The sequence below is a fragment of the Oncorhynchus keta genome, chromosome 28 (genome assembly GCF_023373465.1).
Source record: "Oncorhynchus keta strain PuntledgeMale-10-30-2019 chromosome 28, Oket_V2, whole genome shotgun sequence".
Lineage (NCBI taxonomy): Eukaryota > Metazoa > Chordata > Actinopteri > Salmoniformes > Salmonidae > Oncorhynchus > Oncorhynchus keta.
The window spans coordinates 21,795,710-22,048,620 of NC_068448.1; the positions used below are offsets into that span (position 1 = coordinate 21,795,710).

The window sequence follows — 252,911 nt, forward strand, 5'->3', positions numbered from 1 at the left end:
TCAGACCACCCCCAGCCTGAACCAGACCACCAGGGATCAGACCACCACCAGCCTGAACAAGACCACCAGGGGTCAGACCATCACCAGCTTGAACTAGACCACCAGGGTTCAGACCAACACCAGCTTGAACTAGACCATCAGAGGTCAGACCACCACCAGCCTGAACCAGACAATCAGGGGTCAGACCACCACCAGCCTGAACTAGACCACCAGGGGACAGACCATCACCAGCCTGAACTAGACCACCAGGGGCCAAACCACCAACAGTCTGAACCAGACCACCACTGGCCAGACCACCTCGAGCCGGATCATCACCAGCCTGAATCAGACCAGGAGGGGCCATACCACCAGGAGCCAGACAACCACGAGCCGGACCATCACCAGCCTGAACCAGACCACCAGGGGCCAGACCACCATGAGCCAGACCATCACCAGCCTGAACCATATCTGAGCCAAACAATCACCAGCAGCCTGAACCAGATCATCCTGATCACCCAGACCTCACTGATCATCCTTTTCACTCAGAGTTGGAGCCTGTCACTGATGAAACAGCTCTCCCTGCTGGCAGCCAAGAAATGGATGGTGAGACTGGGAGTGTTATTCCAATGCATATTCTGTACTGCAACACAACATAAATATTACATTCAATATTAATAAGATTCTAACATTGTGTCCTCTACTGCTGGATTTAAAGTTAATATCTATATGTATATAGAGTGCTTAACTGTCCTGAAATTCCATTGATTTTGCAACATTCTTCAAAGCCTTAACATCCTTATAATGAACATTTATTCTTGTGTCTGTAACATTCTTTTCCCCTCTGTAGGCCAGCCTCGGGACACAGTGGATAGTGAGTCTACTGAGCGTCTGGACCGGATGGAGGAGGACATGCGGAGGCTGTCCCAGGGTCTGGAGACGCTTAGGAGGACGATGAACGGACTCGAGGATGGCCTGCGCGCCTCACTATGGGAGGACGCCAACAGGATGCTCTCCGCCCTGCTGTCTGCAGCACCAAGCCCTGTCCCCGCCCCCGCTCTGTCCTCTTCCCCCCACTCCACTGTAGGCTTTGCAGACATCCCTGGAGGAGACCCCGATGCAGAGGGGCTGGATGTGGGCCAGGCTTTCCCAGGGTTGAGCGAGCTGACAGGGAGGGTTGAGGGGCTCCGGACTGAGCTACAGGCCAAGGCTGCTGAGCTGGAGGAGCTGAGAGGCAGTGTGATCAGGCATGACGGAACCCTCAAGAAGATGTCAGGTGGTGCAGATAGCTTGACAAGGGCCGAAGCGAGAGACACCCAGAAGGCAATGGAGGATCTGGTGGATGCCAAGCTTGGCGGGGCCCGGACGGAGATCCTGGGGGAGTTTGAGAAGTGTATCGAGAGTGCAGAGAGCCGCTGTGGGGAGAGGGCCAGGGAGGTGAGTCGACAGTGCCACAGGGAGCAGCAGGAGAGACAGGATCTAATGGAGCTGGCCCTGGAGGTCAGCGCCACTGGGCTTAGGAAGGAGCTTGGATACCTGCAGACTCAGATCCAGGGACATGACCTGAGAGAGGGCTGCTGTGGTAGAGTCACTGGCCTAGGTGAGAGGGTGCATCTGCTGGAACAGTTGGTGGCAGGCCTCAACCAGTCCCAGGGGCACCTGGGAGTGGAGCTGGGTGGGCACAAGGCCCATGTAGAGGCAATGCTGGAGGGGAGACTGGAGGACGTGGAGGCCAAGCTCAACCTGACTGAATGTGGAAAGGTCAGGGGTGGGAGCACGAGCAGCAGTGGTAGTGGTAGTGGTGGGGTCCAGGGCAGTAGCTCAGAGGGAGAGGTCAGGGCAGGCAGCCTGGAGGCCCGTCTGGAGGGGAAGCTGAAGGCTCTGGAGGTTCGTCTGCTGACAGCGTTGGGGGATCTGGAGAATGCTACAGCCCCTGCCTTGCTGGAGGGCCATGTCGTGCCCACACTGGAGACAGAGGTGGAGTCCCTCAGGAGGAGGCTAGAGGTGGACGTGGACAGAGTGCAGAAACAGCTGAGCGGACTGGAACTACTCTGCACATCCTCCTCTCAGCCCATTCTCCAAGGAGAAGAAGCCACATCAAACACTCACAGGGTGGAGGAGGATAAGACAGGAGGAGGAGAGGAGAATGGTCTCCTGGACATGGAGAATAACCGTCTGAACAGCCTTAATGTCACCCTGCAGAGCCTCCTGACCAGACTGTCCCAGAGGGAAGACCACCAGGAGGGAGAGGAGGGGAGCTCAGTCCAGGGTGAAATCATGCTTCTCAAGTTCAATGCCCGTTCTATGAACCTCACCCTGAAGGGCCTGAAGGACTCTGTAGGGTTGGTGGTCCAGGATGTGGGGCGCGCCAACACCTCTTGGCAGGAGCGGGAAGAGCGCCTGGCCCAACAGGTGAAGGGTGTGGTCCAGCTTTTAGGGCGCCAGGCCTCCATGTTGGGGGTGGGTGAGAAGAGGCTGACCCGGATGAAGGGAGAGCTCCAGGAACTGAGGAGGCGGCTGGCCGGGGAGGTGCAGGGCTGCCGCTCCACTGCGCTTGGAGTCCAAAAGGAGGTGGTGGAGGTGGGGGGCCGCGTGGCCAGTGTGGAGGGCCAGTGTAAGGGCTTCAGTCACCTGGCCAATGATCTGGAGAGGATCAGGGCGGAGTTGGAGAGGCAGTCAGATGGATACCTGTCCCAGGTCAACGGTACCCTCACTAATCACGCTCACCAGCTGTCTGAGCTGAGACAGGAACTCAGGAACTGCACGTGGAATGTAGAGCCCACCCAGCAGAGCCTGTACCTCCTAGAGCCAGAACAGTTAAGAGAAGACCAGTAACCTGTCATGAAATCTATTACTGTAAGAGGGAGGCCAGAGTTCTGTACTGAGTGATAATGGACAATTATCTTGAGCCCCAAATGGCTGGTGGGTGAGCTGGAGACGATAGAAACAAACAGGCAATGTTTCAACTCACTGGCGTGCCACAGATGATATAATAATAATAATAATAATAATAATATATGCCATTTAGCAGACGCATTTATCCAAAGCGACTTACAGTCATGTGTGCATACATTCTACGTATGGGTGGTCCCGGGGATCGAACCCACTACCCTGGCGTTACAAGCGCCATGCTCTACCAACTGAGCTACAGAAGGACCACAGATGATTTTTTATAGAATGTTGTTTAGCAAAATGTTTTATATTGACACTTTTATATAGATTTTTTTTTTACTGTTGTTTAGTAGGCATATGAGTTTACAAGTATCCAAGATACTACGTTTTTATTTTGTATGATTATTGTCTTTTGTATTTTACATTTTGTATAAAACATTACAAGTTCTTTATGATCTGCATTCCTCTTGCTGTTAAAGTGTTGTCTGTATAATAAAGAGGCGTTATGTCACTGTTGCTAGTCTGAAATGTATATAAGAATAAGTAATAATTTGACAAAAGTAAATACAAAGATGTCAGTGAGTGAACACAACAGCAAAAGCATGACATATTAGGCCACATCTAAAGCCACCAGAGGGCAACAGAGAGGCATTCGATTCCTCTGTCACCACACATTGAGAATAATCTGTGAGCAGAATCAAGTATGGACAAATCAGTCTGTCTGGTTTATTACACATATTGGCAAAGCCCGTTGACACTGAACGGTGTCAAAAAAAAGCATCATTAGGGTGAGGACTAGACATACACTAGAGACTGTTGACTATCTGCCAGACATCCTGTCTCCCACTAATTCACTCATTCTGTTCTCCAAGCACATCTCTGATCGGTCCATTATGATGGCTCATAGGTGACCTTCCTACTTACGCCCACCTATCAGTCCCTGTTCCCAATTGGACATCCCAACAAATGCCTGATTTGTGTGAAATGAACTGCTGTTGTGTTAAAGGGTTTTGGACACAGAGGTGGAGAATGGTGGTGCATTGTAATTGATCGATGCCTGAGAGAGAGAGGGAGAGGGAGAGAGCGAGAGAGAGAGAGAGAGAGAGAGAGAGCGAGAGAGAGAGAGAGGGAGAGAGCGAGAGAGAGAGAGAGAGAGAGAGAGAGAGAGAGAGAGAGAGAGAGAGAGAGAGGAGAGAGAAAAAAAGACAGAGATAGGAAATGTAGGAGGCTAGACTGGGTGCTGAAGGATAGAGTGATCTGCATGCACGCAACAGCACTATGGTTAGTTGTACCCAGAGGGGACCTGCCGCACGTTATCACCTTCAGACCATTCTCTTAGGCACCCACTCCTCTCTCTCCCCCGCATAACTGTCCTTTTCTCTCTCACTACTTAATTCCTCCATTTTCTCTCTTGCCCCTTGTCCCTCTCTGTCTCTCTGTCTGTCCCTCCCTCTCCCACTTTCTCCCCTTTCTCTCTCTCTCTCTTTCTCTCTCTCTCCGTCTACCCCCTATGCACTGATCAGGTCTGTTTCAACCCGGATAGTTGGACTGTAAATTATCACTAATCTGTTGGATTAGGCCCTCAGACTGAGAGTCCTTCCTACAGTTCACTGTCTCAATTTTAGGTTCTTAACACCCTGTGCTGTGGCAAACACGTGGTTCATCAATGAACAGGAGGCGATGCTGGCATAAAGACAGAGGACATAGAGGAGTCACATCTGACTGTGGAGCAATGATTTCAAGGACCTGAACTGCTTCACCTGGTAGCCTCTGAGTGCAGACAGCTAATGAGTAAATAAATCATTGGCTACAAAAAAATAGTGGTAAACTGTGAAGGGTCATAAATGTCAGATCAGATCAGGAACAAAGCCTTAAATCTCTAATGTTTCTAATTTTAAATGAACTTTGTTGGTTGTTTCACAAACCCTAACACCTTATCTGATAGCATACATGGACCTATGCTGCATTCATGACTAATCAAAGTTCAAATTCATGCGAGATATTTGCCTAGAGTTTCCTTTTGAAAGAGGCTATACGGACCTGCATGACGCCCAGATTGAGTGAGAGTCAAGACTAATGGATTCAGTTTAGTCATTTGTCCTGATGAGCCCTTCCCAGCTAGCCAGTTTATATTGGCCATGCTGGAAACAACAGCAGTATGGCGCTAGTTACAACATATAAATGTGATGTTTCTTCAGATGGGAAAAAACTTGTAGTATTGGTCACCATCTGGAATCTGAATGACCAGTGTAACGGTGTTGTATCGAGATGCCTCTCCCCTTCCTATTGGTTGGGAAACTCAGATATCATATTTCTATAATGACTTTCCAAGTCGGAAATTGTCTAGCTTCCTAGTTCCCACATGTCATGAATGCAGCACAACTAGTCCCCACATTGACACCACACAGATATTCAAAATCGCAAGGTTGTTATTGTATTCATTCACAGTAAGCCTGTGGGAATGTCAGGGAGCCAGTTTGTAGATGTGGAAGCTATTCATGATGAGTATTAAAGTTTGCCATATTAAATTCCCTCCCTAGCTTGATATAACAGATATGTAATTTACCAACACCCACTTCCTCCTTTTCATCAGCAGCACACAAAAACAAATTCATCCCATAATCCTATTTCTCGTAATCAAATCACAATCGCATTTCTCCTCGGGGCAAACAACACAGCATTCGATATCTCATTAAAGAGGCTTAGCAACAAGAAATTCCCTTTCCATCAAAAATTCATTCTGGCATAACGTTATTATGTCTTGTGAACATGATTGTCAGAAGATGAAGAGAAGGAAGCCGCATGACAGAAAATCAACTTCTTTAGAGATAAAGGCTGTCTGAGCGAGGCGCCATCTCTAAACACACATCTCCTCTTGGCTGTGGCAAGGTTGTGATGTGATGCCACTAACAGTGCTCTTATGACAACATTAGCTTACTGCTTCCTCATCCTTCCTCACACATCATGTAGCATTTTGTGAAAAGTAAAGTATGGGGTTGAATGCGTCCATCAAATCAAATCAAATTGTTGAATCAAATCAAATTGTATTTGTCACATGCGCCGAATACAATGGTGAAATGCTTACTTAATCAACAACGCAGTTTAAAGAAAAAATAATTAAGAAAATATTTACTTAATAAACTAAAGTAAAAAATAAAATAAAAAGTAACACAAAATAACTATAATGAGGCTATATACAGTACAGAGTACAGGTCAATCAATGTAATTTGTACACAAAGGTCCATATGAATAAGGCCATGATTCTGAGCCTATAAACTCTGATGAGACAGAGACTATTTGGCTGTTTGGCTATTGGGCTTTGGCCCACAAACATTCCGATAAATGGTGGGAAGATGATTCAAGAAAAACATGGATTAGAGAAGGGGAAATTACTGAACCAACAATAGCTACAGAACAGAACTGCTCCCCTCCTTGAGTATATGAAGGACATGATGGGGGAGAAACACATCTCTGGGCTGAGCTCTTTATCTGGGCTCATCACAGTATACTATCGCTCTCTCTCTCTACCACTTCAACTTTTTCCCCTCTGTCTCTCTCTTGCTGTGATCTTGACAGTCAGCTTTTATGCTCTTTCCTCCCTTAGATTACATAGAAGAGCTGGCTTGTACTCCGCTAGAACATCGGTGCACAGGTTGCAATCCTGCTGTTGTTCATTTAACTTAACACTTGATTTACCAATAAATGTCACTACTGGTCAGAGAGTGCAGTGCGTTCATTAGCCTTCCCGGGTCTAAATGACCGGGTCTAAATGACCGGGTCTAAATCATTAAATAACTGTGAAAGAAAAAAGACAACAAAAAGGAGCAGAAGCCTCATTTCGAGATCATTGGGACTCACTGCTGTTCTGTGCTGTTTGGCCTCTGTAATCAAGCCTGGGACCAGCACGGAACCCAAAATAAACACACACATGACAAAGGGGAACCAGAATCTGCCCCCTATGAGTCAAACATCCAGGGTGAAGAGGACAGGGCAGTTTTCAGTCAGTGCTCAGCTCGACCTGACATCCTCCTCACCTCACAGAAATGAAGAAAAAAAGAAAGAAAAAAGAAAGAAAAAACATTTTGATTAAGAACCTGGACATTTACATGCTTCCTCAGAAACATTCTGCTACCAGAGACACGCAGACAAACATCCTAGGTGTTTCAGGTGCCCTTTTGTTGTTTTACCATAATCCTGCCATTATCTTGTCTTGTTGTGTAACCAAAACTAATCATACATCCTTTAGCTTCAGGCAATTAACAATTATTTTACTGTAAATATAGAAGATCAAAGAAAGGCAAAAGAAGAATCACATCAATTGGTTCAACACTGACAGAGAGAGTTAGATTTCAATGTCTATTCCGCATTCATTTCATTGAACTTACATGGACCCAACGTTGATTCAGCCAGTGTGTGCCCAGTGAGTATTAATAACAAAGGTATGTTGAAACATGGTGAGAATAAGATGGATGGAGTGTAATAAACAGACAGCTTTGTGAGGATTGAGTGTTTTCAGACCTGCTGTTATAATAACTCTATTTCCCTCATAAAAGGAGATATGTATGAATTTATGCCATAATGACACATTAAGCCTTGAATTTGTCATCTTATAAACCTTAATTTCATCCAGTCTTTCTGCTAATAACTGATACATGATCAATCAACTGGGGTAAAGCTGAAAAGCACACACCATGCTGGAATCATTTAATGGTTCTGACACACATGAATCTAATGTCAGAGCAACCTTACATTTCTAATATTAAAACTTGACTTTCATCAGGACATACGGAATGGAAGCATAAAATCTTCCAAGGGATGTCTAGCCCAGAGCCCTGTAGCTGTACAGGGTCTATAGTGAAAGTCTACACGCCCTGGGCACATTTTGCTGCCTTAAAATTAAATGTGGAGATATGTTAAATTATATATTTTTTTCTCCTATCGTTCTACACAACCTACTCCACATTTCCAAAGTGAAAGACAAATTATAGACACATTACCTTTGTACCTTTGACAGCCATTACAGCTGTGAATAATTTTGAATAAGATTCTACCAACTTTGCTCTTAGCGCAACATATATCCATTGCTTTTGTCAAAATTTCTCAAGCTCAGTAAATTTGGTTTTGGATCATTGATGGACAGCAATATTCAAACCTTGTCTCTGCATATTTAAGTCAGGATGAAGACTGGATCATTTAGGAATACTCAACACCTCTTGGAAAGCCATTCTGGTGTGTCTGGCATTTAACATTGTGTAATTGTCCTGCTGAGAAATACAATTCTATCCCAGGGTTAGCTATTCAGAAGACTGAGGCAAGGTTTCCTCTAACTTTTTACCTGGGTTTTGCTCCATTCTTAATTAGTTTGATCGTGACAAACTCCACAGTCCCTGACAAGCATACCCATATCATTATGCTGCCACAAAATCGACATGCTTGCCAGCTCACCAGATCAGCATGAGTCACTGACAGCCCCTATAAAAAAAACTTGGATCAGTGATCAAGTTGATTGAAGAGTGGTGGCAGCCAGAGTGGGTGTTCTGAGTGTGTGAGGACTGCAATCCCCTTCTGGGAGCGTTGAGTTGATATGGCAGCACCTCTGTTCTTTATGGCTCTTTGATGGTTCCCTGGCAACCCCTAAGCCACAGAGCAGCTCACAGAGAAGAGAGCGCACAGATCTAAGCTGTTTCCATGGCTGTCAGTCCCAGTCCTGGAGCTCTATGCAACCAGCCTTATGGGCGTGAGTGATAAACTGTGATGGCAGAGTGTTCCAGGTGGTGTTTAAATGTTCATCATTGTTACAGTGGGGCTCAACATTAGAGGAGCAGAGAGGAGAACACCTTTTGGCCCAGGGGGAAGTCTGTTTTCCAGATGGCTGGTGTAATCATTCTGGGGTCATCCAGGACTTCACTCAACCCATCCCATGTAAATGGTAGCCAGGTACCGTACCAGTCAAAAGTTTGGACACCTAATCATTCAAGGATTTTTCTTTATTTTACTATTTCCTACATTGTAGAATGATAGTGAAGACATCAAAACTATGAAATAACACATATGGAATCGTGTAGTAACCAAAAAAGTGTTAAACAAATCAAAATATGTTTTATATTTGAGATTCTTCAAAGTAGCCACCCTTTGCCTTGATGACAGATTTGAACACTCTTGGCATTCTCTCAACCAGCTTCCTGAGGTAGTCACCTGGAATGCATTTCAATTAACAGGTGTGACTTGTTAAAAGTTCATTTGTGGACGTAACAGCTTTCCTCTTCCTCTTCTGAGGAGGAGTAACAAGGATCGGACCAATACGCAGCGTGGTAAGTGTCCATGATACTTTAATAATAACTGAACACGACTCAATACAAAAATAACAAAGTGAATTGAAACGAAAACCGAAACAGTCCTGAATGGTGACACAAATAACAAAACAGGAAACAATCACCCACCCCACACAGGTGGGAAAAGGCTACCTAAGTATGATTCTCAATCAGAGACAACTAACAACACCTGCCTCTGATTGAGAACCATACCAGGCCAAACACAAAACACAACATAGAAAAACGAACATAGACAACCCACCCCAGCTCACGCCCTGACCAACCTAAAACAAAGACATAACAAAAGAACTAAGGTCAGAACATGACAGTGGAATTTCTTTCCTTCTTAATGCATTTGAGCCAATCATGCGTTTGAGCCATATTATGGCAAGAACAGCTCAAATAAGAAAAAATAAATGACAGTCCATCATTACTTTAAGAAATGAAGGTCAGTCAATCTGGAAAATTTCAAGAACTTGAAAGTTTCTTCAAGTGCAGTTACAAAAACCATCAAGCGCTATGATGAAACTGGGTCTCGCCACAGGAAAGGAAGACCAAGAGTTACCTTTACCGCAGAGGATAAGGTAAATCGAGTTAACTGCACCTCAGAAATTGCAGCCCACATAAATGCTTCACAGAGTTCAAGTAACAGACACATCTCAACATCAACTGTTCAGAAGAGACTGCTTGAATCAGGCCTTCATGGTCGAATTGCTGCAAAGAAACCACTACTAAAGGACACCAATAAGAAGAGACATGCTTGGGCCAAGACATGTGAGCAATAGACATTATACTGGTGGAAATCTGTCCTTTGGTCTGATGAGTCCAAATTTGAGATTTTTGGTTCCAACTGCTGTGTCCTTGTAAGACGCAGAGTAGGGGAACGGATGATCTCTGCATGTGTGGTTCCCACCGTGAAGCATGATGGAGGGGGTGCTTTGCTGGTGACACTGTCAGTGATTTATTTATAATTCAAGGCACACTTGACCGGCATGGCTACCACAGCATTCTGCAGCAATACACACTCCCATCTGGTTTGCGCTTCGAGGGACAATTATCTGTTTTTCAACAGGACAACAATGATCCAAACCAGCTCCAGGCTGTGTAAGGGCTATTTGACCAAGAAGGAGAGTGATGGATTGCTGCATCAGATGACCTGGCCTCCACAATCACCACACCTCCCAATTGAGGTGGTTTGGGATGAGTTGGACCACAAAGTGAAGGAAAAGTGCTCAATATATTGATGTTGTGTCCTTCTTTCTTACTTCAAGCCCTGACTGAACTGCTACCTGGGGTTGAGGTAAGCTGAAAAATACAGTTGAAGTTGGAAGTTTACATACAACTTAGCCAAATACATTTAAACTCAGTTTTTCACAATTACTGACATTTAATCCTAGTAAAAATTCCCAGTCATAGGTCAGTTAGGATCACCACATTATTTTAAGAATGTGACATGTCAGAATAATAGTAGAGATAATTATTTACTTCTTATTTTATTTATTTCGTCACATTCCCAGTGTGTCAGAAGTTTACATACACTCAATTAGTATTTGGTAGCATTGCCTTTAAATTGTCTAACTTGGGTCAAACTTTTCAGGTAGCCTACCACAAGCTTCCCAGGAGAAGTGAATTTTGGCCCATTCCTCATGACAGAGCTGGTGTAACTGAGTCAGGTTTGTAAGGCCTCCTTGCTCACACACGCTTTTTCAGTTCTGCCCACAAATCTTCTATAGGATTGAGGTAAGGGCTTTGTGATGGCCCCTCCAATATCTTGACTTTGTTGTCCTTAAGTCATTTGCCCCAACTTTGGAAGTATGCTTGGGGTCATTGTTCATTTGGAAGACCCGTTTGCGACCAAGTTTGAACATCCTGACTGATGTCTTGAGATGGTGCTTCAATATATCCATACATGATGCCATCTATTTGAAGTGCACCAGTCCCTCCTGCAGCAATGCACCCACACTACACGATGCTGCCACCCCCGTTCTTCACAGTTGGGATGGTGTTCTTCGGCTAGCAAGCCTCCCCTTTCTCCTCCAAACATAACAATGGACATTATGGCCAAACAGTTCTATCTTTGTTTCATCAGACCAGAGGACATTTCTCCAAAAAGTACAATCTTTGTCCCCATGTGCAGTTGCAAACCGTAATTGGGCTTTTTTAATGGCGCTTTTGGAGCAGTGGCTTCTTCCTTGCTGAGCGGCCTATCAAGTTATGTCGATATAGGACTCGTTTTACTGTGGATATAGATACTTTTGTACCTGTTTCCTCCAGCATCTTCACAAGGTCCTTTGCTGTTGTTCTGGGATTGATTTGAACTTTTTGCACCAAAGTACGTTCATCTCTAGGAGACTGAGCGCATCTCCTTGCTGAGCGGTATGACTGCTGCGTGGTCCCATGGTGTTTATACTTGCGTACTATTGTTTGTACAGATGAACGTGATACCTTCAGGTGTATGGAAATTGCCCCCAATTTTTCTGAGGTCTTGGCTGATTTCTTTTGATTTTCCCATGATGTCAAGCAAAGAGGCACCGAGTTTGAAGGTAGGCATCCACAGGTACACCTCCAATTGACTCAAATGATGTCAATTAGCCTATCAGAAGCTTCTAAAGCCATGACATAATTTTCTGGAATTTTCCAAGCTGTTTACAGGCACAGTCAACTTAGTGTATGTAAACTTCTGACCCACTGGAATTGTGATACAGTGAATTATAAGTGAAATTGTCACGCCTTGGTCATTGTATCTTGTGTTTTTGTTATATGTTTGGGTAGGCCAGGGTGTGACATGGGTTTATGTTGTATTTCGTATTGGGGTTTGTATTAATTGGGAGTGTGTATTATTAGGGGTGTGTCTAGTTAGGCTTGGCTGCCTGAGGCGATTCCTAATTGGAGTCAGCTGATTCTCGTTGTCTCGGATTGGGAACCGTATTTAGGCAGCCTGAGTGCGCGTTGTATTTCGTGGGTGATTGTACCTGTCTTAGTGTTAGTCACCAGATAGGCTGTAATTAGTTTCACTCGTTTGTTGTTTTCTTCTTCAGTTATTTCATGTACCGCATTTTCTTCATTAAAAGTCATGAGTAACCTACACGCTGCATTTTGGTCTGACTCTCTTCAAAAAACAGATGAAGCTCATTACAGAAATAATCTGTCTGTAAACAATTGTTGGAAAAATTCCTTCTGTCATGCACAAAGTTAATATCCTAACCTCTATATAGCAGCTATATTCTCAGGTTATGGGCTGTCTGTTCTCTGGCATAAAGTAAGACACAGGCACACAGTAAACAGGTTAGAGCTTTGTATGCCAATGAGTCAGTCTCATGCATCACCCAGCAAACTGAGACTTGAATAAGAGACAAGCAGCGATGCTGATGGGGACAGGCACCCATGTCCATCTCCATTCCACATCCTGCGACTGTCTCATTAGTGAACGAATAACATTATAATGGAAAGGATTTTCATGGCAGTTTGCTGTACGGTGATGCTATTGATTGATGTCAAGTAGAAGTTGCTACTGTTATGTATCTGTTCAGTGACAAGTTGGTTCTCCTGTGTTCAGATGTTTGCCAGTTTTGAATGGTCAAGTGGCAATATGTTAGTAATTAATTTATGCAGATTTTAATGACAACCATGCATTTACAATGGGCATTTACTGTTTGCTAAATATAAGTATCTGTCTGATGGTGTCATTTTGAGGTGTTTAAAAAACAGGAAATGTTGATGCAAGTGAGCGAGATACAGTAGGGTTGTAAACAGACAGGAAAATATGCCATCACACAGAGAGGGGAGTAGTAAACAGATAGATGTAGAGGGACAGAGAGAGGGGGGTAGAATGATAGGGGTAAAGAGAGAGAAAGAGAGCGGGAAAGAGAGAGAGAGAAAGAGAGGGGGGAAGAGAGAGAGGAGAGAGAGAGGGAAAGAGAAAGAGGGGGAAAGAGAGAGTGAAAGAGAGGGGAAAGAGAGAGAGGAGAGAGAGAGGGGGAGCGGGAAGAATAGGGGGGAGGGGGAAGAAGAGAGAAAGGGGGACGGAGAGAGTAAGAAAAAGAGAGTGAGGGAGCCAGAGCAAGAACGAGAGGGAGAAAGGGGAAGTGAGAGCGAGCGAATGAGAGTTGTTTGGAGAAGGGGGAGAAAGAGAAAGGGGTAAGGGGACGGTGGTACTTTGTTTCATTCGTGACACTCAGAGCCTCCCAGTCAGTGTTATTCTGATTTCTCTCTCTCTGGTTCTCTGGTTGGATTGGCATCTCCCTGGGCTTTTCTTCCTGGCTACACTACGAGGACCCACTGCATCTCCAAGGAAATGTGTGCAGGCAGATGCACTGTCTGTCTGTGTATGTATGTGTGAATGAGTGAGTGTGTGCCTGTCTCTGTTAATGCATTCCTGGCTGGATGTTTGCGTTGTGAGTGTTTATGTGTCAGAAGACGAAGAGGCAGCAGGGCTACCATTGGGGTTCTGCAGTGTGAGTGACCTAGCTAGGGTCCAGTGTCTCCCGTGTAGCCGGGTAGGAGCTCTGTCCTGCTCTTCTCTCCGCCTGGCCTCCATGAGTTTATCTGAGGACACACATCTCCTCCCTGGAAGGTAGGTTCCATAGAAAGGCACGGTGTGGGGCTGCATGGTGTGGGGCTTTAGGCAGGGTGTGGGGCTGGTTGCATGGCGGATCCTGTCGGTCTACTGTCAGTTCAGTGTTGGGGATTAGAGGATTACAATGCTGGTTCAGGGGATCACTGTTGCTGATGCAGCTCGCTCTCTCCATCTCTCCGTCTCTCCGTCTGTCTGTCTGTCTGTCTGTCTGTCTGTCTGTCTGTCTGTCTGTCTGTCTGTCTGTCTGTCTACCTTCTTGTGCTCTCTCAAAGATGTTATAGTTTAAGCAATAAAGCCCGAGGGGGTGTGGTATATGGTCAATATACCACAGCTCAGGGCTGTTCTTAGGCACGATGCGAGGCGGAGTGTCTAGATACAGCCCTTAGCCGTGGTATATTGGCCATATACCATAAACCCTGTGGTGCCTTATTGCTGTTAAAAACAGGTTACCAACGTAATTAGAACAGTAAACATGTAGCTTTGCATCATACCCGTCTTATATACCACGGCTTTCAGCCAATCAGCCTCCAGGGCTCGAATGACCCAGTTTATAATGGTTAGTTTGGTACTGATATAATTAAGTGTTTGTGACATATCACCTGATGTAATATTGTTGTCAGGGGAACGGCTGAAAAAGCAGGATTCAAAAGTGTGTCAGCAGTGCTGTATGTGTCCATATATGAGTTAATATAACTGGATGTTATCCAATAAGGTTGAAGCACTATCTGGAGTAGATTTAGATGTTCTGTGTTGTGGGTCTCTACTGATTAGATCAAGGCAACAATGGACTGTGTCTAGCTGGACTTTTGTAGATTGCATATTTCATAATTGAAAAACGTAATGGCAGATGTTAGTACTAGCTTTTAGATTTCATGGACAGTTGCATGCTCCAATCTTACATAATGTCTGCTCACAAACATGAATAAAACCATTACACGCTTATTGACTGTGAATGGGGATAACTAACTGTGGATGCTGCATAACACCTGCAGTCTCCCTGACTACAAAACAAAACATTACCTCTCCTCTCCGTAGAAAACAAATCCACTCCTCACCTCTTCGGGACCTCAATATGGGTGATATTGCCAAAGATAAGTGGGGCACTGGTTCAGTGAACCCCCAACATCTGACCTCTCCACTGTCCACTGGCAAAGGATTCAAGCAGAATAATAACCTGAAATTGCAAGTGAAGATCCACATGGGAGAAACCATATCATTGCAATCTTTGTGACAACCTTTCCAGCACTAGCACCCAGTCATGACTGAGAGGCTTGAGAGACTCAGTGGTATGAGAGGAGGCTGTTTTTGAGATGAGGAGGAGGAGAGCATTTGTTAGATGAGAGGAGGAAGAGGAGGCCGTTTTTTTATGGCTGATAAGATAAGGTAGGCCCTACTACATCTTAAAGCCCATTCAGATCATGTGTTTATAATAATCTAACGTAAAAGAGACATCACACCACATGCATACTAGGCAACCAGAGGGTTGACCCATATTTAGATTCATGACTATGACTAACACGACTACATACAATAACTGCATATATATTTTTCATATGCTGACAGACACCAATTTCCAGCTGAGTATAGGCTACATGCAGTCGCAGCTTTTGCTGGCCTATAGCCAACACTCTAGTCAACAATAACCCCATCAATCATATTCAAAACCAACCATCATAACTAGCTTTGACCTCCAAAATTCAATGATCCATTCTAATGCAAGTGAAAACAAAATGAAAGGCATCCAGACGGACTGTATCATATGATTACCGTCTGAGCTGTAGCTCTTTTATAACTACAGCCAAGATGGAGACACCGTTTGAAGGTCTTGGCAAGGTTTTTTTATGGATGCTCTGCAAGCATAATCGTGTCACCGCTCACATGCTCATTCATGCGGCGAATGCCTCACAACCAAAATTGCACTGTACACGGCCACCACCATGCTTCAACAGGCACTGATTCCCCAGTTATCTCCGCTGAGTCAAAACAATCACACTGTTTGAGCGACATTTCTCATTAAAGTGGAGTCTTACGTCAAACTGAATCAATTTACCTGAAGGGGAAAAGGGAACGTTTGGCAGACATCCAGCCAACAGTAAGATGAGAGCATCAGACAGACATAATCAGACCCCAGTGTCTGGAGTCTGGACCTTCGTCTCCAGAAATCAAACTCAAGTGTTTTAGAGACAACAGTCTCAGAGCAAAAGAGAAAGTCTGAGAGTCACTGAGAAATGCAGGCAGATGTGACCATTCAATCACAGGGTTCAGTGTCTCTGCAATTATCAGCATTACTGGCTGTGTTCAAACAGGTAGAGACGAGAGACACATATAGGGAGATACAGGAAGGCATAGATACATTATGAAAAACAACACAGTAGTGTGTCAATTGTAAATCATTGATTTTCAATGTGTGCAGGTCAATCTAAGTTTGGTTTGGATGTCTAAACTGGCTCTGTGGCAACGTCTAAAATGATAACCCATTTCCTATATAGTGCACTACTTTTGACTAGGGCCCAGTAGTGCACTAAATAGGAAGTAGGGTGCCAATTGGGATGCAACTGTGTCAGTCACTATCCAGGGCAGCCAGTTAACTACAGCTGACCATTAGCTGTTGCACAGTTCAGCTGGCCCACACAACATCAGATCAGCCACAGTTGACTAGCGCTGCAATTCAGCTGGTCTACCAGTGGTCATTCAGCTTTCTAATGTGGTGACAAGCATGCATGCATGGATGCACACGCACACATACACACAATCACACTTGTGCTGTACTCATGTAACAAAGGTTGGTTATGATTCCACTTCCCACTGCAGAAATATATATGTGATGTTTATGTATTCCTATTGGTTGACTGAAATTACATATCAATGAGGTGTTTTGCCATTGGTCATGCTTGCAGATAGGGGGAGATCGCAAACGTTAATTCTTCCCAGTCTGATATTGACACGTACGAGATCACTATGTACATTTTCTGATAGACGGTATATAGACATGTGCCTTCAGAAGTCTCCAGCGCCAGAGAAGATGGCTGACGTTTTATGTGCTCCAAACCGATTGTGATTTTATGATCATTTTTTTGCGTTGTTTCTTTTTTTAACTTATTTTGTACGTAATGTTGCTGCTACCATCTCCTATAACCGAAAATAACTTCTGTACATCAGAACAGCGATTATTCACCACGAACTGGCAGAAGTTTTTTTTCCTTTAACGAGTCCGAAGTGCCCGACGTGAACAACATACTGTTTTTCCCGGGAACAGGCCCAAATCTCTGTCATTTGCGTGAAGAGACGACGGAGAAAAGAGGAGGTCGTCGGGTTGCCTTCTGAGAATTCGTAGGTGATCGAATAAACCCCCCCTGCCTTCCATTCTACTAGCTAACGTGCAATCATTGGAAAATAAAATCGACAACCTACGAGGAAGATTAAACTACCAACGGGACATTAAAAACTGTAATATCTTATGCTTCACGGAGTCGTGGCTGAACAACGACATTATCAACATACAGCTGGCTGGTTATACGCTGTATCGGCAGGAGAGAACAGCGGCGTCTGGTAAGACAAGGGGTGGCTGATAATGCATATATGTAAACAACAGCTGGTGCATGATATCTAAGGAAGTCTCGAGGATTTGCTCGCCTGAGGTAGAGTATCTCATGATAAGCTGTAGACCACACTATGTACCTAGAGAGTTTTCATTTGTATGTCTACATACCACCACAGTCCAATGCTGGCACTCAGACAGCACTCAATGAGCTGTATTCCACCATAAGCAAACAGGAAAACACTCATCCAGAGGCGGACCTCCTAACAGCCAGGGACTTTAATGCAGGGAAACTTAAATGTTTTACCAAATTTTTATCAGCATAACCACCTTTACTCCACAAACAGAGACGTGTTCAAAGCTCTCCCTCGCCCTCCATTTGGCAAATCTGACCATAATTCAAGCCTTCTGATTCCTTCTTACAAGCAAATATTAAAGCAGGAAGCACCAGTGACTCGGTCAATAAAAAAGTGGTCAGATGAAGCAGATGCTAAGCTACAGGACAGTTTTGCTAGCACAGACTGGGTATGTTCTGGGAATCTTCCTATGGCATTGAGGAGTACACCACATCAGTCATTGGCTTCATCAATAAGTGAATCGATGACGTCGTCCCCACAGTGACTGTCGCTTTCAAGGAGCGGGACTCGAACCCGGAAGCTTATAAGAAATTCCGCGATGCCCTCCGACGAACCATCAAACAGGCAAAGTGTCAATACAGGACTAAGATCGAATCATACTACACCGGCTCCGACGCTCGTCGGATGTGACAGAGCTTGCAAACTGTTACTGACTACAAAGGGAAGAACAGCCAAGAGCTGCCCAGTGACACGAGCTTACCAGACGAGCTAAACTACTTCGAATCAAATCAAATCAAATGTATTTATATAGCCCTACGTACATCAGCTGATATCTCAAAGTGCTGTACAGAAACCCAGCCTAAAACCCCAAACAGCAACCAATGCAGGTGTAGAAGCACGGTGGCTAGGAAAAACTCCCTAGAAAGGCCAAAATCTAGGAAGAAACCGAGAGAGAAACCAGGCTATGTGGGGTTGCCAGTCCTCTTCTGGCTGTTATTATAACAGAACATGGCCAAGATGTTCAAATGTTCATAAATTACCAGCATGGTCAAATAATAATAATCACAGGCAGAACAGTTGAAACTGGAGCAGCAGCAGGGCCAGGTGGACTGGGGACAGCAAGGAGTCATCATGTCAGGTAGTCCTGAGGCATGGTCCTAGGGCTCAGGTCCTCTGAGAGAGAGAAAGAAATAGAGAAAGAGAGAATTAGAGAGAGCATACTTAAATTCAGACAGGACACCGGATAGGACAGGAGAAGTACTCCAGATATAACAAACTGACCCTAGCCCCCCGACACATAAACTACTGCAGCATAAATACTGGAGGCTGAGACAGGAGGGGTCAGGAGACACTGTGGCCCCATCCGATGACACCACCGGACAGGGCCAAACAGGAAGGATATAACCCACCCACTTTGCCAAAGCACAGCCCCCACACCACTAGAGGGATATCTTCAACCACCAACTTACCATCCTGAGACAAGGCCGAGTAAAGCCCACAAAGATCTCCTCCACGGCACAATCCAAGGGGGGGCGTCAACCCAGACAGGAAGACCACATCAGTGAGTCAACCCACTCAAGTGACGCACCCCTCCTTGAGACGGTATGAAAGAGCCCTAGTAAGCCAGTGACTCAGCCCCTGTATTTGGGTTAGAGGCAGAGAATCCCAGTGGAAAGAGGGGAACCGGCCAGGCAGAGACAGCAAGGGCGGTCTCTACTTCTATGCTCGCTTCGAGGCAAATAACAGTGAAACAGGCATGAGAGCATCAGCTGTTCCGGACGACTGTGTGATCACACTCTCTGCAGCCGATGTGAGTAATACCTTTAAACAGGTCAACATTCACAAGGCCGCAGGGCCAGACGGATTACTAGGATGTGTACCGCGAGCATGCGCTGACCATCTGGCAAGTGTCTTCACTGACATTTTCAACCTCTCCCTGTCCGAATCTGTAATATTAACATGTTTTAAGCAGACCACCATAGTCCCTGTGCCCAAGAACACTAAGGTAACCTGCCTAAATGATTACCAACCCGTAGCACTCACATCTGTAGCCATGAAGTGCTTTGAAAGGCTGGTCATGGCTCACATCAACACCATTATCCCAGAAACCTTAAACCCACTCCAATTTGCATACCGCCCTAACAGATCCACAGATGATGCAATCTCTATTGCACTCCACACTGCCCTTTCCCACCTGGACAAAAGGAAATCCTATGTGAGAATGCTATTCATTGACTACAGCTCAGCATTCAACCATCTTGTGCCCTCAAAGCTCATCAATAAGCTAAGGATCCTGGGACTAAACACCTCCCTCTGCAACTGGATCCGGGACTTCCTGACGGGCCGCCCCCAGGTAGTAAGGGTAGGCAACAACATATCCACCACGGTGATCCTCAACACAGGCGTCCCTCAGGGGTGCGTGCTCTGTTCCCTCCTGTACTCCCTGTTCACTCATGACTGCACAGCCAGGCACAACACCATCATTAAGTTTGCCGATGACACAACAGTGGTAGGCCTGATCACAGACAACGACGAGACAGCCTATAGGGAGGAGGTCAGAGACCTGGCTGTGTGGTGCCAGGACGTCAACCTCTCCCTCAACATGATCAAGACAAAGGAGATGATTGTGGACTACAGGAAAAGGAGGAAAAGGAGGACCAAGCACGCCCCTATTCTCATCAACGGTGCTGCAGTGGAGCAGGTTGAGAGCTTCAAGTTCCTTGGTGTCCACATTACCAACATACTAACATGGTCCAATCACACCAAGACAGTTGTGAAGAGGGCACAACAAAGCATATTCCCCCTCAGGAGACTGAAAAGATTATGGCATAGGTCCTCAGATCCTCAAAAGGTTCTACAGCTGCTCCATCGAGAGCCTCCTGACTGGTTGCATCCCTGCCTGGTATGGCAACTGCTTGGCCTCTGACCGCAAGGCACTACAGAGGGTGGTGCGTATGGCCCAGTACATCACTGGGCCCAAGCTTCCTGCCATCCAGGACCTCTATAGAAGGCGGTGTCAGAGGAATGCCCTAAAAAGACCCCACCCACCCTAGTCATAGACTGTCCTCTCTGCTACTGCACGGCAAGCGGTACCGGAGCGCAAAGTCTAGGTCCAAGAGGCTTCTAAACAGCTTCTACCCCCAAGTCATAAGACTCCCCCCACACCCCCTCTCTCTTTTACGCCGCTGCTACTCTCTGTTATTATCTATGCATAGCCATAACTCTACCTACATGTATATATTACCTCAATTACCTCGACTGGCCAGTGACCCCGCACATTGGCTCTGTACCTGTACCCCTGTATATAGTCTAGCTATTGTAATTTTACTGCTTCTCTTTAACAAAATGTTACTTTTATTTCTTGCTCTTATTCGTATTTTTTCAACTGCATTGTTGGTTAGGGGCTTGTAAGTAAGCATTTCACTGTAGTCTACACCTGTTGTATTTGGGGCATGTGCCTAATAAAATTTGATTTGATTTGAGAAAGCATTCAGACCCCTTGACTTATTCCACATTTTGTTGTGTTACAGCCTGAATTCTAAATGAATTAAATATTTTATTTAATCACCCATCTACACACAATACCCCATAATGACAAAGTGTTTTTCAAAATCTTTGCACATTTATTGGTAATTAAATATAGAAAGTAGCCAACCAACTTGACAGAGCTTGAATAATTTTTTAAAGAATAATGTGCAAATATTGTACAATTCAAGTGTGCAAGCTCTTAGAGACTTACCCAGAAAGACTCATAGCAGTAATCGCTGCCAAAGGTCTCTCTGTCTTTGAAAGAACACCCTCAGTCTCCGTTGTATGTAACATTTGAATGTTAAGTAGGCCAATGATGTGAACTCAATGATCTTGGTGCTTGGTGTGGTTTAAATAAAGAAAACCTGCTTGTGATGGTTAATAGTTATGGCACACATGGTTTAATTTACCCCTGGCTCAAGAACCCAAGTGAGTCACTAGATAAACACTAAACTGACTTGAGATGAAATTAAAGATATAGGTGGGTGTGACTTAACATGTTTCTTTAAATTCACATTTTCCACCCACAAATTCATGAAGGTGAAATATCACTGATACATTAAACATACACAGTTCCATGTGTTGTCATGACACGGTCAGCAAATTCAGACAACCAACCCATTTGCTACATGTACCTGAACATATCTCATAGGGTTGTTATGCAATCCTGTGGAACATAATGTCTATTGGAAATTGATATTCAGGTCAAGGGGAAATGTACGGAGTAATGAGTTGTGTAGTGTTCCTCCTACCAGACTCAATTTCTGAGAATCACTATGTTATTATAGCCTTCCTTATATGGCACCGATGTCGTAATACATTAGAAGCATTTCCTAGAGTTGTGGTGACGTAATTATGTCTTGCAGTGTAAGATATTCAAATACTGATTGGAGCATGGCAACATGTTCAAGGACGCTCCCTATATGATTGAAAGGTGACCTAAAGGTTTATTTTTAACACAGTTCCCTATTGACTTTGCTGTCTGTCAGACTGGGCACGTAGCACTTCATATTAGGGTGTACTTTATAAAGGGGTTATAAATAGATTATAAACGGATCAGTTCTTTATAGATGCTTAATAATCTGATAGGCAATAAACTTATCCTATCCTTTATTCAAGTTCAGTTACTATATATGCCCTAGAAAAGTAAGTACACTTGGTAACTTACATAACCTCAAACCCATAAGGAGGAATGCTTGGTAACCTACATAACCTCAAGCCCATAAGGAGGGATGTTTGGTAACCTACATAGCCTCAAGCCCATAAGGAGGGATGCTTGGTTAACCTACATGACATCAAACCCATAAGGGGGATGCTTGGTAACCTACATAACCTCAAGCCCATAAGGAGGGATGTTTGGTAACCTACATAACCTCAAACCCATAGGGAGCCACAGTGAAGAAGGTGAAAAGCTTCAAGTTCCTCAACGTACACATCACTGACAATCTGAAATGGTCCACCCACACAGACAGTGTGGTGAAGAAGACGCAATAGTGCCTCTGCAACCTCAGAAGGCTGAAGAAATGTGGCTTGGCCCCTAAGACCCTCACAAACTTTTATAGATGCATCATTGAGAGCATCCTGTCAGGCTGTATCACCGCCTGGTACAGCAACTGCATCACCCGCAACCGTAGGGCTCTCCAGAGGGTGGTGCAGTCAGCCCAACACATCAGCGGGGACACACTGCCTGCCCCCCCAGGACACGTATAGCACCCGATGTCACAGGAAGGCCAAAAAGATCATCAAGGACATCCCGAGTTTGACCTGTTCACCCTGCTATCATCCAGAAGGCAAGGTCTGTACAGATGCATCAAAGTTAGGACCAAGAGACAAAAAAACAGCTTCTATCTCAACGCAATAAGACTGTTAAATAGCCATCACTAGCTGGCATCCACCCAGTACACTGCCCTGAACTTAGTCACTGTCACTAGCCGGCGAGCACCCGGTTACTCAACCCTGCACCTCAGAGGCTGCTGCCCTACGTACATAGACATAAAATCACTGGTCACTTTAATAATGGAACACTGGTCACCTTAATAATGTTTACATACTGTTTTACTCATTTCATATGTACAGTTGAAATCGGAAGTTTACATACACTTAGGTTGGAGTCATTAAAACTTGTTTTTCAACTATCCACAAATTTCTTGTTAACAAACTGTAGTTTTGGCAAGTTGGTTAGGACATCTACTTTGTGCATGACACAAGTCATTTTTTCCAACAATTGTTTACAGATTATTTCACTTATAATTCACTGTATCACAATTCCAGTGGGTCAGAAGTTTACATACACTTAGTTGACTATGTCTTTAAACAGCTTGGAAAATTCCAGAAAATGACATCATGGCTTTAGAAGCTGATAGGCTAATTGACATCATTTGAGTCAATTGGAGGTCTATCTGTGGATGTATTTGAAGGCCTACCTTCAAACTCAGTGCCTCTTTGCGTGACATCATGGGAAAATCAAAAGAAATCAGCCAAGACCTCCACAAGTCTGATTCATCCTTGGGAGCAATTTCCACACACCTGAAGGTACCACGTTTATCTGTACAAACAATAGTATGAAAGTATAAACACCATGGGACCACACAGCTGTCATACCGCTCAGGATGGAGATGCATTTTTGTCTCCTAGAGATGAAGTGCAATAAGTCGCTCTGGATAAGAGCTTCTGCTAAATGACTTAAATGTTAAATGTAAATGTCCCAGAACAACACCAACGGACCTTGTAAAGATGCTGGAGGAAACAGGTACAAAAGTATCTACAGTGCCCTGCGAAAGTATTCGGCCCCCTTGAACTTTGCGACCTTTTGCCACATTTCAGGCTTCAAACATAAAGATATAAAACTGTATTTTTTGTGAAGAATCAACAACAAGTGGGGCACAATCATGAAGTGGAACGACATTTATTGGATATTTCAAACTTTTTTAACAAATCAAAAACTGAAAAATTGGGCGTGCAAAATTATTCAGCCCCCTTAAGTTAATACTTTGTAGCGCCACCTTTTGCTGCGATTACAGCTGTAAGTCGATTGGGGTATGTCTCTATCAGTTTTGCACATCGAGAGACTGAAATTTTTTCCCATTCCTCCTTGCAAAACAGCTCGAGCTCAGTGAGGTTGGATGGAGAGCATTTGTGAACAGCAGTTTTCAGTTCTTTCCACAGATTCTCGATTGGATTCAGGTCTGGACTTTGACTTGGCCATTCTAACACCTGGATATGTTTATTTTTTAACCATTCCATTGTAGATTTTGCTTTATGTTTTGTTTTATGTTATGTTATGTTTTTATGTTTCAAGTGGTCCGAATACTTTCGCAAGGCACTGTACATCCACAGTAAAACTAGTCCTATATCGTCATAACCTGAAAGGCCGCTCAGCAAGGAAGAAGCCACTGCTCCAAAACCGCCCAAAAAACTTCTCAAGACATCAGTTACAGCTTGGTCGCCAATGGGTCTTCCAAGTGGACAATGACCCCAAGAATACTTCCAAAGTTGTGGCAAAATGGCTTAATGACAACAAAGTCAAGGTATTGGAGTGGCCATTACAAAGCCCTGACCTCAATCCTATAGAAAGTTGTGTGCATGCAAGGCGTGTGCATGCAAGGAGGCCTACAAACCTGACTCAGTTACACCAGCTCTGTCAGGAGGAATGGGCCAAAATTAATCAAATTTATTGTAGAAGCTTGTGGAAGGCTACCGAAACGTTTGACCCAAGTTAAACAATTTAAAGGCAATGCTACCAAATACTAATTGAGAGTATGTAAACTTCTGACCCACTGGGAATGTGATGAAAGAAATAAAAGCTTAAATAAATCATTCCCTTGTAACGACGTTCGTCTGTAGAAGGAGAAGCAGACCAAAATGCAGCGTGGTGGTTACTCATGTTCTTTAATGGAAAATGAACGATACATGAAATAACTTAAATCTACAAAACAACAACCGGAACGTGAAAACCTATACAGCCTATCTTGTGACAACAAACACAGAGACAGGAACAATCACCCACGAAACACAAAGAATATGGCTGCCTAAATATAGTTCCCAAACAGAGACAACGATAATCACCTGCCTCTGATTAAGAACCACCTCAGGCAACCATAGACTTTCCTAGACAACCCTACTCAGCCACAATCCCAATACCTACTAAAACCCCAATACAAAAACACACCACAAAATAAACCCATGTCACACCCTGGCCTGACCAAATAAATAAAGAAAACACAAAATACTAAGACCAAGGCGTGACATCCCTCTACTATTATTCTGACATTTCACATTCTTAAAATAAAGTGGTGATTCTAACTGACTTAAGACAGGGAATTGTTACTAAGATTAAATGTCAGGAATTGGGAAAATCTGAGTATAATGTATTTGGCAAAGTTGTATGTAAACTTCCGACTTCAACTGTATATACTGTATTCTAGTCAATGCCATCCTATTCAACTATTAAGGTATATATACCATTCCATCCTACGTATTCTTCAGACATACTAAATATCCACATACGGTCCATAATACCTATATTGTATATACAGTGGGGAGAACAAGTATTTGATACACTGCCGATTTTGCAGGTTTTCCTACTTACAAAGCATGTAGAGGTCTGTAATTATTATCATCGGTACACTTCAACTGTGAGAGACGGACCTACCAACCAGTAAGAATTACGGCTCTCACAGACCTGTTAGTTTTTCTTTAAGAAGCCCTCCTGTTCTCCACTCATTACCTGTATTAACTGCAGCTGTTTGAACTCGTTACCTGTATAAAAGACACCTGTCCACACACTCAATCAAACAGACTCCAACATCTCCACAATGGCCAAGACCAGAGAGCTGTGTAAGGACATAAGGGATAAAATTGTAGACCTGCACAAGGCTGGGATGGGCTGCAGGACAATAGGCAAGCAGCCTGGTGAGAAGGCAACAACTGTTGGCGCAATTATTAGAAAATGAAAGAAGTTCAAGATGACGGTCAATCACCCTCGGTCTGGGGCTCCATGCAAGATCTCACTTCGTGGGGCATCAATGATCATGAGGAAGGTGAGGGATCAGCCCAGAACTACACGGCAGGAGCTGGTCAATGGCCTGAAGAGAGCTGGGACCGCAGTCTTAAAGAAAACCATTAGTAACACGCTACGCCGTCATGGATTAAAATCCTGCAACGCACGCAAGGTCCCCCTGCTCCAGCCAGCGCATGTCCAGGCCCGTCTGAAGTTTGCCAATGACCATCTGGATGATCCAGAGGAGGAATGGGAGAAGGTCATCTGGTCTGATGAGACAAAAATAGAGCTCTTTGGTCTAAACTCCACTCGCCGTGTTTGGAGGAAGAAGGGTGAGTTCAACCCCAAGAACACCATCCCAACCGTGAAGCATAGAGGTGGAAACATCATTCATTGGGGATGCTTTTCTGCAAAGGGGACAGGACGACTGCACCATATTGAGGGGAGGATGGATGGGGCCATGTATCGCGAGATCTTGGCCAACAACCTCCTTCCCTCAGTAAGAGCATTGAAGATGGGTCGTGGCTGGATCATCCAGCATGACAACGACCCGAAACACACAGCCAGGGCAACTAAGGAGTGGCTCCGTAAGAAGCATCTCAAGCTCCTGGAGTGGCCTAGCCAGTCTCCAGACCTGAACCCAATAGTAAATCTTTGGAGGGAGCTGAAATTCCGTATTGCCCAGCGACAGCCCCGAAACCTGAAGGATCTGGAGAAGGTCTGTCTGTATGGAGGAGTGGGCCAAAATCCCTGCTGCAGTGTGTGCAAACCTGGTCAAGAACTGCAGGAAACGTATTATCTCTGTAATTGCAAACAAAGGTTTCTGTACCAAATATTAAGTTATGCTTTTCTGATGTATCAAATACTTATGTCATGCAATAAAATGCGAATTAATTACTTAAAAATCATACAATGTGAATTTCTGGATTTTTTAAAAAGTGTAACTATGAAGTGTACCTCAAGTGTACCTTTTGAAGTGTTACAGAATTACAGACCTCTACATGCTTTGTAAGTAGGAAAACCTGCAAAATCGGCAGTGTATCAAATACTTGTTCTCCCCACTGTACATCCCATCACATACACAGTACCAGCCAAAAGTTTGGACACACCTACTCATTCACGGTTTTTCTTTATTTTTAACTATTTTCTACATTGTAGAATAATAGTTGAAGACATCAAAACTATGAAGTAACACATATGGAATTCTGTAGTAACCAAAAAAGTGTCAAACAAATCAAAATACATTTTAAACTTTAAATTCTTCAAAGTAGCCACGCTTTGCCTTGATGACAGCTTTGCACACTCTTTGCACACACTTGGGTTGAAGTCTGGTGATTGTGGAGGGCAGGTCATCTGACGGAGCACTCTATCACTCTCCTTCTTGGTCAAATAGCCCTTACACAGCCTGGTGGTGTGTTGGGTCATTGTCCTGTTGAAAAACAAATGATAGTCCCACTAAACGCAAACCAGATGGGAGTGTGTATCGCTGCAGAATGCTGTGGTAGCCATGCTGGTTAATTGTGCCTTGAATTCTAAATAAATCACTGACAGTATCACCAGCAAAGCACCTCCACACCATCACACCTCCTCCTCCATGCTTCACAATGGGAACCACACATGCAGAGATCATCCGTTCACCTACTCTGCGTCTCATAAAGACACAACGGTTGGAACCAAAAATCTCAAATTTGGACTCATCAGACCAAAGGACAGATTTCCACCAGTCTAATGCCCATTGCTCGTGTTTCTTGGCCCAAGCAAGTCTCTTCTTCTTATTGGTGTCCTTTAGTAGTGCTTTCTTTGCAACAATTCGACCATGAAGGCCTGACTCATGCAGTCTCCTCTGAACAGTTGATGTTGAGATGTGTGTCAGAACAGAAATTACAAGATTATGTTATAATGCTGTTATTGCATCAAATGGATGTTTTAAGCAACAGAATAGGGGGTTCTTAGAACACTTTCATCGGTGTGTGTTCTACTGAGGATGGGCCTCTGGGAGGCTTAAAACTGACAGAAGATTTACAATGTCTTTGGATGATAAGCCTAACAAGACCACATTCCATAGCATGAGTTAATGTTTCTGTTCTATAAGGTACCAGGGAGAGATGACTCCGGGGCCATACCCTGGTCTCTACATAATGAGAACAGTTTTACAGCAGATACTGTCTGCTGTGAACTATAAGTATCTTTCATACAAATCTTAACCTTGTGACCCATTCCATACATCTGTTGTTTGTCATGTAGACTGAAGAGGGTGTATCTTTGCTATATAAGGCATGGTATCTTTTGTCGTTGGGATCTCAACGAATCACTTACGGGTGGTTTGTTGACAAGCTCCATTACTGCAGTAATTAAATAATAACGTTTACTTGTTTGAATAATTCCAATAATTCCACAACATCATCAAATCAAATGTATTTATATAGCCCTTCTGACATCAGCTGATATCTCAAAGTGCTGTACAGAAACCCAGCCTAAAACCCCAAACAGCAAGCAATACAGGTGTAGAAGCATGGTGGCTAGGACAAACTCCCTAGAAAGGCCAAAACCTAGGAGGCACTGTGGCCCCATCCAATGATACCCCGGACAGGGCCAAACAAGCAGGATATAACCCCACCCACTTTGCCAAAGCACAGCCCCCACACCACTAGAGGGATATCTTTAACCATCAACTTACCATCCTGAGAGAAGGCAGAGTATAGCCCATAAAGATCACCGCCACGGCACAACCCAAGGGGGGGGGGCGCCAACCCAGACAGAAAGACCACGTCAGTGACTCAACCCACTGAAATGACGCAACCCTCCTAGGGAAGAGCACCAGTAAGCCAGTGACTCAGAGCCTGTAATATGGTTAGAGGCAGAGAATCCCCGTGGAGAGAGGGGAACCGGCCAGGCAGAGACAGCAAGGGCGGTTTGTTGCTCCAGAGCCTTTCCGTTCACCTTCACACTCCTGGGCCAGACTACACTCAATCATATGACCTACTGAAGAGATGAGTCTTCAATAAAGACTTTAAGGTTGAGACAGAGTCTGCATCTCTCACATGGATAGGCAGTCCATTCCATAAAAATTGAGCTCTATAGGAGAAAGCCCTGCCTCCAGCTGTTTGCTTAGAATTTCTAGGGACAATTAGGAGGCCTGCATCTTATGACCGTAGTGTACGTGTAGGTATGTACGGCAGGACCAAATTGGAACGATAGGTAGGAGCCAGCCCATGTAATGCTTTGTAGGTTAGCAGTAAATCCTTGAAATCAGCCCTTGCCTTAACAGGAAGCCAGTGTAGGGAGGCTAGCACTGGAGTAATATGATCAAATTTTTGGGTTCTAGTCAGGATTCTAGCAGTCGTATTTAGCACTAACTGAAGTTTATTTAGTGCTTTATCTGGGTAGCCGGAAAGTAGAGCTTTGCAGTAGTCTAACCTAGAAGTAACAAAAGCATGGATTAATTTTTCTGCATCATTTCTGCAATGTTACGTAGATGGGAAAAAAGCTGTCTTGAAACAGTCTTGATATGTTCGTCAAAAGAGAGATCAGGGTCCAGAGTAATTCCGAAGTTCCTTCACAGTTGTATTTGAGACGACTGTACAACCATCAAGATTAATTGTCAGATTCAACAGAAGATCTCTTTGTTTCTTGGGACCTAGAACAAGCATCTCTGTTTTGTCTGAGTTTAAAAGTAGAAAGTTTGCAGCCATCCACTTCCTTATGTCTGAAACACAAGCTTCAAGCGAGGGTCTGTCATCCGCATCGCATAGCAGATGACACAGCTGTGTGTCATCCGCATAGCAGTGAAAGTTAACATTATGTTTTCGAATGACATCCCCAAGAGGTGAAATATATATTAAACACAATAGTGGTCCTAAAACGGCACCTTGAGGAACACCGAAATTTACAGTTGATTTGTCAGAGGAAAAACCATTCACAGAGACAAACTGATATCTTTCCGTCAGATAAAATCTAAACCAGGCCAGAACTTGTCCGTGTAGACCAATTTGGGTTTCCAATCTCTCCAAAAGAATGTGGTGATCGATGGTATCAAAAGCAGCACTAAGGTCTAGGAGCACGAGGACAGATGCAGAGCCTCGGTCAGATGCCATTAAAAGGTAATTTACCACCTTCACAAGTGCAGTCTCAGTGCTATGATGGGGTCTAAAACCAGACGGAAGCATTTCGTATACATTGATTGTCTTCAGGAAGGCAGTGATTTGCTGCGCAACAGCCTTTTCAAAGATTTTTGAGAGGAATGGAAGATTCGATATAGGCCAATAGTTTTTTATATTTTCTGGGTCAATGTTTGGATTTTTCAAGAGAGGCTTTATTACTGCCACTTTTAGTGAGTTTGGTACACATCCGGTGGTAGAGAGCCATTTATTATGTTCAACATAGGAGGGCCAAGCACAGGAAGCAGCTCTTTCAGTAGTTTAGTTGGAATAGGGTCCAGTGTGCAGCTTGAAGGTTTAGAGGCCATGATTATTTTCATCATTGTGTCAAGAGATATAGTACTAAAACACTTGAGTGTCTCTCTTGATCCTAAGTCCTGGCAGAGTTGTGCAGACTCAGGACAACTGAGCTTTGAAGGAATACGCAGATTTAAAGAGGAGTCCGTAATTTGCTTTCTAATAATCATGATCTTTTCCTCAAAGAAGTTCATGAATTTATTACTGCTGAAGTGAAAGCCATCCTCACTTGGGGAATGCTGCTTTTTAGTTAGCTTTGCGACAGTATCAAAAAGAAATTTCGGATTGTTCTTATTTTCCTCAATTAAGTTGGAAAAATAGGATGATCGAGCTAAGGGCTCTTCGATACTGCACGGTACCGTCTTTCCAAGCTAGTCGGAAGACTTCCAGTTTGGTGTGGCGCCATTTCCAATTTTCTGGAAGCTTGCTTCAGAACTCAGGTATTTTCTGTATACCAGGGAGCTAGTTTCTTATGAGAAATGCTTTTAGTTTTTAGGGGTGCAACTGCATCTAGGGTATTGCACAAGGTTAAATTGAGTTCCTCAGTTAGGTGGTTAACTGATTTTTGTCCTCTGACATCCTTGGGTAGGCAGAGGGAGTCTGGAAGGGCATCAAGGAATCTTTGTGTTGTCTGTGAATTTATAGCACGACTTTTGATGCTCCTTGGTTGGGGTCTGAGCAGATTATTTGTTGCAATTACAAACGTAATAAAATGGTGGTCCAATAGTCCAGGATTATGAGGAAAAACATGAAGACCCACAACATTTATTCCGTGGGACAAAACTAGGTCCAGAGTATGACTGTGACAGTGAGTAGGTCCAGAGACATGTTGGACAAAACCCACTGAGTCGATGATGGCTCCGAAAGCCTTTTGAGTGGGTCTGTGGACTTTTCTATGTAAATATTAAAGTCACCAAAAATTAGAATATTATCTGCTATGACTACAAGGTCCGATAGGAATTCAGGGAACTCAGTGAGGAACGCTTTATATGGCCCAGGAAACCTGTAAACAGTAGCTATAAAAGTGATTGAGTAGGCTGCATAGATTTCATGACTAGAGGCTCAAAAGACGAAAACGTCTTTTTTGTAAATTGAAATTTGCTATCGTAAATGTTAGCAATATCTCTGCCTTTGCGGGATGCATGGGGGATATGGTCACTAGTGTAACCAGGAGGTGAGGCCTCATTTAACACAGTAAATTCATCAAACTTAAGCCATGTTTCAGTCAGGCAAATCACATAAAAATTATGATCAGTGATTAATCTAACATTAAGTAACCCTATTTTGAGATGTGAGGTATCACGATCTCTTTCAATAATGTCAGGAATGGAGGAGGTCTTTATTCTAGTGAGATTGCTAAGGCGAACACCGCCATGTTTAGTTTTACCCAACCTAGGTCGAGGCACAGACACTGTCTCAATGGGGATAGCTGAGCTGACTACACTGACTGTTCTAGTGACGGACTCCACTAAGCTGCAAGGCTGGCTGCACCCTATTTCGTTGTGGAGCTAGAGGAGTTAGAGCCCTGTCTATGTTGGTAGATAAGATGAGAGCACCCCTCCAGCTAGGATGGAGTCCGTCACTCCTCAACAGGCCAGGTCCTGTTTGTGGGTGAGTCCCAGAAAGAGGGCCAATTATCTACAAATTCCATCTTTTGGAAGGGGCAGAAAACAGTTTTCAACCAGCGATTGAGTTGTGAGACTCTGCTGTAGAGCTCCCCTAACTGGGAGGGGGCCAGAGACAATTACTCGATGCCAACACGTCTTTCTAGCTGATTTACACGCTGAAGCTATGTTGCACTTGGTGACCTCTGACTGTTTCATCCTAACATCGTTGTTGCCGACGTGGATAACAATATATCTATACTCTCTACACTGGCCAGTTTTAGCTTTAGCCAGCACCATCATCGCCAGTGTATGATCTAAAACGTCTACTACATGTCTAATACATCTAATTAAGTTTAATACTGTTACTTGAACTCTGTGAAGCATTTATTTAGGCTGCTATCTGAGGTGCAGTTAACTCAAATGACCTTATCCTCTGCAGCCTCTGGGTCTTCCTTTCCTGTGACAGTCCTCATGAGAGCAAGTTTCATCATAGCGCTTGATGGTTTTTGCGACTGCACCTGAAGAAACTTTCAAAGTTCTTGACATTTTCTGGATTGACCGACCATGTCTTTGGACCATGCCTTTGGTAGTTACAGTCTTGTCCCATAGCTGCACCTCCCGTACGGACTCGGGAGAGGCGAGGGTCGAGAGCCGTGCGTCCTCTGAAACACAACCCAGCCAAACCGCACTGCTTCTTGACACAATGCCTACTTAACCCGGAAACCAGCTGCATCAATGTGTCAGAGGAAACACTGTACACCTGGCGACCGTGTATTGTGCATTGCGCCCAGGAGTAGCTAGAGCGCGATGGGACATCCCTGCCAGCCAAACCCTCCCATAACTCGGACGACGCTGGGGCAATTGTGCAAAGCTCCATGGGTCTCCCGGTCGCGGCTGGCTGCGACAGAGCCTGGACTCGAACCAGGATCTCTAGTGGAACAGCTAGCACTGCGATGCAGTGCCTTAGACCACTGAACCACTCGGGAGGCCTTGACCTTCATGTCTTCAAGTAATGATGGACTCTTGTTTTCTCTTTGAGCTGTTCTTGCCATAATATGGACTTGGTCTTTTACCAAATAGGCTATCTTCTGTATACCAACCCTACCTTGTCACAACACAACTGATTGGCTCAAATGCGTTAAGAAGGAAAGAAATTCCACAAACGAACTTTTAACAACTTGTTAATTGAAATGCATTCCAGGTGACTGCCTCATGAAGCTGGTTGAGGGAATGCCAAGAGTCTGCAAAGCTGTCATGAATGCCAAGAGTGTGCAAAGCTGATAAGGGTGGCTACTTTGAAGAATCTCAAATATAACATATATTTTAATTTGTTTAACACTGTTTTGGTTACTACATGATTCCATATGTGTTATATCATAGTTTTGATGTCTTCACTATTATTCTACAATGTAGAAATAGCATATTTCGTGCAATTTTACACATTTTGGCATGTGTTGCAGAGAAAATGTTGCAGTTTTAAAGGTAATTCCAATGTGTATTCATGTGATATTTGAGTGACTCGAACATTACTACAAAATCGATGGGCTAAAAAACCTAACTAAAAAACTTTAGCTGAAATAGACTAGTTGATCTGGACATTTCTGAAAAGTTAATATCTCTCTAAGGTATACAATGACTGTCATGACACGAGGAAAACTGATGGTGCACTACTCAATTTAGAAATTGCATCTTGTGCATTCTACTATTACAACTATCAAGAGTAAGTTGAAAGCCAGAATCAGTTCCTTAAAAAAAACGACGCCCTCCCTGCCGACTCGTCAGGCCCCCACAGTTTGGGAACCACTGGTCTAGAGATATTGTAGCCTCTGCAGGACTGGGAGGCCCACTCAGAACACAGTGGTGCTCCAGGAGCTTTGTGGTCTGAATGGAACATGTTTGTCTCTGTATGGAACATGTGTCTCTGATTACTCTGATATACAGTATGGTAATACTGTAGCTAATCAGGCTGTATTAGCAGAGACACACGTTCCAGGCTGTATTTCCCTCTATTACAATGGCATAGTACAGTCGTGGCCAAAACTTTTGAGAATGACACAAATATTCGCTGCTTCAGTGTCTTTGGATATTTTTGTCAGATGTTACTATGGAATACTAAAGTAAAATTACAAGCATTTCATAAGTGTCAAAGGCGTTTATTGACAATTACATGAAGTTGATGCAAAGAGTCAATATTTGCAGTGCTGACCCTTCTTTTTCAAGACCTTTGCAATCCACCCTGGCAAGCTGTTAATTAACTTCTGGGCCACATCCTGACTGTTGGCAGCCCATTTTTGCATAATCAATGCTTGGAGTTTGTCAGAATTTGTGGGTTTTTGTTTGTCCATCCGCCTCTTGAGGATTGACCACAAGTTCTCAATGGGATTAAGGTCTGGGAAGTTTCCTGGCCATGGACCCAAAATATCGATGTTTTGTTCCCGAGCCATTTAGTTATCACTTTTGCCTTATGGCAAGGTGCTCCATCATGCTGGAAAAGGCATTGTTCGTCACCAAACTGTTCCTAGATGGTTGGAAGAAGTTGCTCTCGGAGGATGTGTTGGTACCATTCTTTATTAATGGCTGTGTTCTTAGGCAAAATGTGAGCCCACTCCCTTGGCTGAGAAGCAACCCCACACATGAATGGTCTCAGGACGCTTTACTGTTGTCATGACACAGGACTGATGGTAGCGCTCACCTTGTCTTCTCACGACAAGCTTTTTTCCGGATGCCCCAAACCATCAGAAAGGGGATTCATCAGAGAAAATGACTTTACCCCAGTCCTCAGCAGTCCAGTCCCTGTACATTTAGCAGAATATCAGTCTGTCCCTCATGTTTTTCCTGGAGAGAAGTGGCTTCTTTGCTGCCCTTCTTGACACCAAGCCATCCTCCAAAAGTCTTCGCCTCACTGTGCATGCAGATGCACTCACACCTCCCTGCTGCCATCCCTGTGCAAGCTCTGTACTGGTGGTGCCCCGATCCCGCAGCTTTAGGAGATGGTCCTGGCGCTTCCTGGACTTTCTTGGGTGCCCTGAAGCCTTCTTCACAACAATTGAACTGCTCTCCTTGAAGTTCTTGATGATCCGATAAATGGTTGCTTTAGATACAATCTTACTGGCAGCAATATCCTTACCTGTGAAGCCCTTTTTGTGCAAAGCAATGATGACGGCACTCATTTCCTTGCAGGTAATGTGGTTGACAGAGGAAGAACAATGATTCCAAGCACCACCCTCCTTTTGAAGCTTCCAGTCTGTTATTCGAACTCAATCAACATGATAGAGTGATCTCCAGCCTTGTCCTCATCAACACTCACACCTGTGTTAACGAGAAAATCACTGACATGATGTCAGCTGGTCCTTTTGTGGCAAGGCTGAAATGCATTGGAAATATTTGGGGGGGATTCAGTTCATTTGCATGGCAAAGAGGAACTTTGCAATTCATTTGAACACTCTTCATAACATTCTGGAGTATATGTAAATTGCCATCATACAAACTGAGGCAGCAGACTTTGTGAAAATTAATATTTGTGTCATTCTCACAACTTTTGGCCAAGACTGTACAGTCCCCTTAACACATCTACCCCAACATACTCCACATGGAAATCAACAGCTACTGGCTGAAGCGCACACATTCAAACTCTTAACAAAAGGCTTGGTTCAGTGCTCAACCTAGTTGTTGTTTCAATTCATTTCAAGGCCCAGTGCAGTCAAAATTGTTTTTTCCCCTGTGTTTTATATCACATTGTACAACAGCTGATGAAACTAACACTGTACAATTGTGAACAATTTTGATCAGTGTTATTTCCTGATAGTTGCTGGTTGAAAATACAATCTACAAAGGACCATCAAATCAGCAGGTTTGCATGGGCAAGAGTTTTGGCTTTCCTTGTTGACATCACCATGCATTACATTTTTTATAGACCAATAACAAAGAGCATTCCAAACCTCCAATAACAGCTAGTTTTCCCCTCCCCACTAAAACCACTCCCAAACAGTCCTAGCAAAATTCTTGCTTCAGAAATAGTGTTTAGATAAAAAGCTACTTTTACCCATTTTAACAGAAATCTTTCACAGTAAGGCAATTAATTGCTACCCAGAAATGATTTGATATTGATATTAAAAAGGCTGCATTGGGCCTTTAAACCTTTCCAATTCTGATATTTATCCAAAGCAGATACATTACATTTACATTTAAGTCATTTAGCAGACGCTCTTATCCAGAGCGACTTACAAATTGGTGCATTCACCTTATGACATCCAGTGGAACAGTCACTTTACAATAGTGCATCTAAATCTTAAAGGGGGGGGGGGGAGAGAAGGATTACTTATCCTATCCTAGGTATTCCTTAAAGAGGTGGGGTTTCAGGTGTCTCCGGAAGGTGGTGATTGACTCCGCTGTCCTGACGTCGTGAGGGAGTTTGTTCCACCATTGGGGGGCCAGAGCAGCGAACAGTTTTGACTGGGCTGAGCGGGAACTGTACTTCCTCAGTGGTGGGGAGGCGAGCAGGCCAGAGGTGGATGAACAAATAAATGTAGACCAGATGGAACAACAAAAATCGTGTAGCGAATCCTTTGTTGTTGCTCACCTTCATGATCTTTTTGTCCACTCTCTGATGATTTCCCTCATCACACATTCAGTGATTATTAAATTAGTTGATTCAAAGAGAACTTGTGGCTGTAATTAACGCTAGCAAACATTACATAATGACATAATTGTCAATTAACTGTGCTACTGTTCTCTGACTAACAGTTACACTCCCTTCTGTCCACCCTCCTCCACTCATTCTCTCTCTTTCTCCAGATGGGAAATGCTTCAGACACAGCCCTGTTTGTCTCCACAATCTCAAAGGAGCTTGACTTCCTCATGGGCACACTCTACAGCATATTCTGTGAGTTCAAATTCACTGACAAGAGGTCATATTTATTCACTGTTTATCCATTCACAACAAATTCTCACATTTTAGTCAATTCAATTCCAACCAGCTAGTCATCCAGTCACAACCCCATGCAGCTCAAATTAACAGAAAAGGCATATACAATCAATCCATTCAGAATACTGGATATGCTTTTATGCCTGGATGTATACCCTCCGATTTTCACATTCATAATTCTTCATCTATGTCTTCAGTTGTCCTTCTCTCTTTTTCATGTTATCATATTTCATTCTCTTTCTCTTCTAGGTGTTCTGTCTCTCCTGGGGAATGGCATCTTGATGCTTGTTGCGTATCGTAAGCGCTTGTCCTTGAAGCCGGCCGAGTTCTTCATCATTAACCTGTCCATCAGCGACCTTGGGATGACCCTGTCTTTATTCCCTCTGGCCATTCCCTCTGCATTCGCTCACAAGTTCGTAATATTCTTTCTCTCTTCTGGCTCATGGAACAAAAAACACTTGTTTCTCTCTCTCAGTGTTATTCTGAGTTATGATAATGAAGGAATATAACATTTTATAATGCCTAACTCTCATCTCTCTATCACTGTTATTCTGAGTTATGATAATGAAGGAATATAACATTTTATACTACCTAACTCTCATCTCTCTCTCACTGTTATTCTGAGTTATGATAATGAAGGAATATAACATTTTATACTGCCTAACTCTCATCTCTCTCTCACTGTTATTCTGAGTTATGATAATGAAGGAATATAACATTTTATACTACCTAACTCATCTCTCTCACTGTTATTCTGAGTTATGATAATGAAGGAATATAACATTTTATACTGCCTAACTCTCATCTCTCTCTCACTGTTATTCTGAGTTATGATAATGAAGGAATATAACATTTTATACTACCTAACTCATCTCTCTCACTGTTATTCTGAGTTATGATAATGAAGGAATATAACATTTTATACTACCTAACTCTCATCTCTCTCTCACTGTTATTCTGAGTTATGATAATGAAGGAATATAACATTTTATACTGCCTAACTCTCATCTCTCTCTCACTGTAATTCTGAGTTATGATAATGAAGGAATATAACATTTTATACTACCTAACTCATCTCTCTCTCACTGTTATTCTGAGTTATGATAATGAAGGAATATAACATTTTATACTGCCTAACTCTCATCTCTCTCTCACTGTAATTCTGAGTTATGATAATGAAGGAATATAACATTTTATACTACCTAACTCATCTCTCTCTCACTGTTATTCTGAGTTATGATAATGAAGGAATATAACATTTTATACTGCCTAACTCTCATCTCTCTCTTACTGTTATTCTGAGTTATGATAATGAAGGAATATAACATTTTATACTGCCTAACTCTCATCTCTCTCCACTGTGTAGGTGGTTGTTTGATGAGATCACCTGTCAGTTATATGCTATGTGTGGAGTTCTGTTTGGTCTGTGCAGCCTGACCAACCTCACAGCTCTCTCCTCCATCTGTTGCCTCAAAGTCAGCTTCCCTAACTATGGTAAGTTAGATGTCAATGGGATATGATCAAACCTTTCTTTTTTACCGTACATTAATCTCTGAGATGGTGAAATAGTCTGTTAAAACGGATGCTAACTAATTTGCCCTTTAGAGATGAATAAAGCACAATCTTATCTTATGTCAAAATGCACATTTCTCCGCCTTCCTTTTCCCCCTTTGTCCCATTTTCCATCCCCAGGTAACAAGTTCTCCTCGTCCCATGCCTGCGTCCTGGTGGTGGCTGTGTGGTGTTACGCCTCTGTGTTCGCCATCAGTCCCCTGACACAGTGGGGACACTACGGGCCCGAGCCTTATGGCACTGCCTGTTGCATTGACTGGCACACGCCCAACCACCAGCTGTCAGCCCTGTCCTACATCGTCTGCCTGTTCCTTTTCTGCTACGCTCTGCCCTGCACCATCATTTTCCTCTCCTACACCTACATCCTGCTGACGGTGCGCGGCTCTCGCCGGGCCGTCCAGCAGCATGTGTCATCCCAAACCAAAACCACCAATGCACACAGCCTCATTGTCAAGGTTAGAGGGTATCCCTGTGTCATCAGTCCAGTTCACAACAACAACATCAACAGTTCAGGGATTATGCAATTCTATGTGTGGATAGACGAGTATAGTTTGCAGGTTCTGTGGCAAAGTTATAATGCATTATACCGGCAGACTTTATGTAAAGTAATATTGAACATTCATTCAATGTTTATGCCTATTTATATATGCAGAAATGTTTTTAATTATGTGTGTTTCTGAACAGTTGTCGGTAGCAGTATGCATCGGTTTCCTTGGTGCATGGAGCCCTTACGCCATAGTGGCCATGTGGGCGGCATTTGGTGATGCCACCATCGTGCCTCCTGCTGCATTCGCCTTGGCGGCCATCTTTGCCAAATCGTCCACCATCTATAACCCTATGGTCTACCTGCTGTGCAAACCCAACTTCCGCAGGTGTCTTTGCCGAGACACGTCCACATTCCGCAATAGGATCTGCAGGGGCAGCCCCCGGCCTGAACAGAAAGACCCCTTTGGATCCATATCACAACCATCCCAGAGAAACAACAAGGAAATGAGCATCTCATACGGACAGCCAGAGAGCCCCGTGGCGTGTCTGCACTGTGCTGAGGATGGAGATCCTTGCCAAACAGGAACCCCGTCCCAGAGGAGTGCCTGCATACTGACCGGCTCCACCTACGGCGAGGTGACTGTCAGTCAACTCTCTGCCAATCTGCAGGCTGATTTCCTCTAGTATTGCATCAGAACTGCATCCTATCCTAATCGTTCAAAAACAGGGATGGCGAGATTGCCAGGTGGAAAGAGATGGCCAGGAAGGGAGAGACTGACAGTAAAATGGCAAAAAGTATTGGTTGAATCATATGTTGCAATCTGGCACACAAGCCAACATGACAGTATCTGTGTCAGTGAGAGATGATGGGCCCATCTTAACTCATCATTATTTTCTGACATCTGTATGTACCTCAGCAGCTGTTGCACTCATTCTTACCACAGCAAACAAGATAATATTGCTAGAGTCCAATGGCTTACAAGTTGGTCAACCCAAACAACCAATAATATTAAATTGTACAAGATGACAAAACACAAAAGTGTTAACTGAACTATTTAAATATATTTATAAAAGACAACATTTATTATTATTATTAAGTGCAGTGGATTTATCCAGGAAAATCATGTGGCAAGGAGACAGAACTAATGAAAATAGGTGCCCAATGATCCCACACATCATGCAATGTTCACATCTGTGTAGCGGGGGCGATATGAACATATTAAAGCTAATCATCATCAACTCATCTGGTTATACTGTGCCGGTGAAGAGAGAGAACTTGGCTGAATTTTTCCTGACATATTTCCAATACATTGCTGATAGAATTGGGCTGTAAAGTAGCCCTGGTTTCCCTTCAGACCATTGTGTTGCTGTGCTGTAGACCTTGATGTGTATTTGTAATAAGAGAGCATATCTATAGTATCATTATGACCTTATTGTAACTGTGAAACAAATGTTTGAGGAAGTTGCTGTAATTATCACATTTTATTACAAAATGTTGAAACAACCAGTCTGGTGCTTGGTTATAATTGTTTGAAATTTAACTCATGTTTCAAAATTGTAAATCAAAACTGGCATACCTTTTGTTCTAATGGGTCAGTAGGTTCAGACACTCTGGATGCCCTGGGTCAGGTAAAAGAACCTTGTGATTTGCAGTATATCAGAAGTCTGTAATGACATTAGGTAACCCATCATCTCTGCTTTTAAGGTCATATTAGTCTCTGTGTCATTCAGAACTACAAACCTGTTTCAACAACAGTGGACAATGGACAGTTGGACGCAACAAACTGTGACTGAATATTTCATTTTCATGTTAGCATGGTTCCAGGTTGATGACCTTTAAGGTTGATGACCTTTGGTGACCTTAATTGCCTTTGGCATTATCTGTTGAGCAGATCCAAAGAGCGGAACCAACATAATCTCTGAGTTCTTCTGTTTCAGATAATTCCAATATTATAAAGGCAGTTGTGATGCAACTCAAGTAATTCTGGCACAACATCAAGGATAGGTGGAAAAGTATTGCTATGGAACCTCAATTCACAACTTTCAAAATATGTTCCTTTTGATAGAATTTCCAACATATGCCTGCTAAATGCAGATAATATATATTTTTGGGGGGAAGGGGAAAGTCTGTGAATCCTAAAATTAAATAAACATAAAACAAATTATTCTGGCAAGTGGTTTGATTGTGTGTTGGCATACAGAGTTTTGTGTGGAGTATTTTATGAGCAGAGTCAATCTAGCTAATCAGTCAGAAATCTCCATTCTCTCAAAAAGGGGTTGCGGTGATTGTGTGCAGGACATGACATCTCGGCTGCAGCCACCTCATTTTTCCACTTGAGATGAATCAGAGTGAACAGGAATTTGCATTTTGTACGAAAAGTGGTAATTCTATATGAGTGCCCTGCATAGTTGTGTTTCTTAAGGCCTACAACAACAACCCCACTGACTTTATCAAAGCTGACAGACTAAATAATAATGAGTGGTTCACAGTGAAAGCAGTTACATAACAAACAGATGTAACTCTAACATGCAGTGAAGCTCAACATCTGATTAGGTCATTTTTTGTCATGCGTACATACTGGACAAGCGTCCCCACTGTTACAATTCTTACAATAGTACAGTAAAAAGTATTAAACGTAGTGGAAATTAAAAACATGCAAAACAGACAGTCGCTGTCTTTGTAAGATACCTTGCTACTCATTAAATACACGCTGATTAATCTGGCTATTTGCCATTTGTTTCAAAATGAACTGCAGTGAACCATTCAAGACGTTCATCCCTTTCACTCCCTTCCCTCATCACTGTTCACTCCCTCTCACAACTGCTCTTTCTTTTTCCTCCCACCTCCCTTTATCATCCCCCTCTCTACACTCTCCCTCTGATGAAACCCTCAAGTGATTATAGTGGGTCATGGGGTTTGGATCCTCTTGCTACACCAGCTGTTCCAGAGCTTCCGACTGCTCATGGCACACAGTCAGCGCACAATGCAAATTTATTTTGGCGTGTTTATTTCTCAGCCTGCTGTCCACGCCTCAGAAGATACTGGGGGGCATTTCTGCTCTGGTGTGTGGTGTGTGTGTGTGTACGCTGGAGTTGGTGTGTGTGTTTGTGTGCGTGTAAATGAATAATTCCATTTCGCCTTGTATTTATACAAATGTCAGTTATGTAATTAGTATGTCAGTAGTAAGGTTTGTCCTGCTCACTTGACGGGTGGCTTGGACTTCTTCAGATAATATTTTTTTAGGGGCTTATTTGAGTACCTCAGTCAGTCATTAATGCTATTTCATGTGCTTTTAAGTTACTGAAATAGTAGTAGAGGGAGATGTATTTCAATGAAGTCAAATTAAGAAACAATACAGTTTCTACGGCCCAGACGAGAGCACAAAACACTACTAAAGAGTTATCATTATAAGCGACAGGAAACAGAAAGTCTAGGATTTACCGAGGCAAGAGAGTAACAGTGCCCCCAGCTGGTTATAACAGGAAGCACACTGGAGTGAATACATTTAAATGAGCATCACATGCCAAAACAATTATGGTTCAATTTAGCTAGTTACTGTAGTTAATGAACTGCCACAAACTTTGGATGTCATAATAAAATAGTTTGTATTCGTTTTAGGGTTGAGCAACTTCCAACTTTTTATTTGGCGCTGACATGCTCTAGCGCTCACCCAATTTCGGGATGACGAAACATGATCTGTTCAAATTGAGAAGTTTTACTGTAGCTACTTCAGAGATAAATAAAAAAATGATGGTTACAATCAAAACTGTAGCATAAAAACGTTTAAACCTCACGCATGTCACCCGGTTAGACTAAAACCACACGATGTAACTAAATTGGTATCTATCACTTTGCTCGAGACAGGTTGCTCCACTCTTGTGCCATGTTGGTGCCAAATACGCGGTAATGTGAGTAAATATGGTTAATCTCGCGCCATTCCATTACTTATTTTGGACCGAAACGTGTGAGTATCAAATTATTCTATTTTATTTGGAAAAGGGTGGTAAATGATTTAGACATTTTACATTTTCTCCATCTAGTTAGTATTAGGGACACATGTAAACGAAGGTAGCTAGCCAGGTCAGAGTTTAGCTCCAGTTTGTTGTCAACGACGCGTTCGATAAAGAGGCTTGTTTTCATACCATGAGCTACAGGAACGTTAGCTAGCTAATGCTTGTTAAACAAATATTTTGCAAGTGAATTGTGCCGTATCCCATATAAAATGAACCACATGTATTGTATTATCAAAACAAACCCGCAGCAATATCAACAGTGAGGACAAGATAGACCACCAAGGCTTTGACCATGATGTTCTACACTCACTTCCAAGCGCGGGCCTCTGGCCAAAATCTGGCTTGCAGCGCATTGGGAGCGCAAAATCACCAAAACTCATGTGTTTGAATGCAATTTGGAGAGCACCATCAAACACATAATTTCCCCGCAGGTAACAGTACACTTTTTTTTATCTTCCTAAATATATAAACAGTGAGCAAATGTATTTGCCTCTGACTGAGTTAACTCACTCACCATGTTCTTTTTGTCTACAGTAACTTACTCTGTTATCCAATGAATAATACCTCGCCTTTCAGGTTTCGTTTTCGTGGCCATAGCTATATATATATGTCTCAAAGTATATGAAATTGTTTCTGATACAGCTCTCCACATTAGAGGTCGACCGATTATGCTTTTTCAACTCCGATATGGATTATTGGAGGGCCAAAAAAGCCAATACCGATTAAATCGGCCGATTTATATTTAAAAAATGTATTTGTAATAATGACAATTACAACAATACTGAATTAACACTTATTTTAACTTAATATAATACAATAAAATCAATTTAGCCTCAAGTAGATAATGAAACATGTTCAATTTGGTTTAAATAATGCAAAAACAAAGTTTTGGAGAAGAACGTAAAAGTCCAATATGTGCCATGTAAGAAAGCTTGCTCAGAACATGAGAACATATGAAAGCTGGTGGTTCCTTTTAACATGAGTCTTCAATATTTCCAGGTCAGAAGTTTTAGGTTGTAGTTATTATAGGACTATTTCCCTCTATACCATTTGTATTTCATTAACCTTTGACTATTGGATGGTCTTATAGGCACTTTAGTATTGCTAGTGTAACAATATAGCCTCTGTCCCTCTCCTCGCTCCTCCCTGGGCTCGAACCAGCAACACAACGACAACAGCCACCACATCGAAGCAGCATTACCCATGCAGAGCAAGGGAAACAACCACCCCAAGGCTCAGAGTGAGTGAAGTTTGAAACTCTATTAGCGCGCGCTAACTAGCCAGCCATTTCACTTCGGTCACACCAGCCTCATCTCGGGAGTTGATAGGTTTGAAGTCATAAACAGTGCAATGCTTGACGCACAACGAAGAGCTGCTGGCAAAACGCACTTATGCGCCTGCTTCTGCCTACCACCGCTCAGTCAGATACTTAGATACTTGTATGCTTGTATGCTCAGTCAGATTATATGCAACACAGGACACGCTGGATAATATCTAGTAATATCATCAACCATGTGATTATGATTGATTGTTTTTGATAAGATAAGTTGAATGCTAGCTAGCAACTTACCATGGCTTACTGCATTTGCGTAACAGGCAGTCTCCTTGTGGAGTGCAACGAGAGAGATGCAGGTCGTTGTTGCATTGGACTAGTTAACTGTAAAGTTGCAAGATTGGATTCCCCGAGCTGACAAGGTGAAAATCTGTCTTTCTGCCCCTGAACGAGGCAGTTAACCCACCGTTCCTCGGCCGTCATTGAAAATAAGAATATGTTCTTAACTGACTTGCCTAGTTAAATAAAGATTAAATAAAGGTGTAAAAAAAATCGGCGCTCAAAAATACAGATTTCCGATTGTTATGAAAACTTGAAATCGGCCCTAATTAATCGGCCATTCCGATTAATCGGTCGACCTCTACTCCACATACAATGGGGAGAACAAGTATTTGATACACTGCCAATTTTGCAGGTTTTCCTACCTACAAAGCATGTAGAGGTCTGTAATTTATATCATAGGTACACTTCAACTGTGAGAGACGGAATCTAAAACAAAAATCCACAAAATCGCATTGTATGATTTTTAAGTAATTAATTAGCATTTTATTGCATGACATAAGTATTTGATCACCTACCAACCAGTAAGAATTCTGGCTCTCACAGACCTGATAGTTTTTCTTTAAGAAGCCCTCCTGTTCTCCACTCATTACCTGTATTAACTGCACATGTTTGAACTCGTTACCTGTATAAAAGACACACACTCACACACTCAATCAAACAGACTCCAACCTCTCCACAATGGCCAAAACCAGAGAGCTGTGTAAGGACATCAGGGATAAAATTGTAGACCTGCTTAAGGCTGGGATGGGCTACAGGACAATAGGCAAGCAGCTTGGTGAGAAGGCAACAACTGTTGGCGCAATTATTCGAAAATGGAAGAAGTTCAAGATGATGGTCAATCACCCTCGGTCTGGGGCTCCATGCAAGATCTCACTTCGTGGGGCATCAATGATCATGAGGAAGGTGAGGGATCAGCCCAGAACTACACGGCAGGACCTGGTCAATTACCAGACTAGAGCTGGGACCACTGTCTCAAAGAAAACCATGAGTAACATACTACGCCGTCATGGATTAAAATCCTGCAGCGCACGCAAGGTCCCCCTGCTCAAGCCAGTGCATGTCCAGGCCCGTCTGAAGTTTGCCAATGACCATCTGGATGATCCAGAGGAAGAATGGGAGAAGGTCATGTGGTCTGATGAGACAAAAATAGAGCTTTTTGGTCTAAACTCCACTAGCAGTGTTTGGAGGAAGAAGAAGAATGAGTACAACCCCAAGAACACCATCCCAACCGTGAAGCATGGAGGTGGAAACATCATTCCTTGGGGATGCTTTTCTGCAAAGGGGACAGGACGACTGCACCGTATTGAGGGGAGGATGGATGGGCCCATGTATCGCGAGATCTTGGCCAACAACCTCCTTCCCTCAGTAAGAGCATTGAAGATGGTCCAGCATGACAACGACCCAAAACACACAGCCAGGGCAACTAAGGAGTGGCTCCGTAAGAAGCATCTCAAGGTCCTGGAGTGGCCTAGCCAGTCTCCAGACCTGAACCCAATGGAAAATCTTTGGAGGGAGCTGAAAGTCCGTATTGCCCAGCAACCGCCCTGAAACCTGAAGGATCTGGAGAAGGTCTGTATGGAGGAGGGCCAAAATCCCTGCTGCAGTGAGTGCAAACTTGGTCAAGAACTACAGGAAACGTATGATCTCTGTAATTGCAAACAAAGGTTTCTGTACGAAATATTAAGTTGTGCTTTTCTGATGTATCAAATACTTATGTAATGCAATAAAATGCACATTCATTACGTAAAAATCCTACAATGCGATTTTCTGGATTTTTGTTTTAGATTCCGTCTCTCACAGTTGAAGTGTACCTATGATAAAAAATTACAGACCTCTACATGCTTTGTAAGTAGGAAAACCTGCAAAATCGTCAGTGTATCATATACTTGTTCTCCCCACTGTACCTGTAGCCACACAATGAGCACATCATCTGTAAAATATGATATAGCCCGACTTAGGCTTGCCCCTCTTGTCTGTTTTTATGTCTCTGTGCTTGTGTGAAATCATCTCAAGACAAAGATCGGCTTGCGGACTTTTGGCCACCTACTCCTGGGAGTAGTGAGGATATACTTCAGAAAAGCCAAATATCTACTTGCTGACTGCAATGACGCTGTTGTCAAAATTAAAGTAGCCTTCAGACCAGGTTAGCCAAGCATCCTTTTTGTGTAGTCAATGTCAACATTTCAAGGTGCTGCAATCTAGAGCAAAATATACCATATTAGGGTCTGGTGCCTGGCCTTAAATGAGAACAAATAAAGTGTATATATTTATTTAACAAAAAAATAATTAAAACTTTTTTAAAAACCTGGTGCTGCAGCCAGTCCACAAGGTGGCACAGCAGCCCTCTTACATGCTTTGTGTAGATCCCTGCATTTTAAAGACAGGATATCCATGTTATTCTGATAATTGGAAACGTATATCAGTTGAAGTCTTGTATAAAATTATACATTTATTTCTGTCACCATTAGGAAAGACTGACATGCCTGTTGAAGGACTGGAGGCCACACTTAAAGCCATCACGTTGATGGAGGATTTCACTGACTTCGATTCCCAGCTACCAGACACAAAGTACTTTTGTTTTCCTTTCTCTCTCCTCATTTAACTCACTCACATTCAAAACCAAAATGTACACTCCCAATAAGCCCTACCCCATTAAGGCTAGTGTCAGTGTTTCAATTAGTGATGCACCGATATTACATTTATGCCCGATACCGATATCCAATATTTTCCTTGCCAAACAATCTGATGCCGATAACCGATATAAACATTTTTAGCAGCCTTTTAAGGATTCTAGTACAGTTAAATAGTTAACACACAGACATGGACGCAGCGGTCTAAGGCACTGCATCTCAGTGCAAGAGGCATCACTACGGTCCCTGGTTCGAATCCAGACTGCATCACATCCTGCCGTGATTGGGAGTCCCATAGGGCGGCGCACAATTGGCCCAGCTTCACCTGGGTTTTGCCGGGGTAGGCTGTCATTGTAAATAAGAATTTGTTCTTAACTGACTTGCCTAGTTAAATAAAAGGTTACACACACCACCACATTGACCAAAAAGTTATTTTGTTGGCATTTACATATGTCCCCATTACCAGTAAAACATAATCAAAACCTATTTCTTTCACTTACTTGCTGTGCTGTTTCGTTGTTATTTCGTTCAGTCGTTTCATTCTCAACCAGGATTTCTATGCAATGCCGTTTGGGTCTTTGCATGTCAAATAACACTTGTTGACCAATCAGGACCTGAATATGATTGCACATATCACATTTAACGCTTTCATAATTTTTTTACGTAGTTATTACACATTGATTACACTATCACTCGTATTTCATATGTTCCAACGATTCATCAATACGTATGCTATGATGCTGGTGAAGTCTCGCAAATCTACAGTGCTGGTCATAAAAAAAGCTAGCTCAAACAATGTTCTTCGCCAAAAACATAGCAAAACTACATACTCTGTTTCAGTAGCTATAGTTAGCTAGCTAACTATATAGCTAGGTGTCATCTAAAATAACCCTAATTTATAAGACCGTTCTTATTTGATTAATGGTGTTCTGACCCATCTATGTGAAGCTAGCCACAATAAGGATTATCCACAATAGTGGACTTTGCGGTAAGTCTTCAAAATAAAAGTATGGTATAATTCTACTATTTGTATTCATTTGCATCACTGTCAATGACATACTTTTATTTTGAAAGCAAACTGAAAAATTCCACTATTGTGCCTGATCCTTATTGTGGCTAGCTTCACAACACATAACCCAGTCAGCCTCACTAGCCAGATGAAGCTAGCTGGCTGCTTATAACGTTAGCTTTGGGCAACAAGGTTATGTAGCTGGCTAGCTGAACTCAGCAAAAAAAGAAATGTCCTCTGACTGTCAACTGTGTTTAATATTTTCAGCAAACTTAACATGTGTAAGTATTTGTATGAACATAAGATTCAACAACTGAGACATAAACTGAACAAGTTCCATAGACGTGACTACAGAAATTGAACAATGTGTTCCTGAACAAAGGTCAAAATCAAAAGTAACCGTCAGTATCTGATGTGGCCACCAGCTGCATTAATAAGTACTGCAGTGCATCTCCTCCTCATGGACTGCACCAGATTTGCCGGTTCTTGCTGTGAGATGTTACCCCACTCTTCCACCAAGGCACTTGCAAGTTCCCGGACATTTCTGGGGGGAAAGGCCCTAGCCCTCACCCTCCGATCCAACAGGTCCCAGACGTGCTCAATGGGATTGAGATCCGGGCTCTTCGCTGGCCATGGCAGAACACTGACATTCAAGTCTTGCAGGAAATCACTCACAGAACGAGCAGTATGGCGGGTGGCATTATCATGCTGGAGGGTCATGTCAGGATGAGCCTGCAGGAAGGGTACCACATGAGGGAGGAGGATGTCTTCCCTGTAAAGCACAGCGTTGAGATTGCCTGCAATGACAACAAGCTCAGTCCGATGATGCTGTGACACACCGCCCCAGACCATGACGGACCCTCCACCTCCAAATCGATCCGACTCCAGAGTACAGGCCTCAGTGTAACACTAATTTTTTCGACGATAGACGTGAATCCAACCAAAACCCTGGTGAGACAAAACCGCAACTCGTCAGTGAAGAGCACTTTTTGCCAGTCCTGTCTGGTCCATCGATGGTGGGTTTTTGCCCGTAGGCAACGTTGTTGCCGGTGATGTCTGGTGAGGACCTGCCTTACAACAGGCCTACAAGCCCTCAGTCCAGCATCTCTTAGCCTATTGCGGACAGTCTGAGCACTGATGGAGGGATTGTGCGTTCATGGTGTAACTCGGGCAGTTATTGTTGCCATACTGTACCTGTCCAACAGGTGTGTTGTTTGGATGTACCGATCCTGTGCAAATCAAATGTATTTATATATTCGTACATCAGCTGATATCTCAAAGTGCTGTACAGAAACCCGGCCTAAAACCCCAAACGGTAAGCAATGCAGGTGTAGAAGCACGGTGGCTAGGAAAAACTCTAGAAAGGCCAAAACCTAGGAAGAAACCTAGAGAGGAACCAGGCTATGTGGGGTGGCCAGTCCTCTTCTGGCTGTGCCGGGTGGAGATTATAACAGAACATGGCCAAGATGTTCAAATGTTCATAAATTACCAGCATGGACGAATAATAATAAGGCCGAACAGTGGAAACTGGAGCAGCAGCACGGTCAGGTGGACTGGGGACAGCAAGGAGTCATCATGTCAGGTAGTCCTGGGGCATGGTCCTAGGTCTCAGGTCCTCCGAGAGAGAGAAAGAAAGAGAGAAGGAGAGAATTAGAGAACGCACACTTAGATTCACACAGGACACCGAATAGGACAGGAGAAGTACTCCAGATATAACAAACTGACCCTAGCCCCCCGACACATAAACTACTGCAGCATAAATACTGGAGGCTGAGACAGGAGGGGTCAGGAGACACTGTGGCCCCATCCGAGGACACCCCCGGACAGGGCCAAACAGGAAGGATATAACCCCACCCACTTTGCTAAAGCACAGCCCCCACACCACTAGAGGGATATCTTCAACCACCAACTTACCGTTGCAGGTGTTGTTAAACGTGGTCTGCCACTGTTGGGACGATCAACTGTCCGTCCTGTCTCCCTGTAGCGCTGTCTTAGGCGTCTCACAGTCAGGACATTGCAATTTATTGCCCTGGCCACATCTGCAGTCCTCATGCCTCCTTGCAGCATGCCTAAGGCACATTCATGCAGATGAGCAGGGACCCCGGGCATCTTTCTTTTGGTGTTTTTCAGAGTCAGTAGAAAGGCCCTTTAGTGTCCTAAGTTTTAATAACTGTGACCTTAATTATCTACCTTCTGTAAGCTGTTAGTGTTATAATGACCGTGCCACAGGTGCATGTTCATTAATTGTTTATGTTTCATTGAACAAGCATGGGAAACCGTGTTTAAACCCTTTACAATGAAGATCTGTGAAGTTATTTGGATTTTTACGAATTATCTTTGAAAGACGGTCCAGGAAAAGGGACGTTTCTCTTTTTGTTGAGTTTATTTATTTGCATGAATTGAAGTTCAATTTCAATAGGCGAACAACAAGTGGCAACCTAGCTTAAACTTACTCACAAGGATTCCTAAATCATTGCTAAGAATAATGAAAACGACTGCAGTTTCTACTGGTAATTGTTTTCTGCCTGGTTGTATTGGTGCTAGCTAGGTACCAAACTAAAGCTAGCTACACCAGAAGTTACGGTCGAACAAATGATGCTTTATTACCAACGCGGTATTGTAAACACATCGTTCATGGCCGGTGTTTGCTTGTTTGCAGACTTTTTTGTACAGCTTTGACAGTGCTACTGTATTTTTTTTTACACTTAAAAGACCCAAATGGCATTCCATAATATGACAGTTTGTTGTGAAGCTAACAGCAGTGATGCAATTCCTGTGTAATTCAAGTACGGCAATGGGCAACATCTGAAAAATAGCGCACTTGGTGGTGTGTACCGGTGCTCAACCAGATGGCAGAAGCCAACATCACCCATGACAGAGAACGGTTGATTGTCAAGGTCAATGAATTCCATTATCTTGGCTTTAATGGACTTCGCCTTTGAGTTGTCTTGTTGAAAATGTTCTACTCTTTCATAATGACTGCTCGATCCACACAGCAGACATTGTGGGCTAGGTTAGGAATGCTTTGCTGCACGTGTAGCGCAAAATTTTACGTGGTGTCATTAGTCATGTACTTACTTTATATAGGTATGCATGTCAGCTTTGACATTGGTTTTGCACATCGGCTTTAAACTAGACATTTGCAGATATATGTTCACCGATATATCGAGCATCCCTATATTCAATAGATCATGGTGGTGTGGAAGCTTCACGTAGCAGTATTTATGATGTTTATATCGAAAAGTAATTTATTTTCTCTCCCCTCTCTGACTCTAGTGCCATAGTAAGTCGCTCTGGATAAGAGCGTCTGCTAAATGACTTAAATGTAAATGTAAATGTAATGTTGTGGACCATTTTTTACTGAATCAGTGCCGAACAGAGGACATCACCCTCAAAGAGGATTTTGGAAATAGCTTTCTCACATTTGATGACTTTGGTAAGGGTTAGGGTTGCTACTCTACAGTGCCTGCCTGTGTCTCTTTCAATGTTATTTTCCTTCTCACCATAGCCCACCTTTCTCTCCTTCACTCACATTTCTGTCAGTAACTTACTCTGACTAATATTTGTAGGTGATTGAGACCCAGTCTCACCAAGGGGGCATGTTAGATGTGAGTTACCTGAGCCTGGCCCAGCACGGAGATGCTTTTGGCGATGAGGACAAAGGCATTGACATCTTGGGTAATGTCCCGACCTGGATTTTTAGCAGCAGATTCACTTGAAGATAACATATCTGTTGCACATCTGAACACATCAAGAATGTTTCAAAGGCAAACCTATGCAATGTCTCAAACCCCTTTCCAAATCCTGAATAGACTTCATGGCCAGTTCCAGTGAGAATGCTTTTTTGATGGACCTTTTCCCAGCCGAACCACAAAATGTGATGCCAGAGATTGCCCCCATGAACATTAACCAAGAAGGTGATTTTTTTTGTGTTTATTTGGGTAGTCTTTTACATTTACATTTTACATTTAAGTCATTTAGCAGACGCTCTTATCCAGAGCGACTTACAAATTGGTGCATTCATCTTATGACATCCAGTGGAACAGCCACTTTACAATAGTGCATCTAAATATTTTAAGGGGGGGGGGGGTGAGAAGGATTACTTTATCCTATCCTAGGTATTCCTTAAAGAGGTGGGGTTTCAGGTGTCTCCGGAAGGTGGTGATTGACTCCGCAGTCCTGGCGTCGTGAGGGAGTGTGTTCCACCATTGGGGAGCCAGAGCAGCGAACAGTTTTGACTGGGCTGAGCGGGAACTGTACTTCCTCAGTGGTAGGGAGGCGAGCAGGCCAGAGGTGGATGAACGCAGTGCCCTTGTTTGGGTGTAGGGCCTGATCAGAGCCTGGAGGTACTGAGGTGCCGTTCCCCTCACAGCTCCGTAGGCAAGCACCATGGTCTTGTAGCGGATGCGAGCTTCAACTGGAAGCCAGTGGAGAGAGCGGAGGAGCGGGGTGACGTGAGAGAACTTGGGAAGGTTGAACACCAGACGGGCTGCGGCGTTCTGGATGAGTTGTAGGGGTTTAATGGCACAGGCAGGGAGCCCAGCCAACAGCGAGTTGCAGTAATCCAGACGGGAGATGACAAGTGCCTGGATTAGGACCTGCGCCGCTTCCTGTGTGAGGCAGGGTCGTACTCTGCGGATGTTGTAGAGCATGAACCTACAGGAACGGGCCACCGCCTTGATGTTAGTTGAGAACGACAGGGTGTTGTCCAGGATCACGCCAAGGTTCTTAGCGCTCTGGGAGGAGGACACAATGGAGTTGTCAACCGTGATGGCGAGATCATGGAACGGGCAGTCCTTCCCCGGGAGGAAGAGCAGCTCCGTCTTGCCGAGGTTCAGCTTGAGGTGGTGATCCGTCATCCACACTGATATGTCTGCCAGACATGCAGAGATGCGATTCGCCACCTGGTCATCAGAAGGGGGAAAGGAGAAGATTAATTGTGTGTCGTCTGCATAGCAATGATAGGAGAGACCATGTGAGGTTATGACAGAGCCAAGTGACTTGGTGTATAGCGAGAATAGGAGAGGGCCTAGAACAGAGCCCTGAGGGACACCAGTGGTGAGAGCGCGTGGTGAGGAGACAGATTCTCGCCATTTTAGGAAACTTTATACCCTGTCTAAATATTCAGTGTAATTGTAGATATGAAGGGGTCTACATCTGTATGAGACTACCAAAGACAGTAAGGTATGAAGATAAGCAGAAACTGCTTCTCCAATAGATATCCCCGGTAGCGCTTGTAGGCGATGTCATGGCGTCGTTGGCTAGCTAAGCTCTTGCGCAGAAACATGTCACCGGGTCTAACAATCGGCTTGTGCCGAACTGCACGAGCAGTTCCTTTGATGTAAAGTTGTTTTTGACAGAAATGAAAACGTGTCAGTTTGCTACTTTAACGAGGTTGTAGTAATAACTTTTTCAACTACTTAAGACATTGGCTCAAATCTAGGTTGTGACTTTTGATTTAGAGGAAAATTTACAACTAAGGAATCATTTTTCACTTCTCTCATTGACTTCTCAAACCCCAGCCTAGTCTGCTTGGTCTGTTTCACCAGCGTTCCCAGAGGTGTTCCCAGTAGTCTCGCAATGTTGCGCCTCCGGGTTTAGCATCTCTGTGGTTATACTTTGTGCAAGCATTGAAGCACCCTCTCTCACAGCAAGCGGCAACGCATACTGGAAAAGTATAATTTCATTATTCATGTGCTAATTCCACTTTGCTGTAAACTTTGCAGGGAGTAAATTGGATTTTTCCGTTCTTGAACCTTTTCCCAAAATTGGGTGCTTTATCATTATTACATTATACAGTGAAATATTAATCAATTGTATGCTGTCCGTGTCTACTTTATGTTTTCACAATAGTAGACTGAGACAGCATGCCCTTCATTCCACAACCCTGCATTGCAGGTCGTCCAGACTCTTCTACATCTGTACCCATGGAGGAGGATCACCCTGTCCTGAATGAGACAACTCCTGTCCTGAATGAGACAACACCTGTCCTGAATGAGACAACACCTGTCCTGAATGAGACGACTGTTGGTCAATGAGGAGGAGGGCTTTGCTCTGGAGCCTGTCGCTGTGACTCGTAAATATTTACCTGCCTAACAAGCAACATCTTGACACCACAAGGCCATTCTCCGAAGCACACTTACTGTCCCTCAAACACAACTATCTAACTGGACACAACCTATATCATATATCAAAGCCATAAGTAACACATTACCTTCTTACTTATTATCTGTGGTAGAAACTCCCAAGTGTGAAAAGCACAGGTAAGGTAAGCCATTGGAGTTAAAGTTTGTCCTTAGCGACCTTGGAGAGGAAGAAGGGGAAGAGGAGAAGGAGACTGGTGGTGGACCAGGCCAAGGAGATGTCCAACCAGGCCATCAGGGAGCAGCTCACTGACTACTCAGATCTCACCGCCCCACTGGACATAGCCCCACCCACCCACCAACTCATGCAATGGAAAGAGAGTGGAGGGGTGGACATTCACCTCTGTGCCCATGTCATTCATCCACACCTTCAACAGGTAAGCAGGGTGTGAAATCAACATATGTCCCATCATAGGTTGACATATTTACCTTTAATCAAGTCAAATTGTATTGGTTGCAAACACATATTTATCAGCTTGCGTTTATAGCTCCAACAGTGCAGTAATATCTAACAATACACACACATCTAAAAAGGAAAATAATGGAATTAAGAAATATATAAATATTAAGACGAGCAATGCCAGTGTCCGGAGTATAAATATATATACTGTATGTGATGGCATGTATATACAATATGAACAGTATATGAATAGAATATGTAGTATATTTGAAAAATAATATATGTACAACAATAGTTAAATAGGATAGGCCTTGATTAGAATACAGTATATACAGTTGAAGTCGGAAGTTTATGTACATTAACTCGTTTTTCAACCACTCTACAAATTTCTTGTTAACAAACTATAGTTTTGGCAAGTCGGTTAGGACATCTACTTTGTGCATGACACAAGTAATTTTTCCAACAATTGTTTACAGACAGATTATTTCACTTAATAATTCACTGTATCACAATTCCAGCGGTCAGAAGTTTACATACACTAAGCTGACTGCCTTTAAACATCTTATAAAATTCCAGAAAATGTCAGGGCTTTATAAGCTTCTTCTAGGCTAATTGATGTCATTTGAGTCAATTGGAGATGTACCTGTGGATGTAGTTCAAGGCCTACCTTCAAACTCAGTGCCTCTTTGCTTGACATCATGGGAAAATCAAAAGAAATCAGCCAAGACCTCAACAAGTCTGATTCATCCTTGGGAGCAATTTCCAAATGCCTGAGGTACCACGTTCATCTGTACAAACAACAACCAGCCGTCATACCGCTCAGGAAGGAGACGTGTTTGGTCTCCTAGAGATTATTGTACTTTGGTGCGAAAAGTGCAAATCAATCCCAGAACAACAGCAAAGGACCTTGTGAGGATGCTGGAGGAAACAGGTAGAAAAGTATCTATATCTACAGTAAAACGAGTCCTATATCGACTTAACCTGATAGTCCGCTCAGCAAGGAAGAAGCCACTGCTCTAAAACCGCCATAATAAAGCCAGACTACGGTTTGCAACTGCACATGGGGACAAAGATCATACTTTTTGGAGAAATGTCCTCTGGTCTGATGAAACAAAAATAGAACTGTTTGGCCATAATGACCACTGTTGTGTTGGGAGGAAAAAGGGGGAGGCTTGCAAGTTGAAGAACACCATGCACGGGGGTGGCAGCATCATGTTGTGGGGGTGCTTTGCTGTAAGAGGGACTGGTGCACTTCACAAAATAGATGGCATTATGAGGTAGGAAAATTCTGTGGATATATTGAAGGAACATCTCAAGACATCAGTCAGGAAGTTCAAGCTTGGTCGCAAATGGGTCTTCCAAATGGACAATGACCCCAAGCATACTTCCAAAGTTGAGGCAAAATGGCTTAAGGACAACAAAGTCAAGATATTGGAGTGGCCATCACAAAGCCCTGACCTCAATCCTATAGAATGTTTTTGGGCAGGACTGAAAAAGCATGTGCGCGCAAGGAGGCCTACAAACCTGACTCAGTTACACAATCTTGAGGAACCAATGTTCCATGACTATGTACATAGGGCAGCAGCCTCTAAGGTGAAGGGTAGAGTAACCCGGTGGTAGCCGGCTAGTGACAGCGACTAAAGTTCAGGGCAGGGTACTGGGTGAACGCCGGCAAGTGGTGACTATTTAACAGTCTGATGACCTTGAGGTAGAAGCTGTTTCGGTCAGTCTCGGTCCCAGCTTTGATGCACCTGTACTGACCTCACCTTCTGGATGGTTAGGGGTGAACAGGCTGTGGCTCGGGTGGCTGAGGTCCCTGTTGATCTTCTTAGCCTTCCTATCTCATCTGTTATACTAAAAAGTACACATTTAGCTTAAGAATGTTGTTCCACTTAAGTCAAGCCTTCAATATATAAATGTTGGATTCCATACTTAAGTGAGGAAATTGAGTTCACAGTGATGTATAGAAGCAGTGCATTTAGTTTCAACAACTCTATTCCAGCTCTATTCCAGTGATGTGTTTCGGGGGAAAACAGATCGAGTGGGCAATGAAGATGACCGTGAAGAGATGAGACAGGAGAGACATGAGGGTAGGAGGTCATATTCACACAGAGCAACACCATGTTATAGAAGTGATCGTCTGAGAATACAAGTCATTACATTTCATGAAATTGGGAGAATTGAATTTCATATTACCTTTGAACTGTTATGTTTCCTATTTGGGTTTATTAATTTTATGTGTGTATACAGTGGAAAGCGACGTGAGCGACCTGCCCAGTGAGTTCAGTGTCCTGCATGAGACTATGGATCCTGAGAGAATGGGACACAATGTGGAGCTCACTCCTCTGCACCACAATGGGACTGACAACCCACCTGAGGACGTCTGGGACACAGTACATGTAAAGAGTTCAACATGAACACTAGATAAAAAAAATTCACCATTAAAAAGTGTTTATATATTTATTCAACCAGGTTTCCCCATTGTCTAACTTTTTCTGACCACATTCCTTGTTCCCCCTTTCTCCTTTTCTCTCTTTTTCTTGTCTCAGGATGAGAGTAGATTTGAGGTTTCTCACCCTGAGCTTCCTTAGGAGGATTCCATGCATGTTCATCCTGCTGGAATGGACAGGGAAACTCCATCGAATGTGACATGGCACACACAGGTTCTTTCACATGCATTGAATACACACACATACTCGCATGCTTACACACAGAAAAGCACAAACAGGGCCTCCTGATTGGCGTAGCGTTATAAGGCGTTAATACAGACCCGGGTTTGATCCCTGGCTGTGTCACAGCCAGCCGTGACCGGGAGACCCATGAGGCGGCGCACAATTGGCCCAGCGGAGTCCGGGTCATGGGAGTGTTTGGCCGGCCGGGATTTCCTTGTCCCATCACGCTCTAGCGACTCCTCCTTTTGGTGGGCCGGGCGCCTACAAGCTGATTTCGGTCGCCAGCTGGACAGTGTTTCCTCTGACACATTGGTGTGGCTGTCCTCCAGGTTAAGTGAACAGTGTGTCAAGAAGCAGTGCGGCTTGGCAGGGTCGTGTTCCGGAGGACGCATGTCTCTCGACCTTTGCCTCTCTGGAGTCTGTAGGGGAGTTGCAGCGATGGGACAATACTGTAACTACCAATTGGATATCACAAAAAATGGGTAAAATAAATAGTGTGGTGTGATGTGATGTACTACAGTACACTCTGTAATGTGTTGTTATACCACACTACAGTCTATGGTGGACAGCCAGGATGACTTTGAGGATTAAAGGGCATGATTAGGTGACAGTTGGTGGAAATGAAATTGCTGCAATGTGCGATGATTGTGTGTTGTGTTATAACAAACTGGGATGGGATTTTCCCTGCTTTTCTGACATTTATCCTTTATATAATCAATCCGTAACTGACCTATCCCCTATAAAAAAAAATCAGATTTTTCTATGTTGTCCTGATGACATCCCTAAACAGATTCAGAGCAGCAGAAGCAACGCCATGTTCAGCCTGCAGATGCTGTGTGAGAGGAACAGTCGCTCCCAGGCCTCGGCTACCTTCTTTTGCCTCCTGGTGCTGAAGAAACAGCAGGCCCTGGACCTGCACCAGAGCGAGCCTTACGCTGACATTATAGCCACACCTGGACTCAGGTTCTAAGAGGTGAAGACACCTGCTAATTGTGCCTCATTCATAGACTCACTGCTATCTGTCAATAACTGCACAAAACTCCAGCGGTCTAGACACCCTCGTCATACGTCTCATAGCATGGACACTAATTAAGAACTGATTACACCAATAAATATTATTTGGATAATATTTATCAAACTGGGTTGTGATATCCAGCACTAATGAGATAGTTATGTCACCTCTATGAATCTCCCAGGACCCAGACCCAAGTCACTCCCTTTGTGAGAAAGCAGGGCCTGCTACAAGACATAATTTGCACAGGGTTAACATCTGATTTGTCTCATTGGGTCAGAGTAAATGTTTTGGAATGTTCTGTTGTTTTGTTCAGGAGCTTTAGGTTAACTTTACTTGTTTGAATAAGATGGTTTTGTTCATTATGCCGACAGACTAGGATTTGTTGGATTTACCAATTTCAGTAATTTAATAAGCGTAGTTTTAGTTCAGTGTTTTTAATTAAGGAATTGTTTTTATTCTTAACGATCTGTAAGTATAACAGTGAATTTTATTCAATGAAATGTATGAGCAGCCTTCTTCAATGTTTGTAAAGTATGTATTTCAAGTCTCAATTAAAAGAAGTAGAAGTTCACCATAGAAGGATGTTGAGTTAATACGTTGAAGAGTAATGAGGATACAATGGAAATTATTTTAATGAATCTATTTCATTACACATTTACATACAACACTGTTGCCCTGGCCTGATACATTTTTGGTTCCAAACACCCATGCCCCTTGTAAATAAACATGTTGGCAAGATACTACCATCAGACCATCCCCAGATGCCCTACCATCGGTAGGTGTTAGATAATTGCCGAATGGTGCGCCATGATTCATTGTGTCTTTGCGAGAATCCGATGCATTGTACGTAATTACCTAAACGTCTTCGTAGCAGGTTCTCAGACCTGTGTGAAGCTAGCCACAATCGTGGAATTTGAGGTTTACCTTCAAAATAAAAGGCTGATACCCATTTCATGGACTGAAGAGCCATAGGTAAGGCTGTACATTGCAATATGAATGTTCATTACTCACAATAGGCTGAATATTGAGGTGATTTCCCACATTTGAAGTTCCTTAGTATGACCTATGACGCTATTTGTGTAAACGTCAGAATTGTTATCCTTGGATATCACTGAGTATTTTTAATTACTGTCTTGTTGAATTTATATAATAACATTCCGACCTTGTTTAGCATTAGTGCAATTATTGCGTGATTGATTCCACTGTTATTTTTTAATCACAATGGGGAACTTTTATTTTGAAGGCGAACAGCAAATTTCGCTATTGTGGCTAGCTTCACACAGGTGGCTCCCGGCATAGACTCTCATCAGCAGCACAGTAACCATCTACTTGCCACTGGTGACGGTTCTCAAGCGTCCATACACAAGTCCGGAGGGGACATATTCTACTCCACGATGTAGGACTATTTATCGGCCTGCAAAAATGGTAAATGTTGGGAATCGTATCATCTTGTTAGTGTACTGCTATGTCAGAGATCACAGAGTCAGGTAATCGCTGCATCAGAGAGGAGGCTGGTGTATTGAATCCCAGTAGCCTATGTAGGGCACAGCCAGGGCTAAATTCGTTTGTCACCTATTTCTGCCTCGTCCCGAAGATTCCAAACGTTGGATGGAATGTTTGTGTTCACCGGAAAGTGATGTTGGCTGGTAGGATTTTGCTTTTAGATATGCACTGGCATATAATCTATGGTATAGTAGTTGTTTTCTATAATGTCAATGTCTCTCGTAGTGACGCACGGAGATCCAACTGATATTTTTAGTGCTAATGGCTTTCTGCATCTTGCCCATTCATCAACAGCGCACGCGTCTATAGGAAAATAAGAAATTGATTAAAATATTGCCAATTGTAGTGGTAATGTTCAGTTTGTTCATGAGCGAAAAGCCTGTACAGCGCTCCTTGCCCTTCTGCATTGTACAGATGACGTAAAGCACCATGCTCAACCTGATTCAGTAATTTCCCAGAAACCTAGGTAGGTTGCATTAAGGTGAATCAAATGATCAGCCAACATTAAACCTTATTCCCGTTAATTCACCCTCATCCTACATACCAGTTATGCCGTCTGCTGCTGCTCACAATTACATAAGAAGTACATTGCTTGACCCACCACCACCTGTTGTGCAGAGGCTCTACATTATCCACTGTAGGGTAGGCGTAGTTGTGATCCCTGGCTCTCCCATGCTTTCCTGTATTGATCAATTGTACTGTGTCCTCAAATGTCCCATTGGCACAGTGACAGTAGACAACCATATCACATGGCATATCACAGACATACCATGTCTTTGTATCTCTGAGCTGCTTTGTGCTCAGCAGGGATTCTCTCTTTTGATCATACTTTTTTGCTCTATTATTGTTTGAGCTAGGCTGCTCAGCTCAGTCAGCCACAGATGTGCTGATGCTGCAATTCTGTTTGCACAACACTTGTTTCTGTACCAACTGGTCTGGTTTTGTTTTGTTATGTTATTTGTTATTTTTGGCTCTTGGTTCATTGGATTTTGCCAGGTGGATATTATGATTTCTGTTTATTCCCGGCTGTCTGTGGTTACCAGGGATGGGTTGTGCAGCAGTGAGATGGGCGATGGACTCACAGAATGCCCTGTCTCTGTCCTGTGAAAGGCTTCTTTATCTGTTGAAGGGCTCCTGATGGCCAGACTGGTTTACTCATCAATGGGCTCCTAACATGCAGGGCAGTCAGGGCCACAACAAACAGTAGGCCTACAATCCCCCCCCTCCCCCAAAAAACCCAACTTTATTATCTTATAATTAATGTGTTTTTTTAATACACAGTTTGAGACCATGACATAGGATTATGTCCTTGCCCAGGGATTAAAAGTGGTATCTGGTGGGTAGAGGAAATGTCACCAAAATGGATTGCTTTTCTATGTTCGTTTTTAACGGATTATCTCCTGTCTATGTCATTCTGTTTTCTCTATCTTTGTACATTATGTATTGTACAGTCCAACTGTAAGCCATCTTCCTAGACTTCATCTTGGAGCCAGCAGCAGAGCTATAGTGGTGGTCCACACCCATGTCACTCCCTCCCAGTCGGAAGCCCTCTGCAGGTCAGCGCAGGTACTGCTGCTGCCTTCTCTCGCTATTATTTTTTTGCTGTGTGATGATCCCAAGTGATGATGTATGAAAATGTTAGGGTAATATAGTACCACATGTATAGTGAGTGAGTTTTTGGGATCAATCCATTGATTTTGTTTGTTTTCTTAACGTTTTTGACTGAAGATAAGAGTCTCATCAATGTGTAACATTAACGTAGCCTCTCTGTTACAGGCGGTCAGTGGCTACTAGCAGTGGGCGCCATTCCCATAGCAATGCCTCCAATACCAACACTTACCCCACCAACACTTATCCTGGCAGGGCTAGTGAGGGCAGTCCTACAGCCCGGACATACCCTGGCACACCCAGGTAAGACACAGCATCTGTACATCATATGCAAGACACAAGCAAACAGTTTTGTTTTAGGATTTTTTTTTTTTAAGGTTGAGCCCAAAATATCATGCAATAAAAATGATTCAGAAGAATACCAAGCAAATGTTTTCAGAAAAAGGTGTAGCATCTGCCTTGCAATAAAAGGGGGGGAAAGCATTTCATGTAGTTTTGAGATTCATCATTTATTTTAAAAACCGAAAGACCCCACTGATATCTTCTAGCCTCTTCCTCAGCCTCTGTTATGATGGCAGTTTTTATCTGATGATTGATCTCTGATGCATAACTGGTAATCACTAAACACTCTCCTTCACACCCCTATGCAAACCCAGGTGTCAGACGAAGCACACCACCTGCAGTGATAACCATGGGATCCGTCCCCCCACACCAGAGCAGTACCTCACACCCCTGCAGCAGAAGGAGGTGTGTATCAGACACCTGCGAGCCAGGCTAAGGGAGAATGTTGAGATACTGCAGCACAGGTGAGTCCGGAGGGATGCGTTGTGACAAGCAGAATGTTCCTGATCAATGTGATACTTCAGATCTAATGGCCAATAGAAGTGTCTCAATCACAACCCAGCTCTTGGGTTGCATTTAACCACACTATGACTCCAAAAATAGCAACATCAATAACGGTCTTCCATTTCACTACAGAAACTGGGATTGTATCTCAGACTTCTCATGCCTCTCAAGGCAAACCACACATTGATTACTTTTCCTTGGGAAGCCCTCATATTCTCAAACCCCTCCCCCCCTCTCCTTCTCTCTCTCTCAGGGACAGTGAGATAACTGAGATGAGGACCCAGCTGTGTCGGATGCAAGAGGACTGGATAGAGGAGGAGTGTCATCGTGTGGAGGCCCAGCTTGCTCTAAAGGAGGCGCGCAGGGAGATCCAGCACCTACATGAGGTTGTGGAGACAGTACGATCAAATCTCGGCACCCCAGAAAAATCCCCCCACAACCAAAAGCCATACCTTTCACCGCAGGGACCCAGACCAGTCAAGTCCCGCTCATGTGGTTGCTCCCCAGCCAGCACCCTGAACCGCAGCACCACCTACACCCGGCTGAGCAGTGAGGGCCTGCATCTGGACCGCAACGGAAACGTCCCAGGGCCTGACCTGCGTGCAGCGGCACGGGCAGAAGGGGGACGGACCCACCTGCTCCTGGAAGCAGCCCTTCTGTCAGAACAAAACCCAGTCGGCTCCACCCGTGGCCCCTTCTTCTCCACCATGCCACACTCCTCCACCTACGAGAGACTGTACAGCGGGGGGGCTGTCCTGCCCGTCTCCCACTCCTGCCATTCCCTAGGTAACAGCTGCAGGTGCAGCGGACACACCTGCCTCCCGCATCACCACCTCTTCCTGCACCTCCCTCAGGAGGAGCCCCCGGCTGCAATGGCAGCGGCTGCTGCTGCCCCCGTGACAGATGTGAAACCAGAGGTCCGATCCCAGGCCTGCAGCCCCACCATGACCTGGGTCTCAGAGGAAGGAGGGGGAGAAGAGCTAAGCATCATCTCTCTGGCAACAACCGACATCACCCCAGCCTACTCTGAACAACAACCGTTTCCTCCCTTCTTGTCTTCAGCCCCTCCTCCCCAGCTCTCCTACAACCTAGAACCGCTGCCTCCAGATGGCCCAGTGGAGATGACAGTAATGCCAACAGTGACCCAAACCTGCCAGCCCAAGCCTGTGTCATTGTATTCACTAGAGAGGCAAGGGAGCGTGACAGTGGTGGAGAAGGAGGAGGCTGTTGAAGTTGAAGGTGAAATTGTTGTGGAAGGGGAAGAGGGGGAGGAGGGGGCTCCCCAGCGGAACTTCTGGAGCCGATACTTCCTGGTGGACCTGTTGGCGGTGGCCATGCCGGTAGTGCCGACAGTGGCCTGGCTGTGCCATGGGGCCCCCCGGGAGGTCATGCCTGTCTACCACATTGGCTCTCTGCTACGGGGTTGCTGCGCTGTGGCCCTTCACTCTCTGCGACGCAGGGGATGTGGCCATGGCCATGAACCCACAAGCATGAATGGGTCGACCGATATCTGACAACTTTACTCTTTAGCCCCCTGACTCCCCTCACAGTAACCATGCAACCCCAACCTCTTACGAGCCACAGCCACGAAGGCAATTATACCGACTTTGATTTGGACTTAAACTCCTATTGCTTTTTATTCTCCACCCACCACGTCTGATTTGAGGATGAACTTGAGATTTACATTATCCGATTGTATTGCAGTTGACCTTTGTGAATTTTGTTTATTGGTTACAGCAGACAGGAATTAGGCTAATTGTATAGTTCAAGCCTGTTTCTGTTAGATTTGTAATCATGCCTTGCTATCAAAGAAAATCTAATGCAATAGTGATTTGATGGGGAATGCATGAGCCTGCTTAAATTTACTTGACACGGGTCTACAGTGTCTCCCGTAACTGTACATTGCATGTAACCCTGAGAAATGTTCAGCCTTTTGCCATTACCTCACTTTAAACAAACTTGCTACATTTGAACCTTGAATACTTTGATGTATGCTCCATGAATCTTCTAGTGTTGTCTTTGAAATTGGGGTGAATATGGTTCATCTTGTTAAACATCAGCAACATTTCATTTTAGTTTCTAGAGCTAAGTGAATAAGGGATCTGAGTAGGAGTTCTAGTTGAATGTCTTTGAATTATTATTTTTTCTCAAGAAAATAGAGGATAGAAAAATACACGTTTGCACAACTACTGAGAGATAGAGAATCTATTACATTTCAGGGATCCAAAGTTTTTCTGGTTTCATTACTTTTTATTTATAGTCCAAGGATAAGAAACATTCTGAATAAGACTAGCACTGTCACTATCCATGCAAATGCTGAATGCCAGTGCAAGTCATAAAAAATGCTAGCTAGGTATTTATTGTTAAGGCACATATACAATTTACTAAATTTTGCAATTTACAATATTAAGAATATGATCAATAGTTAGCCTAGATATTTGTTTCAAACATTGCACTTTTTTCCCCACCTTTGGGACTATACTGTACTACTTTAAGTTTGTAGTGGCTTTGCATGTCATCAAACATTAACCATGCCAGTCTTCTTTTGAGCCACATCGTGCCGCTAAAGCTACATTACTGACAATTATTCAAATTCAGTCGTCAATATCAATGAGAAAAAGCAATGATGGAATGTCTTTACTTGGGTTGATAAATTGCACAAAAAGCTATAGAATGCAAAGTGTAAATAGCTCTGGATGTATTTCCTCTTCCCTTTGAAAATAAACTGAAAGTTGCCTTTGAAATAGCTTGCTGAACAAGTTCCTTCCTTTAGCACTTCACTAATCCTCTGAAAACAATATCATGCAACTTCACAAATCTTATAGTACAATTATGGAATAATACTGTGAATGATATTTGGCCCAAAACAAAGGGTCTCTATTTTGCATTCCCTTGTGATTAATGGTGCTCAAATAAGCCCTCAGCACTCCTCAGAACACTAGAAATAATTGGTATAGTTGTCAGATACTGTTCAGCATTAAATCAATGATACAAGAAAAATTGGAGAAATCAGACCGAACAAGGTCAAGCCTACTGGGGGATAAAGGGTGATAATTTTATTGAAACATACCATAGAAAATTCACCCATTTTGTTGCTCGAGAGGACTACACCTGCCGGCATGCGAGTTCTGCACTACAATAATGACCGTCTTAATTACACATGTAATATTTGGCCTTACCAACAGTATGTGCCACGCTTGTCTGTCTACAGTGTTTAATTCAGAAAGTTAACATGTCTGGGAAAAAAATATTAACCAAATCATTAAATTAATTTAAAATGAAAATTCCACCCCAAAACTATTTAGATTTGTTAGTCCATTGTTGGTAGTCCCAAAATATTTTGAATGTTAGCAATCACACCAGCAGTATTTATGTATTTTGAAAGTTCTCTCAACTTGATTGCTGACTTTGAAAACATTTTGGGTGGTTCTCATTTCAGTAAACTTCTGCAATCCAATTACATTAATCCAATCCATTTGGGGAGTCATTTATTCATAGTTTTGTCCTCGATTATCATGTCCACAATAACACATTTTCTGAAAAGCAAGGCCACTCAAAGCCACAAGAATGAGATCAAATTGAATATTTGTATAATGATACTTTATCCAAAATTGTGTCAGTACCTACCCCTGATGGCAGGTATGACTTACAAATTTCACAACAAAAAATACCATAAAAACATACATAACAATAAAATGACATGACATCTGAAAGGTATGGCCTATGACTTGTTAGGGTGTTCTACTACAAGATATATCAAGAATAAGGTATTTTAAGCAAGTGACACATTTGAATATAAATGGAAAGGAGAGTGAAGTGGTGAAGCTGTAGATGTGAGTCTTTTACAGGAGTCAAGTGCATTTATCTTCCTTTTGCCTTTTCATCCATGTTCCCGAGATAGGAGTCAACCTGTAGAAGGGGACAGGGATGCAATTATGTGGTTAACAGAACAGACACGACCGAGGGGATTATGGGAGATGAGCACCAAAGCTTGTTAAACACACCAATGAGCACTTAAGCTCATACAACTATAATGTACTCCAACAATGTAGTAGTGCAATTTGAACATGCTATTTGTCTGCAGAATTGTCTCACCCTGAAAATCTGAGTGGAATTAAACATGTAGTAAGTGCACACAAACATCACTCCAGGCCCATCAGCTCCACGTCAAAGATGAGGGTAGAGTTGGGTGGGATGATACCAGGGTGTCCTTTGCTGCCATAGGCAAAGTCCGGCGTGCAGGTCAGAGTTGCCCTCTGGCCCACACTCATCTGTGGGGGAGGTGAAACAAAAAGAGGTCATAGTATTATTGTCGAGACACCGCTAATATAACCCTATAATGGCTTATGTCCTTGCAAATCACCCACAAGCCAATTTTTTGATTTTCTAAATTATTGAAACAAGTGGTGCAATCGTACAAGAGAATAATGGGGATATCTAATGCAAACACACCCAGGAGACCCTTACCTGGCCAACCCCCTCCTCCCAGCCACGGATCACCTCCTGCTTGCCAATCTTGAACTTGAAAGGCTTGCCTCTGTCCCGGGAAGAGTCAAACTTGGTTCCATCAGTCAGTGAGCCTGCGATAGGATTGAGCGAAGATAAACGTTACACTTGCTGAGTTAAATAAAATGAAATAAATACAGCCGTGTTCCTAAATTACACTCTGTCCCCTCCCAAATTGCTAGCTAGCATCCATGGATTAAAATATTTAATTTACAGTCCACTGGACAAACATTATCGGCTACTGGCTAACTAGCCAATTTATTTGCTAAAGATACATTCATCTTAATTAAATCCATTCTCACTGATTTGAGAAAACTGTCAATTAGCTAGCTCGCCAGTAGTAGTATGGCAACTAGCTACAAACGTTAGCTTAGCTAGGGTGTAACGTTACAACTACTTTAACCGTAGAAAATACTTTATTTAATTAGCTAAGCAAATCGTCGAACTAATTGTTAGTTATGAGAGATAATATCCGTTTGGCAGATTTACACACATTATATAAATAACATTTACTTTGTTGCCGAAGCAAGTGGATAACTGACAATAGCTAGCTAAGCTATCAAGCTAGTGGCTAGCTTGCTGACTCACCGACATAATGCACAACGCATGTCTGTCCTTTTTTGGGAAATGTCTGTCCTAAAAGATGGAAGAAATTGAAAGAATTAGCTATGTATTGTGTTAACGACTTAATATTTTGAATTTAGCAACATCCTCTTGACTAATTTAATCACATTCACAGTTTTTTTCCTTACCATCACCCGGGGTTATGGTCTCGATTTCTACTCCCATTTTACTCTCCGACGCACTACAATGCAAACGGAAACTGGAAGTCAAGCTCATTGAATTCAAGAGGGGAGGGGGGTGCAATATAAAATGGCTAATACCAGTTATATGATGAGAGTTTGTGTATGCCTACTTGGTCATATTTTAGTCGCATATACATTGATGTAGTGTCATTTTTCAAGGGAGATTATGATTATAACATAAAAATAACAACTGGTTGACAATCAAACATTTATAGAAAGATAATAATTAAAGTTGATGTCATTAACCACGTGTGCAATCTAGTTATGCGAGTCGTCATACCATTAAAAAAAAAGAATAAGACAACCGTGATGCAAACATGACGTTTGTTATAAGTGCCAACAGATAACTTATACGTTCGACATCCTTTTGTGTCGGTAAAATGTATTATGAAAGAAAAAGGCGGTGTAAACGCCTTTATGCGCAAACATTGATATAATAACCATAATTTTGAGGTAAACTTGGAGTCACGCGATGATATCATAGATAGAACAGATATCCCACCGGATGTATTAGTGTGAAGCATCCGGTTGGCGTTTCTACTCACTACCAAATATGGTGATGAGATGAAGCTCTGTAGCCGGCAGTAGGAGTAGATGGAGAAATATGGATTTCTGCCGACATTTTCTCAATAATTAAACATTTGATCTCAATACCGTTTTCTGTTCCCAAAACTATAATCTGTTATGAACAGAGTGTTTTGTTGTAGATTTTACACTTTGCCCAAGTAACAAAAAAAAAACGTTTTTTAGGGGTGCAAAGGCGAATTGAGTTATTGCACATGCACGTCATGGAGTAGGTGTTACACAACGGAAATATGCAAACATCTTGCTAGCTAGTGCTTGGCTCTGCACCCCTCCTTGCTTGTCCTGCCAATTATGACTCATTTGTTCCCATTAGAAACGGATAGGCTGTGGTCTATCGTGGGGTATTGTGGGGTATTAATATCTTGACTCATCCTGCCGCCAGGTGGAAGGATATGTCATTGAGTGACTAGCATCGTCTCTCAAGTGAAATAGAACAGAAGATGTGTGCTCCGAAGATCAATACAGGTTACTTCTGACTTCGGTAGATCCAGTCTTCTGTTCTATTTCACTTGAGAGACTATGCTAGTCACTCAATTAAATATCCTTCCTCCTGGTGGCAGGATGAGTCAAGGTATTAATATCAGAGTAATTCCGTGCCACGGGTGTGATGTGCCCCATCCCCTATAAATACCTGGGCGCATAGCATCACTTCCTATTTTCTTCCCTTGGCTACACAGGTGAGCGAGAATTGGATATAGAAGACGAGTTTTCCGTTGAATGTGTAGAGTATGCTACATTTTGGGCGAAGTGTGCTCCTCCCAGCAGTTCTCTGCAATGTTCTGTCTTCTAAGCTTTTTCTTACAGGTCGACACCATGCTACGAATTAGAGTGAACTGGTTGGTCCAACTTGTTCACAGCGCAAATCTTGTCTGTGTCTTGTCTGTCCGCTGGTTTGCCTCCCGGCTAATTGCGTTACCTGTTGGTTATTCGTTTCAGCTGGATGCTAGCCTCTTCTCTCAGGATATTGAGTCTAGGTACTGCACCTACCCAGGCTCGGGAAGCCTGTATGTTTTCTAGCTCTAGCTAGATCTCCGGGTCACACCTTAATGTCCAGGCTTTGCATCCTAGCTAGCATACTCTCTTACTGGCTCAAGCTGCAGCTGTTGCCGGAGTGAGATTTAGAGCATCTGTTCATAGGACCTATTCTCACACAGTCTGTTACTGTCTCAGTGTAATTGGCTCCTCACATCCATACCTTTTGGGGATTGTGAGTGGAATTTCCCAAAATATATTCTGATATCCATAGAAGATAATATGACTTAATTCACATATTGCCCTGAGAAGAGAACTACTTTATACTTACACCTGGTATAGTATTAAAGGAGTGTAATTCAGATTATCTGTTCTATAAGACATATCTGTATTTCTGACTTTTGTCTAGACAGGGAGAAGATTATACATGCCACACTACTGTGATAAATGCACTGCTGGCTTGGCTTCGGTTGATGCCCATTCCACCTGTATGATGTGCCTAGGCTTAGATCATGCCGTTCAGGTTGTGGATTCCCCCTTCAGCTGCATGTATTGTGCTACTCTTGGCCCACGGCTATATGAAGCACGATTAGCTACGATGAAGGAGACAAATGCTAGAGGCTCCGGGAGCGGACTCAAGCGTTAACAACCCTCCTCGGCAGCGGGACCGCCCACCTTCGCAGCTCCACTCTCTCAGCCTGGCAGGCTCTGTTGAAGACTTAAGACAGGATTCTGATGCTATCTCCATCTTTGCTGGTAATGACATAGACAAAGAGAGACCTCTGAGGCTGGTTCTGGGTCAGCGAACCATGGCTCAGAGAGGGCTAAGAGTGAAGCGCCCTCTTCATCAGCTGATCTGCAGGAGCTCATCTCTAGGATTCTGAAAGCTCTGGATATTAACCCAGACCCTAACAGAAGCCCAGGCAGAGTGTACATTCCTCATTGCCCCAAGTACTCCAATGAGTGTGCATCAAACTTGGGCTAAGGCTAACTCAAGCCAGTGCAAGCCTTGGACATTCATGGCTTTGCCCGAGGAATTGGTACTGGACCAGTACCCAGTCATGGACCCCATTGTTGCGATCATGATCCTCCCAGACAAGGAGATCATTGGTAAGTCTCCCCGCTGTCCTCATCGGGCTGCTGATGACAACTTAAAGGACAACTTCTGGCCATGGTGGCTCGCCTCATGAATACAACCACTCTGCTGCAGGCATACCTGCATGGTCTGACAGCTCGCCTGTCCACCGACGGTGACCCTGAGCTGACAGCTGAAATGACTCCGGTGTCCACACTCCTCTCCCTCTTAAATGTTGAGATGTCACGTGCTAATGGCAAAGCCCGGTATACGGTCATCTCGTCATGCAGACCGCTTTGGCTCTCACAGACAGATGTCAGCCTCCATGAAGAGGGGCACCAAGTGTTACTTTTCGGCCTTTCCCTGGTACCAAGAGCATTCACAAAATGCATGGATGTCGCTATAGCACCCCTAACATCAAAGGGGATGATGGTACTAAATGACCTAGACCAGTGGTTCCCAAACTGTTTATAGTCCCGTACCCCTTCAAACATTCAACCTCCAGCTGCGTACCCCCCCACGCCCCTAGCACCAGGGTCAGCGCACTCTCAAATGTTGTTTTTTGCCATCATTGTAAGCCTGCCACAAACACGCACTATGCGATACATTTATTAAACATAAGAATGAGTGTGAGTTTTTGTCACAACCCGGCTTGTGGGAAGTAAAGTCCATTAATAACATTATAATAATAATCTATAATTTTGCTCTTTATTTAGCCATCTTACATATAACACTTTATTTGTCAATGGAAAATTGTGAATAACTCACCACAGGTTAATGAGAAGGGTGTGCTTGAAAGGATGCACTTAACTCTGCAATGTTGGGTTGTATTGGAGAAAGTCTCAGTCTTAAATCATTTTCCACACACAGTCTGTGCCTGTATTTAGTTTTCATGCTAGTGAGGGGCGAGAATCCACTCTCACATAGGTACATGGTTGCAAAGGGCATCCGTGTCTTAACAGCATCACTTGCCAAGGCAGGATACTTTGAGTGCAGCCCAATCCAGAAATCTGGCAGTGGCTTCTGATTAAATTACATTTTCACAGAACTGCTTGTTGCAATTTCGATGAGGCTCTCTTGTTCAGATATCGGTAAGTGGACAGGAGGCAGGGCATGAAAGGGATAATGAATCCAGTTGTTTGTGTCATACATTTCAGGAAAGTACCTGCGTAATTGCGCACCCAACTCACTCAGGTGCTTCGTGATTTGACATTGTCCGTAAGCTTGAGTTAATTTGCAGACATAAACCATACAATGATGGAAAGAGTGTTTCCCTTGTTAATGCAGACAGAGAAGAGCTCCAACTTCTTAATCATAGCCTCAATTTTGTCCCGCACATTGAATATATTTGTGAAGAGTCCCTGTAGTAATCCTAGATTCAGATCATTCAGGTGAGAAAAAACATCACCCAGCTCGGCCAGTCATGTGAGAAACTCGTCATCATGCAAGCGGTCAGACAAGTGAAAATTATGGTCAGTAAAGAAAACTTTAAGCTCGTCTCTCAATTTAAAAAAGACTGGTCAATACTTTGCCCCTTGATAACCAGCGAGCTTCTGTATGTTGTAATAGCATTACATGGTCGCTGCCCATATCACTGCATAGCGAAGAATACATGAGAGTTCAGGGGCCTTGCTTTAACAAAGTTAACCATTTTCACTGTAGTGTCCAAACGTCTTTCAAGCTGTCAGGGATTCCTTTGGCAACAAGAGGCTCTCGGTGGATGCTGCAGTGTACTCAAGTGGCGTTGGGAGCAACTGCTTGCATGCTCGTTACCACTCCACTATGTCTCCCTGTCATGGCTTTTGTGCCATCAGTGCAGATACCAACACATCTTGACCACCAAAGTCCATTTGATGTCACAAAGCTGTCCTGTTGTCCTGGTTTCCAGTGGTTTGCAGAAGAGGATATCTTCCTTAATTAACCCCCTATAAACATAACGGATATACAGTTAAAGTCGGAAGTTTACATACACTCAGGTTGGAGTCATTAAAACTTGTTTTTCAACCACTCCACAAATTTCTTGTTAACAAACTATAGTTTTGGCAAGTCGGTTAGGACAGCTACTTTGTGCATGACACAAGTCATTTGTCCAACAATCGTTGTCTACAGATTATTTCACTGTATCACAATCCCAGTGGGTCAGACGTTTACATACACTAAGTTGACTGTGCCTTTAAACTGCTTGGAAAATTCCAGAAAATTATGTAATGACTTTAGAAGCTTCTGTTTGGCTAATTGACACAACTTGAGTCAAGTGGAGGTGTACCTGTGGATGTATTTCAAGGCCCACCTTCAAACTCAGTGCCTCTGTGCTTGACATCATGGGGAAATCAAAAGAAATCAGCCAAGACCTCAGAAAAAAAATTGTAGACCCCCACAAGTCTGGTTCATCATTGGGAGCAATTTCTGAATGCCTGAAGGTACCATGTTCATCTGTACAAACAATAGTACGCAAGTATAAACACCATGGGACCACGCAGCCATCATACCGCTCAGGAAGGAGACGCGTTCTGTCTCCTAGATATGAACGTACTTTGGTGCGAAACGTGCAAATCAATCCCAGAACAACAGCAAAGGACCTTGTGAAGATGCTGGAGGAAACGGGTACAAAAGAATCTGTATCCACAGTAAAACGAGTCCTATATCGACTTAACTTGAAAGGAAGCTCAGCAAGGAAGAAGCCACTGCTCCAAAACCGCCATAAAAAAGCCAGATTACAGTTTGCAACTGCACATGGGGACAAAGATCGGACTTTTTGGAGAAATGTCCTCTGGTCTGATGAAACAAAAATAGAACTGTTTGGCCATAATGACCATTGTTATGTTTGGAGGGAAAAGGAGGAGGCTTGCAAGCTGAAGAACACCATCCCAAACTCGGAAGCACGGTGGTGGCAGCATCATGTTGTGGGGGTGCTTTGCTGCAGGAGGGACTGGTGCACTTCACAAAATAGATGGCATCATTAGGTAGGAAAAGTATGTGGATATATGGAAGGAACATCTCAAGACATCAGTCAGGAAGTTAAACCTTGGTCGCAAATGGGTCTTCCAAATGGACAATAACCCCAAGCATACTTCCAAAGAGGTGGCAAAATGACTTAAGGACAACAAAGTCAAGGTATTTCGAGTGGCCATCACAAAGCCCTGACCTCAATCCGTAGAAAATGTGTGGGCAGAACTGAAAAAGTGTGTGTGAGCAAGGAGGCCTATAAACCTGACTCAGCTACACCAGCAATGCTACCAAATGCTACTCAGCAAATGCAATGCTACCAAATACTAATTGAGTGTATGTAAACTTCTGACCCACTGGGTATGTGATGAAAGAAATAAAACCTGAAATAAATAATTCTCTCTACTTTTATTCTGACATTTCACATTCTTAAAATAAAGTGGTGATCCTAACTGACCTAAGACAGGTCATTTTTACTAGGATTAAATGTCAGGAATAGTGAAAAACTGAGTTTAGATGTATTTGGCTAAGGTGTATGTAAACTTCCGACTTCAACTGTATACCAGGAGCTGTGCCAGGCCCGCCACGTCTGATGACTCATCCAGCTGTAGCACATAGAATTCAATGGCTTGTATGTGAAGCAGTAATTGTTTCAAAACATCTCCTGCCTTGTCACTGATGCGTAGGGAAATAGTGTTGTTTGATGAAGACATTGTCTGTATAGTTTTTTTGGCCTTTTCCCCCAGCATTTTCCCAGCCATATCTGCTGCAGCAGGAAGAATGAAGTCCTCCACAATAGTATGGGGCTTGCCTGTCCTAGCTACTCGGTAGCTCACCTTATAAGACGCTTCTAGCCCCTTCTTATTAATGGTATCTGTTGCTATTATACATGTCTTACTACTCGAAAGTAGTCTTAATTCTCACTCAAAAAACTCCTGAGGCTTATTTTTTCAAATTGGCATGTTTTGTTTCTAAATGTCTGTGCAACAGTGAAGGTTTCATTGAGTTGTGAGATAGTACTTCTGTACATATAACACACTGTGGCTGAAGAAAGGCACTACTCCCAATATAAGTGAACCCCAATCAATGTAGTTCTCCTCATATTTGCGTCTCTTCGATGGTTCAACATCCCTGTCTGTTGGGAATACCTGACCTGGACTTTTGGCTAACCTGTTCTCAGTCAGGAGAACAGACAGCAGCAGACATGACATATCTCCTGAAGCATATCTCAGCGCTAGGCCTCAGGTTGAACATACAAAAAATACACCTGGTCCCCACACAAACTGTCACGTTCGTGGGCATATGGATCGACTTGTCTCTTATGAGGGCTCACCTCACCAAAAAGCGAGTTCAGAAAATTGTAGCTCACCTCAATCCTTTTGTCCAGAAGGTGACTGTTCTTCAGTGTCAGAGACTGCTGGGTCTCCTCTTCGCATCCTCCCTTTTGACCCCATTTGGCCTTCTACACTTGAGACCCATGCAGAGGTGGTTCAATGCTCAAGGTTTAAATCACAAGGTAAACAGGTATGACTGTGTCTAAGGAATGCATGCGAGCCCTGGCAAGACGGCGATCCCTGAAATTCCTTTTCAGGTAGTATACGCCTGATTCCATCGGAGGAAACAGGTTCAAACAGACGCCTCCTTGACAGACTGGGGAGTAGTATTGAAGGGGAGGGCGGCCAGCGGGACATGGAGCTCCAGCTGGTCCAAACAACATGCTGGAGTTGAGAGCAGTCCAACGAGCTCTGCTCAACTTTTTCTCACAACTGCGAGACGTGATAGAAAAATTACATATTTACCGTATTTGTTTGATATTCATAGTTAGTAATTAATACTTAACAAATAGGAGGATAGTTCTGTCCTGTTAGTGTCTGTGTTTTTATGATCTCCACTCTATTTCCCTGCAACTAATCCGGGTGTATGATCACAGGAGATAGCTTGAGCTGACAAATGAGTTAAAGACTGCATTACATAGACAAGATGTGGTGGGTGTAACCGCGATAGAGATAGCCAGGAGGAGTTTAGAACAATTCCTCATTGTCTCAAAATCATTCTTGCATCTGGGAAACTAAGCCAGGGTGGGGTTAAGACAACAACACATGTGCAGATAACGACAGGATGAGCCCAGTGGCTTATTATGCTCCTTGGTTTGAATGAGGAGGGTTGAACCAACAATGACTGAGCATTGCTAGAGTCAGCTATATATAGGACTCTGTATTTGTGTAATGGTTAGGTTACTCAGTCCAAAACTCAAGGGGGGGTCAACCAGCCTCATTATTGCAATAATACATCGATATTAAATAAAGATGATTGTTTGAAGAAATGACCAAATCTCCCTCAGTACTGAATTTCCACGACAGACAAACATGTGCTGGTACAGACAGACAGCGCCACAGTGGTAGTGTACATAAACCACCAAGGGGGTCTGGGTTCCAACCGCCTCCACCGCCTCCACCAGATGGCACATAACCTTCTACTGTGGTCACAGAAGAATGTGGCCTAACTAAGAGCTGTACACCTCCCAAGGATTCTGAACACTGCAGCGGCAATGCTATCCAGGGAAGGGCCTCGGGAAAGTGAGTGAGACTACACCCTGGTCTGGTGCCATCGCCTCTACCAAAAGGGTTGGCGAGCTCCATGCTTTTTCTGTTAGTGATGAATGTTATTGTGGTCATGTTGTGTTGCTACCATGCTGTGTTTTCATGTGTTGCTGCCATGCTATGTTGTTGTCTTAGGTCTGTCTTTACAAGTGTTGTGGTGTCTCTCTTGTCATGATGTGTGTTTTATCCTATATTTTAATTTTTAATTTTTAATCCCCTATCCTGGCAGGACGCCTTTTGCCTTTTGGTAGGCCATCATTGTAAATAAGAATGTGATCTTAACTGATTTGCCTAGTTAAATAAAGGTTAAATAAAAATATTGTCTTGGCCCGGGAAAAGCAAGCGTTACTCTGTGGCCTAATTCAGCCTTCCTACCAAAGGTCCTGCCCTCAGGTCACATGAACAGGGAAATGGGCTAACAGCCTTATCCATCTCCATGCCCACTGGGGCTCATGATGTTGATGTATGCGCTCCGTGTCCTGTGATATCCCTAAATGAGTACGTGGAGAGGCGATCTGTTGCTCTGGTCAGCTGTTTGTTTGCTTTGGAGAAAACAACGGTTGTCTCGTTGTATTGTAGACACCAGTCTGCAAGCATATAGCCTAGCTGCCCACCCAGCCCCATCCTTTACAGTAGCATACTCCAACGGGGGGAATTGCCACCTCCTGGGCACTGCTCAAGGGAGTCCCCCTCTCTGACAGATCTATGGCTGCCAGCTGGGCGTCCCCCAGTCCTTTGCAAGGTTTTACTTGGTGAATGTTGCTAACCCTTACAGTGTGAGCTCAGCTGTGCTTGGTGCTACCCTTACCTCCCAACAGAAACCTGTGGTTGGTCCGGGTACTGCCTCGAGCACCTATGGTGATGTGTTGCTCTAGGCTTTGCCCTACGGAAACCGACTTACTCTGGTATTGTCATCCCATTGAGTGACTAGCATAGTCCCTCAAGCAAAATAGAATGAAGGTTACTCACTCACTTAACCACAGTTTTATGAGCTATGGACTATGCTAGTCCAGCTGTTGGATCTGTTGTAGCCTTGGGAAGAGTCTTGAGGAAGTGTAGCTACGCGCCCAGGTATTTATAGGGGATGGGGCGCCATGGCATGGAATTACTCTGATATTAATATCTTGACTCATCCAGCCGCAATGATAACTAGCATAGTCCCTAGCTCATAGCACTGTGGTTACGTGAGTAACCTTTGTTCTTCATCGACACAATTAACCAAAACAAGGCCGCTTCTAGTCACCTTGATTAAATCCACCTTTCCCACTGATCTTTTCACAGCCCCCAATATTACCAAAATCTCCAAAATGAAGCTCCCTGTCCTAGAAACGCAGTCCAACAAGAAATTCATTATTGGATCGATCCTTGTCTTCTACTACTTTTGCTTGTTTTGTTCTATTCCTTGATTTCACAATTTTCCATTAATTGTCCCTGTTTATTAATCTGTTTAGATTTAAGCAAAAAAAAAATGCCAAAGGAGACCAACCATGCAGTTTATAAGGCTACAGTTTAAATAAGTTATGATTAACTTCACAGAGTGGTGAAAGTGCACTGTGATCTTGATGTGCCTTTCCAATAAATATTGAGGGTCTCATACTGGTGACATGATGATTGATGCTGGACTGCCGTTAGACAAACAAATATTCTCGCTCTTATCCATAATAATCTCCTGCTATAGACCAGCCTAGATGCAGAGCCTACCCCCCACTGTATCTGTCATCTTTTGGCTAGTGTGCAAGTTCCAAGTCCAGAGTAAACACATTTTTTATTTAACCCTACAGTTTTTGTGACAAAACTATCAGTAGAGTTAAATGCGATGGAAACATACTAAACTTTTGATTTTTATTCGGTACATGAAAACATTTTTTGTGTATTGCGTCATCATGCACTGATTTTAAAGTTAAAAGTGATTTTAATTTAGGAAATCTGTTCCCAAGTATTCCCACACAAATATAGGCATATGTGATTATATCCCAATGTAATCAAGGTTTGAAATTATTTAGTTTTTGTCTAATACTATATCTGTTAAGGATTCTTATGGTCAATTTGCAGTGTACAAATTATTTATAAATATGTTCCGACCCCCCGACCATCCGCACAAGTAAAAATCGTCTCATGACTGAATGTAATTGGGGACTGCTGGTGTAGAAGATCCCCGCCCGTGACATTGGCACAATTGTTTATATATGATTTTTTTAGATAAATGTAATTTTACATTTTCCTTCAGACTAGTTAGACATCCTATGATCAGATTTGCATGAGCAGTGATTAGAATTCGGAAAGAATTCCATAGAAGGTGATCTGATTTGGGCTTAGATACTTGTGAATGGGAATTAAAATCAGGCCTGAACTCCAGTGGATATTGTGATTGGTTATTTAACTTTTTGGAGCCTCTGAGGTTGTGACTTTTTAAAATACAACTGGACTTAGTTGGCTGTGACTCACCACATGACTTCAGACTGGACTCATGTGTTTGGTGTCTTGACTGATGAATGCGTGATCCTATCTTCTCTTCTATATCAGTTGAATCTATGGCTTCAACACTGAATAGAGGGAAAACAAGAAAACAGTTAGTGGCCTAGGGCTACACATATTCATATTCATCATCATGCACATACAAACATCAATAAACTCAGGGATGTGTAAGGGAAGTTGTAATGCAGTATGTTGGATTTAGAGAGGAAGCTATTGTCATAGTAAGAGCACCAAGGCAGCCTATTAGAAGGAGTGTGAATGACTCACTCTCTTCCTAGCTCTCTCTGGAGCTGGAGGAGTCGATCCTCATTGATAGGGTACAGGTGGAAGAAGACCAGCCCTACCAGCAGTAGGGTGATGGGCACAGGGGCAAACAGCACAATAAGAGCAGTCACCACGTCCTCACTATGGCTACAAGCACCTGCACGATACCCCACAAAACTGCAGTGCAAACAAGCATACATACAAACACACATTATACACACGCATAACATAAATACATATATTGAAATAATAGGGTGAAAGAAACATATACAATGTATTCGGAAAGTATTCAGACCCCTTGACTTTTTCCACATTTTGCTACTTTACAGCCTTATTCTAAAATGGATGAAATTGTCCCCCCCCCCATAAATCTACACACAATAACCCATAATGACAAAGCAAAAACTGTTTAAAAAAACAACAACGGAATATCACAAAAAATTAAATATCACATTTACGTAAGTATACAGACTCTTTACTCAGTACTTTGTTGAAGCACCTTTGGGAGCGATTCCAGCCATGAGTCTTCTTGGGTATGACACTACAAGCTTGGCACACCTGTATTTGGGGAGTTTCTCCCATTCTCTGCAGATCCTCTCAAGCTCTGTCAGGTTGGATGGAGAGTGTCACTGCACAGCTATTTTCAGATGTTAGATCGGGTTCAAGTCCGGGCCCTGGCTGGGCCATTCAAGGACATTCAGCGACTTGTCCAGAAGCTGTGTGTTTAGGGTCGTTGTCCTATTGGAAGCTGAACCTTCGCCCCACTCTGAGGTCCTGAGCGCTCTGGAGCAGGTTTTCGTCAAGGATCTCTCTGCACTTAGCGCCATTCATCTTTCTCTCGATCTTGACTAGTCTCCCAGTCCCTGTCACTGAAAAACATCCCCACAGCATGATGCTGCCACCACCATGTTTCCCCGTTGGGATGGTGCCAGGTTTCCTCCAGACGTGACACTTGGTATTCAGGCCAAAGTGTTCATTCTTGGTTTCATCAGTCCAGATAATCTTGTTTCTCATGGTCTGAGAGTCCTTTAGGTGCCTTTTGGCAAACTCCAAGCGGGCTGTCATGTACCTTTTATTGAGGAGTGGCTTCCGTCTGGCCACTCTACCATAAAGGTCTGATTGGTGGTGTGCTGCAGAGATGGTTGCCCTTCTGGAAAATTCTCCCATCTCCACAGAGGAACTCTGGAGATCTGTAAAAGTGACCATCGGGTTCTTGGTCACCTCCCCGACAAAGGCCCTTCTTCCCCGATTGCTCAGTTTGGCCGGGCGGCCAGATCTAGGAAGAATCTTGGTGGTTCTAAACTTCTTCCCTTTAAGAATGATGGCGGCCACTGTGATCTTGGGGACCTTCAATGCTGCAGAAATGTTTTGGTACCCTTCCTCAGATCTGTGCCTCGACACAATCCTGTTTCGGAGCTCTACAGACAATTCCTTTGACCTCATGGCATGGTTTTTGCTCTGACATGCACTGTCAACTGTGGGACCTTATATAGACAGGTGTCTGTCTTTCCAAATCATGTCCAATCAATTGAATTGACCAAATTTGGACTCCAAATCTAGTTGTAGAAACATCTCAAAGATGATCAGTGGAAACAGAATGCACCTGAGCTCAATTTCAAGTCTTATAGAGAAGGGCTGGAATACTTATGTAAATAAGGTATTTCTGATTTTTATTTTTAATAAATGTGCTACAATTTCTAAAAACATGTTTTCACTTTGTCATTATGTGGCATTGTGTGTAAATGGATTAAATATAAAAAATACATTTTAGAATTAGGTTGTAATGTAACAAAATGTGGAAAAGGGAAGGTGTCTGAATACTTTCCGAGTGCACTGTAATAATGAAATTACATTTTACATAATGAGGGGGGGAAAAAGGGAGAGGCAGAGCAGGAGTAGGTGGATAAATGACTCACTGTAATGTCATGGTTGAGATTCTAACAGACAGACCTCCCCCAGCTTACTGCAGAAGGCATAGCAGGAGAAAAACAGGGACTCCAGGTCCTTGCAGCAGGGGTTTCTCAAGGCAAAGTAATCTACCACATCCGGGAGCATGGACCTACATGAATAATAAGAGACTGGCTCGCAAATCAGACCACACGCAGATATTGCACCAAACACTGTCTGGGTGAATCGATTGAAGTGTAAAACAGTTTATATTAGTCAACTGGCCAAGTGTCAAATCAGCATATCAGAATATTCAACTCTTGACAGGCTGTCATGGGGAGTTATGAATGAAGTATGCCCCGAGTCACACAAGTCAGCATTGTGTGTGTGTTTAGAGTCATTCAAAGTGATAGAGGCAGAGACAGAACTGGAGCAGAGTGCAGTTCAAAATGGAGACATGGCCCTGAGCCAAAGTCTTGGCCTTCTAACTGCAGTGTGCTGACTCACCAAGGCAGCAGGAACATGGTTGCCAAGCTGAATCCTAACATCACACACATGGCCACAAAGACAGGCAGGTTATTGGGTACACAAGCTATGATTGTTACAGCGGGGATGAAGAGCTATAAATAAATACAAAAACATTGTAAGTCTCAAATAGTAAGTATTTCTGCATAAACATTGTCATAAAGGGAGAAACAATGTTATGCTCACAGATAGACCGATGAAGAGTGTGGTCTTTTTCCCAACTTGTACCAGGATTGCCTGCCACAGTGGAGCAGCTATAATGGTTGTTATCTGTTAGGACGAAGAAACAAACAATATCAAACAACAAGAGGATGTCTTGTGGCTGTAGTTTTCCCTTAAATAAGGAAATGGCAGAGGTTAGCTTCCAGCTACACATAAATATAACACATCATAAAGAGTATGATATTCCAGATTAGATAACAATTGTGTTCTGTTACCTGTGTATTGGGCCAATTTGCAGTCAAGAGGGTGTGGGTGTGTGATATGACTATGTGTGAGGTCGACGGAACTGAACAGAACTGTCTTACCAGCAGAGCCAGGAGAAGGTGTTGGAACTGGGCCCCAAGCCCAGCTACATGGGTACAGAACAGTGCAAAATTCCCCAAAGACATCTAAAAGGGACAAATGTGCATTTGCTGATTCAAGATGTATTAGTTGATTTATTTAGATGCAGCCCAGGCTTGGATTTACCTGAAAGGCAAGTGCAGCAAAGAGGAGGCCAAGGACCAGTCGTTGGTAAGGAATGTGGCACACTAACATCTTTAGAGTGGTGAGATAGGACAGACGCACTCTAACCAGACTATAGAGGGGAGCTGGAGACCAAATCAGAGAGAGGTATTGGTGTTGTAGAAAAAATACATTCAAAAGACTTACCAAAACTTTCATTCCAAGCCCATCCTTTAGCCCACTTCCAGAACTAGACTCTTGAACACATTCTACTGAACCTTGACCTCTCCTGTGCTTTACTCTGGCAGTTCGAAACTGACCACTCTCTAACCCTAATTCTAGTGTTCTGACCCTTGACTCACCCTGCTGCTCCTTCACCCCCAGGAAGAGGACCAGGCAGCAGAGGAAGAACAGCCCGCCTATGATCAGCGCTGAGGTCAGGAAAGCCTTACACTAGGGAAAGAAACCTCACAGGCAAGCAAAACTACACAAGCACAAATGATTCACATGTATGCCTTGTGCACAAAAAACACCTAGGCCTATGGGTAAACAAACAAGACAAATGCAAATACTTGAAATGCAAAAACACACATGGATGCAAGTACATGCACGCACACACACACACATGCACACACATGCACACAAATGCACACACACACACTAAGAAAAGTTAATTACTGTGTAATGTGGTATCCCTGGGACTAGGTAAGTTCACTTCCACTGACAAAGAAATTCTGCTAAACCAACAGCGTAGAGGAGTGTTATGTCCTTCAGTGTGTGTGTGTCATTGCTGGGTTAGGTTAGTGTTTGTAACTGGAGAGTAGTTACTTGTACCATGCCCTGCTGTGTAACTCATAATGGTAGTACCATGGCCTGTGGTGTGACTCATAGTGGTAGTACCGTGGCCTGTTGTGTAACTGTCTGTGGCGCAGGGGTGTCAAGCTGTTGACAGGCTGCAGCCCTCTCTGTGTTGTATACAGCCACAACCTGACCCTGAATTGCTGAGGCCACCAGCATCGCCAGCATTTCCACACTCATCCCTATCACATAGACAGGGAGAGAAATAGACAGACCAAGGGACTGATGAAGCGGGAAAAAAAACAACTAAGAAATGTATGATTTTATCCATTTTTACTGTATTCCATTCATCATTATAAGATGGAACACGAGAGAGAGTGGATGTCAAGCTCTTACTGTAGGCTGTGGTAGAGTCTCTGTCTCTCTGGTCTCCACCCAAAAACATGCTCAGCGAAAGATAAGGCACATTAAAACACTGTCAGGAGATAAACACAGAAAACATGGTGATGGTGCAAAAAAAGGGACATGTGATACTGTACTGTGAGTGCCCGGGGTAGGCCATCATTGTAAATAAAAATGTGTTCTTAACTGACTTGCCTAGTTAAATAAAGGTTAAATAATTTTTATTTTTGTATATATATTATTTTACAGAAATGGAGCAAGGCAAGCGAGGGTTGAGGATCTGTAGCTCAGTTGGTAGAGCATGGCGCTTGTAACGCCAGGGTAGTGGGTTCGATTCCCGGGACCACCCATACGTAGAATGTATGCACACATGACTGTAAGTCGCTTTGGATAAAAGCGTCTGCTAAATGGCATATATTATCATATATATTATTATTATATATTAAGACTTGGAGATGGGGCTGAGTGTGAAGAAAGAGAAGAACAGCCTTGATGTTAACAGGCTGAAATGTCTCATCCAGCGGATGAAATTGTAGATCTTACAGTCATGAGGGTCTCAAACAGGCAGCTTGCTGTGAGGTACCAGGGAACACTGAAGGCTTGAGACATGGAGCCTTGGGGCATGAACCACAGCAGGACATAGGAGAGGACCCCAAAAGGCATAGCGAGAACCTCCCTGAAAAACACAAATATACAGAAAGGGATGCTCTGAGAAGGACAGCAAGAATGGATTGCACTGGCCAAAATCAATGTAAAAATGGAAGAGGTATTATTGAGATCCACTGACCATGGCATGAGTTTGCCAATGGGTGTCCAGCTACTGCGGCTCACCAAGTACCCCACCAGTGGGTCTGTTACAGCATCCCAGGCCCAACTCACAAACAGGATCAGAGAAACATAGAAGGCCTCGATCTGCAAAAGAGCAAGGTACAGACGGGACTCAGACACCCCTCAGAGCCTGGTTCTTCTCTAGGTTTCTTCCTAGGTTCCTGCCTTTCTAAGGAGTTTTTCCTATCCACCGTGTTGCTACATCTGCATTGCTTGTCGTTTGGGCTTTTAGGCTGCAGATGTAAAAAGGGCTTTATAAATAAATGTGATTGATTTGATTGAGACAGAGATCAGCCTAGAGAGGTTACACAGACAGACATGAGACAGACAGACAGACAGACAGACAGACAGACAGACAGACAGACAGACAGACAGACAGACAGACAGACAGACAGACAGACAGACAGACAGACAGACAGACAGACAGACAGACAGACAGACAGACAGACAGACAGACAGACAATGAGTAACATTACTGACCTGTACAACATTTAGCAGGAAAATCTGTAAGGAGAAGCCAATGGCAGCAGTAGTAATCTGATATGGCACAACTCCCCCGGCATAGCACAGCTTCCTGGAAAGAAGAATCCCTGCCAGATGCTACAGTGATCGGATATATTACAAAGACACATACAAATTGGTCAGACATGCTTGAGAGAGAGCGCGAGAGAGATTGTTAGGTTGTTAAGTGTTATATTTAATTAATTCAAACTTTTAAAGCTTACACGATCTCATGTTTCTCTGTCCTATTCCACAGTGGAAAACATACCCTGTTTTGGTGTACAAAGCACAATAAAAGGTTGTTAAACAGTGTTATATTTAACAAATTCAATCGTTTAAAGCTTACAGTGGTCTTGCATTGATGACTGTCCTTGCATGTGTTTCCATCTGCCGTTCAATGGTGTGTGTGTGTGTGTGTGGGGGGGGGGAGCAGCCCATCCTTTGGAATTGGGACTCTCCTGTGGTTACAGTCCACTCCAGGTCACCATTTGCTCCTCGACGGAGTAAAACTTCAACATCTTTCTCTACTTCTGACTAGACAATAAACAAACTACGAGTATCTGGTAACAATGAACACATGCACACACATTCATGCTGTGCGTGCACAAGTCTTAATCCCTTGTGACATTGGACTCCTACCGAACAACCCTGGCCCTTTGAAAGTGAGAAACTCCTGTCGCGGTCTATTTCAGCCCTGTGAACCCACCCATTAAAGTACTACATTGAAGCCTTTAGATCGCAATATCTACTAAGTTACCATATGGAATTGTTTTAAGATGGTCATAAAATGTATAATTTAGCCATTCGATTTAGAATTTTAGGCCCTCTGTAGGTACAAAAAAATATGTATGCAGTACCGTTCAAAAGTTTGGGGTCACTTAGAAATGTCCTCGTTTTTGAAAGAAAAACACATTTTTTGTCCATTGAATAACATAAAATTTATCAGAAATACAGTGTAGACATTGTAAATGTTGTAAATGACTATTGTAGCTGGAAACGGTTGATTTTTTATGGAATATCTACATAGGCGTACAGAGGTCCATTATCAGCAACCATCACTCCTGTGTTCCAATGGCACGTTGTGTTAGCTAATCCAAGTTTTTCATTTTAAAAGGCTAATTGATCATTAGAAAACCCTTTTGCAATTATGTTAGCACAACTGAAAACTGTTGTGCTGATTAAAGAAGCAATAAACTGGCCTTCTTTAGTCTAGTTGAGTATCTGGAGCATCAGCATTTGTGGGTTTGATTACAGGCTCAAAATGGCCAGAAACAAATAACTTTCTTCTGAAACTCGTCAGTCTATTCTTGTTCGGAGAATTGAAGGCTATTTCATGCGAGAAATTGCCAAGAAACTGAAGATCTCGTACAATGCTGTGTACTACTCCCTTCACAGAACAGCGCAAACTGTCTCTAACCAGAATAGAAAGAGGAGTGGGAGGCCCCGGTGAACAACTGAGCAAGAAGGCAAGTACATTAGAGTGTCTAGTTTGAGAAACAGACGCCACACAAGTCCTCAACTAGCAGCTTCATTAATTAGTACCCACAAAACATCAGTCTCAACGTCACTAGTGAAGAGGCGACTCCGGGATGCTGGCCTTCTAGGCAGAGATCCTCTGTCCAGTGTCTGTCTTCTTTTTCTCATCTTAATCTTTTCTTTTTATTGGCCAGTCTGAGATATGGCTTTTTCTTTGAAACTCTGCCTAGAAGGCAAGCATCTCAGAGTCGCCTCTTCACTGTTGACGTTGAGACCGGTGTTTTGCAGGTATATAAACTGAAATTAGGTGCCATTTCCTGGTAGCTAAAATTTGAACAGTTCGCCTAATGACAGTTTGTTACAAAACAAGCAAGTAAAGTGTAAATAACGATTGTATTATCTAAACCGCTGTGAAATATATTTCCCATAACCATTTTTTTTCAACTGTTTGAAGCTGGTGTATAAAACCGAAAGTAAAAAAGGTAAAAAGTAAACATAAAAACAGGAAGCGTAAAAATTGTGCATATAGAACAGATCTAAGACTTGCTTTCAATTAAAATGACAGATCAATAAAACTCACATTTCTATGTGAATTTTGTTGGGTGAATTTTTGTACATGTTTTTAAATATTTTTTTATGTTTAGCTCACAGTCCATTGCAAGAAGAAGATAGAGAAGGAATGAAATGCTTTTGATAAATCTATTAATTGTTTCTCACTATAGATCATGCAATGCTCATGTTCAAATGGAGTAAAAACAGCATGGTGGGTGTAGCGGCTACTGTAGCCTACGGGTATGACACACTACCACAGGATGCCGCGCGGTGAAATACCACTTCCCATTTATTTCAATGGAAGGAAAGCTGTGAAAAGTGGAGAGGGCGGGCGACCTATGGCGGTGCGAAGGTGGTGTGGGAGGCGATGAGAAAGATAAGCTTTTCCCAAGTTTATGCAAATCACCAGCGGCGACCACTGGGCAATGTCCAATCATATCGAGTTGTTCCCATGACAAATTTGACGCTATGCACCCCCAAGGCTGGAAACTTTCTTTAGCAAAGATGCCTGACAAAAATACTATAATGGAAGCAAATGTAAGTGATTATAACATCATAACGAATCATGCAACAAAAAAAATGTATACTTGACAGGATAATGTTAGTTAATATAGAGACAAACTATTATGCATATTTTTTTATCATAAAGTTAATTTACAAAAATTGCGATTTAGAAAGCTAGCTGACTAGCTAACATTAGCAGACTATCTTTATGGGCGTTGGGACATGAGTATGAAATTGTAATTCTGGTTGTTTAATGTTTTAGGGACTCCTGAAACAACCAGGAAACCAGGATGTCATCTTGTGACACAGTGGAAGTAAAGAATCTAGCTAGCTAAAGCATTTACTGCAAATTGAATGTACAATTTTGTAAGCTTGCCTTGCTGATACAGTGGGGAGAACAAGTATTTGATACACTTCCGATTTTGCAGGGTTTCCTACTTACAACGCATGTAGAGGTCTGTATTTAAAAAAAAAATCATAGGTACACTTCAACTGTGAGAGATGGAAACTAAAACAAAAATCCAGAAAATCACATTGTATTATTTTTAAGTAATTAATTAGCATGTTATTGCATGACATAAGTATTGATCACCTACCAATCAGTAAGAATTCTGCCTCTCACAGACCTGTTAGATTTTCTTTAAGAAGCCCTCCTGTTCTCCACTCATTACCTGTATTAACTGCACCTGTTTGAACTCGTTACCTGTATAAAAGACACCTGTCCACACACTCAGTCAAACAGACTCCAGCCTCTCCACAATGGCCAAGACCAGAGAGCTGTGTAAGGACATCAGGGATAAAATTGTAGACCTGCACAAGGCTGGGATGGGCTACAGGACAATAGGCAAGCAGCTTGGTGAGAAGGCAACAACTGTTGGCGCAATTATTAGAAAATGGAAGAAGTTCAAGATGACGGTCAATCACCCTCGGTCTGGGGCTCCACGCAAGATATCACCTCATGGGGCATCAATGATCATGAGGAAGGTGAGGGATCAGCCCAGAACTATACGGCAGGACCTGGAGAGAGCTGGGACCACAGTCTCAAAGAAAACCATTAGTAACACATACGCCGTCATGGATTAAAATCTTGCAGCTCATGCAAGGTCCCCCTGCTCAAGCCAGCGCATGTCCAGGCCTGTCTGAAGTTTGCCAATAACCATCTGGATGATCCAGAGGAGGAATGGGAGAAGGTCATGTGGTCTGATGAGACAAAAAATAGAGCTTTTTGGTCTAAACTCTACTCATCGTGTTTGGAGGAAGAAGAAGGATGAGTACAACCCCAAGAACACACTACGCATGGAGGTGGAAACATCATTCTTTGGGGATGCTTTTCTGCAAAGGGGACAGGACGACTGCACCGTATTGAGGGGAGGATGGATGGGGCCATGTATCGTGAGATCTTGGCCAACAACCTCCTTCTCTCAGTAAGAGCATTGAAAATGGGTTGTGACTGGGTCTTCCAGCATGACAACGACCCGAAACACAGCCAGGGCAACTAAGGAGTGGCTCCGTAAGAAGCATCTCAAGGTCCTGTAGTGGCCTAGTCAGTCTCCAGACCTGAACCCAATAGAACATCTTTGGAGGGAGCTGAAATTCCGTATTGCCCAGCGACAGCCCCGAAACCTGAAGGATCTGGAGAAGGTCTGTATGGAGGAGTGGGTCAAAATCCCTGCTGCAGTGTGTGCAAACCTGGTCAAGAACTACAGGAAACGTATGATCTCTGTAATTGCAAACAAAGGTTTCTGTACCAAATATTAAGTTGTGCTTTTCTGATGTATCAAATACTTATGTCATACAATAAAATGCTAATTAATTACTTAAAATTCATACAATGTGATTTTCTGGATTTTTGTTTTAGATTCCGTCTCTCACAGTTGAAGTGGACCTATGATAAGAATTACAGACCTCTACATGCTTTGTAAGTAGGAAAACCTGCAAAATCGGCAGTGATTCAAATACTTGTTCTCCCCACTGTATATGCCATGCAATGCAGATAGATGAATAATGTAGCTAGCTATGTTCTTGCTTATTGTGCAGTGGAGGATAAACATACTTGTAGGCCTATAGATGTGTGGCTATCTAGCCGATCTGTGTATGAACCCAAAAGTTTAGTTCAGAACCTAGCTATGAACCTCAGCTATCATAGCCAGTTGTATCAACTTCAAAACAGTCTGAATGACATTAATGAAGCCTATGAATTGAGTAGAATATAATAGAACTTTGTGCCAAGGATGCAAGTCGTATGCAAGTCGTATAGACATGTAGTTATTACCATGCATGAGATCCCCACATTGTTAATATATTCACTGATCATGTACTCTACCTTGGCAAATAAAGGTGCAGTTCAGGTATAAATGTCTTTGATTATTTTTCAATCATATCCAATACCAGGAGTATCAAATTCCAGTCTTTGAATTTTGCTTTGTCTGTATGTATTACAATTATACACTTCAACAGTGTTTACCAATCTTGGTCCAGGGACATCAATGGTTACACATTGTAACTAATAGACTAGAAACAGGATTTAAAAGGCTGATTTGTAATTCATATATACAGAAATATATTATTTTTTAAAACAGTACACTACACTTCCTATGCATCATGTAAATACTCTAAAACCAGTTCATCTCAATATCTAATGCTCTTCATCTGCATTGATCTGATAAACACAGGATAGGTGTAGTATTTCATCAAATGAGAGACTTAATTTCAACCAGTAGAGAATGTGAAACGCTTTATTGAAAGAAATTCATTATCCAAGTGTTATAAGTACATGCATTATAAATATTATAATTGTAATATTATAAATACAAGTTCAATCTTTACTTCAATGCACATTTGTTGTGCATTATAAAAACAGGAAGAAAGAGGTGGCGAGAGAGGTGTAAAAGACAGGGAAAGAGGTAAGAACTTAGGAGCAGGGAAGGCAGAACATGATTAATGAATCACAGTGCTACCCTAATATTCTCTCAGTTCATCACAATTACATAGTGTCTCTAGTCGACCCGAAGGTTATCTTAAAAGCGGGTGAGGTGGCGATGATGGGACTGGGGGTTGGCATCCTCTCACATCAACACATATCTGCAGACGAGAGACAGATGTAAAGAGAGATAGAAAAAATTACAAACATGGCGTAAACATGCTAACATTGTTAGTCATCATAATAATCAGGAGGTGAAATGCAAAACTGACCTTGATTCATTAACTCTGGGACTACTGCATCTCTATCTGTATTTCAATGTAAAGCCTCTCTTTAATAATACTTCCTGTTGACCTGACCAAGTGACCTCTCACCTCTGATCATGCTGTGCCCTCTATGTAGCCAGTTCAGATGCGGGAGGGGTTCACCGACACAGCTGATATAACCTAGAAGATTTAGGGAGAAGAGGAGAGAGGGATGAAGTGAAGGAGAGAGACTGTTATTGAGAAAATAAGGTAGTTAAAGAGACGGCGTTCAACAGGAATCTGTGTGTGTGGCCACACTAAGTGGCTGCAGAATACTTCATGCTGAAAAACATGAACGGACACACAGGCACAAACAATATAGCACAGTTATAGAAATAATGAAGAGTCTTACTATTCTCCATGGTTGGCCATCTTGCCTATTCTTTGAAGGGGAAAGGAGCCACAGTTCTACACCTGAACCTGCTTACTGCACAACAATCCATCAATCAGATTGATACATGAGTGTGTGGGTTAAAGGGCGTCTAATTGTTCTAAATTTTTTCAATATGGGTCATTTAAAATAGCCTGTTTTTGTACAGACATCACACCCTTACCCAAACAGCACCCTCACCTGAGAAGTAAAAATCAAAGGGAAAGAAACTGGAAATTGAATAACTGCAGTTGACATAGTTAAGTAAATGGAAGAATACTCTTATTGCAATGTGAATGGCTCTTAAAAGAGCCTTTTATTGTGCATAGTGTAGTCTACGGTGATGCCAGGGAACAGCACCCTCTTCGAAGAAGTGGGAGGTGAAGATCTCCTGCACACGGATTGCCTCTCTTGCAGCGCAAGTTGCAGATCCACTCCTGGTCCTCGTGTCCATCCTCATGAAGTTATGTAGGACAGAGGTAGCCTTCACACACCTGAATTCCTCCAGGAGATGATTGTGGACTACAGGAAAAGGAGCACTGAGCATGTCCCCATTCTCATCGACGGGGCTGTAGTGGAGCAGGTTGAGAGCTTCAAATTCCTTGGTTTCCACATCAACTTGATTGGTCCAAACAGACCAAGACAGTCGTAAAGAGGGCACGACAAAGCCTATTCCCCCTCAGGAAACTAAAAAGATTTGGCATGTGTCCTGAGATCCTCAAAAGGTTGTACAGCTGCAACATTGAGCACACTGGTTGCATCACTGCCTGGTACGGCAATTGCTCAGCCTCTGACCGCAAGGCACTACAGAGGGTAGTGCGTACGGTCCAGTACATCACTGGGCCAAAGCTGCCTGCCATCCAGGACCTCTACACCAGGCGGTGTCAGAGGAAGGCCCTAAAAATTGTCAAAGATCCCAGCCACCCCAGTCATAGACTGTTCTCTCTACTACCGCATGGCAAGCGGTACCGGAGTGCCAAGTCTAGGACAAAAAGGCTTCTCAACAGTTTTTACCCCCACGCCATAAGACTCCTGAACAGGTAACCAATGGTTACCTGGACTATTTGCATTGTGTGCCCCCCACCCCTCCCAACCCCTCTTTTATGCTGCTGCTACTCTCTGTTTATCTTATATGCTTAGTCACTTTAACTATACATTCACGTACATACTACCTAAATTGGCCCGACCAACCAGTGCTCCCGCACATTGGCTAACCGGGCTATCTGCATTGTGTCCCACCACCCGCCAACCCCTCTTTTTACTCTTCTTCTACTCTATGTTCATCATATATGCATAGTCACTTTAACGATACCTACATGTACATACTACCTCAATAAGCCTGACTAACAGGAGTCTGTATATAGCCTTGCTACTCTTTTTTTAATGTCTTTCTACTGTTGTTTTATTTCTTTACTTACCTACACACACACACCTTTTTTTTGGCACCATTGGTTAGAGCCTGTAAGTAAGCATTTTACTGTAATATTTACACCTGTTGTGTATTTTTTACTGTAAGGTTTACACCTGTTGATTTGAGGAGGCATTCCCAGATGGCTCTGATCACCAAACCTTGCGGTGCCCTACACGTTAACTGTAGGCAATCGTTTTGAAGGAATCTCCAGTTACAAGGTATCTGTAGGAATATGGAATACAATGTAATTATTAGACTTTTACATCACCAGGTCATTGTGGATTACAAAAGTATAATATCACAATATCACTTAAAAAATAACTAGGCAAGTCAGTTATGAACAAATTATTATTTTCAATGAAGGCCTAGGAACAGTGGGTTAATTTAAAACTGCCTTGTTCAGGAGCAGAACGACAGATTTTTTACCTTGTCAGCTCTGTGATTTGATCTTGCAACCTTTCGGTTACTAGTTCAATGCTCTAACCACTAGGCTACCTTCCGCCCCAGGTAACAAATCATGATAACATTGGGTTGATAGATGCAAGGGCACACATATAGGCATGTGTAGCATGTGACAAAAACAGGATCATCAGGACAGCATCACAAATGAATAAATACATACCACTTGAAGCTTGATGATGAGTTGATCATTTGAAATCAGCAGTGCAGTGCTGAGGCAAAAACAAAACTGTGCCTCTTTGAGTCCCCAGGACCAGGACTGAGAACCACTGCTCTTCATTGGGACCTCTTCATATGTAGACAGGCTTTCATAGCTCTCTTTATCTGAGGACAGTCTTCATTATAGTCAAATTACACCGAACTGAATATTATGTTACCATTATCTCCGTCCTCACTTCTAGGGACAGGAACTACACAAAAGTACCTGCCCTATCCAGAATAGCCTACTCTCTCACGTTGACAGTTGTGGCTGCTATCCTTTCACCCCCCCTCCATGGCTGTTATCTAGCTACATACAAATGCATTTGGAGTTTGTTTTTCACAGTGATAATTATATCAAGATAGCTAGCTAATTTGAAGTTAGGTAGCTGGTATTTAATCCACTTCGCCAGCAATCTATACAGTATGTGACGATGGCTAGATAGCTAGTGAATCAACTAGCTAGCTCATTTTGCAACTAATTTGAGTTAGCATGCACTGTAGCTATTATAGTTAGCTAATAATGCATAATTTTTTAAACATTTTTGAAATGTATTTCTTTCTTGAATAGGTTCTCCCAGCCACGTGGACAATTGGAAACAGGGAAGCAAAGTTTGTTTGTCACCAGAGAGTTTTAGAGCATATTACTATTGAACTATTTACCCTTTAATAACCAAACCTTCATACAAACTTACTATGATGAATTCTTGATGCACAATCGAACCTGCTGCCAGCACATCCACAAGCAAGTCGCTGGCCTAAACGGCACGCGCAATTTACCGCTTGCTATTGAACATGCCCGTGAAACATCAAAAATGGTACTGGGCTCCCATGACCTCATGTTGATCTTTACCGTAACTTCAACCATCAGTCCCAATCCTTTCCCAGCTACGCCAGTTTCCACAAGATAACACGGCCATAAAGTCAAAATTGCCTACAAAAATCTCCTTTTGGTAATAATTTAAGGTTAGGGTTAGGTTTAAGGTTAGGTATGAAAAATCTAATTATGAAGATAATTTTTTTTAAAACTATTCCCCCCCCCCCCTAATTTGAGTAAACTAATGGGGACAACAAGACTTAGCCTTCTACTTCCAGATTATACATACTATATACACATTTTACGGACACAGTATATTTTACATGAGTTATCTTTTGTTTGTTTTTAGTCCCATCCTTCAGCTACCCCCAACTATCTCTGATGACCATCCAGTTGACTGTGCTGTGATGTTTCACAAAAGTTCTGAACCTACAGTGCAGACCCATTCCCTTTTCCACACTTTGTTACAACCTTATTCTAAAATTGATTAAATAATCTACACACAATACCCCATAATGACAAATCAAAAACAGGTTCATACAATATTTTGCAAATGTATAAAAAAATAACATGAATAGCTTATATACAGACCCTTTGCTAAGAGACTCGAAATGGAGCTTGGCATTCAGGCCAAAGAGGTGCATCCTGCTTGAGATGTTTCTACAACTTGATTAGAGTCCACCTGTGGTAAATTCAATAGATTGGACATGATTTGGAAAGGCATACACCTATATAAGGTCCCACAGTTGACAGTGCATGTCAGAGCAAAAACCAAGCGATGAGGTCGAAGGAATTGTCCATAGAGATTTGAGATAGGATTGCGTTGAGGCACAGATCTGGGGAAGGGAAACAAAACATTTCTGCAGCATTGAAGGTCCCCAAGAACAGTGGCCTTCATCATTCTTAAATGGAAGATGTTTGGAACCACAAAGACTCTTCCTAGAGCTGGCAGCCCAGACAAACTGAGCAATCAGGGAGGTGACCAAGAACCCGATGGTCACTTTGACAGAGCTCCAGAGTTCCTCTGTGGAAATGGGAGTACCTTCCAGAAAGACAACCATCTCTGCAGCATTCCACCAATCAGGCCTTTATGGCAGATTGGCCAGACGGAAGCCACTCCTCAATAAAAGCACATGACAGCTGCTTGGAGTATGCCAAAAAGCCACCTAAAGGACTCTCAGACCATGGGAAACAAGATTCTCTGGTCTGATGAAACCAAGATTGAACTCTTTGGCCTGAATGCCAAGTCTGGAGGAAACCTGGCACCATCCCTATGGTGAAGCATGGTGGTGGCAGCATCATGCTGTGGGGATGTTTTTCAGTGGCAGGAACTGGGAGACTAGTCAAGATCGAGAGAAAGATAAACAGAGTAAAGTGCAGAGAGATTCTTGACGAAAACCTGCTCCAGAGCACTCAGGACCTCAGACTGGGGCGAAGGTTCACCTTCCAACAGGACAACGACCCTAAGAGCACAGCCAAGACAACGCAGGAGTGGCTTCGGGACATGTCTCTGAATGTCCTTGAGTGGTCAAGCAGAAGGCCAGACTTGAACATCTCTGGAGAGACCTGAAAATAGCTGTGCAGCTATGCTCCCCATACAACCTGACAGAACTTCAGGATTTTCAGAGGAGAATGGAAGAACTCCCCAAATACAGGTGGGCCAAGATTGTAGCGTCATACTCAAGATGACTCAAGGCTGTAATCGCTGCAAAAGGTGCGTCAACAAAGTACTGAGTAAAGAGTCTGAATACTTTTGTAAATGTAACATTAACCTGTTTTTGCTTTGTCACTATGGGTTATTGTGTGTAGATTGAGGAACGTTTATTTAATTCATTTTAAAATAAGTCTGTAAAGGTCTACCGGGTGGCGCAGTGGTCTAGGGCACTGCATCGCAGCGCTAGCTATGCCACCAGAGACTCTGGGTTCGTGCCCAGGCTCTGTTGCAGCCGGCCGCGACCGGGAGGTCCGTGGGGTGACGCACAATTGGCCTAGCGGTTAGGGAATGTTTGTCAGGTGGGGATATCCTTGTCTCATCGTGCACTAGCGACTCCTGTGGCACAGTGCACGCTGACCAGGTCGCTAGGGGCACGGTGTTTCCTCCGACACATTGGTGTGGCTGGCTTCCGGGTTGGATGCGTGCTGTGTTAAGAAGCAGTGCGGCTTGGTTGGGTTGTGTTTCGGAGGACACATGGCTTTTGATCTTCGTCTCTCCCGAGCCCATACGGGAGTTGTGGCGATTAGACAAGATAGTAATTACTAAAAAAACAATTGGATACCATGAAATTGGGGAGAAAAGGGGGTAAAAAAATAAATAAGGCTGTAATAACAAAATGTGGAAAAAGTGAAAGGTCTGACTACTCTCCAAATGAGATTATATACAGTCCCTGTCATAGGTCAGTTAGGATCACCACTTTATTTTAAGAATGTCTAATGTCAGATAGTAGAGTGATTTATTTCAGCTTATTTATTTCGGATTGAGGTCAGGGCTTTGTGATGTCCACTCCAATATCTTGACTTTGGTGTCCTTAAGCCATTTTACCACCTCTTTGGAAGTATGCTTGGGGTCATTGTCCATTTGGAAGACCCATTTATGACCAAGTTTTAACTTCCTGACTGATGTCTTGAGATGTTGCTTCAATATATCCACATACTTTTCCTACCTCATGATTCCATCTATTTTGGGAATTGCACCAGTCCCTCCTGCAGCAAAGCACCCCCACAACATGATGCTGCCACCCCGTGCTTCCCATTTTGGGATGGTGTTCTTCGGCTTGCAAGCCTCCCCCTTTTACCTGCAAACATAACAATGGTCATTATGGCCAAACAGTTATTTTTTGGTTTTATCAGACCAGAGGACATTTCGCCAAAAAGTACAATCTTTGTCCACATGTGCAGTTGCAAACCGTAGTCTGACTTTTTTATGGCGGTTTTGGAGCAGTGGCTTCTTCCTTGCTGAGTGGTCTTACAGGTTATGTTGATATAAGACTCGTTTTACTGTGGATATATATACTTTTGTACCCGTTTCCTCCAGCATCTTCACAAGGTCCTTTGCTGTTGTTTTGAGATTGATTTGCACTTTTGTCACCAATGTATGTTAATCTCTAGGAGACAGAACGAGTCTCCTTCCTGAGCGGCATGAAGCCTGCGTGGTCCCATGGTGTTTATACTTGCGTACTATTGTTTGTATAGATGAACGTGGTACCTTCAGGCGTTTGGAAATTGCTCCCAAGGGTGAATCATACTTGTGGAGGTCTACAATTGTTTTCTGAGGTCTTGGCTGATTTCTTTTGATTTTCCCATGATGTCAAGCAAAGAGGCACTGAGTTTGAAGGTAGGCCTTGAAATACATCCACAGGTACACCTCCAATTGACTCAAATGATGTCAATTAGCCTATTTAAAGCCATGACATCATTTTATGGAATTTTCCAAGCAGTTTAAAGGCACAGTCAACTTAGTGTATGTAAACTTCTGACCCGCTGGAATTGTGATACTATAGTTTGTTAACAAGACATTTGTGGAGTGATTGAAAAACAAGCTTTAATGACTCCAACCTAAGTGTATGTAATCTTCCAACTTCAACTGTAGATGTGTGAAGGTTAGTGTTTTTTCTGTAGGGAAGGTAATTATCCATAATGTTTGACATTCCTGGATGTGTGTAAACTTTAAAAAATGTTAAGTTCTCTTTTTTATACACAAACAGTCGTGGTAAGCACAAATAAAACATCACAAATCTATTTGGTAACTCCGGTGGCTATACTAAAACAGAAAAATTAGATAAGATGGAAGTTTATAAAGTAGGACCTTTCAAACAAAAAGGGAGTAATGTAGAGACCTACGGGTCTTTTGTGAAGTCCAGCCAACCTTTTGATACAGGATACAGTGATGAGTATCAACTGTCGCATGTAACAAAACGAAGGGCACTATGATATATGGCATCCAAAGGTTTAAGAGTAGTAGCAGCTGCACTTTGATAAATATCACCATAATCAAGAACAGATAATTAGGTTGACTGACAAATCTGCGTCCTACTGTTAAAAGAAAAGCACAATCTGTTTCTGGAGAGAAAAAAAACACTTTAAAAGGTTTGCTTCTTAACCAGCTCATCAAAACTCAGCAAAGAAATAAATGTCCTCTCACTGTCAACTGCGTTTATTTTCAGCAAACTTAACATGTGTAAATGTTCGTATGAACATAACAAGATTCAACAACTGAGACATAAACTGAACAAGTTCCACAGACATTTGACAAACAGGGGATGGCCCTAGCCCTCACCCAACAGGTCACAGACGTGCTCAATGAGATTGAGATCCGGGTTCTTCGCTGGCCATGGCAGAACACTGACCTTCCTGTCTTGCAGGAAATCACGCACAGAACGAGCAGTTTGACTGGTGGCATTGTCATGCTGGAGGGTCATGTCAGGATGACCCTGCAGGAAGGTTGCCACATGAGGGAGGAGGATGTCTTCCCTGTAATGCACAGCGTTGAGATTGCCTGCAATGACAACAAGCTCAGTCCGATGATGCTGTGACACACCGCCCCAGACCATGACGCACCTCCAAATCGATCCCGCTCCAGAGTACAGACCTTGGTATAATGCTCATTCCTTCATCAATAAACGCGAATCCAACCATCACCCCTGGAGAGACAAAACCGTGACTCGTCAGTGAAGAGCACTTTTTGCCAGTCCTGTCTGGTCCAGCGTCGGTGGGTTTGGCCCATAGGCAATGTTGTTGCCAGTGATGTCTGGTAAGGACCTGCCTTACAGAAGGCCTACAAGCCCTCAGTCCAGCCTCTCTCAGCCTATTGCAGACAGTGTAAGCACTCATGGAAGGATTGTGCGTTCCTGGTGTAACTCGAGCAGTTATTGTTGCCATCCTGTACCTATCCAGCAGGTGTGATGTTCGGATGTACCGATCCTGTGCAGGTGTTGTTACACGTGGTCTGCCACTGTGAGGATGATCAGCTGTCCGTCCTTTAGGCGTCTCCCAGTATGGAAATGGAAATGTATTGCCCTGGCCACATCTGCAGTCCTCATGCCTCCTTGCAGCATGCCTAAGGCACATTCACGCAGATGAGCAGGGACCCTGGGCATCTGGGTGAATGTGTTTTTCAGAGTCAGTAGAAAGGCCTCTTTAGTGTCCTAAGTTTTCATAACTGTGACCTTAATTGCCTACTGTCTGTAAGCATTTCTTGTCTGAATGACCGTTCCACAGGTGCATGTTCATTAATTGTTTATGGTTCATTGAACAAGCATGAGAAACCGTGTTTAAACCCTTTACAATGAAGATCTGTGAAGTTATTTGGATTTTTACGAATTATCTTTGAAAGACAGGGTCCTGAAAAAGGGACGTTTCTTTTTTACCCGAGTTTAGTATCATCCACATAAACAGATTGACCAATGGTGTTAATATAAACAGTGAAGAGAACAGGTTCCAAAATTGAACCGTGGTACACATTTATGCACTTCAAGAAATTTCTGACTTAGCCTGAGTTCTGAGTTCTTTCACTAAAATAATCATGAAATCATATGAAACCATAAACAGGCGTCACAACCTATTCAATAAAATAGCATGATCAACAGTATCAAAAGCTTTGGACAGGTCCACAAACAAGCAACACATTTCATTTTAGTGTCTGAAATATTGACAAGATCATTAACAACTGAAGTGATTGGAGTAATACTGTCATGCCCAGGTCTAAACTCTGACTGGTTTACATTCAAAATACATTTCTCAGATAAAAGAGCAAAGTTGTACATTTACCAAGGATTCAAAAATCTCAAAGAGACAAGGAAGCCTTGAAACGGGCTGATAATGATTAAGATCACTAATGTTACTATCCCCACCATTATGGAGTGGTAGCACAATAGCAGATTTCTATCATTTTTGATTATTTCCCAATAACAATGTTAAATAAAAAATGTGGGGTATTGAGCGAGCTATGATAGGCGCTGCAGTTTTCCAGAATTTGGCAGGGTTCTTACAATCAGAGAGTGGTTACATAATAAACTATTTGTTTTTTCACAATGGTTCCTCAGTTGCTTAAAAGCTTGCCTACACCTGTGTTCCTGGCCTTGACCCAAGCATCATCTATTTTTATGAATGACTTAAAGATAGTATCTAAAACATTTTGGCAAGGGAAATGGATTTCACCTCTACCCTGTCTGTCAGCTCTGAACTCATGATAACTCTCAATATTAATATCAGAGTCGAGAATGTCAAGAAAGTTTCAGTCAATACCAGAATGTCCGAATTCATTTACATAGCCCAGATCTTAATGTAATTCAGTTCAGGAAGTAAGCGCCTAATGTTCAGATGCAACAACCCAAGTCCTTTACGATTTCTGAAGTCACATGGAAATTCCAACTCAAACGAGCTACTGTATGTTCAATAGGCGGTTGCGGACCCTGTCTGATGGTTGATATTGATTTAGTTAGTTTGGCTATAAGATTGCATAGAACTAGACCATTAGTCTATCCCTATTAGGAAAGAGGAAGGAGAAGAAATTGGAATTACTTTTCCAAGGTTAGCATCATAGGGCCTGAGGCTGCAGCCAATGTCAATATGAGGAACTCTCAGAGTAACCAATGATGGAATGTTATAAACTGACTTACATGGGCTTTGGTTGCTATCGTGCAACAGACCAAGCCCGAGGGGGTTTCAAGTTTATGGAATTCACATTTGAACTTTAAGCACTGGGTGAGCAGACCACAGTGGGCTCCCCTTTTGAGCTAACAATAGCAGATCTAAGAGTGGAATTAAATCGAATGGGTACAAAATTACAACTGACAACTTCCCTGGCAGTATAGACAACAGTACGAAGATAACGCTTAGAGAGGATGGGCGGTATTACCTGAGTGGGGCTTGGTCTGTCTCTGAGTCAATATCTTAACACAGCTTTAAAATGTGACGAGAGAGTCCGGGCTCCTACCGTAGATGGTTTGGGTGGAGTCCATCATCCCTGTATAGCATCTTTTGTTTCCAAAAAGTGTAAAAAATTGTCAATAAAAGTTATGCCAACAGAATGGCAGTAGACTTTAAGCCAGATATGAAGTGCTAAAAGCCTGCTGAACCTTTCGCAGTCACAACTCAGCAATGGCACGGGGCCAGATATAATCAGCTGCCTTTCAGAGCATTTTAGGGTGTTGATCAGCTCAATAAAATCCTGTTTCATTATCTCTGATTTACCATTTTTGATATCATTTGATCCCACATGCACTACAACAGCAGCAGCTCTTGGCTGCTGATGTAGGATAGACAAAATAAATCCTGTGATATCCTTCACCGTAGCCCCCAGGTAGCACAGGGTTTTAGCTCCAGCAACTAAGATGTGCTTCACCATGGAACTACCAATGATAATGGCTGGAGGAAGGTGAGTAGCCTTGGTCGTCAGGCCTTTTCTGAGCATCCTTGATGACCGATGGGAGATGAGGTACAGAGGATCCACATCATCAATAGAAGTGTCATTCACCAAACATTGCTGCTTTGCCATGGATGAAACGGGTGTTGGTACCAAGTACCATGCAATAAATAATTTGCACAAATGATGTCCAACACTATCAAACTGCATTGACAGACAGTGTCCTTCACTATTAGTCCAGATCAGTCCCTTCCTTTCATTTTCATTAGTTGGTTTATACCGGCAGTCACACTTCTCCTGCTTTTTTCTCTGTAAAGGAATTGTGTTTAAAGTGCACCTGTTTAAAGTTTTTCTCCCCTGCCTCTATTTACATCAGTCTCTCATGGCCCTACATGTTGGTGCTCCTGGCACTATCCTTGGATGTGCGGATACCATAAAGCCACTTGATAACTCTGGCGTTCCTCTCAATTACTGAGATGCCATAGGGTGCCGGCTCTGCAGCCCCACCTTCCTCTTCACCCTCCTGGCCTGCACACTCTGACCCAGGAGCGCTGGCACTGCGGAACTGTGCAAGGGAGGTGATGTCTGAGCCTGGCCCCTTCAGCACCTGCATCTCTGAAGTGTCCAAACCACACAGGTTGAAGAAGCGCTCCAGCTCAGTACTGGCCCGGGAGTAACGGTCACTCATGTCGGATTTGGAGCGGTTCAGAGAGGGACGTTTCCTGGAGCTGCCGGACGATAGGCAGGTGACCGACGGGGAGGGCGGGAGTACGGGGGGGTTGGCTGGGAGATGGACGGGGCTAGACGGGGAGGTGGGTGTTGGGGTGTGATTTTGTGGTGGAGGGGCTGGGACAGGTTTAGGAGACGCCGGGCCTGGTGCATAGGTAGTTCGGGGGTGGAAGAGACGCAGAGGTGACATAGTGTTGTGGATCTGGGTGTGTGGATGCAGAGCCATGGGCTGCAATGGGACGTGCATCTGCTGCTGTGCTCTAAGGGACATCCTCACTGGTGTGGTGTGGTGGGGTATGATGTCCACTCTACGTATGGTCACTGCAGTAGGAGACCATGTAGGACTTAGTGGGCCAGAGGCATTTACCCTAACTTTGACTGGAGTGGACCACTCAGGACAGAGGGTCTGGATACTCTCAGCAGCCCCTGACCCAGCTCCAGCAGAGATTGGAGAGGGGCAGGGAGAGTTGGTAGTGGGGCAGTCAGGGGCCTGACTACTCTCCACTGGGTCCATGGTTGGGGAGGTAGGGGGAGTTTCAGCCTCACCCACCCCGTTGATCAGGTTACTCAGGTGCTCCAGGTCCAGTGGGGAACTCCTTTGCTGGCTGTAGTCAGGGCGAGGCAGTTGGGCCTTACGGGTGGGCCGCAGGGCGGGGGCAGGGGACATCAGAGGCTTGCGCATGATAGGTGGAGGCACTTTGATTGGCTGTTGCTTAAAGAGGGCCACCTGGTTCTTGACATATTTAGCCTTGTCTACTGCCAGTCTCTCCACTGCACTCTGCCTGGGCTCAGCTGTTTCCAATGTTCTTGGCTGGAGGAGGCGGCGGTTGGGCATGAGAAGGCGGTTGGGCGTTCCAGCAGCAGCAGCCCTCACTGCCACCGGCTGTCTCAGGCCAGGCTGTAGTGTCTCCACAGGCATGCTGGAGGTGGGGTTGGGATGTAGCACAGGTTGGCTTTTTTGTCCTTGACTCCTGTCTTTATCCTTCTTTTTTTGGCCACCCAATGTCAAAATTATTATGTCCCCAAAAGCTGACAGGATTTTGTTTGTGGCTGATATGATTCCGTCTTCTTCCAGTTTCCATAAGGATGTCACTTGAACCCTGGTGCCCTAAAGTCCTGGATGTCCAGCAGAAAAAGGAGAAACAGCATCACATCAGATAGCAACTCAGATAACTGTGTCATCAGAGGAGAGAGACAGCATACAGGCAAGCAATCAATATAAATACCCAGTTACCTCAAAGACAGAGGGAACCCCTCTCTTCCAGATCACTTACCTTCTACAGAGATACTACCCCTATGGCATTGATACTTCAACTCACACTAATCACTTTAAAGTGTTGTGGTTGACTCAGGGATATTATAAGTCAACAGTAATGGCCCCAACCACTGTACTCACAAAACCCCAGGAAGCAGTCAATGACAACACAGCATGTTGAAAACTCACAACAGCTGGTAGAGGGGCACAATGCATGTCACCTTTAAATAAAGATTCCCAGTTGCTAGGGCGTTGTGCTGGGCTTCCTCTAGACCAGTGTTCCCCAACTCCAGTCCTTGAGTGTACCCTACAACACACATTTTTGTTTTAGCCCCGGACAAGCACACCTGATTCAACTTGTCTCACTAATCATCAAGTCCTCAGTGAGTTGAATCAGGTGTTTGTCTGGGGCTACAACAAAAATGTGTGCTGTTGGGGGTACTGGAGGACTGGAGTTGGGAAACACCGCTCTAGAGCGCAGACCCCACAATAGATGGCATCAGTATCTCTGAAACCATAACACTTGATCCACCCCTCTAGGAGTTGACTGTAGTTATCATCAATTCATTTCTGAACATTTGTTTTGCTTAGAACACAAATCATGTATTATTTCTGTCTGCACCAGTAAATGTATTGAAGATCGGTGACCACAACATAAACATGAACTTGGGTCAGACAAATTATTCCATTCATGTATCACTTCTGGGGAGCAAGGCCTGCTATTAGCTTCTAAAGATGTTCCTATTGTGTGGTGTCATGCGCTGTTGGTAGATAAAGCACAAAGATATGAATGTCAAACCAGCAATCTGTGCTTTATGAAAGTGTTTAAGACCCTGGTCTAATAGTCTGTATCTGACAGACATTCTGAACAACACGTTTCTCATTCCACCTAGAGCCATGCCAATCTCCTACTGAGGTTTGAGCTGTCTCACTACACTCTCTTACCTGCATGTCCTTTATCTCTTCATCGATGTCGCTCCTCCTCTCCCTCACACACTCCTACTGTGTACACACAGTACAATTTATCAGCCAATGAGGGCAGAGGACATTATGTTTTATTAGGCTAAGTTCTCAGAATACAGTAATACTGAGCACACAGAGGTATGTAAAGTGGTATGTAAAACAAAACGGATCCTTCTCCTTCAACCCAGTGTCAAGTGTCAGCTTCTTCTATTTATATATACACCTAACACTGAAAGGATCTCTCACATATACACACCCAAGGCTTGTAGATGGATTGTCCTTAATTCCAAATAAGGCGTTGGTTACTTGGACACACACATACCTTTAGAATGGAAGTAAAATCTTACAGGTCCCCAACAGAACTCTAGGCCTCTCCACAGCTCAGCACGCCACAGAGGATACAAACTGCAGAATTCTACTGCAGAGACAGAATGGAAGGGAGCAACAGACCAGCCAAACCTATCAGACAGCTCACATGCTCCTCCTTCTCCTTCCTCTACCTGACTACTACTTCTTCTTCTATGGTATTATGGCGGTCTGAAAAGATACATTAGAGGTGCATGCCACCACCTTCTGTGTGGGCTGTGTGTCTGCCTAATGTTCTGGAAGAAAACAATGTGCCCTGCCAGCTAATTAACCCTACACCAATTAAAATCTCACCACTATTCCACTACTTTGGCTCTATCTGATCCTACACCAGGCTGGCAGGATGGGACACTAACACACCTTCTGCTGTACACCCAAGTACTTCTCTGCAGCTGCCACCACAACATGTATTTTCTGTGATTTACATTCCATTTCTGTGGTACAGTTGATAACCATGGCTAATAATGCTAAGAAGCTAACCTTACTGAAGAACATGTTATTCCTATCACTCTCTATTCGCATTTACATCATTACATTTAAGTCATTTAGCAGACGCTCTTATCCAGAGCGACTTACAAATTGGTGCATTCACCTTATGATATCCAGTGGAACAGTCACTTTACAATAGTGCATCTAAATCTTAAAAGGGGGGTGAGAAGGATTACTTATCCTATCCTAGGTATTCCTTAAAGAGGTGGGGTTTCAGGTGTCTCCGGAAGGTGGTGATTGACTCCACTGTTCTGGCGTCGTGAGGGAGTTTGTTCCACCATTGGGGGGCCAGAGCAGCGAACAGTTTTGACTGGGCTGAGCGGGAACTGTACTTCCTCAGTGGTAGGGAGGCGAGCAGGCCAGAGGTGGATGAACGCAGTGCCCTTGTTTGGGTGTAGGGCCTGATCAGAGCCTGGAGGTACTGAGGTGCCGTTCCCCTCACAGCTCCGTAGGCAAGCACCATGGTCTTGTAGCGGATGCGAGCTTCAACTGGAAGCCAGTGGAGAGAGCGGAGGAGCGGGGTGACGTGAGAGAACTTGGGAAGGTTGAACACCAGACGGGCTGCGGCGTTCTGGATGAGTTGTAGGGGTTTAATGGCACAGGCAGGGAGCCCAGCCAACAGCGAGTTGCAGTAATCCAGACGGGAGATGACAAGTGCCTGGATTAGGACCTGCGCCGCTTCCTGTGTGAGGCAGGGTCGTACTCTGCGGATGTTGTAGAGCATGAACCTACAGGAACGGGCCACCGCCTTGATGTTAGTTGAGAACGACAGGGTGTTGTCCAGGATCACGCCAAGGTTCTTAGCGCTCTGGCCTCGGGCTACTCACAGGGATCATCTTAGGAACCCTCGCCCTGGACCCATCTTCCTCTACAACTCTCTTAACTGCCTCAGCTTACGACTCCTTCTGAACTACTCTGACCCTGACAACCTCGACCTGCCTTTCTCTCACCGGACACTTCTGATCTCCAACAACATGGGTACTCCTGCAGTTAACACACAACATTTCCCACCGATACCACACATTCCTTTGTCTCATGCCCTCCTGCACACTTTTCACATCTAGGAATCTCCACACTGCTGGAACATTACCATAAGCTTGGCACCTAAAACACAGTAATGGGGTTGGAACAAAAGCTCACACTGACAAATCCTAACTTGACGTAGTCGGGTAAAGACTGCATCAAAACCCAGCAGGACAGACAGTGGGTGTGTTCGACAGGTAAGCCTAACAAAGCTTTAGACGAAAGTCGGTGAGTGAAGTCGGGGGAGGTTAATCTGCGACAGCCGAAAGTTGGACACTGTAGTGGTTTTCCAACATCAAGGCTCAGATCAACATGGCAGTGTTAACATAGCTGCTATTGTTTCTAAAAGTTTGTCTGTATAAATGTCGACATAAACCTTTCTGTACCTCCATATCACACACTCACAAACTGGACACATAATGTGTACAATTCATTGGTTAGAGAGAGGTCTCAAATATCACTTTTCATTTGTATCCCCTGAATCAAAGCAAAGTTGGTTCCTGTTTCAGTCATGTATTTGAAAAAAAGTTGACAAATAGTGCCTCCCACAATGCAAGTGATGGCTGCATGGTGCAGTTGGTGAGAAGCTGTTCCACTGGATGTCATAAGGTGTATGCACCAATTTGTAAGTCGCTCTGGATAAGAGCGTCTGCTAAATGACTTAAATGTAAATGTAAATGTAAGCAACTGCAGTGACTTGGTGACCTCTTAAAAAACTACATGAACTTTTGATCACATGATTTTTGTAAAGTTCATCCAGTCCTCAAGTCACAAGTCGAACAATTTTTATAACCACTTTGAAAGGCGATGACCAACGATAGTCAACGACTTGACAAAAGTAATTTGCTCAAACACGCTCAGTGGCCGTGTTTCGAAAGCATCAAAACGACTGCAGGCGAATGCCAACTGACTGATCTACAAATCACCTTGCATCATAAATAACTTATCATTTGTAGATCAGTCAGTCACAATTTACCCATAATACATTCGGGTTTTGACCCTCTCTAACACAGACAGTGTTTTTTCTGTTTCACCACGCTCTCCACCGGGTCTGCGTCGTCCCACCTGACGACTCCGACCAAATCACTCCTACATAAGGAAGTAGACTTGCTTCTTCTGTCATGTGATAATAGCAGTTTCCTATTCTCTAATGATTTCAGTAATCAGAAAGATTTTTTTATATGAAATGAGAACAAAGTTGTTTTTTAAAAATAGATGTATTTCCCCTATTACAGAATTTACAGAAACTGTAATTTCCTCATAATTTCTGAAAAGTGACAGTTTGATTGAAGTATTTTATATATATTTAAAAAAATATAAAAACAGGAACCAGCACCAAAGAGTATAAAGATAATAACTGGACAAAAAATATCTAGTAATGTACATAAAGAACCAGTCAAAAGTTTGGAAATGCCTACTCATTCCAGGGTTTTACTTCATTTGTAAAAATGTTCTACATTGAAGAATAATAGGGAAGACATAAAAGCTATGAAATAATACACATGAAATCAAGTAGTAACCAAAAAAGTGTAAAATAAATCAAAATATATTTTATATTTGAGTTTCTTCAAAGTAGCCGCCCTTTACCTTAACGACAGCTTTGCACAATCTTGGAATTTTTCAACCAGCTTCACCTGGAATGCTTTTCCAACAGTCTTGAAAGTTCCAACATATGCTGAACACTTGTTGGCTGCTTTTCCTTCACACTGCGGTCCAACTCATCCCAAACCATCTCAATTGGGTTGAGGTCGGGTGATTGTAGCCTAGTGGTTAGAGCATTGGACTAGAGCATTGCAAGTTCAAACCCCAGAGCTGACAAGGTACAAATCTGTTGTTATGCACCTGAACAGGCAGTTATAACCCACTGTTCCTAGGCCGTCATTGAAAATAAGATTCTTTTCTTATTAACTGACTTGCCTAGTTAAATAAAGGTAAAAATAAATAAATAAATTGTGGAGGCCAGATCATCTAATGCAGCACTCTCCTTGGTCAAATAGCACTTACACAGCCTGGTGGTGTGTTTTGGGTCATTGTCCTGTTGAAAAACAAATGATAGTCCCTCTAAGCACAAAACAGATGGGATGGTGTATCGCTGCAGAATGATGTGGTAGTCATGCTGTTTAAGTGTGCCTTGAATTCTAAATAAATCACTGACAGTGTCATCAGCAAAGCACCCCCACACCATCACACCTCCTCCTCCATGTTTCACGGTTGGAACCACACTTGCAGAGATCCGTTCACCTACTCTGCTTCTCACAAAGACACGACGGTTGGAACCAAAATCTCAAATTTGGACTCATCAGACCAAAGGACAGATTTCCACTGATCTAATGTCCATTACTCGTGCTTCTTGGCTCAAGCAAGTCTCTTCTTCTTATTGGTGTCCTTTAGTAGTGGTATCTTTGCAGCAATTCGACCATGAAGGCCTGATTCACGCAGTCTCCTCTGAACAGTTGAGATTGAGATGTGTCTGTTACTTGAACTCTGTGAAGCATTTATTTGGGCTGCAATCTGAGGTGCCCGTTAACTCTAATGAACTTATCCTCTGCAGCAGAGGTAACTCTGGGTCTTTCTTTCCTGTGGTGGTCCTCATGAGAGACTGTTTCATCATAGCGCTGGATGGTTTTTGCAACTGCACATTAATAAACTTTCAAAGTTCTTGAAGTTTTTTGGATTGACTGACCTTCATGTCTTAAAGTAATGAGACTGTCATTTCTATTTGCTTATTTGAGCTGTTCTTGCCATAATATGGACTTGGTCTTTTACCAAATAGTGCTATCTTCTTTATACCACCCCCACCTTGTCTCAACAACTGATTGGCTCAAATGCATTAAGAAGGAAAGAAATTCCACAAATGTACTTTTAACAAGGCACACCTGTTAATTGAAATGCATTCCAGGTGACTGCCTCATGAAGCTGGTTGGGATAATGCCAAAAGTGTGCAAAGCTTTCATCAAGGCAAAGGGTGGCTACTTTGAAGAATCTCCAATATAAAATATATTTGGATTTGTTTAACTCTTTTTTAGTTACTACATGATTCCATATGTGTTATTTCATATTTGTGATGTCTTCACTATTATTCTACAATGTAGGAACTAGTACAAATAAAGTAAAACCCTGGAATGAGTAGGTGTGTTCAAACTTTTGACTGGTACTGTACATGTTGCACTTGTTGCATTTCCTGCACTTGTTGCATGTTGCACATGTTGCATTTCCTCTTTTGAACATATCATACACTTACATAGGGGGCTTTGTGTCAAAATGGAAATAAAGTTTACTTTACGCAGACACACATGAACATACACACCATTCACAGCCCAGGTTATTGTGTACAGATAGCCTTTGAATCTCACTGCTCTCCCAGAGTATTTAACCAACTATTTGGTGATTCATAACTGTGTAACAATGCATATAACACCAAAGACAAAACCAGTAGGCTACAAAAACATTTGAAAAAGTCAATCTTAGTTTATATCGGATTGGCTTGGTGGAAGAATGTGGTTGAGAACTGTCACCACATTCTTTGCTGAAGAACTCTCTGTGTGGAAGCTGTGAGAGGGCCAAATGCCCATGAAGACTTGGTTATTAGGCTCCCGAGTGGCGCAGTGGTCTAAGGCACTACATCTCAGTGCAGGAGGCATCACTACAGTCCCTGGTTCAAATCCAAGCTGTACCACATCCAGCCATGATTGGGAGTCCCATAGGGCGGCTCACAATTGGCCTGGTGTTGCCAGGGTAGGCCATCATTGTAAATAAGAATTTGTTCTTAACCGATTTGCCTGGTTAAATTTAAAATGTTTAACTACAAAGGTAGACTGAGAAGGAATCCTCAAAGCCTTACTGTAAGGTCAGTAAGAATAACTTACCACAATAAATGCTTACATGTTTATACTGGAATGAGAGTTCTCTCTCCACAAATTCACTTGAGTAATATCATGCAAAGTGAATTTCCTGCCTTTTCGGAGTAAATCCTTTGCTTGTTCTAATGCTGTAACATGCACTACAGGCCCACAGTGATGTTTCCTTACAGAAGCATACAGACTTCCCAAATGGATGCAAGTTTCATTTTACTGTGCAAAAACGTGCCCGAAACAAAATACAAATATAAAACGCATAAAACATATTTTAAATCATATCCTGAACACTAATATGTGATAGTCATAGTACAGTAGTTTACTCCATCTTTGAATAAGTCTGCTGCATAGGAGTATTGTGTTCAAAGTATCCCAAAGGAATTGCAACATATTACAGATTAATTTTTGTGATATTGAACATTGGCTTGCTTGTTGGATAAGAATAACTTTCACTGGGTCTGTGAGGGTCAAAGTTAGGAGATTGCACAGTTCGTGTCTTTGTCCTTTGCGCCAAGGCTAGATGCCCTCTTCTTTCTTCTCAGGCTGTTCCTCAAACCCCTGTCCTTCACTCCTTTCCTCTCTCCATCCCCCTCTCCCTCCCTCTCTCCATCCACGGACGGGGGCCTTCGGGTTAGCTGGGGGGGCAAGGGGATGGGCTGCCCCAAGAAGTAACCCTCTTCCTCTGATTCTGAGGAGGAGGAGCAGGTTGAGCAGGAGTCCTCATGTTTATTGTACTGGGCTGGCTGGAGGGTGAGTGACATGGGCTCTGTGGTTCCAGGGGAAGAGAGGGAAGCACTCTCCCGCTGTCCTCTCCATTCTAGAGCGTCCAGACGGGGCCGATCAGGCAGAGAGTGACGGAAGCGTGTCTCTGTGCCTAGGTGGAGAACGGAGTCAGAGGCCACACGGCCTCGATTCCACCCCCGCCGTAAACTACGATGTTGGTATGAACCATCTGAGGGGACACAAATAAAGACAGTTGGCAGTTGTGATGAAAAGAGAGAAAAAAAAAGAAAAGTGGTCTTACCCAGTAGGTCCATTTGAGGTGGAATGCCCTTCTCCATATGTAATCTGCGCCCAAAACCTCCATCCTCTTCCTCCCATTCCACCTGTTCTTCTTCCTTTTCTCCTCTCTTCTCATCTTCTTCCTCCTCCTCCTCATTCACAGAGTAGCTGCAGCTGATTGGCTCTCGGAAGCTGACTCTGGCTGTCCCACTGCGAAATGATTGGGGACTATGGTCAGGGGGGCTTGGTTCTGGTTGGTGCAGATTTGGCTTGGCCATCAAATCACGAGACTTGGTAGGTAGAGGGGCTGGGAGGGGCGGGGGGTCAGCAGGACTGGGGTGGTTTAGTGATGCAGATAAGGAGGAATTCCTCGGGGGAGGAAACACTGGAAAGAAGGAGAGAAAAATAAAATACCTCAATCTATAAAAAGGCAAAGGATTCAATTACTGTTCAATCAACTCACAATAACAGGAGATGAGCAAGATTTGGAAATGGATTTATAGAATACTATCCCAATTCTTGCTTATGGCCAATTGTATCTAACAGAGCTCTACAGTTAACTGTTTCATTCTGAACACAATACTTTAGCTCAAGACCCACATTTATTATGCATGTAATTGCCTTGAAGTAGCACTTTGTAGAACAATTCACCAATGTGTAATACCTTTCGTAACTTGACTACTCTTCTCCACCCAGTTCCCACAGTCCTTTGCAGTAGAAGTTCCTCTACTGAAACTGGTGAGGGGGTGTCCAGCATAGCCGTTGGGCTCTCCTAAAAACTCCAGACTACTGCCTGGATGCTTGCCACAGTCTCCAGTGTGCAAACTGTTGAGAGATTGGTCGATAGGCCAAGATGGTGCCCAGCCATTGGGTAAGCGACAGTGGGGAAGAGGAGAGTAGGACCTTCTGAGGTTACGATGACCGTTGGGTGGTGGGGAGACTCCATTTGGAACATCAGTAGAGATGTGAACACCTGGGAAACAGAGATGAAATGAAGATAAAACACACCTTGCTTGAATAGAAAAGGCTATGTAATCTTTTGACCATTTCTAAATGGTATTGTTTTGATAATTTGATCAATGTTGCTATGGATAAAATAACCTGCTAAATTATTCAAATTATTACTTAATTTCAATTTCATTCCCTGCAGGCTATGAGTATTACAAGGCTCAGGCATGACCTACATAACATGTAAATGCCATCTGCAGTATGCCGCTACCTTCATTTTCCTGTGCAGCATGAACACAGTCTTTTCCTGGGACAACAGGGATGTTGGCTCCCTCTGGTGGTTGCTGTGGGGAGCAGCGCTGCGACTGTTGGATCTTCTCTGCAGTCTCACAGTGCCTGTGCTGCGGAGGCCGGCTCTGGAGGGCTGAGTCACAGGAGTCTGAGTTATCTGGGTCCTCTCCCAGGGAGCAGGGCCTGGAGCAGAAGATAAGGCCCCCACGCGGGAGGAACGGCCGCCCCAGCAGGGGGAGCCGACAGCGGGCACAGCAGAAACACGACTCGGCTGCATGCCAGTGCTGGCCCTCATAGGTCATCTGACCCTGGTCTATACCTGGAAGACAAAGAGAGGCTGTAAGAAAGTTGTCTCTATGCGAGTGTGTATACTTCTCTGTGTGAGTGGGCATATGTTTCTGTCTGTGCACATGTGTATATTGTTTTTTTATGTGTACAGATGGCATATCTTAAATTTGATCATCCTGTTGTTGCATGAAGTTTCCTGCACAGCAGGAAATGAATACACTGCAAGTTAGCAAGGTTTAAAAAGGCGTCTAAAGGTTGTCATTTCCTTTTTAAAATGTCAGACAAAAAAATATGTATCAACCCCTACAAAATGTAGAATCCACAACATGTTTTTCCCTGCTGTAGTAAACTGGCTCGTATTAAGATCCTACATCTGTATGTGTGTAAACACTGAGTGTACCAAACATTCTTAATATTGAGTTTCACCCCCCACACCACCTTTTGCCTCCCGAACAGCCTCAATTTTGTCTCGCCCATTCATCCTCAATGACACACATACACAATCCATGTCTCAATTGTCTCAAGGCTTAAAAATCCTTCTTTAAACCGAATCTTCCCCTTCATCTACACTGATTGAAGTGGATTTAACAAGTGACATCAATAAGGGATCATAACATTCACCTGGATTCATCTGGTCAGTCTGTCATGAAAAGAGCAGGTGTTCTTAATGTTTTGTATACTCAGTGTATGCTTCCCTTGGTGGAAACATGGACCTGTGTAACTGCAGTACCTATGTGTTCCCCACAGGTGTCACAGTACTCTGCATAGAAGGACTCATAGCAGGAGCAGCAGTACGGCCGGCTCTCTCTCATGATGTACCGCTGCCCTCCCAACGCTGCCTCACACTCAAAACAACAGAAGTGTTTCATGTGCCAGTGTCGGCCCTCTGCCTCCGTACACTCATCTGCTAGAATGATCTGGATTTCAGGGAGAGACGGAGTGAAGAAGAAAGAATGTGGGTCAACAAATCATATCTCAAGAAAATACTTAACTCTTGAATATTTCTGGTTGTTGAACGACATTGTCATTCCTCTGGCAAACAGGTTTTCCCAGGGTGTCCGTGTGACAGGGCCAATGTGTCCTCTAAGGACTTCCCACTGGGAACACACTGGTTGAATCTTCATTGTTTCTACATCATTTGAAAGGAAATTACATTGAAACCAACATGGAATAGATGTTGAATTGACATCTGTGCCCAGTAGGTGGTCATGAAGGCAGTCAAATTCCACGTGACCATTTAGTCACTGTAATTATGCTTTTCCAAGCTCTGATGCTGCTGATGGTCATTAGTAGCCTACCAAATTTGCTAACTGCCTGGTTCTCAGCACTCTATAGTCCCTCTAATTATTCTGACATCAATACAGATGTATTCAAAAATCAAATCAAACACTTCATGAGAGCCCGTGAGCTCTGTTTTGCGTGACAAAACAGAGTGATGGCCTCTATTAAAAATTGGAGGTTCAGCTTTCTATAGGCTAGGCCTAGTATATTTATTTCTCAACTTTTAAAAAATTAAGCACATTGATTATATTTATAACAGAAGTATAGTCTGCCTGGCTGGCATGAAATTAAACCACAGGGAAAAGCGTCCTCCACTCGCTATTTAAGTGCATAGATGACATGTTTTTTCTCTGCTGCCTGTTTGGATACAGGTGCACGATAATGGTCCATTCTAAATCAAAACAAATTTCACACATATACTAAATAATATATGTAAAGACAAGATGAAATCAAGAGTAGTTTGATGGGTGACAATATTAGCCTATCACTTGTGAATGATATATGGATGTTGCCCAGCATAAGAAACAATGCCTTTTTTTGCGACTTTTTCAAATCATAGTCGCCCACCTCATGTAGCCTAGCCCATAAGCCAATATGTTTGATAAGGTTTGAAATCACAACTAAAGTGGCCAAAAATTCAGAAAATTAAGCACATTAATCAGCTATACAAGGGGTCTATTGCCTAACTGGTTACATAAGCAGCACGTGAGTTTCAAGTTTGGGGAAGTAAATTTTCACCATAATAATGCACCTTTATAATAAAAGCATTACATGCATATTTGCATTTGCAGTCACTTTTGATAAGGGTGTTTTCTGCAAATGGAACATTTGTGCTTATAGCCTACTACCATGTGTGCATTGCTGTGCCTATCATGTGAAGAAATAGCCTAATAGTTTATCAACATTTTAAGCTAAACGTTCTGATCTGTTGCTTCAGCCACATTGCGTAAAAAAGCTTTTTTAATCTAGTGGTTGTATTAACTTGGGATCTACCGCATCCCACAACTGTCCCAGACTATGTTTAGAATAGGTTGACCTTTGTACTATGATGTAGGCTAGTGCTTTTGCTCTTCATTAGGCCTACGCATCTTGTTGGCTAACAAAACGTAAATGTGGACAGTTCTTCCAACAGCTCCCATATGCACCTTGGAAGAACACGCGCAGTTGCGTCCGCGATGCGTCTGTCTTCACTTGTAGCCTGTGACAAAGACCCGATCACGTGATGGAGTGCGCGCCACTCAGAGAGGGCACAACACAAAAGGCATGGATTTTTTTTAGGGTGCATTACGGCCAGACAAAGGGGATGCCGCCGTGAAATTCTAGGCATTATCAAGTGCTTTTATCAAGTGCTTATCAAATTGCGAATGTTTGTTTGATGTTGTGTACAGCCTGCGCAAAAAACTAAGCAGAGCTTATGCCTTTCAAGGTACTTTTTTCAAATCATCATTAGTCACATCATGCAGCCTTGAAAATCAAAACATATAGCCCAACGTTTGTAGAACAACTAAAGTTACATTAACTCTAAATGAAGTATATAGTAATAACAATTTCTTTGTTAACCGCTCAACACAGAATAGCCGCAATCCCTCAAATCGTTTGGAGAAAATATTTATATTTTATTCAGATTTGTTCAATTGTATTCTTCATACTATAAAATTATTTTTGACAATCCTGATCTACAGGCACGTAAATCAAAGAAAGAAGACTTACTCTGGGCTGGGAGAGTATGAGTACACATCTCCTCATAGGAGTCAGTGTTAGGACAGGGCAGATAGAATGTATAAACAGACAGTGGATCCACAGTTTAGAGATCTTTGTGGAAAGGACAGGGCAGATCAGAGTGTATGAACCAGTGCGGAGAGATTTGCGTTGTAGACACAGTCACCTCATCACAGGCCTGGCAGCGTGGTTTCATTCTCTCAGCGTGGTGCCGGCCGCAGTAGATCTGTCCGTCCTGGTAGAAGTAGATGAGGTCTACCAGCAGCTCAGTGCACGAGGCACACTGGAAACACTGAGGGTGCCAACAGCTACCGTGCCCCGCTCGGCTGGCAAACACTGCTATGTCCCCACCATAGATCTGTCTGCCACACTGAAACACAGAGAGAGAAAGAGAGAGAAAGTGAGAGAGACAAAACAGGTAAACAAAATGCAAATGTGCTTGAGGGAGTACAGAGAATACGTACACTATAAACCAAGAAATTTCCTAATTCCTTGTGTCATCTCCCTAATCCCTCACTCTCAATGTTTCCATCCCACCCTAGTCTCCCCCTGATCCCCCACCCTCAGCAGTGTCTACCTGTTGGCAGATGGCTCCGGTCATGGTGACAGGGAACAGTCTGACCATGCCTCTGCCCAGGTTCTCCCTCTTCCTCTGCTGGCTGAACAGACAAAGCTCCTTCTTCTCCTCCTCATCCAGTTGGTTACAGTACTGATGCTGGAAACACAAAAGACATACAGTTATAATGCTGACTCAGACAAGCAGAAGTCTAGTGAGGAACAACACAAACCAACTAAATTACAGCCCAGAAGCTAGGAAAACCAACATTTCACGCCGAGTTCCAGTCTAGTATTAGAGAACAGTTACAATGCTGAGTCAGACAAGCAGAAAACCATTATATTACAGCCCAGGGGCGTTAGGACAACCAAAAGCTCACACAGAGTTACAGTATTAGTGACCGTTACCTCACTGTCATGAGCTGGTAGCTGGTGAAGGAGCTGTTTGATGCGGTACCTCTCTCCTGAGCTGTTAGCATAGGGCACTCTGTCCTCCGGGATACAGCTGAAATACTGATACACCTGGATTAAAAACAAGAATGTTCAGACACACAATCCAAGGATGTTTTTGACCCTGTGTGTTGAAGTTTAAACATACACTGAGTACAACACATTAATGACTCCTGCTTTTTCCATGACAGACTGACCAGGTGAATCCAGGTGAAAACTATGATCCCTTAATGTCACTTGTTAAATCTACTTCAAATCAGGTTAAAGAAGCCTTGAGACAATTGAGACATGGATTGTGTATGTGCCATTCAGTGGGTGAATGGGTAAGACAAAATATTGAATTGCCTTTGAAAGGGGAATGGTAGTAGGTGCCAGGCGCACCAGTTTGTGTCAAGAACTACAACGCTGCTGGGTTTGTCAAGCTCAACAGTTTCCCATGTGTATCAAGAATGGTCCTCCACCCAAAGGCTATCGAGCCAACTTGACACAACTGTGGGAAGCATTGGAGTCAACATGGGCCAGCATCCCTGTAGAATGCTTTCGACACATTGTAGAGTCCATGCCCCGACGAATTGAGGCTGTTCTGAAGGAAAAAGGGGGGTTCCAACTCAATATTAGGAAGTTGTTCTTAATGTTTTGTACACTCATTGTATATGCTGAGTGTTAATGTATGCATGTATGTGTGAGAGTACGTGCGTGTCTTTGTGTGTGTGTGCATTAATATATGTATGGGAAGCGTTCTCTGGTTCCGTTCTCTGGTTCTGACCTGTTCAGGCTTGAGTCCAGGTGGGACCCAGGCGTACTCCTCGGAGGCACAGCCCGAGTCGTCATCAGAGATGGAGTGTCTTTGGAAGTCTGAAACCAGCTTCATCATCATCCTCTCCAGCTGGCCCGGCACTGCCCGCACTGCATGCTCCTCACGCACACACTTACAGTGCACACAGATCTTTCTGTGGAGAGAAAAATAGGCCACTGGGTTCAATACATGGCAACTCAGAGTATTGCACAGATGCAACACCCACCAAACAGAAGGCTAGGACTGAACAGTTGGCAAGTGTGACTAAGTTTTTACACAGTTTACACATCTAATAATCTAATCATAAAAACACACCATGAGATTGCCATCTCAAAACCTATACTGTCTGTAGTCAAGTATTGCATGGCAGGAACATCATTTGCGTTGGAGACATGAAGTAATTAGCCAGCCCACAAACATTCTTGAGCGTGACTCAATATGACTCCCTACATTACAGTTACTAACACAACAAACAGGTGTTCATCCAAGGAGAGGTATTTCACCAACTATGATACAGTCAAATATACACTAAACAATCAGAGGCTAAAACCAGCATGGAGTAAAACTTCAAACTGACACACACACATTCAGTCTAACAGTGACATGGTTGGATACACACACACACACACACACACACACACACACACACACACACACACACACACACACACACACACACACACACACACACACACACACACACACACACACACACACACACACACACACACACACACACACACACACAACTGGATGGGGAAGCTGACCATTCTCTGAATACCTGCTGAAGAAGATCCCAGCCCATTGAACAGACATGTTTAACACCTTGTCACCTAAGGTAGACTTAGCGGTAAGCCTCATCTTTGCCCTGCACATTAAGATTCCCACCGTTGCTGAGAAGGCAGTATCTTCATCCCAATATGGCGATAGGACTATGGGCAAGTGTGTGTGTCGAAAGGAAAGTAGTGGGTGTGAGTGTAAAAAAACATTAAGAACACCTGCTGTTTCCAAGTCATAGACTGACCAGGTGAATCCAGGTGAAAGCTATGATCCCTTATTGATGTCACCTGTGTCATGATGTTGCGTCTTTGGGTGTGGCGAGCCCCATCCCCATCCCCCTGCCTCCCCATTTCCTCCTTCAACTAGGCTGCTGTGGCCAGAGAGATGGCGTAAATTCCTGAGGATCTCCTCATGGACACACAGTATAGAGAGAGTAAATTTTCATAGAGAACAAAATAATTACTTCCACCTCACAGAACTTGTGGTACGAACCATTTTCATGTTCCGGAGAAAGTATAAAAGATCGGTGAAGAATCCAGCTATGAACTGGTCCGTTTGTTACAACTTGGGGAAGCTCATGGGAGACAGTGTGGCCACATTACCATAACGCGGTTTATATAATAGCCTCAGATATGAGGTTTACATCTAATTTTTGTATAAGCTGAACGAGTGAGTATGATCCTGTTTACACAATTTTACAATGTGATTTTGGACTGTTTAATAATGAAGAAAAACTCAAAAAGGGAATTGGAGTGAACTAAATCAGAGGACCGCCCCTGAGCCCAGTTAGGGTCAGACATTCTGGGACAGCCCCTTTTCTGCAATTCTGAATAAAACCCAACTTTGAGAAATTATCACCAGACCATGTTTTTCTCCATCAGGAGGGGACAAAGTAGTTAAACTCTTAGATTATCGATACCGACAGAATAAGAACAAGTCTTTGATATGAATTACTAGTCTGCAGCTAGGAATTCGGTATCATTGAACGCGAAGAACGACAACCGCCGAAACATCCATTCTATAACAAATGAATGAATGTTACTCTGAACTATCCCCTCTAACCAGTGACAGAGAAAGAGAGAGAGGACGAAACTCTCCAACAGAAACAAACTTTTCACCAGCGATCAAGACGACACACTGAGCATAAATATATATATTCATTGCAATTGTTACCGAATGAGTAAGCGTTCATGTGCAAAGAATTAACATTTCAATTGTTATAATTATCACTCTGTAGTGACTTCTTAGTCGACCCCCACTTCCCCTTGTCTAACAAGCCGCGATGCCGGTTTATCCCACTAGGGCACATTTTCCTTTCATTTCTTGTAACCACATTTACCTTGTTTGTTTGTTTGTTTGTTTATGCATTTCTTTGAATTACTTAGTTAGTAATAAATGATTCAAGACAATTCATGTATGATGAAATCTTGCTTGTTTGTAGGTGACCAAATACTTATTTTCCACCATCATTTACAAATAAATTCATTAAAAATCCTACAATGTGATTCTCTGGATTTTTTTCTCATTTTGTCTGTCATAGTTGAAGTGTACCTATGATGAAAATTACAGGCCTCTCATCTTTTTAAGTGGGAGAATTTGCACAATTGGTGGCTGACTAAATATTTTTTGGCCCCACTGTATATTGTCATCAAGGGCTTATATAGGAAGGGAGAGGAGGGTGTGTTTGAAAAGTTTTATAGCCCATGTCCGTTCACAGGGGCGGGCCACTGATTGAGCCGAGCCCTGTCTTATGAAAACCCAAATCTCACATTTTAGAAGCTAAAATCACATTCCATCCCGAATAATTCCATATTCAAACATTTAAATTGAACAACAATTCCATGTGAATCCGATAAATCTGATGTGTAGACTTTCCACTGTAGAGTTTGTCATCTTATCATTGATGAGAATGTCTCAGATGACAACCGAACTGACATCATATTCATTAAGTACCACAGCATATGTTCAATTGGTCGCATTACCAGAATATAGTTCATTTCCCCCCCACCTTCGGATGTTCCAGAATCTCTATGTTAACCAAGGGTTTTGCAAATGTAACCTCAGTAGGGTAGAGAGAGGAAAAAGGGGGGAAGAGGTATTTATGACTGTCATAAACCTACCCCCCAGGCCAACGTCATGACACTGTCAACTGCGTTTAATTTCAGCAAACTTAACATGTGTAAATATTTATATGAACATAACAAGATTCAACAACTGACACAAACTGAACAAGTTCCACAGACATGTGACTAACAGAAATGGAATAACGTGTCCCAGAACAAAGTGGGGGTCAAAATCAAAAGTAACAGTCAGTATCTGATGTGGCGACCAGCCGCATTAAGTACTGCAGTGCATCTCCTCCTCATGGACTGCACCAGATTTGCCGGATCTTGCTGTGAGATGTTACCCCACTCTTCCACCACGGCACCTGCAAGTTCCCCGACATTTCTGGGGGGAATGGCCCTAGCCCTCACACTCCGATCCAACAGGTCCCAGATGTGCTCAATATGATTGAAATCCGGGCTCTTCGCTGGCCGTGGCAGAACACGGACAGTCCTGTCTTGCAGGAAATCAAGCACAGAACGAGCAGTATGGCTGGTGGCATTGTCATGCTGGAGGGTCATGTCAGGGAGGAGGATGTCTTCTCTGTAACGCACAGCGTTAAGATTGCCTGCAATGACAACAAGCTCAGTCCGATGATGCTGTGACACACCGCCCCTGACCATGACGTACCCTCCACCTCCAAATCGATCCCGCTCCAGAGTACAGGCCTCGGTGTAACGCTCATTCCTTCGACAATGAACGCGAATCCAACAATCACCCCTGGAGAGATAAAACCACGAGTCGTCAGTGAAGAACACTTTTTTTGCCAGTCCTGTCTGGTCCAGTGGTGGTGGGTTTGTGCACCCTAGGCGACATTGTTGCCGGTGATGTCTGGCGAGGACCTGCCTTACAACAGGCCTACAAACCCTCAGTCCAGCCTCTCAGCCTATTGCGGACAGTCTGAGCACTGATGGAGGGATTGTGCTTTCCTGGTGTAACTCGGCCAGTTGTTTGTTGCCATCCTGTACTTGTCCCGCAGCTGTGATGTTTGGATGTTCCGATCTCGTGCAGGTATTGTTACACGTGGTCTGCCACTGCGACAACGATCAGCTGTCCGTCCTGTCTCCCTGTAGCGCTGTCTTAGGCGTCTCACATTTCTGACAATGCAATTTATTACCCTGGCCACATCTGCAGTCCTCATGCCTCCTTGCAGCATGCCTAAGGCAAGTTCATGCAAATGAGCAGGGACCCTAGGTATCTTTCTTTTGGTGTTTTTCAGAGTCAGTTGAAAGGCCTCTTTAGTGTCCTAAGTTTTCATAACTGTGACCTTAATTGCCTACGGTCTGCAAGCTGTTAGTGTCTGAATGACCGTTCCACAGGTGCATGTTCATTAATTGTTTATGGTTCATTGAACAAGCATGGGAAACAATGTTTAAACCCTTTACAATGAAGATCTGTGAAGTTATTTGCATTTTTACGAATTATCTTTCAAAGACAGTGTCCTGAAAAAGGGACGTTTCTTTTTTTGCTGAGTTTATGCGTGTTCTTACTGTGACTGTCGCCCTGATATTGGCTACTAGGTAGCTACTTCCCATGCAGTTTCCGGACAGTCGTGCTTGGCAAGCGGGAGCAAAGGGCACTGTGTCCTAGTGTTGTTACCGTTCATTCCCACCCCATTGAGTAGTAGACTGTATGTATATATCAAGGTGACATCTAGATGGTTATTATATTAGTAATTTATTGTGTAGGCTGCTATCCTGATCTGGCTAAGTCATATGGCTGTGAGCTACACTAGTTCATTTAGCAGACAATATCGTTTTATTGTATAAAGAATACAATTGAATATAGCTGAATAAAACAGAAAATATATTTTCACCAAACAATTTGAGGGAGTGTGCACATGTGGCTATTCTTTTGATAATGCCTCGAATTTCCCGGTAGCATCCCCATTGTGTCGACGTAATGCCCCCGAAAAAAATCCATGCTTTTTGCGGCCATTGGCCGCTGTGCCCTTGGGCTGAATATAATAATTATAATTCCCTTCTCCTGGCTGCGTGCTTCGAAGCATCTCTCACTCACACGGCTCTCTCAGATAGCTACATTTTTATTTGCCAATGCAGTCGCATGATCGGGTCTTCCTCACAGGCTGAAGACAGACGCAACTGCGCACGTCCATATCCAATTCCGGGGTGCATATTGAAGATATTGGAAGAACTGTCCACATTTACATTTCATCAGCCAACACCATTCTCAAAAGTGACCGAAAATGTAATTATGCATGTATTTCTTTTATTATAAAGGTGCATTTGTATGGTGAAAATTATCTTCTCCAAACTTGAAACTCACGGGCTGCGTATGTATGCCAGTTAGGCAATACACCCCCTGTAAAGCGGATTAATGTGCTTAATTTTTAAAGTTATTTGGCCACTTTAGTTGTGATACAAATCGTATCAAAACATATAGGCCTATGGGCTAGGCTTATTTTGCGACTATGATTTGAAAAAGTTCAGAGAAAAACAGGCATGCTCTGTTTCTTGCCTCACTGCACACAAGCTGGCCAAGTGATAATATAGTGAAAGGCTAATATTTTCACCCATCAGGCTATTCTTTATTTAATCTTGTCTTTACATATACAAAATAATATACAGTGATTCGGAAAGTATTCAGACCCCTTGACTTTTTCCACATTTTGTCACGTTGCAGCCTTATTCTAAAATAGATTAAATAATTTTTGCCCCTCTCATCAATCTACAATAGCCCATAATGATAAAGCAAAAACACATTTTTAGAAATATTTGCAAATTAAAATATTTAAAAAATGAAATAAAATGTACATAAGTATTCAGACCCTTTACTCAGTACTTTGTTGAAGCACCTTTGGCAGCGATTACAGCCTTGAGTCTTCTTGGGTATGACACTACAAGTTTGTCACAACTGAATGGGGAGTTTCTCCCATTCTTCTCTGCAGATCCTCTCAAGCCCTATTAGGTTGGATGAGGAGCGTCGCGCCACAGCTGTTTTCAAGTCTCTCCAGAAATGTTCGATTGGGTTACAAATTCAGAGACTTGTCCCGAAGCCACTCCTGCGTTGTCTTGGCTATGTGCTTAGGGTCCTTGTTCTGTTGGAAGGTGAACCTTCGCTTCAGTCTGTGGTCCTGGGTGCTCTGGAGCAGGTTTTCATCAAGGACCTTTCTGTACTTTGGTCCGTTCATCTTTCCCTTGATCCTGACTAGTCTCTCAGTCCATGCTGCTGAAAAACATCCCCACATCATGATGCTGCTTTCACCGTATGGATGGAGCCAGGTTTCCTCCAGACATGACGCTTGGCATTCAGGCCAAAGAGTTCAATCTTGGTTTCTTCAAACCAGAGAATCACGTTTCTCATGGTCTGAGAGTCCTTTAGGTGCCTTTTGGCAAATTCCAAGTGGGCTGTCATGTGCCTTTTACTGAGTGGCTTCCGTCTGGCCACTCTACCATGGAGTGCTGCAGAGATGATTGTCCTTCTGGAGGGTTCTTCCATCTCCACAGACGAACTCTGGAGCTCTGTCAGAGTGACCATCGTTTTCTTGGTCACCTCCCTGAGGTTTGGCCGGCCAACTCTAGGAATCTTGGTGTTTCTTCCATTTAAGAATGATGGAGGCCACTGTGTTCTTGGGGACCTTCAATGCTGCAGACATTTTTCGGTACCCTTCCCCAGATTTGTGCCGACACAATCCTGCCTCAGAGCTCTACGGACAATTCCTTCGGCCTCATGGCTTGGGTTTTGCTTTGACATGCACTGTCAACCGTGGGACCTTATATAGACAGGTGTCTGCCTTTCCAAATCATGTCCAATCAAGTTGTAGAAACATCTCAAGGATGATCAATGGAAACAGGATGCACCTGAACTAAATGTTGAGTCTGATAGCAAAGGGTCTGAATACTTATGGAAGTAAAGTATTCATTTTTTAAATGTAATTTTTTCAAAAAAAATGAGAAAAACCTGTTTTTGCTTTGTCATTATGGGGTAGTGTGTATAGATTGACGAGGAAAACAATTAATTGATTGAATAAGGCTGTAATGTAACAGAATGTGGAAAAGGAGTCTGAATACTATCTGAATGCACTGTATGTGTGAAATTTGTTATGATTTAGATTTGACCTGTATCGAAAAAGGGGCCATGGGGGAAAAAAATACATGTAATCTCTGCACTTAACTTCTTTGGGGTACCCCCCCTTCTTCTCAATTTCCGCCTAAAAACATACCCTAATCTAACTGACTGTAGCTCAGGCCCAGAAGCAAGGATATGCATTTTCTTGGTATCATTTGAAAAGAAACACTCTGTATTTTGTGGAAATGTGAATTGAATGTAGGGGAATATAACACAATAGATCTGGAAGAAGAAAATACAAGGAAATAAACATACGTTTTCAGTTTTTTTATTGTTGATGCATCATCTTTCAAATGAACAAGAACAGCCAAACATACAGTTAGGATACTGGGGATGATTTGAATGAAGAACAAAGCTGAGCAAAGTTTTAGACAGATAACTTCAAAATTGAGCGAGCTACATGACATTGAGGATGAAGTCACCCAGGTGTCCCACACAAATGTACCCAAATGTACCCAAGTGGCCAAATTGGTACAGTGGTACATTTTGAAGGAAAGAACTATATACAAAAAACATAAATGCTATTCTAACACCCCCATTTAAATTTTTTTTTATAATAATTAATAATTAAACATAAACAAATAACACATTTTCTATTTACAATATTGTGAAGACCCTCAGTCCTCTACACAATATTGTGCTGCTGGTGCCATGGCCCATAGCAGTCTCTTTCTGGTGTAAAGCAGAGGCTTACTGAACAGGTGGTGCAGGTGATTTTTTATTTTTTATTTTAATTTTACCTTTATTTAACCAGGCAAGTCAGTTAAGAAAATATTCTTATTTTCAATGACGGCCTGGGAACAGTGGGTTAACTGCCTGTTCAGGGGCAGAACGACAGATTTGTACCTTGTCAGCTCGGGGGTTTGAACTCGCAACCTTCCAACGCTCTAACCACTAGGCTACGCTGCCGCCCCATGGGGCATTTCCTGTGACAAAGGGCCCATGACATCTCCCTACTGTGCCCTTTTTGCCCTGAAGCACATTCATGCCTGCAGAGATGAATCTGAGCAGGTGAACACCATTGGTTGGAGCAGAAGGGACAGTGGTAGAGGGGACAGAAGGTGCTGAAGCAACTCGGTCTCGCTTTCTCTATCAATTTCCTCTATAATTTGGGTTAAATCTGTATACCTAGACTTTGTTTTAGCTTTTCCTGATTTATTCGCCATAATTTAAATATATAAACTTGCTGAAAATGCTATTGACTATGTACTGCTATGCGTAACTCTCGTGGCTCCGTCAAGTAGGATTTGCAATGGCGAATGAGCCTCTCTTACGCCAGAGTTTACGACAAAGGCTGGTCTTCGAACGTATAACCATTACATATTACCGTTTACCTCAGTTCATTGGCTATCTTCCAAGCTAGATTTCAAGATGATCAGTGGTCATTGGGTCAAAATACAGTCAATCAACGATAAACCGGTCCTACCATTGGTGCGCAATGAGGTCATTGATTGGTGTCTTCGAATCGGTTTGTTTCGGTCAATACGTCCTGGGAAAATAACCATCAAGTATGGTTGTGTTAGTAACAACCAGAGGACACCAACCATGACTGGATAAACGTTTGTTTAGTGTGTGTAATTACCACGAACGCTTCGTCCAAAGTTGAATGAGACGGAAATCACAACGCAAGCGGTTTACAAATGTTTCGGGTTAGGCTATAAAAGTGGATGTTATCAAACAAAACGAACATTCACTGGTAGTTAGGACACTTGGCATTGCCACCAGAGGAAGATCTTCAAAGGTAAGCAATTTATTTTATTGTTATTTCTGACTTTCGTGACACTAATGCTTGGTTGGAAAATGCTAAAAAAAATATTTGAAAAAAATTGCATGGTTTGCTTTCGCAGTAGAGCCTTTTTGAAATCTGACACAGCGGCTGGATTAATAAAATGTTAATCTTTTAAATGATGTAAGATACATGTATTTACAGGAATGTTTACTATAACAAATTGTGTATTTAGAATGTTAGCGCTCTGCAGTTTCAGCGGATGTTGGCCTGGTGGGACGTTAGCATCTCACCTACCCTAGAGAGGTTAAATAGCGAATGGAGTACCCTTTTCCCGTGGTTCATTTTCATGCCAGCCAGGTAGGCTATACTCCTTGTGTAAAAAGAAGCAATGTGCTTAATATTAGGAAAGTTGGGATATAAACATAATAGGCCTAGCCTATAGAAAGCTGATGGGATACTCCTCTTTTTAATAGAGGCCATCAATCTGTTTTCTCACGCAATTGCATAGCCTATAGAAATGTTGCGCAACATGAGCTCATGGGCTCTCATGAAGTGTTAGACTAGATTTTCGATTAGATTTGCATTGATGTTAGAATGATTAGAGGGACAATAGAGTGCTGAGTACCAGGCGGTCTAAGGGTTGCCCCCTCTCATTGAATAACTCAAGTTGAAGGTTGATCCGTTGTCGTGCTGGTTGCCATTAGTAACCTAATTATTCTTATAACTTCTTCTGTGTGCAATTTAAAAAGAAAAGGGTTCAAGGACATCTGTTGTATTATAAGCAATTATTGGTACCATGATTGTCTTTGAATTTGTAAAATGTATTTAAAGACTGACCATGAATATTGCAATTTTCCATTCAATATAATGGTGGAGCCTGTTTTCTGCTAACAATGCCTGCAGTACTGCGGCCGTCCTTAAACTTCCGTGGCTACAATGAGAGGGGGCAGTCGTTCTCCCCTGTCCCACAGTGGTAGTAATAACTGTTGGAGGAAGAGAAGATGGAGATGGAGGGGGTAATCCTCCCCCTTGTCACCCCCTCTGGGCTGTCATATCTTTCATCTGAGTAATTGGGCCTGTCTGTATGTGGGACTGACTGTGACAGTGTGAGAAAGGGTTTGTACAGTATGTGTTCATGTCTGTGTAGGCAATACGTGTGTGGATGCATCAGTGTGTGGGCTCCTGTATAAACAGTATCTCTCTGGTTCTTGTGTGATTGCATAACAGGCCCTCAGCTGGTATTTGCAGCTCAAGGCCAGCTCCTCAGGCACAGATGGAGGACAAAGCCGCTTTGCGTAGACATCCCCCTTAAACACACACACAAACACCAATCCTTTCATGTGGATAAACAGCATTCACTTTCAATCCCCTGTTCCAAAGTCTCCCATCCCATCCTTACTACTATTCCCTTCACAATAAAATATTAAACTGAACAGCTCTCCTGCGGATTGTTTCCAACCCTGGCTGCCTTAGCTCCTTATAAGGCCAGGTTGTAGTGCAGTGGGTTCAGTATAAATCATGGTAAACATAGCAGGTCACCTCAGGGTAAGCCATGCTGGCAAAACTCACAAGCCACAATCCAGCCCCAGCTGTTTGTCCTCAGAGCTCGTGTACACTGTACGTGTGTGGATGTAAGAGCCACCGTACAACACAGAGTCACGTGTGTGTGTGCGCGTGCGTGGTACAGATGCCCCGCAGCATACAGGCAGCTGGAAAACCACTACATGTACCAGGGAATGATATCCAGCCACCCACCAGCTCCTCAAAATAACAGGGAGATTGATCAGATTTAACAGGGAGATTTATCAGTGCCAATCAGCAAAGAGTTGTCCAGAGTAGTTTCCAAGTACAACATCAAACACTATTGCACCAGAGCAATTCATTTTAAATGATGTGTAGGACTGTGCTTGCAAATGATCTTGATTGTTATTAACCCACTTGTATATTTTTGCCAACCTGGAAAGACATCTAGCTTGCCATTAAGAGTATATTTAGCTTGAATGCCAGGATGGCACACTCAGCCGCCACAGCCACTGCCACGAGACCCTCAGAAATGACCAGCGGTTCTACTGTGGTCACAGAGCAGATGCTGATGTGATATGTTTGGCCTGTAATCCATGTTATGCCTCCAATTCTCAAGTTACGTCACAACGCTGTGGCTGTAACAGCATCTTTCTTTGTGTTGATATGTAAACGGGGACTCTGGTTGTGGATAATCCCGTACATGACTGACTGCTGGGCAGAAGGATACAGTAAAGTAGTGAGGCTGCTTCTCTGTGATGCTACTGAGGTCAGAAATCATTGCTCTGCCACATGGCCTAAATGTTTACTATGATATATTAGAAACATATACAGTATATCCTTCTTTTATCCTCTAAAACATTTTTTTTAATGAAGCACATGCCTAAAAATGATTATAATAAAATACCTATTAGCTTGTGGTACTCTAATCTGGTCTTAACCACTAAACAGAGTAAAACAGTGTGAACTGGGCCAGCATGGAGACTGTGTAACTTCCATTAGTGCACAGTACATACTGCACAGCAGGACCACATAATCCTGACACATAATCCTCAATAACTTCTATATTCCCTACTAGCCCTCTTGGAGGGGAGCAGAAATAACTCTGTCTCTGCTTATTTTCACTTTTGGAATGCCACAACACAAATTACATTCATTAGCGGTCCTGTTATCAAATCTGCTAGCAGTGTTAACAGGCTCAATCTAAATTCTAACCCCTCTCCCTCTGGCAAGCAGGGACCCCACTATCCACTTCCTACTATCCGCTGTGAGCTAACTTCAAGTACACACAAGGACTTTAACTTTCTGTTCGATGAGTGTTAAGCCTTCCAATTAGTGGCTACATACAACAAAACAAAAAAGTAAAGCAGGAATTAGCCAAGACCTTTACCTTTCGTCATCAACGTCACAAAGAAATCCATGCTGACTCTGTAACATCCTCCTATCCAGACCGGTGCTATAGTGAAGCTTCTCAGAATCTGATCTCAGATTTAGTCACATCGTGCTGCTGCCTGTCTGCCTCGTCAGAGCTGAGTTCAAGATGAGGCAGCTCCTTACCAGTGGAAATGTGTTTTCTCTCTCTACATGTCTCTTTTCAATGTATCCCTCCCCCACACCATCCCTCTACCCCCATCTGATAAGAGTTGACCAAACAATAAGTCTCTGGACACACACACACAACATTCTTTCCATTCACTGCATGGTTTCTCCACACTTCTAAAAAAAAGTGCAATAGTTCAATTTGACCTCTCACATTTTCAGAACACACATACACACACCAATGCAGTCAGCTTTAATGTTTGAAATAATTGGAGCAGATTCTATAACTCAACTTCATTTGGGAATGAATAATTTCATGTTCTGACAAGTCTAATCAAAATGAGCAATGCAGCACAGATAAAAAATGCTTATGTTTGGACATCAAGCCCTTTTGACCAATTAAAGGATGGCATTTCAGAGAACATCTTGGCCTGGCTACAGGCCTCTAAGAAGTCCAAAATCATAACAGCTCATCTGTCCTCGCTGTCAATCACTCCAGGATGACCTGTCAATCAACACATCCAACCAAAAAGGCCCTTTGTCCTTAGATCTATGTTGAATTGCCTCGCTTGTCAATCTCTCTTTTATCTTTCTCTGTTCAATCCCCTTTTCCGGTTTCTCTCACTCTCGCCTGGAATAACTATTTAACCGTTCAAACATCAACAAGTGTGCCATCAACCCTGACAAGATAAGTAATAAGATACTCACTCTTCCATACAATCACAACTTATAACAAATTCAAAAGTCACTTTTTAGATGTATCATTAGCCATTCAACCCATCCCCATTTGTTTTGGCCATACATGTGTCAAATGGTTAATGTACCAACCAGTTTGTACAGTACAGTGATCAATAACTCTCTTGGGATGAATGCGTCTGCTCTGCTCTTGGTGTGACTAGCTGTGATTTAAACTGAGTAGCTACAGTATCTCTCTCTGTTGCCTGATAGTGCTCGGAGTCCAGATTAGATAGATCCATCCATCCCTCTAAGAAACAGATGGACACTGTCCCAGAATGCTTGCTCTGTGGTCAGTAATTAGTGCCTGAGTAATCGCCACGCCACCTGCCTGCTCTTACCAACTAATAGGGGAGGCTGGCTTTGAGCACTCTGTGTCTCAGTGTCACTGACTGGGACCTATGGGGTCACAAGTAACTTAATTCCTCCTCGGGTGGATGGGGTGGTGGAGCCATCTGCACCCTGCCTAAGAGGCCCCGGCCCAGCCTGGGAGAGAGCAGGTTGATGATAGATCACTGCCCTGACAGTGTGGTTAAACAGCCGAGCTCTTTGGTCACTTGCATGTTTGTCTTCCATGGGGGTAATGGGGGTAGGTGTTACTGTGAATGGGTTAATAAAGGAGATGCCATTTGTCCTGAACTCTGGAGTCTTTAAGATGTTAAACAGTGACCCCCATACATCTCAATCATTTAATCATTCTGCTCTGTGGTAACTGGGAAGTAACTGTGGTTCTGACACCTCCTGCTTAAAAGGATTAAACACCTCTCATTATTCTTGCCCTGATATCAGACTGGAACATTAAACAAAAACTCCCGGTCACCAGACCTCAAACCATGTACCCTCTCTATTCTGCCGAAATGTCTTTCAATAACTTCACCATACCAAAGATGTATGGTAAACACATCAATGATATGATGACAGTCGCAGTTTTACATCTGGTTCTTTTATCTGGTTTGTCTGTGTTTTTAGCATGACAGTATAAAGTACAGTAGAGTCACCATGTACTTTAGATCAAGGACTGTTTGTCTTCAAAGCCTGTTGACTTGACCTCAACACAGGGACATAATAACCAAGGACGTAAGCACTCAATTAGAATAATTTGATAGAAATTAATACCCTCCTTGCAGCCTTTATTCCATATTTATAAACTGGGTGGTTTGAGCCCTGAATGCTGATTGGCAGACAGCTGTGGTATATCAGACTGTATACCATGGGTATGACAAAAATGTATTTTTACTGCTCAAATTACGTTGGTAACCAGTGTATAATAGCAATAAGGCACCTCAGGGGTTTGTGGTATATGGGTAATATACCATGGTTAAGGACTGTATTCACGTTGCGTCATGCTTATTAAGAACATATCTTAGACATGGTATATGGGCCATATACCACACCACCTCGTGCCTTATTGCTTAAGTAGAACCCAGTCTGTTTCTTATATCTGACTCTTTATTAGTTCAATCTGCCAGCCAGGGTTGGCTTATCTTCTGAAGGCCCAATGTGTGTTTGTGTATGCTGCATTGTTTAACCCAGAACTCTCTTTCTCTCTGTCAAAATTACCATGAAATGTGGCTATTGTCTCCATTCACTAAAACAACTAATAAAGGGAGTACTTCAGAAAATAGTCAGAAGTGCAAACTGTGTCAACTTCAGTGCGTCTACAAAAATAGTTTTTAAATGTACCGGTCCAAACTCAAAACCTTCTAAACTGCCCTTCCTCAAAGTGCTTATTAACTGTATGAAGAGAGTGAAAAGGCAGAGAGAGCCACCCCTCCTTCAACCCATCCCTATCACAGCAGTGGTGGCCCGATCACAGCAGGATCTGAAAGAAAGGGATGGGGAGAAGGAGGGAGAGAGAGATTCAGGGAGGGGTAGAGAAGTTTAGGGCTTCATCACAGCGGTGGTGGCAGTAGCCGGATCTGAAAGGGCTAATCTTATTAGGGTGACGGACAGGATTAGGACTAACAAAGAGACCCAATGGGCTGGACACACTGAGGAGGGGAGGGAGGACAGGATTAGGACTAACTAAGAGACCCAATGGTCTGGACACACTGAGGAGGGGAGGGAGGACAGGATTAGGACTAACTAAGAGACCCAATGGTCTGGACACACTGAGGAGGGGAGGGAGGACAGGATTAGGACTAACTAAGAGACCCAATGGTCTGGACACACTGAGGAGGGGAGGGAGGACAGGATTAGGACTAACTAAGAGACCCAATGGTCTGGACACACTGAGGAGGAGAGGGAGGACAGGATTAGGACTAACTAAGAGACCCAATGGTCTGGACACACTGAGGAGGGGAGGGAGGACAGGATTAGGACTAACTAAGAGACCCAATGGTCTGGACACACTGAGGAGGAGAGGGAGGACAGGATTAGGACTAACTAAGAGACCCAATGGTCTGGACACACTGAGGAGGAGAGGGAGGACAGGATTAGGACTAACTAAGAGACCCAATGGTCTGGACACACTGAGGAGGGGAGGGAGGACAGGATTAGGACTAACTAAGAGACCCAATGGTCTGGACACACTGAGAAGGAGAGGGGGGTGGGAGGAGTGAAGAGGATTCATACAGGGAGAATGCAAACACAGAAGAAAGGGGAGAGGAATACTAGTTGTTCCTCAGAAAGACACGAGGACACTGACTGGACACCTAAATGACCATAGGTGGTTGAAAAACACTGGTCAGTGAAGCTATAACTTTCATCTTGGCTCTTTGAGATCAAATGTTTTATTTGAGGCGATAGTACAGAATGTCACTTTTTATTTGAGTGTTTTTATACATACACTACATGGCCAAAATGTGTGGATTTCTGCCAAACCCGTTGCTGACAGGTGTATAAAATCGAGCATACAGCCATGCAATCTCCATAGACCAAGATTTGCAGTAGAATGGCCCGTACTGAAGAGCTCAGTGACTTTCAATGTGGCACTGAGCTCTAGGATGCCACCTTTCCAACAAGTCAGTTCGTCAAATTTCCGCCCCGCCAGAGCTGCCCCGGGGCAATTGTAAGTGCTGTTATTGTGAAGTGGAAACGCCTAGGAGCAACAACAGCTCAACCTCAAAGTGGTAGGCCACACAAGCTCACAGAATGGAACCGCCGAGTGCTAAAGTGCGTAAAAATAGTATTTCCTCGGTCACAAGACTTCTTTTAAAATATGTGACACACCGAAAGACAGAGGCTCACTCCTATTTTACAACCTGGAATTTGTATAATTTGATTTACACAACATGCCTACCACCTTGATGCAAAATATTTTTTATTGTGAAACAAACAAGAAACAATACCAAAAGAAAATAGAACATTTTAGTATGCATAACTATTCACCCCCCCAAAGTCAATACTTTGTCGAGCAACCTTTTGCAACAATTACAGCTCCAAGTATGGGGCGGCAGGGTAGCCTAGTGGTTAGAGCGTTGGACTAGTAACCGGAAGGTTGCAAGTTCAAACCCCCGAGCTGAACGACAAATCTGTCGTTCTGCCCCTGAACAGGCAGTTAACCCACTGTTCCTAGGCAGTCATTGAAAATAAGAATTTGTTCTTAACTGACTTGCCTAGTAAAATAAAAATAAATAAATAGAAAGTATATTGGGGTATGTCTCTATAAGCTTGGCACATCTAGTGATGTACTGTGATTTTTCCCATTTTTCAAGGCAAAACTGCTCCAGCTCCTTCAAGTTGGATGAATTCCGCTGGTGTACAGCAATCTTTAAGTCTTACCACAGATTCTCACTTGGAATCAAGTCTCGGCTTTGACTAGGCCATTCCAAGACATTTACATGTTTCCCCTTAAACCACTTGAGTGTTGCTTTAGCAGTATGCTTGGGTCATTGTCCTGCTGGAAGGTGAACCTCCGTCCCAGTCTCAAATCTCTGGAAGACTGAAACAGGTTTCCCTGAAGAATGTACCTGTATTTAGCGCAATCCATCATTCCTTCAAGTCTGACCAGTTTCTCAGTCCCGGGCAATGAAAAACATCCCTACAGCATGATGCTGCCACCACCATGCTTCACTGTGGGGATGGTGTTCTCGGGGAATGAGAGGTATTGGGTTGAGAGGTGCTGGGTCAGACATAGCGTTTTCCTTGATGGCCTAAAAGCTCAATTTTAGTCTTATCTGACCAGAGTACTTTCTTCTATATGTTTGGAGAGTCTCCCACATACCTTTTGGCCCAGAAATGCTGTTGCTCCAGATACTCAACTAGTCTAAAGAAGGCCAGTTTTATTGCCTCTTTAATCAGCACAACAGTCTTCAGCTGTGCTAACATAATTGCAAGAGGGTTTTTTAATGATCAATTTGCCTTTTAAAATGATAAACTTGGATTAGCTAACACAACGTGCCATTGGAACAAAGGAGTGATGGTTGCTGATAATGGGCCTCTGTACACCTGAAGATATTCCATTAAAAATCAGCCGTTTCCAGCTACAATAGTCATTTACAACATTAACAATGTCTACACTGTATTTCTGATCAATTTGATGTTATTTTGATGGACAAAAAAAATACCTTTTCTTTCAACAACAAGGACCTTTCTAAGTGACTCCAAACTTTTGAACGGTAGTGTAGATATTATTATTCCATTACTTTACTTAGATTTGTGTGTATACGGTAGTTGTTGTGGAATTGTTAGATTACAGTGTATAGGCTACATGTATAATCAGAGAGCTCCCTCCAACCACAGCATGTCATAGGTCTCTGCTATGAACACTTTCAAAAGTTTTAAACGTGCTAAACCACATGCAGCTAGCATTTCTAATGGTAAACTCTTGCACTCAGAGGTTGTTTGTGTGTGGATAACATCGACTCACACAAAGTGAAGCTGCTCTGTTTTTTTTGTTGCCTAGATTCTCTATGACCTTGTCTTTCACATTACTGAATGCTTTATCTGTTCTGGATGTGGTAAATGTGTTGTGTTTGGATAATGTTTGTTTGAGTCTATATCTAGACCTACTCTCCACATGGACAGTTTGGTTAATCAGCTCTCCAATCCCCAATCCACTCTAACATATAAAAACACAGAGAAACCATATTGTTGTCAGAAATCACCTCAAATCACCCAATACAGAATGGAAGTTGGCCATATGACTCTTCCTCAATAAGTAAGTTACAACCAAATAGCGACAGCCATGTGACACACAAGAGAGCACTGCCTGCACGAGACTGTGATCATACCTATCCTACTGATGAGTTATGACTCCAAAATGAGAAGGAAAGTAACCTATGGCATGAAATAGAATCACATGAAACATCTTGAAAACAGTGTCGATGTTCCTGTGAGGAGTATGTAACGGGAGTATGCGAGGCCTACCTCCAGCCATGCATACGAAAGCCAGGACACTGGTCTCCACATCTTATACATGGTTGTCCCCGGTCTGGGTCTTCTTCCTCCTGCTGAAATCACCACAACACGACATTAGACACCCAGTATGATATCATTCATGCATCACAAACAATTAGAATAAAATGATCAACAAATGCAGCATTTATTTATTTCACATGACAGTAAGTGATTGGGAGGAGAAATGGTCACGTGTCAATGGTCAATCCACTTTAATCAAAAGCAGTATGGATGGTGAGAGGGACATCCTTGAGGAGGAAAGCAATTCTCTGGAAAGCAAAATAATTTCACAGAGATCCAGTGAAAAACATGGAAATATCCCTTCCCTCACCCCCTCAATTTGCACATCTGTAGTTTGATTCCATGATTGACAGAGAAGTAGGATTGTATTGGTTCAATATGTATTATTGGTCTTGCTCATAATCCATGGGTGTGATGTCATCTGTGAGTACATGCGTGTAAACAATGTGCATGACTAACAGGGTGTGTTAATAGGGTTGTGTATGTTTCAGCAAAAAAACTCAGCAAAAAAAGAAACGTCCTCTCACTGTCAACTGCGTTTATTTTCAGCAAACATAATATGTGTCAAAAGATTTCACAACTGAGATATAAACTGAACATGTTCCACAAACACGTGACTAACAGAAATGGAATAATGTATCCATGAACAATATATATTGTATATATGTATATATGTATATATGTATATATGTATATATATGTATCCTGTCTTTCAAAGATACATTTGTAAAAATTCAAATAACTACAAAGATCTTCATTGTAAAGGGTTTAAACACGGTTTCCCATGCTTGTTCATTGAACAATAAACAATTAATGAACATGCACCTGTGTAACGGTCGTAAAGACACTTACAGCTTACAGACGGGAGGCAATTAAGGTCACAGTTATGAAAACTTAGGACACTAAAGAGGCCTTTCTACTGACTCTGAAAAACACCAAAAGAAAGATGCCCAGGGGCCCTGCTCATCTGCATGGATGTGCCTTCTGCATGCTGCACGGAGGCATGAGGACTGCAGATGTGGCCAGGACAATAAATTGCTATGTCCATACTGTGAGACGCCTAAGACAGCGTTACAGGGAGACAAGACGGACAGCTGATCGTCCTCGCAGTGGCAGACCACGCGTAATAACACTTGCACAGGATCGGTACATCCAAACATCACACCTGCGGGACAGGTACAGGATGGCAACAAAAACTGCCCGAGTTACACCAGAAACGCACAATCGCTCCATCAGTGCTCAGACTGTCCACTGAGAGAGGCTGGACTGAGGGTTTGTAGGCCTGTTGTAAGGCAGGTCCTCACCAGACATCTCCGGCAACAATGTCGCCTATGTGCACAAACCCATCGTCACTGGACCAGACAGGACTGGCAAAAAGTGCTTTTCACTGACAAGTCGGGGTTTTGTCTCACCAGGGGTGATGGTCGGATTTGTATTTATCGTCGAAGGAATGAGCGTTACACTGAGGCTTGTACTCTGGAGCGGGATAGATTTGGAGGTGGAGGGTCCGTCATGGTCTGGGACGGTGTGTCACAGCATTGAGCACGTCTGGGACCTGTTGGATCGGAGGATGAGGGCTAGGGCCATTCCCCCCAGAAATGTCCGGGAACTTGCAAGTGCCTTGGTGGAAGAGTGGGTTAACATCTCACAGCAAGAACCGGCCAATCTGGTGCAGTCCATGAGGAGGAGATGCACTGCAGTACTTATTAATGCAGCTGGTTGCCATACCAGATACTGACTGTTACTTCTGATTTTCACCCCCCCCCCCCTTTGATCAGGGACACATTATTCCATTTCTGTTAGTCACATGTCTGTGAAACTTGTTCAGTTTATGTCTCAGTTGTTGAATCGTATTATGTTCATACAAATATTTACACGTTAAGTTTGCTGAAAATAAACGCAGTTGACAGTGACAGGACGTTTCTTTTTTTTCTGAGTTTATTAACACTTGTCAAGGATGCCCAGCGCGTGCGTTAAGGCAATAAACAGTGCACACTTTTTTTTTTTACTTTTTCAAATCATAGTCGCACACCTCCTGTAGCCTAGCCCATAGGCCTATATGCTTTGATAAGGTTTGTATCACAACTAAAGTGTCCAAATAACTTCTTCAAATTAAGCACATTAATTCGCTTTGCAACCGGTGTAGAGCATAACATGGTCCCAGATCATGACAAACCCTCCACCTCCAAATCGATCCTGCTCCAGTACAGGCCTCGGTGTAACGCTTATTCCTTCAAGTATGTAAATTCTGGGACAGTTGTAGGATGTCATAGATCTCACTTTTTTAAATGTAGATGTTCCAAAAAAGGCCTGCATCAGTGGCTTGTAGGCTGTGTGTGGAAGCCAGGAGATGCTAAACGTGTTTCTGTAAACTAACAGTCAAATACAGTGTGACCGGCAGTTATTTGCTTGGCAACCACTGGCTGACAAAATGTCCTGACCGCCACAGCCCTAGTTAGAGGTAGGGGAACAGGTTCTCCTCCAGTCCAGAAGTAACAGCCCAGGCCCTGAGTCCAATCCCCATACAGCAGAACTACAGCTCCTGCTGGGAGTGGGACTACAGCCACACACGACCCAAACTATGTCATTTTGTGAATTCAGAATATCTCAAAGTACATTCAACAAACCATTAAAAAATAAATAATTATTTGCACATTAGTATTGGTGTCTATTCATGCAAGTAGTCTTTGAGAGTGTGTGTCACACTACTGCTCTATTGTGGTGTCTCTTTTTAGAGATGAGAGGAAGGAAACAGATACAGGAAGTGTGCTGCACTCTTTCCTTTCCCTCTCCATGTAGTCACTGTCTCCACCTTCCTTTCCTCTGACGCTGGCATCCTACCTCTCCTCTACCACATTCTGATGAATCATTTTCTCACAATAATGTCCTCTTTTCTTACATTTGTCTAAAGGTGTTGAGAGATACAGTAGATGATAAACAGTTGGTTCACACCATACACTAGGTTTCCCCAATAGAAGACCCGTGGGCCAAATTCGTCTCGTGGGTGATTTGATTTGCCCCCCAATTGTTCCAGCTCATAAAGTTATACAAGTACAGCGAGTAGCCATTTTCAGTGAGTGTGGACATTTACAAGCGAAAGGGAACGAGAGAAATTGCGCAAATGAACAAAGTTGTGATGTATGCTTGTTTGATGGAAGAGCAGCATGTGTACACGGAGCAGAGGGGGGGAAAATGCTAGTTGGAAGCACAGGGGAAAAAATGGCAGCTGTACAGATAACTCATCCAGAGGTCTTTGACTTCTCAAACATGGCAGAAAGCTAACAACCCGTCTCCTTATTAATTCAGCCACATACTCAGCAAACTAAGAAGTAACTAAATACACAGCTGGAGAGTATAGCACATCTTAGTCAGTTATAAAATATCTGATGGCAAACATTTAGTAGTGAATTGCAACAAGTGTAACTTCATTACCTCATATGTGCAGCACAACAGAGAAGGACTCACCAATAGATATAGAATGCTATGGACTCACTAGCGTCCGCATTCTCCAGTTGTACACTTTACAACGAACACGTGACTGCCTGCTGTTCTGGGGAACTACGGTAAGCTTCATAATGAAGAATAATGTGGCAGGCAAATGAAGAACGCAATCTGCTTCATCTCCTAACTTCTTCCACGAGTTCACTGCAGGTATTTACAAATATTGAAATGTATTCAAAAACCCCAAAGAAATAGTTTCAACGGTATTGACGGTATATGAAAACCATCCTGTGGGTATTTCCAAAAAACCCGGAATACAGTATATACTAGGGATGCACAATATATCGGTGAACATATCGGAATCGGCTGATATTAGCTAAAAATGCCAACATCGGTATCGGCCCGATGTCTAGTTTAAAGCCGATGTGCAAAACCAATGTCAACGCTGATGTGCATACCTATATAACGTAGGTACATGATGTAATGACGCCACGCACTACACGTGCACCACAGCATTCCTAACCTAGCCCACAATGTCTGCTGTGTGGATTGAGCAGTCAAGTCGAGCAGTCATTTGAAAGAGTAAGGACATTTCAGAGAGAGAACTCAAAGGTGAAATCCATTAAAGCCAAGATAATGGAATTCATTACCCTTGACAATAAACCGTTCTCAGTTTTTTTTGTACCATTTTTCAGATGTTGCCCTACCGGAGTTAGACAGTAATAGCGTCATTGCTATTAGCTTCATGACTGACATTTGGACCAGCGATATCAGCCCCATAAGCAGGCTGAGTCTGACAGCACAGTGGGTCGTTGAGAATTTCGTACTGAGGAAAGCCGTATTGCATGCTCATGAATGTGCTGGTTCTCATACCACTGCTGCCATTTCAATGGCATTTGAGAACATGTTTGAAACTTGGAAACATGAACACACTAGTTAGCGCCATTCGAACAACTGACTCGAGGAATAAACTCATCAAGTGTGCCTGCAGCAGACATGATACCCTCTGTCATGGCATTGAAACATATGTTCAACAAAACTGACTGGAATGTAAACAAATGTGCACAAAATTTGAGATAAGCTTCATGTGCGTATGGAACATTTCTGGGATATTTTTTTTTAGCTCATGAAACATGGAACAAACACTTTACATGTTGCACTCATATTTTTGTTCAGTGTAGTATTCGTATTCTAATTCCGAATTTTAACGCCACCGATTCTGTCACATAACAGTGGAGTGCGCATTCCCATTTTGACTTCGTCAATGCTAAGCTAACCAGTTAGCTCGCAGCTAGTGTGTGACGTTAGTGCTGAATAGTTTCTATTGAGTGAAGATGGCCCCTTTTCCCGACGAGGTGGATGTTTTTACTGGCCCACATCGGTGAATGAAACAGTTGCTCTTGACAACAGTTCGCCCCGGCAACACAACTGCCCACACAGGCTGTGAACAAGCGATTCGGTGGCATTCTCTCTTTACTGTGTCGCCACCATGCTCAATGCTATGTACAAGGACCGCTACTTTGATGTAGACAAGAAACAGGGTTTATGTGAAATGTTACATACACAGCTGGACAAGATGGAAACAGACATAGTGATAGTGCCCACCAAGGAAGAGGCGCCACGGACAGACAGAGCTGAAACTTCACTGCTTGACATGTATGATGCAATCCTGTTTGAGAATGAAACGACTAAACAAACGAAACAGCACAGCAAGTAAGTGAAGGAAATAGGTTTTGATTATGTTTTACTGGTAATGGGGACATACGTAAATACCAACAAAATAACTTTTTGGTCAGTGTGTGCGAGTGTGTGTGTGTGTCTGTGTAACCTTTATTTAACAAGTCAGTTAAGAACGAATTCTTATTTACAATGACGACTTACCCCGGCCAAACTTGGACGATGCTGGACTAATTTTGCGCTGCCCTATGGGACTCCTAATCACAACCGCATGTGATACAGCCTGGACCCGAACCAGGGACTGTAGTGACGCCTCTTGCACTGAGATGCAGTGCCTTAGACCGCTGCGTCCATGTGTGTGTGTTAACTATTTATCTGTATTAGAATGCTTAAAAGGCAGCTAAAATGTTACATATCAGGTATTGGTGTCATTTTTTTTTAGCAAGCAAAATATTGGATATCAGATTCGGCCAAAAATGTAATACCGGTGCATCACTAATAAATCGCTAACCGCTACATACAGCCTACATCATTGTCACCATATTAGCTCTATCTCTGTCTTGATCTCCTTCATTTTAGAAGAAATGTATTCGTTCAAAACTGTTCAACTAATGTCTTTTTCTCTCTTTGAGACGACTACTCACCACTTTTTATGTACTGCAGTTCTAGCTTGTGCTTTTAGTACTAGATTATCTGATCCTTTGATTGGGTGGACATGTCAGTTCATGCTGCAAGAGCTCTGATAGGTTGGAGGACGTCCTCTGGAAGTTGTCATAATTACTGTGTAAGTCTATGGAAGGTGGTGAGAACCATGAGCCTCCTAGGTTTTGTATTGAAGTCAATGTACCCAGAGGAGCTAGCTGTCCTCCGGCTACACCATGGTGTTACCCTACAGAGTGCTGTTGAGGCTTCATTGCAAAACAGTGTGTTTCAATCAATTATTTGGTGACATGAATATATTTAGTATAGTTTTATCAAGAAAAGGAAAACTTTAATGGTTCACTATTTTTATTTGAATGAAATTCACTGAGGATGGTCCTCCTCTGAGGAGCCTCCACTGGATATGGTATCCCGCCCAACCCTATTCCCAAGTATCCCAATTTAATCAAGGTTTGAAATTATTCCGTTTTTCTCAAATTCTATATATGTTTGGGTATCTTGCAGTGTACAATTATGAATGTATTATGTTCCGGCCCCCAACCATCCTCTCAAGAAAAAAATAATAAAGAAAAAATAATAATATCAACCCACGGCTGAATGTAATTGGGAACCCCTGCCATACACCATAACCCGAAACACCCGGTTTTGGTTTGTGTGGTGTACATGACAATTTGTCAGTCTACTCTTGTTTCATTGTGCAAAACATTAGCCAGCCCTTCAAACAATAGAAAGGGAAGGATGGGGTAGTTAACAAAACAATATTTCTTAGATAAATGAGAGACAGGGAGAGATAATCCCTGCCACGAAACAAGAACGGTGCCAAAAAACTGGAGACTCCCTCGAGCAATCTCACAAACTACACAGACATACCACTTATCCTTCTCTCTCACATACACACACCCAAATTAACCAAACCCATGTGATATGGGAATTGGAAGGCACCTGTGAATACCTGTTCAACTTTGTTCTCAAACCACATATCAGTACATAGGGTAAATGTCATGTCAGTATTCACGTCAAGCCAGTTAAACCATTTGGGTTTTTATTGCTTGTGAAACTGGGTTATTATGATGGGGCTGCAGTGCTAACAATGCTACAATAGACCAATCGGGTGGATGTTGTTGTCTGTATTTCACTCTTTTCATCAATGAGCCTACTCCTTCACTGAGTCCAGATGTTGTGATGTTTGTGTGTCATTGAGAAACTACACCACTGCGACACTTCAACACCAACCTACCAATGGCACCCCCTGCTCTGAGCTCAGATGCCCAATCTTTGAACAGCGTCAACAGGTTAGCCCACATGAAACAGTCACAAGCTAAGGAAAGAACATTGAATGGTTCACATACCATTTTATTGCATCTGGTGTGTGATTTAATATCTACATAAGGACATGTACATGCATGCTCACACACAGACATACATACTCAAAGTTATCTAAAGAAATCAGCACAAGGCAGAAACATACATTAAAAAGTTAAACATAGCCTGTCTGAACGTCTTGTGTATACACACAAATGTAAAATGGCAAGAAGGTGGGGATAAAGGGACTGTACAAACGACTTCTGGGTGACTGGACCTTTCTGTTCTCATTTGCTAACAGAACTTTCAGACATGGTGACTGATCTCAGGGGGACAGGGAGGGGGAAACCCCCAGCTCTAATCACACAAGCCCAACTGTACGGAGTACTGAGAAAGTAAGTCCTCGTCAAACGTTCCCCTCAAAGTTGCTATTAATAAAAATACGAATTCAAACATGAAAATATCTGTTTTGTACTTCATACCTTGTACTGAACACACACGCTCACACATAACTACACATAGTCTCTCACAGTCAGAGAGCTGACTCTTTTGTCTCTGGGGAATGCGGCGACCCATGTTAACACGTGTGCTAAAACAAACAGCTAGTGAAGCCTCATTGCCCTCTGCCATACTCACTGATCCTTGACATGTACAACTCTCCACCAGAGCATGAGACTTCCTGGGAAAGTGTGTCATAAATACAGAGAGAAAAACAGGGGAGGAAAATACCAATCATGTTGTATTGACAAATGGAAGATTAGAATACTGGGGAGAGAAGAGAGGAATGGAGAGAGAGGGCATGCAAATCATGCATTGTGGTTAGAGCAAATAACAGAAGTACTATATACTGTACAAAGCCTGCAGAGAATGAGCATAAGTAAATGCAATAAAGACGCATAAAATGTTAGCTAGCAACTGTTAGGCCAGTACAGTACTGTTCGGTTCAGTACAAGTGTGGTTAAATCAGTATCAGTCCCCAAGAAGGCAGTGGCCTCCATCATTCTGACATGGAAGAAGTGTGGAACCACCAAGACGCTTCCTAGAGCTGGCCGCCCGGCCAAACTGATCAATCAGGGGAGAAGGGCCTTTGTCAGGGAGGTGACCAAGAACAAGATGGTCACTTTGACAAAGCTTCAGAGTTCCTCTGTGGGGATGGGAAAATTCCAGAAGGACAACCATCTCTGCAGCACTCCACCAATCAGGCCTTTATGATAAAGTGGCCAGACAGAAGCCACTCCTCAGTAAAAGGCACATGAAGAATCTGCAGAGAAGAATGGGAGAAACTCCCCAAATACAGGTGTGCTAAGCTTTTAGCGCCATACCCAAGAAGACTAGGCTGTAATCACTACCAAAGGTGCTTCAACAAAGTACTGAGTGAAGGGTCTGAATTAGAGGTTGACCGATTAATCGGTATGGCCGATTAATTAGGGCAGATTTCAAGTTTTCATAACAATCGTAAATCAGTATTTTTGGACGTCGATTAGATTTTTTACACCTTTATTTAACTAGGCGAGTCAGTTAATAACACATTCTTATTTTCAATGACGGCCTAGGTACAGTGGGTTAACTGCCTTGTTCAGGGGCAGAACGGCAGATTTTTACCTTGTCAGCTCGGGGATTCAATCTTGCAACCTTACAGTTAACTAGTTCAACGCTCTAACCATCTGCCTCACGAGGAGCCTGCCTGTTATGCAAATGCAGTAAGAAGCCAAGGTAAGTTGCTAGCTAGCATTAAACTTATCTTATAAAAAAACAATAAATCATAAATCACTAGTTAAGTACACATGGTTGACGATATTACTAGTTTATCTAGCGTGTTCTGCGTTGCATATAATCGATGCGCTGCGCATTCGCGAAAAAGGACTGTAGTTGCTCCAACGTGTACCTAACCATAAACATCAATGCCTTTCTTAAAATCAATACACAGAAGTATATATTTTTAAACCTGCATATTTAGCTAAAAGAAATCCAGGTTAGCAGGCAATATTAACCAGGTGAAATTGTGTCACCTCTCTTGCGTTCATTGCATGCAGAGTCAGGGTATATGCAACAGTTTGGGCCGCCTGGCTCGTTGCGAACTAATTTGCAAGAATTTTACGTAATTATGACATAACATTGAAGGTTTTGGAATGTAACAGGAATATTTAGACTTAGGGATGCCACCCATTAGATAAAATACGTTACGGTTACGTATTTCACTGAAATAATAAAAGTTTTGTTTTCGAGATGATAGTTTCCAGATTCAACCATATTAATGACCTAAGACTCGTAGTTCTGTGTGTTATTATGTTAAAATTAAGTCTATGATTTGAAAGAGCAGTCTGACTGAGCGATGGTAGGCACCAGCAGGCTCGTAAGCATTCATACAAACAGCACTTTCGTGAATTTTGCTAGCAGCTCGTCGCTGTGCTTCAAGCATTGCGCTGTTTATGACTTCAAGCCTATTAACTCCCGAGATTAGGCTTGTGTAACCAATGTGAAATGGCTAGCTAGTTAGCGGGTTGCACGCTAATAGCATTTCAAACGTCACTCGCTCTGAGACTTGGAGTAGTTGTTCCCCTTGCTCTGCAAGGGCTGCGGGTTTTGTGGAGCGATGGGTAACGCTGCTTCGAAGATGGCTGTTGTCAATGTGTTCCTGGTTCGAGCCCAGGGAGGAGCGAGGAGAGGGACGGAAGTTATACTGTTACACTGGCAATACTAAAGTGCCTATAAGAACATCCAATAGTCAAAGGTTAATGAAATACAAATCGTATAGAGAGAAATAGTCCTATAATTCCTATAGTAACTACAACCTAAAACTTCTTACCTGGGAATATGGAAGACTCATGTTAAAAGGAACCACCAGCTTTCATATGTTCTCATGTTCTGAGCAAGGAACTTAAACGTTAGCTTTCTTACATGGCACATATTGCACTTTAACTTTCTTCTCCAGCACTTTGTTTTTGCATTATTTAAACCAAATTGAACATGTTTCATTATTTATTTGAGGCTAAAATGTATTATATTAAGTTCAAATAAGTGTTCATTCAGTATTGTTGTAATTGTCATTATTACAAATAAATACAATTTAAAAAATTGGCAGAGTAATCGGTATCGGCTTTTTTTGGTCCTCCAAAAATCGTATCGGTGTTGAAAAATCATAATCCGTCAACCTCTAGTCTGAATACTTACGTAAATGTGATATTTACGGTTTCCTGTTTTTGCTTTTTAATTATGGGCTATTGTGTGTAGATTGTTTTTTTTCCCTCATCAATCTAATCAATTTTATAATTAGGCTGTAACGTGACAAAAAATTGGGAAAAAAGTGGAAAATTTCGAAGGGTCTGAATACTTTCCGAATGCACTGTACTCAGCAGTGAAATCCCAAACATATTGACGATAAAAGCACACTGCTCTCTGACCTTAAAATCAATGTAAACATTTATGTGAGTTGATCAATGCCAGGAGTCATATGTTCAGATAATGGTTGTAGGCCTTGAGTTTATGTACTGCATATGAAGGTCAAACGCAGTCCTCATAAAGCTGATCCATTCTGCTCATGGAGTAAAAGCCAGTATTAGAACAGTCCCATCTGTAAACTGATCCAGAAAGAAATGCATCCAAACCTGCCATGCTGGTTCTAATTAACTTCATGGTGCAAACAGAGAGAGAGGGGATGTTATCTGCATATCATTACCATGACAAATAAAGTTTGTAATGGAAACTTCAGATCCATCATACAACTTTGGCTCCTTTAGCTTATTTTTCCACGAATGAAGACAAGAGCAGGGAGGAGAAATGCATCATGTGCTAGAGAACATGTGAAGGAGATGATGTCAAGAAAACTCTCACATACTAAGTCAAAGTAAAGTGGATTATTGTGGGTTTCATGTGTTTCCTTCACATATCCTAGAAAGAGATAATATACATCAGGTTTATGGCCCTGCAGTGGGTTAGGCTATTTTGCTTTCTGAAGTAGGGGATGTGATGGGTGGGGACTGCTGACGAAGGAAGTGAGGTAATAAACTGCATGTGTGACATACAGTTGAAGTCAGAAGTTTACATACACGGTTGGAGTCGTTAAAACTAGTTTTTCAACCACTCCACAAATTTCTTGTAAACAAACTATAGTTTTGGCAAGTCGGTTATGACACGTAATTCTTCCAACAATTGTTGACAGAGATATTATTTCACTTATAATTCACTGTATCACAATTCCAGTAGGCCAGAAGTTTACATACACTAAGTTGACTGTGCCTTTAAACAGTTTGGAAAATTCCAGAAAATAATGTCATGGCTTTAGAAGCTTCTGATAGGATAATTTGCATAATTTGAGTCAACTGGAGGTGTACCTGTGGATGTATTTCAAGGCCTACCTTCAAACTCAGTGCCTCTTTGCTTGACATCATGGGAAAATCAAAATAAATCAGCTAAGACCTCAGAAAAAAAATTGTAGACCTCCACACGTCTGGTTCATTCTTGGGAGCAATTTCCAAATGCCTGAAGGTACCACTGTCACGACTTCCGCCGAAGTTCGGTTCCTCTCCTTGTTCGGGCGGTTTACAGTGGTCGACGTCACCGGCTTTCTAGCCATCGCCGATCCACCTTTCATTTTTCCATTTGTATTGCCTTCCTACACACCTGGTTTCAATTTCCTCAGCATTAGATGTGAATATAATATATTTGTTGTTTCGTGTATGTGCACGTTAGACTGGTTTGCGCTGGGTTATGTCAACCCATATTGTGTTTAGTGTTCTTAGTGCCGTGGGTTTTTGTTCGCCAAAATAAAAGGCTCCTTTGGCTACCCAGCTTCTGCTCCCAACTTCTGCTCTCCTGTGCCTGACTCCCTTACAGCCAGTTACACATACCTAACAACCACGTTCATCTGTACAAACAATAGTACGCAAGTATAAACACCATGGGACAGCGCAGTCATCATACCCCTCAGGAAGGAGATGCGTTCTGCGTCCTAGAGATTAAACGTACTTTGGTGTGAAAAGTGCAAATCAATCCCAGAACAACAGCAAAGGACCTTGTGAAGATTCTGGAGGAAACGGGTATGAAAGTATCTATATCCACAGTAAAACGAGTCCGATATCGACATAACCTGAAAGGCCGCTCAGCAAGGAAGAAGCCACTGCTCCAAAACCGCAATAAAAAAAGTCAGACTACGGTTAACAACTGCACATGGGGACAAAGATCGTACCTTTTGGAGAAATGTCCTCTGGTCTGATGAAAAAAATATATAACTATTTGTCCATATTGACCATCATTATGTTTGGAGGTAAAAGAGGGAGGCTTGCAAGCCAAAGAACACAGGGGTGGCAGCATCATGGTGTGGGGTTCTTTGCTGCAGGAGGGACTGGTGCACTTCACAAAATAGATGGCATCGTGAGGTAGGAAAATGATGTGGCTATATTGAAGCAAAATCTCATGACATCAGTTCAAACTTGGTTGCAAATGGGTCTTCCAAATGGACAATGACCCCCAAGCACACTTCCAAAGTTGTGGCAAAATAGCTTAACTTCTGTAGGGTAGGGGGCAGCATTTGGAATTTTGGATGAAAAGCGTGCACAAATTAAACAGCCTTCTACTCAGGCCCAGAAGATATGCATATCCTATAATTAGTAGATTTGGATAGAAAACACTCTAAAGTTTCCAAAACTTTTTCAAAAAATGTCTGAGTATAACAGAACTTATTTGGCAGGCGAAAACCGGAGAAAAATCCATTCAGGAAGTAGGATTTTTTGTGTGTAGTTTTCTATTCAATGCCATTACAGTATCCATTGGCTTAGGACTCAAATTGCAGTTCCCATTCCTTCCACTAGATGTCAACAGTCTTTAGAAATTGTTTCAGGCTTGTATTCTGAAAAATGAGGGAGTAAGAGCAGTCTGGATGAGTGGACCCTGCCGTGTCAGAGCTTTTTCATGCACGCGACCGAGAGAGTGCCTTTCTTGTTTACCTTTTATATTGACAACGTTATTGTCCGGTTGAAATATTATTGATTATTTAGGCTAAAAACAACCTGAGGCTTGAATATAAACATCGTTTGACATGTTTCTATGAACTTTACGGATACAATTTGGATTTCTTTGTCTGCCTGTTATGACTGTGTTTGAGCCTGTGGATTACTGAAGAAAACGCGAGAACAAAACGGAGGTTTTCGGATATAAAGAGAGACTATCGAACAAAGGGAACATTTATTCAATAAATTCATGTCTTTTGAGTGCAACCATATGAAGATCATCAAAGGTAAGTGATTAATTTTATCTCTATTTCTGACTTGTGTAACTCTTCTACTTGGCTGGTTACTGTTTGTAATGATTTGTCTGCTGGGCTTTGTTCTCAAATAATTGTAAGGTATGCTTTCGCCGTAAAGCATTTGTGAAATCTGACACTGTGGTTGGATTCACAAGAGGTTCATCTTTAAACCTTATGTAAAATAGTTATCTTTTCTGAATTTTTATAATAAGTATTTCTGTATTTGAATTTCTGTATTTGAATTTCGCTAGCGTCCCACATACCCTAGAGAGGTTAAGGACAACAAAGTCAAGGTATTGGAGTGGCCATCACAAAGCCCTGCCATCAATCAGATAGAACATTTGAAGAACTGAAAAAGCGTGGGCGAGCAAGGAAGCCAACAAACCTGACTCAGTTACACCAGCTCTGTCAGGAGGAATGGGCCAAAATTCACCCAACTTATTGTGGGAAGCTTGTGGAAGGCTACCTGAAACATTTGACCCAAGTTAAACAATTTAAAGACAATGCTACCAAATACTAATTGAGTGTATGTAAACTTGTGACCCACTGGGAATGTGATGAAAGAAATAAAAGATAAAATAAATCACTCAACTATTATTCTGACATTTCACATTCTTAAAATAAAGCGGTGAACCTAACTGACCTAAGACAGGGAATTTTTACTAGATTTTAATGTCAGGAATTGTGAAAAACTGAGTTTAAATGCATTTGGCTAAGGTGTATGTAAACGTCTGACTTCAACTGTGTACACACATCCTACTTTAGTTACTGCCTATGACCTTGATATCAGCTTTATCTAAAAAAACATTTTTTGTTATTACAAGGTGGGGATCAGATATTGTGTGTTTGTTCTCAGACTCATGCATGTCATGGCTATGTGAACACAGCAGTCAGATAGATTGTAAGGGCCACAAAGTTGGGTAAAGCGTTGAACCTAAAAGCTGACCAGTGCCATCATAGTCATGTACAGTCGTGGCAAAAAGTTTTGAAAATGACACAAATATTCATTTTCACAAAGTCTGCTGCCTCAGTTTGTATGATGGCAATTTGCATATACTCCAGAATGTTATGAAGAGTGATCAGATGAATTGCAATTAATTGCAAAGTCCTTCTTTGCCATGCAAATGAACTGAACCCCCAAAAAACATTTCCACTGCATTTCAGCCCTGCCACAAAAGGACCAGCTAACATCATGTCAGTGATTCTCTCATTAACACAGGTGTGAGTGTTGACGAGGACAAGGCTGGAGATCACTCTGTCATGCTGATTGAGTTTGAATAACAGACTGGAAGCTTCAAAAGGAGGGTGGTGCATGGAATCATTGTTCTTCCTCTGTCAACCATTGTTACCTGCAAGGAAACACGTACCGTCATCATTGCATTGCACAAAAAGGGCTTCACAGGCTATTAGTATGCTGTCAGTATGATTGCACCTAAATCAACCATTTATCTTCAAGAACTTCAAGGAGAGCGGTTCAATTGTTGTGAAGAAGGATTCAGGGCGCCCAAGAAAGTTCAGCAAGCGCCAGGACTGTCTCCTAAAGTTGATTCAGCTGTGGGATCGGGGCACCACCAGTACAGAGCTTGCTCAGGAATGGCAGCAGGTAGGTGTGAGTGCATCTGCTCACACAGTGAGGCGAAGACTTTTGGAGGATGGCCTGGTGTCAAGAAGGGCAGCAAAGAAGTCACTTCTCTCCATGAAAAACATCAGGGACAGACTGCTATTCTGCAAAATGTACAGGGATCGGACTGCTGAGGACTTAAAGGGGTAAATTCATTTTCTCTGATGAATCCCCTTTCCAATCGTTTGGGGCATCCGGAAAAAAGTTTGTCCGGAGAAGACAAGGTGAGCGCTACCATCAGTCCTGTGTCATGCCAACAGTGAAGCATCCTGAGACCATTCATGTGTGGGGTTGCTTCTCAGCCAAGGGAGTGGGATCACTCGCAATTTTGCCTATGAACACAGCCATGAATAAAGAATGGTACAAACACATCCTCCGAGAGCAACTTCCCCCAACCATCCAGGAACAGTTTGGTGACGAACAATGCCTTTCCCAGCATGATGGAGCACCTTGCCATAAGGCAAAATTAATAACTAAGTGGCTCGGGAACAAAACATTGATATTTTGGGTCCATGGCCAGGAAACTCCCCAGACCTTAATCCCATTGAGAACTTGTGGTCAATCCTCAAGAGGCGGATGGACAAACAAAAACCCACAAATTCTGACAAACTCCAAGCATTGATTATGCAAAAATGGGCTGCCATCAGTCAGGATGTGGCCCAGAAGTTAATTGACAGCTTGCCCGGGCGGATTGCAGAGGTCTTGAAAAAGAAGGGTCAACACTGCAAATATTGATTCTTTGCATCAACTTCATGTAATTGTCAATAAAAGTCTTTGACACTTTTGAAATGCTTGTAATTATACTTCAGTATTCTATAGTAACATATGGCAAAAATATCTAAAGACACTGAAGCAGAAAACTTCGTGGAAATATTTGTGTCATTCTCAAAACTTTTGGCCACGACTGTAATGGCAATTTTGGGTAACATTTTGGGGTACTATGTCCTGGCAAAATAAGTACTGGGGGTATGCCGTACCGGTAAAAACATGAGCCTATGACAATGATTGAAAATAAAATCAAGAAAGCCTACAGTTATTATACAACTATTTATCATTACCTCATTAAAATTTGCGAAAGGTCTTGAAAATAGATGGTATAGCCTACACTCCATAATGTGATGTGGTTCAACGAGAACACTGACATTTTGACAAGGCAGAGATGAGTGGCCGAGATACGCGGACAGCAGTGGATGCATAAATTCTGGCCTACACACTTAGAAAAAGGGTTCCAAAATGGTTACTTTGCTGTCCCCATAACAGAAACGGTTTTGCGTTCAGTTAGAACCCTTTTGGGTTCCATGTAGAACCCTCTGTGGAATGGGTTCATCACGGAACCAAAAAAGGTTCTACCTGGATTAAAAAACGGTTCTTCAAAAAAGGGTTTTTCTATTTGGGAAAGCCGGAGAACCATTATAGGTTCTGGATAACACATTTTCTTCTAGGAGCGTAATGACAATTGCCAAAATGTTGTGTAACAGACATTTCTTTCCATTCACCACTGTTTGGAGGCTGAAAATACAATGAGTGTACAAAACATTAGAAACACCTTCATAATATTGAGTTGCACCCCCCTTTTGCCCTCAGAACAGCCTCAATTCGTTATGAGCCCTACAGCAGGATTAATAACCCTCTTCTTGCTCAACGGCTCCGGACACGTGCTCCAACAACTGTCTGTCATTATGCACGCAGGGAATAAATAGATCATGAGTGTAGAGAAGAAAAATACATGTTTAGAACTCATAATTGATCGCATGCTGCAAGAATGAATGCAATGAATTGATTATTGAATGTTACGATGGACACAGCTTTGTAGAACCAAAACATACACAGCCTCTGCTCTCCAAACTCAAACTCGAGAGGATTCATTTGGGGGAGGGGTTGCAGTTCACGAAGAACATTGTGCTTATCACCCTCACTGCAGTAAAGCAATGCATTCCGCCAAGAGTCGTTCACAATCTAGTCCGGTTGCGCCTACTAATTCGTGCTCTGGGCATTAGGCCTTACTGACTCAAATGAACTAAATGGGTTGAAAGGTAGCTTAGTAAAGGAGCCCTGAAGTGATTATTTGACAAGCGCGTGCACGCATAGGTGGACCCTTACCGGGAAATAATGTATTCCACTTTCACCCCTCCTTATACTCATGTTATAACAATGTATATATATAGTAACAACATTGTTACAATGCATATAAGAACAGATGCTGGAATGGAGCCAGCAGGGTGTTTAGCTTAGTCATAAAACAATGTTTTACGTACAGTTTTCCCGCTGTGTTTGAGGAGTTCAACGTTAACAGTGGAGAAGTCATGGGTCACAGGCCTGTGCAGCCAAAATCACTAAAGGCATGTTGGGTTGAGTTGTTACACTCCTCACTGGGCTGGAGACATCAAAAACACAGTCTGCAGGGAACGCTTCACCTAACCATCAACACCACACACATCTTTCTCTTCTCTCGGGAACGGTCAGGAACACATCCCCATCCCTTTTGAGCGTTGACAATACCATACTGCATGTTAACATCACACAGCCTTTTGTTTATCTTTGCAATTCACAGGTTCTGTACCTTTGATGCACGTTGATGTGTTCAGGTTTTTACCTCAAATGCATCTACTGTACACCTGGGATAATATTTGTTGTCGTCAATAGGGATTTAATACAAGTACTTCAGTGTGGGATATATTTTCTGCAAAGAATGCTTTTATTGCTTCCTGAAAATGTATCCTCTCTTTGACTAAGAGAGGCTGACACCAACTCAACTCACCAGCTGGCTTACTGTGTTGTGTCTTGACCTCAAAACCACCCTTTTAAGTGATTCATAACAAAACTGAGTGGGCATAATTGTGCAGCTTTTGCATGTCTTAACTACCTGTGTTTTTAGTTTCCATTGGGAGGATTGCTTCAGGCTACTAAAATGACGCTGACTAAAAGCTTTATTCCCATTTTGGAAGCTCCTGCAGAGGAAAGGAGACACGTACTCCCCGGATATGCCTTTTTATGTGCCTTCTTGAAATTGCAATAATAACTCTTTAAAATGTGTATGTATCAATGTCTTATATAATGTCCACATACCATTTCACCTTCTACTGAAGTTCTTATAGAATCGATACTGTAGATACAGAGCAGTCATGAATAGAGCAGACCCTAAATGGGACCATAGTGTGGACCTGTTGTGTGTGGCGAGTTCCACATGCCAACAGCCCAGTATAATTATAGTGGGATTCACTTTTAAGGGCATTGGAAATGCTCCAAGTATGCTAGAAGCCAGATGTTTAGTATAACAACAGCTATACTAGTCCTCCATGACTGAATGATTCAACTCCCTTACTGAAAAAAAAATGTCCTCCCTGGCACTAGTCATAGGTGTAAACTCAAATGCATTGGTGAGTCAATGTTCTTAAATAAAAACAGTTTTAAGACTACCTTGCCTTTGAGCAACAAGTGTGTGTACATTTAAAAAAAATATGAGTGTGTGTCACACAGAGCTCCCTAAGAGTGTGCGGGCTGGGGTCGGTGAGTGGAAGGCTATACTTTGGGCTATAAGTTGCCTGCCTAACCTGTGCAGGTAAATGCCAATGACGTAGGTGACCGTACGCCCCTCCCACGCAACCATGATTCATCTCAACTCAGAAAACAAAGAACGGAATTCTGTAAACGAAATCAAGAGAAGTAAAGCAACTTGTCCAATTATATCATAACGCATAGGCAGGTCTATAACCAATCCGAATAACACAACGTTAGCAAAAAAAACAACCACATAGCCTATTTAGTTCTTCTTATAAGTAATTAACTAGATAGAATAGCTTTTCGAAGTGTATGTCAATAATGTCTTAAGTACGTTCCAGAAAACAGTAGGCCTATACCACGGACTGAAAAACAAAAAAACTAAGTACAATGTTTTAACCTGTAGTTCTGGCCATTCTACTTACCGAGCGATTCGACCGTCGTTTTTTAGATCCGCGCTTGAACATGTCGATGGTTAAAGAACAAGCGGCTTCGTTGTTTCCAAATAGTCTGGGAGAGTATTTAAATAGGTAGATTCATGAATCATCTAAATTCACATAACGTAAAATATGTTCCGATACGCTGTGTCCCAAATACAGTACCAAATTGTACAAACCCCCTCTTCTTGGAGTTTTACGCAGTCAATTTGCTGGAGTCGTCTGAAAATTACTGACGCATACGTAAGCACGCTACACCGAGATGACTGCACTTATTGAGCACGGATGAACACTGTACTGGCGTTGAGGTTCTTCAATATTGCCCATCTGTTGCATTAATAAGAAAACACTCGGGCCACGAGGAGTCAACTTTTTAAAGGTAGAGTGCACCAGGGGCATCATGCACCCCAAAACATCTGAAGGGAAACAAAGTACATGAGGATGGCTGCAGGGTGGTCCTGAGGGGGGCTAGGCCCCCGCCCATAATTGAGAATTTCGATTTTTTTTTCAAATACCTATAATCATTATGCTTAAGTCTATGTAAAATATATTTTCCTGCATATCTAAGCATAACTCCAAACAGGGCTACTGGTGGCATTTCTTTTTTAAAGAAGCTAAATATGTGTTATGAATACTCCATACGCTCGCTCCTCTTGCTGGGTTAGGCGCCACTGTAGCTCCGCTGAATCCATTGCGTTTTTAGGCGTTTTTAAGTATTCTGTAATGAATACTCAGCGAGAAAATGGTGTAGATTCATGCGCGGCAGATGTTTATTACGCCTTCGCAGAAGGCAGGAATCATGGTCGCAGGCAATGGTCAAACACAGGTTGGTAGTCAAATACAATCAATACCGCACAACCATACAAACAGAAATAACTAAACTAAATATGGAGCTGATGAGACCAGGTGAGAAATGAACACAGGTGAAATCAATGAACAAAAATGAAAGACAGGGCTACGTTCCAGAACACAAAGAAACAGGGCTACGTTCAAGAACACAATGACAAAATAACACAAGGTTGACTAAGAAAAGAAAAGCAGAACCTTACAATATGCTTCTCTGCTAAAATCTGGGTAAAAGATTGAAATACATGTGAGTCATATTCAGTAGATTTAGTTATTGCTTAGTTTAGAAGGTCGTCAACCTCTTCTTGCCCAGGAAACCCTGCCCAGGGAAACCAGTGACCCCAATATTATGTTTGCAAAACATTTTTCTTTCCACATGTCTTGTCTTACCATCCGATGAAGGATAATGGCAAGGACAAGTAATCAACATTTGAAAATGAATAGATCTGGTAGGTAAACAGTTTTTTCATTATTAGTCAAACAATATCTCACAACCATACAAACATAAATAACTAAATAGATAGACACAGGGAGAGTGTCTCAGGGAGAGCTGGATGAGACCAGGTGAGAAACAGACACAGGTGAAATCGATGAACAAAAAGGAGAGGGGAGCAGAGATGGACGCCTATCTCAGGGGCTAGGTCCGGCAGGTTGGTTCAACAAGGTCGGGGACTGACCTTGAGGCTGATGCCCAGACGGTTATGGTGAAATGCCTCAAATCAAATCAAATCTTATTTGTCACATACACATGGTTAGCAGATGTTAATGCGAGTGTAGTGAAATGCTTGTGCTTCTAGTTCCGACAATGCAGTAATAACCAACAAGTAATCTAACTAACAATTCCAAAACTACTGTCTTATACACAGTGTAAGGGGATAAAGAATATGTACATAAGGATATATGAATGAGTGATGGTACGGGGCAGCATACAGTAGATGGTATCGAGTACAGTATATACATATGAGATGAGTATGTAGACAAAGTAAACAAAGTGGCATAGTTAAAGTGGCTAGTGATACATGTATTACATAAGGATGCAGTCGATGATATAGAGTACAGTATATACGTATGCATATGAGATGAATAATGTAGGGTAAGTAACATTATATAAGGTAGCATTGTTTAAAGAGGCTAGTGATATATTTACATCACTTCCCATCAATTCCCATTATTAAAGTGGCTGGAGTTGGGTCAGTGTCAATGTCAGTGTGTTGGCAGCAGCCACTCAATGTTAGTGGTGGCTGTTTAACAGTCTGATGGCCTTGAGATAGAAGCTGTTTTTCAGTCTCTCGGTCCCAGCTTTGATGCACCTGTACTGACCTCGCCTTCTGGATGATAGCGGGGTGAACAGGCAGTGGCTCGGGTGGTTGATGTCCTTGATAATCTTTATGGCCTTCCTGTAGCATCGGGTGGTGTAGGTGTCCTGGAGGGCAGGTAGTTTGCCCCCGGTGATGCGTAGTGCAGACCTTACTACCCTCTGGAGAGCCTTACGGTTGAGGGCGGAGCAGTTGCCGTACCAGGCGGTGATACAGCCCGCCAGGATGCTCTCGATTGTGCATCTGTAGAAGTTTGTGAGTGCTTTTGGTGACAAGCCGAATTTCTTCAGCCTCCTGAGGTTGAAGAGGCGCTGCTGCGCCTTCTTCACGACGCTGTCTGTGTGAGTGGACCAATTCAGTTTGTCTGTGATGTGTATGCCGAGGAACTTAAAACTTGCTACCCTCTCCACTACTGTTCCATCGATGTGGATAGGGGGGTGTTCCCTCTGCTGTTTCCTGAAGTCCACAATCATCTCCTTAGTTTTGTTGACGTTGAGTGTGAGGTTATTTTCCTGACACCACACTCCGAGGGCCCTCACCTCCTCCCTGTAGGCCGTCTCGTCGTTGTTGGTAATCAAGCCTACCACTGTTGTGTCGTCCGCAAACTTGATGATTGAGTTAGAGGCGTGCGTGGCCACGCAGTCGTGGGTGAACAGGGAGTACAGGAGAGGGCTCAGAACGCACCCTTGTGGGGCCCCCGTGTTGAGGATCAGCGGGGAGGAGATGTTGTTGCCTACCCTCACCACCTGGGGGCGGCCCGTCAGGAAGTCCATTACCCAGTTGTACAGGGCGGGGTTGAGACCCAGGGTCTCGAGCTTGATGACGAGCTTGGAGGGTACTATGGTGTTGAATGCCGAGCTGTAGTCGATGAACAGCATTCTCACATAGGTATTCCTCTTGTCCAGATGGGTTAGGGCAGTGTGCAGTGTGGTTGAGATTGCATCGTCTGTGGACCTATTTGGGCGGTAAGCAAATTGGAGTGGGTCTAGGGTGTCAGGTAGGGTGGAGGTGATATGGTCCTTGACTAGTCTCTCAAAGCACTTCATGATGACGGAAGTGAGTGCTACGGGCGGTAGTCGTTTAGCTCAGTTACCTTAGCTTTCTTGGGAACAGGAACAATGGTGGCCCTCTTGAAGCATGTGGGAACAGCAGACTGGTATAGGGATTGATTGAATATGTCCGTAAACACACCGGCCAGCTGGTCTGTGCATGCTCTGAGGGCGCGGCTGGGGATGCCGTCTGGGCCTGCAGCCTTGCGAGGGTTAACACGTTTAAATGTCTTACTCACCTCGGCTGCAGTGAAGGAGAGACCGCATGTTTTCGTTGCAGGCCGTGTCAGTGGCACTGTATTGTCCTCAAAGCGGGCAAAAAGTTATTTAGTCTGCCTGGGAGCAAGACATCCTGGTCCGTGACTGGGCTGGGTTTCTTCTTGTAGTCCGTGATTGACTGTAGACCCTGCCACATGCCTCTTGTGTCTGGGCCATTGAATTGAGATTCCACTTTGTCTCTGTACTGACGCTTAGCTTGTTTAATAGCCTTGCGGAGGAAATAGCTGCATTGTTTATATTCGGACATGTTACCAGACACCTTGCCCTGATTAAAAGCAGTGGGTCGCGCTTTCAGTTTCACGCGAATGCTGCCATCAATCCACGGTTTCTGGTTAGGGAATGTTTTTATCGTTGCTATGGGAACGACATCTTCAACGCACGTTCTAATGAACTCGCACACCGAATCAGCGTATTCGTCAATATTGTTATCTGACGCAATACGAAACATGTCCCAGTCCACGTGATGGAAGCAGTCTTGGAGTGTGGAGTCAGCTTGGTCGGACCAGCGTTGGACAGACCTCAGCGTGGGAGCCTCTTGTTTAAGTTTCTGTCTGTAGGCAGGGATCAACAAAATGGAGTCGTGGTCAGCTTTTCCGAAAGGGGGGCGGGCCAGGGCCTTATATGCGTCGCGGAAGTTAGAGTAACAATGATCCAAGGTTTTACCACCCCTGGTTGCGCAATCGATATGCTGATAAAATTTAGGGAGTCTTGTTTTCAGATTAGCTTTGTTAAAATCCCAGCTACAATGAATGCAGCCTCCGGATAAATGGTTTCCAGTTTGCAAAGAGTTAAATAAAGTTCGTTCAGAGCCATCGATGTGTCTGCTTGGGGGGGTATATACGGCTGTGATTATAATCGAAGAGAACTCACTTGGTAGATAATGCGGTCTACATTTGATTGTGAGGAATTCTAAATCAGGTGAACAGAAGGATTTGAGTTCCTGTATGTTTCACACCATGTCTCGTTAGTCATGAGGCATACGCCCCGCCACTCTTCTTACCAGAAAGATGTTTGTTTCTGTCGGCGCGATGCGTGGAGAAACCCGTTGGCTGCACCGCCCCGGATAGCGTCTCTCCAGTGAGCCATGTTTCCGTGAAGCAGAGAACGTTACAGTCTCTTGTCCCTCTGGAATGCTACCCTTGCTCGGATTTCATCAACCTTGTTGTCAAGAGACTGGACATTGGCAAGAAGAATGCGAGGGAGTGGTGCACGATGTGCCCGTGTCCGGAGTCTGACCAGAAGACCGCTACGTTTCCCTCTTTTACGAAGTCGTTTTTTGGGGTCGCTGCATGGAATCAATTCCGTTGACCTGTTTGTAAGGCAGAACACAGGATCCTATTCTTGGTCGTACTGATGGTGAGTTGACGCTGATCTTATATTCAGTAGTTCTTCTCGACTGTATGTAATGAAACCTAAGATGACCTGGGGTACTAATGTAAGAAATAACATGTAAAAAAACAAAAAACTGCATAGTTTCCTAGGAACGCGAAGCGAGGCGGCCATCTCTGTCGGCGCCGGCCTGAATCATCTCTGGGTCGAGGATGTCTTGATCGGGGACCCAGGACCGGTCTTCAGGCCCATAACCTTCCCAGTCTCTCAGGCGTTTGGAATCAAGGATGGCCCGTATGGCGTAGGCAGGTTCCCCTCCGACGTCCAGCGGTGGGGGCGCACTGCGGGTAGAGACTGGAGGGTGAAGAGGACTGGAGGTGACCGGTTTTAACAGAGACCCATGGAAGGACGAGGAGATTTTTATACTGATGGGGTAACTGGAGGCGGTACGTGACAGGGTTGATGCGATGTGTTATCTTGAAGGTACCAATGAAGCGAGGACAGAACTTTTTGCAGGGGAGTTGGATGTCTCTGGTAGAGAGCCACACGCTGTCCGGGGTGAAGGAGTAGCATAGGTCGGCGGCGTCTGTTGGCAAAGCGTTTCTGGGTATTAGAGGCTTCCTGCAGATGACTGTGAGCGGACTCCCATTCCCGCTCACTACGCCGAAAACCAGTCATCGACAGCTGGGACAGTACCAGGCTACACCTGGCACTGGGAAACATGGGGGTGTTGGTAACCAAGGACACACTGAAATGGAGTAAGGAGGAGGGATGAGTGCATGAGTGAGTTCTGAGCGTATTCGGCCCAGGCCGTATACTGACACCAGTCGTGTGGAGAGGCAGAACATTGTTGCCAGAGATACTTCCCTATTTCTTGGTTCAGGTGTTCCGTCTGTACCCGGAGGAGAGGCTGAGGGCGACCCCCAGTTTGTCCCAGAAAGCTCGCCACACCCGGGAGACAAACTGGGGCCCGCGGTCAGAGACAATGTCCTCCGGGAATCACATACATATGGAACACCTGCTGAAACATACACTCAGACAATTCCATGGTGTTAGGTAAATGAGGAAGGGGAACCAGACGACACATTTTTGAAAAACGGTCCATGACAAGGATGGTGGTGTTACTAGAGGATTCAGGAAGGCCCGAATGAAGTCAACAGCTATGTGGGAACAGGGTCTGTGAGGGATTGGCAAAGGTTGAAGCTTTCCGGAAGGGAGATGAGGGATTCTTCTTCTTCGAAGAAAGATGAATGAAACCGTTTGAGTGATTCATCAAATGTAGTTCTCCATTGCCTCATTTTCTGGGATAGATAGGGGGTAAACACAGTCCTTCAGTGGGGACACTCCAGGGAGTAAGTCAATAGCACAGTCTCCTGGGCGATGTGGTGGCAGAGTGGAGGCCTTGACTTTGCTGAAGACATTTCTGTACTGGACGTATTCAGATGGTATGGTGGGTGGCACTGCTGAGGCAGAGTCCTCAATGGTGGTGGCTCTACAGGGTAGGCTGAGACAACTGGAGAAGCAGGTAAAGAGCAGGACAGTAGTTCACCTTGTTGCCATGAAATGGCAGGTTCACAACGACAAAGCCAGGGGTGTCCAAGGATGAGTGGCTGTTTGGGAGATGAGATTTCCATGAGTTGAATGGTTTCAGTGTGGAAGACGCCAATCTGGAGGGTCTGACGCTCTGTGTCAGGTGCGTGATGAAGCCTGTGCCCAATGGCTGCCCGTTCAGGGTGTTAATCCTTAAGGGAGAAAGAGGGGTGACAGGTGTTAGATCAATGTCAAGCTCTTGTACTAGCTGGTGATCGATAAAATGACATGCTGCTCCCGAATCTATCAAGCCTTCTACGTACTTGGTAACCCCTTCACCCCTTCACGGTTATCAATACTGGGATGGAGAATTGCTTCTGGGAGATATTTAGAAATAAGAACACGGCTACCTGCATGGCAGCGGAGGGACCCTTTCTCATCCCTCCGTGGGGGGCGAACAGGGCAATGGCTGAGTAGATGATCTTTCCCTCCACAGTATAGGCAGACCCCTTCTTGGATCCGCTTTTGACTTTGATACACGAGAGAGGAGCATGGCCCAACTGCATGGGCTCTGTAAGACTCGGACGGGATGACGGAATCATGGAAAGAGAAGGTTTCGGATTCCTGGGTGGCAGAGTTCTTCGGCGGTCGGCGGACATACGAATGTATTGATTTAAATCCTGAAGGTCATCTCTACAGGCCAGCTCCGCCGTAAGTTCCCTTTGAGCCCTCTTCGGTAGACGATAAGTAAAGCAGCCTCATTCCATCCACTTCCTGCAGCCATGGTGCGGAACTCGAGGGCATACTCTGCAGCCTCATTCCATCCACTCCCTGCAGCCTTGGTGCGGAACTCGAAGGCATACTTGGCAGCTGAATTGCATCCTTGTTGAAGTTCTATGAGGAGGTCTTCTATAGGACGACCGGAGGGAGAATGATCAAATACCTTTTTTTTCACCTTTATTTAACCAGGTAGGCCAGTTGAGAATAAGTTCTCATTTACAACTGCCACCTAGCCAAGATAAAGCAAAGCAGTGTGACAAAAACAACACAGTTACACATGGAATAAACAAACGTACAGTCAATAACACAATAGAAAAAACTGGATACAGTTTGTGCAAATGAAGTAAGGAGGAAAGGCAATAAATAGGCCATAGTGGCAAAGTAATTAAATTTACACTGGAGTGATAGATGTGCAGATGAGGATGTGCAAGTAGAAATACAGGCATGCAAAAGAGCAGAAAAACAAATATATGGATGAGGTAGGTAGTTGGTTGGATGGGCTATTTACAGATGGGCTGTGTACAGCTGCAGTGATCGGTAAGCTGCTCTGACAGCTGAGGTTTAAAGTTTGTGAGGGAGATATAAGTCTCCCACTTCAGTGATTTTTGCAATTCGTTCCAGTCATTTCCAGCAGAGAACTGGAAGGAAAGGCGACCAAAGGGGGTGTTGGCTTTGGGGATGACCAGTGAAATATACATGCTGGAGCGCGTGCTACAGTGACCAGTGAGCTGAGATAAGGCAGAGCTTTACCTAGCAAAGACTTATAGATTACCTGGAGCCAGTGGTTTTGGCGACAAATATGTAGTGAGGACCAGCCAACGAGAGCATACAAGTCGCAGTGGTGGGTAGTATATGGGGCTTTGGTGACAAAACAGATGGCACTGTGATAGACTGCATCCAATTTACTGAGTAGAGTGTTGGAGGCTATTTTGTAAATGACATCACCGAAGTCAAGGATCGGTAGGATAGTCAGTTTTACAAGGGTATGTTTGGCAGCATGACTGAAGGATGCTTTGTTGCGAAGTAGGAAGCCAATTCTAGATTTAACTTTGGATTGGAGATGCTTAATGTGAGTATGGAAGGAGAGTTTGCAGTCTAGCCAGACACCTAGGTATTTATAGTTGTCCACATATTCTAAGACAGAACCGTCCAGAGTAGTGATGCTAGTCGGGCGGGCGGGCAGCTATCGGTTGAAGAGCATGCATTTAGTTTTACTAGCATTTAAGAGCAGTTGAAGGCCACAGAAGGAGTGTTGTATAGCGTTGAAGCACGTTTGGAGGTTTGTTAGCACAGTGTACCTCTTTGAAGAGGCGGTGGCCCAATCCAGTGCTTTGCCTGTGAGTAGAGACAACAAAATCCACCCTGCTCTTGTTGGTGGCGAAGTTAGTGGGGCTGTGCTCAATGTATTTGCTGCATTGAGTAAGAAATCCCTAACATTTCCCAGGTATACCGTCATATTTTACAGGCATGGGTATGAACGAAGGAGGGCTATGAGTTACGATACCGGGCATCGGAGGAGTAGGGATAGGCTGGCGGAGAAGATGTACAATTTCCTCCATAAGCTCCCCTTGCTGGGTTAGGCTCCGCTGTAGCTCCGCTGTATCGATTCCGTTTTTAGGTGAGGTATTCTGTAATGAATACTCAGGGAGAAAAAGGTGTAGATTCACGCGCAGAGCGTGGCAAATGTTTATTATGCCTTCGCAGAAGGCTTGAATCATGGTCGCAGGCAATGGTCAAACACAGGTAGGTAGTCAAAAACAAACAATACCTCACAACCATACCAACAGAAAGAACTGAACTATAGTGGAAGTCGGAGTTTACATACACTAAGGTTGGAGTCCCTTTTCAACCACTCCACAAATGTATTGTTAACAAACTATAGTTTTGACAAGTCGGTTAGGACATCTACTTTGTGCGTGACACAAGTCATTTTTCCAACAATTGTTTACAGACAGATTATTTCACTTATAATTCACTGTATCACAATTCCAGCAGGTCAGAAGTTTACATACACTAAGTTGACTGCGCCTTTAAACAGTTTGGAAAATGTCATGGCTTTAGAAGCTACTTATGGGCTAATTGACATAATTTGAGTCAACTGGAGGTGTACCTGTGAAAGTATTTCAAGGCCTACCTTCAAACTCAGTGCCTCTTTGCTTAACATCATGGGAAAATCAAAAGAAATCAGCCAAGACCAATTTCCAAACACCTGAAGGTACCACATGCATTTGTACAAACAATAGTACGCAAATATAAACACCATGGGACCACGCAGCCATCATACCGCTCAGGAAGGAGAAGTGTTCTGTCTCGTAGATATGAACGTACTTTGGTGCGAAAAGTGCAAGGAAGAAGCCACTGCTCAAAAACTGCCATAAAAAAGTCAGACTACGGTTTGTAACTGCAAATAGGGACAAAGATAATACTTTTTGATGAAATGTCCTCTGGTCTGATGAAACAAAAATAGAACTGTTTGGCCATAATGACCATCGTTATGTTTGGAGGTAAAGGGGGAGAATTGCAAGCCGAAGAACACCATCCCAACCGTGAAGCACAGGGGTGGCAGCATCATGTTGTGGGGGTGATTTGCTGCAGGAGGGACTGGTGCACTTCACAAAATAAATGGCATCATGAGGATGGAAAATTCTGTGGCTATATTGAAGCAACATCTCAAGACATCAGTCAGGAAGTTCAAGCTTGGTCGCAAATGGGTCTTCCAAATGGACAATAACCCCAAGCATACTTCCAAAGTTGTGGCAACTTAAGGACAACAAAGTCAAGGTATTGGAGTGGCCATCACAAAGCTGGGACCTCAATCCTATAGAAAATGTGTGGGAAGAACTGAAAAAGTGTGTGCGAGCAAGGAGGCCTACAAACCTGACTCAATTACACCAGCTCTGTCAGGAGGAATGGGACAAAATTCACCCAACTTTATTGTGGGAAGCTTATGGAAGGCTAACCAAAACATTTCACCTAATTTAAACAATTTAAAGGCAATGCCACCAAATACCAATTGAGTGTATGTAAACTTGTGACCCGCTGGGAATGTGATGAAAGAAATCGAAGCTGAAATCAATCATTCTCGCTACTATTATTCTGACATTTCACATTCTTAAAATAAAGTGATCCTTACTGACCTGAGACAGAGAATTTTAAAAGTTAATGTCCAAGTCAAGAAAGCTTACCAGCAGCCAGCATCACTTGCCGCAACTGGTAATGTTACTCGTTGGTACTCTATCAGAGCCTTGTCAGATACTCCAGCGAGTGAAATTAGCTACATATTAGGAGTTGAGAACTAAAGTTCATATCGTTAGAAAATCGTTATAGCCCTCTTTATAATAAAACATTTGTTTAGTCTGTTGTTGCTAGCGATATTCATAAAAACATTAAAGTAAAACATTTATAGTACATTTTCGAAGGCTGGGTTCCCCGGTTGAATACCCATGTTCTAAAGGCATACCAGCTAAGATAGCTGGTCTTGGCTGGTATGCCTTCTGGCAAGGTTGGAAAACTTTAGAACATGGGTATTCAAGCGGGGAACCCGGCCTTCGAAAATATATATTATAAATGTTTGATCTTAATATTTTTATGAAGCTAGCTACTCTAACTTGATTGATAGCCTGAAATGGCTTCTTGTTAGCTAGTTATGAGGTTGGGACCCTATCTTCATAAAACTGCTGAGGGGCTAGTAAAAAAAGAAAAGAAGTGTCCCCTAAGGGGCATGATGCCTCTTGAGTGAACCACAGAGGAAGGTAACCTGATTGCAATACTGTGAAATTAATGAATCTTCTAAAAATATGGGTTTTCTTCTAGCTGGGTACTCATACTAGGCCCTAGACATACCATACGCATCCCCTGACCAATCCAATCTCTATTCCAACTTAGACCTAGTGTACAGCATCTTTACATGGAAAAGTGACTATTCACAGGAGTTAATGTTAGGCCTATATACAGTATATATTTACTTGAGCCAACTATGCACATATGGAGTTCCTGTAGGGTCCCCATTCCAACATGAATTTTCCCAGATTAAGACTTTGCCAGCTTGTGATACATATTTCTAGCATATTTTCTCACTATGATGAGACTAGGTATTAATGGTGGGCTTTATTCTAATGTAATTTAAAATCTCTGTTGAAGTGTTTTTTCCAAATAATGGTCCAACATGAATGACATTTTTTGACGCCAATGAGCAAACATTTTTGTATTTAAGGAAGGAATAGCTGATAAGTTGCACAAAAAAAAACGATTATATTGGCCAGCATGCAAATGGTCAAAGAGGTTTAAGCCAGTATAACTCCCAGCACGGTGTGGGTACTTGTTGGATCAGCTGAAGGGTTGTTGGAGAATTTGGGAAAAGTAAAAGGAGAACCAGATATATATTTGTTTATGGTCTAACAAAAGGCCTACAAAGGCTCATGGGGTTTACTGAGGAGGATCAACCAAAGACAGTGAAAAGGGGCATGTGTTTATCTAGTTTCCTGAAAATCATACTAAATATGTTATTTAGGTCAAGTCAAAATCTAAATGATTAGTAATTGTTGATAGTATTTTGCAGCATTCCATTTTATTGCGATCATTGGGCCCATTTGTGAAGAAAATAAAGTACAGAAGGGGGCAGCTGCTTCCATCTTGTGGTAGCTTGAGAGACAGCCCGCAGGTCCTTGTACTTGTGCATGCCACAAACCAGTGTACACAGTTGTTAGCCTGGCTAACCAGAATCATTGCTCTGGCCAAACGCTACTTCCACACCAACGGATGTATGTAGCAAACGACAGAGAAGCAGAATAATTTAGTGTGAGTCGTCAGGCTAGTAAGTACTATGTATATAACAACAATGTGATTATATAATTTGTAATAGCAGTTATTAGAAAGGTTCATAATTATTTAGAGAAACAAATGGCTTTTATTGTGCAAAGCATTGTGAATGCCTCAGTGTTTCAAACACACAAAAAGGATGAAACAAGAAATAAAAAAATGCTGTTAGAAATAAAATATTGAGGCCAAATTATACCTTGAAACATTAATTTTATATTTCATAGGCAAGGTAGCATTTACTAAAGCATATTAAAATTATAACATAATATGGATCCTGAAATGTCAACCACACAATTGCTAAATTAATTAGCAGAGAAGATTATTTTAACTGCTAATTCTAAATAAACTATTTTCTAAGAGTTTACTATAACCGCATACACTGTCTATATCCCTTAACAACGGTGCACTTACTGAGGTAACATTTCTCTTGTACAACACAAAATGGCATTAAAATATATTTTTTACCATTGGTTAAAAAAAACACACAAATACAGGTAAGAAACACACAACCTGAGTTAGATTTGTGAAAACCAGGATGATGAAAACATGTGTGTTTCCTATGGCAAGAGTAACCTACTAACGAGAAGTTCTTTGGTGGCAAAGGAACATCTAACCTTACTATGGGAGCAGAATGAATGGTGGTCAGTAACAGTGCTAGTTGAGAAGAGAGGCAAAATAACAACCCATAAAATCAAGGCACTACAAATGTTTCCAGGTAGGCTACAACAAATGGCGTATTAAAGGCACTGTGAGAGAGATGTAGAGCTCTATTGATAGTATGCATTACTGTACAAATAGCACTATGCACTGAGTGTACAAAACATTACGAACTCCTCCTCTTTCAATGACAGGCTGACCAGGTGAATCCAGGTGAAAGCTATGATCCCTTATTGATGTCACTTGTTAAATCCACTTCAATCAGTGTAGATGAAGGGGAGGAGACAGTTTAAATAAGGATTTTTAAGCCTCGAGACAATTGAGATATGGATTGTGTGTGAGCCATTCAGAGGGTGAATGGGCAAGACAGTATATTTAAGTGCCTTTGAACAGAGTATGGTAGTAGATGCCAGGCCCACCAGTTTGAGTGTGTCAAGAACTGCAACGCTGCTGGGTTTTTCATGTTCAACAGTTTCCCGTGTGTATCAAGAACGGTCCACCACCCAAAGGACATCCAGCCAACTTGACCCAACTGTGGGAAGCATTGGAGTCAACATGGGGCCAGCATCCCTGTGGAATGCTTTCGACATCTTGTAGAGTCCATGCTCCGAAAAATTGAGGCTGTTCTGAGGGCAAATGGGGGTGCAACTCAATAGTATGAAGGTGTTGCTAATGTTTTGTACACTCAGTGTAGGTTGCGATATCACTGGTCACAAGGAGAACATTGACTAAGTGGCGGCTAAATTTGACCAGCACAATTATAATATATTACAGCGCGAATATTGAGAGGGCTTTGCCGAGATAGAATGTTGTTTGAAGTAATTTGTACTAAAACTGCAAAGGTAAACAGCTGATGTTACATTTTAATGTTTTATTAATCTGAGCACCTCTATGGATGTAATGCTACAATCTCATTACTAATAAACCAAACCTTTAGTAGTGGATGTAATACAAACAGACATCTTTTGACACATTAATGAATTAAATCAGAAAAGAAAAGGTATGAAAACTGACCAAAGCTTTTCACCTTCTTATGCTGCATAATATTTACATCTTTCCCTTTTCGGTAGATGGTAGAATTGTACACCGAGACTGGAATAACCCTTTGTCAAGGGAATCCCTCATGGAATTGACATAATTATTTTGAACATGCAGATCTCAATGGGTCAGCTACATTCTCCTCTGGGACAGCTATAGAGGTACTGCAGATGTTTCTCTCTTCTGACCCTAACATTGGTTAATTGCTGCTATTAATCTCTTCATTTGAGCATCAAATGCCTTCCAATCTGCTGCACTTCTTTCTCTCTTCATTTTCGACTCCTCCTGCACAAACGTCATTTTTCTTTTTTTGGGGGGGGTATAGCTTTGAGTGCTTAAACTCTGTCGTCTGTAAACAAAGCAGAGAATAGAACAAATCAAATTAGGTGAGAAAATGTCTGTCAAAACTGTAGTTGGGTCATTCCACGAAATGAGTGACTTGAGTCCCTTTGATATTTTAAGTAAAAATTGTGCACCAATATTGCATTTTAAAGGCCTGTTAGATTCAATTGTGCCCTTTAATATAGACCACATGGAGAATTCAATAAATCAGATTTTCAATATGAATAAAGACGTGCTAAAGTGCCAAAATTCAGCAATGTGGTTCAGATTGGCGCCCTCTGTGCGCCCTCTGTGACTTCTAGGAAGATTTTAATCCACTTAACCCCAACATTTCTCCAAGTTTCCAGCATCATTGTAAAGCCCTAGTTATTTTGTTGCTTTGACAAAGTAATTTCTGAAGATGATTATTTATTTAATGTGATTAGTGATTCACTTACATCTGTCCCTCATATTAAGGTCAACCCTGTTACGTGAACTTAACTCTAATCCTTTTGTCCATTTTCTGGTGTTTTGTGGTGGAAAACAGAGCAGGTCAAGCACAAAACAGGGTGGCCTAGTGGTTAGAGCGTTGGGCTAGTAACTGAAAGGTTGCAAGTTCGAATCCCCGAGCTGACAAGGTACAAATCTGTCGTTCTGCCCCTGAACAGGCAGTTAACCCACTGTTTCTAGGCCGTCATTGAAAATAAGAATTTGTTCATAACGGACTTGCCTTGTTAAATAAAAGGTAAAATAAATAAAAACACTTCCACCCTGTTACCCATATAGACAGGACAATTTTTTTTTTTTTGCTCATTGCATTGCTCATCTCATTGCATTGCTCATCTCTGTTTCACACAACAAGCTTCCATTTCCACTGTCAAAAGGGGATTTATGACTGATTTAAGATAAAATCGTGAACCTTGTTACTATATTTGGCACTTACTATAATCATTTTTATTTATTTAACCTTTTGCGACGAGAAAATTTGTTTTTTATGAAGTTCAACATGTGCTCTTTATGACAGAATGTTAAAATTACCAAGGCACCGAATTGGTGGAACGACCCAGTTCATAGCAAAGCTGCAACCTTATCTAAATCACCCACCAGTGGGCGCTGCTGTGTGCTGCCTGGTGCTCTTGATGACCAGAAAGATGGTGTAGGCATCATAGGCAAACAGGATCCCAGCCAGCAGGCCAAACACCTAAGGGAATGGAATAACTGTTAATATAAACATATTCTAAGCACCAAGTTCTACTTTTCAGTGATTAATTGGTCTGAAGTATTGGAGAGCTGAAGAATCAGGCAATTTGAGATGCTCTAGTTTGTTTCTATTAAAAAATCTCAGGGTGGTTAGACATTTGACTCACCCCTCCTGCAATACGGGCGCCGTCCCCGGCTCCACCAATCACACAGATCAGAGAGGTGATAAGGTACAGGGCTGCACCAATAGCAGCACGGATAAGATCCTGAGCGGAAGAGACCAACATTAGTGAATGATTGTACTTCCAATGGCACTTGGAAAGTCCTTGTGTTACTGTCTGTTTTTATGAATGTATCTATAATTTGTGTATGTGCTTCTGTGTGCTTCTCTTTCTCTGTGTGTGTGTGTCTCTCTAGGTATGAGTGTCTAGGTGTGTGTGTGTCTCTAGGTATGCGTGTCTAGGTGTGTGTCTCTAGGTATGCGTGTCTTGGTGGTCCTTCTGTAGCTCAGTTGGTAGAGCATGGCGCTTGTAACGCCAGGGTAGTGGGTTCGATTCCCGGGACCACCCATACGTAGAATGTATGCACACATGACTGTAAGTCGCTTTGGATAAAAGCGTCTGCTAAATGGCATATTATTTATTATTTATTGGTGTGTGTGTGTGTGTCTCTAGGTATGCGTGTCTAGGTGTGTGTGTGTGTGTGTCCCTAGGCATGCGTGTCTAGGTGTGTGTGTGTGTGTCCCTAGGCATGCGTGTCTAGGTGTGTGTGTGTGTGTCCCTAGGCATGCGTGTCTAGGTGTGTGTGTGTGTGTCCCTAGGCATGCGTGTCTAGGTGTGTGTGTGTGTGTCCCTAGGCATGCGTGTCTAGGTGTGTGTGTGTGTGTCCCTAGGCATGCGTGTCTAGGTGTGTGTGTGTGTCCCTAGGCATGCGTGTCTAGGTGTGTGTGTGTGTCCCTAGGCATGCGTGTCTAGGTGTGTGTGTGTGTGTGTGTGTGTGTGTGTGTGTGTGTGTGTGTGTGTGTGTGTTTGTTTGTGTGTGTGTGTGTGTTTGTTTGTGTGTGTCTGTAAACATATATACTGTACTCACACTCCAGACCCAGTTGACCACCTGGATGGACTTGTCCATTTCCATCATGAAGACGACAAAGAAGATGATGGCGAACACCATCTCACAGATGGCCACTGCAGAATAACCTCCATACAATGATGCAGCATAGCAGATTAGGATAATAAAACTGATGAGCTGAAAGAAAATGACAAACAATTAATTTGGTGGAAAGGTAGAGTGAGAGAAAGAGGAAAAAGCCTGCATGAAAATATTCAGCGTGATATGTTTATAAAGGTACTTAGAAAATGCCAAATCTGTAGGGCAAAAATTGCTTTTATGCTCAATTAATCTGTAGCCGAATTGCTTGAATTTGGGATGTTATTCATAACATTTCCTTTTTAGGAAATTACTGCTACGTATCCCAGTATCCTTGGGGAACGTCTTGCTGTAGTTTACAACAAACTAACAATTTGGCTCCAGATTCCTCCCTTTCCTTTGAATTAGCAGTTCAGGTTGAATGACGTGATTAAAACTCATCCCAGACAGCAGATCACCGGTGATAGGAACAGTCATCTCAGAGTCATTTCCACCACATGAAGATGGTATGACAGTTGACTTAAGACCATATTTTATCCACGATAGTCTTCTACTCCAAGACCCGGGCTGAGTGAGACCAGGGGGCAGCAATGTCAAATGGACAGACACCATCACTGCCATGTCACACACAAACACTAGCATATCCCACATCAAATAGGACACAATAAACACAGTCTATACGGGGTTAAAGACCCTGTGGTGATGCAACGAAGTACACAAACAACAGAGACTGTCACAAAACACATGCAACAAAAAACATAGTAGCTAACATAGCCAATCAGTTTAGAAGCTGATATCACACTGAGTAAGTTTCCCAGTGCTGGGATTGATCTTTTTTATTCTAAACATTTACATGTCAACCTTTAACATGTTGCTTTAATTGTATTTACAGAGGGGTCTGTACCAAGTCAAGCATGCATTTTTCCATCAGAGAAAAAAAATCAGCTGGCATTCCCTTCAGTCCATTCCAGTGAAATAGGGTCAGTGTGGAGAGTACATAAACTTGGACAGCCCACAGTGTAGCAGCAACAACAGCCCTTACTGAATCTCTCTATTGTTGCTGCTGTTGAGCTATGATTCTGGGTGGGTAGATATATTTAAATACAACCACAGTCAGGTTTTGAAAGAATGGTCACATTTCATGGTGCAACTTGACATCACAAAGCCTTTGTGAGGATGACAAAGATGTTACTGACTTAAATGTTCAGGGAAGATATTGGAGATTGTCAACTTTGCTTGCAGTTGCAAAGCTACCCTTTTTTCTTTGATTTGAGGGAAAAAATAATTATATTGGCTATATATGAACTGGCCTACTGCCACAGAGCAGTAAGCCAAGTTAGGGCAAACCCAGTCAAAAGTGTGGTAGTAACCTACAGATGATGCAATAAGCTGCTGCCCCCCGGCACACATCAGTGCTTCGTGTGTTCCAGAGACTGGCACGAGCTGCCTCTGTGCACTTGTGGGGTGGCCGGGGCGAGGGGCCTACACAATGAGGCTCTATTCTATTCTGGCCTCAGCCAGCTGCTCTAAGGGTAACCGGCTAATGAAGAGGCCGTCACATGGAGAAACACCCACTATCTGAAAGCCCTTCACAACAAAAAAAGGGCCTACGATGTTGACATCTCACTGTTACACCACAGGACAAACTGCTCCATTTCTGACCAGACTGAGGACCCAGATGGAATCTGTTCAGTCCTCCATACGCTGACTATGGAAAATGACCAATATTTTGTCAATGATTACAGTCAATATATTAACAATCTAAAAACAGGAACAGAGTGGCAACCAAAAACACAGAGAGATGTAACTATACACACAATCTCACACACAAAGAAATGCCAGGAAAAGATCAACTGATGTTTCAATGGAACTAGCTTCTCTGAATAGCATCGGGATGAGAGGCAAAATACCATTTCTAAGCACAGTAATAGGAACAGAACAAGCTACTGCAATGCCTACATCACTCAGCTTACATGAAACGATTGCTCATCATCCAGGGAGAGTCACACTGACTATGTTTCACTTTGACATTAGCTAGCTTTCACAGAAGCATGTTCAAAACCAATGAACCAATGAATTGTTTGCGCTACAAAAGGTAAAAAGCATATCAAACATTCTTCGTTCCAATTAAGTTTCTATGTGAGAATTGGCAGAACAATCTGAGATACCAAAACTATTTTTGGGGGCCATGCTGGCATGGAATCACCCTTTTGGAGCTTCCATATGCCCATTTAAGTTCAGAAGCCATGTACCATAGTGTCAAAGTCAATCCTTTACAGTACATGGGGTTACTATGAAACATTGGGTGAGGAAATTAGTATTTCCTGACTGATTAATGATGGCAAGAGTTGTCTTCCTGTGTATCTCACATCACATGATCCTCCTCTTCCTGCTGGAGTATTCTTTGCTCTGTATGAACTACAGTATGTAAACTATCTGAGACACCTACCATCTCTCGTCCTGTGACTTTCATACTTTCTCCCGGGCTGTTGTGATGCGGGTCATCCACCTGACCTGTGTCTCCAGCAAGGTGTGAAACTGTCCTTGAATGCCAAGCCAGGTCATATAGAGTTGCAATATAAGCGATTCCTGCATTCTTTATCCCAGGCTGCAGCAAACTCACACATCTCTGGAATTTCCATTACCTCTGCAAAGCACTGACTCTTAATGTGTGGTGAAACACTGACCTCTGGGATCTGAGTCTAGGAACCCCCTTGCTAAAATAAACTCTAAACATACACTACATGACCGAAAGTATGTGGACACCTGCTCGTCTAATATCTCATACCCAAATCATGGACATTGATATGGAGTTGGTCCCCCTTTGCTGCTGATATCACAGCCTCCACACTTCTGGGAAGGCTTTCCACTAGATGTTGGAACATTGCTGCGGGGACTTATTCAGCCACAAGAGCAGTAGTGAGGTCAGGTACTGATGTTGGGCGATTAGGCCTGGCTCTCAGTCGGCATTCCAATTCATCCCAAAAGTGTTCATCTGTCAAACCCAGAATCGTCCGTCTGACTACCAGATTGTGAAGCATGATTCATCACTCCAGACAACGCGTTTCTACTGTTCTAGAGTCCAATGGCATTGAGCTTTACACCACTCCAGCCGATGCTTGGCATTGAGCATGGTGATCTTAGGCTTGTGTGCGGCTGCTCGGCCATGGAAACACATTTCATGAAGCTCCCAACTAACAGTTCTTGTGCTGACGTTGCTTCCAGAGGCAGTTTGGAACTCGGTAGTGAGTGTTGCAAACGAGGACAGAAGATTTGTACACGCTATGTGCTTCAGCACTAGACGTGTGCACTTGACAATAACAGCACTTTCAGTTGACCGGGACAGCTCTAGCAGGGAAGAAATGTGGCATCCTATGATTGTGCCGTGTTGAAAGTCACTGAGCTCTTCAGTAAGGCCATTGTACCACCAATGTTTGTCTATGGAGATTACATGGCCGTGTGCTCGATTTTACACACCTGTGAGCAACTGGTGTGGCTGAAATAGCAGAATCCACTAATTTGAAGGGGTGTTCAAACTTCTGTATATATAATATTTATATTTTCAGAAAAGGTAAATTATCTTTGATTGTTTAAATAACTTATGAAAGAGACTGGTGTGTTTTTTCCCCACCTAATCATGGAATGGGATTGTTCAAAGACAGAAATGTATTTGGTTTAAATCTATCACTTGATGGTTTCATTTCAGAGAGACAAATCATGTTTTGCTGCAAAGCGCTATATATCCACCTCACTCAGAGAAATAAGTAGCACTGCTAGGTTTTACACGGTCAAATAACAAATAACATTTTTAATAAAGAACTGTACAAATTATAGTTTCGTATTGATGTCACAAATGTAACTTTTTTAAATGAATTAATACAGTAATATGAGATCTGTATGTAAAATAGTGACATACAGTTAATCCGTTCATTTTAAGATTGCTAGGTGAGACAAACACATATAACAGTCAGGATACAAATATTCAATTCCAGCTAAACAATGGATATCTAAAATCCTTGAATTAAAAATCTGAGAACAGTAATATTTTACACACACATGAATGTACCCATAAGCAATCATTTCTGATGAAAAAACACAAATGTGAAAAATTGGTGGATATAGGGTTTTGGAAAGAAACTTAAAATTTTAGAACTCGCTAGAATTATATTCTGTTCCATTTTATGAGAAAGCTCAGTCTGTGAGTTACCACCCCTTTAGAACAGAACACCTATCATACCCAATAGTGCGTATCTTTACAAAAGGAGAGATTCACCAGTGCTGACTTCTTAGGGCAATGACAACACTGAGCAACAAGATAGGCAATCAGTATGCATGCATGCAACAACTCCACCAGAGTAGTGGGATGGCCCTCTTCAATGCACTTAGGCATGGGTAACAAAGCCCCCAAAGGACACTTACTACCCTACAATACATCTCATGGATGTAGAGCACATTAAAAGGGGTCTACTGTGTACAAAAACACTTGGCCTGCTTGAAGTTATTCATGTCTATTCCTGGAGTGTCTTTACATACATCCTGGTTAACTCAATCCAGATGGGTTTAGCATAATGTTGAAAAGAAAACGTAGTTTGATTGGCCTGTGCATAATTTTGGATGTCATCTGCAGTGCATTCCTCTTTCCATCAAACCATGTACCCACTTTGTCTCTCTCTGGTTGTGCTCAACAGTTGTGTTTGTTCTACATTTGATGGGCTCTTGTGTGGGCTGGATTTTAAATGGTCAAAGGCTACAGTTAGCTGAAAGATGATTAAATAAACCTTTACTTGAATTTGGCCACAGTTACATGCTAAAACAGACCGGACAGGTTGCGTGCGCGAGCACTGCAAAATAAATTTACACATACATGTTATTCAATTATTGCACCCACACTGCTCGTGCGTGTCAGCGAGCTCATGCATGGCCAGGTCGCTAAAATAGAAATTGGTTCTATTTGTGACGCTCAACGTGCTGCAAGTCCGTCCTCTTCCATCGGGTTTTTAGAAGCATATACCCACGTGGGGGATTGAAAGATGAACTTAGGTCCATTCCGGTCAGTTGTAGTAATGCTGTAAAGTTGGTTGCCAACTGCCATTAAAGTACAAAGAAGAAAAGCCATATAAAAGTCCAAAGAAGAAAAAGAAACGTGAAGGAGGAAAGATGACGAGAAACAAATTTGGTTTACAGTTTTATCTGTGGATTAATTGTCAAAGTAGAGGACCTTGTGCATTCCAGGTAAAATAACAACCCAATGTTTATATACCAGGACAAATAAACAAGCAACAGCAAGCTAACTAGCTAAATTGGCATAAATGTTTAATGCTTTTTGACCTGTCCCCAAATTAATAGAATTGGTTCAGTGTTTGTTTTGATATTTCAGCCTGTGTCCTGATCGCTTCTGATGTGGGTGAACAAAATCAATGTGCGCGCAATGGTGCACGTGCGTGTCCAGTTTGGTCAGCTTGTTAGTCTACATAACAAGGTTTTCATATTTTTTAAATTCTTATTCGTTTTTCTATTTTTATTTGAAATTCAGTTTAAGTTCTTTTTAGACCTGATTTGCTAGTTAAAAAAAGTTTCAGTATTAGGGACAGAAAGCATGCATGGGTAACAGGATCACAATTTTACTTAAGATTCTGATGATTATCCACATTTATTCAAAGTCAAATATCGAAGTTGGTCCAAACTTCATAGGCTTTTTCAAAAGCATGGTTTGCTGCTGCCACTCCTTTATTTGGCTCCTCCTACATTAATTCCGAATAGTTATATTAAGGATTCAGGTCTGGAATATCCCCATGAAATTGATTGAATTTAAATGGTTGGTATGCAGATGCTGCATGGACATTTCACCAGTAAAATTTGAAGAATTATTATTTGTATTCATTGACAGTGAGAAATGTGAAGGGAGGGTGACCACAAAAAATGTATTGGTAAAGTAGAGGTAAAGAAAAACATGCGCAGAATGTGATTCGGATCTCCAACTCCGGGTAAAATTGATCCAGGGGGGCGGGGCAGTTACCTCGGAGCCGCAGCCTCAGCCTTCATTTATAAACTTAACCTCAATGTGACTTGGATTTAAAATGAATATTGTTGAGACAGGTGCAAAACAATATGGTGGAAGGAAAAGCTCTCTAGCCCATATACTAATCCAATGCTTTTTACATTTAGTAGTACATGTAAGAAACAAGTTAGCTACATTTTTCCGCTGTTAGCTTGTGATAGTGATGCATAAATTAGGCCTATTTGAAACAATGTCATCTCCTGACCACATTTTTAACAGCCACATTCAGTAGCATGTAACCCCCCCTAAAGCTTGAAACTCTCATTGAAAAATCCCATTACAGTTTAGATCTTTTATCTGAACATAATTTATGATGGTTATTTTATTTTGGTTTGTTTTGGGGTCAAAGATAATTTCAGTATGGTTTTAGTTTTTTAGATGGGTTTGTTCATTATTTTATTTCAGTAAAAAAAAAAAAATTAGTTTGCATTTTAATTTCAGTTTACTATAATAACCTTGCTACATAACGGAGCATTAATGAGCACAACATCAAAGAGAAGGAGCTTTACACATTTACAAGCTAGGTAGTAAATGTGTAAAATTTATTCGGCACACCTTATCAATCTTAGGGAGAGGTCTGTCATCCTTCCATGACTAATTGTCACACAATCATAACTCTCATGGATATCCTGAAGTATGTGACCCTATGCACACTCTGATTTTCAATCTAAACTGTCAGCATTTGAATGTTGCGTGCCAAATGAGGGGAGATTCACGCACAACACCACATGAGAAGTGACAGGTGGAAGGTCTTAACCCTTGGCCCACAAACCCAGCCCTTAGCCTGGCCCCTACCTCCAAGAGCACATGGTTCTCATTCTAGGTCCAGTTCCTTTCAGTCCAGATAACTGTGTCCACGATTTTAAAATGGCCCCATTCATTATCATGCCATGAGCAAATCATTGGAATACCATCATGGAAATACTCACAGATCTGTATTGCAAAAACAGCTGTAGGTAAATGAACTACACCCACATAGCCTATTCAGTTATGATCTAAGATACATTTTTGTAAAGTAGTAGGTTTACTTATTGCTTAATAGAGGCCTATGCTAAGGTTATGAATGCAAACCTAAAGTAGTATGTCATCATAACAAGGATATATTCTAGGGAATTATATAATATTTCTACAACAGAGCTTTCATTCATAGTTTGGAAATTCCTAAATAGCAGTACGTTTAGGTTGCAGCAGTAGTCTACTCCTTGTGTATAAGGCTTTAAGAGTAAATCGAAACAAACGTACTATTTCTGCAGCAAGAATAGTTCCTTTTCGGGTCTTCACGTAGCCCTTCAGCTTCTCCAGGCAGCCCGCAGCGACACTGGCCTCTGTATCAGCCATAACGAAATTAAATGTATAATTTACCAGTTAAGTATAACGGCTGAATATTGCAATGTTGCAGAACTCAACGAAGACACAAGTTACATTCAGTAAGGAAAAAGCGGACTGCTGTTGCCTCCTAACTTCGGGTTTTTTCTTCTCTCCAACTTGCGACTCCTTCGAATGGGTGAGTAATGGCAACTTCCTGGACTAGAGAACAAAATTGGAAGGAGGGAGTAAAGACGGGCAAACGGGGCGTTGGCTTGAACTTTTCTCTAGAGATTTAGGTGGTGGTGGTGGAAGACAGTTTGCTCCAACTGTTGCCTGTGATTATAACTGTTGCTGTGATTAATTTATGGAAGTTATTTATCGTTCATTAACATTATAGCCATCATCAATATGTTTTCTCAAGTTCAGTGGGCAGAAACGAATGGAAAGCATTAGACATGTCCTATGCAGTTGCTGTGTGACAAGCCTCTCTTTGCTTTGGCAACACCGTCGACTATGTTCTTGACAACGTGACTAGAACTGCCTACTGGTAGGTTGGTGCTGTTAGGCACATACGGGAAACACTTCGTAGCTTTCTCACCCAGGGGGTGTGAACAGTTGTTTTTAGAGCAAACCGATTCGGAACAGTTGTTCACGGCTATGCATGACACGTTACCATTTTGTAAAATGTGCTGTTTAATTTACTTTGCTCTATGCAGAATATAATTGTGTTGTTCGCGTATTGTTCATTAAAGGGGCAATCTCAGTGGTGTAGTGGAGGGTATACCCACTTATTTTTCAATAGGCATTGCCCATACTCACTTAATCCATACGGATACTGATCAAAGTAGTGTCGTGCAGGTATACGCCCTATCAATTAATAGTGCTGATGGAACAGAATGTTTTTCTTAAAATGTTGAAAAACTATTTATTCACGTTTTAGGCACAGCAATGTGCACACGGGCAGTAGGCGAATTAATCCACAGAGATGGAAATATCCGTGAAAAAGAGGGGGGGGGGTTAAAGATGCAACAACTATCTTGGGTTGCTAATATGATTACGATAATGCTTTTGGCTGCTAGCCAAGTAAAGAACATTTAAATAAAATCTAGTTAACAGAACGCATATGAGTAAGTCTTTATAAAAACAATTGCCTGCACTGATAGGCCTAACCGTCTTCTCTATTAAAACTTAAATTGCTACAAAGTTGCCCATGCCTACGGGTCAGAATTATATAATAATTATTATTTGCATTAATCAAGTGAGAGACAAAAAATAGGATACGGCACGGGTCAAAATTATTGATTGATGACCATACGTCATCATGTGTACATGTCTGAGCCCGCCCCCCAATTCATGTGGTCCCGTGTTAGAGGGTGTGTGTTATTTTATATATCTATGTTATGCTTTGAAGTAGGTAGGCCTGTTGTTTGATGTCTAGGGGGGCTGGTTGAACTGGGGAGGGTGGTTGAGTGTTTGAACTTTTGGGACTGTACACCCAGTTTTATCTCCCTTATGGTTGTTATCTATGAAGCAGGAATGTCCAGGTTTATGTATCTGGGGCCTAGGCTTTATAAATGTCCAGAACAAGCCATTTTTTAAGACCTGAATATTGAATATTAAACATTTAAAATATGTCTACAAGGGGAATTCTCGGAGTGCTCTGTAGCTCATGTCATGAATCCAACGCCAAAAGCCTGGAGGATATTTTGCTTGAGGCTCCCGAATGTTTTAAAGGATTTTTGTGTACAAGCAAGGGACATATTTCGTACATATTCAACCCAGAGGAATCTACGGTTAAGATATTCACAGACAGCGTGTCCCAACCCTTTTATCGTGCAGAACCCGAGCCTTTTTCTCCAGCGCTAAGGATGCAAGAATGGCTTAAAATAAGGCTAGCTTTGTGTCAAATGGAACGCGTCCTGAGTGCTTCAAGGCTGCCAGGATATGCGTTGGAAGAACAAGTTTGTGGACGAAATGATCTAATGGCTCTGAGAGTCACTTCCATGGCTTATACCCCGGACTCCAGAGTGACAATTTTAGCATGTGAACAATTTGATAGGGCAAATGCTATGAAAACGTGGTCCTTCTGTAGCTCAGTTGGTAGAGCATGGCGCTTGTAACGCCAGGGTAGTGGGTTCGATCCCCGGGACCACCCATACGTAGAATGTATGCACACATGACTGTAAGTCGCTTTGGATAAAAGCGTCTGCTAAATGGCATATATTATTATTATTATAGTTCATATGTATCCTCCAAAGCATGCAAGGATGTAACATTTTTTCAAATAATGTTTAGTTTTAAGTGGCGCGATTACCACATTTTCCGAACCCTGATGAATAAGCTGGACAGTCTTTTCGAAAATCGTGAACAATTACGGCGATGGCCGAGGTTATCGTTGAGACATACCCCGGAACAACAACAAGGTCGAAGGTGGATCTTTCCCTGGCAGGAAAGTGGACAGAGCTTCGACGGAGCACGGAAAAGACTTTGCGATGGGGAATTGGAAACGGATAATGTTCAGGGCTAACAGGACCCCTATATCTGTAAGAAATAGTCAAAAATGTTGAATTATAACGTGTGTTAAAATGTAGGTGTTAATTTTTGAAAATGTATCGCCCCCATTTAACTAAGGGGTAGCGCTCTTTTCTCTCACGCTAGGGTCTGGCGCAGACAACTGTAAGATCTGAAAAAACATGTATTATTTTATAGTCTATTCCTACATGGGTATGTTATGAACATTACGTTTTATTAAAGTTTGTAATAATGTACAAAGACCGGCCTCCAAGGTTTTTATTTTTACATCATCCTGACCAACTGGCCCTCCAAATATACCTCCGCTGTCTTCAACCAGGATCTCAGCGATCACTGCCTCATCGCCTGTATCCGCCACGGAGCCGCAGTCAAACGACCACCCCTCATCACTGTCAAACGCTCCCTAAAACACTTCTGTGAGCAGGCCTTTCTAATCGACCTGGCCCGTGTATCCTGGAAGGACATTGACCTCATCCCGTCAGTTGAGGATGCCTGGTCATTCTTTAAAAGTAACTTCCTCACCATTTTGGATAAGCATGCTCCGTTCAAAAAATGCAGAACCAAGAACAGATACAGCCCTTGGTTTACTCCAGACCTGACTGCCCTCGACCAGCACAAAAACATCCTGTGGCGGACTGCAATAGCATCGAATAGCCCCGTGATATGCAACTGTTCAGGGAAGTCAGGAACCAATACACGCAGTCAGTCAGGAAAGCTAAGGCCAGCTTCTTCAGGCAGAAGTTTGCATCCTGTAGCTCCAACTCCAAAAAGTTCTGGGACACTGTGAAGTCCATGGAGAACAAGAGCACCTCCTCCCAGCTGCCCACTGCACTGAGGCTAGGAAACACGGTCTCCACCGATAAATCCATGATTATCGAAAACTTCAATAAGCACTTCTCAACGGCTGGCCATGCCTTCCGCCTGGCTACTACAACCTCGGCCAACAGCTCCGCCCCCGTAGTTCCTCACCCAAGCCTCTCCAGGTTCTCCTTTACCCAAATCCAGATAGCAGATGTTCTGAAAGAGCTGCAAAACCTGGACCCGTACAAATCAGCTGGGCTTGACAATCTGGACCCGCTATTTCTGAAACTATCTGCCGCCATTGTCGCAACCCCTATTACCAGCCTGTTCAACCTCTCTTTCATATCGTCTGAGATCCCCAAGGATTGAAAGCTGCCGCAGTCATCCCCCTCTTCAAAGGGGAGACACCCTGGACCCAAACTGCTATAGACCTATATCCATCCTGCCCTGCCTATCTAAGGTCTTCGAAAGCCAAGTCAACAAACAGGTCACTGACCATCTCGAATCCCACCGTACCTTCTCCGCTGTGCAATCTGGTTTCCGAGCCGGTCACGGGTGCACCTCAGCCACACTCAAGGTACTAAACGGCATCATAACCGCCATCGATAAAAGACAGTACTGTGCAGCCGTCTTCATCGACCTCGCCAAGGCTTTCGACTCTGTCAATCACCAAATTCTTATCGGCAGACTCAACAGCCTCGGTTTTTCGGATGATTGCCTTGCCTGGTTCACCAATTACTTTGCAGACAGAGTTCAGTGTGTCAAATCAGAGGGCATGCTGTCCGGTCCTCTGGCAGTCTCTATGGGGGTGCCACAGGGTTCAATTCTCGGGCCGACTCTTTTCTCTGTATATATCAATGATGTTGCTCTTGCTGCGGGCGATTCCCTGATCCACCTCTACGCAGACGACACCATTCTATATACTTTCGGCCCGTCATTGGACACTGTGCTATCAAACCTCCAAACGAGCTTCAATGCCATACAGCACTCCTTCCGTGGCCTCCAACTGCTCTTAAACGCGAGTAAAACCAAATGCATGCTTTTCAACCGATCGCTGCCTGCACCCGCATGCTCGACTAGCATCACCACCCTGGATGGTTCCAACCTTGAATATGTGGACATCTATAAGTACCTAGGTGTCTGGCTAGACTGCAAACTCTCCTTCCAGACTCACATCAAACATCTCCAATCAAAAATCAAATCCAGAGTCGGCTTTCTATTCCGCAACAAAGCCTCCTTCACTCACGCTGCCAAGCTTACCCTAGTAAAACTGACTATCCTACCGATCCTCGACTTCGGCGACGTCATCTACAAAATGGCTTCCAACACTCTACTCAGCAAACTGGATGCAGTCTATCACAGTGCCATCCGTTTTGTCACTAAAGCACCTTATACCACCCACCACTGCGACTTGTATGCTCTAGTCGGCTGGCCCTCACTACATATTCGTCGCCAGACCCACTGGCTCCAGGTCATCTACAAGTCCATGCTAGGTAAAGCTCCGCCTTATCTCAGTTCACTGGTCACGATGGCAACACCCATCCGTAGCACGCGCTCCAGCAGGTGTATCTCACTGATCATCCCTAAAGCCAACACCTCATTTGGCCGCCTTTCGTTCCAGTACTCTGCTGCCTGTGACTGGAACGAATTGCAAAAATCGCTGAAGTTGGAGACTTTTATCTCCCTCACCAACTTCAAACATCAGCTATCCGAGCAGCTAACCGATCGCTGCAGCTGTACATAGTCTATAGGTAAATAGCTCACCCTTTTTCACCTACCTCATTCCCATACTGTTTTTATACTGTTTTTATTTATTTACTTTTCTGCTCTTTTGCACACCAATATCTCTACCTGTACATGCCCATCTGATCATTTATCACTCCAGTGTTAATCTGCAAAATTGTATTATTCGCCTACCTCCTCATGCCTTTTGCACACATTGTATATAGACTGCCCATTTTTTTTTTTTTTTTCTACTGTGTTATTGACTTGATAATTGTTTACTCCATGTGTAACTCTGTGTTGTCTGTTCACACTGCTATGCTTTATCTTGGCCAGGTCGCAGTTGCAAATGAGAACTTGTTCTCAACTAGCCTACCTGGTTAAATAAAGGTGAAATAAAAAAAAAATTAAAAAAAATAAAACATGTGTGATGCATGTTTAAATATTAATCAAATGTGTTACTTAATTCAAACATGTCTTAAAGGTTGTACGAAATATTTTGGAATTCAATAAAAGCAATTTAAAAAACGGTATCTCACCCTTTAACTATGGGAAAAGCCTATTTAACAACGTCTTCCAGCTCTGTCGCGAAGTAAAATAGAATCAGTGTGTGTGAGTGGTCTTGGGGCGTAGCAACAGGGGGGTGGTGGGCAGAGAAGGAAGCTTGATAGCCTAATGCAGTCAGAAATCATAAGCAATAAAAGGGCCTACCTCATAAATGTTCACAATCCCGATAATAAGCTATGTTTTGCAATAGGCCTAGCGCATTTACTTAACCCCGGATGTACTGATCTGACGGCATTGCAAAAGGCTAGAGAGATCCAAACGGCGGTGGGTCTCGGGATACATGAAGGGGTGGCATTCTCAGACATTGTCAAATTTGAAAACCTTCTGAATATCAAGATTGTGGTTTTGTACCACAGTAGAGCTAATGCAGCTCTCTTGAAGTTCCAAAACACCCCCCAACCGCACCCTCAGATTCTGTACTTTTATGTGCAAAACGAACATTACTATGCCGTTACCAACATCAAGGCGTTCATAGGTGCACCCTATGTGTGTACATCCTGCCATACCGGCTACACCCGAAAGGGGGGGCACTCGTGCCGTTATAACTGTTCGGTATGTCAGGATGCAGAGTGCCCTATGCAAACCTTAAACTTGACACCATGTGAGGATTGCCATCGCACATGTCGTTCGACCTACTGTTATGATAAACACAAAATTGAAACATGGCACCCTAAGGCCTGTAAATCTGTAAGCATTTGTGCCATTAACAAGAAATGCCCAAAATGTCATTGCAATTACAGCCTTAAAATAGATAGCCCTAAACCACATGTTTGTGGAATCATACATTGTCCAATCTGTAAAGGGGCTCTGAAAAGCAGAAATGCTGAAGTGGTTCAAGAAGTGCCACACGAGTGTTATATTCAGCCCTTGGCTGAAGATGAACATTCAGAGAAATATGTGTTCTATGATTTTGAGACATACCAGCAATCGGGGGATCATTTGCCTATTTTTGTATCTACCATGACATTCAAGGGGGAAAAGTGGTCTGCAGAAGGATCCAATTGTGCACTACTCCTTCTAAAACATTTTAGAAAACCACAGTACCGAAACTTTACGTTTATAGCGCACAATGCTAGAGCCTACGACGCTTACCTTCTTCTGAACCCCTTGATACAGCAAGGCGTGGCCCCCAGTGTCATAGCGCAAGGTAGTAAGTGAAAACTCTGTGAAAGGCTGGTTCCCCCACTTCTTCAAATCTGAGGAGAATCTACATTATATCGGATCATATCCCAGCCCAGCAATGTATGGGTGTGATCAAATGTCTCCCAAAGAGCGGGAGAGATTCATGATTTGGTATGAGACAGTAAGACATGGCACCTTTGATTTCCATAAAGAGATGGAATCATACTGTGACAATGATGTGGTTATACTTCGTGAAGGATGCCTCAGATTCAGAGAAGAGGTAATCAAAGATGCAGGTATTGACCCATGGAGTTGTACAACTATTGCATCGGCATGCATGAAAACATACCGTACACACTATCTGCCTACAGCCTCTATAGCTATCCCCTCGCGTTGTTAAATAGGCTTTTCCCATAGTTAAAGGGTGAGATACCGTTTTTTAAAATTTCTTTTATTGAATTCCAAAATATTAAGTAACACATTTGAATAATATTTAAACATGCATCACACGTGTTTTATGTAAAAATAAAAACCTTGGAGGCCGGTCTTTGTACATTATTACAAACTTTAATAAAACGTAATGTTCATAACATACCCATGTAGGAATAGGCTATGAAATAATACATGTTTTTTCAGATCTTACAGTTGTCTGCGCCAGACCCTAGCGTGAGAGAAAAGAGCGCTACCCCTTAGTTAAATGGGGGCGATACATTTTCAAATATTAACACCTACATTTTAACACACGTTATAATTCAACATTTTTGACTATTTCTTACAGATATAGGGGTCCTGTTAGCCCTGAACATTATCCGTTTCCAATTCCCCATCGCAAAGTCTTTTCCGTGCTCCGTCGAAGCTCTGTCCACTTTCCTGCCAGGGAAAGATCCACCTTCGACCTTGTTGTTGTTCCGGGGTTTGTCTCAACGATAACCTCGGCCATCGCCGTAATTGTTCACAATTTTCGAAAAGACTGTCCAGCTTATTCATCAGGGTTCGGAAAATGTGGCAATTGCGCCATTTAAAACTAAACATTATTTGAAAAAAATTTACATCCTTGCATGCTTTGGAGGATACATATGAACTGACCGTTTTCGTAGCATTTGCCCTATCAAATTGTTCACATGCTAAAATTGTCACTCTGGAGTCCGGGGTATAAGCCATGGAAGTGACTCTCAGAGCCATTAGATCATTTCGTCCACAGACTTGTTCTTCCAACGCATATCCTGGCAGCCTTGAAGCACTCAGGACGCGTTCCATTTGACACAAAGCTAGCCTTATTTTAAGCCATTCTCGCATCCTTAGCGCTGGAGAAAAAGGCTCGGGTTCTGCACGATAAAAGGGTTGGGACACGCTGTCTGTGAATATCTTAACCGTAGATTCCTCCGGGTTGAATATGTACGAAATATGTCCCTCGCTTGTACACAAAAATCCTTTAAAACATGCGGGAACCTCAAGCAAAATATCCTCCAGGCTTTTGCCGCTGGATTCATGACATGAGCTACAGAGCACTCCGAGAATTCCCCTTGTAGACATATTGTAGATGTTTAATATTCAGGTCTTAAAAAATGGCTTGATCTGGACATTTATAAAGCCTAGGCCCCAGATACATAACCCTGGACATTCCTGCTTCATAGATAACAACCATAAGGGAGATAAAACTGGGTGTACGGTCCCAAAAGTTCAAACACTCAAACACCACCCTCCCCAGTTCAACCAGCCCCCCTAGACATCAAACAACAGGCCTACTTCAAAGCATAACATAGATATATAAAATAACACACACCCTCTAACACGGGACCACATGAACTGGGGGGGCGGGCCGGAGGCCCATATTCAGACATGTACACGTCATCATGACGTATGGTCATCAATCAATCATTTTGACCCGTGCCGTATCCTATTTCTCTCTCAAGTGGCCATTTATTTTGCAAACTACACCTCGTGCTACAGAAACAATGCTAATCAAATATAAAGGGTAACTACCTTCAAAAGTCTAAACTGTGAACAACCAATATGGGATTGATCATTCAGAGTGTATGTCACTGTTTCTCATAGAATTTTTCACACAGGGCACATTTCCTTCTCCAGGCTTGCCATTTGGATTTTTTTGTGTTCAAAATTAGTGTACCCACTTCTCCAGGCACAATCACTGGGTAATCTGGAGTTCAAACAATAACAAAGCAACTTCCCGCCACCTTTTTGGGCAAACAGTTTAAGGATGGTGCCGGAGAGGACCTCCCAAGTGGCACAGCGGTCTAAGGCACTGCATCTCAGTGCTAGAGGTGTCACTACAAACCCGGGTTCGATCCTGGGCTGTGTTGCAGCCGGCCGCGACCAGGAGACCCATGAGGCTGTGCAAAATTGGTCCAGCGTCGTCCGGGTTAAGGGAGGGTTTAGCCGGCCGGGATGTCCTTGTCGCTCTAGCGACTCCTTGTGGTGAGCTGGGCTCATTTCAATTAAAAGTAAAAAATATAAATGTATCAATCGCAGCCACTTTAAAGGATTTTAAGATTTTCTGAATCATATTAAAATGCTTTGAATATTTTACAAACCCTGATAATGAAAATACATTACAATAGTAGCATTCTGGAAAACAGAGGTATCATACCATCATGTGGCACAGCAGCAGGACTACATGTGCCAATAATAGAAGTTGATGTGTCACTCCATGGCTGCGTTTAGACACGCAGCCCAATTCTGATCTTTATTTCACTAATTGATCTTTTGACCAATCAGATTAGCTCTGAAAAAGTTCTGATGTGAAACGAACTGCTGTGATTGGTCAAAAGACCAATTTTAAAAAAATCACAATTAGGCTGCCTGTCTAAACGCAGCCCATGTAGCTGTCGTGTCTTTGTCTATGCCGGATTAAGTGATATGACATGCTATTCTATAAAATAATTTCTCTGTAATTAATATTACATGATTAAGCTAATCAGGTAGATGTAATTAACCAGAAAGTCGGGGCACCACAAAATAATGTTAATAGAGCTGTTATCTTTCGAATAAACTCTTAGTCATGGTCATCTACCTCAATAGCAGTATAAAAGTACTTCCGGGTTGGAGCGAGCGGTCGCATCCGCATTTCGCTCCGCAGGTAGTATAACTTTTTCATTACATTTCATTATAGTACAACGGTTTGATTTGTCTAATCTTAGCAATTTCTTCTTAGCTAGCTACATAGCCGTCTTTGTATCAAAGATAATTGCGTAATTATCGTATTTCGTCGTCCTAACGTAGTCTTCACTGCTCTGCCCAGCAGCTAGCCAGCTAGCCAGCTAGCAAACGTCCACCGATTAGCAGCACTGTAGAAACTATTACACTCAACTGAACGACTTGATTAGTGTAGTGTTAGCTAGCTACATAGCTGTCTTTGCTGTCTTCGTATCCAAGATAATTGTGTAGTCTTAGAGTGATTATCTTAATTTACCGAGGTTAGCTAGCCAGCTATTTGTCGTCCTTAACGTAGGAGACACTGCTAGCTAGCAGCTAGCCAACAGCTAGCCAACGTCTTCCGAATAGAACTCAACAACCGGTCGCATTCCGCTTCGCTCCACAGGTAGTATCACATTTTCATTTAATTTCATTACAGTATAACGGTTTGATTTGTTTGATCTTAGCTAGCTACATAGCTAGCTACATAGCCGTCTTTGTATCAAAGATAATTGTGTAGTCTAGAGCGATTTTCTAGGTTAGCTAGCCAGCTATTGTCGTTCTTTTAACGCAACGTAACGTAATCAACACTGCTAGCTAGCCAGCTAGCCCCGAATAGCAGCACTGTAGAAACTATTACACTCAACGGAACGACTTGATTAGTGTAGTGTCAACAACGCAGCCACTGCCAGCTAGCCTACAAAGTCAACATCGCAGCCACTGCCAGCTAGCCTACTTCAGCAGTACTGTATCATTTTAATCATTTTAGTCAATAAGATTCTTGCTACGTAAGCTTAACTTTCTGAACATTCGAGACGTGTAGTCCACTTGTCATTCCAATCTCCTTTGCATTAGCGTAGCCTCTTCTGTAGCCTGTCAACTATGTGTCTGTCTATCCCTGTTCTCTCCTCTCTGCAAAGACCATACAAACGCTCCACACCACGTGGCCGCGGACACCCTAATCTGGCGGTCCCAGCGCGCACGACCCACGTGGAGTTCCAGGTCTCCGGTAGCCTCTGGAACTGCCGATCTGCGGCCAACAAGGCAGAGTTCATCTCAGCCTATGCCTCCCTCCAGTCCCTCGACTTCTTGGCACTGACGGAAACATGGATCACCACAGATAACACTGCCACTCCTACTGCTCTCTCTTCGTCCGCCCACGTGTTCTCGCACACCCCGAGAGCTTCTGGTCAGCGGGGTGGTGGCACCGGGATCCTCATCTCTCCCAAGTGGTCATTCTCTCTTTCTCCGCTTACCCATCTGTCTATCGCCTCCTTTGAATTCCATGCTGTCACAGTTACCAGCCCTTTCAAGCTTAACATCCTTATCATTTATCGCCCTCCAGGTTCCTCGGAGAGTTCATCAATGAGCTTGATGCCTTGATAAGCTCCTTTCCTGAGGACGGCTCACCTCTCACAGTTCTGGGCGACTTTAACCTCCCCACGTCTACCTTTGACTCATTCCTCTCTGCCTCCTTCTTTCCACTCCTCTCCTCTTTTGACCTCACCCTCTCACCTTCCCCCTACTCACAAGGCAGGCAATACGCTCGACCTCATCTTTACTAGATGCTGTTCTTCCACTAACCTCATTGCAACTCCCCTCCAAGTCTCCGACCACTACCTTGTATCCTTTTCCCTCTCGCTCTCATCCAACACTTCCCACACTGCCCCTACTCGGATGGTATCGCGCCGTCCCAACCTTCGCTCTCTCTCCCCCGCTACTCTCTCCTCTTCCATCCTATCATCTCTTCCCTCTGCTCAAACCTTCTCCAACCTATCTCCTGATTCTGCCTCCTCAACCCTCCTCTCCTCCCTTTCTGCATCCTTTGACTCTCTATGCCCCCTATCCTCCAGGCCGGCTCGGTCCTCCCCTCCCGCTCCGTGGCTCGACGACTCATTGCGAGCTCACAGAACAGGGCTCCGGGCAGCCGAGCGGAAATGGAGGAAAACTCGCCTCCCTGCGGACCTGGCATCCTTTCGCTCCCTCCTCTCTACATTTTCCTCTTCTGTCTCTGCTGCTAAAGCCACTTTCTACCACTCTAAATTCCAAGCTTCTGCCTCTAACCCTAGGAAGCTCTTTGCCACCTTCTCCTCCCTCCTGAATCCTCCTCCCCCCTCCTCCCTCTCTGCAGATGACTTTGTCAACCATTTTGAAAAGAAGGTCGACGACATCCGATCCTCGTTTGCTAAGTCAAACGACACCGCTGGTTCTGCTCACACTGCCCTACCCTGTGCTCTGACCTCTTTCTCCCCTCTCTCTCCAGATGAAATCTCGTGTCTTGTGATGGCCGGCCGCCCAACAACCTGCCCGCTTGACCCTATCCCCTCCTCTCTTCTCCAGACCATTTCCGGAGACCTTCTCCCTTACCTCACCTCGCTCATCAACTCATCCCTGACCGCTGGCTACATCCCTTCCGTCTTCAAGAGAGCGAGAGTTGCACCCCTTCTGAAAAAACCTACACTCGATCCCTCCGATGTCAACAACTACAGACCAGTATCCCTTCTTTCTTTTCTCTCCAAAACTCTTGAACGTGCCGTCTTTGGCCAGCTCTCCCGCTATCTCTCTCAGAATGACCTTCTTGATCCAAATCAGTCAGGTTTTAAGACTAGTCATTCAACTGAGACTGCTCTTCTCTGTATCACGGAGGCGCTCCGCACCGCTAAAGCTAACTCTCTCTCCTCTGCTCTCATCCTTCTAGACCTATAGGCTGCCTTCGATACTGTGAACCATCAGATCCTCCTATCCACCCTCTCCGAGTTGGGCATCTCCGGCGCGGCCCACGCTTGGATTGCGGCCTACCTGACAGGTCGCTCCTACCAGGTGGCGTGGCGAGAATCTGTCTCCTCACCACGCGCTCTCACCACTGGTGTCCCCCAGGGCTCTGTTCTAGGCCCTCTCCTATTCTCGCTATACACCAAGTCACTTGGCTCTGTCATAACCTCACATGGTCTCTCCTATCATTGCTATGCAGACGACACACAATTAATCTTCTCCTTTCCCCTTCTGATGACCAGGTGGCGAATCGCATCTCTGCATGTCTGGCAGACATATCAGAGTGGATGACGGATCACCACCTCAAGCTGAACCTCGGCAAGACGGAGCTGCTCTTCCTCCCGGGGAAGGACTGCCCGTTCCATGATCTTGCCATCACGGTTGACAACTCCATTGTGTCCTCCTCCCAGAGCGCTAAGAACCTTGGCGTGATCCTGGACAACACCCTGTCGTTCTCAACTAACATCAAGGCGGTGGCCCGTTCCTGTAGGTTCATGCTCTACAACAGCCGCAGAGTACGACCCTGCCTCACACAGGAAGCGGCGCAGGTCCTAATCCAGGCACTTGTCATCTCCCGTCTGGATTACTGCAACTCGCTGTTGGCTGGGCTCCCTGCCTGTGCCATTAAACCCCTACAACTCATCCAGAACGCCGCAGCCCGTCTGGTGTTCAACCTTCCCAAGTTCTCTCACGTCACCCCGCTCCTCCGCTCTCTCCACTGGCTTCCAGTTGAAGCTCGCATCCGCTACAAGACCATGGTGCTTGCCTACGGAGCTGTGAGGGGAACGGCACCTCAGTACCTCCAGGCTCTGATCAGGCCCTACACCCAAACAAGGGCACTGCATTCATCCACCTCTGGCCTGCTCGCCTCCCTACCACTGAGGAAGTACAGTTCCCGCTCAGCCCAGTCAAAACTGTTCGCTGCTCTGGCCCCCAATGGTGGAACAAACTCCCTCACGACGCCAGGACAGCGGAGTCAATCACCACCTTCCGGAGACACCTGAAACCCCACCTCTTTAAGGAATACCTAGGATAGGATAAGTAATCCTTCTCACCCCCCTTTTAAGATTTAGATGCACTATTGTAAAGTGACTGTTCCACTGGATGTCATAAGGTGAATGCACCAATTTGTAAGTCGCTCTGGATAAGAGCGTCTGCTAAATGACTTAAATGTAAATGTAGCAGTCAATATTTAATCGTCACTTTATTTAGTCACATCTGAAAGTTGTATATTCTTGGTTATCTTCACGAACCCTGGCTAACAAGTTGAATCAGCAATACAACATTTGGTTTAATTATTTATTTACTAAATACCTAAATAATCACACAGAATTAAATCTACACATAATGGATCATACATTGATTACAAATGATGTCATAAAGGAAAACGTCCCTAGCAGACGGAGCAGATATGACGGCTGGTTACATAAAGAAAGGGGGTTGGGTTTTGGATGAAAGAGCGGGAAGACTGAGGAACAAAAATATTTTGTGTCTCTATCGGGCCGTAGGCAGCTACTCTATCGTAAATACATAATCTTATGTATTCTAAATAACAGCCCGTTTGGAAAAGGAAAATGCAATAAATATTTACTCTGATCTGCGCTTCGATCGGTTGGTCGTAGATGGAAGGCCAGGTTGTCCTTTGAAGAATGTCTGGTGGTAGAACGGGTACTTGGTAGTACCGTCGTCGTGTGGTAGAACAGTTACTCTGTCCGTCCTCTCATAGCCCACGTCTACAGTTGCTGCACTAACGCAACGGCTAGGAGGTATCACTTCTTTAGTGAATAAGAGTTCAAAGTTCATACCAAGTTGCCATGCTATGTGGTCATGCTATATTCTGGCTGTATAGTGGAAATTCATCCTTTTGACGTGTATGTCGATGATTCGATGCTAATTTCGTTAGTTTCCTGTCGTTCAACCAGAGCTCACGCTGAGGTTGGCTTAGTTCTGTAGGTGGTCTTTGTCCTTTCAACGTGGGGACCGCAAGTCCTCACGTCCTTGGAACAGGAAGTTACATTTTCGTCAATGGGTTTATATAGTGGTGACAGAAGGGCGTGTTTCATAGTTTACAACCAAAGTCTGTTCACTTGGGCGGGGCCTCTGATCGAGCAGAGTTTCTCTGACAAACCGTTCTCTCATTTAAGAAGCTAAAATTACATTTAAACATTTAAATTGCACAACAATTCCATGCGAATCTGAACTAGAATGTGTTGACTTTCCAAGATGCAGTTTGTCATCCTGTCATTATTAATAATGTCTCGGATGCCAACTGATCTGACATCATATTCATTAAGTACCAACGCATATATTCAACTGGTTGGATAACCGAAATATTGTTCAGTTTCCCACCTATTGATGTTACCAGACTCTCCATGTTAACAAAGGTATTTTCAATAGTCACATTGGTAGAGTAGAGAGAGGAAAAAGGGAAAAGGTATTTATAGGGGTCATAAACCTCCCCCATCATGCCAACGTCATGACATAGCCTAGTACTAGGCATACCTTATACTCTCAGACATTGAACCCCCCAGGGACCTCCCCATGCTACTGAACATCAATCAGTAAATAGTACAGCATGAACAATGCATATGATCTACAAGGTTAGAGAATTAGACAAAACATTTAACCTTCAACAGAATGTCAAGTTTATTTGATTTTGTTTCACAGGGATTCCATAAAATAAGAATACAATAGAATTCTGGAGAATCTTGTTATTATTTTTTTCTCTGAATTGTAATAGTCATTATCATAAATAGTAATAAGAATACATCAAACAATAAACACAACTGTCCAAAGGCGTAGAGAGTATCACAAGACATCATTCACCACTAACGACAGACTATACATATTGCATTGAGCATATTTATGAGAGAGAAAGAGATGGAAAGAGAGAGAACACAGGAGAAGGGAGAGAAATAGATGGGAAGGTAGAGAAAGAGAGAGAACACAGGAGAAGGGAGAGAAAGAGATGGGAAGGGAGAGAAATACATAGAAAGAGAGAGAACACAGGAGAAGGGAGAGAAAGAGATGTGAAGGGAGAGAAAGAGAGAGAACACAGGAGAAGGGAGAGAAAGAGATGGGAAGGGAGAGAAATACATAGAAAGAGAGAGAACACAGGAGAAGGGAGAGAAAGAGAGAAAGAGATGGGAAGGGAGAGAAAGAGAGAAAGAGATAAAGAGATGGAAAGAGAGAGAACACAGGAGAAGGGAGAGAAAGTTCTAGAAAGAGAGAGAACACAGGAGAAGTGATAGAAAGAGAGAGAACACAGGAGAAGGGAGAGAAAGTGATAGAAAGAGAGAACACAGGAGAAGGGAGAGAAAGTGATAGAAAGAGATGGGAAGGGAGAGAATACAGGAGAAGGGAGAGAAAGAGAGAACACAGGAGAAGAGAGAGAAAGAGAGAGAACACAGGAGAAGAGAGAGAAAGAGATGGAAAGAGAGAGAACACAGGAGAAGGGAGAGAAAGTGATAGAAAGAGAGAGAACACAGGAGAAGGGAGAGAAAGTGATAGAAAGAGAGAGAACACAGGAGAAGGGAGAGAAAGAGATGGAAAGAGAGAGAACATAGGAGAAGGGAGAGAAAGTGATAGAACGAGAGAGAACACAGGAGAAGGGAGAGAAAGTGATAGAAAGAGAGAGAACACAGGAGAAGGGAGAGAAAGTGAGGTGCCTCTACACCGACTGGTAAAAAAATAAACGTATGGATGCAAAACTGCATAATGGAATAACATGGATGAAAAACAATTTCATTGTGATAACTGTGGAAGCGAAATCTATCGATCAAGACACCCCTGTCCTGTTTCCATTTGGCAATACAGTTTTTCTTCTATCCAAAGAGAGGATTGGCAGTACGGCAGGTCAGCCTTTCTACATGACCTTGAAAAGAGTGACCATTGCAACATGTGTAGTCCCTGTACTTTGTGTAAAATATAGCAGAGCTGCACTGTGCTGTGACCTTATGATGAGCCAAACCTACTATTACTGTAACACTTGTTTTCCACTTGCACCCCCCTCTCAATTTGGTTAACTCCATGCAAAACCTGCTTTTGAGAGTGAATGTGTGGGTGTGGGGGGATCAGGGATGCAGGATATTTTATGTATATGGAAACAAGATACAGTTCAGGACAACTCAGTTGGCTATATTAATATGTAAAAAATACTTATTTTCTATGGCTTGTATATGGTCTTGAAAATGACACATTGTGCCATGCTGATTTAGTTCTATGAAAATATATGAATGCGTTTTGATCAGATGACCAAAATAAATTGTGAATAAACATGATGACTTATTCTGTCTTATGACTCATCTCTAGACTAGATAAATAGTCAATGGAAACATGACAAGGTTCTGGGCCCAATCTATCTGACGCCAAGTTCTGAACTACATAAAAAAATAATGATCCCCTTAACATCAGTTGACTTCACAACCTCATCATCTTTAACTAAAAGTGTTGATAGCATCGTATATACAGCAGTTTTTAGGAACAGCATAGTATTAGCAGAATACCAATTCTTACCATGCTAACTACTTTTTCATTATCCTAGATGCATTTTCTCCTTTTTGCATTTCAGCTTTTCTCAACAAACATAGCTAAATCCTTGAGTAATATTTCAATGGAAAAATATAAAAGACAATGAATACAAGTTGTAATGAATACATGAATCACTGCTAACACCTCTCTCATTCTTCTCTACTCTCTCTCTGAATTCGTCATTCTTTTTGCTTTCTTTTTTTGTCTTCACCCATCACATCTCTCCATCACATCTTCTCTACTCTATCCCGTTAAACTCATCCAGTAATGTTGAACAAATAAAAAAGCACAATGAGAAAATAACTATTCTGAAACTAAATAAACTGAAAATGTAGAGAAACACACATGGAGAAATAAAATAAACACAAAACATAAATACTAAAAAACAACGAGGGTTGAACTATGTGAGCTCCTAAACAGAACTGAAGTAAATACAACTGAATAACTCTGTTCTCTACATTTGTTGTATAACAACTAATATGGAGTGCACAATTATTCAACTGTGTACATATATTTCTATATGAATATGTTGATATTTACATAGCACAGACAAATACATTCTCCCACGTTAAATATTACTACCATTATTGTCCTTAATTTAAGCGTTATTCCTTTAAAAGATTGATGTTTATTCCAGTATTCCAGTTTGTCCTTGTGCGATCAAACCGTCAATGAATCCCCTGTTGTCTTCCACAGTTAAATACATCACGAGAATAAACAGCATGTTACAGTAAGGACCCATTTCCCCCTCAAAAAAATAACCCTCTCCCAAGGGACACGGTGTTGATAATTTCCCCTTCCAAGTGTCCACCTTCCTCCATCCCTCGCTGCCTGCCTCCCTCCCTCCTCTTGTCAACTCACAAATGCACAAACAGACAAACAGAGGAGTGTGGAATTGTGGGTGGTGGTCAGGCACCACACTCCTAAATCACATGGTGGCCCCTGGGGGTGGGGGTGGGGGGGGAGAGAGAGAGAAATATTACAACTAATGCATACCTAAAGATTATGAAGATGTCATAAAGCCACAGTCTGTATTTCCCTTTGGAAGAGTAATGCAGTATTTCTCACAGTCATTTATCAGTATTCTCAGGATTGCTCCATCATATGCACTGACACTCACCAGCTTCCAGCTGCCATAGGGTGGACCAGCTCACATCTGATTGGCGTAGGGGGTGGTCTGCTGTTCGTATCCCCCCTGCTGATAGTCTCCACCTCCCTCAGTGTAGCCGCCCTGGCCATAGTCGGGCTGGTAGCCTCCCTGGGTGCCGGTATAGGTATCCCCCTGCTGTGCATAGCCCTCCTGCCCATAGCCGTCCTGGCCGAAGGACTCTGGGGCAGGCGCTTTCTCCTGGGAAGGTGCATATGTGCCTCCAAAAGCTGCCAGCCAGCCAGTCTCCTTGAACACGAACCACAGGTTCCCTCCCCACAGGATCAGGTTCAGGAAGCCAAATGCCTGGGGGTGAATGGAAGAAAAGGACGAAGAAGAAAAAGAAGGGGGTCCATATCTTCTAGTACAGGATTTTCCTCAGTAGTCCATGCCCTTTTACAAATCACAACGTTACAATTGAATTCCGTACCACAGATGTGTTGAGACCAGAGACGACAGGGTCATGGACTTCACGGCAGCGGTTCTCCGGTTCGTCGCAGGCCTCGATCAGTAAGAGAACCTTGTCTGGGTCGGTGGATGCCTTCACATCCGACAGACCCTTAGCCCAGGCAGAAGAAGCCACCAGCCAGAAGAAGGTGAACACACAGGTCACAACAAAGTCCTGAGGATAATCACATTATAAAGCATTAGCAAATTACAGTACCTTCGTAAAGTATTCAAACCCCTTGACTTTTAACCACATTTTGTTAGGTTACAGCCTTATTCTAAAATGTATTAAATTGTTTTTTCCCCTCATCTATCTACACACAATACCCCATAATGACAAAGCAAAAATGGGTTTTTAGACATTTTTGCTAATTTATAAACAAATAAAAAATATCACATTTACAGAAGTATTCAGTACTTTGTTGAATCACCTTTGGCAGCGATTGCAGCCCCAAGTCTTCTTGGGTATGACGCTACAAGCTTGGCACACCTGTATTTGAGGAGTTTCTTCCATTCTTCTCTGCAGATCCTCTCAAGCTCTGTCAGGTTGGATGGGGAGCGTTGCTGCACACATATTTTCAGTTCTCTCCAGAGATCGTCGATCGGGTTCAAGTCCGGGCTCTGGCTGGGCCACTCAAAGTCCTTCAGAGACTTGTCCTGAAGCCACTCCTGTGTTGTCTTGGCTGTGTGCTTAGGGTCATTGTCCTGTTGGAAGGTGAATCTTTGCCCCAGTCTAAGGTCCTGAGCGCTCTGGAGCAGGTTTTCATCAAGGATTTTTCTGTACTTTACTTCGTTCATCTTTGCCTCGATCCTGACTAGTATCCCTGCCGCTGAAAAATATCCCCACAGCATGATGCTGCCAGCACCATGCTTCACCATAGGGATTATGCCAGGTTTTCTCCTGACTTGGCATTCAGGCCAAAGAGTTCAATCTTGGTTTTATCAGACCACAGAAAATTGTTTCTCATGGTCTGAGAGTATTTAGGTGCCTTTTGGCTCCAAGCGGGATGTCATGTGCCTTTTACTGAGGAGTGGCTTCCGTCTGGCCACTCTACCATAAAGGTCTCATTGGTGGAGTGCTGCAGAGATGAATGTCCTTCTGGAAGGTTCTCCCATCTTCACAGAGGAACTCTGGAGCTATGTCAGAGTGACCATCGGGTTCTTGGTCACCTCCCTGACCAAGGCCCTTCAAGCCCGATTGCTCAGTTTGGCCGGGCGGCCAGCTCTAGGAAGAGTCTTGGTGGTTCCAAACTTCTTCCATTTAAGAATGATGGAGGCCACTGTGTTCTTGGGGAAATTCAATGCTGCAGAAATGTTTTGGTACCTTTCCCCAGATCTGTGCCTTGACACAATCCTTTCGGACAATTCCTTCAACCTCATGGCTTGCTTTTTCTCTGACATGCATTTTGTCAACTGTGGGACCTTTATATAGACAGGTGTGTGCCTTTCCAAATCATGTCCAATCAATTGAATTTACCACATGTGGACTCCAATCAAGTTGTAGAAACATCTCAAGGATGATCAATGGAAACGGGGTGATTTGAGCTCAATTTCGAGTCTCACAGCAAAGGGTCTGAATACTTACATTATGTAAATAAGGTATTTTTGTTTTTTATTTGTAATACATTTTCAAAAATGTCTACACCTGTTTTTGCTTTGTCATTATGGGGTATTATGTGTAGATTGCTGAGTTTTTTAAACATTTTTATATCAATTTTAGAACAAGGCTGTAACATAACAAAATGTAGAAAAAGTCAAGGGGTCTTAATACTTTGGACACTGGACATGCTCATCATCATAATCAATTTCAAAGTTATTATCAGAAGCATCATCATGATCAAGCTAGAAAGTACTCATCCGAAACATAATCAATCTCACGTTCATCATCATCATCATTACTATGATATTAGTAATAGTAGCAGAGGTAGTGGAATATGGTATGGAATAGTGTAGGCCTACTAGAAACAAGAATTGAGAAAGACAAACTCACAATCTGGGCTCCCTTGCAGCCTTCACGGTATTTCTCCAGAATGAAAACATACACAGAAAGGGCTGCCATGGAGTAGAGGAAGGAGAAGACACCGACGGTGACAAAGAACCCAGCTGAGGAGGAGTAGTCTCCGATCAGGAACAGACGCTCAGGGTTTTCCCCTTTACAGGTTGGGGCATCGAAGTACACCTGATGTAGCCTGGGAAGGACAAGCGACAGAGAAAGACAGAAGATGGGAGACAGTGAGAAAGGGGGAGAAGGAGAGAGAGAGAGAAAGACAGAGAGAGGAGGGGGGAGAGAGAGAGAAATAGAAAGAGAGAAACGTCAAACGGGGTTAATATAGTTTACAGATTAATGTTCCACCACTGACATTTGCAGCCCAGTGGTACTGTAGAAATTACAGACGGACCATATTTGTGCGGGTTCAGGGGGCTACGTGTAACTGAATAGGCATACTGACCTGAATGGATACTCAAACTCCACCTCAATACTCAGGTCACTCTCTGACCGGTTTTTACACTCCACACTCATCTTGAACATGCCAGAGTAGCTGCCGCATGTCGAGAAAGCAAAGATGGCAAAGATCTGAAAGACACAGAGGGAGGATGAGAAGAGGAGGAGAATTATAGACAGCAAGTGGAAGTAAAAGGGAAGTGAAAGGGAAGGGGAGGGAAAATAGAGTAGTGAGATCAAAGGAATGGGGAAAGAATATGACCCAGACAGAGAGACATGTAGGGAGAAGCATAATACATATATTAAATGGCCCTTATTTTGGGAGGATTTCTTCAAAAAGATGGTGCTCTGTCGAGGAATTGGCATTACTCTAGTTTGGTCTGAAATAGGTGTTGATGTGAACCAAAGGAAAGCCCATGCAGTATAATTGAAAACCCCAATAAAGGTATACTGTTGCTGAAAGACCTGACACTGGTTTCACCATCTGCTGTGTCTCCTGCACTCCAATGTTCCTCCAACCACTGCAGGCTGCTGACAAAGCCACACAAACTGCAAATCAATGCAGCTATATTGCCAGGTTACAGCGCTACACCTGTTGCCATGGTTACTCCGACACCTAAAGTTGTGCGCTTTTGTATAAAGAAAATACAAGAAATGTAAAATAACATGTTTGGTTGATATATCTGTTTTACTAAATAAGTTATTCTCTACAGCCCAGGCTACAGTACAACAGTTCTACAGGGGGGTGTACAGTAATGTAAACCAGTGCTTGTGTACCTGAACGCTAACCTACTGTCGTACACACAAGCATGCAGATACATACACTCGCACACACTGACATAGGAGGTTATACAGTCAGCCTATTTTTACCACACCCTCCCTTCCCTGCAGGCCAGATCCCATTGGATGGAAAATCTGTCTATTAATCTGACTGAGGTCCTCCACCATCTGTCACTAAAGGACGCTGCACAGGGCTATTGTACACACACCCTCACGCACGGACACATGCACACACACACACACACACACACATGCACGCTCACGCTTGTGCAACGGTACACTCACACTGACACACACACACACGCGGAAACACACATACACAAACACGTAACTTATTCCCTTGTCTCATTACTCTTTAGCGTGCCAACACAGCCCACCTCCACCCCATCTCCTTATTAACAGGTTTTAATAATGATTGGGGAGGAATGTGAAGGGGGAGGGTGATAATGAAAAGCTCAACAGATTGGATATACGCATGCATGAAAGATGGAAGGAGGAGGACAACAAAACAGAACATGGAATCATCTCTGACATGGAAGAATCATATCTGTTTGTGCTTTAGCTAAATACTCTTTGCCATGTTCGGTCGTTATCATAGTCAGATGAGTTGAAGAACATACAGATCTGGCACCAGGCTAGTTAACTCTCCCACACCCTCCAACGTGGATAGTCCACAATGTATGCCAAATTATCCTCTTGTAAGATTTTAGCTCTCACTTAGGTAGTCTGGCATGCACAGTAACATAAAATATAATCCTTTTCCTGGTTCATAAAAATGCTGTGTCTGTTTTCACTGATTTGCAACATTCATTAACACGCTCTTAGTGCAGGAGTTTGAGGTATATGACTATGGTCTCCCTAACAAGAGGTTGAGGTATATGACTATGGTCTCCCTAACAAGAGGTTGAGGTATATGACTATGGTCTCTCTAACAAGAGGTTGAGGTATATGACTATGTTCTCTCTAACAAGAGAGGTATGTCTCCCTAACAAGAGGTTGAGGTATATGGTCTCTAACAAGAGGTTGAGGTATATGACTATGGTCTCTCTAACAAGAGGTTGAGGTATATGACTATGGTCTCTAACAAGAGAGGTATATGTATGTCTCTCTAACAAGAGGTTGAGGTATATGACTATGGTCTCTCTAACAAGAGGTTGAGGTATATGACTATGGTCTCTCTAACAAGTGGTTGAGGTATATGACTATGGTCTCTCTAACAAGAGGTTGAGGTATATGACCATGGTCTCTATGGTCTCTCTAACAAGAGGTTGAGGTATATGACCATGGTCTAACAAGAGGTTAACATATGACTATGGTCTCCCTAACAAGAGGTTGAGGTATATGACTATGGTCTCTCTAACAAGAGGTTGAGGTGTATGACTATGTTCTCCCTAACAAGAGGTTGAGGTATATGACTATGGTCTCCCTAACAAGAGGTTGAGGTATATGACTATGGTCTCCCTAACAAGAGGTTGAGGTATATGACTATGGTCTCTCTAACAAGAGGTTGAGGTATATGACTATGGTCTCTCTAACAAGAGGTTGAGGTGTATGACTATGTTCTCCCTAACAAGAGGTTGAGGTATATGACTATGGTCTCCCTAACAAGAGGTTGAGGTATATGACCATGGTCTCCCTAACAAGAGGTTGAGGTATATGACTATGGTCTCCCTAACAAGAGGTTGAGGTATATGACTATGGTCTCCCTAACAAGAGGTTGCGGTAAAAAAAGGAAGGTTGGAGTAAGCGCAAAGGAATGAATGGGAATATGTTGAAGAAAGACAAATGGAGACAGGCTGGCTAGTTAAGAAAATACATAGCTTCACACACATTGTCAGATACTATGGTAATGCTATGAGCAACATACAATGAGCATAGAGGGGGGTGGGTGGGGGTTCCCACTCATAGAAATAGAATGAATAAAACGGGCTTGGAACTTCTAACCCTGCCAATTTGACTTATAAACTCATGGGTATACTCGCAATGGCTGCCTGGTATTGTGATACAATCATTTCCATGGTAATGTTTTCAAAGGATGTTAACTGATGTGGCTCATGCAATGGAATAAAAAAAATGTCATGTGAGTTGAGTTCAATCAACAAATCACAGCACATATTGATGGGTACACTTACTTCCTGCTTTGATCCTATGGGTACACTCGCAAAGGTCGCCAGTCCACCCATTATGTCATCATTGACTTCAATGGGGACGCCCGTTCTGTTCATTCTATTTCTACTAACATGGTAAGTGTTGCAGTCTCTCACATAAATCCACTGTCACACTACCTCTGTTCAAACAGGCACAAATACACACACACACACTCACACGCACTCTCTGAGTTAGAAGCAGCTGCATTTATAAATACCTGCATATCACCGATTCTATAGCCAAGTCTGGCAAGACTGAAAACCACAGGTATTCCAAAATTAACTGAAGTCAATTAATAATTGAACTTAATACATTGATTGATACACAAGCATAAATGGATGTTGTCGGACCACAAGTCTAGCCATCACAATGTAAATACTGTATGTATGCTCACCAGCATCTTTCTGTCTCTGAGTTTGAGTTTGGCAGGAATCCAAAGTGTGGCAGCTTCAACCAATCACATCTCCTCTAAGCCAGGGGCAGACGAGTGGGCAGAGAGCCCTGGCAATGAGTTTGCAAAGGTTTAACATTACTATATCCTACAATCAGCAGCTTTGATGATCAACAACACCAGGAACCACTTATAGAACACTGGGCCAGATTATCACAGATCTCTACTGTATTGACCACACAGTATGAAAACTTCTTACAGCACAACAGTGCACTGAGTGAATAAGTAAAGCAAATATGTAAACTGTAACAGAGCATTTAACTGTAAATCCCAAGGTAAGACAAAAATAACCTAGTTCCCAAGCGTAACCCGGGGCAGGATGTTGTTATGGTAGACACAGTGGTTAACCAAAACATAGAAGACTTGCATTCTGAAACATCGCAACAAACATAGTTAGCCAAAATGTCTGTGTCAGCGTCCCTCCTGTGTGTACACTACATACACACGTTGACAGAAAAACATATGTGTACATTGGAGAGCAGGAATGCTGAATGAGAGGTCAGTAGGGATGTGTAAATGGAGTAAAAGATGAGTATTGATATGTGAATGTATAAAGGCTAAATGCGGATTTAGAGTTAAATATGGATCTGTTTAGGCCAGGTGATTAACTCATTTAGGCTCACCTCGACCCAGATGTAGAAACATGCAGATGCAGGCCTTTATAACTTATGATTCCTGAGCTCTGGCCTCCTCCCTGTGTGTTGCTTCAGGCATGGAGGTTTGTTAACCATGTGACCCAGAGAAGTAACAATATGATGTTCAAGCACTAGCAGTGCTCCGGGGAAGGACTACAGACAAGGTCATGCTGTCAGAACTGTCCTCTCAGTCTCTGCTACCCTGTGTTACTCTTACCTGCTGTGATTTAGAGTAGAACATTTGTTTGGGGATCTTTTATTTAAATCCTGATGTTGATTTTTGTATGTAGGTCTATGTGTCTTCTCGTAAATGAATCCTATTCTTTCAATCAGCCAATCATCATGGCATTCTAGCAAAGTGAGTCCAAATGGAACATGGGAGGAAGAGATTTCATTACTTTCATTACTTCCTCAATGAGCACATACTGTACATTGATTTGTTCTGTTGAGTGAGAGTGGTGAGTCAGTGGTGAGTCAGTGGTGAGTAATGACTATGTATCGTGTGTGTGTGTGTGTGTGTGTGTGTGTGTGTGTGTGTGTGTGTGTGTGTGTGTGTGTGTGTGTGTGTGTGTGTGTGTGTGTGTGTGTGTGTGTGTGTGTGTGTGTGTGTGTGTGTGTGTGTGTGTGTGTGTGTGTGTGTGTGTGTGTGTGTGTGTGTGTGTGTGTGTGTGTCTAAGTGGGCATGTGTGTGCTAGTTCTGATGCTATCACAAATATGTGATGACAAATAGATGAGAAAGAAGTGGTAATGATGTGGCTGAGAGGTGTTCCTAATTACAAGTTACATACGTAGTACACAGTACATTCATATTTTGTCCAAATTATTACAGCTCATAATTTCTGCTTAACATGATCATGCTGGACTCAGTGAGTCAGAGGCTACATTTACACATGTAGCTGAATCCTGATATTTTTGCCACTAATTGGTATTTCACATCAGATATTTTTCAGAGCTGATCTGATTGGTCAAATACTATTTAGTGAAACACAAATCAGAATTGGACTGACTGTGTAAATGCAGCCAGACTCCTCTTTGTACAATTGAGAGAGCCTATCTACATAGAAGAATACCTCTGGCCCCTGGCACAAAACAAGTTGGAAGAGGGGTCACACTGTGCCTCGAGTGTTACTGAATAAAGAGAACATAAAGCATGCAGAAACCATGATGTGGATGTATGAAGTACATTTTGTGACATGAAGGTGTGGAATGCTTTATCACAGATTCATCATGAATTGCCAATCAACGATTGTCATGCTACAGCACAATACAACAAATAGAGCATTGAGGCGACATGAAGAATTGTAAAGGTAAATAAACAAGCAAATAGCGGTGATTCCGATTCAGCACCATGGACAGCGATCAATTGGAACCCCGCGATTTTAACGTTTCAGAACCCCTGAAAGTGGACAGCGCCTTTTTCAGGTGACGTTGCAGCAACGTCAATGGCCATTACTACTACTACCAAGGTTTAAATTCGGCGTAGGCCTATTAAATCATTATGTGCCACTTCTAAAACGTTAAATTATAGCGAAAATGTTTAGCCCTAGGATGGAGCAACTACACAACACATACATAAGTACGAAAATGATTAGCCCGTTAAGGGCGCAACTACACAACACATAAAGAAGTAACTACACCCAAATGCTTGAAGTGGTCACAAAATACTCCAGATTAGATTACAGGGCGAAAGGCTAAAGTGACGTGAGTTAATTATCTGGTGGATCAGGTAGGCCTACAACAAACTTCACAGGAGAGGACACATAAATACCTGGATAGTTTGAACAGAGATTTATCACAATTACCATGATCGATTTACAATAACATTGTATCACTGAAACAACGTCGAGTTTTCATGAGCCCTGCCTGCCAGTGGTAACCGAGAGGAAGCAGCGAGTGGGAGAATGGGTAGTGTCAGCCACCTCGCGCTGCCTGTTTGTCGTCACGAGCACAAAGCTTCACCTAGCTTTGTGACCTCTGTGTGACAGAAGGACATGTTCTGACACAGTACAAGGGCTCAACATCACTTTAAATTCATAATCTATTCTCAAAACAGGGCCAACCATAGCATAATATATGGGCCTATCATTTATAGCTTTTAACTGTATTGGTTAATATCATCACACTCATCTGTAATCTAGATTTTACGCATGCAATATACAATACCAGTACATTCTATAGTCTTCCACACACACTCATGCGCGCGGAAAGGATACGGGCGCGCACTCACCATGGCCTCTCATACACTCAGTCACAAGCCAAATAATGAAACATTGTATGAAAACAGTAACTTACCCATTGTAGGATTTTCATAAATCCCAAAGGCTGTTTGATTATGGTGAACTGCCCGGTGGCCACCAACTGTCAACACAGAAATCAACAATTAACATTGCTTTATGAATTTGTCGCGAATTATCTTTTGAACGTTTGTTTGGGTGTTCTGTGTAGGCCTATATGCATTGTCAGCATAGCCTATCGGTCGTTACTCCACAGTTTGCACCTGTCAGTTAATTTAAATGTATCTTTCAGGAGCGGGGGAGAAGGCGGTGATACGATCCATTTTTTCATGCTGCCATTTGTTCGCTAGTACGGTAATTGGACTATTTGACTTGGGGCGCGACAGGCCGTGTGACAAAGCACTGACATCGTTTAGTGGACACGAGAGCGAGAGTGGGAGAGAGACAGAGAGAGAGGGAGGGAACTGAGAGAGAGAGACTTGCCAGCATAGAATTAGACAAAGCTGCTTATCCCACTGTTTTTGCTGTCGCCAAAGCTCGACAGACAGCAAGCACTCTAGAAATGTATACAGAAAGAAAATCTCGAGTCACCTCGATAGTAGTTGGCCCTATAGTAGATATAGCTAGCCCTATAGTTTAGGCTATAATTTGTAAAGCCTTGTTATGTGCGGTTGAAAGCAACACATCAGTCTCATCTGTCTGTGATCATCCCCAAATAAACTGTGTCCTGTAGCCTATCGATTCTGTCTTTAGCCTATCGATTCACCTCGCAATATCTTACTCCCAGTCGGTCTGTCGTAAATTGATAGGCCTATAATACAACTCGCTACAGGACTAAGAGACGGACGTCGTCTGATATTGCGATATAGATTAAATAGGGTCTGTCGCTTTCCCTCTTGATTTGTACTCTCTGCTTCTTCTTTTTGATGCAAGATCAAATCAGCCTGTCTTTCTTTTTTCTTTCACGAGTTAGACATTTGTTTATCATCATCTCTTGTTTTGTTGCTTTTTTTTGTAAAAACAACAACAATATCCTCATTCCACATTTAATAGGCTATACTTCACCCTCTAGTCGGGTATATACTCTGCACACACCACATAGGCTACATAGGCTAAGCGAGAAAAAAGAATCCCCTCTAAATAGACGATTCTATTAGTTCAATAGCAGTTATTCAAAAATATAAATAGTCTTTCCAACTAAACAATCCATTTCTGTGTCCACAATTCAAACGGAATATATCTTCATATAGCTTTCACCTCAACAAATACCCTGGATGTGTTAAGCCTATTTGTCTGAGTTATTTGAAATGCTGTTGAAATTATGTTGCCTAGGGTGTCTTGATCAATTATCTGGACTTTTGGACCATTGTCTATTTATTAGCCAAACGTTCCACTGCGCCAGTCAATTACTGATGTAAAATTGGTTAAATCACATGCAATCTATCATGCCTGTATTGCGGTGTTTTGAGCTCAGTGCTCGCTTTTCGTTCACATGAGTCGACCACTGAAAGCACTGTATTTCAAACTAACGGTCCGCGGATTTACAATTACAGCGGTCCCTACCATAATGATGTCCTATTATTTTTTTCCCTAAAACTCTACCCGCGTCAAAGTGCGCATTCTGCAGGCGTTCCAAATTATGGCTTTTCAGATAACTAAATCAAATGAAAACATTGTTATTGGTGATTTTCATCCCAGAGCCCTACCTGGTTCACAACATCCATCTTGGCCGCCTGCTTGTCGATAAGAGGATCAGCCGGTAGGCTGGAGGGAGGCGTTACATCCGGAACAGCCCACGGGGGGACGAGGATAAAGAGATGGGAATAGCTGTATTACGTCACGAGCTCCTCTAAGTCATCTGGAGCGTAGAGACGTTAGATAAATCATTGGACATACAGTAATGACGATTTCGACAGCTTGGCCAATCAAATGGATGCTTTATTCTAGTAGACTACAGCGATTGCCACAAGGGATAACGGAGAGACGACACCAATGTATGTTTTTTTGGGAGGTGGGCACTAGGCAGGTTTTGCATTTCTACATGATATTGGAAAGGCAATCGAGTTGCACTACCAAGACTATTCTGAGCTTCAAGGCTTCAGGTTGAAGGTTCCTGGAGGATCCTGTAGGGGTTATTCAAATTGAAATGGTGGGGGAACCACTATAAGTTCTTCAAAGAACCCCCATTAATGGCTCCACAAATAACCTTTTGGGGTTAATTATTATTATTAATCAGCATAAAATAACAACAATAACACAATATTTTAGTTGGCAGTGTTAGTCATGATTTTAGTGGCAAATCAGACATAAAACCCAACATGAGGTACACTCCCAGCCCCAAGTACAATAGGCACAGTATATCCTCTGGCTGTCACGCCCCTGATCTGTTTCATCTGTCCTTGTGATTGTCTCCACCCCCTCCAGGTGTCGCCCATCTTCCCAATTATCCCCTGTGTATTTATACCTGTGTTCTCTGTTTGTCTGTTGCCAGTTTGTCTTGTTTGTCAAGTCAACCAGCGTTTTCTCAGCTTGGGCTTTTCCCCAGTCTCTTTTTCCCCGCCGTCCTGTACTGTTGTCCCTACTCTGGATTACCGACCTCTGCCTGACATGAGCCTGCCTCCCTTCCTGTACCTTTGCCCCACCACTCTGGATTATTGACCCATGCCTGCCTTGACCTGTTGTATGCCTGCCTCTGTTGCTGTAATAAACATTGTTACTTCAACACAGTCTGCATTTGGATCTTACCTGAAACGCTATATTACGAACTGGCCATGATTGACCCAGCAGACTTTTACCAGCTCCGCAATGCCATCTCCTCCCAAGGAGCCACCATTGGAAGGCACGAGGAGTTTCTTCGCCATCTGATGGAAGGGTTCTAGGCCGTGGCCGAAAGTCACAACCTAGCTTTGAACGCATTGCAGGAGCAAATCCGTGGGTGGCCTACTAGGCAGTCTACTACGACGGTAACCTCCCAGACCCTCAGTAACCCGGCTGGTAGTAGCGCCATCACCCGGTTTCCCGGGAACCCCACTTACCTCCCATAGAGCGCTATGATGGAGATTCCAGAACCTGCCGGGCCATTCTCTCTCAGTGCTCCCTCAATTTTGAGCTGCAACCTTCTTCATTCCCCTCCGACCTCTCAAGGATAGCGTATATCATTACGCTGATGTCCGGGAGGGCACTCGCATGGGCCATGGCATTGTGGGAGCAACAATCAGTCTGGAGATATTTATGGCAGAGGTGAGAAGTTTTCGTGGCTGAGATGTCTGGGAGAGAGGCTGCCCGGAGGTTACTCCAGCTTCGGCAGGACTCCCTCGGTGTGGCAGACTATGCGGTGGAATTCCGCATGCTAGCAGTGTTGCCTGGAACCCGGAAGAGCTGTTCGACACGTTCCTGCACAGAGTATTCGGAGGAAGTAAAGGACGAGCTTGCAGCCCTGGAACAACCGACGGATCTCAACTCACTCATCGCTTTGACCATCCAGATCGATGGGCGGCTACGGGATCGTAGGAAGGAGAAGAGGTCTGTCCCCTAAAGAGACCTAACTCTTTGGTAGGAATGAGTACACTGGTGGGTCCTAAGGACAATTTAGCTTCTCCCCCTACTCGCCCCCCCTCTCCATGCCACCCTACAATGAATCCATCTCCTATGGGGTTCTTGGAAAAATATGCCAAAACCCATTTAGAGTGTGTGGGGTGACCAAAATGCCCCAAAACTTATGATGTATAAATATACATATAATTAACAAAACGTGCAAAAAAAGATCTGACAAAGCAGGGGTTACAGACACAAAAGAAAATAGCCTTTAGAACCCAGTTCCTAGGCCTATCATCATAAAACAATATCAATTTTGATCATAAAGGAGAAACTTGCCTTAAATTGAGGACATCTTTACATTTTTTAATATAAAAATGGATTTTATTAAACAAAACTATGCTACATTTGATCTCTAGGACCCTCAGGATGACAAATCAGAGCAATGAATGTAAATACATTATTAACCTTCAGAGGTGAATCTATCAAACCAAGTGCCGTGATAAGTTTTTTGTTGTGCACTTTCCTCAAACAATAGCATGGTATTTTTTTACTGTAATTGCTACAGTAAATTGGACAGTGCAGTTAGATTAAATTATTGTTCAGCTTTATGCCCATATAAGACATGTCTATGTCCTGGGAAATGTTCGTCATGCTAATCACATTAGCGCATGTTAGCTCAACCGTCCCCTTGGAGGTTAATTTGACAAAAGATTTATGCTTTTTAACCATTACCATGTTTCTCAGTCAAATATGGCCAGTCATATACATCTTTATTTATCTTCTTTGCTGAAAACAAAAACACCTGAAAATCAGCCACTAAGCCAAGTGTTGTCATGGTAATTAAATAGGAGTTTCTAAATGTGGAACTGAGTGGGCCAAGGAAACACAGATGTTCTCCATCTGTTAAGGCACTAATGAGTCATTATGCAATTCATGTGTTTATTTTATGATGTTCCTTAAAATCATGAAATGTTACACCCTCTATAATTATGTAGAGTTATGCCAGTTCTTTATGAAAAGCCCATGTCTCCAGTATTTGCATTATTAAATTCCGGCCTTATTGTTACTGCTACTAAATGAACTAGCTACATGACAACTTTGAGAAAAAGTACATTACACTTTATTACTGTACACACAAATACCTGACAGTTCAAAGTGTTAGCAGTCACAATAAAATAAATCTAACAATTGTTATTATTACATTTACAAGTTGCGTTCCTGTTAACGTACATAAATACTATTTCAAAGTTTCTCACTGAGGGAGATAAATCAATCAATCAAATGTATTTTATAAAGCCCCTTTAACATCAGCAGTTGTCACCAAGTGCTGTACAGAAACTCAGCCTAAAACCCCAAACAGCAAGCAATGCAGATGGAGAAGCACATTGGCTAGGAAAAACTCCCTAGAAAGGCAGGAACCTAGGAAGAAACCTAGAGAGAAACCATTAACATGACTGTCATGAGAATCTTCTTGGGGTTTCTGTTGATTTAAACTTTTTGGGATAGGGGGCAGCATTTTCACTTTTGGATGAATAGCATGCCCAGAGTGAACTGCATCTTTTATTTATTTTTATTTTTTTTACCTTTATTTAACCAGTTAAGTCAGTTAAGAACAAATTTTTATTTTCAATGACGGCCTAGGAACAGTGGGTTAACTGCCTGTTCAGGGGCAGAATGACAGATTTGTACCTTGGCAGCTCGGGGGTTTGAACTTGCAATCTTCCGGTTATTAGTCCAACGCTCTAACCACTAGGCTACCCTGCCGATCCTACTCTGTCCCAGATGCTAATATATGCATATTATTATGAGTATTGGATAGAAAACACTGAAGTTTCTAAAACTGTTTGAATGATGTCTGTGAGTATAACAGAACTCATATGGCAGGCGAAAATCTGAGAAAAATCCTTCTGATGAAAATCATCAAAGGTAAGTGAATATTTATGGTGTTGTTTCTATCTTTGTTGATTCCAAAATGGCGGATATTCCTCTGGCTGTTTTGGGTCCTGAGCGCTGTTCTCAGATTATGCTTTTTCCGTAAAGTTTTTTTAAATCTGAAAAAACGGTTGCATTAAGAAGTCTATCTTTAATTTTGTGAATAACACTTGTATCTTTTATCAATGTTTATTATGAGTATTTCTGCAAAATCACCGGATATTTTGGAATCAAAACATTACTGCACGTAAGGCGCCAATGTAAACTGAGATTTTTGGACATAAATATGCACATTATCGAACAAAACATACATGTATTGTGTAACATGATGTCCTATGAGTGTCATCTGATGAAGATCATCAAAGGTTAGTGATTCATTTTATCTATATTTTTGCTTTTTGTGACTCCTATCTTTGGCTGGAAAAATGGCTGTGTTTTTTCGACTTGGTGGTGATCTAACAATCATATGTTGTGCTTTAGCTGTAAAGCATTTTTTAAATCGGACATGATGGGTAGATTAACAAGATGTTTATCTTTAATTTGCTGTATTGGACTTGTTCATGTGTGAAAGTTACATATTTCAAAAAAATATTTTTTAATTTCGTGAGCTGCCACTTCAGCGGAATGTTGTCGAGGTGTTAGCGGAACCCCTGCACTAGAAAGGTTCATTTGACATGACATGGTTCAAAAGTCTACTGTTAATGTTATGCTAATGCTTCACTGGGCAACTGACATGACACACATAAACCCATTTTCATTATCTATGGTTACAAGTGGAACTCACTTGAACTATAGACAGGTACTGTATTTCTTTTTTAATTTTTGCCAGCTTTTAACATGTTTTTATGACCCTAGCAGGGTTATTGTATGATTTGGGTGTATAAGTGACAGTAATTCTAGAACAGTACCAAAAATGGAAATACAATCCAAAAATGCCGCTTTTGAAAATAGCGATAAACTACTTCATAGTAGAATACGAATTGCAATCATGTTCGGCAGGCTTTAGTACAGTACACTCTTACATTAGAATAATGTGTAAAGAGTATTGAGGCCATACCTAAATAGTTGGGCTCTGTACTGTATATGCTGTCTAATTCACAATGGTTCTTTCAGACTATTGTTCAAGACACACTGATGCTTTCAACAAAGCCAAATTAACTGAGAAGATCTGGAAAAGAAAAATAGCATGATCAAAGAGATATAGACCATTTCCTAAGACCAATAGCTTGCGACATCATTCTTACCCCCCCCATGTTGATGGAGAGGTAAGGCTCTATCTCATTGCCCTCCTACTCTCCCTACCTCCCTCCATCTCTCTCTGTTTCCTCACTCTCAGTAGGAAATCACACAGTTCATCTCATCTGCCAGCTCCTCCTCGAAGCGTCCTATTGGCTGTCCAGTAGAACGGGTCAGCAGATCTGTGGCTGCGTTTTCCATCTCATCAATGGTCATGTTACATGCATCAGCGATCTCCCGCTTGGCGAAGTTCACAAACTTTGGGTCTCTTGCATAGAGGCCCAAGCCTTCTGATATCAGGATCTGTGGGAGAGTAAGAAGAGTAGTGAAACACTGAACACAAATCTCTCTCTCTCTGTCTCTCTCTCCATATATATTTCCATATCCCAACAACCTACAAGTGTTTATTGAATATTCATAATCACTGACTGACGCTTGGAGTGCACTTGACTCCTCCACTCACCATTAGGCAGATAAGGTATAGCCTACCGGTAAACAATATGTAGCCTTGGGATTTTTAGCTGACTTTTAGCTGGACGTTTTGTTTTATTCATCACTTACCGACTCCACCAGGCTGTTTGCACTGCCTTTCTCTATGAGTCTTTGGCTGATCTGGGAGGGCACTCTGCCATTGGTGTAGCTCCTGTTCTGTGGCGTGTGCATGGGGAGTGTTGGGGCTCCAGGGTACCAGCCACTGGGCCTAGTTGCAATAGCAGGGAGGCTGGAGGTGGCCTGGGTCCTGTCTCCCCACAGCTGCTGGGTGCCCCCGGCCTCATCCACCAGCATCAGAGGGGCGTAGAGCAGACGCCCTCTCTTTGCGGCTGCTGCTGATGTTGCTGACACCCCTGCTCCTGGCATTGACCCTGTAGGTCCTCCTCCATTGTTGGCCCAGGAGGCCGAGGATATGGAGGAGACACTGCTGCGGCGGGAGTCAAGGGTCTGGAGGACGACGGATGACAACGCCAAGAGGAAAATGACTAAAATCTTGATTTCTATTATTAAATTAAAATGTCTCTGATTCTGTGAGTATTTGTTGACTATTCTTTTGCATGTGTGTGTTTCTCACCAGTCTGGATCTGCATGGGGGTGAGTTACTCTCATATGTGCCAGGGATGGGGATGTCACCCGCGCTGTGCTGTGCCCGCAGACACTGGATGTTAAAGGAGGGCGGCTTACGACCTGGAAGGGAAAATACAATTTCTAGTTCTACTGATTCTACTGGTGTTGTGGAGAAAGACTGAGACCATGTGATGATTACCTGCAGGAGTGGGAGGAAGAACACGTCTCCGGACATACGGCTCCAATCCATTTCCATTGTAGCCGTTGCCATTGTAGCCGTTTCCATTGTAGCCGTTTGCTATGTAACCATTACCGGTGTAGCCGCTCATGCTACCTCCATTCATACCATTCATAGCGCCATTATAGCCATTCCCATTCATGCCATTTCCATTTCCGTAGGGTACTCCTGCAACACTCCCATTGGTGAAGTTAGGAGCATGACTCTGCATGTACTCTGGTGGGATATGGGATGCTGCAGGTTGCTCTTGATATGCATACCTGTGAAGGGAAAGGGAACACTTATGCACGCATGCACACATGCACGCTCTTCAACTAAGCTTCATTAACGTAGATCTGCCTCTCTCCCCTTCCCACTTACCCGTTGTTTGTTAGCATGCCCACTGGGTACTGTTGGTAGTACACCTGCTGTGCAGCATAAGTTTCACCTCCTCTTCCCTCTATCACTAGCTCTGGTTGAGGTGGGGCAGCGGCTGCCTCTAACACTATTTGAGCTGCCTCTGGTTCTGGTGGGGCTATCACTATTTGAGGTTGGGATTGGGCAAACATTTGTGGCGGAGAAGCAATCTGTGGTGGGGGTGGGGCTGGTGCTGGTGCTGGTTGGGGTGGGGCTGGTGCTGGTTGCGGAGGGGATGGGGCCTGTGGTGGGGGTGGGGCTGGTGCTGGTTGGGGAGGGGATGGGGCCTGTGGTGGGGGTGGGGCTGGTGCTGGTTGGGGAGGGGATGGGGCCTGTGGTGGGGGTGGGGCTGGTGCTGGTTGGGGAGGGGATGGGGCCTGTGGTGGGGATGGGTTCGGTGCTGGTTGGGGAGGGGATGGATCTTTTAGTGGTGATGCGGCTGGGTGGGGCGGGGATGGGGCTGGTGCTTCTTCTGGAGGAAGGAGGGCCTCAGATCTCGTTGGCTGTTCAACCACCACATCAAAGGATGACAGAGCTGATTCTGATCTCTCACTGGCTGTTAATGGCTGTTCTGTGACCACGTCGCTGAATATAGTGGGCTCGACGAAGGGCTCCATGAAAACGATGGTGGTGGACTCCTCCATGTCACCTGGTATGGGAGTGGTGGATGAAGTATTGGTGGCAGAGGTGACTGGGTCTTCAAAAACATTTTCATTCTGAAGGAAGGGGAAAACCGAGAGATCAGCTTTAGTATACAGTCAACTGCTGCTTATTGTAAATACTATAGAAACATTAATCTTCCGGCGCCGAGTGAGATGGCCGCCTCGCTTCGCGTTCCTAGGAAACTATGCAGTTTTTTGTTTTTTTACGTGTTATTTCTTACATTAGTACCCCAGGTCATCTTAGGTTTCATTACATACAGTCGAGAAGAACTACTGAATATAAGATCAGCGTCAACTCACCATCAGTACGACCAAGAATATGTTTTCCGCGACGCGGATCCTGTGTTCTGCCTTACAAACAGGACAACGGAATGGATCGCATGCAGCGACCCAAGGAAACGACTCCGAAAAAGAGGGAAACGCGGCGGTGTTCTGGTCAGACTCCGAAAAAGGGCACATCGCGCACCACTTCCCAGCATTCTTCTTGCCAATGTCCAGTCTCTCGACAACAAGGTTGACGAAATCCGAGCAAGGGTGGCATTCCAGAGGTACATCAGAGACTGCAACGTTCTCTGCTTCACGGAAACATGGCTCACTGGGAAGACGCTATCCAGGGCGGTGCAGCCAACGGGTTTCTCCACGCATCGCGCCGACAGAAACATACATCTCTCTGGTAAGAAGAGTGGCGGGAGCGTATGCCTCATGACTAACGGGACATGGTGTGATGAAGGAAACATACAGGAACTCAAATCCTTCTGTTCACCTGATTTAGAATTCCTCACAATCAAATGTAGACCGCATTATCTTCCAAGAGAATTCTCTTCGATTATAATCACAGCCGTATATATCCCCCCCCAAGCAGACACATCGATGGCTCTGAACAAACTTTATTTAACTCTTTGCAAACTGGAAACCATTTATCCGGAGGCTGCATTCATTGTAGCTGGGGATTTTAACAAAGCTAATCTGAAAACAAGACTCCCTAAATTTTATCAGCATATCGATTGCGCAACCAGGGGTGGTAAAACCTTGGATCATTGTTACTCTAACTTCCGCGACGCATATAAGGCCCTGCCTTTCGGGAAAGCTGACCACGACTCCATTTTGCTGATCCCTGCCTACAGGCAGAAATTAAAACAAGAGGCTCCCACGCTGAGGTCTGTCCAACGCTGGTCAGACCAAGCTGACTCTACACTCCAAGACTGCTTCCATCACGTGGACTGGGACATGTTTCGTATTGCGTCAGATGGAAATATTGACGAATACGCTGATTCGGTGTGCGAGTTCATTAGAACGTGCGTCGAAGATGTCGTTCCCATAGCAACGATAAAAACATTCCCAAACCAGAAACCGTGGATTGATGGCAGCATTCGCGTGAAACTGAAAGCGCGAACCACTGCTTTTAATCAGGGCAAGGTGTCTGGTAACATGTCCGAATATAAACAATGCAGCTATTCCCTCCGCAAGGCTATTAAACAAGCTAAGCGTCAGTACAGAGACAAAGTGGAATCTCAATTCAATGGCTCAGACACAAGAGGCATGTGGCAGGGTCTACAGTCAATCACGGACTACAAGAAGAAACCCAGCCCAGTCACGGACCAGGATGTCTTGCTCCCAGGCAGACTAAATAACCTTTTTGCCCGCTTTGAGGACAATACAGTGCCACTGACACGGGGCCTGCAACGAAAACATGCGGTCTCTCCTTCACTGCAGCCGAGGTGAGTAAGACATTTAAACGTGTTAACCCTCGCAAGGCTGCAGGCCCAGACGGCATCCCCAGCCGCGCCCTCAGAGCATGCGCAGACCAGCTGGCCGGTGTGTTTACGGACATATTCAATCAATCCCTATACCAGTCTGCTGTTCCCACATGCTTCAAGAGGGCCACCATTGTTCCTGTTCCCAAGAAAGCTAAGGTAACTGAGCTAAACGACTACCGCCCGTAGCACTCACTTCCGTCATCATGAAGTGCTTTGAGAGACTAGTCAAGGACCATATCACCTCCACCCTACCTGACACCCTAGACCCACTCCAATTTGCTTACCGCCCAAATAGGTCCACAGACGATGCAATCTCAACCACACTGCACACTGCCCTAACCCACCTGGACAAGAGGAATACCTATGTGAGAATGCTGTTCATCGACTACAGCTCGGCATTCAACACCATAGTACCCTCCAAGCTCGTCATCAAGCTCGAGACCCTGGGTCTCGACCCCGCCCTGTGCAACTGGGTACTGGACTTCCTGACGGGCCGCCCCCAGGTGGTGAGGGTAGGCAACAACATCTCCTCCCCGCTGATCCTCAACACGGGGGCCCCACAAGGGTGCGTTCTGAGCCCTCTCCTGTACTCCCTGTTCACCCACGACTGCGTGGCCACGCACGCCTCCAACTCAATCATCAAGTTTGCGGACGACACAACAGTGGTAGGCTTGATTACCAACAACGACGAGACGGCCTACAGGGAGGAGGTGAGGGCCCTCGGAGTGTGGTGTCAGGAAAATAACCTCACACTCAACGTCAACAAAACTAAGGAGATGATTGTGGACTTCAGGAAACAGCAGAGGGAACACCCCCTATCCACATCGATGGAACAGTAGTGGAGAGGGTAGCTAGTTTTAAGTTCCTCGGCATACACATCACAGACAAACTGAATTGGTCCACTCACACTGACAGCGTCGTGAAGAAAGCGCAGCAGCGCCTATTCAACCTCAGGAGGCTGAAGAAATTCGGCTTGTCACCAAAAGCACTCACAAACTTCTACAGATGCACAATCGAGAGCATCCTGGCGGGCTGTATCACCGCCTGGTACGGCAACTGCTCCGCCCTCAACCGTAAGGCTCTCCAGAGGGTAGTGAGAACTGCACAACGCATCACCGGGGCAAACTACCTGCCCTCCAGGACACCTACACCACCCGTTGTTACAGGAAGGCCATAAAGATCATCAAGGACATCAACCACCCGAACCACTGCCTGTTCACCCCGCTATCATCCAGAAGGCGAGGTCAGTACAGGTGCATCAAAGCTGGGACCGAGAGACTGAAAAACAGCTTCTATCTCAAGGCCATCAGACTGTTAAACAGCCACCACTAACATTGAGTGGCTGCTGCCAACACACTGTCATTGACACTGACCCAACTCCAGCCATTTTAATAATGGGAAATTATGTAAATATATCACTAGCCACTTTAAACAATGCTACCTTATATAATGTTACTTAGCCTACATTATTCATCTCATATGCATATGTATATACTGTACTCTATATCATCGACTGCATCCTTATGTAATACATGTATCACTAGCCACTTTAACTATGCCACTTTGTTTACTTTGTCTACACACTCATCTCATATGTATATACTGTACTCGATACCATCTACTGTATGCTGCTCTGTACCATCACTCATTCATATATCCTTATGTACATATTCCTTATCCCCTTACACTGTGTATAAGACAGTAGTTTTGGAATTGTTAGTTAGATTACTTGTTGGTTATCACTGCATTGTCGGAACTAGAAGCACAAGCATTTCGATACACTCGCATTAACATGTGCTAACCATGTGTATGTGACAAATAAAATTTGATTTGATTTGATGTTTACCTACTGTAAGTGATATTTGCATATTTGATTTGATCAATGTCAAAATAGAAAAGACAGATCATTTTGGCCACCTTTCCTTCCAGTTCTCTGCTGCCAATGACTGGAACGAATTGCAAAAATCACTGAAGTGGGAGACTTATATCTCCCTCACTAACTTTAAGCATCAGCTATCTGAGCAGCTAACCGATCGCTGCAGCTGTACACAGCCCATCTGTAAATAGCCCATCCAATCTACCTACCTCATCCCCATATTGTTTTTTATTTACTTTTTTGCTCTTCTTACAACACCAGTATTTCTACTTGCACATCTATCAGTGCAATCAGTGTCCGGTGTTAATTTGCTAAATTGTAATTACTTCGCTACTATGGCCTAGTTATTGCCTTACCTCCTCATGCCATTTGCACACACTATATATATACTTTTTTCTATTGTGTTATTGACTGTAAGTTTGTTTATTCCATGTATAACTCTGTGATGTTGATTGTGTTGCACTGCTTTGCTTTATCTTGGCCAGGTCGCAGTTGTAAATGAGAACTTGTTCTCAACTGGCCTACCTGGTTAAATAAAGGTGAAATTAAAAAAATGTCAGTACATACTGTTTTGATACACTAATGACAGTCAATAGGAGATACTTACTTTGAAAAACTCTTCGTCCAACTCTCCCTCCATACCCTCCTCCTCCTCTCCCTCCATTGCCAAGGCCAGATGCAACTCTGGGGCAAGTGCCTGCAGTGACCGTAGCCCTGCCTGCCACACACACACAAAAAGTGTGATACACAAACACACACAAAGTCACCAAACAGCAACACGTGTAAACAGGTAACTGGTATACCTGGAGAGAGTCTTTCTTGTCCTTTCCCTTCTTTTTCCTCTCCCGCTCCTTCCTCTTGCGGAACTTCTTAAAGTAGTCCTGGATCAAGAAGCTGGCATAGAACTTCCCACAAGTGACCTCTTCCCCTAAGTCAGGAAGAATCGTCACAGAGGAGGAGAATGGTGAAAAAAATCATTTTAAACAAAGGGAGGAGGCAAATGGGAAAGTGATAGAGAAGGACTAAGATAAAAAACACAGACAAATATCCTAGTGAGATACAGAAAGAAACCTGTATTTATGTAACTTTAAAACTACCATTAGAGTGGTCTGTGTGGTTATACGGTAGTATACAGTAATACGTCTCTGTCTAGTTAAAAAAGGCACCTCCTGGGTTTTACCTCTAGGGGGTGGAATGACCTCTTCAAGGAGCTTGGGTTTAGTGCGCTTCCATATCTTCTTAATGATGGCCCTGAGCTCCTCGTTGTCCTGGTCAACAGGCCCTTGTGGAGTGATACAAGACCTTTAAAAACACAGGAGTAAAGGCTGCAAGCACCACTGCACTAAATAATGATGTGTGAATGATACACTGTGTGTGTGTGTGCTGGCTGACCATCAGTCTTGATCTTGAGTGAGGTTCTGACCAGTGCAAACAGGGTAGCGTTGAAGGTGACTGTCCCATCGCTGTGCAGCGGCACGTTCATAGCAACCAGCCTCTGACAGGACAAGCAAGCAGATGAGAGGAAGAGTGGTAGAAAGGGAGGAGGGGAGAGGAAGTGGAGAAGGAAGAGAGAGGGAGGGTTTAATTGGATTGGCAGGGGGAAGAGGAGGAAAGGCAGCCAAGACTGAGGGAGTAAATTCCACTGATCCGCTAGATTAGACAGGCTTGTATGGGTACAGAGAGACTGTAGGACATGTAGCCTGTCTTGATATACTGTATTAAGTGGGAGTCTGACTGATGAATAAAACATAATTTTAAGGATATCATTATCACTGCACACTATCTGACATATATCAGACATTCAATTATACAAATAATTCAAGCTAATACATTTATTATACTTTTTCATTTATGTAACTTTTAACATTAAAATATGATCTGTCCTACCTTGCAGGCCACACGATGGGGGCACAGTTTGCCAAAACCAAGGGGTGGCTGGATCCTGCGCAGCATAGTAACCACATCGATATGTTTGATTCGACCCCTGCAACAGAGAAAGAAATCAGCACAATGTACACAGCTCCACTACGAGCCATTGGAAATGAGGACCAAATAAAGGACCAAATGGGGAAAAGGGGTTGATGAGAAGAGAAATGTAAGAAATTATTAATGCCTTTCCTTTCAATTTTAAGAGAATGTGTATCTTTTTTCTTTTAATTGGGTTGTTAAGACCATTGACATTAAAATACATTATTTTAAATAAATAAAAAAGAGATACAGAGTCGTCTCTTACGTGGCCTCTGGGTCATAATCCGACCAGACTCGTTTGAACTCATCCAGGTGATGAGTACCCAGTACGGTCCAATCCCTGGTCAGGTACTCAAAGTTGTCCATGATGACAGCAATGAACAAGTTAATGATCTGAGAAGAGGAACATGGAGTGTACTGATCACAGCCGGTCTGCTTCAACATTTCTTTATTTTTCCCCTATTTATACAGGTTGGTGTCATTGAGATAAACTTCTCTTTCGTGAGACCTCTCACATACAGATTTCCCCTCCTTCCTCTGACACCACCTCCTCCCTCCCTTCCCCTCTCCCTCACCAGGAAAGCGCAGAGCATGAAGAAGCTGATGAAGTAGATGTAGGCCAGGTTGCTGCCGCACATGCTCTCCTCCCCGGGCTCAAAGTCTGACTCGGGGTCACAGCGTCTCCCTGGCAACGCTGCCAACATGATCTCCTGCCACTGCTCTCCGGTTGCACACCTGCAGGAACAGCACACACATTAGGACTGAGGGACGTAAAGAAGACACAGGAGGGAGAGGAGAGAATGGGAAGAGGAGAGGCTGCAGAGAAGAGAAAAGAAGAGAACAGAGGGGAAACGAAGAGTGGATAGCTACGGGAGAAAAGGAGAAGGTGGTTGAGTTTCTACCTATTTACTATTTCTCTCTCTCTCCTGCAGAGCTCACCTGAAGAGCAGTAGGACAGACATGAAGAAGGTCTGAAAGTTGTTGTTCCTGTTGATATGCGAGTTGTCATCTATAGCAATCTTTCCAAATGTCTGCAAAAGGTGTGAGCATAGGCCATATTGTCACCAGCTGCATTTTAAATACTTTTGAAGGGGATACAATTCATGGGAGACCCACCTGCATGCCGATCACAGCGTAGATGAAGAAGATCATAGCAATAAGGAGACCGACATATGGCAAGGCCTGTGAGAGGTAGAAACATACATTTTATTTACAAAATATAAATCAACACTGTGCATGTCTGTCGGTCTCGTCTTGACATCTGCCTGAGCATAGCACTGACCTGGAGGGACTTGACAAAAGTCCAGAGGAGGGTTCGAATGCCCTCCCCTTTGCTGAGCAGCTTGACCAATCGCAAGACTCGGAACAAACGGAAGAATGTGATGGATACTTTTCCGCTTTCCTTCTTGGCCCCGGGCGGAGCTCCAGGTACAGCTACAGCTGCGGCTTTGGCTGCGGCCTCAATGGCCTGGACAGAAACACAGAGGTTTGGGGAACAGAAGCTTGTTTTCACACAATTTATTGAGAGAGATTAAAGGAAATATTTTTTTTGAAAGAGAGAGTGACAGAGAGAAAAAGAGAGGCAGAAAGAGAGAGAAGAAGGTGAGAGAGACAGACAGAGAGGAGAGAGTTGTGTCCCTGTCGTGGTCTTACTTCTCCATCCTCATCTCCACCCTTGAAAATAGAAAAAAACAGAAAAATATACATTAGATATATATCATATATCAGAGCTCTCCATCCCTGTTCCTGCAGAGCTCCCATTCTGTAGGTTTACATTACAACTCTAATCTAGCGCAGCTGATTCTAATAATTAGCTGGTTGATATGATGGTTACTTATAACGAAGGTTGGAGCGAAAACCTACAGGAGGGTGGCTTTCCAGGAACAGGGCGGGAGAGCCCTGACATATATGAACATCCAACAGTTATTCTGACTGTAGCAAACCCTACACAAGAGTATTATAAAGCAATGTGTTTGTTAAACTGACCTTGAGATGTTACAATGAATAACTGTACACAAATAGTGTTGCAGGTCTATCTTCCAAGCGTTTTCTAAGCATCACATGTTTCCCTAACGTAAAGAAATGGCTGAAGATGCAAGAGATGATGTAACATGAAGTAGCTAAAGGAGATACAGAGATAGTACTCACACTAAGCTCTGAGACCATGATGTCTAGCACACTGCCCACAACTATCAGAGCATCAAAGGTGTTCCAAGCATCAATGAAATATTGCTGGATATACAGACACACACAAACACAGTCAACAGCATGGAACATTAGAACATGGTATCGGAACATTAGAACATGGAACATTAGAACACTGTATTGATATCAACATGTGTCCAGTGAAAGCCTGTTGAACTCACATGTGTTCTGAGAGCCAGTAGCTTGATGACCATCTCTATGGTAAATAGGGCTGTGAAGATCAAGTTGAGGATGTCCATCACAGAGTTGAATGTTTTAGACTGCTCATAATGCTGCAGGGCAATACATGTAAACAGTTAACAATCTTATTCCTGTTGTAATATATACTGAACAAAAATGTAAACGCAACATGCAACAATTTCAAAGATTTTACTGAGTTACGGTTCATATAAGGAAATCAGTCAATTGAAATAAATTCATTAGGCCCTAATCTATGGATTTCACATGACTGGGAATACAGATATGCATCTGTTGGTCACAGATACCTTAAAAAAAAGGTAGGGGCGTTGATCAGAAAACCAGTCAGTATCTGGTGTGACCACCATTTCCCTCATGCAGTGCGACATCTCCGTCACAGAATTAGACAGGCTGTTGATTGTGCCCTCTGGAATGTTGTCCCACTACTCTTCAATGGCTGTGCGAAGTTGCTGGATATTGGCGGGAACTGCAGCATGCTTTCGTACACGTCGATCCAGAGCATCCCAAACATGCTCAATGGGTGACATGTCTGGTGTTTATGCAGGCATTGGAAGAACTGGGACATTTTCAGCTTCCAGGAATTGTGTACAGATCCTTGCAGCATGGGGCCATGCATTGTCATGCTGAAACAAGAGGGGATGGCGTCAGATGAATGGCACGACAATGGGCCTCAGGATCTCGTCACATTATCCCTGTGCATTCATATTGTCATTGATAAAATGCAATTGAGTTAGTTGTCCGTAGTTTGTGCTTGCCCATATCGTAACCCCACCGCCACCATGGGCCACTTTGTTCACGACGTTGACATCAGCAAAGCGCTTGCCCACACAACGCGATACACGTGGTCTGCGGTTGTGAGGTCAGTTGGACCTACTGCCAAATTCTCTAAAACGATGTTGCAGGCGGCTTATGGTAGAAAAATTAACATTCAATTCTCTGGTAACAGCTCTGGTGGACGTTCCTGCAGTCAGCATACATATTGCATGCTCCCTCAAAACTGTGGCATTGTGTTGTGTGACAAAACTGCACATTTTAGAGTGGCCTTTTATTGTCCCCGGGACAATGTGCACCTGTTTAATGATGTTTAAGTAGCTTTGTGATATGCCACACCTATCAGGTAGATGGTTTATCTTGGCAAAGGAGAAATGCTTACTAACAGGGATGTAAATACATTTGTGCACTAAATTTGAGAGAAATAAGCTTTTTGTGCGCATGGAAAATGCCTGAAATATTTTATCTCAGCTCATGAAAAATGGGACCAACACTTTACATGTTGCGTTTATATTTTGGTTCAATGTACATTATGCATACATTATGACTAGGTGTAGTTGAAACTGCAGTATTGTACCTGCACAGCCAAGGTGAGGGTGTTGAGAAGAATTAAGACAAACATGATGTATTCAAACTGGCTGGAGGCGATGATTTTCCAGAACTTTAGCTGGGATGGGTTTCTGGGAATGTAGATCTTGATGGGCTTGGCTTTCAGAGCGTACTGTACACATTGTCTCTGTGGAGGGCAGGACAGGAGACACAGGGAAGGTGGGAGGTGAAGTGATCACTCGTTTTCTCAGTAGACTGAATGCCTTTGACATGATAGGGTACAGTAGCTTTCTGATTGTGATGAACGTCAAATTAAGTTAATCAAGGAAAAGGACTAACTTGATTTTTGTTCAGTTCACAGTTTTTGAACTCAGATTCTCCCTGTTCACGGAACGTGATGATGACGAAGCCCACGAAGATGTTCATCATGAAGAAGGCGATGATGATGATGTAGATGATGAAGAATATGGAGATTTCCACACGGTAGTTGTAAATAGGGCCATGGTTCGCTGCATTGGCGTCGATGGCCTTGTACAGTAGCCTACGAGTTTATAATGGGAGAGATGAAAACAACAACTTCAATATATAAACAGATAGTCATCATATGTACTAATGTGTGGTCTTGGTACTCACTGCGGCCAGCCTTCAAATGTAGACACAGTGAACAGGGCCAGCATGCCCTGCAGCACATTGTCAAAGTTGAATTCACCGTTTTGCCATTTCCTCTCTCTCACCATAGGGTGATTCATATCACCGTCCTTATACACCACAAACGTCCCCCTAAAACACAAAACACGAGGACACACACACACACAAAGCTATGCTTATTAGTAAATCACATATACTGTAGTATGTCATGACAGGAATTTGAGTGATGCATTGGCTAAAAGACAAATAAATGACAAAATATGAAGTCTTACATGCACTCATATGGAGTGTGTTTAGCTTCATCAGTGCAACTGTAGAATCTTCCCTGTAATACACAGAGCAGAACAACACATGGCTTTATAATGAGAAGACAACATACAGAGTATTTTCAGAGTACTGCTCAAAGCAATGACCAAGTACCTTGAAGAGCTGCACTCCAATACAGGCAAACATGAACTGGAGGAGCGTTGTGACGATCAAGATGTTTCCGATTGTTTTGATTGCCACAAACACGCACTGCACTACATTCTGCCAACAAAAGCAGAGACAAGACCACGTTTGCAGTTACAGTTGAAGTCGGAAGTTTACATACACCTTGGCCAAATACATTTAAAATCAGTTTTTCACAATTCCTGACATTTAATCCTAGTAAGAATTCCCCTGCCTTAGGTCAGTTAGGATCACCACTTTATTTTAAGAATGTGACATGTCAGAATAATAGCAGAGAGAATGATTTATTTCAGCTTTTATTTCTTTCATCACATTCCCAGTGGGTCAGAAGTTTATATACACTCAATTAGTATTTGGTAGCATTGTCTTTAAATTGTTTAACTTGGGTCAAACGTTTTGGGAAGCCTTCCACAAGCTTCCCACAATAAATACATTTTTGCCCATGCCTCCTGACAGAGCTGGTGTAACTGAGTCAGGTTTGTAGGCCTCCTTGCTCGCACAAGCTTTTTCAGTTCTGCACACAATTTTCTATAGGATTGAGGTCAGGGCTTTGTGATGGCCACCCTATACCTTGACTTTGTTGTCCTTAAGCCATTTTGCCACAACTTTGGAAGTATGCTTGGTGTCATTGTCCATTTGGTAGACCCATTTGCGACCAAGCTTTAACTTCCTGACTGATGTCTTGAGATGTTGCTTCAATATATCCACAACATTTTCTGGTGAAGTGCACCAGTCCCTCCTGCAGCAAAGAACCCCCACAACATGATGCTGCCACCCACATGCTTTGGATTGCAAGCCTCCCCCTTTTCCTCCAAACATAATGATGGTCATTATGGCCAAACAGTTCTATTTTTGTTTCATCAGACCAGAGGACATTTCTCCAAAAAGTACAATCTTTGTCCCCATGTGCAGATGCAAACTGTAGTCTGGCTTTTTTAATGGCAGTTTTGGAGCAGTGGCTTCTTCCTTGCTGAGCGGCCTATCAAGTTATGTTGATATTGGACTTGTTTTACTGTGGATATAGATACTTTTGTACCTGTTTCCTCCAGCATCTTCACAAGGTTCTTTGCTGTTGTTCTGGGATTGATTTGCAACGAAGTACATTCATCTCTAGGAGACAGAACACTTCTCCTTCCTGAGAGCTATGATGGCTGCGTGGTCCCATGGTGTTTATACTTGCGTACTATTGTTTGTACAGATGAAAGTGGTACCTTCAGGCGTTTGGAAATTGCTCCCAAGGATGAACCAGACTTGTGGAGGTCTACAATTTTTTTCTGAGGTTTTGGCTGATTTCTTTTGATTTTCCCATGATGTCAAGCAAAGAGGCACTGAGTTTGAAGGTAGGCCTTGCTATACATCCACAGGTACACCTCCAATTGACTCAAATTATGTAAATTAGCCTATCAGAAGCTTCTAAAGCCATGACATCATTTTCTGGAATTTTCCAAGCTGTTTAAAAGGCACAGTCAACTTAATGTATGTACATTTCTGACCCACTGGAATTGTGAAACTGTGAATTATAAGTGAAATAATCTGTCTATAAACAATTGTTGGAACAATTACTTGTGTCATGCACAAAGTAGATGTCCTAACCGACTTGCCAAAACTATAGTTTGTTAACAAGAAATTTGTGGAGTGGTTGAAAAACGAGTTTTAATGACTCCAACCTAAGTGTATGTAAACTTCCGACTTCAACTGTATTTGCGAGAGCAAGAGAGAGGTGGTCAAAGTGTTTAAATGATTACCTTGAGTCCTTTGGCTCTGTTGATTGCTCGAAGAGGCCTGAGCACTTTGAGTACCCTGAAAATCTTGACCACAGAGATAGCGCTGGAACTGAGAATATAAGAGGAGGCAGAGAAGAGTGTGAGAATGAATCACAAAGACTTGTTCTTGTCTGACCAGCAGAGAGTGCTGTTACAGTATTATGTCAATATAACACATCCATACACTGACACACACACCGACAGCTGATCAAATCTTCCATCCATCTGCATAGCTAGCTAACTACCTTGTGATGGCCTTTGATCCAATGGTCCATTGAAAAGCATGGTACAGCTCCAGTATTTTCGACCAACCTTTACTTGCCGATACTTTTCATAATTACTGTTTCGGAAGGCACCAGTGTCTTCTGTTTCCAGTTGCAGGTGAAACTCCAAAAACCAGAGAATTTTCAGAGAAATATTAAATCCACTTTTTGCACCTCGAGAGGAGGTTCCTCACCATCTTAGTTGCCGGACATCTGGCATTTTACAACATCTTTGTCATGTCTAAGCAATGTGGCAGTAGCCACATGTAGAAGATGATGACAGCACATCACGCAGAGCGACTCAAACAACACACACAAATATTTACACACATATGAAAGGCCATTTCTCACTCGATACCAGGGTTGAGGAGTAACTGATTACATGTACATGCAATCAGTTACATTTAATGATTACAAAAACTGTAACCAGTTACATTACCAGCAAAGATATTGTAAAGATTACAGATACGAGAGTTTGGGTAATCCAAATGTTAATCCAAATGTTCCATTACTGATAACAATTTTAGACAGGTAACTAGTAACTGCAACAGATTACATTTAGAAAGTAACCTACCCAACCCTGCTCAATAGAAAAAGTGGATTTAATATTTTTCTGAATATTCTCTGGTTTTTGGAGTTCCACCTGCAACTGGAAACAGAAGGTTTATAAGACACCAGAGCCTTTCAAATAATAAAGGCAGTATTGGCAAGTAAAGGTTGGTTGAAAGTTATTGTACTATATTGTCAATGGACCCCCTGCTTCACCTCAGGCACAAGCTTTAAAGCTGGAGGTTCAAGCCTGCTGAGCTAACATTCTGACAGATACTCACTGGAGGAAGAAGGACGCGAGCGACACACTGACAACCAGTAGGTCCAGAAGATTAAAGGCATTCCTACAGAACGATCCAGGATGAAGGAACGCACCGAAAACTGTCACCTCGAGAGGGAGATTAAATCACAAGAGTTACGGGGGATTCTAAATGGCACTTACAATGCCATGTGTACAACTATATATGTTTACCGATAGACATGAAGCTCAGTGTAGGCTGGTGGGAGGAGCGATAGGAGGATGGGCTCATTGTAATGGCTGGAATGGAATAAATGAAATGGGGTCAACCATGTGGTTTCCATATGTTTGAAGTGTTTGATACTGTTCCATTGATTCCATTCCAGCCACTACAATGAGCCTGTTCTGCTATAGCTCCTCCCACCATCCTCCACTGATACAGCCACTGCCAGCAGGAAAGACAGCCTATGCAGAACATTGTCAAATCACAATGAAGGAACATTCCAAAAGGAATTAAATATAACAAAACATATTTGGTCCTATTTTACCTTCAATATAATTTCCACAGTGAATATGGAGGTGAATGCATAGTCAGCATAGCCAAGCATCTGAGGATAGACAAGATATCCTATGTCAGGATTATGACAGCCATATTGAAACACTATTTGCTGGTGGCCGGTGTAAGGTGAGTGAGTACGAGAACAGTAGTTTTGGTTGAAACTGTTGATCAGTGGCGGTAGATGTGTGGCAGAGTTGAGTGAGAACAGTCGAATCAATGACAGTTATATACTGATTGGGCAGTAGTTTGTGTTTGGTTGTGAGGTCGGGACTGACTGTTGGCTGAGGAGATATCTAGAGGCTCTTTAGTTTCTTTGCCTTACGTTGTTCCTAAAGGAGTGAGCTCTGATTGGATCCTCAGCAGCCAGAGAAATGCTACTGGCGATGATGAAGACAAGGATGAGGTTGGTGAAGTAGGAGTGGTGGATGAGGTTGTGACAGGCCACTCGGAGGCTGAGGGGAGAGGAGAGAACATGCAAATTATATGGGTGCTCTGAAATGGCACACAATTCCCTATATCGTGTACTACTTTTGACCAGGACCCATAGGGCTCTATGGCTGTGACTTACCAGTTTCTCTTTCCAAGAATGAAGAAGGAGCTACCATCTGGAATGGGTTCAATCTTCTCTTTTGGAGCTGAAAATTCAGGCTTCACAGGCATAATTCCTAGAGAGAGAGGGGAGTTGATCAGATCAGCAGTTTTAGATAACAATTCATGTGTCACAGTCTGATGAGGAACCATCTGAGGTATATGGAACAAAACTTACCCTCCAGACCCTCAATGGCTCTCAACTCCTCATTCTCCTCCCAGTCATCCATCTCATTCTGCACAAGGAAAGAGTGAGCAAAAGAAATGCAAACATGAGATAATTGTTTATCTTTAAAACACTGAGGATCGCAGGCCGTGACCGGGAGTCGCATATGGCCGTGCACTATTGGCCCAGCGTCGTCCGGTTTAGAGGAGGGTTTGGCCAGGAGGGCTCTAGCAACTCGACGCCTGCAGGATGACTTCAGTCGTTAGTTGAACAGCGTTTTCTCCGACACATTGGTGCAGCTGGCTTCCGGTTTAAGCGAGCGAGTGTTAAGAAGTGCGGCTTGGCGGGTCATGTTTCGGAGGACGCATGACTTTAAATTCACCTCTCCCGAGCCCGTTGGGGAATTGCAGCGATGAGACAAGATCGTAATCACGAAAAAGGGGGTAAATAATAAAATAAAAATAATTGTGTATTGGTCCCCTGAAACAACATCTAGGTACATACCGCTGCATCTTCCTCTTTGTCTTCGTCATCGTCCCAGTCCTCTTCCTCCTCCTTTTTCTCTCTGAAAAGCCATTCATTCAGCACTTGGTCTTTGTTCACCATCTACATATCATCCTTATTACTGATGCTACTTAGAGATGTCCAGTACTAAGCCCAGACCATCAAATTATACCTTTTCTTTGTCTGCCTTTTGTGATACTTACTCTACTTTCTTTTTTCCACCATCTCCTGCCAAATTGTCCACAGCGATAGCCAAGAAGACATTGAGCAGGATATCTGATCAAGAGATATTAAGGAACTGACCAAGAGCTTGAGAACATCAGTGAATACAGATCAGTACATTCTGTATCTTCTAGAGTACCTCTTAATAGAGGCTTGTGTACATTAAATGGCTTTGTACAAATGTGGATTATGGAATAACCAACACTCTGTCTTGGTAAACAGAAAGGATACAGTTACCGACAACAAAGAGGGAGACAAAGTAGATGCACACGATCATCTGTGGGAAGACTGGCCCGCCATAAGCCATGATCCCATCATACATCACTGCATTCCAGTCCTCTCCTGTAAGGATCTACAGAGGAAAAAGGTAGAGAGAGAGAGAGGGAGAGACAGACAGAAAGAGGGGGTCTGTAAGGAAAAGCACATGCAATGTGATTGTAGTGTGAAGAGTATTAGAAGTATAAGTCACCTGGAAGCAGGTGAGCAGGGCCTGGGGGAAAGTGTCAAACGTGCTCCTCTTCATCTGAGTCTCATCAAAGTTGAATTTGCCCCCAAACAGCTGCATACCCAGCAGGGAGAAGATGATTAGAAAGAGGAAGAGCAGGAGCAGTAGAGAGCAGATAGCCTTCATGGAGTTGAGCAGTGAATTGACCAGGTTTGACAGGGCTGCCCAGTGCCTAAACAGGAGACAGATGGTTTCAGTGTATGAGGGTAAAGAATCAAGGTATGCAGTACCCTTCCATATGGAATTCATGCATGCAAAGCATTTAATCAATTGCAGAGAGTGACATTTCAGAGAGTTCCTTCAGAAGTACATTTGATTTGCATAGCAGCGTATTCTGGAAAGATCTGGGACCAGTCTAGCAAGACAACACAAACAGATCTGGGACCAAGCTAGCAAGACAACACACACATATCTGGGACCAAGCTAGCAAGACAACATACACAGATCTGGGACCAAGCTAGCAAGACGACACAAACAGATCTGGGACCAAACTAGCAAGATGGCACAAACAGATCTGGAATCAAGCTAGCAAGACAGTACAAACAGATCTGGGACCAGGCCAGCAGTTACCTACCGTGTCACTTTGAACACCCTGAGCAGGCGGACACAGCGCAACACAGAGATGCCGATGGGAGGGATGATCTGCAACTCAACCAGAACCGTCTCCAGGATGCCACCACACACCACAAAGCAGTCGAAGCGGTTAAACAGAGCCAAGAAGTGGATCTGGAAACCGAAACTGTACATCTTCAACAGCATCTCCAGCGTGAACAACATCAAGAGGATCTTATTGGCCCGCTCTGAAGGAAAGACAGAGACAATGAAGGTTATTTATTTATGTATTTATTTACTGTTCCTGATGTCACCATTTCAACCTGCTGAATTAGAGAAAATGACCCAGAGAAAAAGAGAGAGGGGAGGACGTAGAAATAAATAGAAAAAAACAGATACAAGTAGGTGAAGACAGAAAGTAGAACAGACAGATGTAGAGAAGAGAGTGGATCCTGACCCTGCATCTCGGTGAGCCACTTGGGCTGGCCGTAGTGTTCAGAGGCGCTGGCTGCTGTGTTGAGAAACACCAGAAGAAGCACCAGCCAATAGAAGTTCTGGGATTTGACTGCTACACGACAGTTTTTCCGAAAGGCATGGTTCAGTTGGCATAGCTGGTCACTGAGTGAAGAGAGAATCAGTAGACACGTTATATGAGGAGCGGAAGGGTCAGAAACAGGCTTTGTCAAACGTCTGTAGTGTAGTGTACACTTTTTCTTAAACTGAAAATAAAACATTGTGTATATTCTTAGAGGTATCCTGCTCCACTTACCAGAAACTGTTGGCCATCATTTTAGCCCTACAAAAAAGGAGGAAGAACCATTAAAATATCACCATTGATAACAATGACAAATGAACAAAAAATTAACATTTGTTTATTTCCTTACATTAGAGATGCGCAGCAGCCATTGTCGTCATCTAAATATGCTCCAAATTCAGAGTCTGAATCCGATTCTGTTGAACACAGAGCCATAGATTCGATTTTCTGTTGTTGTTTTTATTAGAACCTTCATTAGTCTTACTGGGGTCCGACACATAATGAAAAAGAACAGGCAAAACACTTGAACATGAACATGTGTGCGTGTGTATGCATCGATCAGTTAAACACACAGTGCATTGGGGAAGTATTTTGACACCTTCACATTTTCCACATTTTGTTACCTTACAGCCTTACAGCCTCAAAATTATTATATCTTTTAAATCTCATCAATCTACACACAAAACCCTATAATGAGAAAGAGAAAAAAAATTTTTTAGCAAGTTAATTAAAAAAACAAACAGAAATAACTATTTATTTATTTATTTTATTTCACCTTTATTTAACCAGGTAGGCAAGTTGAGAACAAGTTCTCATTTACAATTGCGACCTGGCCAAGATAAAGCAAAGCAGTTTGACACATACAACAACACAGAATACTTATGTAAATGTTATATTTCAGTTTTTATAAATTAAAAAACTAAAGTGGTCTGAATACTTTCCAAATGCGCTGTACATGTCAATACATACACACAAAAAGTAGGTCACACAAGGGAAAGGCATTGTGCCTTTCAGGTGTTGGTTTATTCTTTATGCTTTATACTTTTAAAAAAATGTGCGGTTCTCTTGCGCTATATGAGATGGAAGGGAGTTCCATCCAATCATGGCTCTATATAGTACTGTACATTTCCTTGAATTTGTTCTGGACCTGGGGACTGTGAAAAGACCACTTGAGGTATGTCTGGTAGGGTAAGTGTGTGTGTCAATCATGTGTGTAAGTTGACTATGCAAACAATTTGGAATTAATGTTTGTTATTAAAAAAAGCAGTCAGTCTTTCCTCAACTCTTTGCCAAGAGGGTCTGGCATGCATAATATTGATATTAGCCCTCTGATTGTAATGAAGAGCAAAATGTGCAGCTTTGTTCAGGGCCAGCTGCAACTCAACTGGGTCCTTCTTTGCAGCAATTGACCATATGACTGGACAATAATCCAAATAAGATCTAACTAGAGCCTGCAGGAGTTGCTTTGTGGAGTGTGGTGTCAAAAAGTATCTCTTTATCACAGACAGTTCTCTCCCCATCTTTACAACCATTGAATCAATATGTTTTGACCATGACAGTTTACAATCTAAGGTAACACCAAGTAATTTAGTCTCCTCAACTTGCTTAACAGCCACACCATTCATCACCAATGATTCAGATTAGGGAATGATTTGAACCAAATACAAAGCTCTTAGTTTCAGAGATGTTCAGGACCAGTTTATTACTGGCCACCCATTCTAAAACTGACTGCAACTCTTTGTTTATGGTTGTAGTGAATTCACTAGCAGTGGTTGCTGACGAATATAGAGTTGAATTATCAGCATGCATGGACACACAGGCTTTATTTAATGCCAGTGTCAGGTCATTGGTAAAAATAGAAAATAGTAGAGGGCCAAGAGAGCTGCCCTGTAGTACACCCCACTTTACATGTTTAACATTCGAGAAGCTTCCATTACAGGAACCCCTCTGTGTTCTATTATATAGATAGCTCTGAATCCACAATATGGCAGGTTGAAAAGCCATAACACATACATTTTTTTCAACATGAGGTTATGGTCAATAATATCAAAGCACACTGAAATTTAACAGTAAAGCTCCCACAACCTTCCGTTTATCAATTTCTTTCAACCAATCATCTGTAATTTGTGTCAGTGCAGTACATGTTGAGTGCTCTTCTCTACAAGCATGCTGGAAGTCTGTAGTTAATTCGTTTACAGAGAAATAGCATTGCATTTGGTCAAACACAATTTTGGTCCAATAGTTTGCTGAGAGCTTGCAGCAAGCTGATAGCGGAATGACTTTGGCTTCCCTCCAGGCCTGAGGACAAACACTTTCCTCTAGGCACAGATTAATGATATGACAGATAGGAGTGGCTATAGAGTCAGCTACCATCCTCATTAGCTTTCCATCTAAGATTACAGAGAGTCAATTAGTACAAATACACAGACAGTAACAGTGAGAAGAGGGTGACAGGTTATCATACCTCCGTCCTCGCTGTGTTTATACCAGCCAAACTTCTTCATCATTTTCTTCTTGGCAACAGCAGCACCTTATTGGGAGACACAAAGGTTGAATATATAGGTGTGAGGCTATGTTTGTGTGTGGGTACAGTTATATGTATGTGTGTGTCTCTCTCTTAGGCAGTCAGTTAACCATACGTTTGTTTCCTTCCTCATCCACATCCTCGGCCTCGATGAGCCAGTCCATGTAACCACACATATCCTCCTCCATCTGCTTCTTATTCTGGGCGTCCTGCAGCTCTCCACGAGCCACAGCCTTCTCTCTTTCCTTGGAGAACTCTCTGCACACACAGACAAGCACACACACATTATACAACCTACACTCGGACAAGGCCTTCACACACAAATCTAAAACAAGACAAACATATACACACACTTCAACTCACTCACCCGCTCAACACTCCCAATACAAGGTTGAGTACGAAAAACGAGCCAAAGATGACCAAAGAGACAAAGTAGACCCAGGGCATCTCAAAGCCAATTGCATCATTCATCTGCAGGAATATATATGAGAGAGAGAGAGAGAGAGAAGAGAGAGAAGAGAGAGAAAAGAGAGAGAGAGAGAGAGAGAGAGAGAGAGAGAGAGAGAGAGAGAGAGAGAGAGAGAGAGAGAGAGAGAGAGAGAGAGAGAGAGAGAGAGAGAGAGAGAGAGATTAATCAGACACTGCCCACTGGGCACGGATGTCAATTCAAGCAGTGTGCCATGTGGGTGTGTTCCATATGAAGATAGAGAATTTGATCAGAGGAGTACAGATGTCGGATCTTAATTTGAGCCAGTTTGCTGCAGCGGGAAAATAATCCTGCAGCAACAGGAAAAGTGAATTATTATGTGGATTAGAATATGTTTTGTTGGGATTGATACATTTTTCGTAAGGGAAGACTGAAATGTCAAAGTGGAAATTACAAACTTCAGAAGCCTCAAATACACTACAAGTTAACATTCTAAAAGGAAGAAAAAAAGGACTAGTGTGCATCTGAAATGGCACTATTTTTCCTATGTAGTGTACTAATTTGGACTGGAGTCCACAATGCCTACAGCTTACTGGTCAAAAGTAACGCACTATAGGGAATAGGGTACCATTTATGATGAAGCCAAGAACATTTAGAAAAAGAGTCTGATGTTACCCAGTAGAGCACATCGGTCCAGCCCTCCATGGTGATACACTGGAACACAGTCAACATGGCAAAAAATATGTTGTCGAAGTTGGTGATCCCACCGTTAGGCCCCTCCCACGGTCCTCTGCACTCTGTCCCGTTGCCCACACATTCCCTCCCATTTCCAGCAAATGCACACGGTGTGGGGTCATCATCCACATTCAGTTCTGGGAGAGAGGACAACATGGGGAGGTCAATCTTCATGACAAATGTATTTGTCTTCGTAAAAAGACTAAATCCAGGCTTCCAAAGCATTAATTGATAACTAACTTCTACAGTATGTAAATCACTTGTTTTCCCCCTGTCTGTGTACAATGACTGCATGTACAATGACAGTAACATTGTTATATAGTGTTTGGATGTGTATGTACAGTATTGAGCAGTGTATATGTATATAAGTATAATTGTATCATTATTATGTTGTAAAAGTGGAGTCTGTACCTGTGCCCACGTAGAAACAGGTTTTGTGCATCCTGCCGAGGAAGAGCTCCAGGCCGATGATGGCATAGATGATGATGACAAACATGACCAGCAGACCAATGTGCAACAGAGGAACCATGGCTTTCATGATGGAGTTCAAGACAATCTGGAGACCTGGACACACACACACACACACACACACACACACACACACACACACACACACACACACACACACACACACACACACACACACACACACACACACACACACACACACACACACACACACACACACACACACACACACACACACACACACACACACACACACACACACACACACACCAGAGAGGGGTTTTACTGAAACACACACACACCAGAGAGGGGTTTTACTGAAACACACACAAACACACATACAAACTTACTGGGCACTCCAGACACCAGCCTAAGGGGTCGCAGCACCCTAAAGGCTCTAAGAGCTTTGACATCCAGTCCTCCTGGTTTGCCTGCTGCATGGTGGGAATCTCCAGGCTTGTGGTCAGCCGTCCCCTCAGCAACCACACTGAACAACCTACAACAACAGCCACACAACAACCAGTCAGCACACAACAATACAGCAAAAACACCATAAATAGAAAGTAGTGGAATAGAGACATGAGCTAGCATACCCGACGACGACGATGACAAAATCAAGCAAATTCCAGCCACTGCGGATGTAGGCGCTGGGGTGCATAACCAAGCCATAGGCCAGGATCTTAGTGAAGGTCTCAATGGTAAAGATAACTAGGAAGATGTACTCAACTTGTTCCTGCACTCACAGAGAGGAAGAAGATGGCATGGTCAAATACACATACTTCTTAATTTGTCTGTATACTGTAATCAGTCAAAAGCAAAGACAGATGTTGGGAAAATTAGGTAAAGACATTTTACAAGATGTCTGTGGAAGTTCATTATGCAGGGTTAATATGCAGCTAATATCTAATTAATATATTATATGTAGGGATGTATTGTTTTAATGTTGATATACACTACCGGTCAAAGGTTTTAAAACACCTTCTCATTCAAGGGATTTTCTTATATTTTAATATTTTCTACATTGTAGAATAAAAGTGAAGACATCAAAACTATTAAATAACACAAATAGAATCATGTAGTAACCCAAAAAGTCTTAAACATATTCTTCAAATAGCCACCCTTTGCTTTGATGACAGCTTTTTACACTCTTGGCATTCTCTCAACTAGCTTCACCTAGAATGCTTCTCCAACAGTTTTGAAGGAGTTCCACATATGCTGAGCACTCATTGGCTGCTTTTTCTTCACTCTGCGGTCAGACTCATGCCAAACCATCTCAATTTGGTTGAGGTCGGGTGATTGTGGAGACCAGGTGATGCAGCACTCCATCACTCTCCTTCTTTGTAAAATAGCCCTTACACGGCCTGGAGGTGTGTAGCGGCATTGTCCTGTTGAAAAACAAAATTATAGTCCCACTAAGCCCAAAGCAGATGGGATGGCGTATCGCTGCATAATACTGTGTTAGCCATGCTGGTTAAGTGTGCCTGAATTGTAAATACATCACAGACAGTATCGCTAGCAAAGCACCCCCACACCATAACACCTCCTCCTCCATGCTTTATAGTGGGAAATACACATGCAGAGGTCATGCAGAGGTCATCCATTCATCCACTCCGCGTCTCACGAAGACATGGCTGTTGGAACCAAAAATCTCTAATTTGGACTCCAGACCAAAGGACAAATTTCCACTGGTCTAATGTCCATTGCTTGTGTTTCTTGGCCCAAGCAAGTCTCTTCTTATTGCTTATAGCTTGATGGTTTTTGCGACTGCACTTGAAGAAACTTTCAAAGTTCTTAAACATTTCCGGATTGACTTACCTTCATGTCTTTAAGTAATGATGGATTGTCATTTCTCTTTGCTTCTTTGAGCTGTTCTTGCCATAATATGGACTTTTACCAAATAGGGCTGTCTTCTGTATACACCCCTTACCTTGTCACAACACAACTGATTGGCTCAAAATTCCATAAGAAGGAATAAAAATTCCACAAATGAACTTTTATCAAGACACACCTGTTAATTGAAATGCATTCCAGGTGACTATCTCATGACGCTGGTTCAGAGAATGCCAAAAGTGTGCAAAGCTGTCACCAAGGTAAAGGGTGGCTACTTTGAAGACTCAAAATATATTTTGATTTGTTTAACACTTTTGTGGTTACTACATTATTCCATATGTGTTATTTCATAGTTTTGATTCTACAATGTAGAAAATAGTCTAAATTTAAAATAAAAAAAACTTGAATGAGAAGGTGTTCTACAACTATAGACCGGCAGTGTATCTACTACATGTGGGGCGGAAGGCAGGCACTGTCACGTTGATGGCATATATAGGTCAAAATTTGTGCACAGGAGTTAGGAGCCATAATAAGCCTGTCACTAGAGTGCTAGTCAGTAACCCTGGGCCAAATGCATCCTTATGCTGCTCATCTCTGGCACCACAGTCACTGGGCTTCTATGTCAGGCTGGAATAGAAAGGCAGCCAAAACCTGGCCATATCATCCTGGTCAAACAAGGTGATGTGACAGATTAGAAGGATAAGCTATAGTAGTATAATGAATACATGAAGACATAGTGTATCACTGTAGCAGAGAGGGGTGGGGGAGGATTATGGGGAAGCGTCAGACTTCAGCCTCTGTTTCCTCCCCACAAATTCTAATCCAATAAAGGGATCTACTCCAAGATCTATAAAGGGATTTAAGGAGAGTACTATCCAACCACTGTCCTGCCCCACAGCCAAGCAGATGGACTACACTGACCCAGAATGATGATCTGCAAGGTTGTGTTCAGCGCCATGGCATAGATTTGACATATGCAGTGATGAAGACAGCTTGTCTGTCGAAACGATGGACATAAATATTTTTGCATCTGAGCTCCTAGAGTGTGTGGCTCTCCTTTATTTTTTAAAGTGTTCCACTCAGCTAGCCAGCACCTCACCTAAATAGGTGTGTGTTTCTTTCACCTCTAGATAGATTTTACAAGTGTCTGGAACTCTATTGGTGAGATGAGAAGTCATTCTTTCTCGAGAAATTCCGTAATTTGGTGTTTTGTTTTGCTGTTTTGCTGTCTCAGGCGCCGCTCCAGAATCTCCCTAAGTGTTCAATTGGGTTGAGATCTGGTGACTGAGACGGCCATGGCATATGGTTTACATCCTTTTCATGCTAATCTAACCACTCAGTGACCACTCATGCCCTGTGGTGGGGCATAACCATGGTAGCCAAAATAATGGCAAAAATAATGGCCTGCCCAGCATATTTATGCATGACCCTAAGCATGATGGGTTGTGTGGAAGCACCTGCTTTCAATATACAGTTGAAGTCGGAAGTTTACATACACTTAGGTTGGAGTCATTAAAACTTGTTTTTCAACCACTCCACAAATTTCTTGTTAACAAACTATAGTTTTGGCAAGTCAGTTAGGACATCTGCTTTGTGCATGACACAAGAAATTATTCCAACAATTGTTTACAGACAGATTATTTCACTTACATTCACTGTATCACAATTCCAGTGGGTCAGAAGTTTACATACACTATGTTGACTGTGCCTTTAAACAGCTTGGAAAATTCCAGAAAATGATGTCATGGCGTTTGAAGCATCTGACATCATTTGAGTCAATTGGAGGTGTACCTGTGGATTTATAACAATGCCTACCTTCAAACTCAGTGCCTCTTTGCTTGACATCATAGGAAAATCAAAAGAAATCAGCCAAGACCTCAGAAAAAAATGGTAGACCTCCACAAGTATGGTTCATCCTTGGGAGCAATTTCCAAACACCTGAAGGTACCACGTTCATCTGTACAAACAATAGTACGCAAGTATAAACACCATGGGACCACGCAGCCGTCATACCGCTCAGGAAGGAGACGCGTTCTGTCTCCTAGATATGAACGTACTTTGGTGCGTAAAGTGCAAATCAATCCCAGAATAACAGCAAAGGACCTTGTGAAGATGCTGGAGGAAACAGGTACAAAAGTATCTATATCCACAGTAAAATGAGTCCCTATATCAATATAACCCGATAGGCCGCTTAGCAAGGAAGAAGCCACTGCCCCAAAACCGCCATTAAAAAAGCCAGACTACGGTTTGCAACTGCACATGGGGACAAAGATCGTACTTTTTGGAGAAACAAAAATAGAACTGTTAGGTCATTATGACCTTTGTTATGTTTGAAGGAAAAAGGGGGAGAATTGCAAGCCGAAGAACACCATCTCATGCGTGAAGCATGGGGGTGGCAGGATCTTGTTGTGGGGGTTATTTCCTACAGGAGGGACTGGGGCACTTCACAAAATAGATGGCATCACGAGGGAGGAAAAATATGTGGATATATTGAAGCAACATCTCTCAAGACATCAGTCAGGAAGTTAAAGCTTGGTCATAAATGGGTCTTCCAAATGAACAATGACCCCAAGCACACTTCCAAATAGGAGGCAAAATGGCTTAAGGACAACAAAGTCAAGGTATTGGAGTGGCCATCACAAAGCCCGGACCTCAATCCTATAGAAAATGTGTGGGCAGAACTGAAAAAGTGTGTGCGAGCAAGGAGGCCTTACTACCCTGACTCAGTTACACCAGCTCTGTCAGGAGGAACGGGCCAAAATTCACCCAACTTATTTTGTGAAGCTTGTGGAAGGCTACCCGCAACCTTTGACCCAAGTTAAACATTTTAAAGGCAATGCTACCAAATATTAATTGAGTGTTTGTAAACTTCTGACCCACTGGGAATGTGATGAAAGAAATAAAAGCTGAAATAAATCATTCTCTCTACTATTATTCTGACATTTCACATTCTTAAAATAAAGTGGTGATGCTAACTGACCCAACACAAGGAATTCTTACTAGGATTAAATGTCAGGAATTGTGAAATTGTCTTCCCCGCCCGTGAATTGTCTTCCCCGCCCGTTTCGATAAAAAGCTGAGAGATGGGGCTGGGGAAATGTAACCGCTCTCAAATTCAGAGACAGAGCTATGGATGCATGTGGAACTGGTGTGAAATGGCTATCCAGTTAGCGGTGCACATTTGTAGTGTTTCAGTCGGTGACGTCACTCGCTCTGAGACCTTAAAGTAGTTGTTTCCCTTGCTCTGCAAGTGCTGCGGTTATTATGCTTCTTGGGTGACCTTTGACAATGTGTCCCTGGTTTGAGCAAGGAAAGGGACGGAAGCAATACAGTTACATTAGTGCTGTGACCCGGATCACTCAGTTGGGCTCTGCCCAGCTGCTGAGGTTTCTGTGGAGAAGGAGGAGGTCAAATGGGGTTGAGTGTAACTGGTGTGAAATGGCTTGCTAGTTAGCGGTGCGTGCTAGTAGCGTTTCAATCGGTGACGTCACTCGCTCTGAGACCTTGCAGTAGCTGTGGCTTTTGTGGAGTGATAGGTAATTATGCTTATTGGGTGACTGTTGTCGATGTCTTCAGAGGGTCCCTGGTTCAAGCCCAGGTTGGGGCAAGGAGAGGGACGGAAGCAATACTGTTACACAAGGACTGACCATCCATGATATCAGTATTATAGTTTTAACCATGTTTTGAGGCTATAAAGTATTTTACTTGTATTTTGTTTACAAACAATGGATTAAAACAAGCTGATAGTTTGGGTTCTGATGGGGTATGACAGTTGAACTAAGTTCATGAGGCATTTATAAGTTATATTGTTCAGGAATCAATGGGTACATAGCATACATTTATGAGACAATACATGAATGTAGAAACTGCAGATTGTTTGATTTTCCCTAGACTTTTATACCACATCCCACTTCATAAAAGACCTCCAGGCTTTCCTGAAGTTGTTCAAATACTTTGAGCATTTGCTTGTGCCTGCCTAGAGTCCCAGATGGGTTTTGCACTTTTAGGAGTATTCCACTGATTCAATTGTGCCAAGTAAATTAGCTATTTCAAATACAGTATATCTGTTTGAATCAAGGTTTGGCCATTATATAGCACTCCCAATGAGCCAGTCTCTATGATCTCCCTGACTGAAACCTCAGCCTCTATATCAGCCGCCTTGCACCAACTCACCAGGTTGTGGTTGGTGGAATTGGAGTCCTCCTCTGGGAAGGGTTTAGATACACCGAGGGCCACACAGTTGGCAAAGATAGCAAGTAGAATGAAAATATCAAAAGGTCTGCAGGACCACAGTTAAGGGTAAATACTACACACCACAGTGAATGCATGATTGACTTACAGTTTTTCTCAATTGCGTACAAGCAATTTTTGGATCTGCGTTTAAACTTATCTATTGCAGAACAGCAATGATCAAATGCTCAAAATACATTTACAAAACGTCTGATAATTTCCTTCCCTTTGTACCTGACGTGAATATCTTAGACTACCTTTTGAAAAACGTTAAATACAAATGTCAACAGTAAATACAAAATTCACTGTTAGGTGTTTTGTTCACAGACATTGTCTTCATTAGAAGAGAAATGTATGCAATTGTTATCACCATTTCCAGCTATCAGTAAATACTACTGCACAAAATTCCAAATCACCTCATCAAGGTCATTCCATGAACTGTACAATGTAGGGGAAGATCTAGGCAATTGGGACTGTCTAATTTGTATGATTGTGTACAATATTGCTGACATGCAGAGATTGAATGAGATTACTTTCTAAGTATCTCTGGGTCATCAACTCTAACATTGTGACCTTCTATTATAGAGGTTTGCTTTGGTGAGGCCTCCACATTCATATCAGTTGTGTTACTCCATTGTATTCACCTTTCCTTATTTATGTTGTGGATTGTATTTCTGTGTGCCGATGTAAAGTCTACAAAACTGTGAGCAAAACCAGCCTATGTATTGAACACATGGAATTGAATTGTGATAATATCAATGAATGAATTCTGCACACAATGTGCTTATTTTTTATTGATTTGATGTGTATAATTTTTTTTGGTGAAATATGAATAATAGGAGATGAATTGCCCATAATTCTGCACCTTTGGATAGTTGTACTTCCAATTTTGATCACCGTGATTTGGTGACTGCAAAGAAGATGTATTGTTCCCCTTCAGCCAGTCGCTCAGTATAACATACTATGGGGAGTTAATGACCAATCATATCCACCTCAAGAAAACTGAAATCACACCACACGGGCCAATGTACGCTGAGTCCACCCTCGTAAGCCTCGCCTTTCTGGCTATAATACCGGGACTTGCATTCCTTTTCTCAATTCTTGCTCTTCAGCTTGCCTGAAGGAAGAACGTGTCACGCAATTTACAAACACAAATACTACGATATTTGGCCCCGACTAAGGTGTCTGTTACTGTGGAGAGAGTACTTGTCCCCCTAGATGTTGTGAGTTTTGGGTCTTGGTATCGATTTTTGTGTTTGCTAAAAACCCACTACTTTCTGTTCTGCTTGTGTAGCCAGTGCTTCCTTGCTTGAGTAAGATGGCCAGTGATAAGTGTAAGTTAAAAAAAGTTAAAGTTTGAACCTAAAAAGTACTCAAGGGCATGTGGTTTCACAACTTAGCTTCACTAGGGTAGGGGGCAGCATTCTGAGTTTTGGATGAAAAGTGTGCCCAAATTAAACTGCCTGCTACTCAGGCCCAGAAGCTAGGATATATGCATATAATTAGTAGATCTGGATAGAAAACACTAACGTTTCCAAAACAGTTAAAATAAAGTCTGTGAGTATAACAGAACTGATAATGGCAGGCGAAAACCTAAGGAAAATCCAACCAGGAAGTACTCTTAGTTTTAAAGGCTGTTTTTCCACTGAAAGCCTATCCACCATACAAAGACGTAGGACCCAGTTCACAATATCTATGGCTTCCTCTACATGTGTCCAGTCTTTAGGCATTGTTTCAGGCTTTTACTCTGAAAAATTAGGGAGATACAGCACTTTCAATGAGAGGCCAGTGGAAATTTCCAGCCATGAGTCCTGCACGTGATCGGGAACGTGCCTTTCTAGTTTCTCCTTTTCTATTGACAAAGCTTTTGTCAGGTTGAAATATTATTTATGACAAAAACATCGTTATTTATGATTTTAAACATTGTTTGACATGTTTCTACTAACTTGTATTGTACTTTATTGACTTTTCGTCTTGATGTTGAGAGCGCACATTGTGCCTTTGGATTTCTGAACTAAACGCACCAACAAAACTGAGGTTTTTGGACATAAAGAGGGACATTATCGAACAAAACAAACACTTATTGTCTAACATGGAGACCTGGGAGTGGCACCAGATGAAGATCATCAAAGGTAAGTGATTAATTTTAACGCTATTTCTGACTTTTGTGACACCTCTCCTTGGTTGGAAAATGGCTGTATGGTTTTTGTGGCCAGGCGCTGACCTAACATAATTGCTTCGTGTGCTTTCGCCGTAAAGAACAGGGCTCCGGGCAGCCGAGCGGAAATGGAGGAAAACTCGCCTCCCTGCGGACCTGGCATCCTTTCACTCCCTCCTCTCTACATTTTCCTCCTCTGTCTCTGCTGCTAAAGCCACTTTCTACCACTCTAAATTCCAAGCATCTGCCTCTAACCCTAGGAAGCTCTTTGCCACCTTCTCCTCCCTCCTGAATCCTCCTCCCCCTCCCCCCTCCTCCCTCTCTGCAGATGACTTCGTCAACCATTTTGAAAAGAAGGTCGACGACATCCGATCCTCGTTTGCTAAGTCAAACGACACCGCTGGTTCTGCTCACACTGCCCTACCCTATGCTCTGACCTCTTTCTCCCCTCTCTCTCCAGATGAAATCTTGCGTCTTGTGACGGCCGGCCGCCCAACAACCTGCCCGCTTGACCCTATCCCCTCCTCTCTTCTCCAGACCATTTCCGGAGACCTTCTCCCTTACCTCACCTCGCTCATCAACTCATCCCTGACCGCTGGCTACGTCCCTTCCGTCTTCAAGAGAGCCAGATTTGCACCCCTTCTGAAAAAACCTACACTCGATCCCTCCGATGTCAACAACTACAGACCAGTATCCCTTCTTTCTTTTCTCTCCAAAACTCTTGAACGTGCCGTCCTTGGCCAGCTCTCCCGCTATCTCTCTCAGAATGACCTTCTTGATCCAAATCAGTCAGGTTTCAAGACTAGTCATTCAACTGACACTGCTCTTCTCTGTATCACGGAGGTGCTCCGCACCGCTAAAGCTAACTCTCTCTCCTCTGCTCTCATCCTTCTAGACCTATCGGCTGCCTTCGATACTGTGAACCATCAGATCCTCCTCTCCACCCTCTCCGAGTTGGGCATCTCCGGCGCGGCCCACGCTTGGATTGCGTCCTACCTGACAGGTCGCTCCTACCAGGTGGCGTGGCGAGAATCTGTCTCCTCACCACGCGCTCTCACCACTGGTGTCCCCCAGGGCTCTGTTCTAGGCCCTCTCCTATTCTCGCTATACACCAAGTCACTTGGCTCTGTCATAACCTCACATGGTCTCTCCTATCATTGCTATGCAGACGACACACAATTAATCTTCTCCTTTCCCCTTCTGATGACCAGGTGGCGAATCGCATCTCTGCATGTCTGGCAGACATATCAGTGTGGACGACGGATCACCACCTCAAGCTGAACTCGGCAAGACGGAGCTGCTCTTCCTCCCGGGAAGGACTGCCCGTTCCATGATCTCGCCATCACGGTTGACAACTCCATTGTGTCCTCCTCCCAGAGCGCTAAGAACCTTGGCGTGATCCTGGACAACACCCTGTCGTTCTCAACTAACATCAAGGCGGTGGCCCGTTCCTGTAGGTTCATGCTCTACAACATCCGCAGAGTACGACCCTGCCTCACACAGGAAGCGGCGCAGGTCCTAATCCAGGCACTTGTCATCTCCCGTCTGGATTACTGCAACTCGCTGTTGGCTGGGCTCCTGCCTGTGCCATTAAACCCCTACAACTCATCCAGAACGCCGCAGCCCGTCTGGTGTTCAACCTTCCCAAGTTCTCTCACGTCACCCCGCTCCTCCGCTCTCTCCACTGGCTTCCAGTTGAAGCTCGCATCCGCTACAAGACCATGGTGCTTGCCTACGGAGCTGTGAGGGGAACGGCACCTCAGTACCTCCAGGCTCTGATCAGGCCCTACACCCAAACAAGGGCACTGCGTTCATCCACCTCTGGCCTGCTCGCCTCCCTACCACTGAGGAAGTACAGTTCCCGCTCAGCCCAGTCAAAACTGTTCGCTGCTCTGGCCCCCAATGGTGGAACAAACTCCCTCACGACGCCAGGACAGCGGAGTCAATCACCACCTTCCGGAGACACCTGAAACCCCACCTCTTTAAGGAATACCTAGGATAGGATAAAGTAATCCTCCTCACCCCCCTTAAAAGATTTAGATGCACTATTGTAAAGTGGCTGTTCCACTGGATGTCATAAGGTGAATGCACCAATTTGTAAGTCGCTCTGGATAAGAGCGTCTGCTAAATGACTTAAATGTAATGTAATGTAATGTAAATGTAAAGCCTTTTTGAAATCTGACACAGCGCTTGCATTAAGGAGAAGTTTATCTTTAAATGTATGTTAAACACTTGTATCGTTCATCAATGTTTATGATGAGTCTTTCTGTAATTTGATGTGGCTCTCTGCATTTTCACCGGATGTTTGTTTGAGACCATCAAAGGTTAGGGATTCATTTAATTGCTATTTCTGACTTTTGTGAGCACTCTCCTTGGCTGGAAAATGGCTGTATGGTTTTCTGTGACTAGGCGCTGACCTAACATAATCGCATGGTGTGCTTTCTCCGTAAAGCATTTTTGAAATTGGACACTGTGGTTGGATTTACAAGAAGTTTATCTTTAAAATGGTGCATAATACTTGTATGTTTGAGGACTTTTAATTATGGGGATTTCTGTTGTTTTTAATTTGGCGCCTTGCAATTTCACTGGCTGTTGTCGAGGTGTACCAGAGAGGTTAAACTGTGTACTTGTACCAGAGAGGTTAAATTAAAAGATACTCACAAGTGCTGTCCTGTTTGTCTGGTTTGGAAACACCCTCAGGAGGCTTTGGCTCGAACCAGTTCATGTGACCATTGTCTCCGGCTGGGTTCAACTTCCATTGGGTGTTAGGGCTGACTTTGTGAGAAAGATTGTGTCTGCTGGTGAAGGGTCTTCCGGTGAAGCGACCTCGGCAATGGGGTAGTCTGAGGCCAGGAGAGAGCAACAACGGTGGTGGGATTTGACAGGGGTGTCATCCCAGCCAAGTGAGGCTCATTCCGGTTTCTCTGGCAGTGTTCAGAGTCCGGATTCCAGGGATATACTGTCCCTGGTTGGCTCTGGAGGGTTTTCAGAGTATAAATCGGATGACATCAGTCCGGGGCAGCTTAAAGCCCCGGCTTTGGATTCGCCGGGTGAGAGTGAACCATTGGTGAAGCTGTGTCATAGATCACCTGGGGGCGGATTGGCCATCTTCTCCCTAACAGCAGAGTTCCTCCAGGTTTGGCTCGGCTATAGAGTCCTTAGACCCCGGGTTCGAGGAGAAACAAAAACAGGACGCAGCTCTAGGGGTCCTTTTCCCACAAACTCATTAGTCGGGGTGGGTCGGCAGTTCCCGAGAAGTGAAGGAAAGGGTCCAGGCCAGAGGCAGGTAGCCCCGGGCCAGGGGGCGGCTTCGAGTTCAGTTAATGACCGTCTGGTTGCTTCTGAACAGCGGGAAATGCCTTGGCACAGACGCCATGCTGGGTCGAAGGAGAGTGGGGTGAATGCTGATTCTTACACAGTGCGGGGGAAGGAGCAGACCCCGCGACCTTTGCTGGAAGCCGGGGAAGGGCCCCTGTCCTCCCCAATCATTTACTGTGGCAACAGTGCTCTCAAGTGGCTCGGTCAATGGGAGCAAGTTACTGGTTGCTGAAGTCCCCGAACCCAGTGTGGGCCCAGGTATCAGAACAGCGGTTTCACAAAAGTACAGTGTTTTTACCCAAGGTTCCTCTGTGTTCAAGTGTATCGAGAGTGCGGTATCATCCAGGTGTGGGCATAAAACACAGTTCCTAAAACACATTCAGACACACAGTTGTCAAGAGTGGTGGACATGAAAAAAAGCTTGACAAAAAATGGATCATCCCAGTCCTCAGAGTGGCACTCTACCCATTCAGGAGTTCATTTATGGGAGACTGGCAGCGTGCTCTGTCCAGTGGCGGGAATGCGTAATTTCACTATGGGTGATGAGGACGGTGACAAGGGGGTACGGTCTGCAGTTGGCTGTGCGTCCTCCTCCTCCTTTTCGTGGCATCATCAATGTTCCCCGAGGTCCTAGCGCCTGTCTTGAGAGGGATTTCCTCTCTCTTTCAAAAGCAGGCTATTTGGGTGGTCCCGGTGTTACCGGTTGGTACAGCCGGTACTTCTTAGTTCCCAAGAGCGATGGAACGTCGCGTCCCATCCTGGACTTGCGTGTTTTAAACAAGCACCTCAAGGCTTGCAAGTTTAAAATGCTCACACTTTGCTGGCTATATTGGTTCACGTCCATAGATCTGAAGGATGCGTATTTTCATGTGGTTTCTCCCTGGCCTCCCGAGTGGCACAGCGAGAGGTGAGAGGTGTTACTACACAGCCGGCCGCAACCAGGAGACCCATGAGGCCCAGTGTCGTCCGGAGTAGGGGAGGGTTTGGCCGGCCCCCATATCCTTGTCCAATTGCGCTCTAAAGACTACTTCTGGCGGGCCGGGCGCATGCACGCTGACTTCGGTTGCCAGCTGTACGGTGTTTCTGGATTAAGCAAGTGTGTCAAGAAGTAGTATGGCTTGGTGGGGTCGTGTTTTGGAGGACGCATGGCACTCGACCTTCCACTCTCACGAGTCCGTACGGGAGTTGCAGGGATGGGACAAGACTGTACATTTCTCCCTATTGTCCCACACCTTTTATATGGTGGTGAAGGTGGCTTTTAGCACGGGTGTGGTGCCAGGGGATCAGAGTATTGGCCTATCTGGACTTTTGGCTGGTCGTAGTGGAGTCGAGGGAACAGGTGAAGCGCCACACTGCTTTCACATATTCAGTCTCTGGGGTTCATAGCGAATCGCAAGAAAGTTGTTTGGACTCAATCTGAATCATGCATTTATGTCCCAACAGATGAGGGTCGCATTCCAAGTCTGTCTGGCACAGTTCTTCTATGATCGCTGTGGTGCCTCTGGGACATCTGTTGAGGTGTCCGTTTCAACGCTGGGTGATTGCTACATGTATCTTGCAACTGACATTGGTTGCTCAAGGTGTCCCCATCTTACTTAAGGGCGTTGACTCCTCGGAGGGACCCGTGACTGCTGTTCCCGGGTGGTGTCCCACAGGGTGATCACAATAGACGTATCCTTACTGGGATGGGGAACGCTGTGTGTGGGCTACTCAGAAAGAGGTATTTGGTCAACAGTGGAGGGGGAGGAGGCGATGGCGTAGATCGTCAGGGCCGGCGTAGATCTTTACGCATCGCAAGAAAATGTGCATTGTCGTCTGTTCTTCTCAATGAGGAATCTGGGCGCTCCGTAGGGAACGGATGCTTTGGCGTATCAATGGTCTCGAACCCTGCTCTATGTGTTTCTTCCGGTGGACCTGATTCAGGCCACCATGGAGAGGTTCAGGAGGGAGGGTCTATGTTGATTCTGGTGGCTCCCCGTTGGCCAAGACCACCCTTGCTCCTGGGGTTTGTCCGCCTGTTGGGCTGGGACCCGTGGAGGGTTCCATGTAGTCGGGATCTATTATCCCAGGCGGACGAGAGAGTTTGGCACCCACGACAGCAGATATGGGATCTGGGGCCTCCCGAGTGGTGCAGTGGTGTAAGGCACTGCATTGCCGTGCTAGCTGTGTCACTAGAGATTCTGGTTTCAAGTCTAGGCTCTGACGCAGCCGGCCGCAACCGGGAGACCCATGGGGTGGCGCACAATTGGTCCAGCATCGTCCGGGTTAGGGGAGAGTTTAGCTGGCAGGGATGTCCTTGTCCCATCGCACACTAGCGACTCCTATGGTGGGCCAGGCGCAGTGCACGCTGACATGGTCGCCAGGTGTAGTGTTTCCTCTGACACATTGGTGTGGCTGGCTTCCTGGTTAAGTGGGCATTGTGTCAAGAAGCAGTGCGGCTTGGTTGGGTTGTGTTTCGGAGGACGCACGGCTCTTGACCTTCGCCTATCCCAAGTCCATATGGGAGTTGCAGCGATGAAACAAGACTGTAACTACCAATTGGATACCGTGATAACGTTTTAATTTCTTTTTTTAATAAATAAAAGTTATGGGATCTGGGGGTTTGGCTGCTGAAAGGTATATTTTTATGGCTTGGGGTTTACCCTCAAACATGATTACTACTATACAGTCGGCGCCTCTACAAAAGGGTTGTAAACATATAAGTGGTGTGCTTTGAGGGTAGGTGTCAGGTTAAAGGATTTTCTCCTTTTCAGAGCTCTTTGGTGGAGATTTTCATGTTCTTGTAAGAGCGTTTTGAGCAGGGCCTTTCATTTTCCACATTGAAGGTTTATATGGCAGCCATCTCGGCGCGTCATGTAGGGATTGACTGCTCTACCCTGAGGTTTCATCTGGTGGTGCGGTTCCTGAAAGGAACCGCCCAGACCGGTGCCTATGTCTATGGCTCCGACCTGGGACCTGGCTTTGATCTTGGACACTCTGTAGGAGCCTCTGTTTGAACCATTGTCATCTGTGGACCTGAAGATCCTTTCATACAAGACTTCTCTGCTCATAGTCTTGGTTTCGGACGAGTGCATTGGGGATCTCCACACACTATCAGTACACCTTTCCTGTTTGGAGTTCACACCTGGCGAATCCAAAGTGATGTTATGTCCTAATGCAGCTTTTTCCACCAAGGAAAGCAAAGGCTGAGGGTTGCCTAGCGGTGAGTGTGCTCATTGTTTAGGGGCATGAGGATTTGTGATGTCTCTGCTGCAGCGAGTTGGGATTCCCCAGATACTTTTGTGAGGGTTTATTGCTTGGATGTAACAGCTCCCTGTGTGGCTAATAGAGTTCTTATGGCTGGGTCCGGGATTGGGTGTTAGGCAGCATGCATGTTGCGCATTTATCCGGGTTACAACAGTTATCTGTAGGTTGGAGACTTGGGCTGCCTTGGCAGCGTGTGAGCACACTGTTTCCAGGTTACGTCAGGTTTCCTGTGGGTTTGAGACTCGGGTTTATTCTATGCAGCGAGCGTGTGCAATTTACCAAGTCACGAAAGGTGTTCTGTTGTTTTGGACTTGCGGTTCCTTGTATGAGTTCTGGCATTTTGGGCTTGCAAGATAAGCATTGTTCTTGGAACCTTGGGTCTATGGACTTGGGCTGCAGTGGCAGAGTGTCAATGCGCATAGCCACTTAGCAGCAGGTTCTGGTTCCCTATATGGGGCTCTGACAGTTCAGGCTTCTCGGGAAAGCTGGTGGAACCTGTGTGTGCTTGGGTTGCCGTGGGCCTCCTAGTTTGGTACCCTCTGAGCCAGCTTAGCGTGTGATTGTATGTCTCCATAGTATGTTATACAGAGTGATCAACCGTCAGGGGATTGGGCTTGCTGAAGAGCGGTACTGAATTGAATAAATTAATACGATCCCTGGTATTACAGCCAGGAAGGCAGGGCTTCCAAGGGAGGGCTCGGCATCTTTTGGACTGTTGGGCGTGATTTCAGTTTTCTTCAGGTGAATATGATTGGTCGTTGACTCCACATTGTAACGCTCTTAGGCGTAGTGGGTGCGGAGTCAGGCGCAGGAGGCACAGAAATAGCGCTTTATTTACGCACAGGACAATCGTACACGCCAAGCTAGTGGGCGCACATACACGATCGCCCGAAACCAGGACTTAACAAGTCCGGAGGAAAACCCCAAACTGAGACGCACTACCACACAATAACACAGTGGGAAAAACAAGCCCACACAAAGAGCAGGCGGGCCTACCGGCTTAAATAGCCCAACTAAAAACCTAAACAAGAAACAGGTGTAACTAAGACTAAGACAAAACCAACAGAAAAGGAATAGGGATCGGTGGCAGCTAGTAGACCGGTGATGAAGACCGCCGAGCCCCACCCGAACAGGAGCCACCTTCGGTAGGAGTTGTGGCACACATACTATAGTGTCACACCCTGATCTGTTTCACCTGTCTTTGTGATTGTCTCCACCCCCCTCCAGGTGTCGCCCATCTTCCCCATTATCCCCTGTGTATTTATACCTGTGTTTTCTGCCTGTCTGTTTCCAGTTCGTCTTGTTTGATCAAGCCTACCAGCGTTTTTTTTCAGTGCCTGCTTTTCCCCAGTCTCTCTTTTTCTTGCCATCCTGGTTTTGACCCTTGCCTGTCCCATCTCTGAGCCTGCCTGCCTGACCATTCTGCCTGCCTGCCGTCCTGTACCTTTGCCCAACCTCTGGATTACTGACCTCTGCCTGACCTGACCCTGAGCCTGCCTGCCGTCCTGCACCTTTCCCCCACTTCTCTGGACTCCCTGCCTTGACCTGTCTATTTGCCTGCCCCTTTGGGATTATTAAACTATTGGTTATCCGACGTGGTCTGCATCTGGGTCTTACCTTCATATCTGATATAATTAGAACTCGTTCCCTCCTTCAGGGAACAGTAGTGATATTCATAACTGTACGATCTACTGCAATTTTTAAGAAACAAACTGTCTGTTTGGACTCAAGAGGTAGGTATGGTTGCGTTATGTATGCAGGCAGTTTTTTTGATGAATGTCTTTGCAATTTGGATGGTATAATATAGTTTTGTTTAATGTATTTGTTTTGAGATGGCCACTTTTACATTTACAGTTTTGCAAAAGGCCACAGAGTTCTGTGTCTTGTGGACAGTATTTTGAAATTGACAACACTAGTCTAACAACACAGGAGGGGGTTTAACATGCACGCACACACACACACACACACATGCATGCACACACACACACACACACATGCATGCACACACACTAAGGCACACATGCGTTCACACACACACACACACACACACACACACACACATGCACACACACACACAGGCACACATGCATGCACACACACTAAGACACACATGCGTTCACACACACACACACACACACACACACACACACACACACACACACACACACACACACACACACACACACACACACACACACACACACACACACACACACACACACACACACACACACACACACACACACACACACAGAGGTACATCATTGAAGGATATTTCCATTCAACAAGGGCCAAGGCAGCCATGCGGATGGGGTTACTGAGGGTGAGGCAGCAGAGAGCTCGAGGAGCTCGGAGAGCAGATTTGTTGGCTTGCATCTGCTTCTTCTGTCCTCCACCTCTCTTCTTGCCCGAGGCAGTAGAGCCAAGGGTGTCGGACTTGTCCCCGACAACCGAGCCAGCCAAGGAGATGCCATCCTCTGCAGGAGACAGAGGGAAGATAGTCACCATTCATTCATCAAATGCATTTTCTAGGTTATTGCTATGTAGTTACTATGCACTACTGTGTGTATACGGTGTTGTGTATCATTTATTTGTATTTACTAGGTCTTTAATATCTAGCCTATCAAGTGGCCTACTCTTTAATATTGTGTCAATTACTCAAACTGACCAATAATAATTGACAGTAATGAAAAGAAAGTATTATAAACAAATCAAACCTGGGAGTTAATTTGAATCCTTCTCTGACCTTTGATACCCATATAAAACATATCTGAAAAGCATACTTTTTCCTTCTAAGAAACGGCTCAAACCGTTGCTCTCCCAGCCAGATGCAGAGAAACTAGTCCCAGATCGACTACTGCAATGCTCTGTTCAGGGGCCTTCCAGGCAAATCCCTTCAGAGGCTACAACTCCACCAGAATAGTGCTGCCAGAGTCCTGACCAGGACCAAGAAGTCGGCCCACATCACCCCCATCCTTACTGAACTCCACTTGCTACCGGTCAACTATAGGATTGATTTTAAAATCCTCCTCCTAGTGTTTAAAGCCTTGACCTGATTGAGTCCCACCTATAACAGCGACCTAATTTCTATCAACGAGCCACCTCTGACTTTCCGCTCTAGCAACTCACCACTGCTTCAAGTTCCAAAGACACGTCTCCGAACTATTGGGGACCGAGCCTTCTGCTGTCTTGCCCCTCGCCTATGGAATACTCTCCATGAGAGCCGCTCGATCTGAATTTTTAAAATAGAGTCTGAAAAGTACTTTTAGCACCTAGCCTACTATTGCTATTTCCTGTCTTGATTCTTAATGCATGATGTTTATATTCAATTTGTTCATGCCTATGTAGAGCTTTGAGATAACACTAATGAAAAGCACTATACAAATAAAATTGTATTCTTATTATTGTTATTATGTTGGATTAGATTGACATGTGGCCAGGGGTTAGTCAGGTATTGGTTTCAGCCTGGAGACCTACATGATAAGGTATGATAGTACAGTAAGGTATGATAGGCCTACATAGTACAGTAAGGTATGATAGGCCT

The 252,911-nt window shown here is 43.3% G+C and overlaps 10 protein-coding genes across 20 annotated transcripts; 3 read left to right on the forward strand and 7 right to left on the reverse strand.

Annotated features, from left to right (window-relative positions):
- Nucleotides 1-13,244: 13,244 nt before the first annotated feature.
- On the forward strand, nt 13,245-41,105 carry LOC118360828 (opsin-5-like). Its single transcript, XM_035740276.2, has 6 exons — nt 13,245-13,752; nt 36,753-36,840; nt 37,132-37,294; nt 38,249-38,376; nt 38,575-38,909; nt 39,139-41,105. The coding sequence occupies exons 2-6, from the start codon at nt 36,753-36,755 to the stop codon at nt 39,622-39,624; spliced, it is 1,200 nt and encodes a 399-aa protein (XP_035596169.2). The 5' UTR covers nt 13,245-13,752; the 3' UTR covers nt 39,625-41,105.
- A 2,144-nt stretch (nt 41,106-43,249) lies between these two features.
- On the forward strand, nt 43,250-59,009 carry LOC118360830 (double-strand-break repair protein rad21 homolog). The gene is given in 13 exon segments (XM_052484214.1): nt 43,250-43,266; nt 43,268-43,385; nt 46,583-46,712; nt 47,038-47,137; nt 51,541-51,652; nt 51,778-51,886; nt 52,021-52,125; nt 54,107-54,233; nt 54,235-54,284; nt 54,508-54,728; nt 56,754-56,841; nt 57,002-57,150; nt 58,028-59,009. Coding segments are annotated over 13 exon segments (1,692 nt in total). The 3' UTR covers nt 58,394-59,009.
- Nucleotides 58,260-65,399, forward strand: LOC118360829 (syntaphilin). 4 transcript variants are annotated; one of them, XM_035740278.1, is made up of 5 exons: nt 58,260-58,396; nt 61,393-61,507; nt 61,718-61,852; nt 62,206-62,355; nt 62,649-65,399. In XM_035740278.1, the coding sequence occupies exons 2-5, from the start codon at nt 61,464-61,466 to the stop codon at nt 63,907-63,909; spliced, it is 1,590 nt and encodes a 529-aa protein (XP_035596171.1). In that variant the 5' UTR covers nt 58,260-58,396; nt 61,393-61,463; the 3' UTR covers nt 63,910-65,399. The 4 variants fall into 4 exon arrangements, with proteins under 4 accessions (XP_035596171.1, XP_035596170.1, XP_035596173.1 ...); XM_035740277.2 differs by lacking the exon at nt 58,260-58,396 and adding an exon at nt 59,717-59,863; XM_035740280.2 differs by lacking the exon at nt 58,260-58,396 and adding an exon at nt 59,717-59,863 and having other exon boundaries at nt 61,393-61,497; nt 62,206-62,296.
- Nucleotides 65,400-65,866: 467 nt separating this feature from the next.
- On the reverse strand, nt 65,867-74,673 carry LOC118360831 (peptidyl-prolyl cis-trans isomerase FKBP1A-like). The gene is made up of 6 exons (XM_035740282.2): nt 74,655-74,673; nt 67,654-67,706; nt 67,490-67,537; nt 66,863-66,975; nt 66,491-66,666; nt 65,867-66,304 (listed from the first exon to the last, which is right to left on the reverse strand). The coding sequence occupies exons 2-5, from the start codon at nt 67,688-67,690 to the stop codon at nt 66,538-66,540; spliced, it is 327 nt and encodes a 108-aa protein (XP_035596175.1). The 5' UTR covers nt 67,691-67,706; nt 74,655-74,673; the 3' UTR covers nt 65,867-66,304; nt 66,491-66,537.
- A 7,935-nt stretch (nt 74,674-82,608) lies between these two features.
- On the reverse strand, nt 82,609-90,818 carry LOC118360553 (sodium-dependent lysophosphatidylcholine symporter 1-like). Its single transcript, XM_052484215.1, has 6 exons — nt 90,719-90,818; nt 90,543-90,559; nt 84,211-84,330; nt 83,690-83,814; nt 82,897-83,578; nt 82,609-82,742 (listed from the first exon to the last, which is right to left on the reverse strand). The coding sequence occupies exons 1-5, from the start codon at nt 90,816-90,818 to the stop codon at nt 83,416-83,418; spliced, it is 525 nt and encodes a 174-aa protein (XP_052340175.1). The 3' UTR covers nt 82,609-82,742; nt 82,897-83,415.
- LOC118360832 (protein FAM110A-like) lies at nt 89,487-104,059 on the reverse strand. Of its 6 annotated transcripts, none has more exons than XM_052485105.1 (4): nt 103,873-104,059; nt 100,097-102,448; nt 95,904-96,035; nt 89,487-92,552 (listed from the first exon to the last, which is right to left on the reverse strand). In XM_052485105.1, exon 2 carries the CDS (start codon nt 102,249-102,251, stop codon nt 100,992-100,994), a length of 1,260 nt encoding a protein of 419 aa, XP_052341065.1. In that variant the 5' UTR covers nt 102,252-102,448; nt 103,873-104,059; the 3' UTR covers nt 89,487-92,552; nt 95,904-96,035; nt 100,097-100,991. The 6 variants fall into 6 exon arrangements, with proteins under 6 accessions (XP_052341065.1, XP_052341064.1, XP_035596178.1 ...); XM_052485104.1 differs by having other exon boundaries at nt 89,487-91,991; nt 92,392-96,035; XM_035740285.2 differs by adding an exon at nt 103,533-103,586 and having other exon boundaries at nt 89,487-96,035.
- Nucleotides 104,060-109,478: 5,419 nt separating this feature from the next.
- Nucleotides 109,479-153,559, reverse strand: LOC118360833 (prickle-like protein 1). Of its 3 annotated transcripts, XM_035740288.2 has the most exons (11): nt 153,335-153,556; nt 134,419-134,501; nt 116,583-116,766; nt 115,775-115,888; nt 115,389-115,526; nt 114,978-115,181; nt 112,542-112,728; nt 111,504-111,842; nt 110,949-111,257; nt 110,307-110,669; nt 109,479-110,234 (listed from the first exon to the last, which is right to left on the reverse strand). In XM_035740288.2, the coding sequence occupies exons 1-11, from the start codon at nt 153,374-153,376 to the stop codon at nt 109,756-109,758; spliced, it is 2,442 nt and encodes an 813-aa protein (XP_035596181.1). In that variant the 5' UTR covers nt 153,377-153,556; the 3' UTR covers nt 109,479-109,755. The 3 variants fall into 3 exon arrangements, with proteins under 3 accessions (XP_035596181.1, XP_035596179.1, XP_035596182.1); XM_035740286.2 differs by having other exon boundaries at nt 109,479-110,669; nt 153,335-153,559; XM_035740289.2 differs by lacking the exons at nt 134,419-134,501; nt 153,335-153,556 and adding an exon at nt 128,225-128,385 and having other exon boundaries at nt 109,479-110,669.
- Nucleotides 153,560-165,358: 11,799 nt separating this feature from the next.
- Nucleotides 165,359-177,262, reverse strand: plp2b (proteolipid protein 2b). Its single transcript, XM_035740290.2, has 5 exons — nt 176,956-177,262; nt 169,599-169,754; nt 168,677-168,775; nt 168,414-168,510; nt 165,359-167,337 (listed from the first exon to the last, which is right to left on the reverse strand). The coding sequence occupies exons 1-5, from the start codon at nt 177,049-177,051 to the stop codon at nt 167,324-167,326; spliced, it is 462 nt and encodes a 153-aa protein (XP_035596183.1). The 5' UTR covers nt 177,052-177,262; the 3' UTR covers nt 165,359-167,323.
- Nucleotides 177,263-194,856: 17,594 nt separating this feature from the next.
- LOC118360835 (synaptophysin-like) lies at nt 194,857-206,305 on the reverse strand. The gene is made up of 7 exons (XM_035740292.2): nt 206,212-206,305; nt 204,564-204,629; nt 198,265-198,389; nt 197,805-198,003; nt 195,798-195,989; nt 195,341-195,673; nt 194,857-195,162 (listed from the first exon to the last, which is right to left on the reverse strand). Exons 1-6 carry the CDS (start codon nt 206,227-206,229, stop codon nt 195,371-195,373), a joined length of 903 nt encoding a protein of 300 aa, XP_035596185.1. The 5' UTR covers nt 206,230-206,305; the 3' UTR covers nt 194,857-195,162; nt 195,341-195,370.
- Nucleotides 206,306-208,409: 2,104 nt separating this feature from the next.
- On the reverse strand, nt 208,410-252,126 carry LOC118360554 (voltage-dependent L-type calcium channel subunit alpha-1D-like). Its single transcript, XM_052484216.1, has 48 exons — nt 252,114-252,126; nt 251,628-251,844; nt 240,589-240,694; nt 239,752-239,805; nt 235,179-235,318; nt 234,936-235,081; nt 234,529-234,681; nt 234,058-234,254; nt 233,323-233,426; nt 233,071-233,213; nt 232,896-232,961; nt 230,781-230,847; nt 230,666-230,692; nt 230,354-230,514; nt 229,919-230,144; nt 229,309-229,516; nt 229,071-229,191; nt 228,821-228,893; nt 228,618-228,678; nt 228,126-228,183; nt 227,928-228,024; nt 227,682-227,811; nt 227,349-227,408; nt 226,844-226,950; nt 225,733-225,820; nt 223,958-224,065; nt 223,810-223,862; nt 223,523-223,669; nt 223,229-223,430; nt 222,918-223,076; nt 221,533-221,643; nt 221,315-221,398; nt 220,820-220,840; nt 220,449-220,634; nt 220,283-220,348; nt 220,106-220,197; nt 219,742-219,901; nt 219,432-219,559; nt 219,086-219,182; nt 218,591-218,693; nt 218,379-218,480; nt 218,002-218,126; nt 217,806-217,916; nt 212,868-213,619; nt 212,469-212,767; nt 212,277-212,389; nt 211,772-212,149; nt 208,410-211,513 (listed from the first exon to the last, which is right to left on the reverse strand). The coding sequence occupies exons 1-48, from the start codon at nt 252,124-252,126 to the stop codon at nt 211,307-211,309; spliced, it is 6,627 nt and encodes a 2,208-aa protein (XP_052340176.1). The 3' UTR covers nt 208,410-211,306.
- Between the last annotated feature and the right edge of the window lie 785 nt (nt 252,127-252,911).

Excerpts from the sequence above, each read along its gene's own strand:
- LOC118360833 (XM_035740286.2), bottom strand. The coding sequence starts at position 153,376 with ATGTTCAAGCGCGGATCTAAAAAACGACGGTCGAATCGCTCG. Across the intron at positions 112,729-114,977 it reads GCTGCCAGGCCTGTGATGAG|ATCATTCTAGCAGATGAGTG; the intron begins GTGACTGTGTCT and ends CCTGAAATCCAG. Across the intron at positions 110,670-110,948 it reads GAGTAGTCAAGTTACGAAAG|TGTTTCCTCCCCCGAGGAAT; the intron begins GTATTACACATT and ends CCTTCTTTCCAG.
- LOC118360835 (XM_035740292.2), bottom strand. Across the intron at positions 198,390-204,563 it reads TTATGAAAATCCTACAATGG|ATCTTTGCCATCTTTGCTTT; the intron begins GTAAGTTACTGT and ends TGTGTCTTTCAG. Across the intron at positions 195,990-197,804 it reads GCTGCAAGGGAGCCCAGATT|GACTTTGTTGTGACCTGTGT; the intron begins GTGAGTTTGTCT and ends GATTATCCTCAG.
- LOC118360832 (XM_052485106.1), bottom strand. The coding sequence starts at position 102,251 with ATGCCTGTGGAGACACTACAGCCTGGCCTGAGACAGCCGGTGGCAGTG.
- LOC118360554 (XM_052484216.1), bottom strand. Across the intron at positions 233,427-234,057 it reads GGACCGATGTGCTCTACTGG|ATGAATGATGCAATTGGCTT; the intron begins GTAACATCAGAC and ends ATATTCCTGCAG. Across the intron at positions 219,183-219,431 it reads GATTATGACCCAGAGGCCAC|GGGTCGAATCAAACATATCG; the intron begins GTAAGAGACGAC and ends TCTCTGTTGCAG.
- plp2b (XM_035740290.2), bottom strand. The coding sequence starts at position 177,051 with ATGGCTGATACAGAGGCCAGTGTCGCTGCGGGCTGCCTGGAGAAGCTG. Across the intron at positions 168,776-169,598 it reads TGGTCAACTGGGTCTGGAGT|GATCTTATCCGTGCTGCTAT; the intron begins GTGAGTACAGTA and ends TCTTCCGCTCAG. Across the intron at positions 168,511-168,676 it reads GCGCCCGTATTGCAGGAGGG|GTGTTTGGCCTGCTGGCTGG; the intron begins GTGAGTCAAATG and ends CCATTCCCTTAG.
- LOC118360553 (XM_052484215.1), bottom strand. The coding sequence starts at position 90,818 with ATGAGGATGGACACGAGGACCAGGAGTGGATCTGCAACTTGCGCTGCA. Across the intron at positions 83,815-84,210 it reads TCCTGCTAAATGTTGTACAG|ATCGAGGCCTTCTATGTTTC; the intron begins GTCAGTAATGTT and ends GCTCTTTTGCAG. Across the intron at positions 83,579-83,689 it reads ATTGGCAAACTCATGCCATG|GGAGGTTCTCGCTATGCCTT; the intron begins GTCAGTGGATCT and ends TGTGTTTTTCAG.
- LOC118360831 (XM_035740282.2), bottom strand. The coding sequence starts at position 67,690 with ATGGGAGTAGAAATCGAGACCATAACCCCGGGTGATG. Across the intron at positions 66,976-67,489 it reads ATGCGTTGTGCATTATGTCG|GCTCACTGACTGATGGAACC; the intron begins GTGAGTCAGCAA and ends ATCCTATCGCAG. Across the intron at positions 66,667-66,862 it reads GGGAGGAGGGGGTTGGCCAG|ATGAGTGTGGGCCAGAGGGC; the intron begins GTAAGGGTCTCC and ends CCTCCCCCACAG.
- LOC118360829 (XM_035740278.1), top strand. The coding sequence starts at position 61,464 with ATGTCACTCCCTCCCAGTCGGAAGCCCTCTGCAGGTCAGCGCAG. Across the intron at positions 61,508-61,717 it reads CCCTCTGCAGGTCAGCGCAG|GCGGTCAGTGGCTACTAGCA; the intron begins GTACTGCTGCTG and ends TCTCTGTTACAG. Across the intron at positions 62,356-62,648 it reads GTTGAGATACTGCAGCACAG|GGACAGTGAGATAACTGAGA; the intron begins GTGAGTCCGGAG and ends TCTCTCTCTCAG.
- LOC118360828 (XM_035740276.2), top strand. The coding sequence starts at position 36,753 with ATGGGAAATGCTTCAGACACAGCCCTGTTTGTCTCCACAATCTCAAAG. Across the intron at positions 36,841-37,131 it reads CACACTCTACAGCATATTCT|GTGTTCTGTCTCTCCTGGGG; the intron begins GTGAGTTCAAAT and ends TTTCTCTTCTAG. Across the intron at positions 38,910-39,138 it reads CACACAGCCTCATTGTCAAG|TTGTCGGTAGCAGTATGCAT; the intron begins GTTAGAGGGTAT and ends GTTTCTGAACAG.